This window comes from Bactrocera oleae, chromosome 5 (genome assembly GCF_042242935.1).
Source record: "Bactrocera oleae isolate idBacOlea1 chromosome 5, idBacOlea1, whole genome shotgun sequence".
In the NCBI taxonomy this organism is placed as follows: Eukaryota; Metazoa; Arthropoda; class Insecta; order Diptera; family Tephritidae; genus Bactrocera; species Bactrocera oleae.
Genome location: NC_091539.1, coordinates 64,090,750 through 64,379,107, shown reverse-complemented (window position 1 = coordinate 64,379,107; position 288,358 = coordinate 64,090,750). Strand labels below are relative to the sequence as shown.

General features: G+C 33.7%; 11 protein-coding genes and 1 long non-coding RNA gene across 25 annotated transcripts; 7 read left to right on the top strand and 5 right to left on the bottom strand.

Moving 5' to 3' along the window:
- The first annotated feature begins 48,002 nt into the window (after positions 1-48,002).
- GCS1 (mannosyl-oligosaccharide glucosidase) lies at positions 48,003-51,279 on the top strand. Its single transcript, XM_014238953.3, has 2 exons — positions 48,003-49,130; positions 49,196-51,279. Exons 1-2 carry the CDS (start codon positions 48,234-48,236, stop codon positions 50,966-50,968), a joined length of 2,670 nt encoding a protein of 889 aa, XP_014094428.2. The 5' UTR covers positions 48,003-48,233; the 3' UTR covers positions 50,969-51,279.
- Positions 51,280-52,042: 763 nt separating this feature from the next.
- Positions 52,043-57,603, bottom strand: LOC106620443 (DGAT1/2-independent enzyme synthesizing storage lipids). 3 transcript variants are annotated; one of them, XM_036368998.2, is made up of 4 exons: positions 57,026-57,603; positions 56,799-56,977; positions 53,091-53,757; positions 52,044-53,017 (listed from the first exon to the last, which is right to left on the bottom strand). In XM_036368998.2, exons 2-4 carry the CDS (start codon positions 56,858-56,860, stop codon positions 52,907-52,909), a joined length of 840 nt encoding a protein of 279 aa, XP_036224891.1. In that variant the 5' UTR covers positions 56,861-56,977; positions 57,026-57,603; the 3' UTR covers positions 52,044-52,906. The 3 variants fall into 3 exon arrangements, with proteins under 3 accessions (XP_036224893.1, XP_036224891.1, XP_036224890.2); XM_036368997.2 differs by having other exon boundaries at positions 56,799-56,937; XM_036369000.2 differs by lacking the exons at positions 56,799-56,977; positions 57,026-57,603 and adding an exon at positions 54,023-54,045 and having other exon boundaries at positions 52,043-53,017.
- A 349-nt stretch (positions 57,604-57,952) lies between these two features.
- On the top strand, positions 57,953-63,540 carry LOC106620438 (RRP12-like protein). The gene is made up of 14 exons (XM_036368957.2): positions 57,953-58,196; positions 58,263-58,819; positions 58,895-59,011; positions 59,074-59,864; positions 59,941-60,562; positions 60,633-60,892; positions 60,983-61,117; positions 61,186-61,345; positions 61,418-61,690; positions 61,747-62,015; positions 62,085-62,260; positions 62,333-62,572; positions 62,898-63,210; positions 63,290-63,540. Exons 1-14 carry the CDS (start codon positions 58,055-58,057, stop codon positions 63,393-63,395), a joined length of 4,161 nt encoding a protein of 1,386 aa, XP_036224850.2. The 5' UTR covers positions 57,953-58,054; the 3' UTR covers positions 63,396-63,540.
- Positions 63,220-65,592, bottom strand: Tango2 (transport and golgi organization 2). Of its 2 annotated transcripts, none has more exons than XM_014238951.3 (4): positions 65,052-65,592; positions 64,845-64,967; positions 64,302-64,428; positions 63,220-64,212 (listed from the first exon to the last, which is right to left on the bottom strand). In XM_014238951.3, exons 1-4 carry the CDS (start codon positions 65,191-65,193, stop codon positions 63,720-63,722), a joined length of 885 nt encoding a protein of 294 aa, XP_014094426.2. In that variant the 5' UTR covers positions 65,194-65,592; the 3' UTR covers positions 63,220-63,719. The 2 variants fall into 2 exon arrangements, with proteins under 2 accessions (XP_014094426.2, XP_014094425.2); XM_014238950.3 differs by having other exon boundaries at positions 64,302-64,548; positions 65,052-65,591.
- A 353-nt stretch (positions 65,593-65,945) lies between these two features.
- NFAT (NFAT nuclear factor) lies at positions 65,946-154,336 on the top strand. Of its 6 annotated transcripts, none has more exons than XM_036368952.2 (13): positions 115,954-116,618; positions 122,074-122,729; positions 133,157-133,281; positions 134,115-134,533; positions 140,952-141,332; positions 141,829-141,972; positions 142,044-142,326; positions 142,399-142,555; positions 143,343-143,581; positions 143,652-143,853; positions 151,079-152,849; positions 152,931-153,172; positions 153,777-154,336. In XM_036368952.2, exons 2-13 carry the CDS (start codon positions 122,609-122,611, stop codon positions 153,779-153,781), a joined length of 4,089 nt encoding a protein of 1,362 aa, XP_036224845.2. In that variant the 5' UTR covers positions 115,954-116,618; positions 122,074-122,608; the 3' UTR covers positions 153,782-154,336. The 6 variants fall into 6 exon arrangements, with proteins under 6 accessions (XP_036224846.2, XP_036224845.2, XP_069966508.1 ...); XM_070110407.1 differs by having other exon boundaries at positions 115,955-116,618; positions 122,192-122,738; XM_014238949.3 differs by having other exon boundaries at positions 115,955-116,618; positions 122,074-122,738.
- A 3,721-nt stretch (positions 154,337-158,057) lies between these two features.
- On the top strand, positions 158,058-158,888 carry LOC138855703 (uncharacterized). The gene is made up of 2 exons (XM_070110408.1): positions 158,058-158,259; positions 158,325-158,888. Exons 1-2 carry the CDS (start codon positions 158,223-158,225, stop codon positions 158,753-158,755), a joined length of 468 nt encoding a protein of 155 aa, XP_069966509.1. The 5' UTR covers positions 158,058-158,222; the 3' UTR covers positions 158,756-158,888.
- A 164-nt stretch (positions 158,889-159,052) lies between these two features.
- On the top strand, positions 159,053-161,818 carry ArgRS (arginine--tRNA ligase-like protein). The gene is made up of 5 exons (XM_014238944.3): positions 159,053-159,384; positions 159,456-159,596; positions 159,658-160,040; positions 160,096-160,425; positions 160,586-161,818. Exons 1-5 carry the CDS (start codon positions 159,343-159,345, stop codon positions 161,736-161,738), a joined length of 2,049 nt encoding a protein of 682 aa, XP_014094419.2. The 5' UTR covers positions 159,053-159,342; the 3' UTR covers positions 161,739-161,818.
- A 285-nt stretch (positions 161,819-162,103) lies between these two features.
- On the top strand, positions 162,104-164,471 carry LOC106620442 (UPF0415 protein C7orf25 homolog). The gene is made up of 6 exons (XM_014238946.3): positions 162,104-162,346; positions 162,474-162,663; positions 162,727-162,863; positions 162,925-163,207; positions 163,263-163,534; positions 163,606-164,471. The coding sequence occupies exons 1-6, from the start codon at positions 162,188-162,190 to the stop codon at positions 163,684-163,686; spliced, it is 1,122 nt and encodes a 373-aa protein (XP_014094421.2). The 5' UTR covers positions 162,104-162,187; the 3' UTR covers positions 163,687-164,471.
- Or13a (Odorant receptor 13a) lies at positions 163,758-167,986 on the bottom strand. The gene is made up of 6 exons (XM_014238945.3): positions 167,224-167,986; positions 166,669-167,142; positions 166,498-166,597; positions 165,890-165,997; positions 164,113-164,373; positions 163,758-164,026 (listed from the first exon to the last, which is right to left on the bottom strand). Exons 1-6 carry the CDS (start codon positions 167,676-167,678, stop codon positions 163,961-163,963), a joined length of 1,464 nt encoding a protein of 487 aa, XP_014094420.3. The 5' UTR covers positions 167,679-167,986; the 3' UTR covers positions 163,758-163,960.
- A 4,352-nt stretch (positions 167,987-172,338) lies between these two features.
- UBL3 (ubiquitin like 3) lies at positions 172,339-279,664 on the bottom strand. 5 transcript variants are annotated; one of them, XM_036368990.2, is made up of 5 exons: positions 279,019-279,664; positions 276,745-277,873; positions 190,276-190,384; positions 176,530-176,694; positions 172,339-174,882 (listed from the first exon to the last, which is right to left on the bottom strand). In XM_036368990.2, the coding sequence occupies exons 2-5, from the start codon at positions 277,735-277,737 to the stop codon at positions 174,818-174,820; spliced, it is 1,332 nt and encodes a 443-aa protein (XP_036224883.2). In that variant the 5' UTR covers positions 277,738-277,873; positions 279,019-279,664; the 3' UTR covers positions 172,339-174,817. The 5 variants fall into 5 exon arrangements, with proteins under 5 accessions (XP_036224883.2, XP_036224882.2, XP_036224886.2 ...); XM_036368989.2 differs by having other exon boundaries at positions 276,745-277,848; XM_036368993.2 differs by having other exon boundaries at positions 279,236-279,664.
- A 967-nt stretch (positions 279,665-280,631) lies between these two features.
- Positions 280,632-281,128, bottom strand: LOC138857245 (uncharacterized). Its single transcript, XR_011396321.1, has 2 exons — positions 281,007-281,128; positions 280,632-280,916 (listed from the first exon to the last, which is right to left on the bottom strand). It is a non-coding gene; the product is annotated as an uncharacterized lncRNA (long non-coding RNA).
- On the top strand, positions 281,104-287,271 carry LOC106615366 (uncharacterized). Of its 2 annotated transcripts, none has more exons than XM_014231551.3 (4): positions 281,104-281,160; positions 281,905-284,469; positions 284,544-285,298; positions 285,429-287,271. In XM_014231551.3, exons 2-4 carry the CDS (start codon positions 282,722-282,724, stop codon positions 286,274-286,276), a joined length of 3,351 nt encoding a protein of 1,116 aa, XP_014087026.3. In that variant the 5' UTR covers positions 281,104-281,160; positions 281,905-282,721; the 3' UTR covers positions 286,277-287,271. The 2 variants fall into 2 exon arrangements, with proteins under 2 accessions (XP_014087026.3, XP_069965506.1); XM_070109405.1 differs by having other exon boundaries at positions 281,149-281,230.
- Positions 287,272-288,358: the final 1,087 nt, after the last annotated feature.

The following is a 288,358-nucleotide window of genomic DNA, read 5'->3' as shown; positions in this document are numbered from 1 at the left end:
GTCCACAAACACATACGCATATCTCCTGTCATTTGGAAATTTGTAAACTTAACTGCACACCACTTGAAGGCGCCCCAAAATGCGAACACAACACATAACAATGGCGAACATGCCACATGCGATGTGGCGCCCCACTCTGTGAAGGACCTCCCTCCACACACACACACACATTTCTACCTATATAACGACGAAAGTGAGGACTATGCAAAACTCATGTATGTGTTGGCAATTTGTTTTTGTTGTTATGAGCTATATTTTGATTGCTGACGAGCATATTTACAAGCACATAAATATTTACATATACCGAATGAGCAAATTTGACAGCTCATCAAATGAACTTCGGTTGCGAGGCGACGCTGGTAAAGCAAGGGTTAAGTGCGGTGGAAAAATTGTAACAAAATGGCAATAAGTCACAAGTAAAGTGATAGAAGATGAAATGGGGGAACTGTAGGTAAACACTCATCCATACGCCTTGCAATGGCAAATCGTGTACTCAACTGCCGCACTCTTTCGCGCGGAGGCATAACGCGCCGCCAGGTAGCAACCAAAACAAACGGAACTAACGAATTTGCTTGCTAAATATTTGTACAAATTGACAGCTACAACAAATATGAATTCAATGCTAGAGAAATTGAAGGTATGTATATATATATACTATACTATATATTATATATATGTATGTATATATAGAAGTCATACCTGGATATGCTACCACGCATATGTCGCAGTCAGACAGACACCAACAACAATAATGTGGTTAGCACGCTTTACCCAAAAAAAACTAAAAAAAAATGTTTTTAATTTATAACAACAAACATGAAAACTACAACAAAAAATTTTCACTTTTGACTCGTTCGTTTTTTAAGCCTTTGAATCCTTTTTCCCAAAAATATGTATACTCAACAAAACAACGCAACTGTTTTCCCAATATAAACACGCAGTCATTAACGCTGTAAAAAGTCACCAACAACAGCAACAGCAAATTGTAGCCGCGTATGCGAAGCAAAAAAAGCGAAAGGACGAAGCCATTGTTAACCCGAATCTTTCGCGCACAACACTTTTCCGGCGAAAAAAGGACACGCGAGTACGCAGGTTTCACTTTTTTCACTCGCTCCGAGTGTTAACAACAACAAACGACATGTTAACGAAAAAACTCTTTCGCCACACGACGAAAGGATTCTCAACTGCTGCCGAAAGAGTTTGCGACCAAATAATATTTTTACCCATTTTTTACTCTTTCCTACTCATTTTTTTCATTTTCCCAAACGCAAAACTCAATTCCGCGTATTGTTTTATGCAACGCGAGCGAAAAAAGGCAACAAAGCTGCGCGTCAACCGCTGCGTTAGTGGGGCAATAAAGCACGCCACAGCCACTAACTGTCATCGGCCAGCAAAGAAAGATAGTAATTCGGCCTTCAAGCGTCCATCTAACGAATGTCCTGTGGTTGCGTGCTTTGTGTCTTGCTTCATGCGCACAAATGTGTAGTGCGCAGGCGCGCAGGTATGCACACTTTGACCTCAAACACTGTGCAATTTTACAATCCTCATAACCGAGCGACTGCCTGATTGCGTAGTTGGTGCGTACGCCTCTTTACAGTATTTGTTGTCATAAGTTATTATGTGCGCTGTGCCGAATCCTTGCTTGCCACGCGGAAAGGCTACGCAATATTAGCTGTTGTTGCCGCCAAATCAGCAATTCACTGTCGGTTTGCCTAAACGATTGCGTTAAACCCGCTAAACTCTGCTACGAAACCAACTAGGACCTTGACTTTAGTTACAGCTATTGCCGCTAGTGAAGATTTGAACCTTTCTTCATGTCTTTCATGTCATTCTTCATGCCTTTCTTTATGCCTTTCTGCTTGTCAACCAGCCAAGCCAATTGTTTTGCCCAACAACACACTTCCACTTAGCACAATGTCCTTTGCACTTACTTTTATTGCGTAAATTGTTCGTAACCATTATGCACGCCTTTGCTAAATCCGCAGCGCTGCAGCCTTTTCATCTCTGATTTAGTCAAAATCTCTTAGTATGAGTCGTCCGGGTTGTCTTACCTGATTAACGCGTTACGAAAGTCTTTGGCATTTTCACCGCTTCGCATATTTATCCTTCCGTTGAATCCTTTTGTGCGTAGTTGCTTGATCCCAGCACTTCCACGAGATTATTCAACTCCATGCAATGTGTTGTAACTCTTATGCATTTCACCTTTTCCCTCTAACTGGCTGCCTGTTGAGTTTTATGATTTGACTGCTTAGTCGCTTCCTTGGAATTCAGAAGCGCTGTCGCTCGGCTTGGCATGATTTGCGCTACACTCGTCATCCTGCTTTCCAATTAAATTCGATTTTATGCACTTTCTTTCCCAATTCCCAAATATTTCGGCAGGAGTGATTGTTTGAATTATCTGTCAAGGTTTGTGGTTTACTGACTAGGCGTGTTTATGGCTTTCGGCATTTTAGTGTCTTACTATTTTGTGGAATTACGACAAATTGCGTTTTAGGTTTGAAATTGTATTTGTATTGTCAAACCTCGTCGTCAAAGATAGATGTTCCTCGATTTAGCAGAACTTGGAGAGTAGCGATTCGAACAAACAACTGGCATAAGTCAAATAGAGTTGTATCAGGGTCTGGAAACTTGAAGGGTTTGAATGAATTCCGCGTCCTCGTAAGCTAACTTTCATCCAAAAGGCCCAAGCAAATTGTACAGCACTATCGAAGCTCCCCAGTGGCACTTCTTTCGCGGAACGGTTCAACGGAAAGTGAGCATCCAGAAGTAGATTCATCGACTCCTCGCTGCTCGCAATCTTTCCACTATCTACATTTCTCAAATACCCCAGTGGAGTAGCACTTTTTTCACGACAGCCCTCTACACTTCCGCAGAAGGCTCTATAGGCTTTCTTAAACTCGAACTTGTAAATGACCAGTCCTGCCTTATACAGTGCCCCATCGTCGCTAGAGCCACTTCTTTTGTTAAAGAGTCTTCTGCTCGAAAATCTGATCTCCGTTAGCTCCGATGTCCACCAAAGTGGTTTCTGTTTGCCTTCCGTAGTTTTTAGATGAGTCCTACAAATAGAGCTGAAAACCTCGACGAGCTCATCAATCGCGCCCATGCAGAGAATCGAGTCCTTGTCAGGCGCGTTTGGAAGTGCTGATCGAAGCTTCCTGCAATACAGGTCCCAATTGGTATTCCTTTAGTTTCTATAAGTTCTAATCTGCAGTAGACGACACACACCAAAATTATTTCCGTTGGAAGTTTTCACGTATGAGTCATCAATCCAGCTCCTCAAACACTCTTTCACGCCACATGTCACTGGTATTAAAAAGCTGAGCATATACTCCCACCATACACACCAACCATCGAAATAACCCACACTATTCTCGCCATCATCTCTAATATATTTTCGCATTACATTTCAGTTTAAATTATTTACATGTTTGTGGCCATTCAAATCTCCATCCCAAACCGAATACTTATCACTAATTGAATTCCCAAACAATAAAATAAATAAAAAATGAAAAAGTTTGGAAAAACTTTTGCCGCAACAAAAAACAAATGTGCTTGGCTTGACCCACAACACACAAAGGGCTATTGCTTCGGCCTGTGCCCCTAAAATGTGCACATCAATTGGCAATAAATTTCCGTTACGCGTAAACAAAATTCAAATAACTACCATTGAAAAAAGTATCTGCCCTCACTCCACTCTCTCACTGCCAAACAAAAAGTAACTTAGCTAAATAGAAAACCGAAACAGCCGCAAAGGGACACTCAGAAAATTCGTCTTCAAACAAGTGACCAAACAAAGAGCTCCGGCCGCGGTCGACCACAGCCGACTTCAATGAATGGCCAATCGTCGTTAAAGGGGTCAGCAGTGAAATGGCGCAGGCGGCTACGCGGCATGAGTGTCCTTTTAAAGCTTGCCAAAAAAAAAAAAACTCGCAATCGTAAAGAAAATGTCCGAGAAAATTTGATTTTTATCGCAATTCATTTGAATTTTATTACGTACGAAATATATGTATGTACCTAGCAATCGGCGTCTCCAGCGCTCTTGGCCAGAAACGTAACTATTAAATGGCCAACAGCGGCCAGTTGTGCCACCCCTTACACCGCTGCTGCTCCGCTATTTGGCGACTACTGTTCAGCAAAGCTCACATTTGACAGGGTTGCTTAAGGCAGCGGCGCAAAGGTGGGGTTTGAGGCGTTCACACTCGGCCACGTTGGCGTCATTTTCTACGCAATAAAATAAGCATTTAAAATGAAATCAACTTAAACGGTTGCTTTCTTTCTTGCCTTTATGGATTTTTCGTTTCATTTGTACGACATCATTGTTGTTAATGTTGTTGCTGCTGCTGTTGGTGCGTATCCATAGGTTGATTGTTTTGGTCACTTGGTTTTTGTTTACGTTTCATTTTTTTTTTTGACCATTGGATTTTATGACTTGAATAGCCATCGCCATTTGGGGCACATTATTGCATCTTCACACAGCGAATGGGCGAATAAGCGCAGCTAGAGGTATTAAACTGAAAAAGGGTTGGTCCCAACACACCATGAATTTTGAGTAGAAATCTGTGCTTTAGAGAGTAAGTGTCGTCAAAGATTTGACGTTATTGCTGTGATTACTGCTTGTGTTAAGAATGAAATGAAGAAAAACTTAAAATTTTTTAATTCTAATGCTTATAAATATTGATTGTAAATTGACAGTAAATATTTTTAAAATTCTCTAAAAATTTTAAATTACGAGTGTATACCCTAGAGTGCAAAATGGCTACTATCATATATGAAAAGTTTTTTCCTTTCATAAACACCACGTGTGCTTTCACATGTGATGCGAGAGATGACCCCCGTTCGCATAAAAATCTTCAGTAATATTAAAACTTACTTCGGTCTGGACCTATCTAGTAGATAGTCGACACCATGCGGATAATTTATAGTTTCAAAATTCTACGAAATGCCGACTTACTTTTGTAAACCCAAGGTAACCTGAGAAACCTATATGCAAGATCCAGCTTGTACGCTGACGGCGGATTTTCGTCATACTTGAACTTTCTTAAAGGCCATATGGTGGAATGCTTTAGGTTACAATTAGATTCGAGAAGCTGACTTATATAGCAGCTAGTAGTGCTGAGAGTTAAATATACAAACTTAATTATGAATTTGCCTCTATTGCAACAAAAGATTATTTCTATAAAATCAGTTTTTGAGGAACACTGCAAAATAGTTCAATGACATCAAACCATATGCTATCAATTGAGACCACTTAGATGGCTGATAACATGTTTAACAGTCTTGTTAGGTGAAAGCTTTATTTAGACATAAACCATGTAGCAACCCCTTGGATTCTGCTGAAACCGAAAAAAAAACTAAAAAAAATTGTCTAACACACTGAAAAACTTCCATAACTGTCTTTTCAAAAAGATCAAAGCTGACCGCCCCAAAAAAGTTTAAAAGTGTGGCAACACTTCTCAAAAACTTTTTCAAACTTAGAATTTATCAAAGCTCCTTATTTCGATACAGCAATTCCAGTTTTATTTTATTTTATACATATTTTGACTTAAAATTTTCAAACATATGGCAACTCTCCGAGTTATTTTTTCTTTTTTTGAATATTAAAACAAATAAACTAAACAAAATTATACAAACCGCATACTGCCAATGTGACGGAACTTCGTTACGCTACATAATTTCGTTGCAGTCGCTTATATTTACTAAAGAAATTTCGCTTTATAGATAAATTCGATAACTACAACTAATATTTGGATAACATTGGAAAACTTAAGGATTTTCATTGACGTGAGAGTCTTAGAAATTAAAAAGTTCGACTTTTTGAAAATTTTTTTGTACACACTATTAGAGGTTATGGTTTTTTAGATGTGACTTAAAATCGTTTAAAGTTATTTTCAGCATTTTTTAAGTCAAATCCATAAGCAGTTTGTACTACAATAAAATGAGCACATTATGGTCAGTTGCTCATATTTTTCATTTGCACTCAAAGAAATATTGATTTTCTTTTTTTACAATATAATATATATCTGCGTTTCCTGTTCAAGAACACTATTTTGTGTATGCCACATTTGATAGCAGCAAGATTTGCAATTTCCGCTGAATTTAATCTTAATGCCTGAAGCATATTTATTGCACTTCCTTGCAACGATTACTAACTACGAGTGAAATTGTCGCATTTAATCCAACACGCCACTTTTAAGTGAGTCAAAACAACTCGACTGAAATATGCGTCAACAATTACAGTCAAGTTAAAAATTATAGCACAAACGAAAGTGCCAAGCGTTTCCGCAATATAAATCAAAATGTTGTTGTTATCTTCTAACGCTTCAATTTAAAATAGTGACAAAATGAAATAAAAAGTAATAAAAATTTTACAATAAAATATTTTCAATATTGTTGCATTAAAAGTGGCCACACACGCATGCAACAAAATGTGACAGAGGACCACAGTGTCAGCCAGCCATAGTGCAAACTAAGCAGAGGCATACAGCGCATTATCTTCGCGCAGCCTCCACTCACCCAACGCCAAAGACAATGCTAAATGTGGCACACAGATTGTTTATGTGCCGTTGTTGCATGCAACATCTAGTAATTGCAATGTTCTCCCCTGCTTAATGAATTGCTGCCGGTCATAACTCATTCGAGCGAAGAAAGGCAAGAAGCATGAGCAGCAGCAGTCACATTAAACAAGGATACTCAGCAGCCATAATAAAAGAGTGCTCGCACAATGGCTTAAAAGAGACGAGCTGATGGCAATCATATGTGTGTGTGTGTGGCTCCAGCTCGTTGGCTGCTTCTAACAATTGCTTGAATGGTAATTGTTGTCTCGGCGGTAGCCAAATGAAAACATCTCCTTAATGGCCCATTAAAATGACAACAACAACACTCATTTCGACTCATTCACATACATACTTGCATTGGTGTAGAAATGTCCTGGCATTGGCCATATGCCGTTTCGAGCAGCTCATTTCCGTTGCACGCAGTTTTATTTATTAACACCCAAAGCTGAACAAACTGTTTTCATAATCATATGGAGTAAGTGATGGCCAAGTTGTTATGAATTGTAGCACCCAATCATCGAATGCTGAAAAGCATTTCTCATTTTGGACATTTTGGAGCCCTCAGCCGATATCCTGTAGTGCAGCTAGTCACATCTTGCTTGGTTGGCCGCAGTGGCCACGTTTGCATGGTAAAAAATTTGGCGGCTGTCATTCCATAAAACTGTGGAAGAACTTGTTTATGGCACTATAAAAAATTTCATGTTTATTTTTCCCTTATTGGAGCTAAATATAGATTTATTAGCCAATTCATAAGGTAGTCCATACAAAGGATTCCAACCAAAATGATAAAGAGAAAGTTATGAAATTATAAATAACTAAATTTCACTTAGGTTTAAGGTTTAGCAGGCCCACAGAATGCTCCTCTATTTTTTCTAATTTTCTATTATACTTCTCTGGATTACCATAAAAGTCCTCACGTTAATAACCTTTAACTTTTTTTCACCATTTGTTATTATGTCGTTGACAAAAATGACAATTAAACTGACAGTGAAATATTTTAAGCGATTGCTAACGACAAATTCAACTTGTCTTTCAATACGTTGCAAATTTTATTATATTATATTAAAATATTGTCATGAATTGCTATTAAAGTTTAATGACCACCTGTTTTCACTAAGTTGACACTGCGGTTGTCTTTGACTTGGACATAAGGAATTACACGCTTATCAGAAAACCCCTTTTTTTTTGTAGATTTTTTTTTTAAAGCTTTTGGTTTAACAAAAAAATGTTTAAAATGTAGACTTACAGAATTTAATATATATTAATAATGGACGACTCTTTTTGAAAAATTGTGGACTACCTTGTTCTTGTTGCCGATTTACAGGAGGACCTAAGAAAAAAAGTGTCTGGCGGCCAGAAAGATTTTCTGCTTAAAATTATCTATAATCCAAAAACCAAAAAAAGAAAAATTATTATGCATAAATAAAGATAATGATCGAAGGACTAATCCAAATTTTGATTTTTGACAAATAGGCGGTTTCCTTAAACAATGTAGGTATTTGTGAAAAAATTTACTTTTCAAAGTGACTTCAAAAATCGAAATTTTTGCCAAAAATCGTATTCCTTCGATCTTTACTTGAGAAAAACATCTAAGGAAATCATGTGAGAAGTTCAAGCCGATCGGTTCGGCCGTTTTGAAGAAACTTTCTTCACCCACTCTGAAAACAGAGTTTCGAAAAAAAAAATTCGGTAAAATTGGCATGGTTTATTATTTAAGACAGTAATCCAATCTCCAAAGAAATTGTATAGATTGGATGACTATAGCATATAGCTGCCACATTAACTGAACGATCGGAGTAACTGAACGAAGAGTACAAATTGAACGATCGCAATCACGTTCTTGTAAGAAGCCTTTGTATTTGTCAAAGGGTATTATAGCTTAGGTACAACCAAAGTCAAAGTTTTTTCTTGTTTTTCATTAAAATGAACAGTATTTGAACCACCTTAATCATTATTTTAGCCGAGAACCAAAATATCATTTATTCACTTTGCTACCAAAAATACTGTCGCCTTCCTTTACGATTCACAACTGTTCGCTTTTCGAGGTCACCATTTAAAAAGCTCTGAAATATGTTTGATATGCTGGTACTTCGTTGAACAAAAACTGCCTTACCCGCACAGGGCTACGACTTTAATCAGCCAGCCAGCCGGTCAAGCGTTCGTTATGATCAAATTAAATGGCAAGATTTCGGTTATTTTCTTCAACTCATTTCCGTTGGCCGATAACTTTTTACCCATAAATAGTCAATTAAGTTTTGGCCAGAAGTTCCACAACCGAAAGCTTTCTTACATTAATACAAATACAAAGTTGTTGCTTTGCTGGTCGCTTACACGCTCGTATATGAGCTCGGCAGTTAAATTTAATCAGCAAGCAAATGGTTTTCGCTTTTCTTTGAATGAGTCAAAAACGTTTGCTTTAACGTTTATTGGACCATTGGACCATTGGTCATTTCGATTTAGCAGCCATTTTGCAGTTTATACGCGCAAATGGTGCGCAAGTACTTAAAATGTTTATGTATTCGTATGTGCCGTTATGTTGCTCTATGTGTGTGTATGTGTGTGTACTCGAGGAAGTTAAACTTTTCTCAATTACCGAATTCACATATCGTCTCAGTTCGGAGCGCAGTCAAAAAGTTGTTGAAACGTTTATAGCGAACTCGTAACCTTGCTTCTAAAAAAGCGAGATTGATTCTTGCAAAAAAAGTAAATTTTGCAAGAAAGTTGTGCCTAAAGAATAAGATGCTAACGTAGGGAATCGTTACAATCTCCTTCAGAGCTTAAGGCACAACGAAATCTACAATCTGTAGAGCAGCATAACCTCAAATTTTTAGTAAAAAAAAAGGTTTTTAGTAACCTTACCATGTATTAGGTTGAGGTCGAAATAAAAGAAGAAATACCGAATAAAGAAAAGACATCGATCTTTTCTTGGTTCCTTCACTAAGTATTATTGATGCATACTTCTATTTTCTCTTTCTCTCTCCGCATCTCCGAAGAAGTAGAAAAAAACTTCACTTTCACTAGCCCGATTTTCTTTTTAAGCAACCTCAATGCTTTGGCTAGACGTCGGCGATTCCTTACTCTCGGCTCTCACGAGAAGTCTTAAAACGGAGTTGATAAATATTATATAATTCAGGTGGAGCGTGCTTCGAAAAGAAGGTGAAAGTTCACCCCTGACATTTTTCTAAAACTATCAGAGTTATATAACATGAAGAGCAACTGTTATACTTTTTCGAAATTTTTTAGTCATTTCTTGAGGTCGAGTATAGAAAGATGGCAAGACCTGTAATGCTTTAAAACTTTATGGTATACCTATAGCTGTCTTTGGTTGGTAATTCGCATAGCATCTATGCTCCTCTAGTCTATATATAGAAATTGTAAACAAAATAAATAATCATATGAAATTTGTTCACTCCTTATTCAGTTCATATCTTTCGTTGAAACCAGAAGTATTAGGGTTTAAACTCTTTCAACAGTCTTCTGATAATATTGGGGGTAAAATTATGGAGCCTGAATGCCATCGAAGTATTAAAACAAGTAAAACACATTCCTTTTTGTAGTTACTTTAGAATCTATATCTCTCCGTCTGCCTCTGTCACTAGCCCTCTCTCTCTCTCACTTCTTCTCTCTCCTTCTCTCTCTCTCTCTCTTTCTCTCTATTTATTTCTTCCAACTATCTATCTTTCTCTAGACTATATGTTATAGTACCCTTTTGAAATATCTCTTTATGAAGAAATTAACAGACAAAGAACAAATCTTCGAGAACGCCTTTAAACCAAATTATCAGTTCGGGTGAATTTACAAATTCATGCTCTAATGATAGAAAAGTAATATATTCTAAATAACAGCAAACTTTCCATAACCTAATTCCGCCAAAAGTCATTTCACTTTCAAAAATCCAATTTGCCGAAGTCATAAATAATACATCGGGTCGTCGAGCGAACAAAAATATGAACATCACTTAGGCTATCTTTAGAGCCTTTAACCCGACTAACTAATCTGTCAACGTCAATTTCGTATATAATCCTTTCTCCTACATACAATTAGGATATCGCATTAAAGGATAAATACGGCGGACATCCCCGTGCGAATAGCAAACAAAAAGAGCAAAAACAGGGAAAACACTAAAAAAATATTGTATTACGCTTGTTGGTAATAAAATAAATTGGATTTTTCTAGAGCAAGTAGCAGAGGGAAAACAAAAAACCGTAAAACAATAAAAATAAAGGCAAACGGGCGAATTCAATACTTTGAGGCTCTGAGGGTAAAAATGCGTTTTTCACACCCAAAAACAGAAAAAAGGCGAAAAAAAAACAGCAAAATTATAGCAACAACAAAATTAGTGTCTGCTAACTGCGTTAATTAGGGTTAACCGGCACTTGGATGCTGCGGAGTGTTACGGCGGGCGTTGCGACCAGCGAACAAGCACGGTTGCAGCTAATAATGTCATTTTGACAGCAGCGAATGTCAGCCGAATGGTTTAAACGCAAAATTGAATATTTCCACGGAAAAAGGTGGCTGAAATTAATTGGCAAGCTGATGTATTTGAAATTGAAGCAGATTTTACGCGCTAATATTATATGCAGCGAGTATCTAAGTATGTGTGTGTGTGTTTGTGTTATGTTAGCTATTGAAATGTATGTATTTACTATTTATTTTTATTACCCTTTTATGTTGAAATTTCTTTATTGCATTTTTTATGTGCAACATCTAAATGTCCATAAAATTTCAATTCATTTTTGTTGTTGTATAATTTCATTAAATTTCGACTTCAAGCAACCCTTTAACTGTCTCTTCACTATACAAAACAGGAAATAACGTTAACTTCGGTTGCACCAAAGCTATAATACCCTTCACAGGTGCATTTATTAAAGCATAAAGGATATAAAAAGATCTTGATATTTCAAAAATTAATTGACTAGTTCGCGTAAGGTCTTCGTCGTTTCTTTATGGATGCTAGAAAATTCTTGGCAAAATTATTATAATCCTGTTCAAGGCATAAAAATCTCGAAAAAATTTAGCGCAGAAACAAGTACCGCTTTATGTGTGAAAAATTATATAATATACATATACATACATCATACATTTATTCCTATGTGATATATGCTTGCAATTGCACGCACATGTGTGTCCTTGTTGTTGTTGTGTTGTTGCGTCGTCGCGTCGTGACACAATATGGCGTTGACAGTCTGAAAAATATGGAACAACTTAACAAATTTGCAGAAATTTATATAAATTCGCACAGATACACAAACACATCAAAACATACACATGCTAAAAGACATATCTACACACATCAATATGTACTTACGTATAATTTACGAGAGAACGTGCTGTGAAACACTGACACTTTGAAAATTTTTTCAATAAAAAGTACGCCACTTGAAGCTCACCCATTTAAAGTGCTTCACAACTGCGCGCCTTGAGGTTGACATTATTGAAAACAAAAAATAATTTAAACCTGTGAGACTAAATTTAAAAATATATTTTTTTACCCATTAGATTCCCTTCTTACGCCTTACCTTTCAACCCTCAGCCCACAAATCCCACATGACTTCATAAAACGCCAATTTTACAATTGTAATTTCAATCAGCAACAAGCAGTCAGTAGCTTTTTATAGACCTGTCCCTAAAACAAAAAACCCTTTCGGGAGTATTCACCGAAATAAAAATCACAGCAATCATAAATTCGACATGTCTAATGGCAGGCCATATCATAAATTGCAGCAAAAATGCGAACAACCACATAACTCTCACTCTCTTTATAACTCTCACATACACATATGATACACACAAACCTACATCAGCACGCCTGCTTGCGCGAAAACCCACATACGCGCCTGCATATCCTTACAACTGCTTCGCCCTAGTACCGGTCCACTGCACCATTTTGCTGCACCCTTTCTTAGCTCTTATGGCTGTGTGTGTGCTTGCTCTCAGCAATTGTGTTCGCTTCATTCTTTATGACCGCATAAAATTTCGCCACCGCCTTGCCCTTTATTGTTCTCATCGGAAGGCATAAAGAAAGGATTTAATCGCGTGTTCTTTTTTTTTTTTGTTCTCCATTGACCTGTCACGCTTTCATCTGTCGCAGACCAATTTACGAACAGTTTTGATTTATAATTTCTTGTTTACGAGCATAGAAGTCGAATTGTAGACAGATTTATTTCAATTCAAAAACAATCAATTGTAAAACTTTTAATCACGATAATATCTAAATACCGTTAAGTAGCGTGTATTTGAAAGGATTTCAAATTGGAACTACAGTTTATATTAGTATAAGATGAGAGGTGAAGTTGCTGTGTGCTTAAGCTTATTAAATACACTTAAATATAAATATATTTCCTTTGACTAACAGGGTGGACAAAAAGTTTATTTTACGTTTCAATTGCCTACAAGTATAAGCCGTTATAAGTCTAGATCTGAAATTTGCAATCCATTTTAAAGTTTTTCAGTCTCCTATGGATTCTTTTCTCATCAAACTCTAAGTCGATGTCAAGAACCTTACTTTCGGTGGATATCCAAATAAAAGAATACATTTTGGGGATTGATTATAAAAATTGTTGAAATTCTGTAAAGAACATTAACTCTCGCTTTAGACGAACACCAGAATTATAAAGCTGATATGATTATCCATTTCAATGGTCGATTGCAGTATCTAAGTGCTTGAAAATCTGTGTGTAAAACTTACAGACCCTTCCATTTGGCGAATAAGCACTTACCGAACCAAGAGAAAGAAGTTTGATAAAGAACACTTTCCATGATATAGACCTCAAAGACTAGATATTTGGCAGACTTGACTGTTAATTTGTTGTTAGAAAATTTATAGTATTTCTTCGTACACTTCCGAGACCTATTTTTAACCATAGGTACCCTTAAATAAGATATGTATAATCTTTACCAACGGTTGTGCACATTTTTATAAGGATTTGTGGGAGCAAATCGAATACTGTTCCATTATTTTTTTCTGGCAAAATCTAAGTAAGCCAATCAATGAGGCGCCTTGTATGAAACCTAAAGAAATACCTTCCATTCTTATAAAGCTACGATCAAGCTGTGTAAGAAAATCCAGGAATTTTGTGGTTAAGATTAGGTTGAAGCGATTTCAAATAAAATAAACTTTGAGAACACTCTACCAAACTGTATGGAAAAGAGTTAAAACCTTAAAATGAGACAAATAAAGGGCGAGACCCTTGATTAAGTTAACTTAGAAGATTTACAGGATTGGAGAACGGGAGCCTTTTTACAATATGTTGTATATTAAAAAAGAGTTATAAAGCGCACGAAAACCAGACTATATCTTCTAGAAATCTTCATAAAATTACCAACTGTTTGCTATAGAATAAAAGTCGACATGCAGCTCAACACTTTCTTTTAATTCCCTAAACATAAAAAGTCTGGTCAAATAGAGGCATATATGTAAGTAAAAATTGTGATAAGAAATTGGTCTTGAGAGCCTCTGCTTCACAGACTTTCAATCTACAAACCTCAAAACAAAATATTTTCAGGTATGATCTTCCTACAGCGGAAATATCTTCTTCAAGCGCTTTTGCGTTACATCAGACGACTTTTTCGGATCGTTGCTCTCTAATGTACTCTTAAATATAACTAAATATATTGCGGCATGCCGCACCCAACTGAAACCCGAACCTTTTCATATAGCGCAACAATTGCACACTAATAAGTGCAAAAAAAAAAACTGTCCACAAGTATTCCATGAGCTCTTGGTTCGCCACAATTACAATAATACCAGGAATTCGACCAACTGTGGTTAATGTGGTGTAGCGGTATTCTTTTGACTTACAAACGCAATAAACGAGAACTGCAACAAAAAAATGGAAAACTGCGCAAAAGTCGAGTGGTCGAACAACAAACAGCAATTAATAAGAATTTGGCAAAAGTCATGTGTGAAATGCATTTAGAATAAATGAGAACTGCCGAAAACCGAAAGTTGCAAAAAAAAAACGAATAAAATGCGAAAACATGTTACTTAAAGAGAAATCCTACGGCTGCTAAGGATCCGGTAAGCAGTTAACACAGCACAGTATGCGCTGCAGTAGGAACGCGATCAGCAGGAGCTCAGACACAGAGCTCCCACTCTATAGGGGTATACGCAACGGCAATGCCGAACACAAAGAGACGACACATTTGAAACAAATCATTTGCTAAGCGATAAGGCAAATAGACAAAACAACGGGAGTTCAACTGACAGTTTATTGTCCGTTATCACGTCGGTATCACTCGGCCGTTAGCCTGGCTGGCTGGCTACAAACATGTGACAGTATTTAAGTAGTCGAGAGTGAGACATAGTGCGAAGTCGTGCAACAATTAAAACATCATCAACGTACGCGTATGGTACGTACAATAATTGACTTGTTTTGCTGCTGAGCGATAGCTAATCTGTGGCATGAAAATGTCGATGGATGAATGTATGAAAAAAGGCACTTGGTGACATAAAAACTTCGAAAAAAGGATAGCGTGCTGGAGTAAGCAAAGAGAGTCGAATCAAAGGATAGCACCGTACTGCCCACAGCAGTTTACGATACGCATTTAAATGGCGTTGAAAAACTCAAAACTCTTTATGGCTCCCGACGCACACACACACAAAAGAGGAATAAGTTCCTTTTTGTTATTGCGCGCCTTATCTACAGTTACAAAGTGGCCAACGCGCCTGACAGCTTCAGCATTCAGTGTATTAATGCACAATTATGTATTTCTCAAATTGGTTCGTTGATCACGCACCAAACAGCTATCAGGTGACATGCTGACGTCTGTGTTTTCAATTCCTGGAAGGTGTCGGCGCTTTGATTAGAGCACAGCAACGAAGAAGTGAAAGAAATGTCCTGGCATTGATTTTTCCTTTATGATTGCTTAATATATGCTGCTGATTTCTGACAGAGATTACTAAAAGCGGTTTTGTGGTTTTTGATGCCGCAATTGTGTTTTGCCATTCGAGTGGTCAGTTGTTGCTACCGCAGACGTTCAGGAAGTGTTAATCTGTAAAATTGAGACTTATGAACGCGCAAAGAGCATAAATCTGTCTCTGAGAAGTAAGTATTTGTGGGAAATTTTAAGAAAACGGTGTTTAGTACAAAAAATATTATAATGGAAGCGTCATCGATGAGCGACGATCTCCAAAAATGATAAAGAAAGTCTCTGTAAAGGATAAAGAAAGTTTCTGTAAAGGATAAAGAAAGTATCTGTAAAGAATAAAGAAAATCTCTGTAAAGAAATGTGAAATATTTAGTTCATGAACTGCGCAGTTTTGCTTCGAGAGCTCTGTGAAATTATTATAAGGTTCGCAGAAACTGACAGGACAGGTAAAAGGTTTTGAGTATTCTCTAAAGCTCAATAAAGTGCAAATTAAAATAAACATGAGGATCCCCCAAACAAGCACCGAAATAGGCTACAAAGGCTTATGCAAAGTTCCAGCTCTTGTATGAATAATTCTTAACGGTTATTTTTGTCAAACTACAAGCATTTCCAACTGCAAATGACAAATGCTACCATTCTATCTACTCTACCACATTTCTTCGTTCATTTCCTATCATGTGCCTGTTCCCCCCTATTCCTTTTTTTCCTTTTTTAATGCATTATCGGTCCAGCAACTTTCTCCCATTGTTTTCTGAACAATATGTTTTCTTATACTTCCCATATGCCGTTCTTCGCTCGCCACTCTGGTGGTTCCGGTAGCCGTCCGCACTTCGCCATTACACTTGTGGCCATACTCGTGTGGCCTGCAGCAGCAACCAATGGCTAACGGACTAACCGAACGTACAACCAACCATCTGTCCAGCGAGGGCAGCTAAGAGGACTTGCACTCATTGATGCATGTAAAAGGGATTAGGAAAAACCGTGGTGTGATTATTTTAAAAAAAAAAATTATATACATATATATAGGGTGAGCAATGTTGAGCTTTTGTTAAGCAAAAAAGAAAAGGTCGCTGCTCTTTAACTTATATTTTTTCCTGTGACTATTCCAATCTAAGACCAGATTTCGCAATATTGGATAGCTATGAGAGATATAAGGTCTGACACTACAGAAAGCTTGGTTCATTTGGCATATAAATGAAAAACTTAGTCGTCTCCCTCTCGACCTAATTTCAGGCACAGAATCTTAGGCGGCAAGAAAATCCATATCGATTACTCATAGAATACACAATGAGAACATAATACAAGTGGAAGAAAAAGGGTTTATTAGTGAAACGGAAGCTCAGCAGAACTTATTTTGACTCAACTGGTCTCACAAGGGCGGTTAAGGAGCACATTATGAGTTTGATGTTTGCCTGGAATAGTTTCTTGTACAGCTGAACTCTTTTGGACTCAACTGATCTCACAAGGGCGATTAAGGAGCCACTATGAGTTTGTCTGGAATAGATTCTATGTTGATTCTTAAAACCTTTTTACACCAACTTACCACTTCGTACTCAAGAAAACAATAGTAAGGCAGATAACGGGACACACGTTCGAGCTGGCTACTTAAGCTTCCTCGAAAAACGTCAGTTAACTGTTGATATGGAGATTAGTGGGATTCAAATTTTTTCCGCATACAAAATTGTTGCACACCAACTTCAGGCCAACCATCTAAGCTTATCATTCGTTGCTTCTTCTACATGGTGTCTGCGCGCTATAAAAAATGCATATTCTTTGTATTTTAACACCCCCAATTCTCGCACAACTTTTTTCCTCCAAATCAGCGTTGTGTATCTCTGACCAGGATAGTTCTTTTTTCAGGAGCAAAAACTCGGTTGTCACATTCAAACCGTTTTCAGTGTTGTATGTTGTTGAACAACCGTATTGTTGTCTCTGCTCGGATTAAATGGAAGTGTTGCATGTCACGTCGCTGGCTGACAAATGTCAATTTGTAGTTGGTGCTGTGTGTTAGCCACTAGGTGGCAGGCATTAAATAATTAACTCAAATTCCACAGTCAACGTCTAAAGAGGTGTGATGAAATTTTGTGTTCTTTTTCTCTGCATAGAGAATAAGTTGAAAATTTCCACGGAAGTATATGACTGGTCCACCGAATAGTAAATGTTTAAAATTATTTTATACATATTATAATGTATTTATTAAATTTTTCGATATAATAGTGAGCCGAATTTCGTTGAAAGACTGATTGCTGATGTTTACTTATGTTTTATTAAAAGACTTATTCATTTGACCTATTTTTTAAAACAAATCAGGTATTTCGGTACGTATGTAGCTCCGTCCCCCTTCATATTCAAAATATCAAGCAAACTTTGTACTGAACCGACCTATAGGATTTGCTGTAAGCCCTTATCCTTTCTCTGTCGAATATTAAATAACAATTTCTTACAATTTTTCGTTAGCTTCATTTAATACAAATATTCGCGATATCAAGAATACGGACGCTTAATATCACATCTTCAGTATTTTCAACGTTCCATTAAAATATTTCGGCGATATTAGCCTTGAGCTCACTAACCGTGCTTGAACTCACTATTTAAAGAATTTCTAATCTCATTACCAATGACAGCGAGTCACTTTGTTATAAGACTAGTATGAGTGCCAGGACATAGCGGAATCGCAGTTAACTGACGAGCTGGCAAAAAAAGTCACTCTAGCCCCGCTATCAGTAGAATGGGAACTGGTCTTTGCTTCGCTCTCTTCGTGATTTTCACCACTAGACAGCTGAGCTTCACGGTAGCTTAGACAGCGCTTAGTTACCAGCAGTTCTCAACAGATCTAGTGAGCTTTTCGCCCTTAGTAAAACTAGCTACTACCTAGTTGTGCGGGCTCTAACTGGTCATTGACCTATCGGCGTCCAAACTGTAAAGTTGAGAATCACACCGCTTGTCAGCTGTAGAATCTGTTTGAAAGAAGAAGAGGTTGAAACATCTCAACATTGCTTTCTTGATTTTCCCATCAAGTCTTAAATATTTGACAGCTCAAACTTTCAGATATCCCGCTGATCTGGTGGGGATAGAAATTAAACGTCTGAGCAGATTTGTACTGGCCTCAACGTCCAATTCGAACAAGTACACAACAGGATTCACAAAGCACCACATTTAGTAGTAAAAATGTGATGTCCATCTCCAAGATCAGCCATCGAAGCTAACCCAACCTTTGATATATTGCAAAATTACAAGCAATCCAAAAAAAAATGTTTAGAGCAAGAATGATAGATATAGAGTTGACGACATTTTCCTCCCGATACTTTTTGTGGAGAGTATTTGACACAAACAATATTGCTTTGTGACATCATATATGAATTTGGACATATCATTTTGTTTCTGCCGTTGAGTGTTACAATTTGGTCTTTAACATTTTCGAACTCGTTAAAAAATTTGTATAATGCTAACCATTGAATCTTGGACTACCATTACTTGAATAAGGAATCATAAACAAATCATGTAATTGTTTGCTTGAATTCAATCCTAACACTTCCTTGGTATATCTTCTGTGTATCGCAGTAGTTTAATCTTTTAATTTAAATGAAGAATCCATTTTGTGTTCCTAATTCCGTAACGTCACAAACGCTCGTGTGAGTTGCGGTTGAGTATTTGTGCAAAAAATTTTGTTACTGCACCGTTTTACCTAAATAACGCAATTTACTAATCAAATTGTGCGAAGCTTCTTAATTAACTAATTTGCTTAGTGCTTCATTATATTAATTAAATCAATCGGGAATTTTATCAGTCCACAAAAACCTTATTGACCAGCTGAAAAAGTAGAAAAATGTCAAAAAACGAAATAAAAATTGAAAATGGTCCATCTTATCAAGAAACGTCATACTAAAAGCGAATGTAGAGGGAAAATAATATAAAATAAATATATAAGGAAGAAATTACCGCATTGAACTGCATGCAAATGGAAAGACGAATGACAGGGAAAACAAGCTAACTAAGTAACTGTCATATCTGGTGTCTTTTTTGTTGCATCTACAAGTAAATCCACACGTAAATCCGACAACAACAACATGAACGATTGGCTCTGCAGTCCATTTTATTTGACCACGACTATCTCAGGTACTCACACACACACACACATATGCACATATAAAACGCAAACATCCAATAGCAGTTAAGGTATGCACACACACGTGTAACGGTACTTATAAACCCATATAAATATGTACTATTCATATTATAACCTGTACTACCCAACCAGCGCTTTTACAATTGCATTCTGCAGGTGTTCACCACCCTATAAGTACCGTAAATGAACTGTTGAATTCGTTCCATCGCATAACTTTCCAATGCACACAGGTCCACTGCCCACATCGTCGGCATGCTGCAAACAATCTCACATTGCAATCGCAGTTCTTCAAGTCTTACATACGACGGAGCAAAGTTGTTCGGGGGTGTGAGCGCAATAAGCTTTATCAATCGTTTTAATCTGAGAATGCTTTGACCGTCACTACAAAAACAACAGCTACAATTGTACCCGACTAGTGAGCATACATGACAGCGTGCATGTATGTTTGGTCCATGGCATACTCCTGGCAACCGACAATATTTCAACTGGTGCTCTCCCAAAGCCACCTGGCGATTTTCTTTCTTGCAACGTGTAAAGCGTTTTTGTTCGTAAGTACTAGTAAATCTGCTTTTTGTGATTTCTTTTGCTACGTTTTTTGTTTTTGTGTCATATTATGCTTGTGATTTCTGGCAAAGGACCTTGTTGGGTTTTTTTCCAACATCTTATTGGGTTATTGACTGCACTCTTGATATATCTCAGACTGAGTGGGTGGATGGAACGTTGATCAAAGGTGTGGAGTTCAAGGTAAATGCACTGAATTGTTGCATAAATATTTAGTAAAAGAAAAAAATATATTTGCTCAGCTCATAAGTACCAAATCTTTGACACTTATAGCTCCAAAGCAGGGAGATATAGTTAAAAATGGACTGATGAGAATTTTATGAAAAAGTTCATTAATTAAGCAAACTTCTGCTTTTTGTTTCAATGTATATTGCTAAACTCCAGACCCACCTAACCCTAAAAGTATGCAACGTTTTATTACCAATGTGTAAATTTCCGACCTCATTCTGTACCACGTGTGGACGTGGTCACGGAGTTTAGAAAATGGAAAATATAACAATAATAGTCGGTCGGTAATTTGATTCTTGTTTTTGGAAGGGGAACCGCGAGATGAATCAAAGCACTCTTGGAAGCTGTATACGATGACCTTTTTGCTATGTGGACTGTAAAAAAAATAGTTTGACTAGTTTCAACGTGGTCGGTTTTTGAGGAGCCACGTGCAAGAGACAACAAAATGGCTACCATGGAGGATAATGTGAGAAAAGACACGTGGTCGCATAGTCGCACTTCCAAGTAAAAGTAAATGAGATACCTGAGACAGATGGCATCTCACAGTATCTTATAAGTCATATTCGGCATAAGAAAGCTGTTTAAGCATGCGCAATCCTAAAGAGGAACACTCGAAACAGTGAAATTCAAGAAGGCGAAAACTGCTCTATCGTCCGGATGATGATGACTACCACTAATTCACAAAGAAGGATACACATCACAGCGGTCACAGAGTTCTACTTTGACCAAGTTTTGGACGGATTTAATGCCCTATCGGAGAATGCCCCGTTTGGCGACCCTCCCCGGTTGCTACGGCCTATTTGGTCAAATTAAGCTTTGAACTGCGACCCCGTTCACTGTATTCTCCATATTTGTCCCCGTGTCTTTCCCCCGATCTCCATTTCTGACCCCTCTTTGTTGTCAATCTTGAAAAATTCACATTCAGCGTAAAACTTGTTTTCCCAAATTTTTGCAGATGAAAGCCTTCTTAGTCTCGAACACCTTCTCCCATCTCTAGCTTTACTGCCACCTTCGAAATTGTCAATTCTATAAATGAATGCTTCTAAGGACACTAACCAATAACACTAATGCTACAACAATACCAACAACCCTTATTTTCGTAAAAATGTGACCTCTAACACCCTAAAAATTTGGAAAAGTTATGAAGATACTTGTTTCGTTTCCAAGTCTAAGAGAATTCTCTAGTGTCATGATGTTCAAAACTGTGCCACCTCTCGTTAACCTCCGAGCGCAAAGAAAATCTGAGTTTGAGTATTAGCAAATCCGAATGTATCAACTGACACGTTACTTGACATTTGACACTGGTTAACAGTGCAAACATTTTCCACTTGCCGACGAGTGTCTCCAACAATCAATCAAGGACATAAACGAGCTGACCAAGCATGAGGAGAAAAAATGTCCGCAAAAAGTGTAAAATCGAAGGATTGAATGTGAAAATCACTTAAAGGATGTAATAACACAGATGTCCATAAAGCAACGGTAGCTGAAAGCAAGTAACAAAAACAAAAAACAAAAAAAAAACACCAACAAAAACGTAGTAAGTAAGAAGCGAAACAAATAACCCCAAAACAAAGGGAAATCCCGCAGGTCTTAAAAACAACGATACAACGAAGAGTTCGAAATGCAGCAACAACAATAATTACAACAACCATATAGTTGAGTATGTGTGTATGTAGGTGTATAAACAACACATATTGTACAACCGGAAGCGGTGTTACACATCCACAAGCTTTTACTTCGCAACGCACAACAACAACTGCACATGCAACAACAACGAACAAAGTTGAGCTGCCGGCGCTGGCTCAACATATCCGTGCCGCTACCGCCCAAGTTAACCCATTTGCGGATGAGGCGAGGGAGAGTCAATGAGGGTCATATCACAAGCTCGAAATACAAATCGGTACAACGCAATAAAAATGACTAGCCCTGGAGGTCGCGGCTGAAAGTTTCGTTGCGGATTTGCATGGCAAGTGGAAGTGAGCCCAAAGCCGGCAGACAAAGAGCCCGAGCCCGAGTTGACGAAACAAGCAAAGGCTTGCAGCAAAACAAGAACAAAAAGCAACAACAACTTACACAGAAGCAGCAACAGAGGCAGTAAAGCAAGAAGCAGGAAAAATTACAACAAAAAAACAAAACGAGTGCCGAAGAATAAACAAATGACAGCGCAAAAAACACAAATCCATGAACGGGCAAAAGGATGCCGAGCAGCGGAGGCAAGCAGGATTAGGGCCCCACAGATACGTAGTATATTGAAGTAGCAAACGGTCGTTGGTGGCAAAAAACGCTTTGGCGCACGTAGAGTGTTGCAACAAGCTGTGTGGCAAAGCAATAAAGTTGCTTTGTTCAAATACTTCAGTTCGTGTGCGTGGGTGTGTGTGTGTGGCACAAGCTCCGGTGCGCGCTTGATATGCAAATATGCAAAGTATCAGCGATAATCAACGACGCTGCGTATTGAACGCCAAAGCAGAAGTTTAAGAAAAACTCAAACGATAATAAAACGAGGACATAACACCAACAATAGCAACAATGGCAAACATATGCGCAACACCGCAAGCCACAGCAACTGGCAAACCGAACTGAATGGCGGATGCGTTGTGGAAAACAGGATGCCATAAGGTTTGTGTTCCCTCGACGCCTCATACCACTTTAGCGATGTGGAGCATGTACAACAACAACAACAACTATTGCAACATTATACTGCGCCCATTAACGCAACAATCCGTTGGCAACAAACTCTTCAGCATTTCCTTTACGCGTGCATTACAGAGTTTTTCACTTCACTTGCATATCCTTTGGCATCCTTTTGCATCCTTCTTTTTTTCATTCCTTCACCTTGTACACTCATTTGCTATGATTTTCTTTTCTATCTTTAGTTTGCTGGTAGTTATTTGTTCTGCTGTGTGTGTTCCCTGTTGGATTTTCTGCCATCAAATCATGTGTATTAAGTGGCTTTGGCGAATGTGGTGCGCCAGCCGAGCGGCTTTGTGCAGAAACTGTCATTGGAGTTGGTGGTACGCTGGATTTTGTTGCTGTTATTGATGCTAACAAGTTTTGCTAAGCTTTAATTAAGCGCTTTATTGCATATTATCGGGAGAATATAAGAAAAGGGAAAAATTAAAAAAAAGTTATTCGAAAAAGCTCTTCTAAAACGGCGGAGGGCATTGGTGCAGGGGTCACGGGACCACGCACCAAGCTCTCCATTCCCATGGGAGGCTTTCCTAGCATATTCCAGGCGGAGGTATATGCTATAAGTCGGTGTGTAGAGATAAACCTCCAACGCGACTATCGCAATAAGAGTATCGCCATACTCAGCGATAGTCAGGCGGCACTTAAAGCGATCTCGGCTTTTGAAGTCACATCGCTACTAGTGCAGGAGTGTATAGAACGGCTGAACAGCCTATCAAGTCACAATAGAGTGCACCTCATCTGGGTGCCTGGACACAGGGGTATAGCCGGAAATGAACTGGCTGACGAGTTGGCCCGCTCTGCAGCCTCTACAAAAATGGTAGGACCAGAACCGTGCGTAGCGGTTGGTCCACACACCATTAAAGAGCTGCTCCGTAAAGAGGAAAGGGCAGGCAGGGAGAGACATTGGCAACATCTCCAAGGCATGCGCCATGCCAGGTTGCTAATGGGGGGTTATAACCTTAGACGGTTTAAAACCGTAATCAATCTCCCGAGGAATAAATTCCGGCTACTGGTCGCGTTCTACACCGGACATTGCAGACTCAACAAGCATTTATTTAACATGGGCTTGGTCTCCTCTGCAAACTGCCGGTTCTGTGACATGGAGTCGGAAACCCCAGAACACCTGCTTGTGGACTGCACAGCAGTCTGCAGACGCAGAATTAAGGCCCTGGGATCCATGTTTCCAAACAGGCGTCAATTGAAAACGGTCGTGGTCGAATCGAGATGAGTCGACGCCTACTTGGCTGGGATTGACGGTCAGGAAGATTTTGCCAAGAAATCATTTGCTATGAGCTGTTCCTCTAAAGCCAAACTTTTAATTCGTATTTTTACTGCCAACAATTGGAACGTCTGAAGGATGCAATCACTCAAAAGCGGCCAACTTTGGCAAATAGGAAAGGAACTAACACAACGTTAGGCCACACACAGCGATAGTGACTTGCCAGATGCTCCGGGGGCTTATTGGGAGATCCTCAGGCATCCCCTTATTGGTTAGATCTGACATCAAGCTATTACTTACTACCTTTATTGTCTATGTCAAATTATCCGGTAAAGAATTCGTTTCAAGAGAAGTTTAGACAAGACAGTCAGTCTTATTGTGAGTTTCTGTTATAGTATCAATATGAAACTACCTTAAAAATAGCAACAAGTTATCGTACAAAACAGTGACCTAATTCGAATCATTCTAAATATGTCAAATAATATCTTCAATTAAGGGCAAAAAAATGCATTTTTACTAGACCTGATACCGGCTTGCTATTTGATTTCTGAAAATAAAAAAAAGCAGTTATTTGGTTCGAAACTGATGGCAACGTCTTTCATAACCAAAATATTCCATCTATCAGAAAAATAAAATAATAACCACGTCTAGCACTTTGGTTATGAAAAGATGGGTTATTATAGTGTTTATCTAGGAAAACTCTGTGGTCGAAGTACTCCAGCCAGCAGGTGCTTTCTCGATCTACGGAGTTCTATGTCCAATCCTAAGTATATTCACTTGTTTTGTTCGCAGACCTATTATGAAAATGTATCTATTCCACAGCTTTTGCACCATGTGATCTAATATTCTTCAGCTCTCATACAGATAAATTCACCATGATACACAATTACTTTGAGACAATCCCGTTTCTATATTCAAGTCGGTCGAATTTCTTTTAAGCGCATTCCCAGCATTTGTTAATGTAAATAGATTTAAACCTCAGATATATACTTACTAAATTTCTTTCTTTCAAAACAAAATTTTTATCTCTGTTTATGCCAGCGATAGGATTACGCCGTTATCGACAGTGGCAGCAGTGTTCATACGGTTCCGGCTTAAGAACGCGCATATTCGTAGACACATCATACAAAAATACAAATATCTTCTTTTCGTCAATGAATTTTCTGTTATTCTGTATCGAGCATACACTTTTACACTTTGCCAGAAATATTTCACCAACTCAGTCAATGAATAAGAGTCTATATACTCATTCTCTATAAGTACATATAGTCACTCATGTAGGATTAAGTAATCCTTGTTGCAATAATAGTATTCATTACGTAAAATGAATGAAGTGTTCGTTATACTCGTTTTTCCGGCCAACTTTTGTTTTCCTCTTTTTGTTAATTCCCATCTAGATATGATTTACATGCGACATAATTACACCGATCGTCAAGATTGTGCTCGAAGGTTGGCAAAACATATCACATGTCAAAAAGCGAATTTCGCTCGGAGATCCGAAAGTGTGATTAGTTTAGATATGCTATGTATGCTTGTACCATATTTGAGCAGCAAAAGGTCTTTGTTTTCATTCATTCATTAGCAGAGATTTACGCGCTTATGGACCGTTTCACGTTTGCGAACACTACGATCGTTGCGGATGTTGTTACCTTTCTGGGGGTAGATCGCGTCGGTAAACGATCGGTGGGCAAGCCGGAACTGGATTAAAAATTATTTTGTGCGATTTTCGGCATTTGTGTGATTAGCTTTGTATATTTCTTGCTATCATTTGAGAGAGCGGTGTAGAAGTTGATAAAAATCAATTGCAACCCAAGTAAAAATGGAGGTGGAGATTTAGTGTAACGGAGAAAGGTTATTTGGAATTTTTAGTTTGCGAACTATTTCGCAATAGTTATACGTATAAATGAGTATATTATAGTTATATACATCAATTTTGAAATTGAAAATATATAATAAAAAAATGAAATGGTTCTGATTGTAAGAATTTCTTTATTTTTTTCAGCTCAATTTCACTAGCAGTTAATTTACCTATATATCGTGCTTAAAAATTATTAGATTATACATTTGTGTACTTTATATAATTATATAAATCTAAATTTGAAAGAAAATAAAGTTTAAAAAATCCAAACCTGTCCCACAGCAGCCTATCTTCTATATAACTTTACTTCTTCTCTATCACTTACCTCATATTTCACTATACATTTTCACACTCTACTTAAATAAATTCCTTCATAGCTTTACACCGTAGCTTTCTTTTTCAATTCTATAAAATAGAATGAATTAACCGGAAGTAACCGTCCAGGACATGCACCACAATTTGCCATCCGGTTGGCGAATTTCTAGTTGACCATTTGATTTTCATATGCAGTGCACATATGCCACCAGAGCATTTACTCCAAGTGGGCGGGTATGGAATAAGTCAAATTTATTTTTCGCCTATTTATACGATTATGCTCGTCTTTATCAAGGGTAACTACAACAACAATTTCCACAAAAATAGCAGAATGCTCGTTCATCATAGAGCCAGCAGCGGAGACAGCTTTTAAATTGCTCTATTCGAATTCTTTTATTCTGAGTTGAAAAAATCGATCTCATGAATGAATGGACATGACAAAAGCGAAATTATAAAATATTGTCGAAATATAGGAATATACCGCTTGAATTCAAAAATTGAAGGCATCTTCGATTCGCCACTTCCCTACACGTTATAGTTGAGCTCTCGAACACACAAAAAATTTGCATAATCGCTATATCTCTATTAGATTGTGTCAGTCTATTGAGTTTTTACAGTTGTGTGTCCGTTTCGACACTCTCCACGCTCGAGAGAACGGAAGAAGCAAGTGAAATTTTCAATGTAACAACATAGTTCCTGTTTACGGTCCCAGACTAATAAAAATTCTTTCGATTATATGAAGCAAAATATTCTCTCGAGAGAAAAAAAATACTTTCCACTGTGCCCAATTAACATACGCTAGTTAAGTCTTTTATTTTGAACTGATATAGGTTTGCAAGGTGAGCAACTAACTCAAAACAAATAACGGTTGCTTTTTTTCGAGGTATAGAACTTTAAGTTGGCATTACTGTTTAAGATGGCGACCGATTTAACAGCTGTCAAGTAATTTATTCTCAGTTTAGTTTGGCAATTCATCATGAATAGACTCACGCCTGAACAACGCTTGCAAATAGTGCAATTTTATTTCGTAAATAATGGTTCTGTGCGGAATACGTATCGCGCACTACGTTCATTTTATTTTTTTAGCGATGAAGCGCACTTCTGGTTGAATGGCTACGTCAACAAACAAAACTGCCGGATTTGGGGTGAAGCTAATCCTCAAGTGTATGTCGAAACAACGTTACATCCCGAAAAACTGACTGTTTGGTGCAATTTATGGGCTGGTGAAATGGTGCGTACTTCTTCAAAAACGATGATGGCCAGACTGTTACAGTCAATGGTGATCGGTATAGAGCCATGATTACTAACTTCTTCATTCCTGAATTGAACAACCATGATGTCCAGGAGCTGTGGTTCCAACAAGACGGTGCAAAATGTCACACAGCTCGTGCCACAATCGATTTATTGAAAGACACGTTTGGTGACCGCCTAATTTCACGTTTTAGACCTGTGAATTGGCTTCCAAGCTCTTGTAATTTAATACCGCTAGACTACTTTCTGGAGTTATGTAAAGTCATTGGTCTATGCGCATAAGCCACAAACGCTTAACCATTTGGAAGACAACATACGCCGTGTTAGATGAGCATATCCTTCACGGAACGCTTCTGAAAACAATGATTATATTAAAAAGAAGACATGCAGCTTACTAGTTTTAAGAAATCTTAAATACGAAATGTTTTATGTTGTTTCCAAAACAGTTTCTGTCATATACATGACGGACAATCCACTTGACACGGCGCCAGTATGCCGGAAACTAACGAGTTCCCGCTTTGAAACAGAAACCACAATTTCACATTTCAAAGTGGCTGAAAGAGAAGCACTTCATATGTTATAGGAAATAAAAAATATCAAAAACACCCTACAAGTAAGAAAATAATGTAAACTCACATTCCAAATAAAATATGAAACGAGTGCAGTAATTGATAAAGGCTATTCAGACTTTAAAAGTAACTTTGGAAAGAAAAATTTTAAGTTCAGATACATTTTTCAGTAAATTGAGAAAAAATATTTCAAATTTTGTTGGAAAAGTTTTTCATTTCAAATTTTTAACAAAATTTCTAAACTGTTTTTTTTTTGTTGTCAAAGGTATAAACACCCTAAACAGACATACTACTTACTTTCCACTGACACTCGTGTTTAAGCAGCAAAGTGTCAAATATGATGCAACACTTGGCCGCTCGATTTTTTGTTTTTGTGTCCACGATTAATGTGAGTAGTGTTTGGTAGTCGCACGGATAATTACATGCTCGTTAGTTGAGTGTCATTTGTTTCACACTCAGTCATTAGCTAAATACACGACATCGTACACGAGAAGGAGAACGAAACAAAGGTCTTTCTGCGCCCTTGGGATCAAAGTGTAGCAATGGGTGTGTCGGCGTAATATGAAACCGCAAAGCGAGGGAAGTGTAACGCAATGCGACACAACGCGGCATGAAAACTGAATGAGTGTTGGCTTCTGAGGAAATACTACAGAAATGTATGCATAGGAAGAGCAAGGAAATGGAGTATAAAATTTATGATATTTCGCCTAATTGTCGATAGTGACAGCAAATTACACACACGCTATTTTTTAGCTCGAATCGTTTAGTCAAGTGGTTATAGGAGATTTTATAGTAATTGCCAAAGATATACGTGTATGGAGGTTAGAAGCAGGATTATCACTTACAAGTGATCCTACTTGCTGTAATAATTATTACATAGATAAAGTTCAAACTTCGTTAAAAAAAATAACACCGGAAGGAAAATATATAAAGGCAATAAACTCGAGTTTTGAGCTGAAAAAGAGATTTCTATAAGGGTCTACGAAAGCGCGATGGAATCTGAACTTATTTTGAACACATATTTGTAGAAAGCTTTTGACAGTAAAATCGAAAAAAATATCTTAGAAAATTTGAACAAGTTTCGAAATAATAGGTCTAGTAACAAGAAAGCCATTATTTTTGCATAAAATTAAAGGTTTTTATTTATCATAGTTAGAATGATCCAATTTAGGACAAATACGCACACTTTTTCGATAATGCCACTCTTATAGAAAACCCTGTCCCTATTGGCAAAACTAAGACAGTCGATTTTCATAAGCGAGGCAAAGTTTTCACCAGCAAAATAATCCGTCATAGACAGGAATAAGTAATAATCAATTGGTGCCAGATCCGAACTGCAAGGTGGATGTATAAAAATCTCATAACCAAGCTCTCGAAGCTTCTGCCGTGTCCATATCGATGTGTAGTGCATGATGCTGTCCTGATCGAGCACAATTCTTCTCCTATTAGCCGAATGTTGGGCACAGGTTAAAATTAAGACTTTGGACGTGGGAGAACAGCTCATAGTAGATTTTCGATGCCAATCCCACCGAACACAAGGCAAAACCGCCAATCCCGACTTGGCCACCAATTGCGCCGACTGACCACGTCTATTTCATTTAACGTTGTCGTAAGTGAACCACTTTTCGTCACCAGTAACCATGCGCTTCAGAAATGCATCGATTTTGTTGCGATTCAGCAGGGATTTACAGATGAAAATACGGTCCGTGAGGTTTTTTTTTTGCGTTAACTCGCTTAAACTTTTTTTGTGAAATACACAATTTTTAAATACACAAAAACTCATTAACTTAAAATTCAAAGTTATTATTGCTAAAGTAACTCAAGCTCTGCTATAATATAAGCTCGCATATATTGTAGATTTTTTCGATTAAATAAATTCACCACGCCAATTTATGTTCTTCATGTTCATATCACGGATGTGAATTTTGCGTATCATATTAAGAGAGTAAGGAGCATGTTGAGTTGCCCAACGTAACTAAAATATGTGTCGACAGCCTCATAAATCTCCAGCATCGATTTCCTTTTCTATACTTTTTATGAGCAAATTTAATGCTTGAAACTTAGATTTTCGCACAATTGACATGTTATAAAAATCACACAACTGCCTATGTATATATCTGAATAACCAATTCTGGCTCATTATGGTATCTTGTTCACATGCACGACTTACATAACCGACAGACATCGCCAGCAACAGTAATGCCGTGAATAATCGAATTTTCACGTTTATTGTAACAAAGAGTTGAGTATAATTGAAATTGTAAAATTCCTAATTGATCGAGAGCAGCAAGCCAAGCCGGGGACCAGGACCAGCTGCAAAATTTCGCCATTGACATTTATCAATATGTGCGATATATGTATATACATGTATGTATGCGCGCGTGAGTAGTTAGTTGAGCCATTGTGGCCAATTCACTGTGGTCTGATCGACGCCGCAATGCCGATGCCATGCCGAATCAATTGTGCTGGCTCCTTTGACTTGCCTCCCCGCCAAGTGGTGAGTGTGATTTTTTTGCACACCGGTGTGCGCACACATACACAGACTGACATAAGAGTGGCTGATTGTTGTTTTAAAAGTGTGAAATCGTCACATATGTATGTTTAATTGTACTCGATTGCATAGTTTTTTTCGGAAAAATGCGGCGAATAATAAAAAATTTTATTTTTCAAGCGTAAAAATGAAATTTTCACGCTCAGCAATAAAGTTTTTGTATTTGCGTTTTTGTACTTTTTGATGGATTAATTATGTTTGAGGTTTAGCTCCATAAATTTCAGGTAATAGAACGGTTAATTCGTCACGATGATTTTATTAACGGGAAAAATAAGTGAGCCCTTCAATAATTGCGTATATCGAAATATAGAAAGCGTCAAGCTGGGTTCATATAATATATTCATGCACATCACTTAATTTTTTCGAACTTATTGCTGCTTATGTTTAGCGTTGTTAGATGTTGGACCAAGATTCTTCCACCGCCTGCAGTATATGCCCCTTTCAACCCACTCCGAACGATTAACAAAAACTTGTAAGGCTCTTTTTCATTTTGGAAATATACTCGGAGTTTTGACACAGGTGATCGAAGAAGTTACAGACTCTTACTAACTAAAAAAGCATAACCCAATATACTTATATTATCTAGAGAATAAAAGTGAGCGCAAACGGTGTCTTAGCCAGGATTGACGGTGAGGAAGGTTTTGCTAAGTGTTTGGCGGGATTGATCATCTACTTTGAGCTACTCTCCTACGGTCAAACTCTTAATTCGAATCTTTACTGCCAATAATTGTATACAATATAAAATACCGAATATTAAATCAGATGGAGTGGGTTTGGTAAAGAAAATCTTAGCTAGCCACAGAGTAGCAGCTGCCCGATACGAATATACACTAAACTATCATACAAAGATTACCTCGGTTGTTTGAAATAGAAGCACTATTAGCATTCCATGGAATGTAAAGAATTTCTGGCGCCAGTAGCCACTCGAAACACGACCAAAGTGTCGCAACCAAATTTCCCCAAACACTTTGTACTGATTTATTGCCAAGCAAAAAAGAAAAGTAATGGGTAATTTAAAAAAGAAGTGATGTGGTATATGCATATATAAATATGTATGTAATGAATGTATATAAACAATGAAAACATTTGTCCGACATAAATTATCACAACAACAATGCACCTTCCATGTATTTTCGACCAATTAATGCACTTCTACCAAACACTTCGAGTTGTTGACCAAAGTGTTGCTACACTTTGCGCGATATTTGAAAAATAACAAAAAATGTAATTGAGACGTCAATGGCATTACTGGTGAACACTCAAGCATATGTCCACACTTTTTTGCCTCCTTTTTCGGTAATCGCGTAAGAACTGCTTCCGAGAAGCGGCAATGTTGTGTAATCTTCTGTGGCAATTTGTTTGCTGCCAAATGACGTTCATTGCTGTGATCCTACCAGGAATCACCACTTGAACTAGATCAGCACATTTTTTTTCTTTCGTTATGCGCTCGCTCTTTGCGCTCTGTTTACATGTGTTTTGACAAGAGGCGTTGGTGCTCGCTTACAGCAGCAGCTCAATTTGTTTGCATTTATATTCACAATATTAGTGACGAAGAATAATACCGAAATTGGAAGACGAGATTTCATGCAATTTGAGTAAACAGGAGTGGCAGTAGCAATGTAATATGGCGCTGCTACTTTTTACTTGTGTTTGCTATTGTTGTTGCTTGTGATCCTCAACACCTACTCATTAATATACATAAACTGAGTAATTGGATATATTTATTTGGCAATTGTACGCCTTGTTTTTGAGTTTTTCTTTCTTTAGACACTTAATTTGAGACGCTTTGTTGTCGGTAATTTGAATTTGATTTCATTTGAGCCGCAAGCGAGTCTCAAACGTGAAGATATTGCATGAAAATATAGTTGGGTAATTTGCAGGCGACACTTCCTTTGTTATAGGTTTAAAAAGAGCTCCTTGAACTCAATTTTATTTGAAGAAATCTCATTTAGAACATAAATACGATGTAAAGTTCGTTACCGATTGCAGATAGGAGAATTAGAATTCTGCAGAATACAAAAATTATATAAATTTCTTACGATAAGATTTGGAATTTTATTTACTTATGTATTGTTATGAATTTTTGCTAACAAAAAAGAGAAGAGTAAAGAATTTCTTAAATAAAATTAAACTCTATGAAAAAAAAATTCCCAAAAATCAGCGCTTTAAGGGGTTACATGGGGTTCGTCTAACAAAAAACTATCTATTTTCAATAATTTCTTTTTCATGTAAAAAATGTAATATTTTATTCAAACTTTTTATTATTCCGAAGATACATCGGCAGTTCCTCGGAAAAAATTTGCTTCCGCGTTGACAGCAGAACTTCTGACAAGATCATCAAAAGTAAAAAGTAAAAAAAAAACATATAAAGAGAAAATGATATTTTTGGCAGATGTTTTCCAAAAAAAAATGCAAACTTCTTACGTTTAAGACCTTGTTCATTATATCTTAAAGACATGTGTAAAATTTCATTAAGATCGGTTGAGTAGTTCGCGAGAAATCTTGACATCCGACTTTGAAAACACATTTCGAGAAAAACGCGTTAAAAATGTTAAGTGACTATATAGCTGACCTCGTGCGCGCAACTTTTCAAAGCTTTATTTCCAATGCTATTACTGAGATCAACTTGAGAATTTAGGACAGATGTTATAAAATTAATAAGAAATAAACAAAAGTTTTTTTGAAGTCGTAAAACCCAACAGTAGTTGATTACTACAATTACAGTCAAACTATAAGTAATATCACCTCGAATCTTACATATATAAGTGCCTCTCGATACACTCTCTGATTTTAGTTCAATCAGTCAACGTATATATTATATAATTCCATAGGTTTATTTTTAACTAGCATCTCGCACTCTCCCTTCTACGAGTTCAGAGGACATTTTAGAAAGTTCTACCAATTCTTTCTTGAGAATAAAAACTAAGAGTACCTTTTCTTATAGAACTATTGACCACGCACATCGATTTTTACCCTAAAACACCGGCGGTCATTTGTGCCTTGCCCTCACGTGGCTTGTTAACAACTTGCGGTTAATTCTCTTGAACTAGATTTAGGCGACCATATTTGTCCCGGCAAAATCCGGGATGGTTTTTTTTAATTATATTATAATTCACTTAAAATCGCGACATAAATATAATAGATGAGAGAGCAACACAGTTTTATTTAATTCATTCTTCTCATTTTTTTATTTTTTTTTAATTTCTAAGCCCGGGACGGGCAGAACGCTTAATTCGGAACTCGGACTGGTCAGCTAAGACTAGATATTTGAAATTCGACATCGACTTATATGCCTCGTAGAGATCAATTCATATGGGAGTCCGTGGCATTATTTTAAATGCGTAGCGACATAGATGAGGAAAATATCCGATCTCGAGTTCTACTGCATACTTTTACAAAAATCAGCTATGTTGATGAAGATCTCATGTGATGAGACTTTTCTTTGAGACGAGCTAAGTCGATTTAGTCATGTCCTTCTGTCTGTCCGTCTATCCGAATATACGCGAGCTAGTCGCTCAGTTTTTGAGATATCGATTTGAAATTTTTCATCCGTCTTTTTCTCCCTACGCAGCTGCTTACTTGTTGGAACCGTCGATACCACTGCTTGTATCGAAAACTTTATTATTCGCGAAGGGTATAACCGAAATTAACGTGTTTTTTTATTCTTTAAAGACATATAACATACGGAAATAAAAATTCGTGTAAAGTACCTACTCACTTTACTCTATTTTAACACATTTTTTATAAAATTTTCGAGAGCATTCATATTTGAGTATGTCACCTAAACAGCTGGCTTCGCTGCCGCATTAAGAAATCGATGACTTTAAATTGTTGCTGCTTAAGTTGTCACTATTTTCCAACAACTCGCATTTTGATTGAGGCCAATTGTACTTATCAGAAGGATTTACACAAAATTTATTGCCAGATTGTAGGCGCTTGATACTAATTTATTAGTCTACTTGCAACATCTTCGCTGCTGCAGTTTCCTACACTTTATCTGCTTTATCTGCACTAAAATAAATTTTTTGCTGTTGTTTTTTGTATGTAGTAAAATCCATAGTCAGCTGCTGTGCAGACGGAAGGCAGCCAAAAATTATATAGAACAATGCGTTCGAAATCACTCATAGCCGATTTCTTTATTTACTCCATCGTCCTTACTCCTTATTCTATCATTCTTATTCTACTTTTTTTTTTTTTGTTTTCTTTTTTTTGTGTTTTTGCTCTTGATCTCAATTTTTATTTCGATATCCTTGACGGGCATGCCACAGGATGTCTTCATAGTAGCTGGTCAATGCGTGCGTATATTTGTTGTTGTTCTGCTGATAATACTCGTCTTACGGGTCCGTGCCAACGCTGCGTTTCGGTAGCATATGGTGTGCAATGTGCCACACTTTTATTTCATTTTATTTAGCCTTATTTTCTTCATTTAATTTATCCACTTCGATGGAATACTTATAGACTGTCATATACACTTACGCATACATACAAATATATACTCACATATGTGTTGGTTCTTGCTTTTGTTGTTGATTTTATGTGCCCACTATATCCTGTAGGAGCGTGCGTTTGGATTTGTCAGTAGTTTCCTGTATACCGTTACTATTTAGTGTCAATATTGTCAGCTGAAATTGACTTGAAGTTGAGCTGGATAAGCGGATTTATTATTCTATTTGAATGATGGAATCAAGGCAATATTTCAATTTGGCATTAGTTGGGTTTTGGCGGAGACTTTCGGTAGTTATTACGAAGTTATGTGTGTATGTACTAATAGTTCTGCTTTAATAAGTACGATATTGAGAGATGTTTCTTCTTTGATTGATACTGTAAAAGCCGGAGTAATTTTGGCTGAGTCCACCAGTTAGTTTATGATGTATAGCAAAGTCCCACTAAGCTTGATTCTCTTGACTAACAGAAGACCTCCCGCTTTATTACCGTCTGCTACAACCAGATGAACACTGACTATTTTCAAAACTTAGGGCTCTACAAGCATGCACAGAAATTGACTTAACACCATTGCTACTGGTATGTCAGCTGATCAAATTTGACCCGGACTGGAAAAAAAAATATTCGGTTCGGTTGGGATGTCCTTCAGCGAAGTTTGGTTTTTTTAGTTTCGCCTCATTTCACTAGATTGTTGGACAATTTCGATGTCATATTCATAATCCCACGGCTCGTCACCAGTAACGATGCCTTTGACATGATAAATGTAGGGTTCTCAGCTTCGTTGTCAAGCATCTCTTTTGCGAATTCTACTTGCCGTCATTTTTGTAAAATTTAAATGGATTAGTCCGGGTCAAATTTGATTCTCTGAAGATTATCCAACGATTTGTGAAAACCTGCGACCAACACAAGATATGGTGTAGGAAACCACATACAATTATACAACATATTTCTCAAGACTCTGTGCGCTCTGTGTGATAAGAAATTCAAGTTCCCAGCAATATTTTATAGCAAATATAAAAAAATTACACACGAGAGCTGCATTTTTTAGTAGTTTGGAAACGCCGAGTGTATTTGAATTTGATAAAATATATAACCTGGATTTTAATGGCTTCAAAAGTGACAGAAGCTGTTTACTATATTTGAGCTTCGACTTCTATGTAGACGTCGCGTCTCGATTATAGAGAAATAAGCAGTTGATTTAAAAAGGTTTGAAAGAGTCCCTAAAAATATGGTCTATAAATAGGTAGTACACATAGCTTAAAGGTATGTAGGTCAATGGCTTTGTAACTATTGTATTTATACTTAGGAATCAAATCAGTCCGACGATGATAAAATCGTTGCAAATATAACAATCGGACTATTCTGTTTATGGGTTTTCCAATACTGGATTTCAAAGTACCGTAATTTCCGGTCTTGAGAACATTGAGTAACGGTTGCTGACTCATCGCAAGTAAATAACGAAATTTATAAGGTATCTAATTACGCTATATTTTACTTAACACACGAAGTCGTCAAATGTCGTAAATTGTGGTCGATTAGAAACACCGAATTTGTTGTTTTTTTTAACAACGATCAACTTTAAGCGCTGTAGCATTAGTCAAAAAATCTCATAATCCCCCCGACGCAATTCTTTTTGCAAGTACTTCGATTACCTGGCGCGTCGCAACGATCGGGACTCTAATAAAATTAAGCTTTATAACAAGCTGAATAAAATCTAAAACAATAATATAAATATAAACCTACTTACCTACTTACATATATATGGTTAAATAAATTTTACAATTGTGACACAACTGGAGTAGACCTCGATTGTGGCCAACGAACGCGAGCCCGCAATGCGGCTTCCTTTTAGCAGTGGAACATGCCAAACGGCTCCTTTGTCTACTACACCTCGTCTGCGGCATTGCGGGCTTCACATGCAAAAAAAAAAGGGGTGTCAACGCTTTTCGTTGGCCTCCCGTGTGCTTTACTTGCATGCTTATTTACGTTTAATTTTTTTTTTTTTGTATTTCATACCTTTTTGAAATTGTGCTTTGTTGTTTAGTGTTACAATTGCAAATCGAAAGGATTCCACTTTAATAGGAATCACGCTGAGAGCGTCGCAACACAATGAAAATGTAATTTTAATCGAATTGGTTTCTATTCACGTGTGTGTGTATGCCGCTCTCTTACTCTCTGTTTAGCATTTTTTAATAGTTTTGATTTTCTTATTTAATAAGTTCACAGTTGACAGCGTGGCCGCTAGGAGGAATGCCCTCTCGTACCCGTTACGCTCTTTCAAAATGTGCTTCAACTGATTTTTGTTGTGCAAATATATGAATTGACACAGCATGCGGCGATTTTGCTCATTCACTCGGCAGTGAAATCAGCTGGAAGTTTATTTGGAAAGTGTGAAAAAGCAGTGGACAATAAATTTTTGAAGGTTAGTTAACCGGAAGTGGAAGGGGTTGTGTTGCCGCAACTGTGCGAATCGAAAACGTGAATGATGAACTGATTAACTGTAAAATTATGTTCAACGATTTCAAATACATTCATGAAATTTACTTTTTCTTTTGAGAATCATTGATAACTTAAAAGAAACAAAAAAATTTTATATTTTATTTATTTATTTATAAAATATTTTATTTCAATTTTGTAATACTTTTCACAAATAACTGTGAAGAAAATTTCCAAAACCCCCAAAAATTTGTTTTCGAAAAATGTTAAACCCAACTGCCCCCTCCACAAAACATATTCATACATCTGTAATTACACACTCATTAGCTTTAGGCGGGCGAAAAAACAATAGCCTTCATCAGCAACCCCATTTAATTAGCATGGTCACTACATTTCACTTGTTTGTTTTGTGTCAATTTTCCCCAGTTTTGCGCAAAAATTCTACAAAAAAAAAGAGATGAATACAAACAATAAACCCTTGTAAGGGTTCATGCATTGGTCAGTTAACAATTGCTAATTTGCGAAAAATACAAAAGGTTTCACCTTTGCACTCGCCCACCCACTCCACTTGTCTCTACAATTTTGTTACCCACAACTGTATTTGCAAATTTACATGACATTTACAAAAAAGCAAACATTTTTGCGCAAAGTAAATAGATTTTTGTCCAAGCGTTATGTGCAGAAGGGTTTTCCATGCTCATTTCGCTATGCGCACTTGAAATACTCGTTGTAGCCAGGCTGTGACCCTGTCAATATATGTATGTATGCATACCCATGTCCATGGATTGTCCTTTTGTTGGCGTCAATTTGACGTTTTACTAATTTGTTTTATTTTATTTGTTTTTAATCTTCGAAAAAATTTATAACGTTTCCACCTTTTTTTCATACTCACAGTATGGCCAGCTAAGCTTCAAGCGCTAATTTTGAATTCTCATCATTTTACTTTAGAGTTACTCGCTTACTTTTGAGAATATTATCAATCCAAGAAGACATAAAATTCCGCTTCTTTTTCTCAAATACCCTGTGTGTCTCCTCAGTGGATATTATTGTGTTATAGGAACAATATTATGTAAATAAATACAATAATATAATAATCAGATATTAACATCGCCATTGGCATTTTTTCTTATCAATCAAATTGTCATTAGTTTAGAGAAACCCTACAAGAGACAGCTGAACTGGCTGAAACATAATTTTGTATTTTCAGCTCTACGAGGTTCCTGAACTGATTATTTCACTCAGCGCCATAAATTTTGCTGAAGTACACAATTCAAGTAAATCGTCTTTGAGTCAATTGTTGTCGCTCTCTTTTTCTTGTATTTTTTCCAAAATCTAGCGCATTTTGTTTATCGGTATCAACTGTGAAAATGCCAAGATCAAATCCAGAGTGAATCTCTTGCTGACATACCCTTCGTAATATTTCCGTAAACAGCCATTACTGCCGAATACATTAAGACTCGCTGGACCCTTCTTAACTCCGAGAATGTATAGTAAAGAATATACAATTTTTATTCAAGCAACCGAATAGGGTAATGAACTAAGCACTCAAAATTTGGAAAATCTGTAAGGAAAGCATTCTCAACTCAGTAAAAACACGAAAGTAAATTTTAGGGATTTCCGTAATATCCTTATCAATGCATCTTATCAGCAGGCTGTGTATATTTTCTTTAGAAATATTAATATTCAACTACACGGTAAATCGTTAGAATATAACAGCGTTGCTCATTTCAACCCCAACTCGCACAAAGCTTAAAGAATCCTTTAATCTTTAATGAACTTGAAAGCTATAACACTATTCGAAATATCCACTAAAATTTCTTCGCGTTCGGCTGAGATGTAAAACTTTACTACTCTTTGATTTCCACGACTCGAACAAAGTCAAAAGACACTGCAGACTTTAACGAACTGCTAAACTTAGTCATCGCATTTAAAACAAGAGCTGTTCTCCTTTTCTAAGGTTCCGATAACTAAGAAAAATATATCTTGCAATTGCTTAGAAGTTCGATTTAAATGTATTCAACGCATTTAAACAAAGCTTCGAAGAAGCCCACTACCTTATGTGGACTCGCAATAGTATCTCGTCCTATTAAAATCAATGGAATGCGAGAGTTATTAATGAAGAGCCAAATAATTATTGGAATAACTCAATACTTGTACCAACAAGCTGCCTGTATGGACCATTGACTTCGTAACGCAAATGAGGCCGCAGTAAAATAAATAACAAGAAAATTATGCTACAACAGTATTTTCCTAGTAAAAGTGCGTACACAGAATTCATATCTCTACAATAATAATTATGTACCGAACAAAACGGGGTGGAAAAAAATTTCATAAGTTTTGTTGAAATATTTCAGAAATTTAACTCAAATGAAGCCATCCGCATTATCCTTACGCTTATGAGGGTTGCTCTCGCGAAACTTGAATATTTACTCCTATACTTATATAAATACATACATACAAACATATTGCTGCCAAAACTTGTGGAAATCTACTTCAGAAATGTAATACTATTATTGAAACTCTATATTAAAATTGCGGCCTCGTAATACACAGCAAATGTCCTTCCTTCTTGCTCTTTTCCAATTTTTTCTGCTCTCATTACCTGGTGGAGATTATAGCCAATCATATTATTGGCATTATATTGACTACCTTTCAGATTATCGCTTCAGTATTGGCAATATGTAAAAGTTGATAAATCCGTCGTAGAAACAGCTTCTTGAACAACCCTACCGCTATCAAATATATATGAGTTACGTCTAAAGGTTACTTTGACCGTTAGAAGAGAACTTTAAATCTCAATTGTCTACTCAGTTCAAAGTAGCCGCTATGACACCTTCTTCGGCTTTCGGTATTCGGCTGGTTCCATTAAAGATGAAATTACCTGCAACGTAAAAATTATGACAAGTAATAGTGTTCTAGATGTGAGAGGCCACACTAACACAAAAGATATATCGGCTTTTCCCCTTTCTTGCAGATTAAAATATTTTAAAGGGTAGTCGTTATCAGTGGAAACTTCTGCTATCTTATCAGATATCGTCAGACACAATTTTTGAACTTTTGCGCAGAATGTCTCCGGTATTTAACATAATTTCAGTATATGTAACGATCGTTTAAATATAATTTTAGCAGCATTTCGATATACTACTTAAGCTGTCAGTATCCCATGACTAGCTTTATAGTACATATAGACAAGTTTGTTCATAAACTGTTTCTTATTTCACTACGCCACTCTATCTAAGAGGGTATAGTGCATAACTAACCACTCTCAGAGTGGTCATGGTCCAAACAAATGATAGAAAACGATTTTTCTAACGCTGGTCATTCATAGTCCGCACTTCCCTTCTTGTAACTAAGTAGCAATATTCTCTTGGACTTTCCTTTTGAAAGTTTTAAGCTATTACTGCCTTGATGATATTCTATCAATACGTAAAATATAATATATATCTATATTTGAAAGAGAGCAAATATTAATTCGAAAAAAATATTCCACTCACTGCCAAAACAGACACTTAACTGTATTTCTGCATCACAGTAGTGATGTAATTTCTCTGCACATTTGTCAAATAGGGCAGAAGCCTTGTAGTCATTGGCCATGCTCAGCTTGCTCGATCTACTACCGTAGCAATTTCAACTAACTTCGAACGATAATCACCAGCGATGACAAGGATAATGAATGAGCTTTGACTAACTGGCCGCTGCAAATGCGCTCGCTTGTTGCCACTTCTCTGCGCAATTATACATTCAACTTGTATGCATAGATATTATGTGACCTGCAACATAAGCACTACCAAATTGTCTGTCTAGATTCTTGCCAAGCGCTTCCATCTCAACGCTTATCCACTCAACTATATAATCACTCTACACCACATTTGTATTTTAGACTTCCTACACACGACTCCTTGTCACTTATAAGTGTGGTTGTCTTTGAGAACGTACCCTATTGGACTGTGAAGAATGAAGTTGCTGGGAAAAATACGCTACTAAAGGGCACTAAAGCACTTAAAAGTGCTTTGGTGCTTGAAATACATACTCTTAAACTTTCTCGACGTTTTGAAAATTCGTTCATAATTCACAGTTAGAATAATAAACTCTGTGCTTGACCTTTAGTAACAAGTGGTTGTCATCACTGCATTATGTTAAAACTTTCAAAATATATAGTAGATTTAAAACCATCAGGTCTCAGAACACTCTGTGACAGTCTTAAGCTACAAATTTTAACTGCAACCAGTTCCTACCGAGTACGCGCCTCACCAACACATGCGAGCCTGTGTATGTATTGTAAAACAAAGCAGTTTCATTCACTTTTTAACGATGACGCCTTACGAAATTATTCCGTGACATTTGACATTGATGACATTCACTTGCCATGGCTGTCACTCGTCGCCACATATCACTGGAGTCCGTTCATCCCTCTGACATGACCAAAACGTTTGAACGAAGCAGAGGGGAGCTGGTTTGAGTGTGGGTTGGCGAGCACCCACATTCAAAACCTTGTGTGCGGCTGCTTCTACTCTCCACTACACTTATTTGGCTACAAAAATATCTTTCTTGGTTGTCGTTTTTGTGACATTTGTTGTTGTACATTATTTTTGGCGCTTGAATTAAACACAGCACGCTCCATTAACATCGCCCATCCCCCTTCTCTCCATTGGCAATCACATTCTACAATTGTTTTGAATTCGTCTGTTGTTGTAACAGTTTTGTTGAATTACAAGTTCCTCAATTTGTTGTTGTTGCTATGTTCTCATATATTTTTTTGTCGCTTTAAGTTGTAACTGTAATTTGATTGTGCTGAAAACGTGTGCCCCTTGCTATTTACTATTAGTTCAGGTGCTGGGCCGCCGTCCATAATGTCGTATATACTAAGAGAGATGCGAACACCGTTCGTTCAAGCTCTTCAAATTTCTAATTTTTCATGTCGACAGCGTGAATTCAATTTTCCACAACATTTTTTAATGCGAAGTGAGGTTACAAATGATTGTAGAAGGTTGAGATAACGGTGTGTAAATATATATGTAAGAAAAAAAACATTAGTGATAAGTTCTAGTGGTGATGAAAATAAGAAATCTTCGCAGATTGAAATAATACTCGTATAAGTTGTAATAAATCTTTGAGTGAATCTCATAGTATACGATGGTATACGATGGAGTCTTGGACGATGTTAACATTCGCTTAAACGGCCGATAAAAAAAACTTGTCGGAATGTTTTTCGACCTATTCCGTCGTAATAAACGAGAATTTTAACATCGATTAGTAATTTTCAACGACGATCTTGAAAAAGGAAAAAACATCAACAGCGTAATGAATTATTGAAATGTTTGAGAGATGGATGAAATCCTGGAACAACTATTTTATTAAAAAGATAGTACTGTTTCTTCAAGACGATGCATCATCTCACCTATCAATGAAAATGATAACAAGATATGAGTAATTAGACTACAAATCTCTTCAGAATCCCGAACTATCTTCTCAGACCTCAAGAAAACGCACGCATGTAAGATAATAACGGCAATAAAATAGTAGTAATCATTGAGACCGGGCACTATTTTGAAGTAAAAATAAAATTTTACTAAAAAAAATACTAAAGAATTTTGAATTTTACGGCTATAATCGGAGCGTCGTCCTGGTCTATACTTAACTCGAATTTATCCAAAGAAATGCGTGTTTCGCTTGAAACCATACAAAGGGTGTATCATTAGATATTTCCAGGGTTGGAGTGTGTGGTTACATTCAGATGACTGTCGTTACCGACGTTGGAACCAAGCCTGCATTCTCTAACTTATTTCGTGTTATTATTGCTGTTCACCAGAACGAATAATTTACTTTCCTTATACAAACTAGAAAAAAATCACAGATGTCGCTATTGTTTAACCGATAAAGGTATTCAAGTCCTTAGAAAGTTCTTATAAAGGGCTGTATTTGAACGATTTGGATTAATTCACATTGAAAAATCACAGCAAAAACTTTGTTTGTTATTAAATCAGAAAAGTTCTTACTGAAATAATTAGGTAAGGTTAGGTTCGATGACTGATCATCAAGATGGAGATTGCACCTAGACTACATTATGTTCTATTTTGTGAAACTCTTAAAATAGAACTACTGAGCTAAAAAGTGTATATGCCTTGATCTCACAAAGGTGATGAAACATCAAAGAAGTTTTGAGCTGTTTCCAACACATATTTTTCCATACAGCTTCTATAATTGGCATGGTAGGATTTTCAACCTTACAGTAAGAGTCCCCACAACTAGGAAGAGGCTAGCCTCACTGAGGGCAAAGAGCTCACCAGTCCAGTGAATTGCTCAGTTTCAAGCCATTAACAAAATATTTCCACAGCAAGACTGAATTTTCCAAACACTAAACTCGTTTGTACTCTATAAGTATTTAATACATAAGTGCGCACATAGTTACTGATCTATTAAATGAGAGCCAAATTAACAGTTGAATATCGAAAGGAAAAACACCTTGACACCTTGGCTGCTGCTGTTTTGGCCACACGCTGGCAAGCGTATGCGCAAAAGACCAAAACCCGCTTGAAGAAAAAGTCACCTGCTCAAAAAATGTAGCCTCAAGCGCGAGTGCAACATTAGAAAACGCATTGCGAAAAGAGGCGCCACAAAGGCATTACACGACGGTACTCTAAAGAGCACCGCTTCTGTCGCCAGCCATTCAAATAATCTTCCTCACAAACCTTTGACTCCATTGGCCACTGTGGTAAGCCAAAATCGACCAGGGGCGCTAAGGAGGGTAATTATGCAATCCGCACACACACACACACAGACAGACACATTCATAAAAATTAATGAACGTTGCAATGTGCAAAATTCGATTCGATTCATTTATTTAGCAGACGAAACAAAGCGTATAAAAGAACAACGCAACAGAGGCACACTCACAGCAAATCACACCTTTACACCTTTCTGCCAGCTCTTTTCACAGCTTCGCTGTCCTTTCATCGCACCGTTAAGTGTTGATGTATGTGAAAGGAGTGTGCGCATGCGCCTGTGTGTGTTTACGGTATCTACGGTGGCGGTCAGCAATTGAGGCGTCATTTGGGGCGGTTTTATTAGAATAGCCAATAATGGCCGAATAGTCGCCAGCGCCTCTGTTACAAAGCATAACCGAAACGCGCAGACAGGCAAGCAATCACGAGCAGTTTGCCAGGCGTTCGGCTCATTTGAAGACACCCATTGATCATGTCAATTTGCTGTTTGCCTTCACTGCTCTTCCATGCGCTTATTAGGCGCTATTGACGCCGGCATGTTGAGTGTAGAGCCCCACCCAGAAATTTCGCAGCTAACAAGCTGCCACACGAGTGGACCGCAATGGTCAAGCGGCGCTGGACTGTGTCAATGACGCCCATGAAAAAAGTGGAATTAGAAATATGTATTTCAACGTTAAAGAGACGATATTAGCGTGAATATAGTTGTAGAATATATGTATGTATATTTCATTCATGCGTAAGCTTTCACAAAGTCTAATTTTTTTTCGTTGCTCGTATGAAATATGCTACGCAGCCTCTGTCCTTCAAATTTCATTTAAAAAAAATATTTATAATTATTGCTACGTTTCGCCCCATCTCTTTCATTGCACTCGCTGCGTTTCTACCCGCTGCGCATGCGTGTCAGCGCCCACCATACTTGTATTTACCCCCATGCGCATGCGTTCGCTCGTCCGCACGCTGCTGGATGCCTTTAGTGCTGTTTCGTGGTCGCAAAGTTACGCCGCGGATTTGCATATGAAACGCAAATGTCATGAAAATAAATAAAATATAATAATAGTAGCCAAAGCAAAGGCGCATGGAAATGAAAATGTTTACGCGTCGTCTCTTTAATTCGTGTGTTTTGACCTTTTGTAATCGTTTTTTTGTTTTGTGTCACCGACTGCGCACAGTATTATCGCACAATTGACGCCGGTTCGCCGCTGTGTGCAACGATTCAACGATGTGTTGATGTCTTCATCCATTAACTTTCAGCTGCGATTTTGAAAAAGCTGACTTCCTCAAACTAAGCCATTCCTCTGCATCTCCATTCAGGGTGCTGCCACTTTTGTCAACGTAAAACCCAAATTATATGTTTTGTGGTGTACGAAATGGTCAGATGCGGTGTGCGCAGATTTCAACGTGTGTGAATGCGGAGTTTTTTGCTCGCTTCGAAGATATTTTAATGACTCTATGCATAAGTTGAATTGTTTACGAACGAGTTGAAGGGATTAGTTGTGGCGAAGCTGCTGAGAATCACAAAAATATTTCTTAGAAAAGCGCGAGACATTTACATACAACTACATATGTATATAGCGTATATATGTATTGCCAAAGAAGCATTGAGCTCTTAATAAACGAAAATCCAAGAATACCACCATAACTACCATATATTCAGTTTTATTTTAATCGTCGAAAAGTAAGTTCCAGATTTTGAACATCAAATATTTCAATTCCATAATCAATGCGCTAATCGTGGTACAGATCACAACTCAGAAGCAGAAAACCCATTGTAGCAGAGTTTGGTATTTAGAGAACATTTTGCAGATTTCCTTTATCAAATATCAGGCAAGCAAACACGGTCGCGGACGAAATACACCCTTTTTTTAGAAAAATGGTATTTTGTTATACAAGCAATGAAAGCGACATACAGACTTCCTTTACTTTGGTATATTCATAAAAATATTTGTCTTTGGCTTCAAAAAATTATCTCAGTCTCGACGATAACTTCTTTATTTTCGCCAAATTTCTTTCAAACGAGCATTCTTTCAAGACTTGCGGACAGCAAAAAGTCGAATATAGCCAGATCCGCAAATACGGTGGATTTTGAAAAAATTCGGAGCCTAGTGCTTGCAAAATTTGTCGTTATTTTGAAAGATTCGTAACACGACACTTCGTCTGGTTGGAACACAATTTTCTACTTCTTCAAATAGGGTCGTTTTTCTAACAGTTCGTCTTTAAAACATTACAAAACCACTTCAAAATAGTCGAGGAAAATTTTTCCGAACGCTTTGTTGACAGCTGACAGCTGCATCTTTCCACGCTTTGGAATTGATTCATAGCGTGAGTTTCACTCGTGTGACCGTCGATTAAATTTGCAAGTGAAAGGATAAAGCCTTCTTGTTTCAACCATTGTCTCATAACATTGCAAAATTTTGGCTTACGTCGTTTGTGGTCTTCTAAAATAATTTTTCAAAGATATAAACGGTTGCAAATATTATATGTAGGTTTAAGTCCCTACATAGTGTTCTGATGGTAAGAAATCCCAGAATATCTAAAAAATAATATCGGAAAAATTTCGTTTCGTAATATGGATAGAGGTAATAATAATACTTCACAACTTATGTAATATATGGTATTTCCCACAAGGATATACATTTAGAGATTGAGAGTAGTAGAAATGTATGCAAAGTTGTCCCAGAAGCGTCTGAGACCCTATAAATAATATAAAGATGATAAGCGTGACGATGTGGACGCCTGTCTGTATATACGCGAACTAGTCTCAAAGTCATACCTACAAATTGAACGATCAAAATTGAGTTTTTGTATGAAAAATAATTTTTTTTAAAGAGATTTCTTCACGAAATCTGGCATGGATTCTTGTCCAAGACAACTGAACAGTTTTCGAACAAATTAATCAGATCGGATCATTTATGCATATAGCTGTCATAGAAACTCTTGTATGAAAAACGTTTTTTATTTGACGAAATATAATCTCCAAACAAATGCTTCAGATCGTACCACTATAGCTTATAGCTGCCATACAAACTGGCCGATCATAATCAAGTTCCAAGCGAAAGATAGCAACAAAAAAAGTGTTTCTCATCTTGTGGCACCAAGTATCTAATTGAATTAATCGCGATCACTTGGCTTCCTTCCGAGAATTTTATATCCCTGCAACTTCCATGGCACGTTAAAAATGCAAAGGTTGTAGCAAATAACGTGTGGCGTTTATTGGAAGAGGGATTTGAAAATTATGTTTGTCAGAATTTGAAAACTTGCCCGCCTTGGGTGTCGAACCGTAGATTTCTAATTACATGAAGTTGCGCTAAGCCAACTCAACTACAGCAATATTTATAAAATAGAGTCAAACACACATGTTGAACGTTTCAAATAAAACTAAGAACGTATTTGGTGAATTTCTCAATAATTTGGCGACATCTGCAGCTACTAACAGAAATAAAATTAGAGTGTTGATGTCTTAGCTAAATGAAAAAAATTTCTTTCGCGCAGCAAAAATTAATTTCACCCAAATTAAAGAACATTGCTCAACACTGGTACTATTGAATTAGCAGAGAACGTATGTCAGGAATTAGCAGAGAGTGTAAAATACATGTTCTCTAGAATTAGTTTGTAAAAAACAATAGTGTGTTTTTGACATTTAACAGCTGAAATTTAGAAAATATATAAAATTATGTTTAAATGAGTAATTGTGCTTTGGGAAGATAAGCAATTCGAGTTTGTTGAATTAAATACTCAACAACCTTTTTATTAATTAACACAAATGAATTGAGTGCAAGCAGCGTTCAAATAGAGATAAGTTAACGGACACGTAAACGTACGGATTGGCTAATCGATTTGCACAATGGCGAGGCAACGACGCAATGTTATCACAGCCGGTGAGGGCACAAACACAAGCAATGGTAATAACGCAAATAATACAGCTACCGGCAGCAATCCCCAAACACCTACTAACAATAATAGCCACAACAACAAAGGTAGTAAGAGTTCAGGGAAACACAAAAAGAACGATGCTCACTTCACACATAGCAGTGGCGGCAATAGCGGCTCAAGTTCTAGTACGATTTCTTCATCAACCTCTGGTGCGAATAAAAATAAGGGAGTACATAAAAAACGTAGCAGTTTCTCGATGTGGCCCAGATTGATGTTGGATAAATGGAAGACACTGATCGGTTTTGTTTGTTTGGGTGTAGCGTCGTATTTTGGCTACTTAGGTTACCTGGAAACTCGTGTAAACACACCATTTGATAATGAAAAAATGGTGACACGCTCAGGACTGGACGATCCGGAACGCTATTGGGGCTCATATAGGCCGCTTACATATTTCGGTATGAAAACACGCGATCCACACTCACTAGTAATGGGTTTGATGTGGTATACACCGTCCAATTTGGGACACGGTGGTAGAGGCATACGTCACTGGTGTGAAATCGGTGATAATCTCGACAAATACGGCTGGACACAGCATGATGGACGTACATTTGGTGTGCAAGAAATACACGATCTGCCATTCGAGTTGAAAACGTCATTTATAAAATATACTGGTGGTAGAAAATTAGGTGGCGATTGGACGGCGCGCGTATCTGTGCGAAATGTAACTAAAACATGGGATCACTCGATCTCTCTAATTTGGTATGTGGCGCTCGATGAGCGCACAAATGGTCATATTAGATATCTCTCAAATGACAACAGTCCCGAGGCAGGTGTCTATGGCGAGACACTTGGCCTCGGCGAATTTAAGGTGTGTTTTGCAATTAGTATTAATAAAATTTTATTGTTTAAAAGTTTTTGAAATTTTACTTTTAGTTGCGCTTTCAACCAATTAAAGGCAGGATATTGCACAAATCCTATCTGAGCACAGTGGCACCGTCGCTTAGCAAATTAAAGGAAACCGTTTTTTCACACTTTCGTGTATTTACGGATAAGCGCGACAATCGCTTTGTCGGTTTACCAGGTGAAATGATCTCACAAAATGGCGTGGTTGCAGCTGATCCCAATTTTATTGCCATACAAATCACCGCCGAAGTGGATTTCACCATGGATATTATATACCAGTCCACTTCAGGCTTTTCGAATGAGAATGTGTCTAAGCCGCCCACAGGCAGGGCGTTTACAAATGACTTGCAAGAGAAATTGTCCGAGTTCGATAAGCGTTTTGAGGACACATTCCATTTGATAGCCAAAGGTTATTCAGCCAATGAAATCAAATTTGCCAAATATGCCGTTAGCAACTTGATTGGTGGTATTGGTTACTTTTATGGCTCCAGTAAAGTGAAATCAGTTTATACGAAGAAACCAGTGCCATACTGGAAAGCACCGCTCTACACCTCCGTTCCGTCACGTTCCTTCTTTCCACGTGGTTTCCTGTGGGATGAAGGTTTTCAAATACTTGTCATATCCTCATGGGACTTGGATATTGCGCTGGATATCATGTGTCACTGGTTCGATTTGCTGAACATAGAAGGCTGGATACCAAGAGAACAAATCTTAGGCGTCGAGGCGCTGGCGAAAGTACCTGAAGAATTCGTCGTGCAACATAACACCAACGCCAATCCACCCACATTTTTCCTCACACTGGACAAAATACTCACACATCATAAGAAGGAACTTTCGATAAAAGGGCGTCTCGACGTGTTGGAACGACTCTACCCACGTCTACAAACTTGGTTCGCCTGGTACAATACCACGCAGCGTGGCGATGTATTCGGCACTTACTACTGGCGCGGACGTAATGCGTCCAGTGAGACTGAATTGAACCCGAAAACGCTTACATCGGGCTTAGACGATTACCCGCGTGCCTCACATCCCACCAACTATGAGCGGCACGTCGATCTGCGCTGCTGGATCGCGCTTGCGTCGAGAGTAATGAGCGACCTATCCGACATACTCGGTAAAGATAGTATTAAATACTATGAAACCGCCACCTTCCTTGCCGATAACCAATTGCTAAATGAACAGCATTTAAGTCCCTTCACCGAGACCTATGCCGATTGGGGTCTACACACAGACGCCGTCGTGCTTAAGCGTCCACAAGTGACTAAGCAAAATCTGAAAAAATATCAGCAACAACAATTGGAAATGGTGCGCGTCACTATGAAGCAGCCGGAACGTCAATTTGTCGACACCACATATGGTTATGTGAATCTATTTCCATTCCTGCTGCAAATACTCGACCACGATTCCGTTTATCTGGGCAAATTGCTGCGCGATTTACGCGACCCGAATATGTTATGGACCAATTATGGTCTGCGTTCATTAGCCAAGAGCGCACCATTGTATATGAAACGCAATACGGAACATGATCCGCCATATTGGCGTGGTCCCATCTGGATAAATATCAATTATCTAGCAATTAGGGCATTGCATCACTACGGCACCGTTGAGGGTCCGTATGCCACACTTGCGCGTGAAATCTACAACGAATTGCGTGAAAATGTTGTAGGCAACATATTCAGAGAATACCAAAGAACCGGCTATCTGTGGGAGCAGTATGACGACACCACAGGGCAGGGCAAAGGCTGCTATCCGTTTACGGGTTGGACTTCGCTAGTAGTACTTATTATGTCGGAGCAATATTAAAATTAATATTTATATAACTTATTTCATATAGAAAAATTGTACGATATACATATATGCATGCAAACGTACATATATATATGTATGTATGTATTATGTACGTTTTTATTGTTCAGTGTGAATCGAAGATCGATCAAAAGCCATTTCGTAGTGTTGATATCTCGTACTAAAAAATCATAATCTGCCGATTTTCTTAATATTTCAAAAATTGTGTTGTGCGCAACTTGCAAAAAAATTAGAGATTAAAAAAATTAAGGCCAAAAAGTGTATAATTTTAATTCGAAATAAATCAATTAAAACATAGAAATGCTTAAGATTGATATGAGTTTGATTTTTAAGATTTTTAGTGCTTGGCATTAATTAGCAATTGTTATCGACGAACTTGAACCAACCTAACCTAGAAAAATCGTCAACTTCGGTTGCATCAAAGCTATAATACAAACCTTAACAGATGGCTTTGTTGTAGTATATAAGGGTTTAAAAAGATCTTTGTATGGCAGCTAAATGCTATAGTGATTTGATCTGGACAATTCATCCGTTAGATTGTACCGTTATCTTGGACAGTAACCCAAGCCAAATATCGTGGAGATATCTTGTAAACAACTTTTACTTTTCATCACCAGAATTTGATTGTGCTCGTTCAGTGTGTATGGCAGCTTTATGCTATAGTGGTATTTAAGGAGAAAAGGATGTGCGCAAAATTTCAGATCAATGTCTTAAAATTGTTCTCGTATATACACACCAATCATTTATATATATATATATACATATATGTACATTATAGGGTATCCGACGCGTACTTCTGGGTGTTGCAAACTCCGTTTCTCCCATTGTTTCGAGTTTCCGACGGCCATCGCCCTTCCAAATTCGTTAAGGGCGTGTCCCTGATAGCCTAAATATGATGTAATTGTTATTTTAAACAGCATTTTCGATCTCGAACATCAATTTCGAAAACAAGAGAGAGAGAGAAAGTACAAATGAGAGCTTGATTACTGCTCTCATTGCTTAATTTTTCGTAAGATATCTATAATAAATAATAAGAAACAATTTTATATCTTTGATTTTATTTTTTTTTTTTGTTATATACTTTTATTTTCCACACGCCATTTAATACACAATAAATTAAGATAATTTATTATTTTTTTCTTTCAATACAATACATATTTACGTTTCGCTAAGCATTTACTGAGACAACAATGTCAATACCGTTGAATTAATACATATATGTGTGTATGTATGTATGTATGTAAGTAAAATAGTTAAACAATCTTAAATTAATATTAAGCTATACAATTTAATTGTCTTTCTTTGATATATTTGTAAAAAAAAAATATGTTTACATAAACTATAACTTATTTGAAACATATTATTTTTATGGTACGCGTTCTAGCGCTTGATAATTTCACTGAAAACATTTACATGCAAATATGTATAAATAAAAAACCCCTAACCCCCTGGTCATACTAAAATTAACTAGAGTTTATTAATAATAAATTAATAGAAAATTGTTCTGCTTTATTAAGTACACTTATGGCTATTTATGGAAATATGGAAAGCTGAACTTTAATTGGCGCGTCTGTAGATGGATTAGTGATACACTAGTATGTAATAAATAATAATTTTTATTGATGCAGTTTTCGTTTTATAATCCTTTTGTTCAATTACTTATAATTATTTATTATATACTTTGTTTAATTATTTATTTTTTTATTTTTTTTCTCTTTTTCTACGCAAAGTTGTCAAAAATACGCGCAATAAAATTATTTCTATAGATAGCGAATAGTCTTTGCGTTTCCCTCCCCTCAAAAGAAATAAAAGAAAAACTTAAATAACATAAGAGAGTATATGGAGATTTTCTGTAAACAGTGTAAACAGTTACTGATACGGGCGCACACCTTTATACTAAGCACATTAATTAATAAATAAAACAAAATTTTGTTTTTAGACTTTTCGTTTACTACGAAACGGTGGAAAGCGATCGAGCAACGCGTGAAATATGCTGCCGGGTATGCGTTGGTTCTTATTTATCAACTCCTCCAAAGCGGCTGCCACCTAAAGTTAAAAAAACAAATATTTTTATCGAAAATTATTTTATAAAAAAAATATTTTATACGAAAACACACACCTTCAATTGCAATTCTTCCGGCGTGAGCGTGCCATCATACTCTAATGGTCGACCGATAAATGTGCGAAACTTCACCGGAAATCCACCATAGATCGGATAGACTGGTATGCGCACCGCATTGTAGAGTTTCATAAAGAAATTGCGAAAAATACCCAATTGACGAAAACCTTCACGCAAATTTTGTGTAAAACATGGAATTATCGGCACCTTTGCTTCCAATGCGACCTTCGCAAAACCGACACGATTGCGCCACAACAGCTCGTAATAATGATCGCCGAATTGTGCCTCGTAGACGCCACCTGGCGATATGGCCAACATGTTGCCCTCCTTTAGTATGCCAACACACGATTGCACCGTACCGGGACTAATATGGAATGCTTCGGATATTGTGCCCCAACCGGGCAATTTGAATAGGAAACGATCGCCAATTGTGTATATTAGCCGATCCTTTTGCAATATTATGCGTGAATTCAAGTAATACATATCAATGGGTATCGCGCCATGATAGTAAACAATCAATGCTGGTCCAGTTTCTGGTATATTTTCCATGCCGATCACTTCGTAGCCGTGATAAATGCGCGCATGTGCATCCCACAATGCGGCGACCAATTTTCGACCGAATTCCCAGAATTTGCGATCGGTGCGTACGGCGCGCATGATCACCTCCCTGAAAAAGTATCAATGAAAATTAGGAAAATAGCATATTAATTTGAGGTTATGGGATGTATTAGAGAAGAAAATCAAATATTTGTACTTTTTCACAAACAATTTACGAAACCAATATGTCCTATAATACTATTACCCCACCTAAAATTTCTTATATTGCGTTTTAGACTTGTGTGAGAGTGTCGCAGAATATTTTAGTAGCAAAATGAAAGGAGGAATTCCGCGAAATCGTATTAAAGTAATAATTTTTCAACGGCAACACACACCCATTCATACTTATGGAATATTTTAATCAGCTTCCTCTTTTACAAATTAAATTATTATATCATAAATCACAATTGCAGAAAAGTTAATGTGATAGTTATTAGTTTATAATTTCATACTTTGATTTAACAAAATCTACAACACAAAGTATCGACAGATGTCGACAATATTTGTTGCAAAATTATAGCAATAAAAATATTTCCAGCGTCACTTAATAAAATCTACGCAACTGATAAAAAATGTGAATTATTGCGTTGAAAATACATTATCGAAAGCAAATGCTTATATCTACATACACACACACATATATTATACTTATATACAACACATGTCAATTAGCAACTAAGGCTGGATGCATAGTGAACCGTAAGCCGATAATGTTAGTAAAGATTAGAAAAATATTAGCAAGCAACTTTGCCGTAAACATTTTTCGAATAAATTACCAAAGCTTTCACGCTAACCAAGTTTACTGCAAATTGTATTTGTTTCCACAACAGTCGAGTCTACGTTACGGGAATCGGCATGTGTTAACATTCTACCAACAAACAGTGATTGGATTGAGATAGCAGAAACGATCACATCATCACATTACATCGCTTTGCTTTTTGTTGTTGTAGCGGCAGAAAACATGCCTGAAAAAATTTTGAAGAATGCTGTCAAGTTCACAGTTCTTAGCCAGATAAAAAACCGGGTGCGTTTCGGTTATGTTAAGCCGACTGTCGTGGAAACGGTCGCTTTGATTTTTGCTTCACAATGCACTGTATTTTTAGCTTTATTTGCATTTACATAGTTGACGTATAAAAAATTCTAGAGATAAGGAAAGCGATGGCTAACAAAAGATTGATGAGTAATCGAGTATTGACTTATCTACTGAAACCGTTAATAAATAGAAAAATATTAGAAATATTATGCAAAGATATGTTACATTGACTTTGAAAAGTTATTGTATAATATGAAATATGCTTGAAGCAAATAAAGTTTAGTTTAGCCCCTCACAACTAGTTTCAACAACAATTATACTCATTATTATAATTAAAGCACTACGATTTCTATTTACTAGGCTTAAAAATTATATGAGTATACATATTTATATATGTGTATGTAATTATAGATGTATATACCAGCCATAAATTGGGCCAAATTCATCTTCGCATTATTGAAGTTAGTTAAACGCTATTTTATATGCATGACTTTTAAGAAGTAGAAAATTTTTGCATATGGACATGTGTCTCGAAGTACGTATGGAAGCAAAGTGCAGCAAACCATTAAAATATATAATTTTTTTAAGCAAATCTATTTTCGTATACAAATAACGACTTGAATTTGTGTGACCGCATTGAAGGCCACATGGTAATAATGGAATGGACTAAAGAAATTCAACATAACTCTACATATAAAGTAAAACTGTTTCACGAAATACTTCGAAAATATATTGCATTAGAATATTTTGAAATAAAAAATTAATGTTTGTATGTTGTGATATGCAAATCAATATTTGTGCTATTACAAATTAATTGCATATTTTAGTCTTAAATAGAAGCAAAATATAAACGATTTGTTTACATTTGACGGCTTTCAACAAGTTGCCTGTAAACGCAATAAAAACTTAAGCTGAGCGAGCACTTGAGCAAAAAATTGCAATTCTATATTTTATAGCAATTTTGCAAGCTTACACAAATGCACATATGTATGTATGTATATACCTATGCATTTGTATGAGAGATACACATGTACGTGCGGGCACTACGAGATTACAAATCGGCCTTGACCGGAAATTGTGATATTTAACTAACCTGTAAGACAGGTTAATGACATAATACAAATATTAATGTCTGTAAATAGCAAAAAATAAAAATTATCTTTCTGACATTTAAAAGTAGCTGGCATAATTATGATTTTGCAAATCTGTAGCAGTCAAGCTTACAAGATTTTATTTGGCTTTCGCCTCTTCGACCTGCCAAAATTTCACTAATCAGCCAGAAATGTTTAAACACAGGTGTTGTACAAATCACCCTTACAATGACATAGTAAAATACAAATTATAAGCCGACAACCGGTACACACATGAATATGTACACTTAATGAATAATCAAATTCCATTTTCAAGCAGCTATTAAAATGGAATTTAAAACGACATGCGCTAAAAGTTCAACATATAATATTATATTTAGTATCACTGTAAAACAAAAAAAAAAAAACAAAGAGCGATAAAGAAATATAAACGCTCTAAGCATTGTTTAATGGTCACTTGTTGAGATATACTTATATGAATATGCATAAAAAATTAAAGCAATCATGCATAGCTATGTATGTATGTAGGCACATAATTTAATGAGGTTAATTTGCGCTAACCAAATGTCTAACTAAACTTAAATTTTTGGGTAATAAATAATATTTACTTTGTGTTGTTTCACAACTTTTTCCGAAAAATGTTTGGTGCTAGACCAAAAAGCACAAATGATTCACTTCCTGATTGTTCCACAAAACAAATTTTAAATTTACCAAACTCGTATCTCATTAAGTATTTGTTCACAGATTTTGTTGTTACAACAAAACAAATCTAATTATAATATATCAATATAATGCTCACTGATTTAAAAAAAACACGGAAATAATTTGACATAAAAAGTACACGTTTAATATTTTTACATAACAATTTTGCAATAATTGCACACAAGTCCAATAACCACGTTAAATATGCTTTAATTGCACGAGCAAAATGCTACTACTCCCTATCATATTATACCAGCTATGGCAAATATAAAACAATAATCTTACCTGTGCAATTTGTAAATGAATAGCATCACAAATGATATGTAAATTAGTGCCACGAAGACCATTGGAAGTAGGAATGTTACAATTAGTGGCCAAAGCAGCCGGTAAAGCCATAGCGAGTAGTCCAAATCAATGTAGGTGGCTAAAGCGTAAATTTGGATGCACACATATATGCAAAGGAACTTTGTTTAATAAATAAGCTTCCTACATATATAAAATAGGCAACTTACATAGAAAATCCAGCAAATTGTTTGCCAATTCCTGTAAATATTCCATGTTGTGCTTCTATGATGTCTCTGTCAACTGCTTGTTTTGACCGGCAACAAAACAAAGAACTGGGTAGCGCCTATTGGTATCTGTGCGTATGCGCCAACTAAACAAAATGCTATCCACTGTATACAAATTGCAGTGGATAGCGCTGTGTCATTCAACTCCCTTGTGGTTTTACTGCTTTACTTCTTTTACACAATTCCAGCGCACCGTAAGGCATTAACGTCAAACTTAATAAACGTAGTTCTTTTATTTATATACTTTTTGCGCTTTTTCTACTATTCTGACCTAATTTCCACTTAAACTTCCAATCACTTTCTTTTTGCTGCTCAACTTTATGTATATTTCTTTTAAATAACTTGCACACAATTATCTTTTAGGTTTGGTCTTCCTTAGTATCTTTGTAAATGATTACAACATGTGTTTCCTCTTTTTCATTATCACTTTTTTTGTCGCAAAATTAATTGTTTACTTCTCTTTTTATACAATCATAATAAGAAAATCGAACATTAATCACGAATGGCAAAACACCAACTGAATACAAAACAAACACAAATGACAGCTGTTCTAACAGCAGTGATGTGTTTCCAACAGCAGTCGTGAAGTAGAAACAAACCGTAGTAAAATGTATTACTATACCAAAAAGTACTAATGTAATGCCAATAATGACTAAAGTCTTTAAATAGTTTTATTTTCCATTTTTGTGGTAATATATGTAAAGAAAAACTTATTTTAAAGTCAAGCAAATGCTAATCATCTTCAAAATTAACGTGTGAATTCAATTGGTTTTCAACACATTTCCTCTGCTATAATTTATTTTGCTTCAGTAACCCTTGCCAGCAAAATATGTAGTTGTATTCCGTTTTGCATGACATTCTTCACTGTATAAATTCTTTTACACCAGCACAGTGCATTATCGACACGTGTTTTTGTTTTCTCAAATCTTGAAACAATTTTAAATCGTTTAATATTTCAAAACGTTGCGTAAAATGGGAAAATTTCGTTCCAAACTAAAGCGCCACACTAAAGGTAAAACATGGAGCAAAGGGCAGTCATCCACTTCAAACCCTGACCAAATGAAGCATCGTCTTAAGGCCAAGTCGCGCTTCTTTCAACCCAATTTGAGTTTAGGTTGGTAAACAAATGTGTTTTTATTGCTGAAAATTTATTTAACTTTATTTATTTTTTATCGCATAGCGCCACCAGAGGCTAATTCGGACCCGACTACACTCACACTGGACGCTGTAATGAAACATGATCAACGCTTGGCCTACAACGCGGAAACTACTACAGTCAACGATGTTGCCGGCAGTCTGAAGTCGTTCAGTCTACACGACGATGGACTAGAAGATGAGAGCATTTCGGAATCACAACAAGGCACTTTTAAAACATTCAAAACGTTCGCTTCTAACTATAGCGCCTGCAGCAACATGAGTTTTAAGCGTCTGCTAGTTGGCTTCCGTGCCTCGTCCGATTTGCATAAAGAAATGTTAGCGATACTAACCGCACTGACTGAAGTAATACGCGAACGTGGTGGCACAGAATCTTCAACAGAGTATTTTATCTTACTTATGGAGCAAATTGAAGCCAGTACAGAAGACAATGACATCATTGCTGGTATTTCCTTGTTGTCTATGGGCATTAAGTCAGTGCCGGTGACGGTGCTACGTAAACGTTTTGGCGAGACAGCACAAACCTTTTTAACGATACTGCAACGTTTTATAGAGTCCACAAATCAGACCATTATAAAATATGTGCGTAACATAAAATTTTTTTGAAAAATAAAATCTATTACCTTTTTTTTTTTTTTTTTGTAATAATCTTTACAGATAATCGGTTGTTTGTCGGTGTTGCTCTGTGCGCAAGATTATAACGCTTGGACATACTCCTCCACATGGCAATATATTGATGCTATACTCTCCTTCACCATACACTCGAAGCCAAAGGTATGTTAAAATTTATATATTTTTGAAATAATATTTAAATTAGGTTACCATTACTTGCATAGGTACGCAAAGCCGCTCAACATGCTATTGTATCCATCATACACGGTAGTTCTTTTATGCGTCCCCGCCAAAGCGAAGATGCTGAGAAGGGTGTGAGTGAGGAGCAACCGAAAGTGAAGAGCCATCCGGCCAGCAATCGCATAACGAAATTTTGTTTGAATCAATTCAAACCCGAAGTACTGACCAACTCACAAACAACAGTGTTGCATACGCTAACACTGCTCAAAGACATTTTGAGTGGCCTTAAAACCGAGGACATACGTTCGGTATGTGAAAGCCTGCTTTCTATAATGACCGCTGCAAATGTGCTCATACGCACCAACTGCCTCCAAGCGTTGCATGCGCTCTTCGCTTCGCGTACCACAAATTTGAACGGCCCCTTATGCGCCAAACTCTTGGCTGCCATACACGAATATCGTCCGGATCGCGCCGACATACGTCAAACGGTCGCTTGGATAACGGTGCTTAAGGAGGGTCACATACATTTGGCGCTCTTGGACTTGAATTTGTGCATGAATGCGTTGCCGCGCTTCGTCGACATATGTGCCACAGATTTATGGATGTCGGAACGTGCCGAAATAATCAGCAGTGTCTCGAATTGTTTAAAGGAACTGCTATACGAATGCGTGAAGCCGGCTTGTGGTACGCCTGAACAGGCGGAAATATATCGCGCGCCGATTATACGCATTATTGCGTCGCTGGAGAAAGCGCTGAACGCGCCTTTCGGTGAAATGGCCAAACATGTAATTCTAGTATTTTCCATCGTTTTCGAAGTTTGTGGCAAGCACTACAGGTATTTACTGTAATATTCAAATTAAGTATCTGCAAAATTCTAAATTTACTCACTAAATACGCTTCATCTCTTCCAGCAAGCAACTCTCACACTCACTTTTGACACTTTCGAAGCGTTACGACACGCAGAGCGCATTGCGCGTACAAATCGAACATACCATAATTGCCGCCATACAAGCGATGGGTCCGGAGAGTGCGCTAAAAACGATACCGTTAACAAATAGCAAAGGTGAAGTTTTATTGGAACGTTCGTGGTTGCTGCCGCTGTTGCGTCAAGGTGCCAAAGGCGCCACTTTTAAATTCTTCAAAGAATTCGTTTTGCCGCTGGCTTTGGATTGCAACAACAAATGGCATCAACACGCGCAAGACCAACAAAAATCCTTGTCACATACGTACGAGTTGTTGTGTTGTCAGCTGTGGGGTCTATTCCCCGGCTTTTGTCGCGAACCGGCAGATCCGGAGAATTTACGCTTGATTGCGCCCACTTTGGGCAATGCGCTGGATAATAATCCTGAGTTTCGTGCACCCATCTTCGATGGTTTAACGGAGTTGATAGCGAACGAGGACAGCGCTGAAAACAAAGAGGCCTTGGCGAAATATTCCAAAAATTTTCTACCGCGTTTTTTCAACATCTACGCACAGAAACCAAACACCACATACGAGGCGGATCTGCGCAAAAAGACATTGGATGTCATAAAGGTGCGTACCTGCGAGGATATATATATATATAAATATAATTTTTTCACTTTCATCATAACTGTTTCGTTAGCTATATCTCACGCGTACGCCGGAAGATGTGCTTAAGGAACTTTTCGAAACTGCGAAAACGCAACTTTCCAACACGGCCGTGGGCACTTTCGAGTACGATGCGATTTTCGACATCAACGCCGCCTTGCTGCTTTTCCAGACCAGCGAAATCATACGTGTGTTCTTCGAGGAGTTCATTGTGCCCGTGCTGAAGAACGAAAAATCCAAGCTGGTCGCCAAAGACGAGCAAAAATTGAAAAAGCAACAGCGCAGAACATATGAGTAAAATTTTAAAATTTTTTAAATATGTTTTAAAATATGCGTTTTAATTTTTTCATATTTTTTCATTTTTTTTTTTTTTGTTTACTGCAGACTCCTGCGTGATATACTCACTTCTGAGGCAGCTTCTTGTCAGAAATTCGGACGCAAAAACAGCATAGCACTACAGAAACTGCTGCTGGATGCATTTGCCACAAGTTGTGCTGTGTGTCAGGCCGCGCGTTTGAGGTTAGTTTTGAAATGTGGTAATTGAAAATTTTAAACAATTTATATGAACTTCGCATTCTTAAACTTAGATGCCTGAAAATTCTAATTGAAAATCGCAAATCTCTAACTGTGAATGATAAAATCGTTATGAAAACCATACCGGAAGCTGTGATCTCATACAAGGAGTTTTCCACGCGCAAAGAAAACGTCTCCGAAGAACTCATTACCATTTTAGTTAATTTATATCAGGTATTTACTATTTGACTCATAAATAGCAATTTTCCAAATATTCAATATTCCTCAAACAATTGTAATCCACAGGAGTCTAGCAAATTGAATGATTTCGTTGATATATTGACAGCCGGTTTTGCCGGCGATGAGTCGCTAATTACCAACACCATATTGGCTTTCCGCACTGTCGTCCAACAGCAGGGCAAAAATCTAACAATTAACACACTCGAATTCATAATGGAGCAGATATTAGTGTTTCTCGTGCAGAAGACACGTTCATTGGCCGAGGCGTCGGTAGCCTTTCTGATAACATTCATCAAAGTAATGCCCTCACCGCTGGTTGCCAACCACTTGCAAACGATTGTAAGTATATTTTATGGCTTAAGTGACGCAGTAACAAAATTTAAAGAAACATTTAGATGAAAGCGCTCTCCGCCATGGCTAAGGACACAAAACGTTATTGCCGCATACAAATCGGTTACTTGTTGAAAAAACTCTGCAAGCGCTTCACAGCTGATGAGCTGATCAAGTTCGTGCCTGGCGATGATGAGGTGACACATCGACGTCTGAAGAAAATACGCAAGCAAATGCGGCGTGAGAGCAGACAACAGGTAAACGAAAAGGACAAGAATGATGATGAGGAGTCGGAGGATGAATTCGTTGCTGGACTGGAAAAGAAGAGTGTGACGTATGTTATTGTTGTTATTGCTACGCTTATGATATCCAAACATATATATGTATGTATATGCATTTGCAGCATTGATGACATATTGGCCGACTCGGATTCAGATTTGCCCGAAGACATGGACACAGACGACGATGTGGGCGCTAAGGCTGAGAAGAAGAACAAGAAGCGCGGCAGCACTTTTATACGTGAAGATCCGGAGGACATTGTGGATTTGGCGGATATTAAGTCGGTCGGAAATGTGCTGAGTGCGTGTGCAATATTTGCATATATCCGTTATGTGTTTATATGTAACGCTTTCACTTTTTTCTTCACAACAGCAAATCGTCCCGATGAGAGCGCAAACGCTGCAGGCAGCACAAAAACTAAGAATAAGGATCCAAATCGTGGCTTCAAAACCGCCGAAGATGGAAGACTGATTATAAGCGATAAAGCGTTGCGTGGCGTTGGCGGCGATGACAGCAACAGCGATGGCAGTGATGATGATGAGGATGACGAGGACGAAGGCGTGGAAGTGAAGAAAGCGCCTAAGCGCGGCATGGAGATGGACTCAAGCGATGGTTGGTTTACTTGAATTTCCCAAAATTGTCTTGTTATACCCTGAACAGGTCATATAAACTTAGATTAAAATCAGGTCCTTGCATAGACAATTTTTTATTTGAGAAAATATATTCATGAAATTTGGCACAGATTATTTTCCAAGGCAAAGCTAAAATCTCCCAACAAATTATTGAGAACGGATCACTATAGCATAAAGCTACAAACTGACCGATCAAATTTATGATAAAAATATTTGTATACCCTTTTATGTATAAGGAATGTACCTCTGAAGTGTACTTTTTTTCTTGTTTTTTTTTTTTTAATATAATTAATTTAATTTCGTAGAAGACGAAATGCCTGCCACAAGCCGTAAACGTAAAGCAACAGACGCGACTAGTATGCGTTCGGTTAAGACATCAGCCTCCAAATATGTGGCCGGTGGTAAGGGTATACATCGTCCCTTGGGCGCCGCCAGCGATGCAATATCCATGAAATCCGGTTACTCGGCAAAAACGGCTAAATCTGGAAAATCTGCAGCTGCTTCCGCTTACGCTGGCAGCGACTACACAACTAAAAAAGCGAAAGGCGATATGAAGAAGAAAGGCAAACTCGATCCATTCGCATACATACCGCTCAGTAGAAACACGCTAAACAAACGGTACGTTAATTTTGTAGTTTTCATTAATCTCATTGTTTTACATGCTTTTATTTATTTGCTATTTGGTTTTTTCTTACAGTAAACGCGCAAAACATGCAGGCACATTTAAGAACATAGTGGACGGTGCACGCAAGGGTGCGCTGAAAGGTGTCAAACAAAGAGTCGCCAAGGCTTACAAACAATAAAATAATAAAAACTTATGCAATAAACGCAAACTAACTGTATGTATATATTTTATATGTATATAAAATAAAATTATCTTGTTAACTAGTAAGAGTTATAAATCAGAACAATTGCAGAGAATAAAATTTTAAATCAATATTTAAACAACTACGCTGAAAGCAGACGTACACAATTGTATTATCACCTATTTGTTAGATCCTTATGCATGAAAGCGTTTAGTCATTTCACCTGAGTACAAAAATTTATAATAAGAGGCATTGAGTTTTACACACAACCAATAAGCAGCGCAACACATCAAAGCATTATAACGTTTTCGCATTGCCAACTTAGTTGTGGTTTTGAGAGTAATTTTTTTCGATATGTGTTTGTCGCCATTCACCTTCGGGATCTAGTCCAGCCATGGTTTCCTCATAGAAATGCATTTTGTTATGCTCATCAACCAGTATAACGGTGTGCGTGCGACTGCCATAGTTCGCTAACGGCACATTCACATTCAACGCACTCAAGTGTTCGCCCCAATTGGGTGCGCGTCGTTGCAACTCCGCATCTGGCCAAAACTTTTGTTTACACTTTAATAAATTCTTTAAATTTGTGACCAATTCATTTTGTAGATTTTGCGCGCCCTCCATCGGCGAGTTTGACAATTTTTTGTTAAAATTCTCAACAATATTTTGGAAACGTTGACGTCCGTTTATGACTTTCTGAAAAGGCACGGCATCCAAACTGTTGCCAAAGCCATAACATTTACCATCAGCAAAATGCTCCAAAGTGGGCGGCGAATTGCTTAACAGCGTTATTGCAGCGGGTCTTTTTGAATCGCTGAAATAGCAGAAATATAATGTCTCGAATAAAATTAAAATAAAAATGTAATATTAACAAAATTAAAATATGACATAAATGCTACTAACCCAATTTCGATTGACACAAAATTAAAAGCGCTGTACTTGGTGCAATCGGCCAATAGTTCAGCGTTGTAAGTTTTTATATTGCACTCATCACCGGAAGAGACAAAATTAGACACGATCATACCACGGCCTAACAAAAAATTTTCATTGTTCAGTAGTGGTATTGGTGTGTTGTCTGTAGGTGTGATGTTTCCTTTTATATCAGCCTTATTGTTGTCATAATTGAAGTGCATTATGTTATGATGTGTAGCTAAGTGCGTATATATGTATCAAGTTGTTTTATGAATTATTGTTTATCAGCGTATTAGAGATTAGCGTTAATTTAGTTGATTTATGCATTGACCAAAATAAATGTTTAATAAAATTTTTTTGTATACAAACCACACACAAAGGCATCATGCAAGTTCAATTCGTGATAAGTTAACGTTAATGTGTGAATGTACGTTTGTATGCAGTTAAAGGTCAATAATCCGTAGTAAGTAAAGTAACAAAGGTTAGCATATGACAACAGTTTTATAACTAGTTAGGTGGGTTGTTAATGCTTACCCACAGCATTCCTTGGTTTTGGCTCGCCTGTCAAATTGAGCAATGCACCTATTTTAAATACACCACCATGGCCACCTATAGCCAGCCATGTGCCACCTTCACGTCCAGGTTCGAGGTCAATGCCTGATATGTAATTCAAAAATTCAAAACAAAGAAATCATACTGCATGGATTTTTGCATATTTTTAGTAGATATGTCAGTACTCACCTCCATAAACATGCTCAGCGTTAGCCCACTTTGCTGCATCTTGTGTATCTCTGGCGAAAAATTCATCCCGATTTGATGCTAGAATCAGCTTATAACCGCCGGAGGTTGGATTTGAGTTTACATAAAAAAATATCACACACATATTTTCTCTTTAGTATTAGTGTAAAGCGCTATTAAATTTTAGTTAATTTTTGCTACTAAAACTGTCACTTGAGCAAATTAATCGTGAGTACTATCGAAAGCAAATGCCTTAATTGTTATATATAGGTTTGCCTTTACGCATTCACATATATATGTATATAATACGTTTAAGATTGTTTGGCGAGAATATCAAGATTCACCTGCGATTATCTCAAGAAAATAATACTAATTATCACTATTTAAAGATTATGCATTGTATTCTTGACTAATTATCACTAATTTCTTATCTAATCACAACGCCACATACTGAGTAATAATAAACAGATATGTGTAACACTATCCAATCGGAAGGTAAACAGATTTTGCCTACAGCAGCAGTTCTTTCCGTTTCTTGTTTGACATACGGTACAAATGTTTTGCTTTCTCCTGCCATCATATGTGCCAAGGTAAACAATGTTTTCAGTGTTGATAAACTTTATATTAAAATGAATTTGAAAGAAAGTTTCAGAAATATTTTACAACATGATCTTTATATAGGTTTCAACAAATTTATAATATATTCAATTGTTTTACAAATAAAATCCACTTTTGACTATTATTGCGAATTTATCATGCTTGTGTAATTTCAAGAACATGTGTTATTTAATACTAAAAGTTAGTTAATAAAGTTAGTACTTTTCCTATGCAACCCTGTCAAATTGTAGAATGTCAATCGAAAACAAAATAGCGAAACTCATGTATAGGAAGTTAAAGTAAAGCGTAAATTCTGTTTTGTATCGCAACTAGTAAATTTTCATTAAAAATTCTGCAACAAATTAGAAATATTAATGTTTATCATTAAACATTTTATCGTTGAAAAGAAATTCAATAAAGTTTGAAAGTTTCTTGTGCTGTTGAAAACAAGTTAAATCTAAACCCCGTGGCACTTGGAATGCAAAACATGGGACAGTATAGTGGCGAACTCGTCAAGCTTGTCCTGCAAACGTGTGTGTGTGTAAATGGATGAAAAAATTATTGCCCATTGAGCACAGGGAAGAAAATGAACATGTAAAATAAAACGTGTAGTACAGAAAATTGCTAAAAATAGTGACGAATGTGGAAGCAAGAATAAAGTGCTTGTAGTGAAAATATATCATAGTTTTGTTGAATATAAACAAATAACGCAATGATAAGTGGTTAAAGAAAATTAATTGCAAATCAAATAATTCAATTATTAAAGTAGTGTATAATTTGTAGTGGCATAAGAGAAATTTGCAACTCTTGCGGCTTCTTGAGTGTCCTCCTGCAGAACAACTGAGTGTGGGTCATCTTTGTTGATTGATAATATTTAAAGCATTTGCAATAAAATTTACGCTGCATATAAACAATAAAACTGTAAATATTGTAAAATAAACACATTAAAAATGCTTTTGAAGTGTGCCCGAACTAGCGGAAGCAATGCAGCAGAAAGTAGCTCCAGTTCTTCCATTCCGGCGAAACCCCGTGTAACAGGTTTGTTTGCTAAAGTGTACTCATCTAAGGTAGAGATATGTAGAATAAGCGATAAGAAGAAAGTAACCGGTGAAAACTTAAAACATAGTTATGGAAAAGAATACTGGAGTGACCCAAATATATAATAATTCAAGGATTGTTGAGTATTTTGTGTTGTTGTGAAACAAATATGAGAAAATATATGTATGAATTAAACGTTATTTAACCTTATACTAGAAATATCGTTTTTTTTTTTTTCATTTCATATCTAAAACATCCGAACTTTGTTTGAACGCAATTACTCGTATAAAGACTTACCAAAAGTCTTTGTGGATATTTTTAGCTTGTCATGCAAATAGTTGAAGAAAAGTCTCATGACAATTAGTTATATATGTATATATTCGTATGTTTATTCCCATATGCACATATGTACAAACAAACATACATACATATGTATGTACGCATGCAGATGTAGATAACGAACTGTTTTTGAAAAGCAGTATGGCTAAATTGAAATGGATGCGAATCGCATCTAATTTGTAGATGTAATTTAATTATCCGTAATTGCCTTCATTACAACTACGTTAATTGTTTTGTGTGACAAATTGCTTGCCTCAGTCCTTCTCTATGAATGTGTGTGCATTGCATTTATTTTCGGATCAAACTTCCTGATTTAAAACCCAAACCCAATAAAAGGCTTAAAAATGAAAAGATTTTACCTTTAATATGATTATTATGCCAAAACGAAAGGAAAGCAAGAAATTTACTTATTAGCAATTGCAATCGTGTTTTACAAAATTATTGCTAATTTAGCCATGTCCGTCTGTCTGTCTATACATATATATGTACGAACTAGGCCCTTCGTTTTGAAGGTATCGTTCTGATATTTTGCACACTTCCGTTTCTCTTCAAGAACCTGTTAATTTGTCGTAAACGACGATATTGGACCACTATAGCCTATAGCTGCCATACAAACTGGCCGATCAAAATCAATCGATCTTGTAAGTAAAACTCTTTTATTTGATAAGATGAAATCGTCACAGTCAACGCTACAATCTCCGAACAAAAAGTTCAGATCGGACCACTATAGCATTGGCGGTCATACAAACTGAACTATCAAATTCAAGTTATTGTATGAGTAACTTTTTAATTGACAATATTTCATCTTTATATACATATATATTATATGCCGTGAAATTATTTATATAGTTTATTATAATCAAACGGGAAAGTGGCTTAAAATTGCAAATTATAAATGCAACATTTTGCTTCCTCCCATAATAATATTATTTTACGACTGCAAATTTTACAATTTCCTTACAATTATAACATATTTTAAGATCTGTATACATATACATATATGTATATATATCGTAAGTATTCACAGTTATGGGAAATCTGCAGAAACATCAGAATTTTGTAATGAATGTGCAAATATGTATATGTACATATGTATATATATATATATATTATATATATAATAATATTTATATGTTTGTAAAATATCGCTGTGTATACGTCGCACGCGATATTTATGATAAAATATTTACATATTTATAAAACAACAACCAATGGCAAATAGCAATTATAAATTGACGTCAGGGGCACACCGTCTTGTATATACACATAAATTCGCACATGAATTCCACCGAACCCAGTGAATAAACATATCATTTACATTACGAATTCCATATTATTTGCGAATTATATCAAAATAATTTAAATATAAATACTTACGTACATATATCCACTACACATATAAAAAAATATTAATTAGTTATTTTCTGAAATAGCAAGAGCAACATCAATGTCTTCAAAAAATCAAGTAAATATATCAATTAAAAAAATGAAGTCAGCAGTCCGCTATGGATATCGCCTTATTTTTTGCTCAGTGAGATATACATACATATGTGTTTGTACAGGCAAATCTCGTAAGCCAAATAAGTACTTACATGTTTAAATAATATTTATTTGAATAATTAGAGAAATAGCTGAGACTTTTGAGTTATTTTCGTGCGACTATAAATATAAATATAAGCATATTTATAACTAAAAGTTGTAATATAATGTTCAAACAAGCTTCTCTCTATCTTTAATATAATGCTCAACACACACAAGTGGGCACAGTACCGAAACATGATTGGAAAAACATTAGCAATCATTATTGGTAAATATTTTCACTTAGAGTTTTTCCAAGGGTTCTAACATTAAAACAAAAAACAAAACATTTTCACGTATTTTAATACAAATATTTATTATCGCCTTCATAATAGACGTCTGAGCTAATACAAGCTTGCCAATGCTTAATCCAATTTTCCATACACTTGTTATAAGCCTCACCTTGACAAGCTAGCCTTTAGTGTCTTTAGCGAATTTTAGTTTTTTTTTCGGTTTCGGCACAACTTTGTAGCGCGATTCGCTAGATTGCTACGACAGTTTCGATGTTATATTCACAAACCACTTCTCGTCTCTAGTATGATGAATATAGCGTCTTTAGCTACGTTGGTCAGGTTTTTTAGCACAAGTCTGGCATTGATACGTTTTATACCCAAAACATTAACCAAAATATGTTGAGTCGATCCATAAAAGTTTTTGATGAGATCCTCTGCTATCTCTTTGATGCCAACACGGCGTTTCTTTAACTTTTTCAGTGTTATCGTCTTTAACAGAGGTGGATGGACGAAAAATGCATGAGACTTATTTTCGATGGTTTCACTGAATGTTTTGTTGCATTCAAATACATACTTGCGCTCATGATAAAACGAGCACCCCCCAAAACGCTTCTGTAACAATTTCAACGATTCCGTAGTCGTGATTCAATAGGAAACACAAAATTGCAAGCAAAATCGTTGCTGAATTCTTTTCGTTGGTAAAAATCGCCAGACATACTTTTCTCGTCGTAAATACACACTAACTGATATATTGAGATCAAACTTCATACAAACATAAAAAAGTTTTACCAATCCAGGAAACAATTGCTTATCGATTCCGGTTGTCCAGTCCGGGTCCCATTTGATCAGACGGTATCTTCGAACTTCGAAATTCGGAAACTAATATTTTTTCTTAATTAAAACATTAAATAAGTTTAGTTGTTTCAGCAAATATTTTAGCAGCAAATTGGTTTCTTCCTTATTTCATTTCTTTTATGGCTTTTCTTTTATTCAAATTTTCTTTTGTGGCTCTACTGAAAATAAGTTTCTAGTGAAAGCAAACGTAAATATTTTGTTGAAGAAATACTTTTGCAACAAATTTTCTAAATTTATCTTGTAGCGAGCAGCTACTGTATTTTTTTGCAATGAATCAAATGCATTTTTTAGGCAACGACGCAAAACAAACAGCTGATTTGATGTCACGTCTACCAAGTAACGAGAAAATTATCACGCTTGCCAGCCTGGTATTTCGTTACTCGGTAGAACGATAATCTGTTAATTTTACAAAAGCAAAATGCACGTAAAAAACTATCGAATAATGACTAAAGAATTAACAAAGCTAGTGTGAATACCAACTTCGAAATTCGATTTGAGGAATCTATTTTTTTTCTCAGTTTTTGATTTCCAAAAATGATTTTTATAAAAATATTTCATGAACACACATATTTTAAGAACACAGTAAATATTAAAAAAAAAAACAAAGACATATTTTTCAAGTAACAAAAAAAATATGCTCTCGACTGCTGCAGTGATTCCGGCCTTATCCATGGAAAAAAATAATCTCACTAAAAGATATTGTCCGTACAATGACCAACAGTCAAAAATGAATTTTATCTAAAATGTTGGTCGGTTTGGCAAGCCAAAATTCGATACTTGATCAAATCAATAAACTGGAGAACTATATACAGAACATGCAGAAAAATTTGATTGTAAGCGGATAATTTCTCTACGAGTAATCACTCAAGTGAATTTGAAAAGTGTACTTTTGGAAAAAACGCTTCAAAATAAACTGATGGATCTGATTGAAATTACCCGCTTACTTTAAAAGGGTGTAACTGAAAATCAATTTGAGATCGAAAATCGAGATTGCAAAATTTTACACTAGTTGTGCCACTTAATGTACTTTAGAACAACCGCATATATTCCACGATGCATAAGATATTTAAATAAAATTTCGCAAAAATCTTTCATTTACACACATACACACATGCACACATACAAACTCACATGATAGCGTGATTAATGCAATTTGTCGGCACCATTGTTTGCTTGTCGTTGGTAGCATATACTCGCATTAAGTATTAAGTAAGCATTTAATAGTAGTCAACTTGTTAAATTGCATGTCATGATTGGCTATTATTGCTTGGTGTGCTCTGTTATTTTTCTTGCTCATGATCGGTTTTGCCTTTTATTTATTTATTTTCGTTTTGTTGTGTTTCAGTTTTAGCACATACATTTGTATTAGAGCTCTTAAAATTATTCGAATAACCCGAAAACCGATTATTCGAATATACGGTTTGTAACCGTTCGTACGAACATTAACCGAATAGTCGATCTTCTGTGACTATTCGAATAGTTGCTCTGCTGCGAGTGTTTGAAAGGTTGCTCTGCTACGAATATTTGAATAAATAAAAGTTGTTCAAAATCCAAGATTTGATTTTTGCCTTTTTAAAATTTAATTTTTAAAATTTTTTTTAATATTATTTTTTTTTTTAATTTTTTTTTAATTTAATTTTTATTTTATTTTATTTTTTAAAATTTTTATTTTATTTTATTTTAATTTTTAAAATTTTTATTTCATTTTATTTTATTTTTAAAAATTTTTATTTTATTTAATTTTTTTTAAATATTTTTTTTTTATATTATATATATATATACATATATATATATTTTTTTTTTTAATGAACGCTTACTATTCGAATAGTCGACAACGAACGGTTAACCGAATAATCGGCAACTAAAAACTATCCGGATAGTGTAAACCGAATATTATTATACGAATAATACTGTATCCGGTTAGTCATTTAGTCGAATACCAACAGCTCTAATTTGTATATGTGGATATTTTGTTTTTATTTTTATTTGCTTTTGCATTTTATTACCGCTAATATAATATTACACAGCCAACGGGTATAACACTTCCCGATACAGTCTGGCTTGGAATGAGTGGGCCGCAGCGTGTTTGCACTTTGCCACCGTCTCCCATTGAGGAGTGAAAACGAGATCTTAATTCATAGAATCGCATTCTCGGCGGCATTACGATTGTTAATATATGCATGTATGCATAAGTAAATACAATACAAGCTAAGCTGTGTGCATATGCGGAAATGCCTTTAACCAACTTTGTCCAATTAAATTGCACTATGCATCCATCAATTATCTATTATTCACACTCATCGGCGATATGTACATACATATATATGTATGTGTATTCAACACACGAGTGTGTGTGCATGTAGCTGAGTAAACACCTTGCACTCTCACTCGGTTAGTTGTTGTAATATCTTGCTGCTTAGAGCGACGTATTGGAGATCGGCACGAAAGTCCACCCGCCGTGTTGTTGGGGATTTTTGTTGTTATGAAATGAAATTCCGCATTGATTAACCACCGAATTAGTATAATTGTTTCGGCAGTGAAAAGTTTACGAGCATTTGTATGTATGGTATGTATGTATATGTATGTAACATATGTATGAACTTGGCAACAAATTGTAAATAACTAGTTATTTTATTTAAAAAAAAGTAAACACCTTGCAATTTCAATGCTATTTTCTATAAAATAAAAACAACAACTGCATTGTTATGGTCAATTAAATATGTGTGAATATTCCAGACTTCAGTACGTAACAACTAATTTTTAATACAGACGTCATAACCTAACACTTTGTTTTTGCTTTTGCTATATAATTATCTTCCAGCACTAATCTAATCTTTAAGAAATTTTTAATTTAACAAATATTATTAAATAATATAAAACGTTGACTTTGGCTGCACCGCAGCTATCATACCTTTCACAGGTGCATTTGTTATAGCATTATAGGGAATAAAGATATCTTTATCTTGATTTTGATCGATCAGTTTTTATGACAGCTATATGCTATAGTGGTCCGATCTAAACAAAATATTCGGAGATTGTACCGTTACCTTGGACAATAATTCACGTCAAATTCCGTGAAGATATCTTATCAATGACAAGTTTTCCGCACAAGGACTTGATTTTGTTCGGTAAGTATGGTATGACAGCTATATGCTAAAGTGGTTCGATATCAGCGATTCTGGCAAATGTGGCAAATGAGCAGCTTCTTGGGCAGAAAAGGATGTGTGCAAAATTTAATATCGTTATCTCAAAAACTGAGGGACTAATTCGCGTATATACAGACAGACGGACATGACTAAATCGACTCAGCTCATAACGCTGATCATATATGTATGTATTTAGATACTTTCTTTTTCTTCGCTTTGATCTTCTACTTATCTTTTTTTTTATAGATTTTTATAAACAAACCATAAAATTATATTTCCTCGCCAGTTGCCGTACTTTTACCAACGAATTTTTCGAATTCCAACTCTCTACGAAATTTTTGCTATCGTTCGCTGCTGAGAGAACACCTGTTAAAGAGTACATTTGTCTCAATTATCTTTTATATTTTATTTATGCCCTTGCAACATGTTGCTACTGAGTATATTAGTTTTGTTCACCTAACGGTTGTTTGTATCATCTAAAACTAATTGAGTTAGATATAAGGTTATATACATATATATATATATATATATATATATATATAAATGATCCGGATGACAAGACAAGTTGAATTTCGAGTTACTGCCTGTCTGTCCGTCCGTCTGTCCATCTGTGCAAGCTGTAACTTGAGTAAAAATTGAGATATCGCAAGGAAACTTGGTACACGTGTTCCTTGCCAAAAAAATGACGCCCACAAAACCACTACTGACACTGTAAAAATGCATGAAATCAGATGATAACCCCGCCCACTCCTTTTATAACGACACTATAACTACACAACTTAACCAAATTCGGTAGGTGACATTATTCTGACATTCTCTTGCCACAGTGTGAAAATGGGCGATACCCAAAAGTGGTTTGAATCAGATCAATAATTCCCTTAGCCCCCATATACCTAATAGAAAAAATTTAATTAGTTTAAAAAACTTTATACCGCAAATTTCGGTCAATATGTTAGATATCTTAACAAAATTAATTGAACTGGTAATATTGGACGTACTATAGTTGAATGCCGAAAATATGTTATATTCTACGAATTACCCAAACTCTCATATACCACATATAATAATGTTCGTTATTCTAACAAACTCAATGCTCAATATATCGGTCAGTGTATGAGTTATATATTTATAAAATGAATTTTTTAAAGGAATTTCCACGGTTTTGATCCTTGCAAGTTGCAAGCGTATGAAATGTTCGGTTACACCCGAACTTAGCGCTTCCTTACTTGTGTTCGTTTGTAGTGGAAATTTTTATGATCTGCAAATATTTTTATATTTTTGTTGTTTCAAATAAAAATAATACCATTTATTGGTCTATGAGATGTTGAAAACGTCGTCTCTATCATTAAATACTAAATTCCCAACGGTAAATGTTGGAAAAAAAAACAAATTATATTGATAATACTCGTTAACAATGCATTCAATTTATCGAAATATCATATATCAAGATAAAATATGAACGATATCATAAATGTCTGTCATTAAAATATGTATATTCGGAAGAATTGATTTCCAGAGTCAAATTTGTTGATTGGAAAAAACGATTTTTTGTCTGATATTAATCAAATAAATATTGATTTATCGATAAAAGAAATGACTTACAATAAAAAGTTCGAGCACTCTACAGTTTGTATAGCTTGTATATTTTGTAACTGCATACTTTAGAAAGATTTGAAAATAAATTACTAATTCATTTTTATTGTTTTTTAATTTAAATTAATATAATAATTTTTCCATTGGCAACTCTGTTAAAGTCTACTGGTGTAAAGCACATTTGGGTCACATTTTTGAGACGTTTATTATTATTATTATTATTATTTTAATCTAGAAATACCCAATCTATTATATCTATTACCCAATTTTTTTAAACTCTTTTTTCTCTTCGTTAACGTATTCATATATAATTTTATTTTGCATGAAAACCAGTTGTAATCTCAAAACAACTTTTAAATTTGAGTATTATGTATTTTTTTTTTGGCTTTAGCCGCATTCTTATGTTTGCTTTTCCACTTGTTTTCAACCGCAACTAAACCAGTTTATCTTTGGTAATAACGAGAGAAAAAAAAACAATAATAAAAGTACCGTGACTAATGCTACCGGACAATAATTTGGTGGTTAAACAGTCCAAAGTTTAAATGTAAATGCAAATGCAAATTTACCAGCTGATCAAATTTGACTCGGACTACTCTATTTAAAGTGAGCATGTAAGCCGAATCGATATTTTTTCTTAGATTAGTACAACGTTTGTTATGTTCGTGTGAAGTTTGATAACCGTATATCAATTAGTGTTTACGACGCAAAAGTTTGTCTGGCGGTTTTTACTGTAAAAAAAAATTAAAAAACAAGTATCCTTAAATTTTTGTGTTTCCAATGGAATCACGGCTACGGGGAATCGTTGAAAATCTTGCAGAAGTGTTTTGGAGAATCTAGTGACATAAAGCATTAAGTCAAGGTCATGAAGTCATTGAAAACTTGCCTCATGCGAGTCGTCCATTCCCCCCTCGTAATGCTGATAACACCGAAAAAGTGATTGAAAATCCTCGTGTTGGCATCAAAGAGATAGCAGAGCATATTCTAAATATCTCTATGGATGCGCTCAACACATTTTGCTTAATGTTTTATGTAAGGTATGAAGCGTGTGAATGCTAGACTCGTACTAAAAGATCTGAATCTTATACAAAAACGGCATCGAATAGATGTCGCAAAGCAAATGCTTGACAACGTAGCTGAGAATCCTACATTTATTGTGACGATACGTGGGTTTATGAACGTCGCAACTGTCTAAAAACATGTCAAAGTTGGTCAATAATCAAGGAGATGCTCTTCATTTTCTTTGATTACCGCGCGATGAATTCGTTCCACGTCGTCAAACAGTCAAAAAGAAATACTACTTGGTCGTGTAGAGCAATTCGGCCTAAAAGGCTGCATTTATGAGCACAAAATTTATTTTTACCCCGATATTGAAGGCCATCACAGCCGAGGCTTATGACAAGTGTATGGAAAATTGGGTTAAGCGTTGTCATGCTTGTTTTGGTTTTATTTCTATTTTATTTTAAAAACGATAATAAAGATTTATATTTAAATACTTGAACATGTTTTTTGTGTTGTCAGTTCGGGTCAAATTTGATCAGTTGCTCTATATAAAATTTAAAACTACAAATGCAATTTGTATCGAAGTAAAAAATTAAAATTTTTTTGCAAAAATCAGTACATATTGTGTAAATGTTTTAATAGGGAAATACCTGCATATTGGTGGGTTTATTTTTTATTTTTCAAAAATTACTCAGTTTTTACTCACCCTAACGTTGTTTTTCTTGTTTCTTCTTGGTATAGCTTCAAAGTTAGCTGCACTTTCGAATGTGTAAGAATGTTTTTAGTTTCTTAACCGTTTTTTTTTTAAAGAGAGTTGCCATAATTGAGTTAATTATTTAGTTGAAAAGTTTAAACAAAAACTGAGGAAAAACACTAGCTTACTTAGTTGCACGTTAATTTTGTGTTAAATGTGCTAATTAGTGTTTCAGAAACACTTAAGAATATATCATAAATTTCATATGTACATAATAACGCGACATTCGACTCTGTTGGAATTTGCTTTTTAAGTATATAGTCTGCATTTGTGCTGCTTGAAATACGTAAATACTTATATTTAACTTTGTTAATTTAGTTTTCCTGATTTTTTTTTTATTATATTGCAAGTATTATCAAAATTTAATACTTTAAAACTATTTACGAATATAGCTTTTTAGTATTTTTGTTGTTTTTTATAACCTGAGCAGCTTAAATTAAGTTGACCACGAAGTTTGTAACACTCAAAAGAAAACGTCGAAGACTATAAAAAATATATAGTACATATACAATACAATTGGTCAGCGTGAAGAGCTGAGTCGATTTAGCCATGTTCGTCTGTTTAAATATACGCGAACTAAATAGTAACTCAGTTTTTGAGCTTGTGGCAGAACCCTAAGGCTGGAGCAAATATTATAAAATTATTATAACAATAATAAAATCACTTCCTTAATGGGTTAGCAAATAATTTTAAGTTAAATTAAAGAAGAAAACAATGCCGTGAGTTTTATCGTATTAATATCGATTCAAGCTCATTTGGAATTTTAATCGATGTCTAACCGCAAACCACAAGTTGAAAAAAAAAATAAAAAAAAAAGTATGCAAATTAAAATTTTCCGCTAAAGGACTAAAATACCACGACTTTTTACACTTAGGTATGTAAATACATAAAACATATACATTTTATTGGAATATAGTAACATATGTATTACAAGTGGATTCAAGAATGTAATTTGAAATAAAAAATTATGTAGACATATTTTTATTTTATTACTATTAAAGAGTATATACTTTACACATATATAATATATATATAATGGGTTCACATATATATGGTACATACATACGTATTATAAAGGGGTTTATATTATTTTAAATATTAAATATTTTTTATTAGTCAAAATCATTAAATGGAAAAATACGGTTAAATTAAATATTTGCTTCACATACTTACAAAAATATATTATTTATACATACATATGTATATACATATATACATAAATACATATGTACATGTGTATGAAACTGCTCAGGCTCACTTCACTCACTCAATGGCATCAATGAAGCCAATGACCATTGACCCTATCTGCGCTCAAGTCACTGACTGTTCTTCTACAACAATATCAATTCATTCTCAATTAGATGTTGTCGTCATTGTAACCGAGATTTAAAGAAAAACATTTGCATACACACACACACACACATACATAAGCATGCATAAATAAATGTAAATGCATAGCACAACTGCAGCTTGCAAATCGCGACCATGTAAACGCACTTTCAGCGATATTCAGTGCAGAATTGATTGCATATACTCGTACTCAGAGACCTATAGCACATACATGCATACACATATTATATATATACATGCATAAATACATATTATAAATATGCTATATACAAATGTATTTGCTTATAAACTCACTAATTTGAGGTCGTTTCTCGATTGATTTGAATATATTATATATGTATTTGTGAATATATGGTATATGAAATATTTATGTGGGTATATTTGTAAATAAAACACTTAAATTTTTATGCATTTGCTGATTGTATTTGATTAATGTTTAATACATTTATATTTGAGCATGAACTGTAAGTAAAACAGCGTAAATATGTCAGAAATTTCCTCTTGGGTACAGCTTTTTTTAGGTTGTACTTCGAAATACCACACAATCCTTTATACATAAGTACATACATATATGTAAGTATGTATGTATGTATGCATGTGATATCAATGAACTTATTTGTAAATATTAAATTTTGATTATATGTGAAAAGTTATTGAAAAAGTTTCGATTAGAGCCAAACTCCCGAATATCCTCGCTAACCTTATGCAAACAATATTAAATGACGTAAATCGATGAGTTGTATCGTGTGGACGAAACTTAAATGCTAGCAAGACAGAGAGATTGTTCACTAAGAAATACAGAATTCGAGAAATTATGCCGCCATTATTAAATGGTACCAAGCCAGTAATAGGAGATAAGGCAAACTGCTTGGTACTAATTTTAAATAGAAAGCTTTCATGGAAACCAAGCTCAGACGCTAGGGTAAAGAAATCAGCTATTGCACTTTACACGTGTAAAGAAATAGTGGGACCCAAATGGGAATTATTGGTGTGAGGTAAGGGGGAAAAAATAAAGAAGCGCAGGGTGGTTCAGAGAGGAGACAATAGAGTGAAGCGACTTAGCGTCGTTAGGCAGCCACTATATTTACTTACCTACTTATTGAAAAAAATGTTTCATTAATATACGAGTATTTTTTTGTTTTTTTTTAATTTCAAACAATTTTGTTACAATCAGGATTGCGAATTTTTCAATTCATAAATTTGAGATTAAAAAAATAAAAATTTAATTTAATATAGATTATAATTTTTTTATCCCGATGTTGGGATTAAAAATTTGATTTTCATTTTATAAATTTTTCATCCCAACTACCGGTTTTTGGGCCTAAAAATTGTTTTTTTATTTTTTAATCCGGTATGCGGGACAAAATTTTTTTTAGTTTTTTTTTTTAATTCCGTATTAGGGATTACAAAAAAACAAAAATTTTTTTTTAATTCAAAAGTTAATTCAAATATTTTTTAAATTTAATAAAAAAAAAAAAATTAAAGCAAATATAAAATAAAAATTAAAAATAATCGATGAAATGCGTACTGTTAATCTGTATGTAATTCAGTTAAAAAAATTTGAAAAATAATATTGTTTGAATTATTTCTTGCAGTATAACAAGTAGTTCTTTTCTTTAAAAACTTTTTCCAGCATCTTTAAAATTTTAGTGGTAATGTGATCTGCATTCTTATTCATGTTTATAAAAAGATTTAGAAATAATTTTTCGATGAAATTAAGATTTTTAACACTTGTTAGAATTTTTTTTCAGTCGAAGATTTTTCGAAAACAGTAACAAAAACAATCCAAGTCACCTTTTTAATTCTCACTTTGTTACATTTTGTCGGTGAACTACTTATCTGAATATAATAAAATAAAGTACTATATATTTCAATGGAACGGACGATGAGAGAGGAGAGTTATTCAAAATAAAAAAAAAAATTAACAAAAATCGTTATGAATACGATGAAAAAGCAAGATTTCATTTCCTTACATCTTAATCTTATTAAGTGCTCGAATATTCGAATTGTCATTTGCTCATTCACCGTTCGTTCGTACGTTTCGCCGCAAAAATTCGCAATTATTTTATTGATCACAAATTCGACTTAACTCGATTACTTTTATAATACCTCGTACGCAATAAGAAAAACACAAAAATGCAATGAAAAAAAAAACCAATAACAACACAACTACAAATTAAACCAAAAAAAAAACAGTTTTCTTTATTTTATTTTTAAATTCGTTGCTACAAATCACTGCGTCTGAAATTTCGCTGTAAAATATACGACTTGTATTAAGCATTATTAATTTACGTTCTTTTTTAAATCTTTTCTTTGCATTTTATTGTCGATTTTCACATCAATATGCTAATTAGTATTTTAAACTTGGATTCCCGTCTCGATTTTTTTTGTTGTTGTTGTCATTTGAGGGATTTTCGTTCTGTGGTAAGCAACTCTACTATGAGTCGAGTTAATGATTTTTTGCGCAGTAACTTTTTTTTTTATGTAATTCTTATTCGGTTGTCTAGCATAGAGTCGGTGTCGGTCAAGCTACGCTTTGTGCTATACACATCAAAAATTGAAAATAAAAAATAGGAAAAAAAGTAATAAAGAAAATATGCGAAGCTCTATTACTTACTGTTAAGTCTGCCAATCTTTATGAATACACCTAATTTTGCGCAGTTTTGAATACACCGTCATAGTGTCTTCTCTAATTGTCTGTATTAAAATACAATTAAAATTTTTTTTTGGTTACTGCCAACTATTTATGGTAATTATTAGTTTGTGTTTATACAAAAAAATGTCGCCTTAAGCGTACACATATATGTATATTCATATATTTTCTATCGACATCGGTACATAAAAGATCGCATTATTTTTAAGTTGAATAGTTAATTTTACGTAAATTTTTTTTTTTCAAATTGTTCACATTTCAACTTGTTTTTGCGTTGTAATATAAAATAAAAACAAATATTCCCTTTACTTGGGATTCCCCTCGATAGTCTGTTCTGCGTAATAGAAAAGATTTTCGAAACAATATCACTGAAGTACAATTCGCCGATAACCTGTCGAAATATTTTTCGAGATTTATAGTGAAAAAGCTGGTTCGCTTTAATTTATGTTTTGCTCAACTGTACATATCACATCCACTGTGTTATTCCACTTCCTTCGAGGCACATTCGACTTTCCTGGAAAATAGAATAAATTAAGCTATTCTGCATTTAAAATACTTTTGTATATATTTAGTGAAGATAACGCATAAACAATTAAATCCACAATGCCAGAAATCTGAAATAGTAGTTTGATCATACGCCCTAGTCGACTCAATCAGCTGATTGTCAAGAAAGTTAACTAATAACAATTGCACTTGCATTTTATACCGCAACAACAACATGTTTTCTTCGCTCTTTTTAGCGCATTTCCGCTTTGGTATAGTATAGTAGTCTGCTCCACGCGAATGGAATTACCTTCGATGAAAGTTCCCAGCGTTATAAAAGATTACACCCATTTCTACTTTTCGTTAAATTTACTTAGATATTTTCAAAGATCTTTCATATTTATTTTCCTTATATAATTTTTTTTTTTATAGTTACACGCGCTGTCTAACCCAATTATTACACTTTAATATAAACATTCATTGTAGCCATGTAAATTTTTATTCCTACTTTTTTATAGTTTTTCACTTATCACCGTCTTATTATGTTGGATCTTAAATTTTTTTTACTCGTGTGACATGTTGCTACAGAGTATAATAATTTTGTTCACTTAACAGTTTTTTGTATCACCTAAAAATTACCGAGTTAGATATGGGGTTATATATATATATATACAAGCATATATAGAAATAATCAGGGTGAGACGAGTTGAAATCCGAGTGACTGTCTGTCTGTCTGAGTCTTGAGTAAAATATCTTAATGAAACCTGGTACACGTGTTCCTTGCCAAAAAGTGAATACGAGTTCGTAGATGGCCAATCGGAATAAGGTTTTATAGGTCAAAATTAAACAATGGGCGTGGCATCACCCACATTTTAAAGAAATCACATACCAAATTCGGTACGTTATCCTAACGATGCTATGTAACATTGTGAAAATGGACCCAATCGGGCTACAACCACGCCTACTTCCCATATAACACAATTTTAAATTATTTATGATTCATTCACAAATCAAGCAAATCAATGAAACAAATAGTACCTTGGAGGTATGCCATCTCGAGTCTAAATTTGTTAAAATTTTACCATAGCTGTTCAAGCTTCCACATACCTTATATGTGTACCCCAGTGCGTATGGCTGACTTTTTGCCGAAAATATCAGTCAAACTGTGAGATATATTATTGAAACCCTTTCGCTACCTTTTTTAATATTATATATTATATATTACCAACACCTGAAGGTATTTAGCCGACTTCGATCCTTGCATGTTGCAGGAGTATGAAATGTTGAGTTACACCCGAACTTAGCGCTTTCTTACTTATTTATTCTACTTTTTTCACGAAATCCTACACGTGCCGCTCCAAATTCAGTTCTATTACAAGGTACTTACTGGCATACCTACTTACCGATGCGTGCACTATCACGTACACACATCCATAATCTATTCCAATTTTATTATCGAAATGACAAATACAAGGCCGCCGCTAGTATTGTATTTGATTTGGTAAACTCGCCATTCACTGTAATCTTGTAAAGTAAATGTGCGTGGTGTGAAAGAAACGCGCCTTTTTACCGGTTAAAAAATTATTTATACATATTTACATATGTGTGTATTTGTTGTTGTTTGCGTGAACAAATATTAAAACACACTCTCATACCTATATACAAACATATCTATGTATTTAAGCGTATGAGTACTTACTCGTGGCTTCTTTATGTATAAATGTACCGTTCGGTACCAGTTTTGACTACCCAGACATACGTGAACGACGATGTTCCCGCATAATTTGAGCGAATTAACAGCAATAAGCGCGAGTTATGTCTGACTGTCTGTATGTATGCGTGTGTCTGTGTGTAGTAGAAATCGACGATCATTACAAGGCATTAACTTCATATGAGAAAATTTAGATTGAATGTGCTAGCACTATACTATAAATCTAACGCATGTGTTAGTAAACGTTTGAGAAAACTATGCGTAAGCCAAAAAATATATTTTGTGCTTTTATCTACGATTATTTTTACCCTTTAGTCATCTCTAGAACATTGTCCAACATTTTCAGTTGATCCCACTAATAGTTTTGGAGATACAGCTTTGAAAAGTTGCGCACTCGAGGTCAGCTATATAGTCACTTAACATTTTTAACGCGTTTTTCTCGAAACTGTGTTTACAAAGTCGTTTGTCAAGATTTCTCGCGAACTACTCAACTGATCTTAATGGAATTATACACAGATCTTTGAGATACATATAATTTACAAGGTTTTGAACGACGGAGTTTTTGTTCGTTTAATTACAACTATTTAAAGCACATAAAAGCGTCGAAAAATCGTCAATAGCTAGTTTATGGTCTTAACTAAAGCACGTATTTTTTTTTCTTTTTACTTTTAATGATCCTGACAGCACCTCTTTTTCGTGGGACAGCCGTAAATGAGGTCGTAATTACCGAGTTTTGAATATTTTCCTTTGAAAATTTAACAAAATCTTTATCAAATATGTATCTTTGGAATAAGAAAAAATTAGAATAAAATATTTAATTTTTTATATTTTGAAATTTTTTTGCTCTACGAAACCCATGAAACCGAAATTATCTATTAAAAAATTCTTAAATATCTTCTTCTGCTCTCTACAATTTTTTATTGATTTGTTTCAAAAACTAGTTCACATAGTTAAGTCATATATTAGGTCAAATAAAAGGTTCGTTCGGTTTTTATTGATTTTTCAAAAGGTGATAACTTTGTGTACATTTGTCCGATTTAAGTCAAATATGCGCCGTTTGTTCGTAAACTTGTTGCCAACGAGATGCCAACTTCAATATACCCCTCTCGTAGAAGGCTGCGTCCCTATTGGCAAAAAACTTGGAGAGCCAATTTTCACAGGCCTCTCTTGAGGCCAACTTCTCTCCATTAAGCGCGTTCGCCATGGACAGAAAAAGATGGTAATCACTTGGTGCCAGGTCCGGACTATAAGGTGGCTGCATTAGGACCTCCCATCCGAGCTCCCGGAGCTTCTGGCTCGTCACCAAATACGTAGTAGATGATTCCTTGCCAATCCAACCAAACACACAGCAAAACCTTAGTGGCCGTCAATCCAGTCTTGGCCACCGTCTGGGATCGGGACTTATTGCAATTGATTCCCTGTCAATTCCATCGAACACATAGTAAATTCTCCGGACCATAAATTCTGGTTTAGCCACCGTTTGCGTCGGCTCACCGCTATTCGACCACGACCATTTTCGCCTGACATTGTCATAAGTGACTCACTTTTCATCACAGTAATCATCCGCTTTAGAAAGGGATCGATACTGATCATTTATATATATATGTATATATATTGAACTCTATTTCTATACTGATTAGTTTAGTTTGTAGTGATACAAACAACCGTTAGGTGAACCAAACTATTATACTCGGTATCAATATGTTGCAAGAGTATAAAAATTGCACATTTACAAGAATTGTGGCTATATCTTAAAAGTGAGGTTAAAACATTTTTATGTACATTGCGTCAAATAACGTTTTTTGACGAATTATAATATTGGCTGGTTGTGTTCATAATTTCGTATCTTCGGTCCCTTTGAGCGGGTCGATTTTGATGGATTTTATTCGATCCAAAAATTTGATTTTTTGGTATTTGGAAATTTTGCGATTTTTTATAAAGTAAATGGTGATTGTGTCCTGTTCCAGAGACAGGAAACGTCACAGAAATTTCTTATGTTAGTAAAAATATTTCCACTAAAATCAGTCTTCTTTACTTGTATTCAAATTTTGACGACGCCCTAATACAATTCGACAAAAGAAATCGGATAGACGACAGACAGCGCATATGAAATGAAAAAAGTAAAAAAAAATTATAATAATCAATCAAATATTATTTAATATTGATTTAAGTACAATTTGAATACAATACCAGCACAATTACGCATAATTTATTAGACTAATAAAAATGTTTTACTTTGTAGTTATTATGACATGATTTTATTATTTCGAGACGTGTTCAAGGTTAAGAACGAATTTGCAACGATTCAGAATATTTGATAAACAAATAATAATACAACAAAAGTAACAAGTAATCAAGATTTAAATACCACATTGACTTCAATTTAAATTATGCTGATAAAGAAAAAACGAAAATTGCATTAGCCAGACAGTGCTGATATTGGCATTAGGGCGAAGACAAAGTTCTAATGTATTAAAATTTTAGTTTGACAAAAATCACTAGAAAAAAGTTTAAGAATTTGTTGGTTTATTATTTTAAATATTTATACTACCCTAATGTACTTAAAATGAATATTTGTTAAAAACAATACATTCATCCACCTGTCAACTAAAGATAAACCATTGAGTTTGTGTGGATATCACCAAGAGTCCAGTAATAACATGCAAAAAGCAGCTTTCTTATTGCTTGCGAATTGACATTGATTAGATGCTTTGTGATAACAATAAATGTAGACTATACGTCACTTTATAGGATTCATTTTGTGCTCTATGCGCTTGTATTGTGTCAAATTTTAAATTGGCAAACGTTAATCTGTCACATAACTAACTTTTTGCTAAAATTTTAACGAGAACTTTCTACGTACTGGGTCACAAAAATGCTAAAGTCGAAGTATCCTTGTGTCAAAGGTGGCCCAGAATATGGTTAGGGTATTCACAAGGTGTCATATTGTCTTATATTTTTATGACTGTCATATCAACACTGTTGCTGTTTCCCATGCAAAATTAAAATACGACAAACTGCACAAATAAAATTAATTTCATTAATTTCTTCAATAATATGGAAAGAAGCCATTCGTTGGCTTTCTTGTCGCATTTTTATACTCTAAACAGGTTATATTAAGTTTCAGAGATCCTATATGTATATACGCGAACTAAGTCCCTAAGTTTTTAAGCTATCGATCTGAAATTTTGCACATGTATTTTCCTCACAAAGAAGCTGCTCATTTGTCGGATCGGCCGATATCGGACCACTGTAGTTTTTAGCTGCCATACTAAATGAGCGATCGGTATCAAATGCTTCTAGGGAGAACTCTTTCATTAGGCGAGGTATTTTAACGAAATTAAATCGGAATCAAGTTCTTATAAGGTACCTTTGTATATGTGAAGGGTATTATAACTTCGGTGCAACCGAAGTTTACGTTTTTTCTTGTTTTTAATTAATATTTAAAGTGGCCTATAATATATCGGCCAGTTGACTAAAGTATGCTTTATAGGCTAATTGAAATTTTGATTTTTGATTTCTATAATAATTTAAGGTTTTATAAAAAAAAATCATAAAAACTTTAGAATGCACATGGTATATGATTACAAACACATGTATGTATGTACATACATAAATACACATTTCAGTATTTATTTGCACACATCTACGCAGTTAATTGCGTATAAATGTGTGGGTGTGTACATATGTAAACGATATACAAACGATTCGCGAGTTCACGAAACCGAAAACCTTGAAGTTGATTTGCGAAATCGCAGATAACTTGGATAAACTAAACTGCATATTAAACGAATATATATATAACGGGTGATCCAAGTAGAAATACTTTTTTCAATAGCCTTTTTTTTGACAGATTACGCGTGAGTCGTGTCAAGCTGTCATGATATTTTTGTTCAGTATTGTTTGGCATTTAATCATGAAAAGACTGACCCTGAACAACGTTTGCAAATCGCCGCTGAAAACGTAACCGTCAATGGCAACCGTTATCATGCCATGATAACCGAGTATTTCATGCCTGCAATTGAAGATAGTGATCTCGGCGACATTTGGTTTCAACAAGACGGCGCCACTTCCCACACATCGCATTAATCAATGGATTTATTGAGAGAACACTCCGGTGAGCAGATAATTTCACGTTTTGGGCCGGTCGATTGGCCACCAAGATCGTGTGATATCACACCGTTTGACTTTTTCCTGTGGGAATATGTAAAGTCTAAAATCTTTGCGGACAATCTCGCTTCGATTCAGGCCTTGGAGCAAAACATCACGCTGTCATACGCCAGTTACCATTCGAAACACTCGAACGAGTCATCGAAAATATGACTCAACGGATGGACTATCCGAGACGTAGCCGCGGCCAACATTTGAAAGAGTTAGTCTTCAAAAAATAAATGCCAAAGAATGTTCTTTCGAATGATAATAAACATTCCCTATAAATTTTCTGTGTTTTTTTTTTCTTAAAAAAGTAGGGAACCTCGAAATGGATCACCCTTCATATATGTATATGCATATATGTGCATTCGTCTACTCGTATTTAGATACTGTGATACGATTTGTAGAAAAAAACATCCTTTCAAATAACAAATAAAGGTGCAATCGGCGCTACAATTCATGAAATCGGAAACAAATAAATAATAAAGTGCCATAAAGAGTGAAAACAAAAATACTTACGATTTTAGGTTTGTAATAAAATAACTGTATTGTTTGAAAGTTGCACAAAAAAATTATTAAGTGCAAAAAAAACAAAGAAATATTTTTTTTACACTCGAATAAAGCTTGAAAGAGAGAAATTCGTTTCCACTTTCCTTACTCATAGCAATAATTGTAGATTCGATCCTTTTTCCGTACTTTTAGAAAAAATGTCTCTAGACTGACCTAACGCCTTAAATCAATATGTCTAAGTATAGGGTGCAATGTCTTTTTTACGCTCCGGCATTATAGCACATTGGACCATTTTTGTTCATTATTCTAACTAACGTTACTAGGATCTTAAATTTTATGTTAAGCCAAAAACTGAAAATTATTATATATTTTTGTTTCGAGCATGATCTAATCCCTTAAATTACTTAGTGTGAAATTTAAAAAAAATCAATTATTTTTTGTTTTTGTATATTTTGATAGTCTATATATAATATTTAAAAATAACATACTAAAATTTTAAATGAATATTTGAAATACTGCTTTAAGTTACAGCATTCTACAGTGTAGTGAAGCCGCTTAGTTCAATCAGTTTTTCTTTGTAGGCGTTTTTCTCAAACCTACATTTTTCAAATTGACTGCAGTTGTAACTCAAACACAGATAATCAGATCGCTTTGAATTTTTCTGCTTATATTTTATATGTTTCTCTCTAAAACGACCTTCCAGTTTTTCAACTGTATGAAAAATGCCATTATAGCGGCCCAAATATCGTCTCATTTTTAGCAAAATTCGATATTGTTTTTTTTTGTTTTGTTTTTCAAAATCTGACATTTTGTTAAATTTAATTTTTTAACAATCAAATAACCAATTTTCCCAGAATTATTGTATATCGATCAGCACTTGAAATATATCAATCAAATTTGATATACTGACTACTTTCCCTAACACCAATATACCCATAAATTGATTTCCATTCCGTTCCGTTAATAACATATGCATCTTAAGTGGTTTGGTGGGCTATTTGACATCAGCATGATTCGTTGCTGCCTAATTGTAAGTCTGGCGAGCGACCATTGTCCGATTGGCATCTAAGCGACAAAGCCAAAAATCTTCTTTAGCCCTAAAACACGTTGGCAACGATTTATTTAGTAGTACAGTTAAAGTACATTGCTGAAATTGAAATTAACCGTTTTATCAGATTTATGCTGTACTCGGTTGTTTTGATTATGAGGCTATCATCCAGAGACCTAATACCTAACCTCACCTAAAATAATATAAGTGACACATGTAAATGGTTAAAAAAAGTTTTTGTTTTTACTGAAAAGGAAAATATTTGATTACACATTTACCTATGTACATATGTATGTATGTATGTATATATACTTATTTGTATGCATGTACATACATACATATGTACATATATACATATATTTTTTTTATTGTCGTCTACAATTATTATTATTGATATTACTCGTATTATTATCATTTATGGCGAATAACCCAATCTTATTTGCTGTTCTATGGTTTTTTATGCGAATACAAATCAATTTATCGCTTCTCACCTGCACCGCGATGCCGTATTCTATGCTTGCGGTAAAATACAAGCACATTTTACCTTGAAACAAAAATTTAGAATTCGAAGAAGAAAAAACAAACGAGGATTATTCTACGCGCACACCACCGTACTAGTACTGTTCAGCGCTACGTACATATTTATATGCTTATACGCATACACACACACTCACATGAAATTTGTAGAAATTCGCAGTTTGCCGCTTTGTTTATAATCTTATGTAAACAGATAATTTCGTTTGTTTGTATTATTTGTACGAATATTTAAATGCAGTGAACGCAACAAAAGCTATTAAGACAGAAACGGCAAAAAGCCAGCAAAAAATAAATAAATAATATTAACAAAAAAGCGCCAAAGCAGAGGAAGAAAAAGTAGCAGAAGTGAATATTCTTCGTTGCCGCGGCCAACGCCTTATATAAACAAATAATGAACTTTGCGTGAACTTTAGCTGAGAAAAACACACATCGGCAGCAGACGGCAGACAGGTATGACGACGACAGCGACAACAACAATCAACCACATGACGATGACAAGAAGTCGAAACACCAAAGAGCGCAACAAGTGATACTTTTTACGAATTTGCTAATATAATGCGCACATATTTTATTCGTTCGCCGTGCAGTTAACTTACACACACACATAAATATGTAGGTGTGCTTGTGTTGGTTTGTTATACTGTTATGTATGCATTTGCTTGGCGAAGTGAGTGCAAATGTACAAAATAAGAAACGACATGGATTGTTTTCATTTTGTGAATATGCATATATATGTGTGTGTGAGTACATATGTAATACGCTCCCACCAATGATCTGTCGTTTCGTTTTTTATTTTATTTCACTTTTTTTTTTTTTTTGATTATTGAGTTTCAGCGAAAAAATTTTATGACCTACATTAAGGCGTTAAATGTTATTGGGATAGCAGTGAGAATTTAAAAAGTTCATGTCATAAAATTAAAAGATTTTTACATTTTTGTCTTAAATTCTTTAATTCTTTTTAGGGTTTCTTTGATGTAAGGAAGCTCGATATTTTGATTCTTTGGAATCCAGCAGCAATAAAATTGAACAAAAGACGAAATAGTTTATTGTTATAAATAAATAAATACTAAATATTTCAGATGTCATAAAAATTGTATTTGCATATTTCGCAAGCGAAATTAGATAAAAAGAGATGAGATAGATGGCTGAAGCTAGTTTATTTTTCTTCACGGCTGTAAAACTCATAAAAAAGTAACTCAAAAGCTGAAGATTTTATGTATAATGTCTGCATTCCGGTTCGAACAAAGTTTTCGGAAATAGAACCAATCGATTCCACTAGATAGTTGTTTGACATTCCACATCATTTGACGGTGCAACTTTTTAAGTCCTTATTTGTTAAATTTTGTTGGATTAATAATAATTTATTTCGATCCGGGTTGTGTTGGCCCTGTTTTATCTATTGTGTATCTAAGATATGTACATATGTATATCACAGATTGAGCGATATGCATATGTACATTAGGGTGGAGCGAAATTTTTTTTTGTGCTTAGCCTGAGGGTAAAATTTGTAGATTATAAAAAAAAAAAAAACTTTTTGGGAATTTTTGTTTTTTTTTTGACATCTAGAGGCGGCCCCTTACTTTTAAAGTAAATTTCGAGTTAAAATTTTTAGAAGTGTTCTAGAAGCTGTGGAGAGTCCTCCTTCTGGCCAATTAAAAGTTATCAACTTGAAAAAAAATGTTGTAGTCATTATTATAGTTTAAAAAAAAAGTCTTATACGACAACATGCTTTCCTTAAGCGTTAAAATAAATTTTGAGTCAAAAACCGTCAAAATCGGTAATTTTTATATAAATTTGAAGAGTAAACCAAAAAAACTCGAAATTTACTTTAATAGAGAGAGAGCCGCCTCTGGATATTAAAAAAATTTTGTTTTGTCCAAAAACTTTCTTTTTTGTAATCTAAAAATTTTACCCTCAGGCTAAGCAGAAAAAAAATTTTTTCGTTCCACCCTCATGTACATACATATATGTATATGTACATATATAGTATCGTATAAAGTCAAGAGGAAATTTTCGGAATCCTTATATTAAATAGAGCTAGCTAGAAAGAGGCGCTTTCATAGATTCATTAAGATAACTTCGCATAACTCTGAATGATATATGCGATATAAAATCTCGAAAATCTTTATATTAGGTATATGGGGACTGGCAGAAATATTGACCCGATTTTACACATTTTTAATACACGGCCCATTATCATCTGAAAAAGATTCTCTTTGAATTTCAATAATATATGGCACAGGTTGACCAATATTTTCGATAACAAGTTAGTAATAGGCACTGTGGTTCACAGATTCTGTAACAGGGGGTTTGAAATGTCATGGTCAGATTTCTTGACATAAAAATATCGGCATAATGCACCATATTTTCGTGAAATTGTTTTGACATCGATTAATATGAGACCATTCTGTATCATGTGGGTTGTGAAATTTAATGCTTCTGGCGATTTTATTTAAAGAGTTATCGCATTTTTAGTAGTTTTCAATATAACCGTTATATGGGGAGAGGACGGGGTCATTAACCGATTTCACCCACTTGCCACACTATCTGAGGATTCGTTGATATGCTGTAAAAGTTTGGGAAAACAGAAAAAATTTTAGGTTATGAAGAGTCTTAGATAATATTTAGGAGTTGTAAAAAGTCAAAAATTAAGCAAATATATTTAATATTGAAAAATATTTGGCGTTATCGAATGACATTCTGACCGCTTGAGACTAAAGTATGTAGCTTTAGAATTTTAATATTTTTTCTTAAAAAAATACGTTGCCTCAAATTTTTTTGTGATAGATTTATAAAGTTAAAAAAAAATTGTTTTTCATATTTCAGTCAAAGTGGGTACTCTCTCTACCTCTCTTAAAAACGAGGACTTCTCATACAGTGTATAAAAACGTGTAAAAGTCAAAGTATTATTGCGATTATTACAAACACAACTCGAAAAACATTTTAAGTACAATTTGCGACGTATTTGTTGTAATCATTGGCAAAATCAAATCGCTGTCTGCAATATGTCTCAATAATTCCTGAAGTTCTTCAATTATGTGTTCAAAACAACTTAATGGGTAATTTTTACGAACGTGCTTGGACTTTCTAGAATTCGTTTCATGCATACACACCTACATAATTAAATTTTTGTTTTATTTTTATATTGTTGTTCTTGTTTTTTTTTCGACTATAATCACCCGTAATTGACTTGTTGTCAGCTCCTGTTGGCATAAAGATATTTGTAGCACTGGTTGTAGGAGTATTTATGTACATATATACAGTGGTGGCCATATCTTATGCAACTAAAACATTTTTTTGTAGAAAAAGTATATATATCTTACCATTAAACTTTGCAGACTGTTGATTGAATGTGAAATTATTATTATTTGGTACCTTTAATTTTATTGAATGTTTTAAAACAAAAAAAATTTCATTTCAAAAAAAATTAAAATTCCAGTTTGATTTCAACTCTTCAATTATGTGAACAAAACAAATGCAACTCTTAGGAAACGAAGTTAAAAAATATGTTTTACTAATATTTTGTTGCAAATCCATAGTGTTTTATCACTTCGACACATATTCACGGCATTGAGGCAGTTAAATTGTCTATGATTTTCATCGGAATAAAACTTGTCTCACTGATGAAGTTCATCAGAAGTACGGGATGGTTCAGAGAAGAGGCAATAGAGTGAGGGGACCACAGTCCCGGTGGTATCACAATGGGTCTCATAAAGGCCTAGGTGGGTCGAAAGACAGCCATTTTACCTACCTACCTTCATCGGAATCGATAGCACGGCTTCTTGAAGTCTATTAAAAAGTTCATCGTCATTTTTAATGCTAGTTCTATATATGCACCTGTTAACCAGCTTCCAAGTTCTCAATAGGATTGAGATCTGGGCACATAAGTGACCATTCCATAACATTTACATTGTTTGCTTGAAACGAAGATTTAACATATTTAGCCGTGCGATTTGGATCATTGTCCTGTTGAAAGCCACAAGATAATGGCATTTCCCACTCAGCATTGGGCAACATTACACTCTTTTAAATACATTTGCAGTTGTACTGATTCATAATTTCATTAATCTTATATAATGGTTCAACTTTGTTAGCAGAAAAGCAGCCCCACAGCGTTACATGGCCTCCACTTGCAATAACGATATCTTTTATTTCATCACTGCCTATCAAGTTAAACTTTGACTCATCGCTGAATAGAACCGTTTTCCATTTACTAATTGTCCAATTTAGATATTCTTTAGCGAATTTCAAATTCTTGCCTTTGTTTTTTTACCGAAACTATCGGTTTTTTCGCAAAACGAAAACTTCTTAGTGAAGCTTTTAAGAGGCGCCTACGCACACTTCTTGCCGATATTTGCAAATCTAAATCTTCAATTATTTGTGTTGGGACAATTTAAGAATTTTTTTTTGGTAGTTGTATTATTAAATTATCAGTCCATTCAACAAAAGTACAGGTACCAATTAATAACAATTTCACTTTCAATCAACAGTCTGCAAAGTTTAATGTTAAGATATGTAAATATACTTTGTCTAAAAAAATGTTTTAGTTGCATATGAAATGGCCACCACGTATATGCTCGCTTCTGTACTACGTACCAGTGTTACTGTAGTTGTTGTTATTTTTTTTGTCACAGCGGCTAATTCACGGTATCACTGAATGGCTGAGTGTCTGCTTTAATGAACATGTTTTGAATACAAATTTAATGAAATATATAGAAGCTTGTTTTTAATCGTTTCGCGACACAGCATTACTCATTCACATCAAACGTGAAAATGTGTGTGTGAGTTTCGCAATGATGAATATATCGGCAATGGTCGGTGCGTTTAGTCGCTTATCGTCCATCGACTGGTTGTTGCAATTAATTGTTTGTGTACGCAAATTATATCAACTCAAACGCACACACATTTGGGCTTCAATCTGTTGATATATCTACTATAGTAGATATGTACATATGTATGTAGTTAAATACAGACGTTCTTCTTTCAAGGGGCGCATCTAGTATGACAGCCTCAAAAAGGGAATTTTAGGAATTAAAAAAAAACTACTATATCAATTGTTTTAAAATTTTAAGAGTATATTTACGTCTACATAACCTAAAAAAAAAAAAATTTAAGAAAAATTTTTCATATTTTTCGTGTTACACCGCCGATGGTGCTAAGAGAAGGGGTCCTGTCTTTACTGCGACACTGATTCCGCCTGTAACTCAAATAATATTTGAAATATTCGTTAAAAAATTTAGTATTGTATTTCTAACGGTATATACACACATGGTCAAAATAATAAGTACCTTCCTTTAACCTATATTATAATTATGGTTAAATTTTGACAATTTTCAGCTATGACGAATTTATTGTCAGCTTTGACTGTCATATTACCCATCAGATGACCGTCACTGTTCTTGTAGGGTACATAACAAATGTAAACAAATAGATGTGTGAACTGTCAATGAAAACTCATCGAAAACACACAATGTCGGTCAGAACGACTTTGGTTCCACAATCCACAAATTGTGTTTTCAAGCGGATTTCAATTCGGTGCGAACATAGTATAACAACAGACAACCATATCGCTACTCTGGCTAAAAAGGACCCATTCATATCTTGAAGAACCATTTCAGATGATATTGGTAACATAATATCTTAATGACTAGGCAGCATAGCGAGAAGAATACCTTTATTGTGACAAAAAAACTTTTAAAATAAAATTAGAATTCGCGAAAATTCATGCAAATTGGTCCAGCCTCGTTGGAAAAAAAATGAGTCAAATTTCTTGTGGAACGACGAAACAAAATTTAATTTGTTCGGGAATGATGCCAGACGGAATGTTCGTTGTCCGAAAGGCAAAGATTTGCATTCACATTAAAAAAGACCGTTTAACACGGTGGCGGCAACATAATGGTCTGAGGCAGCTTTTCATGGTATTTTGTGGAACCAATACACTTATATGAAAATATGGCCGCTAATATGGAAATTTCAGCAGTATAACGATCCTAAGCATACTTCGAAGTTGGTAAAAGATTGGTTCCAGAACAATATTGTGAGTTCTCTAAATTGGCCAATTCAATCTCCCGGCTTGAATCTAATTGAAAACCTTTGGAGGGAGCTGAAGTAACGAATTGAAAAGCAATCATTACAAAAAAAAAACAGTTATGGAATTTTTTTAAAAAGAAAACCTGGTATGAGATTCCAATTGTTATGTGTCGCAAACTTATCTCCAGCATGCCAAAACGAATTTCAAAAGTTATTAAAAATAATGCCGGTTATACTGGGAACTGCTGAAAAAAGTAAGCAAAAATCAAATAGGGCACATAAAACTGAAACTTATAAACTTTTTCATTAACAAATAGCCGATGTACTTATTATTTTGTCCAGCCATTTTTACAGTCAATTAATTATCTGCTAGAAATTTAAGTTCCTATTTCAATTTTTATTACTAATATCTTTATTATTTAAGTGGTATGAGAAATGAAATGTGAAAAGTGAATTTATTAGTCATTCTAAGCCACATAGGTATATGTTATGTACTTATTATTTTGACCATGTGTGTAGTGTTGAAATATGCCAAAAATAATAAATTTATTTATTCAAAATTTCTCACTATATACATATGTATTCCTTATTTTCATGTAAATCGTACTGTATCAAAAATTTATCATTTCTAATCATTGATGGTACCGTTATGGTGCTCGTGCTTGCTCACGCATTTTATTTTGGTGAAATGTCTAATAGATTTGTGTGCATGATTTGTGTTGACGCGTGTTTGTCAGATTACTGATTTCATAAGTGTTTAATTAAAATATTTAATAATTGTCTGTCTGGCCTAGATTATTAGTCACTCTGCAGTGTTTTAGCACTTGAGATTGCGGGACGATCGATATTATGTACGCATGCCTAATGAAATGGAAACATATGTACACACACACATACATATGTTCGTATGTATTTCAGTATTTTATTTATTATATATATTTCTCAAACAAAAAAATATTAGATTTCGATCAAATTGCATTGACTTATTGAAGATTTTGGCGTTGAAAATTCTGATAAGTGGCGCCAGAGTAAATTTTTTTCACCATAAGTCATATTTAGCGACCGATATGCGTTATATTCGTGATATATAATGACAAAATAATTGAATCTAAACATCAATGTTGAATTATTACCAAAACTAAAAAGTCACTTAACATCATAGCTCTAATACCGAATTGGCTAAAAATTTAATATATCGGTCACGTAAAGTCTTTTTATAATTTTTATGTTTTTATAAAAAAAAAATTAGTTTCATTATCATTGGGCTTCCCCATGGCGAAGCGAGGTCTACCTTCTTCTTATTCCAAACTCCGGTAGTAACTCACCCGATACACTAATGTCATTAATTTCTTTGGAAATTTAGTTTACATAGTCTACTTATGATCCTTTTCAAGAAAGTCGGGTGTAGGTAACTGGTACGAATTTGAATTTATAGCCTATAGCCTGCCTAGAAGTGTTATTGCATAACTCTTTAAATTTGATTTAAGATAGTTTTCTTAACTCACAATTTTTTCAAAAAGAGTTGGGATTTTAAATAAATATATAGAATTTCATTTAAAAAGATCTGCTACTTAAATAGATTTGCAGCGAATCGATATTTACAAGTATATAATATTGAGTCTACTATAACTAATAGTTCGGTTTGCCACGAGATGGGATAACTTTTTCTTGTTATTCCATTTTTCAAATATTCCGAACTTGATAAAAGTTTATAAAGAACATGCTCCAGCTGAGCGAACGTGTCAAAAGTGGTTTGCACGATTTGAAAGTGATGATTTGGCTTGGAAAACGAAGAACTTCCTGATCGACCAAAAAAATTTTAAGATGAGGAACTGGAAGCATTACTCTATGAAGATTGTTGCCAAATAAAAAAAAAGACTTGTAGAATCTTTGAGAGTCACTCAAGTCGCTATATCAAAACGTTTAAAAGGCGCTTGATACATTCAAAGTTAAGGAAATCGGGTGTCTTATGAATTGAAGTCAAGTGACATTGAACAGCTACAAAAAGTCTTTTTTGCATTGGATTGTGACTGGTGATGAAAAATGGATCCATTATGATAACCCTAAACGCGAAAAATGATATGTAAAACCTGCCAAATCAACGACAAAGCCGAATAACCACGACGCCAAGGTATTGTTCTGTATTTGGTGGGATTAGAAGGGCGTGCTGTATTATGAGCTTCTAAAACCGGGTGAAGCCATTATTGTAAAACGCCACCGGCAACAACTCATCACATTGAAGCGAGCGATAGCCGAAATACGCCCGAAAGTTGCGGCTATGCACGAGACAATAATGACAACTCTCAGTCGCATAATGCAAGTCGGTTTAAAAACTATTTGGAAAACAGGGGCTGGAAAGTTCTTTCTCACCTACCTTATAGCCCAGACCTTGCACCTTCTGACTGCCATTTATTCCGGTCGATACAGAATGCCCTCACTGTATTACGGTTAACATCAAAACAGGTTATCAAAAATTGGCGCAGTTCTTTTGGAATGAAATCCACAAATTGGCAGAAAGATGGGAAAATGTTTTAGCCTCAGATACAAATTATTAGAATAACACTATTGTACATGTTTTTCTTAAATAAACGCTCAAATTTTGAAGAAAAAAAACCACACGAATATAGTTATAGATCCAATATATTGTATAATACAAACCTAAGTTACTCATAATTCTAAATTAATGTTTTAGAGTAAATTAATTTAATTAAAATACAACTACTTTTTATTTTTCTTAAGTATTCTTCATTTATCAAAATCTTTTCTACATCTTCTTATATTTTCCTTTACAGGTATGTCTATCTAATTGCATAATGAACTGCTTTACTCCCAGTAACAGGTGTATAATTCAGGTAAATCGGAAAGTGATTATTGTAAAAATATATATTTTTACTAAATTCTTGTTACCATTCTACCAAATGTATATGATTTGTAAAGCTTAGTTATTTGCATATTTTATTCTCCACACTATTTTATTTTCTTTACATGCAAAGCTTCATTTTTAATGACCAAAAATAAATGTTTTTAGTAGTGATTTTATCAGGTTTAATTTCTCCGCTAAGTGGCATCTCTATTCCAAAATATATGTATATATTTATATTTCTTTCTAAAAACCTTCTCAGATTTTTCATTTAAACTTATTAGGTTTGTGTTCAGTTTTTCAATAGGTGGCAACTCTAATACTTTTTCCTTTTGTTAGTATTGGCAAACTTTTACAAAGTATTGGAAAACATAAAAAAGACTAAATAAAAAATAAAATTGGCATAAAACGGCAACCCTTTCCAACAAATTTTCGACTAACACCTTCATAAAACTCAAAATTTTTGTCACGCATTTTTTAATAATATTTTTTTACATTGTACATATATGTACGTTAGTTTAACAATAGTACGAGCCCCCGAATGCATTGTAATACCGGACTTCGGACGACTTGTAATATTTTATTTTATTTGCAGTTAAGTAAGTCACGTGACTACTGTAATCTAAGCTAGTTACGTGCACCCAAAGCACAACAAATAAACTTTGCATGTTGTTTGCCTATTTGCTTACTTTTGTTATTCCACAATTTTATATTATTGTCATAAAATTAGTTGCCTACGTAAATATGCATATACATTTACTTATTTTAAATGGAGAGTAAACGGTAGTCCATATACGAGTTACTTAAACATTCAAAGAACTAAGTGACATCGAGTTAAATTTTTTTAACAACATTTTAAATTTGCCATTTTTGCAGATCTTGGTAAGATTTCTGCACAAAAACTTTTTTTAAATAATGTTGAAAATATGTGCCTGTGTATATGCATTAATATTTAATAATGTAATAATTGATATTTTTTCTTAAATTTTTATATAATATTGTACATATTGGTTTCTATTACAAGTATTTAAAAAAATACTAATTTTTTTTCAAATCATTTGACTGCCATCATTCAGTTCTTACAAAATGGTTTCAACTGCCATTTTTCTTAGGCTTACATAAAAATAAAAATTTAGATTAGAAAATCTAAACTGAACTCACGTTGACTGACTGACTGAGTATGTGCAAAAACATACACATTAGGGTAAGCGTTGTTCAAACAAAAAAAAAATTTGTTAATGTAAATGTATGCCGGAATCACCGATATGGAATCACTATAGAATATCGCTACCATACAAACTGAACGATCAAAATCAAGTTTTTGTATGAAAATTTTTTTTATTTGACAATATATCATCAAGATATTTGGCACAGATTATTGTCTAAAACAATGCTACAAGTATAATCTCAAAAAATTATGTTCATATAGCTGCCATACAAACTGATCGGTCAAATTCTAGAAGAAAATCTGCTTATACTCTATTTATGACATAACAAATGCACCTGTGAAGGGTATTATAACCAAAGTTATCGTTTTTCTGTTTTTTTTTTTCAGGACATTTAGGTATGTATAATCAGAACGGTCTGAGATTTTTATCTGGCCAAGGACTGTCAACTCGGCAGTATTCTCCAATGTTATTTGATTAATATTTTTTGTCGATAGAACAACAACAGTGCTAATAACATTTTTTAAAATAAATTTTAAAGGTATTATCGAAGTCCATACATTCGCTTTGGCGGAGATATTCACAATTGTGTCTAAAATTTTATATATAAGGTTGTACAACTGTTGTTTACACAAAAACAAAAAAAACAATTTTTGTATAGCAATCATAAATATGTTAATAAATAAAAATAACTTGTTGTGCACACCCTAATGCGCATTCCGAATCGCACTAATTCTGCTTTGTACTGGTAAAAACTTGTATGCGCTAGTTTACAACCATCCTCACATACTTTTGCAAAAAATAGCAATAAAATTGAGGCGAAAAGTATTACAATACTATTACAAAATAATATTATTCGCCATACATGCACACCTAAATATAACAAAAAATAAGTAGTATAATACATTTATAAATAATGCCGCCAACGCTTATCTTCGCCTTCATGACAACAGTAAATTCGCGTGTTAATCACAGCTTGGCAGAAAGACGGAAGGATTATGAATTTTGTGGAGGATTAATAAAATACGAATAGCTTTTAAGTTAAAAAAACTATGAAAGCATTACCTCTTGTTAAAATAGTTATTAATATCGTAAATATTTTTACCAAATTGGCTTAATTTATGTTTAAACTTTTTCTAACATATGTATCTAAAAGTTTCGGTTTGAAAACTAAATAATATGTATACTTTCCATTTCATAAATGGTTTGTCGTTCCACATGCCATAGAGGAGTGGCTCTCGAATTAAAGGGACCGCTTTTATATAATAACCGACTTCTCTGCTTGCTTTGTTTGAGCTCAATTACTCTCTTGACAAAATATTTACATCAGATCTTGAACGCTGCCACGAAATTATTTAAATACCTTTGGATCTAAAATCGATCTTGAAATAAAATACCATCGGGTATTTGATTTATACCAGTTGCTTGTTCGATTCGCCAAATTTTGAACAGTAGCTCTCAAAAATTTAATTTACTGCAAAAAACGTGTTCAAAGTATAGAGTGATTGCCATTAATTTACCGATAATTCCAATTATTAAATGTCTTGTACACTAATTATTTTGTCTTAATAATTTAATTTGTTTTCATGTCTAATTGAGATTATAGGCACGAAGTGTCTCGACGGCTTAATGAGCATCACGGGGTCAAAAGCAGACAGCCAATGCAACATATTCCTGAGCTCAAGGTCGTATGAGGTTTTAATGTCTAATCTCAAAAATTTAATTTTATTCCGTTTTATTATAGTGAAATTTGAATTGAATATATATTTAAGTTAAGTGCGTAAAAACCTTTCGCTGGAAACTTATTAATCACGTGAAGTTCACATAAAACATATAACAAGTAGCAAAAGCGCTCAAAGTTTTTAAGTATTTCACAGATCGCTAAAGCTTTCGTAGTTCAAAATCCGAATCATTATCAAGGTAATAAAATTTTTTATTAATTTTTTTTTAAGGCTAACAGTACCTTTTCATCCCGAATTCCACTGGTTAATACCGATTCAATTTCACAAATTCGAAAAATATACCTTATTTCATATTTATTGATAAAGTGTTATTTATTTGACATCGATTTGGTTTGAATTTCAACTCATTGATATCAATCAGTACGCTGTGCTTTACAAATATAAACAACAAATGTACGTACAAGCGTGATCAAGCACTGTACAGTGGTTTTACAACACGAAATTTTTAATATGAATTTTTGTTTTGTTGAAAAGAGCGCTATAGGTCTGATTTCATACCTAAGAACACCTTTTTGGAACTTCAGATGTTTCCATTTGCGTAACTGTAATTTTTGAATACGAATTTGTGATTCAGCTGTTGATTTTGAAAAATACAAGCTGATGCTTATCGCAATTTTCGTAACTTAGCTACAAGCGAACGCTACCACTCGGTTATAATTCCGTTTTAGATATTTGCTTATAGCAATGAAACAAAGAAAAAATTTAAAATATGTCAAGACAGTTTCTTACATTTCCTCCTTAGAATACATTTTGTTTAGGTTACAAATGTAAAGAAAATTGGTTGTGTTGTAGCAAGATTCTTCCAGCACGCGAATCACAATAGTGGAGTGTTTTATTTAACTCACTGTATTTTAATTTGAATATTGTTTCACTCACTCTCGCTCAATTGACACATATTACTCAGTTAATGTGGGGTTGTCGATGGATCGTTAATTAAATTCTAGACCGAGGTCATCTTAGTGGTCTTATATTGTTAAGCAAAATTAAGTCTCCGTCTATATTTTTTTTTAACCTGGAAAACGCTCCATATGAAATTCAAACCAAAATCGCCTCCAAGCCAAGTCGATCATCAAATCCAATATAACACAGCGTTTAGTCCAAAATAAAAGGAAAAATGCTTTGAAAATCAACACGATTTGCGAATAATTGTAAATTCTATACAAAACCGTTCACTTTTTTTGTGAAAATTGCATTTCAAATAAATTTCACCAAACTAATAGAATCATAAAAACTCAGCAAGCAGAAATATCAATACAAAACTAGTTAAAATCAGCAAAATAAATATTTCAAGTCACATTACTGCTTTTATATTTGATTTTAAGTATGCCAATATGTAAATATAGATAATTTAGTGTTCGCTGCCAGACGATTGTGCAGAAATGAATTCATTATTCTTCTTTATTCGTCTTCTTTGTTTACTATTTATCACTTGGTTCAGTGTCGTACCGGTGCCAATTTTCTGCTGTTTTCATTTTATTTAAATCATTCGTAAATTCATATACCTTTGTGGACATATACATGTACAAGTATGTATATGTGAGATAAAAGCAAAATTCGCGAAATCGGTTAAGCTATCTAAAACAATTTTTCTTTGTATTGCCAGTAGGAAAGGCATACAAATTTTATTACAGAGAAAAGACGCTTTCGAAAATACAAAAACTTATATACAAGTAGAAAAATATAAAAAATAGATAAATTAAAATAGTAGATTGAATTATTCAAAAATCTATTTTTTTCAAAAATTCAGAAAAAAAAAATACTGAATAATTAAATTTCGAAAATAAAAATTTACCAAGTTTTAAGTGTTGCATTTTTCATAAACTATTTTGTCGTGCGATGAGTTTGCAGTTATCGGTGAAAGTGCTTTTCGTAGCTTCAATGATTTCCTATGAGAAGCTGTCTTTCATAACTGTGATAATTTCCTACAGGGTCGCTAACAATCACTTTGCAAATTTATCTTTTTAAGTTGAAAAAAAACAAGTTAAAACGTTAACTTCGGTTGCACGCTATAATACCCTTCACAAATACAAAAGGTTCCTTAGAAGAACTTTGTTCCGATCATTCAGCTTGTATGACAGCAATATGCTATAGTGATCCGTTCTGAACAATTTCTTCGGAGATTCCATTATTATCTTAGATAATGATGCATTCCAAATTTCGTGAAGATATCTCGTAAATAAAAAAGTTTTCCATGTAAGCACTTTATTCCGATCGTTCAGTTAATATGGCAATTATATGCTATAGTCATCCGATCTATACAATTTCTGCGGAGATTGGATTATTGCCTTAAATAATCATTCATGCTAAATGAAAAAGTTTTCGATGATGAGCACTTGATTCCGATTGATTAATTTGTATGGCAGCTATATGCTATAGTGATCCGATGTAGACCATTCCGATAAATGAATAGCTTCTTGGTGAGAAAAGGTTATATGCTAAATTTAAGATCGAAATCTCAAAAACTAAGAGACTAGTTCGCGTATATACAGACGGACCGACAAACGGACGAACATGGCTAAATCAACTTATTTCATCATGCTGATCATTTATGTATATACTTTATAGGGTCTCCAATTTGTTTTCTTCTGGGTGTTATAAACTTGGTGGCAAACTAAATACATATACCCTGTTCAGGGTATAAAAAAGAAACTAAGTTGTTGTGTCAGTGTTGAATGTAGTTGCCGGTACGGTCATAATATTATGTTGGCAATAACATTTACGCAAATTTAATTTTACCGGTAATATGAAAATTAACATTCCTACTGCCCAATTTTTGAATACGAATGTATTTTGGTTTTATTTCTTAAGCTTTCATGTGAATTGCGTTCCATATACATACATATGTATGATGTTGACGAATTTTGTATTCTTTGCCGTTTTTACGACGATTTTTCTTTTAATTTGCTTCGATAATTATTATTTTTCATGTTTTAACGACTCTGAATGCATTAAAATCAGTCGGATTTTTGTAGGGTTAATATGGTTAATATGTATTGTCTTTAGCCTAAAGTATTATATAATATTTATATATACATATGTACATATCTATGGTTTAGCGTAAGCTAAAAAATAATCTATCGAATTTATGGCTTAAGATGGACGTATTTACTGAGAAAAAAATTTTCGAATTTTTGAATTGAAAAATAAAACAGGAAAAAACGTTAACCACGGCTGAGCCGAGCTACAATGGCCATCACAGGTGCATTTTTTATAGCATAAAAGGGTATAAAAAAATCGATAATGGCAGTTCCAACAAAGGAGCAGCTTCTTGGTGGGAAAAGAACGTGTGCGAAATTTCAGGACGATATCTCAAAAATTGAGGGACTAGCTCGCGTATATACAGACAGACCGAATATAGTTAAATGGACGCAGCTCGTAACGCTGATCATTTATATATACACTTCATTGGATCTCTGACGTATCCTTTTGTGTGTTACAAACATCGTGGTAAACTTAATATAACCTGCTCAGGGTATAAAAATGCCCTGAAGTAAATTTTTTTGGGAAATGTCATGTTCTACAAGAATCCGCGTATTAAAAAATTGTATCTTAACCCGATATAAAATATTTAAAAATTATATGCTTCTTCCTTGTGCTTTGAGTTCATACGTTAATATAATTTTAGTCAAAAATATATATGTATGTAATATTAAATTATGCGCTACGCTTAAAATGTTACTGTAGTTGTATTAACCTTAATTAAAAAATGTGTTTGTATGTATTTGTAATACAACTCAACGGCAAATTGGAGTTTTCTTATTTGTTTATGTTGTTGTTGGTGTTCTGGGTGCTGTCTTTTCTCCACCGTCAGATACAGCATCACAGTCGTGACACATTAATTGGCACTCGAGGTGTTTTTCTGGTATGCTTGGATTACACTAAATTTATAATGAAAATAATTTTTGAGCTTTCATGCTGACATTAAAGAGATACACGTACAAACACGCATACATTAATACATATGCATACATACATACATATGTCGTGATTTGTTCATAGCACTTAAAAAGGGACGGATTAATTCTCGGTTTTTGTTATTGTTGACCAATACTCTTGAACAAGCACCTATTATTTTGCCTGTCACATCAGCCTACTTTAGGAAAATTTATAGATACCTATTGTACTAAAATAGTCAGTTTATACTGTACTAAATTATATTATACCCGAGCCACACTCCACAGATTATAACCAGATACTCGATTACCGACCCGATAGGTAGATACTGAGCCCAAGAACCTGCAATCTGTCTGCTATGCACCGCGTTCCAATTTCATAAAGATATGAAAATATGATAAAAATGGGAAGAAAGCAGGAAGAATGTTGAAGTTTTGGATTCAGCGTCTTAAGTTTCAATATATTGTAGATTAGGTTACGTTAGTACTAAACATGAAATTGTGAAAAGAATCTAAATGAAAATGCAAAATACATCGAGGCTCCTAAAAAGTTCTTCAGCACACATCCAATTCTTTATCGAAGTTTAGAAAATAAAGAGCGTATTCTTTGATCTCATACATATTACATAAGGTCATAGAATTCACACAAACATACATTTGTATGTAGGTATACCAACTTTTCGCCTAGTGGTTTGTCTTTAAATGTTGTTACTTAATAACCAGAGCTGGAAAACACACTTTTTATTCTATCTAAATTCATTGCTTTTTCAAATGAATCAGAAAACACTAAAACTCGCTTAAATACCTCACGGAAAGTTCCATCATTTTGGGGTACTTAGGCGAATTGGGTACTTAGGAGAGCTGCTGAAGTCATTCTATCTGAGTAGTAACCCCAAAAATTTTTGTTATTTAAATGGGTTCGGTACTTAAGCGGTGGAAAGATACATAAGTAATACTTACGAATCCAAACAGCGTTAGATCGGTGAAATAGCATTCCTTGGTCGAAAAAAATCCGAGTCAATTCTGGTATCGTAGAACCGGCTGTTGTGAGAATTGCAATATATAAATTCAAGTCATGATGATGATGATCTTCTTATAACCTTTTATACGAAGGGTGCTCACGAAGCTCGAATTTTTCGTAATTAAGAGCTCAGGCCAGTCTTGGGTTTTCAAAAAGCCTAAAATCTTTTTGGCTCAAAGTTAGATCCTAAAATATTATTAAAATCCTTGAATAGTGAAACAAAGTTTCCTGTCCAAACCGCTGACGTGTTGAAGCGTTTGGATTTTGTTTGTTATTATTACAACATTTTTTTTTTTAGAATTTGACCACTAATTTCTTGTATCAAAAATTAGACCTTTTTTTTACAAATACGCCATTTTTCAAAAACTGATGTAAAATTAAAAATACACACAATTTACTAGCAAGGCTTGTGTATAATAAATTAGCAGCACGTTTTTTATGTAGATTCAGATAACACAAGTATCTAGAATTACTATTCGATTTGAAAAAGATGATTTTGAAGATTGCCGACGTTGCCGCCAGTTTATATTACAATATGCACATAGACATTATTTATTTACTGAAAATTAAAATTGACGAAGTTACGAGTATTTTTATACCCTACATGTCTTATTAACGTTTTACATCATTTTTTTTTTAATGTTCGAAACTTTACACCGATTCTTTGTAAATTTTGAACAATATTTCAGTACATAATTTACGTGATAATGCCGGAGTGTTATTTTCAAATTTGTCAATAATCTATATTTTAGTATAGCAAATTAGCCGATTTTTTCGAGTTTTTTTCTTAAAAAAAATTCCGTAAATGTAAAAAATATTGATTTCGCAAAGCTCTCTCGGCGTACCGGGGCACCGCAATCCTACTTTTTTCCGAGACTCGTTCGAATAATTGCCGCTATTGTCGTATTTTTTAAATATTTCTACGTGAAAATTTTATACAACATTTTTTGAATGTTATACTTTAATGTACCATTTTTTTTAATAAAGAGAGTTTAAATACAAAATATATTATGTGTGTTTTTGGATGAATTAACCTTTCCAAAATTCGCTGAAAGCACTGAAAGCCATCCCAGCCGATGCTTATGTATAACAAGTGTTTGAAAAATTTAATTAAGCGTTGGTAAGACTCAAAAGGCGCCCATTTTGAAGCCGATAACAAATATTTATATTAAATTATGTAAAAACGTAGATTTTTTCTGTTAGTCTGGTACATATTTAGACACATGTGGTGGTATCACATAATATAATACAATTCAGCTCCCAGTAGAGTAGCAACATTTAATTTGACGCTGGAGCTCAACGTTCTCTGCAACGAACCGGGACCACAAAGGTTTTCTATTAAATGACTGTCCCCCTAAAATTATTTATGTAGTGATTATTGCTACTATAAAACTAAGAAAGTATATCAACCACTCTAATGGTAAAATATTTCCGTTAGAATAATAGACTCAATAAATTTATTTGTGTACTCCTGCGCATTGAAACTTATTTATGTACTTAAAAATTAGCGATTTAGCAATATTAATACCAAATAAATTAACTACATACACATTGTGCAATTTTACATCATAAATAACTCGTTAATTTTGTCAACAATTATAAAAGTTAATAATAAAAATCACAACAATCTTATATGATTACAAATCACTCGACGCTGCTGCTTCGGCGTTGCGGACATTAATGATCATTTGGCGCGATTCCACCTCATTATCATCATATTCACCATTTAGACGTGAGTAAGCTACTATCTATGCGCCGGGTGTAAACTTCCAATTAAATAAAAATAATTTATCGTGTTTTTTGCACGGCTATCGCCTTTGCGTAAGCGCGCCCGTAATTAAATTTGTTGTATTCGCCGCACTATTCGTGCCCCGTGCGCTCTCTCTAGCTGCGACGAGTGCTTAGCGAAATCAGTTATGTATAATTTATAACATTTTTTGTGACGGATTACAACTGTTGTGTTATTACAACAATATCTGTTTTGTTTCTGTTTATGAATGTATTATATTATACCCTACGCCAGAGCCGCCGTTACCCGGCTGTTGTCGCTTTGCCATCCCTGTCGCCCGTGGGTAATTAATAATGCATAAATATGATGCAGCGGTTTGGGGCCGTAACTGGTTCAAGGTTATGGCCTGCTCCTGTTAGCACGGTTTATTGTACTCTCATATTTAGAAATAAATTCTACTGCAATTATGTGTGTAGATCTCGAGTAGAAACAAAAAAAAAAACTAAAAAATAAGAAATAAATAGCGTAAAAATATAAAAAGGAAAGCGCAAAAACAACTGTTAATTCCTTTTTATGACCTTTCCACTTGGTGATTTTCGTCGCCTTCGAAGTTGATTCGTAATTATTTATACGATGTTTCATTTGTTTCGGAATTTTCCATATTTGCCTCATTCTAGCAGAAATTTAATGTTTTTTTACTATTTCTTATTCTGGCTTATATGGCAATTTGCATGGTTGCACAAATGTTTGTATGTACATACATACATACATACATACTTATGTGTGTAAATAATAGTATTTTGTCAATATTTCAACTACAAATATTATAATATGTTCGCATGTAATTATGCACATGTTGAGTGTAAAAATCGCTATTGAAGATAAAACAAACAAAATTTTGACATGTGGATGTAAAAAATTTATGACACTTAGACTTAGTAGCCTGATCTAGCTCAATGCGGTGTTTCCAAAGCTTAATTAAGCAGCAAACAAAGGCTAACCAGGTTGTCACGTGACCACTCGCAATTCGTTCTTCGCCCGATCCATCACAGATTTTCAGGCAAAAACTTACCAGTTTAACATTTAAAAACCTTGAGTCTTCCTTTTTATATTTTTGCAATTCAATTTATGCAAGTTCCATGGAATGGTAGTCTGTTTAAGTCAAAGATGCTGACTTTGGAAGCGGAGCGCGTCTTCGTTTATGATACCTGGACGATAAAAAGTTAATTTCAAATTAATATCTTAATAAACAAGTATGGTAGGGTTAAGTTCGGATGTAACCGTACATTTTATACTCTCGCAAAGTCAAATGGTAAAATCGTTTAAGATTTCTTTATATATTTTAATAATTAGAAGTAGGAACTGTTGCCTCAGTTATTTAGACAATTTTTGGTCACAAAGTGACACACTTTAAACGGATTATTCACACAAATTTTTACCCCGATACAAGCATTGTTGCTTGATTTGCATAGTGGAAAGGGAAAAAATTTAAAATGGTGTTATATTATCACTATAACATAGAAATACGAGAAGAATGTTATGTACCGAATTTGGATGAAATCGGTAAAGCAGATCCCAAGATAGGGGTTGTCACCTAAAAGTGGACGGTGCCACGCCCACTGACTAATTTTGAACGTGATTCCTAAAAAAGTCATATCATACCATCCTAGAGAAGTTCGCGCTTTTAGTAGTTTTTAACAGTACCGTTATATGGGGAGTGGCCGTCACGCGATTTCACCCATTTTCACACTGTCGCTAGAGGTGTTCTCAGCGAACTTTGTTGTTATAGCTTTAGCGGTTTAGGTGATATGCACATTGAATCTATTATGAAGCGGGACCAAGCCCACTTTTTAAAAAAATTTAACTGCATTTGCCCCTCCCTAATGTGATCCTGTATACCAAAAAAGAGTCTTGTATCTTGTTGCGGAGCTTAGTTATGGCAATTTATTTGTTTTTGATTAATGGCGTTTTGTGGGTGTGGCAGTGGTCCGATTACGCCCATCTGCAATACCAACCGTCTTATGGTACAAAGAAACATGTGTACCAAGATAAATCATAAAGATATCTCATTTTTTACTCAAGTTACAGCTTGCACGGACGGACGGACGGACAGACAGTCACCCGGATTTCAACTCGTCTCTTCATCCTGATCATTTATATAGGTATATATAACCCTATATCTAACTCGATTAGTTTTAGGTGATACAAACAACCGTTAGGTGAACAAAACTATTATACTCTGTAGCAACATGTTGCGAGAGTATAAAAACTATAAAACAAATTCATCGTTATTATTTTTTTTTATTAATTCTCGTTTCACTTCGATTGAGAATATTTAAATATTTTTGTTAAACCAAACCAAATTTTGTCCACTTACATTTTAACATTTGCATTTTATCAGCACTGATTTGCCTGTACTAAGATAAACACATGTGTATGTATATGTGTTTGTGCTCATGAATATTTATAGATAAACAAATGTCTGCGCGCTGTCTAGAAAAATAAATTTGCAAATTATTACGCCGCATCTCCACAGGCAATGTACATTGCTAACCAACTTGTCAAATATTATACATTGCCATTGAGGTTGGCAATGTTCTTGTGTGGGCATTTGCTATCATAAATATATTATATCATAAAAATTTTATAAGGATGACAAAAATGTATGTGGAGAATGAAAAAAGTGGAAATTTACATTTTTAAATACAATAAATAAATAATTTTTTGGAAAAAAAAATATTTTATATTTTATGACAGCTCTGTCAAACCACCAAAATGACAGTTCATTGCTTGCTGTATATGACATAAAATGTATTTATATATCAATTGCTAAACATTAGCAATATGCAGTCTGCATTGGCAATATTGCTTGCAATAAAGATTTTTAGCAATCGTTAATTGCCTGTCCAGATGCGGATTTGTGGTATTTATGTGGCTTCACAAACTGTTGCTATTTCGGTGCCATTGTCAATTTTTTGTTTGTTTGTTTTTGCTAGTCTTATATTATTGTCTTCTTTGTCAGTATATTTGTATTCGCATTTAATAAACGGAATTATTGTTTATTAAGAAAAAATAAAATGTCTGCTACGCGATACAGAAGTGAAAATTCTGGTTATGTTCGAAGCATTGAATTCAACGAAGAGTGAGAGAAAGTATCAAAGACATTTTACGAATGAGTTTTTTTACATTAAAAAATTGTTGTATTCAGTATTTAGATTAAAACACTCTATATTTGGTTTGTGCTAATTTAAATGTCATACACAAAATGTTGAGTCTATGGAGAATATTCCTAGTTACATAATATATTTCCTGATAAATATCTTTAAAATGTATTTTATTTTACACCAATTCTATACTATTTAATTTTGTTTCAATAATTCATATGAATTAATTTTTTTCCTCGAAACAGTTGGCAAACCCTTCACAAAAACTAACTTTATATTTAATATATTTTTCTCATTTAATAGAGCAAAAAATTCATATGAAACAGGTGACAACTTTCCTCCAAAAAAAGGACAGCAGAAGTTTTTTCTAAACCTGTTCGTACCTTGTTTTATGCTGTATTGTAATATTTCATGTATTTTTGTTGTAATAGAAAATGGTAAACAGGTGTCAACCTTATTCATCATATAAAATCTCTTTAAAAGAAATTAATAAATTGTAAAATATAGTTTTTTATATGAATATTGCAGTGCCTATATATACGTGTCTTAAAAGTTTAGTTGACTAAAATTTTGAAATTTTCAATTTTTGGCAACCAACTAATTTACTTTTTTTTCCAAATTATTTGTTGCTGTTTGTTCGGAACCATTTCAACAAATAATGTTACAGAATTCCTTTTGGGGCGAGGAATTTTCCTCAATAAGTATAATTTCGGAAACAAATAAGTTAAAAAAATCTATGTTTACAGGGTGTCGAAAGTTTCACATTTTTTAAATAATCGCAAGACAAAGTTTTCAAATCACGTGACAAATTTAAATTTTTTTAAGTAATACTTTAATACAATCACATCAGCAATTATATTTAATTTCAAATATTTTTAAAATCTTAAAAAGAATTCCTGTTATCCTCATACAACAACATCATCTTCAAAATGGCACTCTTATAAATAAAGTGTATTTACTCTGGAACGCGCCTTTTTACACCATTCACTCCATTTTGCCGCCTTTTTAAGGCCATTGTAAAATGTGTTCATGTTTATGTATGAGTGTCCCGAGAGATGCCCGAATACAATAGCAATGATAAATGTTATATTTACGATTGTGCTTACGCTTTTTGAAGACACCACAGCTACATTCGCAACCACTGCCCATACATGAGTGTACTCATAAAACCGTAATATGCGTACATATGAGTACGTTGTGCGCTAACTGGCCAATCAAAATTAAACGTCTCCGTTTTGCTCAATAGCCAAAACGCACACACACCTAGCGGAGGGAGTAACACAAAAATACGGGTTTTGCCGAAATTTTCATACCAAAATCGTCATACGCTAATTTGTTGTGCCCGTGTGTGTGGGTGTGTGTGTCTACTTCCTCGTATCTATGTAAGTCTCGTATCGCCCTACAATGTTAGCTGCATTCCTATTGGTCAGCTAAACGTTTTCTGTTCAAATTGTATTTACATATGTATGTACATACTTGTATATTCACGGTTGAAGGATGCCGATCATTGCGCCGTGTCGTGCTCGTTTATATGGAGCTGTGTGTGTTTTGTTATTGTCAAATCTGTACACAAACGTGAATTTGGCACGCGATCGTGCGTCATTTTGCCGCGATTAAAACAAAATGAATGATCTTTCTGCGCGTTGATATGTACATACATACATATGTGTGTGTACAATACGTCAAATTGCTTGACATGCATCGGGGTGTGTGTGTGTTTGCGACGCTTGAATGTTTATGAAATACATATATACATATGTCAACGCCGTCAGCAAATTTGTTAAGTATGTTATTAGATATTTGTTAGATAATGCGCGCAATCTGGCAATTATGTTCTAGTTTTGGTTCAAATTTGTCAAGATGCTTAACACTATAATGAAAGCTTACCGTTATTAAAAAATTATTTACTTTTTCTTCTTCATACACTAGCTAAAGTTGTCTGTGCTCTACTATTTTTTGGCTTAACTCTCTTCTCTTTCGCATTCTATGCGCTCCAAACTTTATAGTCTAAACTAAATGTGTGCTCTTGTGTAGACACTCTTCAATACGTCGGACATATGTTTACGTACATATGTGTGTAGCTAACAATAACAGGTGTGTCTACATATTCTCATATTTTTGTTTGTACTTCTGTACACATACACATATGTATGCATGCTATGTTTGTTGAGCAGTGCATGCAACGAAAAGTTTACATTCGAAACCAGTACCCGTCGTGATTGCTGTTATTTAATTTATTCGTTCATTTCGGTCAATTAAACTAGTTGTGACGCCAAGTTATCAAGTGTTTTGGCCTCTCAACATATTTGACGAATAATTTAAATTTTTTTCTTTCAATACCATCGTCAACATTTGATTTGGAGCGTGAAATATCTTTAGCAATCTAACACTATTATAACATACAGTGTGTTGGCGAAGTATGTGTATGGAAATTTAGAGAAATGTTAGATTGTAGAACTGAATATATTTGTATGTATCTAAAATTTTTATTAATATCAATTTTTATACCCTGAACAGAGTATATTAAGTTTGCCACGAAGTTTGTAACACGCGGAAGGAAACGTCGGTGACCTTATAAAATATATGTACATATGTATATACATATGTAATGTAGTTGATTTACCCATGTCCGTCTGTTTATATATATACGAAAATTTACATGTCCGTTTCCCCCCAAAGAGCTGCTCATATGTCAGAACCGCCGTTATCAGACCACTATAGCATGTAGCTGTCATACAAACTGAACAATCAGAATCAAGTTCTTGTAAGGAAGATTTTGTATTTATAATTGGTATTATAGCTTCGGTGCAATCGAAGTTAACTTTATTTCGTGTTTAAATTAATTTGTACACCTAGTGTGGCAGAGAGAAGCTACTCTCAATTGTTTTAAAATACATATTTTAAGAACACGCAATAAATTTTTTAAGTAAATAATTAAGTATTTAACAAGTTAGACGCAATTTCCGACGGCGCTAAAAAGCTGCAACAATTCCAACATTATCCGTGAATGAATCTTAAAACAAAAATTTTTACTAGAAAATATTGTCAGTACATTGACGGCGGCGTTTAAAAAAAAGTTGAATTTTACCCAACATTTTGGTCGTTTGTCCTTCCAAAAGTTGATAGTGAGTGCATCATTTGTCTCCGAGTAATCACTCAAGTAAATTTGAAATATGTAGTTTTGAGAAAAACGTGTTTAAAAGCTCTTGAGTGGCTTCTCATTATAAAGCTGTAATTCAAAAACTATTACAGATATCATTTAAAATTTTAGTATGTTATTTTTTAAAAATAATTTTTTTTAATAGGGTGCCTCTTAATATAGTCTCCACTGATATAACGAATTTTATTTTATTCTGAATTTTTCATTCATTTTGAGCAAAGATTTTGTCCTACTGATTTGGTTAAAACTATAAAAAAGCATCATGTCGAAATGTAAGTAATTTTATTATTATTTTTTTTCTTCATTTTTTTACTTTTTTCATTTATTTATTTTTGTAATTAATATATTTTTTTATTTCAATTGTTTTTTTTATTATAAATTTATTTAATTTTTATATTTTTTACTATTGTTAATATTTTAATCATTTTCTGTTTTTAATTTATATTTTATATATTTAGTATTTTTTATGCCTAAAGTAGAACCAAGTAATTTTTAAATAATCTTTGTTTAATAATTTTGAGCCACGTAAAATAAATTTTACTATATTTTGTAGTCACTGATGTATAAGTGACCACTATACTCACACTTTTCATACCCAGTGTATGTAAATTTGTCTGTGTGTATTTACCATGTTAGCGGCAAGTGAGAAACAGCGTCGTTTTTATACTCTCGCAACATGCTGCTATAGAGTATAATAGTTTTGTTCACCTAACGGTTGTTTGTATCACCTAAAACTAATCGAGATTGATATGGGGTTAAATATATATATATATTTAATCGATCAGGATGTTAGGACGAGTTGAATTCCGAGTGACTATCAGTCCGATATCTCTGAAGATACATATATTGGAAAATTGGTACAAAACTTGGCAAAAAAGTAAAGACGAGTCCGTAGATGGGCATGCCACGCCCATAAAGCGCCATTAATCGAAAAAAATTGGGCACAACGAATCACACTTCGGAGGGATACCTTTGGTTTGAAAAACTTGAAAAGTGGGCGTGACCCCGCCCCCTAATAAGTTTATTGTATATATCTGCCAAACGAATAAAGCTATATTACCCAAATTTACACACAACAAATATTTACCAGGCTTTTTACGATAATCTGAAAATAGGTACCCATATAATGGTTTTATTAAAAATTACTAAAAGTGCGATAAACCAATAACTAAATGCCGGAGGGTATTATAGGAGCTAGTGTCAAAATCGGACAATGGGCGTGGTGAAATCACATGTCTCGGGACCTGCTCGAGCTATTTCAATCAAATTCGGTACATATGATTGCTCTTAGATTCATATGTCACAGTGCGGAAAAATCGTACTACAACCATGTCTACTGCTCATATGACACAATTTTAAATTCCATCTGATTCTTTCACATTCCACAATAAAAATAAAGCACCAATCAATGTAACGAGATAAAACTTTGCACGAATAGTGCCTTTGAAGTGTCTCACCTTGTGACTAAAAATTGTCCGAATCGAACCAAAACTGTTGAAGCCCCTAGGTACCGAATATGTGAGCCCCAGGACCCATAGTTGACTTTTTACCGAAAATATCGGCCAATGTGTGAGATATCTAATTGAAATTCGGAGAGAATGCTTTCCTGATGATAGTATGCCTAAGTGTCAAAAATGGGTTGAATAGGCTCAATATTTCCGTTAGCCCCCATATACCTAATATAATGATTTTCGAACTTCCGGGTGACTTTATATCGCATATATCAGCCAATATAACAGTTATCACAACAATAACGAGAGAGAGCGTATTGTCTTAATAAGAGTGTATTTTTGTGCTTAAAATAAGTCAAATTGTGTGGTTTATTTTATTCTTTATGTGAATTTAGTCTATGAATTACCCCCACTCCCAAATACTACATATTATATATTGATTTTCGTTATTTTTTCAAACCTTATACCGCCGAACATGTTCAATGTGTGAGTTGTATATTTATAAAATTGCTTGAAAATATGATCTCAAGTATACCTCAGCAATGTCAACTTTAAAAAAATTAAATGAAAAGGTCTTCTTAAAAATGTGTGGGATTATGAATAAAATGGGCCTAGACATTGGTCCAAACCTTATATCCCTAAAATAATTAATTGCGGTACTTTGGTTGACGTGTTCACATCAACTTATTTATATTAAATTTAGCTTCTTCAGTTGAGTTTATACCCCATATATTGCATTTGAAGATGATTTTAATACAATTTTAGCTGACGGCAAGTAAAATATAGTACTAAAGCTAAGTGAGTCTATAACCTATAATATAACTTAATAAAGCACCAAATTTGATTGTCATCCATTTACAATTTCATCGAATAATGAATGTTTTCCCAACACCTGAAGGTATTTTCCCTGCTTTGACCGTTGCAAGAGCATAAAATGTTCGGTTACACCCGAACTTAGCCCTTCCTTACTTGTTTTACATTGACTTTATCAGTGCGTTCACTTGCCTTGCCGCTGCTACTTGTATTTTTATAATTCAACGCCGCTCGCTGCTTGCCGCTTTATACAACTCAGCACACTAGTGATTTGTCCGCTTTGCGAGTTTACGAACGCGAAAGCTATCGGGCAGGTTCTGCTGGCTTTTCAGAAATTCACGATTTTCATTTCAGTTCATCGATCTCAACGTAAGCGATCGGACGCAGAGCTTGCAAGCGGGCGAGATAACATCGAGTTACAATTAAATATGATATAAAATAAAACAGCTAATTGTGGAATTGTGTGAAATTAGATTTGCAAAGTATTGTTGTGTGTAGTGAAGAAAAGACACTCGTCAGTGCTCGGTTTCAATAATTCGCAAATTCGCGCTCATTCGCCAACTAACTACGATACATACTTACACATACATATATAGACATTGTATATTGTTTTGACATCTATTTAAGAACTTTATCTTATCATCTTCGTATCATCGTGTAATGCTTATGCAGCGACTAACAGCAGCCTATCGTCGGTGGTCCGTCAGACTTGCCCTCGTCCTCATTCGTTGTGCTACGCTAGAAATCTAGCATTTGCTTGCTGAAATGAAATGATACAAGTATCGTGTTAAGAGAAAATTGACAGTTTTCAATCAAATTTCGCAAAAAGCCGTCGCAAAACTGTCACCGCCGACAGTCAAAATTGTGCTTAAAAAGCTGAAAAATCGTTGCGCCAAAAGTTCTTTCATAAATTGGAAACGTCGCAAAAGGAGGCGAACGGCCAGCAGTAGCAGCGGCAGAGCAGGGTATTAATCAAAACATGCAAAAATACATACATACATATAGAAATATGCATACATAATAAATGCTCATTTTGATTTGAATTGTGAGCCTCGTAACATATGTTCATATGAATGTGTGTATGTAATACCAACCAGAGATGGTGCTGACTTACATACAATATATGCATACATACTTGCATACATAAATATCATAATGTGCGTGTGCTGGTGGTAGCCTTTTTATTGTTACTATTTAGTTTTGTTTACACTAACGCAGAAAAAGCGCCACAACAAAAACATAATTTCTACAAAAACGCATTTGATCGGTATAAAATGCTCGGTATAGAATTAAATGCAAGCAATCGTTTGCGAAAATCGCGATCGCACAGAGTTACAATATCACTTTAAAGAATATAATGTGGGCAAGTGCATAAAGTGTACTGCGAAAATTTTTTGTGTGAAAAACAGTTTTGAAAAAATAATAACGAAAATGACAGTGGTTCTTTAACTGAAAAAGTGTTGAAAAAAAATATGTTGAACGTGAGCACACAAAAAATTATATTTATTGAAATTTAGGTGAAAAGAAAAAATTTTATAAAAAAAAAAAATTTATTTATTAATAATTAGTTATTAAAGTTGTCAAACAGCATGAAAAAAAAAATATTCTAGTATAAAAAAATTATATATTGTATTATATGCAAATAAAATATAAAACTAATATGAGCGTTTACCTAAACGAGCTTGTATAAAAAAATACACATAAAATAATGAAATTAAAAATTTTGAATCAATATAAAACATTTATAAAACAAACAACAAGTTTGTAAAAAAAATATAAAAAATATAAACAAGAAATGAAAAAATATATTTTTTTTATAAAAACAAAACCAATTATCGCCCATTCCCAATAGCTAAGAAAATCATTTTATTATAAAAATCTCCATATTAAATTATATGCAAATAAATAAATACAAATAATATGTGTGTTTAAAATTATACATACAAGTTTTTAAAAAATTATTGCAGCCAGATATATAAAATAATTTTAAAAAAATTGTTGAATTTATAAAACAAAGTAGTAATTTATAAAAAAAAATAGTAATTTATAAAACTAAAGGTTTTTTTTTTATAGTTAATCAAAAATAATTTTTATTTATAAAACAAAAAAAAAAATGAAATGCAAAAAAGGAATAGAAAAAGAAATGAAAAATATTTTGTTTTTATTAAAAAAATCAATTATCGCCCATTCTCAACAACTGAGCAAAGCATTCCATTCTAAATATTTACACAAGTTTTGCGCACAGGTGAAATTGTAATAAACAAGCGCTAAATTTTTGTACTAAAAAATGTCACTACTTATATATGTACGTATATAAAAAATAATGTTTATAATGCGAGCGAAATTATAGTTGCATAACCACAGGTGTTTCCGGCTTGTATTTGAATATTATTTATACAATCCGACTCTATAAACCGTTTTCATTCTAAAAGTAAATAAATGTTTTAAGCCAGTTTCCGATTTCGTTCCGTTTAACGGTAAGCCAAGTGAAGGGGAAAAAAATATGTTTTATAAATAGAGCAAAATTCCTGTTTATATTTAGGCTCAGTAACAGCTTATTCTTATAGAAATACATGTGTATGTATATATGTATGTGTATTTACAGACGCTAAATAAAATGTAATTTAACTTCTGATCGTTGAATTCAAAATTAAAAAAAAATATTAATTGACAACATACTTTCTCGTCGATTTTGAGTAACTTTTTATACCCTGAACAGGGTATATTAAGTTTGCCACGAAGTTTGTAACACCCGAAGGAACCGTCGGAAACCGTATGAGCCGTCTGTCTGTATATATACAAACTAGTCCCTCAGTTTTTAAGACATCGATATGAAATTTTGCAACTATCTTTTTCTCACTAAGAAGCTGCTCATTTGCCGGAACGGCCGATATCGGACCACTATAGCATATAGCTGCCATACAAATTGAACAATCGGAATCAAGTAGTTGTATGAAAAACTCTTTAATTTGACGAGGTATCTTCAGGAAATTTGGCATGAATTATTATATAAGGCAATAATCCAATCTCCGAAGAAATTGTATAGATCGGATGACTGTAGCATATAATTGCCATATTAACTGAACGATCGGAATAAAGAGCTTACATGGAAAGCTTTTTTATTTGACGAGGTCTCTTCACGAAATTAGGCACGAGTTATTTTTCAAGACAACAATGTATTCTCCGAAATTGTTCAGATCAGATCACTATATCATATAGCTGCCATACAAACCAAACGAGCGGAATTAAGTTCTTGTAGGGAGCCTTTGTATTTGTGATGGGTATTATAGCTTCGGTGCAAACGAAGTTAACGTTTTTTCTTGTTAAGATCTATGTATTCATGTAGTTGCATATATATTAAGCCGGTTGCTCGGTGTCGGCTTGGTAATATTGAGCGGTAAACTATATTTTTTTAAATCTATTTTGATTTTATAGAAAATTTTCCTAAAATAGTTTTTTAGAAAATGTGTCCATTTCTACTTCATCTTGATTTTTATTACACTCAAGCAAAAAATGTCTTTAAACCCACAATTTTTTACCTTAATTATTATATTTTATTGTCGGTACAAAGAGAGCAAATATATTTGAATCCAGTAGGTAAATGTCGTAAAAATATATTCCTTGACCCAAACATGATTTCTGACGATTGAGCTGGCTTAGTAAACCATTTTTTCAAAGTTTTGTTTTTGACTAAGGACTTTACAGGGTGGCTAGTTTAACTACAGCTAAAACTAAGCAGAAAAAATAACCTCGTAATAAAGATTTATCATTACTCATTGCAAAAAGACCCGGCAAGCGATTTACAGATCAGCTAATAAATCAAAAGCTTGTTGGTTCCTTTTAAAAAATAATTTTATCAAAGCACTTATCTTTATGCGCGCGACACTTTATGGCTTGTATTAATTCCTTAAGTAGATGTACCCACTAGAGCTTGCTCAACTTCTTAGGTACTCCAATTTAATTCCAAAGTAATTTAATTTTTGTTGTATGTTTCGATTGTTGTAGTGTCCTTGAACTTAGAACTCTCCGGGCACAGTTGTGACAAGTCACAAATAACTACAAGTGTTTTAGTAAGTTCTAAACGATTGCGGTCGTCGAACTGTGGATATAGTAGGAAGTATTAAAAATATGGCATCAAGGTTTTGCCACTTTCACAATTGCCAAGATTGCATGTAATAAAACCACACGAAATACTGTTAAGCAGGTTTCAGAAAAATATATATTCGAAAAAACAAAAAAAAAAAACTAAATGTAATACCCAGCAATGAGACAGTGAAGGGATTTCAGTTATTCGAAAGGGCGCTCGCGCGCAAAACGCAACGGAATATGTTGTGCTGTGTAGCCAAGGTTAACATCCTTTAAATTGCAATATCTGTACGTAGGTACGTATATATAAATGTAGAATGATTAACTCAAAAGCAGTCAGATAAATGCCTACAACAAACATGCCATATAATACGTGCGTTTTCGTATTTGTGTGCGTAGAAGTGCAGCGATTAGCCGGCTGAGGCGCTGTGCCAATAGCAGAATGAGAGAAAATCAGCGCGACAAACATTACACAAAAAATATGTAAATGAATTAAAATAAGATATATGGAAACCGCAAATAAGACGAGATTTTAAAACAGGACAGTTTGATAAGAAATTGTAAAAAAAAAAATTGAGTCAAAAAATGTTGAGCAAAAACGCGGCAAAAAATGTACTGAAATCACTTTGCAATGTACGCTTCGAAATAACAGTATTTTTATACCCTGAATAAAGTGTATTAAGTTTGGCAGGAAGTTTGTAACACCCAGAAGGAAGTGTCGGAGACTTTATAAAAAATATATGTTACATAGGTATATAATTGATCAGCATGACGAGCTGAGTCGATTTAGCCGTCGGTCTGTATACGAGTATGCGCTAAGTAGCCACTTAGTTTGTGATATATCGGTCTGAAAGTTTGCGCACATACTTTTCTCATACCAACGGACCGATCAAAATCAAGTTGGCATATAGAAGAATTTTATATTTGATAGGATATATTCAAGGAGTTTGGCGAAGAGTATTGCTTAAGACAGCGCTACGATATCCGAAGAAATTGTTCAGTTCGGAAGACTATAACATATAGCTCTTATACAAACTGACCGATCAAAAAAAAAAAAATTAAAAACTTGTATACTCTTGTATGCTATAAGAAATGCACCTGTAAAGTGTATTACAGCTTCGGTGCAGCCCAGGGTTGCAAATAATGCATTAAAAAAAACAATTTAATTAACATTTGAAATATTTTTTATTTTGTTATCACAAATGCGCGATCAAAAACTAAACAAATTTTAATTCCGAATTGAAAAAAAAAAATAAAATGTTTATCCCACATACCGGGTAACAAAAAAAAAATGTAATCCCACAAACCGCATTAACAATTTTTTTTAATTTTTTAATTAAGTTTTAATTTTAATTAAAAATTTATTTTTAATTTTATTTAAACACATTTAATCCCAACTACCGAATTGAAAAATAAAAAATAAAAATTTCAATCTTAAGCATATAATTAAGATTTATAAAAAATAATATGGTTTAGAATTAACATTTTTTCTAGTTCATTCAAATCAAAAAGTAATATTTTAAATTTTTAATCTCAAACATCTTGGATTAAAAAATGAAAATCTAATTTTTAATTCCAACATCGGGATTAAAAAATAAAAATAAATTTTTTATTTTATTTACTTAAAAACTCGCAACCCTGGTGCAGCCGAGGCTAGCGTTTTTTTGTTTTGACTTTATTTGGTTTTTACTACTATTTATTTTATTTTTTTGTTTTCCAAATTTACTAAGTAGGAATTTTCTTACTTTAAACACGACGTATTTAAATGCATATATGGAAATACGATGTGGCAAATGCAAAATTTCGTAAAGTCGTAACGATTTCAATTTATTTTTTTAAATATTTTTTCAATTTTTTTTTGTTTTTAAATTTTTTTTCAATTTTTTTTTTGTTGCAATTTTTTTGCATACCAAAGACTTAAAAAGCAAATGCTAACCTAAAAAACCCACCAACGCCTGTAGTGGCACGCAGAAGGCGACACATATTTTCTGCTGCAACAACACTGAAGAGCCAGTGTTGCTATGGTCATAGTGACCGCGTTTGATGCACATTCGTTGGCAATTGCAAGCTCATGCTGTTTACACTCGGCAACTGATGACAGCTTTCTGGCTTTCTACGAAGACCACAGCAACTGACTAAAGTGGCAAAAGAAGAAAAAAAAAAAACAGAAAACAAATTTTATTCATTCGAAATTTGTTGTGTCGCTCAAAACCAATTGATATTCACTTTAAATACGTATTTATTTAAATTTGCATTCCTTAAACTCATACTTTTTGTTACATTGTTTAATTTTAATCTCTTTGTTTTTGTATTTATTGAATTTTGTGCTTCAAGTAAATGCCGCAAATCAGAGTTTTTCACAAAGACAGAGATAAAGACAAACGGCCTAAATGTGGCACAAAAACAACTACTTTAACCACCTAACTGCATGCATGTGTGTACTTGTATATAGCAAATAAATTTAGTGAAAAATAAAATATATAAACACCTATAAACACACACAATCTGTGGGTGAGTGAAAATATCATCGATAAGTTGCAATAATAATAATAACAATAAACCCGAAAAAAGCGCGTTCAAGTTGAAAAAACCAGTTCGTCAGCGCGCAGCAGGCAGCAAGCCGCAGCAAAAGCCAAAATAATAATAACAAACACATATACTATACTCGTATAGATAAAAATAAAAACAACATTGAAACAAATTTTTTTGCAACGTTGCCATATAAATATACAGAGGCAGGCAGGCAGTCGAGTTCTTCACGATTTTCTCGACGCTTGTTGTTATCATTGTATCCGCCGCAGCAATAACAGACGGATCAACGGGCAACGTCGCCAAATACGGCACAAGACACAAGGCAGAAGGCAAAACAATGCGTTTCACTTACAATCAGTATAATTATTCCGAATCCGGTTATCGGATTCCATCCAAGATGCACAACAGTAATACGGGTAACGGCTCATTGGCGGCCGCACATCAGCATCATTACAGAAGTAATTTTGGTAAGCTGCAATGCTACTACATATATTCTTTATATTTAAAAGCAAATATGGTACATAGATGTACATATGTATGTGTATCTGTAAGTTAATTATTTAAATTATTTTATTTTTAATATTGATTTTTCAAAATTTTTTGCTAGCTCGTTGAAAACTTGAAACAGTTTTCGGAATTCTTCTCAATACTACTTATACATATTTCATTTAAGCACAAAGTAAAAATTTCCAAATATACCTTTCTATTTCAATATAAGACCCGCTCATTTGCAAGCAAGCAGCAAAAGAACACACGCTAAAATAAGAAAATGAATATAATTGATGTTTCCACTTGGTGATTTAAATCATTCTGCGAATTTTGTTAAAAAATATTATATAAACAATCTGAGTCAAAAGGTCTCAAAATTTTAAAATAAATACAAAAAAATAAACTAAGTGTATTATTGTCTTCTGAACAGATTATTGCAGTATACTTTTAGGGAAACTGAATCAAGCGTTCTATTGTCACTCGCTTATAAAAAAAAAATAAAACTATTCAAATTCCTGATAAACGGTAACCTTTGTACTGATGAGCTATACTTGAAGTCAATTCATTGTAATGGTTACGAGTAATGCATCCATCACTACAATCTACTAGTTACAATAAATTATTACTTTTCATACCTATTCTATAGTGGTGAAATAATTTTTATATAGTTATAATGTAATATAACATTTGCAGACTGATTGGTAGTTTGAGTTTTCATTTGATAATTTTTTTTCTTGATTTTAGAAATTCTTTTCTGAAAAAAAATAGAAAAAAATGAGATTTGTCACTTTTTAATATTTTGCTCTAAATCTGAAATCTCTATATTTTCATACGATGCTAGTTAAGTATTTAGGCTTGACAATTAAGCGTCGTCGGTTTTATATTCTGTTAAGCCAATTAGTTAAAATTCTGAACGAGGCAATTTTTCTCTGGGCGATTCTTCTTTCAAAATGGTGTTTGAAATGAAAGCTATTCTTGAAATAATAATAAATATTATACATATAATAGATACTGGAAATACCTTACACTTCACTGCTAGGAAAAAGCCGAAAAAGTTCTTTAAAAAACGGTCATCATGTGTAAAACGTCTTTGATAAAATGAGTCATCATAAGTTGCAAGCCCTGTGAGAAATACCTAGTAGCCTGATTCCAAATCCAATTGTTTGGCAAAGTGGTGTCTAACAATACTGCTTTTAAGGGTGATTGCCCTTTGATTTTTGATTCTTATTAATCTGATAGTGGTTTCTATAGCATTCAGTTTTGCGCAAATTGGAATGGGTTTAACAAAAACTCAGCGTGACACCACTTAAGGAGTTATATCCACTTGCAAGTCCGAAAAAACATTTTTTTTGAAAAATGATTACAGATAATGATAGAAGACTAGTCAAAATTTGAATTTTTGATAAAATGACGACTGCCAAAAACAAGTTCTTTTTTTGTACTAAGATATACACTTTAGCGTGGCTTGAAAATGGAAATTATTAAGAAAAATCTTATTCTTTGATCATTACCTGACAAATGTGGTACATATATCGAAAAAGGTCGCATGAAAATTTCAAGTCTATCGGTCCAGCCGTTTCGGCGAAGTTTTCCTCACCGATTCTGAAAACAGCGTTTCTATAAAAAGTTCTTACAAATACGCTCATATCTCCGAAACAATTTGTCGGCTCAATTTAAAATTTTCCGAGAATATTTTCATATTCCGGAAATTCACAAGTGAACAAACTTATTACTATTTATTTTAATATTTTTTTATACATAATTTCTACTCTTGAAACAGTGTGGTTTCGTACATACAAAGCTATCTTCGAAGCAAAAGAAGCAGCGACTCTGCTTCTATGTATAATTATAGCGAAAAGGTGCTTAAGTGAAATTTAAGCACAACGCAGACTAAACTAATAGCAAAATATAGTTTTACGCAAACAAATATGTTTGAATTTATTTTTATAGCAAATTAAATGTGAGCGCTTTGTAATGGGACACGAACGTTTGAGAGTTAGAGTGCTGAAGCTACTACACGAATGTGACTAACGGCTAATAAACGCAAAGAATGCGCAAATTCATGCATAAGAGGTGTACTTAAACACCTTATAATTTATTTCCTCAAAATTCTAATAATAAGTGATGAGCTTAAGTATGGTACATATGTATAGATAATGGTGTAAAATGCTATTTTTGGGCTAAAGCTAAGCAAAACGCGCAAGCGTGTCATAGAAGAAGAAGCATTAATTTGTGAGTTATTTTTTCTCGACACGTAAATATTATACTTATGTTTGCTGAAAGAATTTTATTTATTTTTTAACACACAGTGGACTCAACACGGCGTTGATCTTGCGTGAATTTGTCAAGCCACTAATTCGCACTCTTGGTTTGGCGTTTATCAAAAGTACATACATATACATATGTTAGCTATGTACATACTTATGTCTGGAATACTTGTTTATTTATACATCATATAGCATAATTGAAACTACACACGCTGTGTTTAACTAAATCGTCTAATGGTTGTCTGTATATATGTTTATGTGTGTGTGTGTGTGCATGATTTTTGTTAAAACTTTCAGAAGCGCCCATTTAGTAGCGTTCCAAAGCATAGCAAACGTACCGTGTTATCTGTGCAATTTTCACATTTCATTCAATTGATGACCGTTTTTATGTTTTACCCCGCGCGTTTTTTCTCTTTTACGCAGCGGAAGAGAGCGTTTAAGAGAGCGCCTAGTGTGATAAGTGTGTTAAGTGCGCCGAAAAGCTTTGAAATATTTGCTACCTTGTCAATTATGCTTCATTTTTTTTTTGTTTGTTTTTGGTGTCACGGCATTGCTCTCGTGAAAGCGGCGCTTTTTCGCTCGTTTTATTTTGTTTTTGTTTAATAATAATTTTGTTTGTTTATACTTTTTTATTTCTCTTTGCAATTTGCTTATATGAAGCGTAAAAAAAATTGTAGCAGTACGATCGAATGTACTCGTATTTTGGCGTTACGGTGTCATTTTGTATTTTTTTTTTCATTGCGCGATTTTGTAATTTAATATATTCTCGTGATAGTTTGAGAATACATAGAAGATAACAAGTTGTGAAATTCGCAGTTAACTGAAGGTTTCTACGCCTAAAACGTTAACCTGCAAAAGAAAAAAAAAACAACAACAACTAGTAAAAACTATATGGTATTATAATTGGATGCCACACGCCCATAAATATCACATGGTTAATTAGCCGTAATATCTACACTTGCTGATTTTTATATACAATAAAATAATTCTAATACACACTTACGTATATATATAACATCCATACAATACATACATACATATGTACATATGCACATAAGTTGCGTAAACTTCTTTTCGCCATCTCAAACTATTTAATTAACCACACGATATTTAAGTTGGTTTAATTACGTGCGCTCTATGCTTGAATGGACGAGCCTTCTCGTATTATACTACTTCAATCGCATGCTAGCAGCTGACTTAGATCAAGTTAGCAACAGGCGTTTTGCAGCCTTAAGAAAAATAATTCAATAAACGGATTGCCTACTTTTCAATAAAATTCTTAAGTTATTTACTTTATTTATAAAAATAAAACTTTATAAAAATAAAGTAAATGTGGAATATGATATATGTTTTAATTTTTATTAGAGTTCTCTTGATAAAAAGATCCGCATATTTCATTAGAAAAAGAATCGACTGCTCATGTGCTCCTCTGAAGGAGTTTGGCTTTTCAAACTTGTGCTGCAAAGTGGTGTATAATTTGCTGCTATAGTTGTTGTAGAGCTGCGATTGCATTTTTGAAACCAAACGAAGTGATTTTCGAAAGTTTTGATGAACGAGTTTGCTTGAATTTTTTTGTTTCCAACGGAATCACGGCGTGCGTCTACTTTATCACGAACACAAGTATGCGAGTGACACAAGCATTCAGTAAAGGTCGTGAACTCATCGAAAACTTGAAAAATCCAAAGAAACAATGCTGAAAAATCTTCGTATTGGCAGGGGGAAGATAGCAAAGGATCTCAACAACGCTTATGAATCGACTCAATACATTTTGGTTAAGGTTTTGAATATAAAACGTGTCTACGCTAGACTCGTACCAAAAGACCTGAATGCGCCATCACATTCTAGCCTAATTGTGGCTGCCTTTTTGGCCAAACACGAAACGAGAGTCTTCGCTTAGCTACCGTATTCTCCCCAATAATTTACGTTACCTCAAATCGTAAAATTTTTGGAAGCAAACAGCAAACTGAACTGAAAATGCCAGTGAAACGCTTAAAACCGAATGGTTCAAAAAATTATTTTACAACATTAAAAAACAGTTATTTTTTTTTCCTAACTCGAACAACCGTAACCTTCTTTAGCTTAGCTAAAAGCTTTTTTTTTTAGAATTTTCTAATTTGATATTTCAATTTTTAACTTAGCTCATTGTTAGCCGAGCAGTCCGAAATAAACTGTATTTCCATTATGGCTGCGAAATCATAAATGCAAAAATTTATGAAAACAACAGTTAAGTAATTATTTACGGCGAGCTACAACAATTTTATTTTGCTTCAAGTAATCAGTGTGAGGGTATTGACTTTGTCATCTTTAGGAGTTACCGATAGTACTGTTATAGAATTGAAATCAAACTATCATCTCACTCTACCTGTTAATTTTTCAAAAAAATCGCTTTGACTATTTACAGTTAACTTTAAAAAGTTTCTCACACGCTACTCTATTTGTCAAACATTACCGTAAAATAGTGCCAACTAAGCAAACACTATTATTTATCTCCATAAGCATCCGCTCACGTGTGTACATACATTTTTGGATATATGTATGTGTATATGTACACATACAGACGATATCTTTGCCGAAAATCCTTCAATTCGACTCATATCTAGTATTATTACAAAACCTTGGGAGCATGAGGAAATCACATGCGTTCATAACTTTTATCTTTTGCAAAAAAAATCGTATCGTTTATCAACTAATTATATAGATAATCTTAATAAGTCGCTTGTTAGCGCTCGACTAGTGTTAGGTACGACTGATTTCTGATTTTGACGAGCCTTTTTTCGCGAATTTCTTCGACACTCCTACACATATTGTTGTTGTGGTTGTTGTTGCTGGCGCCATATTACTATTGGTAATATCAATTCGCAGAGCATATCAAGTGAGTGGCAAGACAATCTAATCGAAATCATGCCGCAACAGACAGAATGAAGTCACACGCTATGTATGATGCCTCAGCAGTGTGTGTACGCGTGTGCTTGTGTGTATGTATGTATGGTATGTACAAGTGTTACAGATAAGCTTTTAGCACACCATATATTAGTGGAGTCGTGTCTGTAGACATGCAAATAAGGCTTTGAGACAGTACGCTTGCACACCTGTTCATACATACATACATATATTTGAATATAAGCGTTATATATGCAAATTATACGCAGTACAATTACTATTTAGATAGCTTTCAAACAGTCTATGCACAATTTATGATTAACAAATATTTAAAATAATTGAAGCAGAAGAGCGTAAATTATAAGAAATTTTGAGAAATATTAATTAGTGTACTTTTTTAATTTCTAAAATTCAAATTCTTTTTTAATTTAAATTTTAAATTTAATTAATTTTGTATTTACAATTTTTTTTATTTATTTAAATTTTTATTTTAACGTTTTTTTTTTCTTTTGAAGACTATTATTAAGAAATCGAAGTTATAAATTAAAATTTTTAATACTTTTTTTATTTTTTAGTTTTTTTTTATTCTTATGTATACATATGTACATATATATATTTTTTTTTATACATTTTTTTATTTTTGTACATATTTTTTATTTTTATACAATATAATTTTTTGTATTTTTAATTTTTTTTTTTATATAAACATATTTTTTTTATGTATGTTTTATTGTTATATATTTTTGTTATTTGTACATTTTTTTGGTATTTGTTTTTTTTAATATTTTTTTATTTTCACATATTTTTTTTATTTTTATATATTTTTTTCATTTTTATATATTTTTTATTGGTCTATATGAATTTTTGTTATTTTTTTGGTTTGTTTTTGTATTTTTGCATAGATTCAAATTTTATGAATATGCATAAAAGGCAAATTTTATGAATATGTTTTATTGGCTTGCACTACAGACATATTAACGAGCAAAAAAGGCAAATGTTTATTTTCCACAGCTTTTGTTTGGTTTGTTGGTTCTTTCGTATTGCTTATATTTCTTTAGCATAATATTATATTGATTTCTTTGATGTAAACCTTTGTTTTCGCCAAATTCAAAATATTTAGTTTTTGCTCTTTTCTTCTCTACACGCTTACGTTGTCATCTTATGTAAATCCTTCACTGAACAATTTTTCGCAACACTTAATACTTTATTAATTTATTCCACAAAAGCCTTCTAGTTTTGAATACCTTACAGAAAAAGAGTAGAGAATACCTTACCGAAATTCGATTTTCCATCAGATCATAAAACTGGTTTTGACCAACTGGTATGCACAGAACTACATATATACAGAACATGCAGAAAAAAGAGATAAATCAGATAAAGATTGAACCATTTTTCTCAAAGTAATTACTCAAGCCAATACAAAAAATACTGTTTCGAGAAAATCACTTGTAAAGATAAACTGATAGAGCTGATGAATTGAGCGGCTACACTTTACAAACCTGTAACTCAAAAAAAAATTTGAAAAATTCCTTTAAAACTTAGTATGCTATTTAGTTATATGTATAACATCGAAATATGCAAAAAATAAAACAAATTAATTTTGTAAAAATTTGACACCTCATGTACCCCATAATTTAATTTACGCTTTACAACAATTTAACTAAATTTACAATTGGAAAAAGTGACGCTATTATTTTGTCCACAACTTTATGCATCTACCTAAACATTTCTTTATCATGCCCAAAGGTTTTGTTTAAAAAAGTAGAGAAAGCGAAACAATTTAAAAATTTAAACCGGCTGAGCAAAAGGCATTTTTATTAAATTTCTCATATGCTGCCTGATAAATACGATAAAACAATGAAAATCTGTCATTTAAACAAAAATAATTTTTGTTTGATATTTGTGACCTGATACAAACTATATTGTTGTGTTTGTTTCAATAGTTTTAAGGCTGTTTGAACACTCTGTACTAAAGTTTTTTTTCGCTTATTTTTATATTAGATTTTAAAAAAGATCGTTACCGGTTAAAAAACTATTATTCTCTTTGAAGCAAGTTTCGAGATTATAACAAAATACAAGTAATTTGACATTGAAAAGCATAAAATTGAAAATGTTAATTTTAATTTTTATTGCACAAAGTGAGATAATGACCTGAATAAAAGCATTTCTAAGAATTTCACAGAAATGTCGAATATCAATGAAAACATTTAACGTCATAAGGCAATTATTTTGCGCTGTAACATTTAACGAGACCAATTAAATAGTTGCATTAATGAATTTATTAGTACTGTCAGCGATTTCTTGGAATTACACAAAACATTTTAAAGTCATAGGTAACATTGTTTTGTAGTGATTCCCTTATAAAATTGCCACCAAGTGTCCAAAGCATCCCTGAGTTCAGTTCAACTCTGTTTCGATAATTTAAATTAATTATACCATGATTTGCAAAGCACAATTATAAACTTCGCGCTCATTTGGGTTAATTCAAAATAAAATGTGCTTTTTTCTTATCTGAATCATTATTTATTATCATTTATGAAATTATTACGTGTAGAAGTATATTAAGTAATACTCGCCTGCGTGTGCGCACGTTTTCAACTGCTAGAGAGGAGAGGACCACCGCAGAGTTTGCAAAATTTCATTAATAGAATTTGATAACCTTTAATGCTATCAGAAATGTATAAATATGCGCAAAACACTCAAAGTATTTAATTATAGCGCTAAATACGTGTTTATGTTAAATTTAGATTAATTTCGATTAAATTTTGTTCAACGTTCGCATATGTTAACATATGTATGTTTGTATGAATAAACATTGTTCTTAGTCCATGCATACATACATACATACATATGTACATAGTATGTGTATTTTGTCATATTTCAAAAATAATTTGCATTCTAATCAGTCTACGCACACACAGTGTGGCTAAAGCTAAATTTGCATTCGGTTATAAATTCCCGGCAGTGAAAGTAACTAGTTACCAACTGCTTTACAACTAGTGTCAATGTAACCCGTTCTATTCTTCCTAAGAAGCTGCTCTTTTGTCGAAACCGCCTATATTGGACTACTATATAAAGCAAATAGCTGCCATAAAACCTGAACGATTAACATCAAGTTTTTGTATGGAAAATTTTTTTATTTGATAAGGTATCTTTACTAAATTTATGCTATAAAAAATACATCTGTCAAGGGTATTGCATTTTCGGTGCAACCGAAGTTAACGTTTTTTCTTGTTTTCTATGCAAGCAATCGGTATATTTTAGATGCCCAGAATAATTTCTTAACACTTAAATTCCATTGGAAAACTCAGAAAACTTTTTAAGTTGCATTTTGTTTCGGCACTCCGTGTTCTGAAAAAATATCGATGCGCCCACGTGAGCATGCTCTCCCTCCAAACCCACTCTCCAAAAAATGTTTTTGCTCTAACGCTTTTCTGACTAGTTTAGTATTAGTCAGACTTGTTCGATGTGTCACTGTAGGATTGCAAATGCATATTTACTTTGTATTCTATAAACACGTTCGTGTGTATTTGTGAAAAGTAACCCATTGGCTTGGTTCAATTGAATTCTTATTTGATTTATAGCTAGTGATCCACAGTAGCAGCTTGTGCCTCGAAAAACAACAATTATTGCTGATTATAATAGTTGTAGTTCGTAGTGATTTGACTGCATTAAAATATGTACATGTATGTGTGTCGGTCCATATTTGTAATCACAGCAAGTAATCATTAGCAAACAACAATAGCGCACATTTTAATTAACATTGTTTACAAATGTAAAAGCCTATGCATATTTACATACGTAGTACTTACATTTGTATGTATGGTAAATGTTAGGGTAGGTCACCTTTTTAAGAAAATGAAAAAAATATCTATGGTATTTCCGTGAGTAAAAAAATATGTCAAATACCAAAGACGTATGCTTAAATTTTATTTTATTTTTTTATTTTTATTATCTTTTTTTTAATACACTTTTTTATTTAATATTTTTTTATAATTATATTTTATGCAGTATTTATTTTTTAATTTTGGATATAATTTTTAATTTTTTTTTTTTTGATACTTTTTATTTTATTTTTTTTAAAAGTTTCTAATATGATTGTTTTACTTTCGCTTTTTATTATTTTCATCTAAAAAATGTAATAAAAATCTAAATTAAATCTGACAAAACATACCCAAAAAAATAATTATTTCTTATCTTTTTTTTCAATTGTATTTAATAATTTTTATTTATTTTTTGGTTATTTTTTGTTTTGTTAATTTTTTTATGTGTTTTTTATTTTTTTGCTTTTTTATTTTTTTATGTTTTTTTATTTTTTTATGTTTTATTTATTGAACGTTTTCTTTATATATTTTTTTTCGTATGTATATACATTTTTTTAATTTAGTTTATGTCTTTTAAAATCTTTTATTTAATTTAATTTAATTTACTTTTTCTTGAAAGTGTCTAATAATGTATGACTCTCGTTATCTATTATTCTTCTCGAAATAGTGAAAAGAAAAATCTTATAAAAATCTATGTAACCTGAAAAAATTTCACTGAGCCAGTTAACCCTAATCTACACAATCGTCTGAATGCATATTTATTTGCCATAAGCTGATTTAGTTATTAAATATTTAGTTAGGCTTCGATTTGCGGTAAGTAAATATGTATGTACTTATTTATAAATACTTAATGTATTACGCCTATGAGATAATTAAAAACTCATTGATTATCGTCGGGATTTGGCTTGCTGATCTGTCACTTATCACTCTCGCGTATATACATATGCACACATAGAGTTGTTTATTATTGTGCATGGCACTCGTGTTTTCAACGACTGTCTGCGCTTTGACAGGCGCCCCGCTTTAGGCATCACTGAAACTCGGTTTTGAGATAACAGGCACTGTCATACTTAAGCGTGGTATATTTATGGGACTTCTACATTTAACAAATATAAACTTATATAAACATATGTATATGCCAATTTAATGTTATTAATTATGTATATTTCCTCACTGCTGTTGCTTGAGGGCGTTGTACTTACATTTTTATCAACATTAAAAATGCTGTCTGCTCGTATTTAGCACATGCATACACACCATATGTGTTGCCTTCCCCTGCCGTTGAGCGTTTTCTACGATTTGCAATTCTTTGTTGGCGCTCGACCCTCAGTTGTGGCTGATAATGTGTGTCTAGTGATAATTTTTGATAAGTTTATTAATTATTTTATTAATTCGAGCTCTTTCATTTTTTCCCCTTTTTTGTAGGTATGCGTATGACCATGTCGACGGCATCAACGATGACAGCACGCATTCAACGAAAAGGTTTTCGTACGCCCTCGAAGCGATATCCGGGCAAGGCGATACCTAGTAAATTGCATTCTGTTTCGCGGGTATGTATTTATACTATAAATCTATGTTTATACTATAAAAGCTATTAGTGAACCGAAATCATTCAAATGAGCATTAAGGTAGTAGTATTCACCTGAATTTAGTAGGGTATCACTGCATCAAATTCTTAAAATGCTGTTTCGAGTAAAACGCATTTAACGATAAACTGCTGGAGCTAATTAAACTTAGCTATAATACTTTCGAAGGCTGTAACTCAAACACTATTTTAGTGTGTTATTTTCTAAAAATTTTTTTTTTTTAATTTCACACAAGGTGTGCTCCCTGAGAAATAGTCAAGTCGTGGTCCATCAGTGATTCAATTACTCTTACGTTTCTTTTAAATTGGATTATTTTTATAAAAATTAAATTCGATTAATAATTATGTACATATATTATATTAAATCAGATACCAATTTAACTCTATAAATAAACGAGGAATTTTATAAATTATTTTTCTTATTACAATGCTCACCCTGTGTCATTTTATTTTTGTTTACATTTAGTCTGCAAAGTAATTTTCAAATTTAGAGTAAAATTCATAACTGCTTTTCGTCAATCCAACCTGATTCTGAAAATATTCTTTAGAAACTATATCGACAATGGCTACAGACTACGGCAAACTGTGTAATTCACGATGTCTGTTGCAATAAATTCAATATCTTGTCTTACTGCTAAAAATTAACCTTTTCAAGGATATACTTGTATGTACATATGTCACATCGCTAATTTGAGTAGAAAATTTTGTACTACACCACAGTGCTTATAATTTGCTAACTTATTATATTATTAAGTAAAATGTATTAGTTTTCTAATTATAACCTAAAATGTTGCTTAGATTGGTCCTGGTAAATTGGTGCCTGGCAAGCGTTTTCCACAACGACCACATCCACCACCCTGCGATAATTCCAATGATAGCGGTTTTGGCTTCGATCAGCATGTTGAGGTGCAACAGCAGCAACAACTGCAAGCACATCATCACCAGCATTCGGCCAGTGGTAGTAGCGCCAGCAGTAGTAGTAGCAGCAGCAGCAGCAGCAGTAGTAGTAGTGGTAGCCCAGGCAATAGTAGCGACATTATGCAGAACAACAACAACACTGCCACCAATCTTAGCATCCATAATAACAACACCAGTAGCAATGGTGGTCATCATCACGGTAATAACCACCATCATCATCATCATGGACATGGTCATCACCACAGCTCGTCGGCAATGCCGCATTCCGCGCATGTCATACGTGCCATACCGGCTTCAAGGTACGTACGCAGCGCTTAATATTATAACGAAATATTATAGGCTTTATAGACTTGATAATGATTGTATGCTCATTCATGCCCATTCTTACACGAAATCTCTCTCGCTGATGGCACGCTTAGAGGTGCCAAATGTGTGTGTTTTTTAATTTTTATTAGCATGAAGCCTTTGCTGGAAAATGTTTGTGCTTTTGTTTATTTTTTTTTTTATAGAAATTCTGCTGTCAATTTTTTCTATTTACCAAAATTTAGTACTTATTCGATTTCGGTGTTACCCTGCAGTCATAGTTAATTAATTTATAAATGCTGCAAAAGGTCGACTTTTTTTTATAAATTCACCTATTGTTGTTGCCAATTATTGCATTTTATTGCAATTTTTCATTAATTGATATTTTCATATGAGGTTGCATTTAGTTTATTGTTTATTTGAATGCTTATTTTTCAGTTGCTTTGCAACCGTGTTGTTTATTTAGTTGGTTTTGCCAAGCAGTTTACATAACATTGTCTGTATAATTTTTACTGTATCGGGGTACATATTCACACAAACCTGCACTTTCTGTTTATTATTTCAATTTGTTGCTGCTTTGTAGTTGTGCATTATTTGCACCCCAATCAACTTGTAATCAAATATTTTTCTAATTTTTGTCTTTAATTGTACAGGGTGTACTAGAGTTAGTAATTATCAAATCACAGATATTGATAAAAAAAATCATAATTAAGACTAAAATTCAAATTTAAATATAAATGATAAATAATGGGGTAACCGAATTAATTTTCAAACCAAAATAAAATTTTACTGCCTTTCTTAAACTTTACAAAAAAACAAAAAATAAAATTAACAATATTTGAAGTAAATATATTAATTAAGCAAAGAAAAGAAGCCAAAATGTTTGAAAATGTTAAAGAAAGTTTTCATTGGTTTTCTTATAACTTCTTTTTTTTTTACTATACAACCGCTCTTCCGCTGCATACTTTACTGTATATTCGGGTATATGTATATAATTTACATATCGACAAATTTTATCTAAAGCGGCATCTCGACAGGCAATTAAAGATTGCTAAAAACCTGAATTGCTAGCGATATTGCCAATAGAGACTGCACATTGCTAATGTTTAGCAATTTATGTCTAAATACATTTCATGCCACATATTGCAAGCAATTAACTGTCATTTTGCTGGTTTGACAGAGCTGTTTTCATTTGCATACAAATGCATAGCTTCGGTGGCATGATGTCAGCAAAGATGAAATGCCAATGTTTTATGTTTCGTTGCGTAAACTGCTACAAGAAAGTCACATTCAAAACATAAATTTTAACAAAACATGGAAAATGATAATTGTTAGCTGATATATATATTTAATTATAGAATTGTTAAAAATGTTTATGCAACAATTATTTATGTCTTAAAATACAAAATCTTATTTTTCCAAAAAGTTATTTATTTAAAAATGTAAATTTCTACTTTCTCCATTCTCCACATAATTTTTTTTAAAGTTCAAGAGCTCAAACATGCGCTATATCAGCTCGAACATACCTACCCGACGACATTTCGAGAATAAATATTTCAAGATAGCAAATGACCACTCAAGAACATTGCCAACCTCAATGGCAATGTACAATATTTGACAGATGGTTAGCAATGTATATTGTCGGTGGAGATGCGGCGTAATAGCACAAGTGTCTATCTCCAAACGAACCTAACCCGTCCACCCTATTCATCATTGTATACATCGTAATAAAAGTACTTATGGCCCACATCCGGTTCACGTGAACTTCTGCTTATCTTAAAAACGGCCCTTTAATTGTATAACTCATGAAATTTTCTACTACGAAAACGAGATTAAATTTCGTTTGCCCTTATCAGTGCCAAAATGAAAACAACAACAACTTCAAATAACACATTTTTTTTCTCGTTGGAGGGTTACTACACTCGACTTGTTGTTGTCTGTCGAGTGCTGAAAGGCACACTACAATAATTGTTGCTGCTGTTGTAGATTTTGACATGCCTATCTACAAAGAATAATCTTCACTATTTATTGTAACTACAAAGCAATTGATGTACACTTTGTGTTTGTTTGCACGCAAATCAAAAGCGCACGAGGTGAGTGGGCAAGCAAAATGAATGATTGTAGGTCATGGTGACAATAGAGCCTTTTGCCGCTGATTGTGTACATGTCAGCAAGTGCATTGCTATATGTGTATTAGTAATTGCATTTTACAATGCACTTGTATACATGTATATATATTATTTTACAAACAATTCTTATATGACACTCTGTGTTGTTGATTGTAAACAGGTGCTATTGTTCATGTTCTACGTCGCTGTTACAGCAGTTTGTTTCTTTTCTTTACAATTACTGTTTTTGCAACGGATCGTTGTATGAGAGCAATAATGTGTATAGGAGACTCTCGCTACATATCGATATCTTATCAGTCATGACGACAACAGGAGGAAAAATCACAAAAATTATTGTGGTTGTTTGTTATTATAGTAAAAGAGCAGCACCACTGCTAGGCAACAGGTAATAAACCGCCGGCTTATCAGTTAAGTGTATATAGTAGTAATTCATGTATAGAGTTCGCTCGTCGCAAATCATTGTTGTCAACCGAAAGTGTTTTAATGGTCGGGGATAGAATAAAAAATGAAAGTTTCAATAACCCAAACAAAGCCATAAAATATTGTTGGATATGTTTTGTGTTGTATTCCAGATGGCCCATTAGACAATCTAGTTTATTTGTAGAAGGACTCAAATATCAGACATGCATAAAACAAAGTGCCGGCTCAAGGAGATAAATGATTGATATGATAGTTGTCATACAAACTGGCCGATCAAACTCAAGTCCTTGTAAGAGAAAAAATTTTTATATGGCAAGATATCTTCATGAAATTTGACATGGATTATTGTCCACCACATAGGTATAATATCCGAAGAAATTATTTAAATCAGATAACGATAGCATATAGCTGCCATACAAACTGAACAATCAAAATTAAGTTCTTGTATGGAAAACTTTAACGAGATATAATCACGAAGTTTCGCATAGATTATTGTCCAATGAAAGGCTATAATTTCAAAGAAATTGTTTAGATCGAACATCGATACAAGAAATTGTATAGATTATATTAAATAAAAAGCTTTGAGGCCTGCCAAAACACAAATACTTTACGCATTTTTTTTTACTCGTTCATAAATAATTTTGGAAGACTACAGGTGATAACGAATAACTTAAGTGAGCTGATACTCGTACGAGACGCGAGGAGTTTATTTTGCAATATATTAGAAAATTACTCAAGTTGTTATATAATTTAATTTTTATATTTTTATTTATTTTAGGTACTTTTTATTGAGTTTTTGTTTTGCTATGTGCTTCGCGACCATGCTTAATTTCAAATCAAATGTCTAATAGCGTGTATATGATTTTCACACATACATATGTATGTATGTATGTGTATGCATTTTTTCACTCGAATATTCGAGTAGACAGCTGTTGTTTTTATACGCTGGCAACATGTTTGTACAGAGTATAATAGCTTTGGTCACCTAACGGTTGTTTGTATCATCCAAAAATTATCGAGTTAAATATATAGGTTATAGGTATATACGAGTGTATAAATGATCAGAATGATGAGACGAGTTTAAATCCGAGGGACTGTCCGTCTGTGGAAGAGATAACTTGAGTAAAAATTAAGATATCTTAATGATATCTTGGTACATGTGTTCCTTGGCAAAAAAATGGAACCGAGTTTGTAGATGATCGTAATCGGACCACTGCCACGCCCACAAAACGCCATTAATCAAAAACCCATAAAGTGCCATAACTAAACACTAAAGCGCAGGGCATCGCAGGAGAAAGGGACACTTGTGGTCAAAAATTTTGAAAATATGGGCATGGACCCGCCCTCTAATAGGTTTAATACACATATCTCTTAAAGCACTAAAGCTACAATGACCAAATTTGCTTAGGAAAAATCCTATAAGAACCCTTACCGACAGTGTGAAAATGGATGAAATCGGTTTATAATCACACATAGTACTAATTCCATATGATTCTTTAACTTTCCAATACATAAACAAGCACCAATGAATATATTCGGTTAAAACTTTACCCAAATAGTGCTTTTGAGGTATTCCAACTCGAGTCTAAAAACTGTCAAAAGCGGACTATAAACACCCACATACCGAATATGTGGAGCCCAATGCGTATGGCTGACTTTTTGCCGAAAATATCGGTCAATGTGTGAGATATAGAATTGAAATTAGCAGAGAAACCTTTTCTAATAAAAATATGAAAAATTATTTTCTAATAAAAAAGGCTTGAATTGAGTCAATACTTCCCTTAACCTCCATATACCAAATAGAGTTTTGGTAACTTGTATAGGTATTTAGCCGTCTGTGATCCTTGCAAGTTGCAAGAGTATAAAATGTTCGGTTACACCCGAACTTAGCTTTTCCTCACTTGTTTAATTTAATCTTTATTTTTACTTTTGTTGAGGTAGTTCGTGTTTGTAACTTGTTCACGTCACACAAACGTTTCAATCGAAAAGCTCATAAGTTTATTGTATGTTTGTTTTTGCATCGCACTTTCAGGTTTTCTGCTTGACCGTATCGCCACTTTGAAATCTTCACTTGAGTTTCTATGTAAATACGTATATTTTGTTGCTTTTTTGTTTATTTGTTTTAATTTCAAGTAGGTAAACGGCAGTACTTTAGTTACATATTTGAGTTTTCATTTAGATTACACATACAAACGTATTTATTTTGATAAATTGTTCTAGTTTATTTGAATACAGTAAAAAGGTTCGTAATTATATACCAGCAAAAGCGCTTAAATCATAGCTAGCGCAACCTGGCATAGTTAAACAAATTTTTTAATAACATAGTTTACAAAGTAGGGATATAGAATCGCTTAAGTAATTACTTTGAAATGTACAATAAATGCAAACAATTTGCCAGTTTTTCTAAAAGCTTTAATATTTAGTATAACACGTTACGTCAGTTAGAAAAACAAATCTACAAATTAATTGATACGTCACACCCTGTGTTGTGCCTCTGTATACAAACTTATTCAATTTAAGGAAATTTGTGCCTAGTTATGCTACTTTCAAAACATTTTCAGAAAATCAATAAATTTCAAATGTCTGTGTTGTGTTTGCTACGAACGCACAAGAATCTTTATAATTAATATTTATGTATGTATGTATGCATATGCCTAATTTTCATGTGCTTGTCTATGCCAATTGAATGCCCACGCTCCGTTAACACAGCCTAACACGTGCCCAGTTGTCCAAGGCTTTTTTGTTATTAGAACAATCATGCATATATTCAGTGTTAGTTTTTTATACAAACAATTTAACAAATATATATACATTGTTGCTATTTTGTTTCAACTAGTATAGAGTGCTTTGTTTATTTATACCTAATTCTCGTTGGGGAATGGAGAGTGCTTTTTGTAAGAATTTGACATACATATGTATGTATATATGTGCATAAGCACATTTCGGCACGTGTCGCTGTATTTTAGTTAATACATACATACTTATGTATATTTAATTGTAGGTGTCGTGGCCAGGTCATTAACCTAAAATTACAACAAAGCGCTAATGGTGCAAATTAAGGGCCAAATCAATTTCAGTACCTATCTCATGGACACACATATACATATGTATGTATGTATACGTACATATGTATGTGTGCAGATATGTTGATTTCTGATAAAATTTCCTTTTTTCGTGTAAAAGAAAGAAGTAAAAATACAGGAAAATCGTTTTTATTAACATCAGTCATTCCTCTGGTTGCTTAGACTAATTCTCAATTTCTTCAAGCAACATTGAATAATTTTAATTTAAAAAAATATTATTTCAATGAAAAAAGGCAAAATAAATGTTTTATTTAAAAGAGTTTCCGGCTTAATAAAACTGATATCTAAACATAAAAAAATATACATATTACATAAATTATTTTTTTTGTATTTACTAAATTTTTTTAAACTTCTCTAAAATTAATATCGAAGACATAAAGTACTTTGCCTGATTTTTTAAAGCATATATGTATGTGATATTGAGTATTTTCAAATTTTCGAAACAATCAGCCATCTTTCTAAATTTTTATGAATTCATGCGTAAAATATTAACTGTATTACAACAACATACAGGCAAAATCTCTACCCACAAATTTTCGCCATATATTTTTTTATTACTTATGCAGTATATGTATGTATGTATGTATGTATGTATGTGCGTCTTAAATCTTATAAAAATGCTTATTGACAAACATGAAACTAATTGCTTCCATTCAACGCAAACACATACATACACATTCTAACATCAACGCCTCCGACCAAAATAAAACAATAAACATAAATACACGCCACCGCCAATTTACGCCACCAACAACAACACATGCGCATGTACTTGTGTGTAGTTCAACACCCAACAAGAAATTGCCGTTTGTCAACTCCACGGACGATGAGGACTATTTCGAAGATTTCTGTACTGATGACTCCAATGATTACTATCGCAAACGCTTGAATTCGGATTCTAACAGTCAGCCGCTCGGTGGCATTAATCAAAATCAAACCACGCAACAGCAGCAGCAACAACAACAACAACCACAATATGCCGAAGATAATCAAACGAGCACGAAGCGTAGAAAGCTCGAAAGCTTTGTGGAGCTCGACAATGACGATGCGTGTAGCGAAGATGCGTTTATACGAAAAATTGCTAGCGCCACCAATTTAGAAGCGCCAACCGTTGAAGCACCGCCACCAACACTGATGCTGCTACCCACAGTGGCGCCCACAAAGTAAGAGAATTTTGTTTGCTTTGATTAATTTTGCTTCAACTAAAATCAAAATTTAATTTGTATATAAGAAAGTTTTTTTTTTTTTTTTAATTTTTGTATTTATGATTTTGTTATGTGTTCTCTAAACAAAATTGCTGAAAGCGCAAAGCCGAAACTTTATTTATCTATTATCTATTAACAGCTTTCTGTGCCGAAAAAAATTGTGTGTGAAGTTTTTCAAAAAAAATATATATATATATACATATATATATGTACTTACTCATTCTGTTTCTTTCTTAAAGTGTATGTGTACATAGTATATATGTATTTATCTTAACTTGTCCTAACCTCTACTTGTATCATTATCTGTATCTATGTATTAAGACGACACGAAGTACACGAAGCTACACTGCCATTTCATGCTCATCTTAACTTTTCGAAAAAACAATTTTTTTTTCTCAATTTTTTACCACTCTTAATATTTTTCCACTCTTTCTTTTTTTCTTTTTTTTTGCAGATTCATACCAACAGGTCCTCGCGCCATGAACAGAGTGGCACACAAGCGCCAACCGGCGGTGCCGCAAAATACTATAGTGACCTCATCGAATGGACGTGTGCAGCTAGAAATTGTCTCTCAGCCAGAGCAACAGCATCGTGCGCGGTAAGTCGCTTAATACGATCTACTATATGTTGGCTATTTAACTATATATTTTTCCAATCGATTTCTTGCAGTTATCAGACTGAAGGCAGCCGTGGCGCTGTTAAAGATCGCAGCGGCAATGGTTTCCCCATCGTGCGTCTCACCGGCTACAATAAGCCCACTGTGCTGCAAGTATTCATTGGCACCGATATCGGTCGCGTGGCACCACACATGTTCTATCAAGCCTGCAAAGTGGCTGGGAAAAACTCCACACAGTGTAATGAGAAGAAAGTGGACGGCACCATGGTCATCGAAATTGATTTTAAACCAGAGTCTGATATGACAGTTACTTGCGATTGTGTAGGCATACTCAAGGTGCGTTCCATCGCCACGGTGTTGAGTATTTTATTTATATTAAAATTTTTTTCAATTTCGATTATTTATTAGGAACGCAACGTTGATGTGGAACACCGATTTCCGGATCATTTGGCGCAGAAGAATAAAAAGAAGTCAACACGCTGCCGCATGGTATTTCGCACACAGCTAACACATGATGATGGCACTTTGGAAATGCTACAAGTCTGCTCAAATCCTATTATTTGCAGTAAGTAAACTACTACTTAATAAATTTTTGATTAAATTTTCAAAGTTTTTTTGTTATGCCTGCAAGTAGGGGTCAGGGTGTAGAGTCATTTTGCGTCGGACATTTTTGATCGGATATTGTTTTTCGTGAAATTTTTTTATAAGATTGAGTTGGCTTAGCATAGGTTTTTCTGTTCTCTGAAATTTTCGACATTCCCATAAATGGATCACGGTTAAAAAGACGGTTTAATTTACCGTATATTCAGAATTTTGTAGAGGGAGAAAGAAAATATGGCATGTAAATATTAAAAAACACAAATAATATTAAATTAGATTAAATATTAAAAACGTTCCAAAATATTCTTATATTTTATTATTTTCTTAAGATCTTCCTATAAACGAAAAGGATAAAAACTACTACAATAAGTCCAAAATAAAATATTTTTGTGTTGGTATTTAAAAGAAAGTAAAGAACAGGACTAACTTGCTAATGCTAGATAGTTTTTATTGATATTGCTTAAACAGTGCGGTGTGATCGTGTTAAGACGTTTCAAATATTAATCCTGCATAAGAAATTGTTTTTTGTTTTGTTTTCGTTTTTGAGAGAAAATGAAGCAACAGAACAAACTCTTTCAAAAATGCTGTTTTTTACTATAGAAATTTAGCTTGAAGAATGAGGTGTGTATTCTCTTGTTAAAATGTTTGAAATATTAATCCCGCGTGACAAATCCATAGTTTTATTGTGAATCATCAATAAGACAAGCGATTATTACTGATAATCATAACCCCATTTTTCCTTCTCCCTATAGCACAACCACCAGGCGTACCGGAAATATGCAAAAAGTCATTAACCTCATGTCCAGTAGATGGTGGACTCGAACTCTTCATTATCGGCAAGAATTTTCTCAAAGACACACATGTGCTCTTCCAAGAGACCTACGAAAGTGTGCCGCAAAATGAAGTTGCAACAGAATTAGCTGTGCGTCAGCATTTAGGCGGTGCATTGTGGGAACAAACAGTGCTACCAGATAAGGAATATTTACAACAGGTCAGTAAGACGATACTTTCTGCTTATTTGTACAAAATTTAATTAATCATATCACTACCTCCCCCAACAGACTCATTTAGTATGCGTTGTGCCACCCTATATACATCAAAATATACTCAAACCAGTCACTGTGCAATTGGTAATTATTTCCAGTGGCAAAAAGAGCGAGCCACACGCATTCGTCTACACGCCAAAAGGTAGTTACACGACCTTGGCAGCTGCAACCACATTAAGCTCAGCGGCATTGCATGGTAGCTTATCAGCGGCACAAGGTATTTATTTGTTTATTTTACATTTAGCTTTAAAACAATTTTTATTTAAAACGAGAAGAAAAAAAATATAGGAAACAGGCGAACCAAATAATCAAAAATAGATAGTGAGAGTGCATTTAATGAGTAGGCAGGTTGGCAGGCAGGCAGTTTGAGGTTAGAAATGAAAAATTTTCGTATAAAGCAAGCAAAAGCTTTAATTAAATGAAAATTACGCAAATGCATTTTAATTGAAAAAATTACTATTTTATAAATAGCGTATAAAATAAGAAATATATTTTTAAAATTATTGAACGTCAAATATAAGACATAAATAGTATACAGCATGAGGCTACTGTTTCATAAATAGCAAAAAAAAAAGATCATATATAAGGCAGACATTTTTTTTTATTGTAATAGTATATACCTTTACGTAACTTATATGCAGTTAACTTATAGCAGCAAAATCCAGTTCTCATATATCCCCAACGTTGCACAGAGCTGCGTGCCAAAATCGAAATAATTGCATACATCTTTTACAGGCGGCGTGAAATTTACTGCGATATTTCATACAGATATAGCAATAATTTCTAGCTTTTACGTGTTTAATTTATTATTTCCTGAAATGCTAAATTAAATCGCTGATATCGATTCATGCAAATTACAATTTTTTTTTTTTTTTTTTTTTTGTAAAAATCGTTTCCTTTAAAAAGTTGTCTTCTATAGTTTATATATTTTTGTTTTTGTTAAAATGTTAGTGAAAGAAAAAGTAATAAAACTCGTTCTGTAAACTTATTATATGCTTGCAAAACACATAACTACACGTAAATCATTGAAAAAAAGCAACCAATTGAAATATCGCATAAATTTTACTTATATAATTTCTAAGTTCAACGATAAAAAAAAACTTAATTTTAAGCGTGCAAACTGTGCAAACTATATAGCAGTTAAATTAATACAATATTTATATAAAAACTAAGTATACAACAAACCAGCAATTGCCGACGAAGCCCTAAAAAGCTATTCCAAAGTAATAGTTATGCACAAATTTTGGGATTTAATCATTTTTTTCTTAATCAACTGAGCATATCCCGAATTCGGCTAACTACTACAAAAACACAACTTGAAAGCGAAAATTTGCATAGCAAGTACAACAGTTCAGAAGCAGAACATTTCATTCGACATTTATCATGCACTGTGACAACGTCGCTGCCGCCACCGCCATCGCCGAATCTAATCCAGACAACTTTGATGTGTGATTGCTTGCTCTGTTAATTGAGTTTATTTAAATTGCTTTGTACAATACAATAGGAGCAGCAGCTACATACATTCTATTACTTTAGCATACAATATTGGTTTCACTTGTAATCAGTTAGTGTGTTGGCTTAACGTTTCTCCTTAGTTTTTTCGGTAGTCGCTTTGCTCATATTACACAATTTTTGTTTTTTTGTTATGTTGAAGAATCGAAAAAGAATTTTTGAGCGTTTTAGTCGAATTTGTTACTTTCCAACGCAGTTTGCCGGTATGAATGTGTAATGTTTGAATGTTGGCGCAGAGTTTTCTTGGTTACATTTGGCGTGCGGTAGAACGCCAACGATGCAGCAAAAAATAAAAATAAATATTAATAATGAAAAGAAGCCTTGTATTGTGTTCTCCTCTGCATCACAAAGAATAAATCAACAATAAAGTGCTAGATGAGCTCTTATACCAAACACACAGCTCAGTTTCCGCAAGCTATTTACTTGATTTGCAGTTGCTTTCACTACTATTTGTATACAATATTTAATTGTATTCGAATATTCGTATAAAGAAATAATAAACAGCGGTAACGAATTGGATTTTCAGAGATGGAAGACTTGAGTTCTCAACAAGCAAGTCACAACAAACACAAAACTTAAATAGAGTCTTTTTAACACAGGACCCAAATTTTATATGATAGGCAGCTTTTCAACGTTCAGTCTTTTTTGGCTTGATTGCTTCTGTGATTAGGAGATTTAATCACATACAGTAAGAAAAATACCAAAACGTTCACCTGATAAAATGGTTGAACGCAAATAAGAATGACAAAACAAAAAAAAAAAAATACAAAAATGCTCTGTGTTTAAAAAAAAAAAACTTTAAAATTAAAAATTAAAAATTGAAAAAAAAATCAGCAAATCACAATAATGAGCTAAGTCATTAACTCCCAAAAGGATTTTGTTCAACACTAATCACAAAATATTTTTACTTTATTTTCCCCTTCTCCTAGCAATTTAGGTATTTGTGAGTGATATCAAATCAATTGAAAAGCGAAAGTATATTCACATACATACATAAATATATAAATATCTATATATCGAGAATGCATATATGAACTTCAAGCTGTTTCAATGTTGACAATTGCAAATGTTGCGCGTCGAACGATGCCACCAAAAACACTACGTTACTTTGAAACACTTGAATGTCTTGAAATATACGCGTATATTAAAAATTAAACAATAAAAAAAAACGTAAACGTACATATAAAAAATAATAAATTTAAATGAAATTTAAAGCGATCTATAGAAAGAGCAACTACAAACATACATGCCGCTATTGCTGTCGTTGAAATCATTTTCTACAAAAGCTTATCCGAATCAAGCGCACACACACGCACACTTGTAGATGTCCAGTGAAGAGACCGACTTGACTGAAATTGCTAAAGTGGCACAGATTTCCATTTCTGCTGCAACAGCTGACTAACCGGTATGCAAAGAAAATGCATAGATTAACGAGTGGTATGAATGAAACAAAAAAGAAAAGAAAACAAGTTAAGCCTAAAAATGAAGGCGTACAAGCACTCATATTTATCGATTTTCGAGCTGCATTGCGAGCTGTATTGAAAGTTCAAAGCGTCTCAGTTCAGCACACCAAAAAACACAAAAAAAAAATAGTTTATATGCTGTCACAACACCAGTTTATTCACTGCTCCACACCGTTGCTGCTGGCTGGTATCTGCTGTCGTCACCACCCCTGGGTTCGTTTCGTCTCGTCGCGTCACGTCACGTCTCGCCTCGCCTAGCCTCGCCTCATCTCGTCACACCTGCTGCATATGCTTCACCAACTGTACATTAGGGTACTGGTTTATAGAACAAAACAAACAATATTTCAAACAATTTTTTACTTCATTTTTTTCCTTAAACTAAAACTAAAAATACATAATTTAGTATGCGCATTTGTCTCTTTATATATTTAAGCCACCATGTCCTAAATAGTACATACTACAGTACCTACATACATATTTACTGTTACTCTAATACATACTACTTATTACAATTCCTTAATGATATTTTTTTTAAATAACTTTTTCCCCTTTTTTATGCTTTTATTTACTTTGATTTGCTTTTTATGCGCGTCTAAAATAATCAAAAATTATTGTTATATAATCTACAGATATTTTTGCAAAGAAAAATAATTTGAAATAATATGTAATAAGATGCATTGTGTACAAATTAAAAAATTTCAACTGTTTCGGCTGTCAAAAAATTTTAACTAATTTATAAATTTTAAAACTAATTTATAAAATTATATTAGATAACATAAAAATTATTTAAACCAAATTTTGTGTAAAAATATCTATTTTGTTGTATTATATGCAAATAAAATTAACTTAAAACATTTTAATTCGCCTAACAATCACAATTTTGAATTTTAGTAAATTTTCTTTTGTTCTATTTTGATTTCATAACAATAAAATTCATGTCAATTCATCAAAATAAACAGGGTGCTCTGTATGAAATGAATATAATTGCCGGATTAATTGTAGAAATTTAAAAAATATAAAATAATAAACGAGTAAATTTTTAACTTTTTTTTTTTAATATTGGTAATGATGATATGCAGAAGTAACTGTTTAATTTTTTTATTTTTTTTTTTTTGTAATTATTGGCTTAAGGTAAATATTTTATTACTAACATAAAATAAAATAACTTTGAATTATTTTTTTTTTAATATTGATAATAATTATTCTTGATTGAAATTATTGGATTTTATATAATTATTGAATAAACATAATTTTTTTTGTGATTATTTTTTTAATACTAACTTAAAATAAACTAACTTTCAATTAATTTTTTTTTTATATTGATTATAATTGTTTGAAATTATTGTCTTAGCTAAACATAATTTTTTTTTGTAATTAATTTTTTTTAATACTAATTTAAAATAAAATATATTTAAATTTAATTTGTTGTATATTAATAATAAAAAAAATTGTTTGTGCATTTCAACATAATTTGTAACAAACATGCATGATTTCTATAATTTCTATAAACAGTGTCTTTTTATAAATTTTAAAACTCGGCATAGCTTCATTAATGTCATAATGCAGAGCATTCTTTCAACTTTGGCTCTAGCCGAAGCCAACACTACATTCAACCGGTTAAACGCGCTCGTTATTTATTCTTCTAAATTCTAACCAAAATTTTCCAGCAATTAAATATTACGATTCGTTTGACGTCATATTATCCAACAACAACAACTTTAATATCGTCTGCTACAACTTCCTAACCGTCCAATAAACGTGATTCAGCCATGAGTGTATATTTCGGTAATGTACAGATTCTGCGTTAATCTTTCTAAAACCAAAAAAAAAAAATATTCGTATTCATAATTTCATTAACATTAAAATTTTCCATTTCATTATTGCTTGCTTTTTTTTTTTTTTACTTTTTGTGGTTTATAACCATTTGTTGTGTATATTTTTTTCCCTATATAATTTGCTTATTTTTTTTTACACTTTTTCGTTAAAATTAACATACCATTTTGTTAGGCACAAAACAAAAAAAATCAAGTTTTCTTCTTTTCAAACAGTGGCTTCTACAATAGCTAGTTGGCAGTGGCAATAGTGCGAGGTCATCAACGTTGGTCGTCCTCCCATTCACTCAGTATCAAATTGGGCTCTTCTCTTTTATATTCCTATTTTACAGGTTCTAAGCGCGCTCCAAACGTTTTCGTACGTGAACCAAGCCATTGCAACTATAAAGCAAACTTTCCAATGCAACTGTTTTTATTACCCCCCACACTTACCATAATTCTTATAATCGTACTTTATATAATACATAGTTTTGCCAATATATATATACATACATATAAACATATATATATAATATATAAATATCTAATTACTTACACATGAACATGAACATAAACACAACAAACATAGCTTAAGTAAAATCACATAGAGAATAGTTATGCATAAGTTAAGTGGTGCGGTTATTTTTTAATTTTTTTTTTCATTTAATTCAATCAAACTAGTTTTAAGTACTGAAAAAAAAAAACATAATAAACATTTGTAATTTTGTTAATTTAGTTTTAACTAAAATTGTCGATCATGCTGGACATGAGATTTGATTTTAAAGTGGTTGGAGATTATTTTGAGTTGTGTTATTTTTGCGAAGGGAGAGAGACAGAGCTGGAATGAGTGCCATGAGATAACTATATATATCTATAAATATCTATATCTATAAGTAGTATGTAAGTATGTGTGTGTGTCTTTATTAAGTATGAGAATGTAATTTTGATAGAATTAAATTTTTGTTCATATGGAGCTGTAGAAGGAAGCAATAATTTCGTCAAAGCTTCGGTACTTCACTTTACATTAAACTGTTGGATGTTGCTTTTCGATATTTGTATCTTCAAAATAAAAGTGTATTTATTTTTTTAATTTAAATTATAAAAACAATAGATTTGTTGCCATAAGAATGTCTCATATCGAAAGTTGCATATAATAACCAAGCTTTCATGAGCTTTCATTAAATTATGTTGATAAAGTTTCTTGAAGTTTTTTTTTAAATATTTTATATTGAAAATTGCATATAAGCCTGCCTGAGCTTTCAGGAACTTTAATTAAAGTATGTTGACATAGTATTTTTGTTGTTTTTAAAAAAATATTTTATGTTGAAAATTGCATATAAGCCTGCCTGAGCTTTCAGGAGCTTTCATAAAGCTTTCACATACATTGTTATAATATTTTTAATAATAAAAAATCAGGCTATACGCATATTGATCGTTTAAAAAATCCAGCTCATTTCGCCAAGTAGAACCCAATGCCTTGTTTTAAGATGCCTTAAAATTGATCAAAAAAATCAAATTGCTTACTTTATCAAATCGGGCATTTAAGAGCTTAGAGTGAAAAGTTGCTAAGCGCTCTTTGTAACAAGTATAAGTTGGAAAATATGACAATATATCTGTGCGAAAGTGAAAAATTTAATGTTTTAACAAATTTTAAATGGAAAATTAGAAAATTAATGATAAAAAATATATATGTATATCAAAAGCAATACTTAAAAGAAAAATATCGGTTAGTAAATATGAAAATTTATTATTGAACAAATTTGATTCTGATCAACCCTGTAATATTTGAAGAAGTGAATTTAGGAACTTTTGCGCTTTAAGTCGACGGTAAAACATTTGTATACACTTTCACTAAAATGCTTAAAATAAGCACACCATTTCAATGCTGCTTTCCTATTTAACACTTCCCCTTTTTAGTAGTCGTCGACATATATTTTTTTTAAATAATTTTTTTAATAAAATTCTGTTATCAATATGATTTAATCTACTCTAGTGTAGCTCTTTACCAACCGCTTTTGTACTCGTATTCACTATTTGTTGCTAAATGTGCTCATGTGTTTGTTTGCAAACAAATTTAAAGCAGTGTATGAGTATGGCTGTGTGTGTGTGTGTGTACTTATGCATTCAAAGTAATTTCCACAGCTCATCAACCAAATGCAGCCAAAACTATATATAAACCGTTATAAGAAATATTTTTTATCAATTAATTTGAAAGAAATCGAAATATAACAAAATAACCAGAGATTTTCTCAAACAAACGCAAGCAATTTGGCTGATGAATATAGTTGCTACAAGCAAAATAGCATAATTGGAAACTTGATTTAACAAAATTAGTTATAAAAAAATTAGATTTGAACAAAACTTACTTATAAGTCGTAGCACATAAAATTTAGCCCTTAAGCACATATATAAGTTTTTGTTAAAAATTATATATACATCATATATACAGATATGTATACATAAATATATATATAATATATATAAATATACATAAATTTACAATCCAAAAAACAAAAAAGAGTAACTAAATATGTTTGTCCATTTTCAATGAAATACAATTTTTATTTATTTTATTATTCTTACATAACAAATGACATGCTGCCACTTCTTTTCCCCTCTTTGGGCGTTATTAACGGAATTTTATGTATATTTGTAGATGCCAGCACATTTATGGACACAACGAATGCTTTGACGTCCACCTTGGGTGGAACTACGGGCGCTGGTGGTGCCGCTGGCGCAGTGCTTTGGCCCGCCGGCACAGAGACCAAGCAGGAGATCGATTCCGGCATGATGCCACCACCAATTACCACACAAATGCCGATGGGTGTGCGACGCCCTTCATTACCCACAGCCACGCCCATGTTGACCGATCAGCAGTTGGTGCGCATGAACGTCGCTGACACGCTCAAGACTGAGTTGATCGATGAGACATCGCAAAGCTCGCTGGCTGAGGTAATTCAAGCGCCCGATGTCGTTATGGCCAATTGTGGCGCACCCATTAGTCCGACGGCTATGCAATTTCACACACATTACGATCACAAGAATAGCATGGATGCGATGATGTTCGATTCGAATAGCATGTCCGCGTTTCCAGTAGCTGCCGTAGCGCCGCCATCTGTAGCGGCCGCCGTTGAGTTGGCCGTGAAAACCAAAATTGCTAAAGCTGTGGCACAACAACAACAGGCTGTCGCTGTGGACAAATTCATTACGGATTTGACCAAATCCACAGTGGTGGCAGATGATGCCACTGTGGCGGCTGTTGTCGAGGAAACTCTATTCAGCGGTGTCGGTGGTGTTAATAGCGCCGTCAGTGCGGTTATCGAGCATCCGTTCGATGACATTATGCAGCAACATCAACCACCGGCCGTACTCGAACGCAGTTTATCCATATCGAGCAACTCCTCTTCGAATTCTAACAGTTCGAGCGGCTCTTCGCCACACAATGGTCTCACAGCCACACTCTCTGTCTCACCAAATAACTCGTTGAATGGCCACAACTCACCCATTACACAGGATATTATATTGAATTCGGAACCTGCGGCTGTACTAAACGCCATGCCGATGCAACAACTCTTGCCTACAGCTTTGGGTGGCAGCCCGACTGCGGCCGTGTCACCGAACGCGGTGGTCGAGGCGGCCGTGCAAAGCACGCCAAATGCCGCTACCGTGACCGATCCCACTGGCGGCATTTCCACGGAAATGATCATGAATCCCGCTGTCTCGCCGTCCACTATTCTGTGCTCAGCTAACGGTGCTGCCACGGCTGTGGTGCCGAATATTATGGCGCCACACCAAGTCACCATGGCCAATTCGATTTTGAATGATATCGCCATGCAACCGCAACCGACACAACAACATGCTGCTGTCGCGGCCCTAGCGCTCAGCAACATTATAATGAGTCCGACCAACGCACCGGGTGCGGTGGTGGATGATGTGGCAAGTGTCGAACAGACTGTTGATCAACCGGCCGATGTTACGGTGGCCACTTCGACTGCCGTCAGTAATTTGATTATTAAAGCCGCTGCCGATCTGATATCGAATCAGGAGAAACAGCAGCAACAACAGCATATACAGCAACAACATCAGCAAATTCAGCAGCAACAACAACAGCATATACAGCAACAACATCAGCAAATACAGCAGCAGCAACAGCAAATACAGCAACAACAACAGCAAATACAGCAACAGCAATTACAACAACAACACCATCATCATCACCAACAAGCGGCACAGCAGCAGCAGCAGCAACAACATCAGCCCACGCAAGCATTAATAAATGGTGCCGCAGCCGCCGCCGCTGCCGCTGCTTCCACTGCCAGCACCAGCCCTTTGGTGAACTTGCTTTTAAATCATCCAGACGCGCCGCCATCGGCCGCAGTGGCAGCAGCCGCGGTCAGCGAAGTTCAGTCGCAATTCTCATTGGCCATGTGAGTGTCTTTCATTTCGCCACCACTCTAAATCCACCTGAGCTACTTGTAATAATCTATAATGTTCCATTTCATTTGCAGTCCTCCCACAGCCCCGCAGGAATCTCTCATTGTCGCTTTGGCCACCGAAAACTCAATGCAAAAGTCCGTCGCCGCAGCTGCAGTGACCACAAACGGCGCTGTTGTTACGCAACAAACTACTGCTCCAGCTGCCGGCATTCTCCCTGGCACTGCCGTTGGGCCCGTGCCACTTCCGCAAGAATTGACCACCATGTCGGATCAAGATTTGCTTAGCTACATCAATCCCAGCACTTTTGATCAAAGTAAGTGAATTTTTATTTGAATTTTTTTTTTTTTGAAGTTTGTAAATCCCAGAACGAGCCGTTGTAGACACTATATAGTATATCTACATACTTATGTAAATGATAAGCGTGACAAGCTGAGTCGATATAGCTATGTTCGTTTGTCTATCAGTAAGTCTGTCCGTCAGTCTGTCTGTATATACACGAACTAGTCCCTCAGTTTTTAAGATATCGATCTGAAGTTTAGCATAAACTCTTTTTTCGCCAAGAAGCTGTTCATTTTTCAGAACCTGAACGATCAAAATCAAGTTCTTGTGTGGAGAACTTTTTTTCTTCACAAAATTTAACATGAATTATTTTTAAAATCAATGGTACAATCTCCAAACGTATTGTTCAGATCGGACTACTATACCATATAGCTGTCATACAAACTGACCGATCAAAATCAAATATATTTTTTACCCTATATATAAAATGCGCATGAAAGGTATTGTAGCTTTGGTGCCACTGAAGTTGATGCCTTTTCTTGTTTAAATTTTTTTCGACAATTTCTCCAGTGGTGAATTTCGCAAAAATTATAAAAATAAAAATCTAATAAATCCCTCTTATTATATTGTACTTGCAGTCTAAAAACGTGGCGTTACTTGATTTCTACAAGTGAATAACGAGTGGGGTATTTCTTTTGTATACCGCTGATTGCGCTCAGAGGCATTGATTGGAGGCAGAGAATGGTTCATGGCCAAAGCGCCAGCCTAAAAGTTGCCCGACAGCATTGACATTTTGCTAATTAATTGTGACACACAAAAAATGTGGTGTCGAGTGTAGCTGGACGATGCTATGAGGCAGCTGCTGAAACAAAAACAACCACAACATTTAACAATAAATTAACTAGATATGAAATCATGCAGATAAATAATTTATACAACATGCATACATACAAGCACATACACATAAATAACTGTTGTCTTAATGTTAACTGGCAGTGAAACTGTGAAAAGCTTAAATTGAAACTTTTCGTCGTATTTAAATGTTGAATGGAGCAAAAAAATTGTTTTTATGTCCAAAAACTTGCATTACTAGCTGAAAATTATAGATTTTCCTTAATTTAATTGTGATTGCAACTATTATATTTTAATGTATGCCCTAAAATTACATTGAACTCAAGAAATAATGTGGAATTTTATGTTACTTTATGTATAATTGTGTCGTTACCGAATTTTTTTCTTTAAAATTTACATATTTTATTTGGGAACTGCTACTAAAACAAGTCTCTGGTGCTTTAAGCACAAAACTACAAATGAAAAATTTTTTTTTTTTAATTAAGTCAAATTATCTGAGCATAATTACTGAATTACTTATTACTGCCATAGGTCAAGTGAAGAATTGAGCTAACCCTTATTGTTATTATTATTGTTAAACTTAAAGTAACAAACATGATGAATTGAATTGTACTACTCTCGTCGGTATTGCAACAAAAAATATACACGAGACTACAACTATACATATAAATTTATACTATATAGTTTTTAATGTCAAGCTTTGAAATATAGTATGTAATACGTATTTTTGTATAAGTCTATACTATGTATCTGATTAATACATTTACTACAATAATTATATACACAAACATATACAATACAAAAAAAAAAAACATAACAGAAATAATATTTATATAAATAACAATTAAACATGTCTTACAAATATACACAATAATTTGCAAGCAAACGAATTTGCATTACAAATATGGTCAATAAGCTACAGTTAAGTTGAAAAGTGAACGCTAAATTATTGAATTGCACTAAATTTTTGTTTAAAAATTTTGCAGTTGAGTGTGTTGACATTTTTAGATATATATATATATATATATTTACATTTCAATTGGGCTCGAAGTAAAATTATAAAGCATACATGTTTACTATATATAAATAACTGTCTTGTAGAATAACTAATTTTTATGCTGTTTGGCTCATGTATGCACTTAGATTATTGAATGGATTAAATGTATACAGTGACCTGCGTTTTATGTGCACTTAAAATAAAATATATAAAAAATATAAAGTTAAATTTAAAAAATATAAAACTTACTAAACAAAAACAAAAACGTTCACTAAAGCAACACAAATTGGTGCAAAATTTTTAAAAATAAAAACAAAAAAATATATATTTATACAAAGTTGAGAGAATATTGCAAAAAGACTTTTTGATAGTTCGTTATTATAATTATTTTTTAATTAAAATTATTTTTGCGTTACACTGATAGCTTAGGCATTACATATAAGATTACATTTAAATTATAAGTGGAGTTTTTAATGTGCGTTGTTGAGTGATTAAAGCGTTTCGCAAAGACAGATTTCAGTATAATATGGAAAACGCTCATTGAGATTTTCGAAATTGTATTTTGAGCTGTTTCTCAAATATTGGAATCTTTGTTTTTTGTAAATTTGGCGTGAATTTGAAGAGATAGTTACTCATACATTTACACTTTTATTGTAGTCGTGATTGTGCGTATAACAACAATTTAGTGTATTTGAAAAGAAAAAATAAAGTAAAAATGAATAATAATTTTTGTTATTTTCCTATTTCTTTAAGCTTTTGCATATGGCAATTACTATTATTTTTTGCTTTAAATAAAGAAAAAGTCATTAAATTCAACTAGTATGGAAATGCAAATTGTGAGTAGTTGTAAATGTGGATATTAATTGTGATACAGTGCTGAATATGTGTATGTACACTCATACTTGTCTAAATTAAAATTTGAAGTCAAAAATGTGTAAAGTTTATAATAAACTTTAATGTTAAATAAATAATTTGTAATAAATGTTAATAAATTTAAACAACTTTAATTTAGCATAACTTAAAACAAACTTGCGATTAAACATATGTATATTTACTTGAAAAATACTTTGCCACACATGTTTCAAGCAACATTTAATACATTACTTATATTTTAATTGCATTTATTTATTTAAAATTTTTTTTACATTAATTTTTAATTTTTTTTTATTAGTTTTTTTATTAATTTTTTTTATTTAATTTATTTAATATTTTTTTACAAGAAATCATCACTAAATTTAGTTTACAAGTAATAATAAATACATAATATAATTGTTCTACCAACAGAATGCTTCCCTTTTTTGTTTACAAAAACAAAAAATTTAAACATAGCCTTATAACCTGTACATGTACATCTATTTATTTAAGTATGCATTAATTTAAGAAAAAATTAAATACAAAGAAGAATAAACAACGCTGACTTATAATAAATATTTGCAAGTTATATTAATGTACTCGTATTAGGGTGTCCGTTATATCCCAGTACAGTTTTTTCTTTTGCAAGCGCGCCCCGAAGTTTCAGTTTTTAACCTAAAAAAGGAGCCAACGTAAACAAGCTCTTTATTTTCAATTTAAATCGTGCCTAAATCATTTTACTTTTTCTTTTTATTTTATATCGTATTTTTTGGTCGGTTTGGTTATTCTAATTCCAAAATTTCCGTTCTACAAAAAAAGTCTTAATAATTTTTTTCATCAAAACATTCCTTCAAAAATCATACGCAGTTAAAGTTATGCATCACATATACTGTATTCGTATTGTACACCATGTCGTATGAGTAACACAGAATGCACAAAACACTTGTATGAATGTTCAGGTCATGTAAGTTGTAGATTTACTGGCTTAATGCAAAATATCCCATGTTGTATACAAAGGGTGATTTAGACACGATTCAAACTGAAAATAAAGCACTTGTTAACGTTTTATCCTTATTTTTAGGGCAAAAACTGCATCTTCGGAGGGCATTTGCAAAAAAACAATAAACTTAGAAAACAACGGACACCCTAATATACATATACATGCATACATATTATTTGTTTATTGTGAAGCATGGAAGTTTACTACGTTCTACATACACATATTTGCAATCTATACAGAGATTGTACATATTCTATATCTTAAGCTATCTGACTTTAGCTCTTTGTTTTAAAGTCGTCGTTTTAACGTACATACATACACACACATACAAACGAGTACATTTCACAATTGCAATGTATACAGCGAATGTTTTAATAAAAATAAATAAATAAAGTTCAAATATACACAAATAAATGAAAAATAAACTTAATATAAAAACACACATACACCTGTACATCCTTGACTTTGAAAGCATATAATATTTTCTGGTGTTTTAAACCACTATATGATCAAGTATCAACGCCTATTTGCAACTTGCGGATAAAAAGATAAAATTTTTATCAACCTATTTTAATAATAAGGGCAACTGAAGCGCCACACAGACCGTACAGGACATTAAGCGATGGCTAGTAGTGTTTTTGTATTTCTTTACACATATTATACACTGAGATAAGTTGTAAGTTGTGTTAAGGAGATATTTGTATAATTGTTTATTGTATACATAAATTGATGGTTTCAGATAAATAAATAAGTCATGAAAGTATATTTTATATTTTTTAATGTTCTTTCTTTTGGTGGAGCCTCGATTTTTTGAAATAAATACAGCGATTGTAAACCATTTCGATGAAAACTGAAAGTTATTGTATATAGCGAATTATAGAACTACCAATATCTTTCAAATATATTTTGTAATTAATTTTATAAAAATAATGGAATGTTTGTGGTGAAATGTTACCCAAATCGCTACCAATCCCATTTATATTTGGATCTTTTCTCCAATTGCATGAAATAGAGGGTGGCTTTGGCATTTATTCCTGCAGCTTCATCAATTTAAAATTATTAATTTTTTTTAAGTATAGAAGTGTAAGTGTATTTAATAATTTCAAAATTAAAATTCTTAAAAGGTTGTCTAATATTGATAAAATATGCATATTCAAGTCGTAAATCGATGATTATTTGCTAACATTCGTTTCACATCACTAAGGAAATTGTCAATAATAAATGTCAAGTGAGTGAAGCAGAAAAGAAAAACAAAAGGCCGAAGTAGATACAGAAGTTAATTCATTAAAATTGCTGTAAAATATAAAATTGCGTACTTAGATTATGAGTGTAAAGTTTTAGCACTATATTTAAGAAATATAAAAGCTGCGTTTAAGAGAAATTATGGATTTTTTGTTTGCACCTCTACCTGAAACAAATTGTAAATATCGATATATAGTAGGCAAGGCGACTCAATAATCTTCATATGTGTATATTTATTTACAGTTCAAATGAATACGGAAGAATTACGTTTATGGCAACGAAATGCCATATTCGAGTGTGAATGTGATAATTTCATTAATAGACGTATAGAAGCTGGTCGAACACACCTCCTGACACTGCCGAATCGGGCACACTCTGAGTTACCTGGAATTGATGCTGCGATACGGCAACATGGACTGCGGCTACCGGATGTAATGGGAAATAATGGTCACAGACCTATCTCCAGCGCCAGCAATAGTAATAGCATTGAGAACATTGAAAATGACAGCCATACAGATAGTAATGCTAATATATCGCCACCTCTTCCTCAAAGACGACGATTAGCGTCTAGAAACGTGGAATATGATCGTGATAATATGCTTGACAGAATATACCAAGAAGCTCTGTTGACAGCTTTTCGAACGAGAGGGTTAAGTGCAATTCGTAATCCTTAATACTAATGGAAATGTTCGCTATTTGGGTGGGCGAAGGAGGCAAAACTACCGACTTCAATGAATAATAATAAAAAATTGTATGTATCTTAAATATTTATGAAATTTTAAATAAGAGATCTTAATTGAAACGAAATTCCTTGGAATTGTATCTATGTAGCTCTAAAATTGTAGAACTTTACGGTAATTTTTAATTAAACAAAATATTAACAAATGAAGAATTAGTTGTGTAAAATTGATTTTTACCAATTTTTTTTTTAACATCAGATACATGTACCGAAAACCTTATAATATGAATATTTTAGGTAAATTAAATGCTTTGCAAATTCAAAGCTTGATACGTAATTGTGAATGAGTGCAGTTTATCAGAGAACGTATATCATATACGATATACGTTCTCTGACGAGAATGAGAACAGAGGGCATAAATGGAAAAAGATTTATCAGCTGTTTAAATAGCGGTTATTTCATGCCATTGACAATTTTGTTTTTGCTCCATGTGCCTATTTGAATGATATTTTCGTAGGCCAATAGTTTGTGTTTAATATTATTGAAGGATAATTATCATACTTTAATTAACAAGGAAACAAAATGTCTTCAATAGAAAGTGAAACTGCTGCGCTCAGTGAAATGGTTTGTGTTAAACATTGAATTAAATAAAAATTCTTTACGTGGACACTAAAATTTTTCACCTACTTATGTAGGAGCGTCTAACAGCTCATTTGCGCACAGAAATAGAAAAAACAAAACGTGGCGAGGGGCTTGAATTTGAAGAAGATGAAGAGTACGTAAAGTTGCAAACCGAGAACACAAAACTCAAGCACCGTTTAGCGATTTTAAACAAGGTTATATTTTATCATATAATAATAGTATGTCATCACTAAATTTTATTGCTTAATGATTCAGGCTATAGCAGCAGAAACAAATACCATAGGTGCGGCTGCTGAAGTGACTACAAAATATCAACCTGCCGAGCTACCAGTTGCGGTAAACGAAATGATTTCAATAACCGAACATCTTGTGGATTTATTTACAAATGCTATCGCTTTGGCATTCCCAGAGCTTGCTGGTACCCAAGCAATCATATCACCGGTGAATACCAACGCTGCTAAATTTGGTGATTATCAATGCAACAGTGCAATGTCACTCGCAAAGACTTTAAAAGCTACTGGTGTAAATAAATCGCCTAGGGATATAGCTAATGAAATAGTTAAACATGTTGTACAATCGCCACTCGTAGCAAAAACCGAGGTCGCAGGTGCAGGTTTCATCAACGTATTCCTCCAAAAGTATTCGATACATTACATTGTAACGATCAAAAGTTTTTAAATTTGTACTTTTCAGAGATTATGCTGCGCATGCTATTGATACACTTTTACGTAAAGGCGTTAATCCACCGGCTAGCCGAAAGCAACGCGTACTTGTTGACTTCTCTTCACCCAATATAGCAAAACAGATGCACGTTGGCCATTTGCGTTCAACAATTATTGGTGAGTCCATATGTCGTTTGCTTGAGTTTCTGGGACACGATGTTTTGCGCGTCAATCATCTGGGTGATTGGGGTACTCAATTTGGTATGCTTATTGCGCACTTGGAAGATCGTTTTCCCAATTTCCTAAACGAAAGTCCACCTATTGGTGACTTACAAGCATTCTACAAGGAATCGAAAAAGAGGTGAGTTAAATAAAGCAATAATGACAAACAAACTTTTATAATTTTAATTATTAAACAAAGTATTTTTAATTTATCAATTTGTTTCCCATAAAAAGTTGGAGAACAATTTACACTCTTTCTAAATTTTCTACCAAATACTTTTTTAATTTAACATTTTTAGGTTTGACGAAGATGAAGCATTCAAGAAGCGTGCATACAATTGTGTCGTACTTTTACAAGGCGGTGACGCAAATTCAACAAAAGCCTGGAATCAAATTTGCGATGTTTCACGTCAAGAATTCCAAAAAATCTATGATCGCCTGGATGTAACACTCAAACCAATCGGCGAGTCTTTCTATCAGTCACGTATGATAGAAGTTGTCAAGTATTTGGAATCGAAAAATCTACTCGAGGAAGACGACGGTCGCAAGATCATGTGGGCCGACGAAAGCTCATCGGGCATACCCTTAACGATTGTCAAGTCTGACGGCGGTTTCACTTATGACACATCGGACATGGCTGCAATCCGTTATCGTTTAGAAGAACAAAAAGCTGAATGGCTGATATATGTTGTAGACTCTGGTCAGAGCACACATTTGCAAAATATTTATCGTGCCGCTGAACGCGCGGGCATATTCAATCCGAAAATTCACCGTGCTGACCATGTGAACTTTGGCGTAGTGCTAGGAGAGGATGGTAAAAAATTCAAAACCCGTTCCGGTGAGACAGTTAAACTGTCTGATCTGTTGGATGAAGGTTTGAAACGTGCGCTAAATAAATTATTGGAAAAGGAGCGTGATAAGGTGCTTACACCAGAAGAGCTGAAAGCAGCACAAGAATCTGTGGCCTATGGTTGTATCAAATATGCCGATTTAAGTCACAATCGCACAAACGAATATGTATTCTCCTTCGACAAGATGTTGGAGGATCGTGGCAACACGGCCGTATATCTGCTCTATGCATTTACTCGTATATGCTCAATTTCACGTAATTGTGGCGAAGACTTCTCCGACCTATCTAAAATACTGGATAGTGGCACAGCTATTGATTTGGCACATGAAAAGGAATGGAAATTGGCAAAGACACTATTGAAGTTCCCCGATGTATTGGTTAAGATTTCAAAGGATCTGCTATTGCACACGCTTTGTGAGTTCTGTTATGAAATTTGTACTGTGTTCTCCGAATTCTACGACAATTGCTATTGTATTGAAAAAAATAAGAGTGGCGAAATTATCAAAGTCAATCGAGGCCGCATTTTGCTGTGTGAAGCTACCGCTGCGGTGCTAAAGCAGTGCTTCTATATTTTGGGCTTAAAGCCAGTTTCTAAGATATAAAATATTAAGTATCCATTTTTTACAGAGCAAAGCGTTTGATAAAATCGAGAAAAATAAAAATAATAATAAAACTTAAAAAATTGATTTTGTTTCAATCTTTTAAACAATTTAAATTATTTTATTATATTATAATGATATTCAAACAAATTAATATGAGAAACTTTAGAAAAGGATCTAACTAACCTCGGAAAAATTTTTTAACTTTAACTAAATCTCTTAATTTATAGCACGCTATATATTATTTTCTACTTGTTAATATTTTCTTATCGTACTTAAATTATTTTTTATACATTTTACATTTATTTCGAGTTTTTGTGAAACTTTTCAACAGTTGGCGACCCGGTGTCGCTTTCCTTCAGTTGTCGAAGCTGACATTGTTGTGACAGTATCAGCTGTTTATATTGTGTTTATTTTTTCACTTGTAAAAATTTGCATCAATTTACACTACAATGGACAAAGAAATTCCTTTCGAGGATCTTGTGGATCGTGCCAACGAAAAAATAGAACTTGGTTATGAGTTGATCTCACAATTAGAAGAATATAGACAAATAAATGGTGTGGATAAAATTCAACGAAAAATCAGTCAAGAAGTGAAGTTTTTGCAGAAGGTAAACCATATGGAACATATATTGTTTGCAGTAAATAATCGTAACTGAATGCTTTAAGAAATTATAACATACATGCATAGCTATTTATTGAGCTCTCGATATTTCGCAATCTCTGAAACACTTGCAGGTTATTAAAAACGAAAAGCTAAAGTTAAATCACGTTCAATGCAGCAACCTTACGCATTACGCCTTCCTTGTGCAAATATTGAAATTACAGCGGGATGTAGTACATCTCGACTGTGGCTTTCCAGTGGAAGGACGCAGTAACCCACTGCGTGTAGATATTGTCTGTGAGAATGGGTTGAAGTGGATAAAAGGTGGGTCAATCTTACGAATATATTTGAGTTGTTTTTAATTACTAATTCATCAAATTCGTACAGCCATTGCACGTAATTCCAAATCTTTGGCTGATGCGGCAAAAGGTGCGGCCAGTTATGGAGCGCGTAGCATATTGGATCAAGCGGAAGAGTTTGTAGAAGCCAGCGCGCAACATTTATGCATGTTCAAGCCGCCAAAGGTACGTGTGCATACTTATTTTATATATTTTTTATATGCGTAATAATAAACATATTTCTCAGGTGGTTTTCTATTTTAGTCAAACCATTGATAACACGCTGCTTGTAGAACTGCAAGAAATCGGTGTTGAAATTGCTTCTATTGCGGAACCCTCCGAAAGTGATGACGGCGCAGATATTTCGAATGTCACCACATTAAATATAGACATTACCACATTATTGGCATATATAAGCAACGTGTGCAATGGCAGCTGCAATTGGTTGTTCCGTGAGGGCATACTTACCGAGCAGGCGGAAAAGGAGCGACAGACACCATTAAAACCTGTCTTAGATAATCTATTTAAAGGTGAAGTGGCAGATACAGTAATATGAATTTTAGCTCATTTTTACGTCATTGTCAGGCAAACGTCTCATATGTTGCGAAACAGCATACAAATCGTTTGAAGAGATTATCTCTTTGTTGGCGGGCCCACAAGAACACAAGCGTGCGGCGGAATTAATGCAAATTGTAGAAGTTTTGCCCGATGTGACTACGGTGCCAGATGAATTAGCTGTGATTAAATTTAGCGGTAAAATAAACCAGAGAAGCTTGAAAATTTTCGCCTTCGGCATGCAAATGAAAGCGGTGACTGTGACCTCAAATAAAGCATTCGTACGTTCTGCGAAAATGCAGGTGGGTTTTACAAAAAATGTAAATATTTTTGTGTTATCTCTTGATGTAAAAAAATTGCTGATGTATTTCAGGGCATCAATGTGCCAGTGTTTACACACCAGGCCAGAGCATTAACGGAAGCTAAGGAGTCATCTGCCACACCCATACAATGATTATCAATTTCGGTAATATGACTTGGTTGGTGATTAACATACGATTATAGTTAACGAAAACTCAAAAACCATTTCATTGCATATTTCTAAATCATTTTTATTGTGTAAATTTAGCTATTTTCCTATTGTTAAACCAATGTGACGAAAATTTGTAAAAAGTAAATTTAAATATGTTATGTAGATGTAAGCATACATATAATGCACAGCCAAATTGTACAACAAAAGTGTTCCAAAGCGCATATGCTTGCTGCAGACGAAATCACTGCCACACTGCTTAATTCTCTTCGTTCTCGTAGAAACTTTGCAAAAGTGCGAAATAGCTCATCGATGAGCTGATTAACTGAAACGATAAATGATATGTAGTTATATAGATGTATAATTAATTTAAGTATATTGTTCATAAAGTATTATGTCTTATGTACATACGCCGGAGAAGCTGTTCAGCGACAATATTGAGAACTTCATCGCCGTTATGCATGTCTGTCTTTGACTGCGCATAATCATGAATTGCAATTTTTTGCGAAAAGCGGCACTCGTGGAATAATATACTATTGGCGCCGAGTGCTTCGTTTTTTCATCTTCGTCGGGACGCATGTTATTTACGGCATTGGTATTTGCATTAGTGGCAGCTACTTTGACGCCAGACTCCCAGTTGCAGGCATACAAGTGGTTGGCCATCTCGAGGGACTGCAGTGTTTCGAATAAAAGCTAATATTATTATAATTGTTATAAACATATATTTATGTAAAATTATCAACATGAATAAACCGTAAATTTGATTAAAATGTTTTATTTTTGTGTTAATTCACTAAATACGTTTTTCTTTCTGCGTTTATTCTTCGCTCAAGTAACATGTTTACAATTTGATGTTGCGCGACAATGTTGCCAACAACAGATGTTGCAGTAACTGTGCGCCTGGTGGAATTTATGAAATTGCAATTTGCGTTAGTTATAAGTGCTTCAGGTTTAGGGGTGGGCACTTATTAAAAAAATTTTTTTTTTTAGTTTTATTTCTGTAACCGAGTTATTTTTATTTAGTTTAAAAAATATGGATTTGATTCAATTTATTGATATATTTTATCTGATACAAAAAAATGTTGTAAAAAAAAATTAAAAAGTTTTATAAAATATTATACGAAATATTAAAATAATATTAACTGCATTTTATATGAAAAATAATATTTTAATATTTGTCATAAAAATAATTCTTTAAAAAACTTTTTGTATTTCAAAATGTTAATAAATAAATATTATTGTAAATTTGTTGTAAAAAATATTTTTTTTTTTAAATAAAGTAATTTTTAAATGAGGTTGCCATGTAAATTACTAAATAATGTCAAAATTTGTCTTTTTGCAAATTAAAGTAATTTTTTAAAGAGAAAGTAAAAATAAGAAGTTACCATATGTTAAAAAAATAAAGTTTCAATTCAAAAATTACTACTTCTTTAAAAATTTAAATAATCACAAATGAAAGATATTTAAGTATTTTTATTACATATGTAAATATTATTTTATGTGGTTGCCATCTGCCGATAAATTATAAAAATAATTTGCTGCCGAAAAATTAGTTGAAAAAGGATTTACACGTATTTTAAAAATATTCACAGGATCAAGTATGTGCAAAAATTTAAATGGAGTTGCCACTGTCATTAAAACCAAAAATAAAATTTCAAATAAAAATTAACAAATATTTAAATATTTGAAAGGTACATAAGCAAATTTTATTTAAAATATACTATTTATAGAGTTGCCATCTGGAAAAAAATATAAAAAGAGTCAATTTCAGAAAGATATGTTTAAAAATACTCTACTCTATACAAATTTTAAAAACTTTAGAGGACTTGAGATTATGCAAAGCTTGAATGAGGTTGCCATCTTTTCAATTAAAAAACCGCTAGTTAATTAAAATTTGAAATAATTTCAATACAGATATCAAATAAAAGGTATTTAAGCAACTTTTAATATTAAAATACTTTCTGGTGGGGTTGCCATTTGCTAAAAATGTATAAAAATATTTTTTTTTGTAAAAACAGTACTGCATAAGCACTTTAACTACTTTTTTAGGGTTGAATTTCTGTAAAAAAATTAAAAGGGTTGCCAACCTTACTATTTATAATCATCAACTAAAAACCATTAATTCTGAAATTTTTTTAAAATATTTGTGTGAAATACACACAATTATATTTATGCATTCAATACAAACGTTTTGAATTATCTGGTCACCATTCCAGCAAAGCAGAAATAATTGTGAGAGCGATGAGAGAATGTAAACCAAAAATTTTACAAATTCACCAATGAACATGTTATTACCCTGGAAAAGGATTAAAAGATGTTTGTATATAGATATGTATTTTAACTCTCGGATTTTAATTAAAATATAAATAAATATTAAGAATATATAAATCTGTTAGAAGAGAGGCAAAAGAAAATATAGGGTACACTTTTTAGAAGTAATTTTAGTAAGAAAATATTAAAAAATTATGTATAAATTTTTTTATTATTAAAATACAATATTTAGTTATTTACTTGAAGATCATTACTATTACTATTTAACGGTTTTTAATTCCAAATGTAAATAAATATTAAGAATATATAAATTTAATAGATCAAATGCAAAGGCAAATCTAAAAAACGCTTTTGAGGAGCAATTTGCATTTAAATCTTAAAAAAAAATTTAAAAAAATTAAAAAAATATATATATTTAAATTTACATAATAATTTTTGAAAATTTTTTTTTTTTTTTTTTTTAGAAATATATAACTAAATATTTTACTTTAAGAATTTATTTGGCCTAATCATTACTGTACTTACCGCCACCAATTGAAAGCCCACCATGCAAATTAGAACCGATGAAATCATAAAATTCACCAACAAAATGGGACTGAAGAATTCTTCCATGCGACTGACGAAACTGAAAATGGTATACAAGTAAAATCAAACTTTTATTCCACCTTTTCCCGTTTTTCTTCTTCGTTAGCTCACTTAAATAATACACAATGCTTGCTAGCAATTCTATCCAGGCGACGAATGCATTCCCGTTGATAAACCGCCTCTGTGCCATATCCAGCTCGAGTCGCTGCATACGAATCGGGTATAATATTATCGATTTGCGTGTGTAGAATGCGAAACTGGCCACAAGTGTAGGAGACAAAGAAGCCAAATAGCGAATCCTCAGCGAAGAGTGTGGTCACCACACAAACACCGGCCCAAGCGGTGAATAAATAGGTGAGCGCATAACGCCAGCCGTGATTTGCGTTGTAAGGAAATAACATTTTATAAGGGAATGGCTTCGGCGCGCTCTCTAAGGCATCGGGTTCTGTATTCACCGTTAACATATAAAGTTCCACCAAGGGCAGAATGCAGTACATGGTAATGAGGCTGGCCTCGAGAACCGAGATTACTTGAAAGACACGCATATTGCGGGCACAAGCGCGCTCAACGGTGGGATGTGAAGAGCTGTGGTGGAAAAGTACAATCAAAATATACATTTTTTATAGTTAACTCCTTGTTCTGATTTTTCACTCTTCACATATGTACCTCGTTATCCAAATATCCTTCACGAACTGTGCTAACAATTGTTGGAATTCCCGTTGATGCAGTCTCAAATGCAGCAAGCGCACAAAGTTCAACACACCCATAAATGTGGTGCAGCCGTTCTCCGTGGTGACCGTTATATTGCCGAAAGATTTCAGCAGGAATGCGCTCTGAAAACCTATGGTTATGCCTACCATGGCCACCACATACCAGGCCCAGGTGCTGTAGAGCAAACGAAAGTATTTCTCAAACTCACCAGTCACATTGAGTTTTAGTGGCCACGATCCGTTCAGTTTTAGCCAAATACATTGTAAGGGAAATCTGAAGTTTATTGGATCCTTCAACGGCTTCGGATTGAATAACATCTTGAAGACTGTTAATTTTTTTAGAGAGTAGTAGTATAGGGATTTGACGGCTAACAGGCAAATAAACGCTGTAAACTGACAATCAGTTAGCATTTCCTGGTATTTATAACGATGGGACGGCTACCTTTTCCCCAATTAAATTGATGTGGGCGTGTAAAGGACTTAACATTTCTCTTTTAACTGTCATTCACGTGAGACGGCTGCACAAACGGCATTTTTAATTAGTTGATTTTGTGTGGCCATTCAATTGGGTGATGTGCAATTTAAATGTTAGCTGAATTTTTAGATTGTCAATAATTTTGTTCAGTACGCACAGTGAATAAATGATGCTTAACCCATTATGGGCGTGGAAAATTTAATAATTTAAGTCCTTTTTTAATTTCATTTATTGGTCATAAAAAATATGAACAGAATGACAAATGGTTACAAATATTAAAAAAAAAATCTTATTAGAGAGTTGCCACCTATTTAATTTACTATATGTACAAATATGAAATAACGAAAAAATTTAATACGATATCAAATAGAAAATGTTTCAGAAAGCTTAAAGTTGAAAAAAATTTAAATAACGTTGCCACCTATTTAAAAAATCCACAAAATAAAATGTCTAAAGTAAATTAATAAAACATTGTAAAAGGAAAAGATTTAAGAAAGCTTAGAGTTGTAAATATTTTTGATGAAGGTTGCCACATATTTTAAAAATCAAAAAATTAAGGTGAATAAAAAATATATGTTTAAAATTAAAAGGTTTTGAAAGTTTAGAATTAAAAATATTTTAAGTAGACCCGCCGCCTATAGCTATATATATTTTTTATATTGGTATAATAATATTTTAGAGAAGTTGCCACATGTTTTAATTTTATCACATTATATCCACAGAAAAATTTTTTTTTTTCCTTAATCATTTATAAGTTAAAGGTGTCGTTAATATATTTATATATTGTTTTGAACTGTCTGATTTTTTTTAAATTCTTTAAAAAAATTATATTTATTATATATAATCCAATATATGTACATATGTTTGTATGTAGACTGAATTTAAGTAGATTTGGCAGCTTCCATACGCTATTAAACTTCCTGTTTTTTACGTCAAACCCACAAACTCATATTACGAAATGAAAGCTCGAAAGCTGTTGCAAATCTGAGAAATACGAAACGAGTCATCGCTTAGCCATCGTAATCGCCAGATTAGATTCAGTTCACTGTGACTTTTTTTTTGCGTCGTAAACAAACAGCTGTCAAACACTCACTAATTGACATAAGGATATCAAACATCACACGAACATAAAAAAGGTTGTAGCAATCTAGCAGTTCGGGTCAAATTTGATCTTGAGGTATGCATCATATTTGAAGCTTAAAAATTTCAAATAAAACAAAATTTGCATTTATTTATTTTTGTATTTAAGTTTAATTTATTCTATGCTTATGATCACGTTTATTGTTTCTTCATTTAATTTAATCGCATTGATTAAATTAAGTGACATTTACATCTTGCTTTGCGTATGTTTACACATTTTACTCGCGTTTGTTTGTGTTCTTCTCTTTTGCCTGTTCTGTTTTTTTTTTGCATTTATTTTATTTATGTTTTAATAATTTAATACTTAATCTTTTTATTAGAAGGGGAAGAATAAAACTACGATACGTAAACCTTATTTCCTTGTACTTTTCGTACAGTGTTGCCAAATCATTTGTATTGAAAAGAAATATTACAAACACAGTTTCATCACTCTAGATATTCACTTATATATATATGTATATATATGCATGTGTATATGTATTTATTATCATCATAGTTGCTTTAATTAAATTATAACATAATTATTTATATACTCGTATATTATGTACTATACTATATATTTATATATATCTGTATATGTATATATAAGTATATGTATATATTTACCTACTATTCTCACGCTAAGGTGCTAGCTCGCTTCTGGGTTAGCACCAACGGCTTCATTAGATCGGGATACTTAAACGTTCTAGTAAACATCTACATAAACCTTGTTTGCTTTTTTATTTGTTTTTTTTTAATAATATTTTTTTGGAATTTACATAAATATTTTCATAGTTCATAAGAAATCAAAAAATAATTAAATTCGAAATACATTTAACAACTCGGTAAAAACCATTACTTAGTATATTTAAATATTTAATTTTAATATCATTTTCTTACTAACATACTAATACACCTATAAGCATAAGAATCTCACAATTTTTAATATTTTTGTCATTAATACTTAGCATTGTATTTATAATTTATAGAAAAATACTATAATAAATTATAACTTAACAAATTTTTTTAAAGAAATTTAATAATAATAAAAAGATATGAAACTTAAAAATAAAACAATATGAACATATTATAAAATATATAAACTCAAAAATTTAATTTTTATAAACTAAATAAAAAATACATATATTTGCCCCACACTATCAATAACAACACCCAATATTGTCATAATCCGAGAATATATTTTTTTGTGGTCAACTAACGGGCATAAAGTTTAAACCTTCATAAACAAAAAAAAAATTAATTTTGTATAACAAAACAATTAATATTCAAATAAAAAGAAAAATCCGGCCCACTCAAAACAAAAATAATAAATTTAACACAAAAAAAAAAAAACTAAAACTACAAATAAATAAAAACCCAGAAAATCGTTCATAGAATTTTAAACAAAATAATCAATAACAAAAAAATACAACTAGGCCAATAAATAAAATTAAAAAAAAAAAATTATTAAATAAAAATTTGCCGAAAAAAAAGTTATAATATTCAACAAATATTTAAAACAATATTCCCCACGAATAAAAATATAATTAAACAACACAGAAAATGTACCATGGAATACCTAAAAAAGTTAATAACAGAAATGCCAAATAAAACAGAAAATAAAGGATTAAAAAAAATTATAATAAATAAATAAATTTTTTTTTTTTAAAGAAACAAAAAATAAATAAATAAATAAATTTAAAAAAATTAAGTATATTTTACACTGAAAATCGACCTTAAATATATAAATAAAACACAAACCCAAAAAAAATGATATAATTAAAAAAATTTATGCTTAAATAAAAAAAATTAAGAAATAAGATTTAAAGAAAACATAAAAATTTTACTAAATTTTTCAAAAAAAAAATATCAGAAATTAAATGGAAACAATTTTCAAGAGTAAAACCATATAATTAAAAAAAATAAGAATATTATATATTATAAATAAAAATATTAAAAAATTTATAAATAATGAAAAATTAGAAACAAAAAAATTACTAAATTTTTCTAATAGAAAATATTAGAGAATAAACCAAAAATAAAAAATTAAATAACAAAAAAATTAAATTAAATAACAAATAACAAAAATAAATTTTTCTAAAAATAAATCTCACAAACTAAACTAAAACAATTTTAAAATAGTGAAAACATAAACTTAAAAATATTAATAAATAAATAAATAATGAAGAAATATTATAATAAATAAAAACAAAAAAAAATTTTTTTTCTAATAGAAAATATTATAGATTAAACAAAAACAATTACTTTTATATTTTTTTTCATTAAATTTAATATTTTTTACAATTTTGATTTACATATTTATTTATTTAGTCAATAAGTTTGCCATTTTTCCATATAATAAAATTTTACATATTTTAACAGATTTACTACTTTCTATACATTTAAAAATTTACATACATACATAAAATAGGAAGTGGGACAAAAATAAAGACGTCGACGATAAAAATAATAATAATAATTAGTTAATAATTATTTTACAATTTAACAAAAATACATACAAACATACGTATGTACATACAAATGCACGAGTATGCATGTACATAAAATACTTGGCAATGAACTTTAAATTAAGTTTATCTTATGGTAAAACAAAACAAAAATACATACATACATAAATATGAAACGAGTAAAAGCTTGGGATATCATATATATACAGCAATTAAACTAATCAGTCAGAGGTTGGAGTTGCGACCGAGTAATTTCAAATTAATATCCCATGTAAGTTTGTATGTAGTAGTATAAAAGATGGGAAAGGGGTGCCTGAACTTCCGCACGGAGCGAGAGCGTGAGATTGAAATAATTAAAAGAAATACAAGTATGTAAATAAATTTGGTTGCAAAAGCCTTGGGTCTTTTACGATTTTTCGATTGTGGAGTTTGAATTCTTCACATTTTTTAATCTTATAGTTAGACTTGACAACAGCAATCGGAAATTGGAAAACGGTTATTTTCGACAATATTAACGCAAACTGTATTGTATTATGTTGGGAAATCATATTTTAAATCTTTCGTAGAATTGAGAAAGATATAAGAAGAGAGAGAGAGAACAGTTTTATTTCCATAGTTATGCTCTCTTATTTAAATTTTATTGAGTATTTGCACGCGAAACCATCTACAAATATTTGGAGATATATTACCATCCGAATTATACAGAGATATTTGTTCGACTGGAACTAATAAATGATTCAAAAATCGAAAAGATCGTCTTAAAATATTTTGTTGAAATAAAAGTTGGTATTAATTTCAAAAACGGCTTGTCCATTAGTTTCATTAACAGAAAATATAAAAAAGTCAAGAAGGGCATTTCGAATCAACAGCGTGTTTCAAAAATAAAACTTTTAGATTAATTGTTGCCTCAGAAAATGTTTTTTTAATTCTTTTGTAAACTGTTAACGAGCGAGTCGAGAAGCTTTATAGACTTTTTCAGCATTTCGTGCAAATTTTAGGACACTTTAGAAAAAAAAAATATAGCGACTCTTTAGAGTTGATCAATAAGGCTCATGTTTGGTGAGGATTTTTTACTTCAAATAGAAATATTTAAAAGGTTGAGAGTTGAAAAAAAATTAAGTTTTTTTGAAGCATTTTAATACAAATACATGTTTTTTTCTTCAATTAATTACTACAATCTCAATTATTTGAGGTTAGGAAATTTTTTGTCCAGACTAATATGATTTTTATGACAATTTTGATTTTGATAGATAATTTCAAGTTGAAAAATACAAACCTATATCAGTATAGTAAGAGTAACGGTAACTGATCTTGATTAATATTCAGCAAAATAATAGGCAAGAGAACACTCAAGATGTGAACTTTGTGAATTTTTTTTGTAAAGGATTCTAATTGAAGATCCCTATAGTATTTCTCAGTTCAGTAGCTTGTTTTTAATATTTTAAGTTGTGTAGGGCGCAAAATTAATTAGGAAAAAAATAATATTTACTTTTTTTGATATTTTTTTTTTACTTATTTTCCACATAACTGTTAGTTTTACTTCTTGTACGCAAGTTTTTACGCTTGTTTTTTTTCATAAAAATTATTTTGATGTTGGTAACTATAAACACGGCAATGAACACTAAATTAGCATTTTTGACTATTGTTTATTTGATTTGTAGTACAATATATATATTTTTTTATTTAATTAAATTATGCATTTTGTTTTATTGTTTTTGTTTTTCGCTTTCATTTTACTGTTGTTTGGTAAGTTCCTGATTTTTTTTAATGCAATATACTATGTATGTACATAGATCATTGTCATGTATTATGAATCATATTGTAAATTTTTATATTGTGTGTATGTGTATGTGCCATATTTTTTGTTACATAACTTTTTTTTTTTTTTTTGTATTTAACGCGGCTGCATTTTATTTCCCATGGCTAGTTTGCTTTGTATTTGTAGAATACTTAATTATTTTTTGTTGTTTTTATTTGTAATATTTTAATTTGTTTAATAATTTTGTGTATTTCACACAATGACACGCATACATATGCATGTAAGTATGTACACCAAACCATGCGCATGTTTTTGTATAGGTGAAAGACATACTGCGAGAATTGCTTTTGTGTTGATTTTTGGTTTTTCTTCTTGTAATTTTTTGCATCCGAAAAAAAAGTTGATTTAACAGAATATACAAATAACACTTTTAGTTACATACACACATATAATATATTTATATAAATCAGCTACACAAACAGTTGCCAGCGCAAATTCCATACTAAATACATACATAACGGATTTCATGCTTCTCATTTGCCTTATTACATATTCTGCATTTGCTTTGATCCCTTTTCGCATTTACTATTGACCGCTTTTGTATATATATTTTTTTTTTTGTTTTAAAATTTGCATCTCACGCTTTTGTTTCGAAGCGGCATAGCATTATAAAGCAGACAATCAATCAAACAATCATCAATCACATACAGCTCGATTGTAACGGTAAATCGTAGATATATATATATATTTTAAATGTAAATTTAAAGTAAAATTTAGCTAGCAAACACTTTACAATAACAACTGAATGAAAATGGAAGGAATAACGCAATATCTAAATTCAATTTCAATTCAACACCCCACTTTATCCTCTCCTCCCCTCCTAGCACTCTTCTACGCCTTCTTTCGATTTCTTCAACTGTCACACAACACCGTTATTCAGCAGTTAGCATTTGGACATTTGTAAATTTGCATTTACCGTTTACCATATACCGTTACATTTTGTTATTGTATTTAAAACTGCCCGCGTCACATCACCGCTTTTCTTCGAACTCTGCTCTCGGCTCTTTGTAATTCACTACTTTTATTAACATAAATATTATATCTACAATTACATGTCATACATACATAAATAGAAGTGTTTAAATATTATAAGTTAGTATATAATATTGTGTTATCATATAAATACTTGTATTATAACCGTTCTGCACGAGTTCACCGGTCGGCAACTGTAAACCTCTAAGTTCCCTTAGAATCCTACACTTATGCGTATGTACCTACTTACATAACTGTTGCTTATAATTTGTTGTTGCTTTTTTTTAAATTATTATCTTTTGGTTTTCATTTTTATTTTTGAGTCGTGCTCCGATTTTTCAGTTTTCTCAGTAAATTTTAGATATATAAGTATATACTTTTTTTTTATTAATTTTCACTATTGTTTTAAAAATTTGCCAGCTACATTTCTCGGTTTCATAAGCTTCACGTTTGAAACTGTTCACTAAATTCACATCTTCGCTTTTATATCAATTTTATTTTAATTAATATTATTATTTAGTTTTGATTTAAAACTATGCTCGATTATTTGAGTTCTATTTATTTCATTTATTAGAAAATATATTTTTCTTCCGTTCCTGTTTTTTTTTTTGTTTGTTTTGATTTTTTGTATGTATGTATGTATTATAATTATTATATTATATATTTAAATTAATTTATTTACTATGAGCTAATTTAGTTACAAAATACAGCATGTCGTTGAACAGCATCTACTGGAGCCGCCTTTACTTTTCTGCCTTTGATCTGTTCATATTTTCGGCGAATAGAGAGAAATAAAACATTTTCGGTTGTCAGTGTAAAGGTTTTTTTATGTAATAAGCTTAAATATTTTAATAAAAAAAAATTTTCTTAAGACCTAAAAAATATCAAAAAAAAAACATTTCTTCAATCATTCTCAAACATTGGTTCGATTATAAGTGGTGCTACATAAGGTATGGAAATGTCAAATATTACATTTGTAATGTTCGATTCAAAAAACCAAAAAGGGTGAATAATCGAACAAACAACTGACATAATCAATAAGAGATAAAATAGCTGTATAGCAATCTTGTTTGAAAAAGTTTCGTACTTCATTTGTTGTGTTCCCATATGCATAAGTTTTTGGACAAGAAAACAGAACTAAAGCTTGGCGAGCAGAAAAATGGCGATCGAATACGTTTATTTTTTTTATCACGAAGATAGATGGTTTTTTGATTGCTTAACTAGCTCAGAAAGTGCTGCCACTCGAGTTTTATTGTTGTTGCTTAGAAATTTAGGTAAGGATTTTAAAAAATTTCAAGCGATGATTTTCTATGACTTTTGACATGGATCAAACCCACTACCATACATTGTGTTGTTCAATTTTTGGTCTGAGAGCATTAACTTTAACCATCCTGTTTCTTGGTTGCCGAATTCAAATCTGATCGCATACCACAGCTGGATGAAATTCTTGAAAATTGACCAAGAACGGAAATATGTTACAAAATCAACGTCTGACATTTTCAAGATTAATATATAGCAGACCGTGAGCTTGAAGAGTTTGGAGATTAGTAGTTGACCGACAAAAATCAACTCATAAACGATCATTTCATAAACATCAATGAAATAAGCATCTATAGGAGTGGATTCAATCGAATTCACAAGTAATTTCCATTATAAAAATTAGTATTACATTCATGTTAAAATAACAATACTTATGACCAGCTAATGACTCACTTTTGAGTACAAGTTGATAACTATATTATGCTCCAGCTGAAACTTGCTATCATCTAAAAGCTTCTTATTTTTGTCGTTAATTCAGTAATTTTCTATTGAGATACTGCTGACAAAAAAATTAAGGATTTTAGAAACCTAAGATATATTAAATTTTTAGCTAAAAATATATTGATGGTAATTTTTGAAATATATGTATTTTAAAAGAAGCTTTCTTTTTTATCGATCATTTCTTGATTATTTAACCAAGAAGTGAAGTTATTATGATCATCTCGTTATGATGTCTAGTAATTTGGAGGATGAATAGAAAATACAAAGATTTTTAAATTATATCTTAAATGTTAAATTATAGTATGGGTGACATTTTCAGCCATAATATTTTTATAGATGCTTTTAATCATTAAACTCTCTACCAAAAACACTTTTAGGAAATTCACGAGGAAAAACTATCAAACTTACTCAAATATCAAATAGAGATTGATTTCACAAGCTTCACATGCTATGGAAAAATATTTTTTTGAAAATCTTAGCATATGTCTCTGAGTACAAGCTTAACCCTTAACTCAATTTATGTAAATATTATATAATTCAACTCGAACCATTATTTCTAGTACCACATTTCTCTACAATCATTTAATCTCCTAAATAACCGTAATATATACATACATACATATTTATGTTCGTATTATTATCACTTACCTTGCGAATTGGGTTCTGGCAAATTATCACGCGGCACTAAATGCATAACAGTCGTTTTGCCCAGCGGAAGTCCCAGTGCGCCTAAAGTTACATTGCAATGTAGAAATCTGCCTTGATATATGAGACGTAGTATTTCGGCCTTGGAGACCGCTTCACGCTCCCAATCTGCAAATACAAAAACAAGTGCAACAACAAAATTAGAATTGTGACTAAATAGTACCCGCACTTTTGGCACGTAATGTGTGGTAGGTGTTACATTCTCCGAATTATTTTAGAGCAAATTCACTAAACTATGATAAATATTTGACTTAATGTGTTTAAATTACGCATTTCGAACTTTGTAATTGTTGTTGGCTTAATATTATTCAGATAACAACAAAACGCATTGCAGCATTTGCAACAACAATGACGCTGCAGTCAGTCTGACTCATTTAGGCACTTTGACGCCCTCAACACCTCACACTACCATAATTACAATACATGCATACATATATGCATATACTCGTACATGGTGGCTTTTATGCTGTGGGACCCAATTTCCACAAGAGTGCATTACATTCACATATAAATGCAGAACTTTGAAGGGACCGTGCTCACATTATTGTGCCATCATTAACGCTTGATTGTTGTTGTTGTTGACTATGAGTCACATGGTTGCATCAATTTTGCTATTTTGATTATTATGCGGGCTGGAATGGAGCTACATGGTCACATTCGGGTGCATCCAGAGGCCTTATGATCAGACCAAACGCTGTCATTCATTACATACATGCATTGATATTCATATGTATAGAATTATGTGAACAATCAATTTATGTGAGAGAGTGAAAACCATCAAATATCTAGTTTGGCAAGGATATACATATGTGCCTATTGGAGGTCACAGTAACCATTTTTGGGCTGTGTAGGTGGTCAGTCTCGACGATTACCTTTTTTTAGTCACTCAATTTATTTTCAGTAATCATTTGCTTAAGATCAAACAACAGGAAATAGCGCTGTGGGTTAGAACCCGATAATAGGAGTGGATGTGATGAAATTCGATAAAATAGTTTTCTTTTATTTGAGACATAGCGTATGACTCAATGTAGAGCTCGCGTGGTATGCACTCGGCAGCTTGTCACCTGAGAGTTTACGCGTACTCATATATTCACGAATAATCGAATATACATATTACGTTATATTATATATTGAGAGTGTTTACTATTTCTTCAACTTCATTTTACGGTCATCCAAAATAATTTAATAGCTTTTCTATATGTTTTCGGCCGTAATGGCCGTTTTTTACCGAACTTGAAAATGGTTTCCTGCAGCAGAGCCCGGATAACAGTCATGTAGCCATTTTTTTTAACAGCAGCATTTTTTATAAATGATACTGTTCACTCAGCTACTGACATGAGTTCAGAGTTTTCGAAGAGATTTGGTTGTTTTTTTTTTGATTCAAATGAAAGTCTAGACTACCTTTTTTCTCAAAAAAAAAAATCCTTTTAAGTACAGAAAATACGATAAGAAAGAACACTTCCGACCAGTTCAAAGTAAAGTTATCTTAATTTCATTCAGAAACCGATAATAAGCTTTCATGAATGCTTTCCCGGTTTTAAGCTGAACCTGTCAAGTAATTTTTAACATCACGAAGAGCTATCAGTTTTTGTTTTTTGTTTCAACGTCACTTCAAAGAGCCAAAATTTTCGAAAGCAGGGCAACGATACAACATTCTAACCAAACAACGGTGTTACAACGTGGCAAACCTAATATACCCATTTAATAGTATTTAAATTAGCATTCCCAACATAGTATGTGTAAGTTTTATGTTTGCTCGAAAACATGGAAAACTTCACCACAGTGCACCGTGGATCTTTGAATGTGATAAAAGGATGACAGAACAGCTGACTGCACATAATCCACTGTAATATTCTTAATGTTGCATGTATTGTAACAATCTATTGTTGTTTCGAACACTAAGCGACGGCAAAGGCAAAGTGTTGCTGCCTTTGCTGCTCTGCTGCTTTTGTGTGTGTGTGCGTGTGCGTACGGGAGTTCGGTTGTTTGCTGGTGGTAAATAAATCAGGATAAGTTAGCGACAAATGCAGCGCCTTCATTAGCAAACGACAAATGAATATTAAATAGTCTCTACACACAACAACAACAACAATTGGCGAATATCTGCTGCCCAATTCACACAACAGAGCCATTGGCTGCACTGCGGCGCCTGCAACCCGAGCAACTACAACAATGCGTTAACAAATATGCATACATACATACATACATATGGACGTATGTATATGCTACAGCAGTTACACGAGGGATAGCCGAGAGTCAAAATAGTTAAGCAGCAGCAACAACATTAATTGGTTGCTGACAACTATTCCAGTTTATTAAGAGGGGTAGCGAGACAGAGAGGATGTATATGGGCGATACAGAATGGGATAAGCAGCATGCTTTCACTACGAATTAGTATATGTATGTATGTATGTACCTGCCTTTGCTCATATGTACATATGTATGTATCGTTGCGTGTAGGCGTGATCGACACAAAGCGCGTGGCTAATGGTCAAAGTAAAGCAACAATATGTGCCAATATACATATGTATGTATGTAGAAACTTTCTGCTTAGATATACAGGGTTTTCCAAAAAGAGCGATATGCTTTTTTTTCAAAAATAAACAACTAACAACTGTTAAGGAAATTCAAATTTTTTATTTAATGTGAAGTGTAATTGATACAATTATGTTCTGAATATAAAATCATTCAAAAGGCCTCCACGACGATGTCACCAGCTTCATTTCGAAAGAAGTACGGACCAATGATTTCACCAGACCAAAACCCACACTAAATTATCAATTTAGATGAATGTAATGATTGTTCATGAATGATTTGTGGATTTTCTTCTCACCAAAAATAGACAGTTTTGTTTATTTACCACACTACTCAGCTAAAAGTGATCCTCATCGGAGAAGATGATTTTCTTAAAAAAATCGTTATCGTTTTTAAGTGGCTCCAATGGCTTCAGTTCTTCAGTGAGAACAATTATATATATTGTTTCTCAAAAACAGACAGTCCCAATTCTTGAAAACATCTTGGAATCGATAAATTGCAGTCTTCAGCAACACTTGCCTGAACGACAGCAATATTTTAATTACTTCAAGCGGTTCTTTGTATTATTGGCACTTGAACATTATATAAAGAAAATGTACACTCGATAATTTCAACAATTCGACGAATAGCGAGCACAAGTGGACGATTATTACGACCATAAAATGGCAAAAGCGCAGGAAAAGTTCCAATTGGAGAACGATTATTTTGATAATAAAATTGAATAATTTGTTGCTCTTATCGATAAATTTCCACAACGAAATTGTAAACATTACTGAATATATTAGAAATCATATCACCCCTATTGGAAAACCCGATACATACATATGACACTATCGTTGTGCCCGTCGGGTGGCAGCACGAATTGTGGCTCGCGGACAGTCAATGTAACACCGTTGACCCGCAGTGGGAAGTAGGCTGTGTAGTCTCTATAGCCAGGACATACTAAGTGGGCTGATGGACTGAAATTCCCGACAACAACAACAACAAATATACATATGTGTGCGCGAAACGTAAATTGACATTTTTCAATGTGATTGCGCTGACAGAATACTAATTTTAAGCAGCAAATATGCACAGGACCACGTTATATGAATGTACGTTTGTAGATGAGGGTATACCTAGCAGAAATTCCAACTATTTCAGGACGAAGGTGAAACGAAGCGAATGTGGTTACGAGATTCTAGCAGATTGACCTATAAATAGTTAAACTATTTGCTTGGAGTTTTCCGGCTCCTGAGTAAAGAGAGTGTTATAAGTTATACGAAGGGAACAATCTAGTTTTTCACAACTATGTTTTGCTTAAGAAATTAAAAAGGAATCTTTTTAAAGACCTTCACATACCAAATCTAACCTAATAAACTCAATTTGAGATTAATATCAATACAAAGCCAAACAAAGCAAAATTTTTGACTCTCTTCTACAAACTAATTAGCAATAACTATTACATGTATATCTTATATTTCTGCCAGAACCTAAATTTTTATTTTATTATCAAATTAATAAAACCAGATTTCTCAGTTGAAAAACTAGTTAGCTTTAAAAACGAGACTGGTTATGAACAGGTTAAAAATTCACCACTTCAGCAAATGACAAAGAGAAAAGAAAATAAGCAGATAAGCTCAAAACTTGCTTTATATAAGGAGAAAACCTTTTTGAAGATTTACGAGACTAGTTCAAACTCAGGTGTAAATGTTTCTAAATTTCATATAGCTGATTTTGTTTTGAAATCAAAAATTAACTACTTGAAACAAATGCGCTCACTTATGTTAAAATTAATTATGTTATGATTAAGTAAACAAAAATAAAATATAATATTAATATGCTAAGACTTCTTATTTTTAAATAATTGTGTTATAGCACCATTCTATAACCAGCTGTTGATTAACTGGTAGCATTTGTCACCATTTGAAGACTAGACCGCTAGGCTAGAATGATTTCGAATTATAACACGCTTATTAAGGGGCAGTGAAATGTAGAATTGTATGTTATATGCAGGTAGTATAAGCTAGTCAAAGTTTTCACTTTTGTTCGTTTAAAATTGAGTGATATTCGATATTATTTAGGTTAAAAGTGAGGCTAATGATTATAGTTTACTTTATGAGCTTAAGTACTATAATGATTAGCAACTAGAAAATTTTGCAAATGGGAAAATGTGTTTAGCAAACAGGTCACAAATATAGGTTAATTTTTTTTAAGAAGAATCGACCCAGCTGTCTATATTTTTATCTATATTTATTATAATATACATACATGCATATATTCATCATATTAACGCTAGGAAAACTGTGTACCAACACCAAATATTTTTAGAAATTAGTAGACGATATATACGATATTTTCTATATAAAATCGATCTAAAGGGCGAAAAACGTTATATTTAGTATATGGGGCTAGGGGAAGCTCTAAACTGATTTTATTCATCTTGGCATTAAATCACATTGGAATATTTCACAAATTGATCAATATTTTCGGTACAAAGTCAATTGGTAGAACAAAGATCCTCATATTATATTTGGTATATGGTGGCTACAAAGGGTATGAATCAATTTCGACGAGTTTCAGATAAGATTTAACATATGTTAACAAAGCAAATAAGTCTGATTAGATTAAGAACAGTTCATAAGGAAAGTAAGCGGGGTTGTAGTCCGATTTCGTCAGTTTTTGAACTGTATCACAAAGAACTAATACAAATGATCGAGAAATCGAGTACATATCTCCCAGACTGTTCAGTTTATGAATTGATGGACATGTAAAATTATCATTAAATTATAACTTTTAGCGTTATTCTCGTGCACCTTTACGGTTACAGCCAATTTTAAAGAATAATGTTACAATACATTTTTATGATTTTCCTTTTGAGAGCCTTGTACCTAATTCAATTTTTCTACCGTGAATATTTTAAGTTTGTTACGAAATTCCTAACACCTCGAAGGAAACGACGAAGACCTATAAAGTATATAAATATTTCGATCTGAAATTTTGCACACGTCCTTTTCGCCCCAAGAAGTAGCTCATTTGTCGAAGCCGTCGATACCGAAACACTATAACGTATAGCAGCCAAAGCAACTGACCGATCAATATCAAGTTCTTCGCTCTGACATCCTAATCATTTTATTATAACGGGTGTTTTTTTTAGAGGTATAGAACTTTAAGTTGCAATAAAACAACGATGGATTATTCGATTGACAAGAGTTTTATTTATCCGAAAGATAATCTTGTGGCATTACATTTGGCTGGCTCGGATGTAGTCCAATCTGGACGTCCAATTTTCGATGACTTTTCCAACATTTGTGGCCGCATATCGGCAATAACAAGGCGAATGTTGTCTTCCAAATGGTTAAGCGTTTGTGGCTTATGCGCATAGACGAACGACTTTACATAACCCCACAGAAAGTAGTCTAGCGGTGTTAAATCACAAGATCTTGGAGACCAATTCATAGGTCCAAAACGTGAAATTAGGCGATCAGCAAACGTGTCTTTCATACATACATAGACACATATATTTCACGATTATCTCTAGATCTATACAACCGCTAGATGAACCTTATTATTATATTCGAGAGAACATAAAACAGCTTAAGATACTTCACGATTATAGTCACTTAGCATTTGCCGTAATATCCTCCATTTCTAGAACAATTTATGAAAGTGCTTCCTTTTAATAATTGATTATGGCATTGCAATTCATAAAACCGATTAGTCGCTCAATGCGGCTGCCGGCACAAAAACTTATTATTGTAAAACAATAACAACCGCAATTATATTATTAGGCAATATGCATTTTTTTAAACCGGAAAGAATTAACTTGAGTTCTATGAATATACAACGGCATAATTTCAAGGAACACATTTCAAGTTCACTTACTCGGTAAATATTGACATCAATCAAAACAGGTACAAATGTATACACCTACGTATACACTTACATTTGTTTATTTGTTTAGTAATAAATTGAGACCAGCAATTAACAATAAACGTCACCTTCGTGTTTGTTTTGAAATTTTTCAATAGTTAACTGTCGCTCACACACACACACACACACACATGCTTATATACAGTTGTAAGTTTAATTTGTAGACAGCAACAGTCGCTCAAAGCAACTGCAACAACAGCAAATATGTATGTGGTAACAAATAACAATTGCAGCAAAATCAATTTCAGTTGCAATCAGAAAATAATATAAATAGTTTTTCTAGCTACATGTATGTTTGTACGTGTGTGTGTACAATATAGCATTACTCTGGTGACAATAAATCAGAAATAAATTGTCAATAAAAGCAGGGAGTGAACAAAGTTGTACTCATAAAAACATATTGTGCAGGAAATTCACGGTCTTGGCCGCAAGTCGTCGAGGTGCCTAGAGGCGGACGGACAGTGGACACACACTGCATACCTGTGTGTATAGTGATTGTTGCAATGCAACTGCTGTTGAAATCAATATAAAGGGTGTCATAAAGTTAACGCAAGATTTAAATTTAATTATAAAATTAAAAATTAAATTAAATGAAACTCTAAAAAAAACACAAATCGACAGCTGACAATTTAGGTTTAATAAAAATGGAGCGTTACAGGATAGAACAACGTGTCTTCATTATTTAACCATATTTCAATAATAATGAAAGCTTGGCGGCCGGCACATTTTCAACTTGATGATGTTATTGCATAAATAACCCTATTCTATGTACTTTATGTTGCAATAAAAAAATTACAATCGAAAGACTAAAAACTGTGTTTTTTGTTTAATTCCAATCTTGCGTTAATTTTGGGACACCCTTTAAGTCTATTGATCGCTATTTTAGTATATGTATATGTATACATTTGTGCACATATTGTATGCTATTTATAAAATAAAAACCTTTTTTTGTTGCCACTCAATCGAGTTCAATTAAATTCAGCTTGCTGGCGCATTTACCAATAACTCACAGATGCTCAATGCAAGCATCTACACTAAAATATAAGTATACATTTCTACATAAAATAAAGGTGGTCAGCATACATTGTAGTATATGCAGTTATAAATAGGGTCAGAATTATGATATAACACTAAATTGACAGCCGTGCGAGAAAAAGTTCATCGTTGGCAAATCGAATGGGCCATATAAATTTTTATACACTGAACAGGGTATATTAAGTTTGCAACGAAGTTTAAAACACGCGGAAGGAAACAATGGAGGTCATATAAAATACATACTTGTGTAATAAATTTAGCCATGTCCGTATGTCCTTCAGTTTTTGAGTTATCGATCTGAAATTTTGAACACTTCCTTATCTCAGCAACAAGCTGCTCATTTTTCGGAACTGCCGATATAAGACCACTATAGTTTAGAGCTGCCTTACAAACTGATTGATCGAGATCTAGTCCTTGCATGGAAAACTTGAATCTGTGAATGATTTTATAACTTCCAATATTTTTTTGGGTTATATACAGTAGCAGACAAAAAAATGGAGACACCAATGTATGCTCTTTATGCCAGAAATTTAAATATGAATTGGACTGATATTAAAAGGGTTTAAATATATGTGGACCCTCTTTGTTTGATTATTTTAACGTTTTGTGTTGCTGAAAATTTATGAAGAAAAAAAAAACTGTGTAAGGAAAACAAAGAAAATTGAAGGTTAATGCAGGGAAAGGTGCCATAATGGCTTTGCGATCGCAGTGGGTGCCAGTAAAAGGAAGAAGAAGATTATCGACTAGGATATTAAATCAATTTAAAGTGCATAATACAACAATACAAAGCCTCCCTTAAAATGCACCCAGAAGGGGCTACAATGAACTAAAATACATTTTTGGACCTCAAACGATTTGTGAAAGGTGATACATACTTTCTGGCGAATTTCATATAAAAAACTTGGCTCAGACTTTTTTTCTACGTCCGCTGAAAAGACGAAGAACGCTGAAAGGAGTAGTGCCTAAGGTGAACTGTCAGGCAAATATTATTCAGAAGTGGGAAGTTTTTGTTATTATGGGCATGGCAAAATACCAATAAAAATTTTGGACATCTGGATTGGGTGCTGCTCGTCGCCGTCGAATAGAAATTTTAATTTCGTCTTTGGCAATAAAATATTTCTATAAAGTAGGAAAAACTCGATTAATCGATAACTCCCGATTAGATTCCAATGGAGAATCTTTTCCATATTTTTAAGTTTAAGAAGAAATCAAAAAAGTAAAAAAAAACGACGGTTAATTTTGCAGATTTAGTAAAGCTAAAGCAAATATGTTAAAATAACTCTTAAAGTTAAAAGACAAACTAAACTAAATCTAATTCAGTTTACAAGTTTCAACGAAATAAGCCCCAACAATTTCGTCAAAATTTTAGCAGCACTTCGAATCTCTGAAAAAAAAATTAAACAAAAGTTTGTAACAAAGAATCCTTTACAAAAAAACTTTGCATTATAGAACGCAGAGATAAAGAGATACGCAACTCATCTCTCACTGGAAATGAGAGAGCAATTACTAAACTAAACAAAATCTTCTAGCAAATGTCAAAATTCAGGAGGTCTGACATTTACCAATTGGAAAAAGAGGAACGGCGTGTGAACAGAGAGATATTTTGCTGCTGTTGAAGATCACCAAGAAAAATTGGAAAATAATGTAAATTAAAGAAAACGCGAAATTGAAATGTATGTGATGAAATCTTTTGTGATGAAATGCTTAATAGTATTAATTTTTAATTGAAAATTATAAAAAAACATTTATTAATTGAGAGCTAATAGATTTATTCTTTTGATTAAGTATTGAAAGTTCAAAAATCAATTGTTTTATTTAATATATAACAAAATCACAAAAGAGGCGTTTAAATAGTTTCTGCTTATGTTTAAGGGATACATGAATAATAATATTATATTTAATCTTAATAAATGTTGAGTATTTAAATTTAAATTCCCAAAAACTATGATTTTGTCCGATCTGGCTGCAATGGAAAATGTTATAAAAAAAAGCTAATTTTGAGGCGCTCTCACACTGGAATTAGTTGGGCTTCCCTTTATCCCTGATAGAACGTATCAGTATTGTCCGCTAAACACTTGAAGAGTATGATACTTTTTGGATATTGTACTGAAAAATTATTAAAAAAGTGTTTTATAAAATTTTTATCACAGATACACTGAATATTTTCTAAATAGTTTTGCAATACGCAAAAAATCCGTAATACGGGTAATTGTTTGAGATCCTGAGTTATCTCCATATTCCAAGAATATCATTATCATCTATTTTCGGTAATGGAAAAATAATACTAGTGGAGAAATTTGATCAAATAGGTTATCATATGGTTATTCCGAAAATGAGATTGGGTGGTTAAAAGATCTATTTGCTACGTAATAAAATATATATATTTAAATTTTATTTTATTTAAGTCACTATCAAGATAGTACACCATCAGAGTATTTTCTTTGTAAACAACAGAAGAGATCATCAATTGAACACTTTAAAATTTAAGAACCTAAGTGGCCACATCATCACACACTGTGCACATTTCATTGCATCTTCAGTAATTCATGTCAGGCGCTCGCCGGCTGCTGCAACGTAACACATTTTCATTCTTCGAGTTATGCATGCTAATTGAATTTGTTGCAGCAGCAGTGTCCAGCGCAATGAAGATGACCGACCGACCGGCTATTCGCAGCACTTTATTGCATTTTACGCATTTGTGCTCTACTTTGACCTAGCTGCTACATTTATACTCCACACACACACATGCTGGCAATTGATGCAATTTCTTTATTTGTTGTTTTTGCTGTCATATCAGTTCATGTCCCACAGCAATCAATTGTCTGTTCCGTGGCATCAAACATGAGAAGAGAGAGAAAGAACGCCCGACATATAGGGAGTCTGCAGAAGACAATCATTTTGAAGCTATAACAGTTGTAAATACGTGTTGTTGCTGCCTCCTGTCGCAGCTGGTGGACAGCAAAGTGCGTCAATTAATTTGTGTTAAGATTATAAATAATTGCGAGTGTCTTTGTTCGTCCTCGAATGTTGATTCAATGAATAATAGTGCGGTACAGACGATTGTTGACAACGTACGAAACAAGAAACTTAAACTATTTTTAAACACGGCAAGCATGTGAAGATGTGGTTATTTTAGAGAAAAGTTGAACTGAAAATGTCTGTTTGTATCTTACTTTACAGAAGTTATTAATTGATAAGAAGCTTAAGTAGGAGATCTTAGGTACAAACTCTAGTCATTTGTTACCAGAATTATTGCTATATTAAGAGGAGACTAAGATTTTTATGTTGCCCTCTCTCATAGAAACACTCCACCCAATTGGCAAAAAAACAGTTTTTATTAGCAAAAAACTGAATCAGGTACGATATGACATTATCATCATTATTGAAATTTTTACCATTCAAGGAGTTTTGTAAAGATCGAAACAAAAAGTAATCCGATGGTGCAAGGTAAGGATGTGGCAAAACATCCTAACCAAGCTCCATTAATTTTTGCCGAGTGACCAAAGATGTGTGTGGCCTTGCCTTGTCATGATGGAATACAACACCTTTTCGATTTATCAATTCGGGCCGCTTTTCTTCAACTGCATTGTTTAATTTCGTTAGTTGTTCAATGTAGACAACAGAATTGATCGTTCGGTTGGTGGTAAGTTCAAAGTAGACAATTCCTTTATAATTCCACCAAACTGATAACAAAACCTTCTTTTGATGAATACCAGCTTTTGATGTTGTTTGAGCTGGTTCACCTGGCCTCCTCCACGATCTTTTCCGCTCGATATTGTTGTAAACAACCCATTTTTCATCGCCAGTTATCATTCGTTTTAAAAATTAATAATTTTCCTTACGTTTCTTTAGCAAATCGCAGCTGTTAATGCGTTGCGTTAAATGCGTTTCTTTCAGTTCGTGAGGAACTCATGTATCGAGTTTTTGAACATAGCCAAGTTGTTTTAAGTGATTTTCAAGCATGTATGTGATACCTGAAGCTTCTCTGCAATCTCACGTGTTGAACTGTGACGATCCGAATCGATTATTGATTTGACTAGGTCGTCATCAGCTTCAACTGGACGACCAGAGCGTTTTTCATCTTTAAGTGAAAAATCACCAGAACGAAATTTGGCAAACCAATTTTGACACTGCCGTTCTTTTATGGCTTCGTCGCCATAAACAGCACATAACTTTTTGTGAGCTTGCGATGCGTTTTTCCCTTTGCGAAAATAAAAAAACCAAAATATGACGAAAATGTTAATTTTGATCTTCCATTTTTCAACGTACGCCAAACGAAAACTACGCAACCGATCAAAAAACTTTTTTTTACTAATTGACAGCTGAATTGACAACTATCAAATAACAAAATGTGTTTTATATTTGGACAGCAAACCTAAAAATTCAACTGAAGCCATCTATGAGTGAAATCCGCAATTACTTGCCAACAGACTACATGCGATTATCTTATCGATGTATGTGGTCTAGCGTTGTCCTGATGGAACACATTTCCGCTTATCTTATTAACCAAGGCTGGCCGATTTTGGGCGACTGTTTCTTTCGGACGGTTTAGTTTTTGACAGTATAGGCCCAAATTAAGAGTTTGCACACTGGAGAGTAGCGCAATAGCCGTCAATCCTGGCTTGACCACCGTTTGCGCCGGTTCTTCGCGATTCTATCACCATTTTTTTTACTTTAAGTTGTCATAACTGACACACATTTAACACACAGTAACCATTCGATTTAGCAGCAAATCACAAATGAAAAGCAGCAAATCACAAACGATAATTTTTTTTTTAGCTTCGAGCTTTTTTTTGTTAACAGCCTTATTAAAACGGTACCTAATTATTTTTTGGTCCATCCCCAGCGCTTACATGATGGTTGGACTCGACGATGTCCATTATTTTATCGATATTTTCGATAATTAGGATCCCGAGCGTGATAAATCTTCTCCAACAAGATTACTTATATGGAATTGACGATTTTAAAATTGCGGGTGATTGGCTGTTACAGTATCAGAATCATAAAAACAGGTGGTACCTCAGCAGTAGCAGTAATTTAATATAACAGGAGTACAATATCATAAAATAAGAATAAGGATTATTGTGAAACATGAATCTTAAATTTAAAGTTATACAGATTATTTCTTAACAAGAAGCAATTAGGAGCCCTGACAATATAAAGCAACAGTTAATAAGGAATAATCGATTATTACGAAATAAAAAATAATTTTCAAAGTAGCCTTTTAAATTTCTGACATATTCTTTTATATAATGTAAATTTCAGATGTTTTAATTGAAAAATTTGACGTAAGCAGCATGTTTTGATGTCTGAGTGATGCTCATTCAGCATTCAAAGTCAAAATAAATAAACAGAACCAGATTGTGAAAGCAAAGAGCCATATATTTTTAGTTTCACATTCAATCCAAACGATTACTATACCAAGATTGAGGGAAATTTAGCAAAATACAAAACCATTCATTATAAAATTGCTATACTAGGTAGGATGGCTGATCATGATTAAGATAGATCTGCCAAACTTTTCATTAGGTTTCATTTTTTAGAACCAAACTCCATTCACTTAAGGTTCGTTGTTTTGTAAACAATTATGAAAAAGCACTCAACACCTGAAGACGCTTATTTTCTAACAAACCCCGCTTCAATCAGAGAAAATAGCGGATTTTATATGTATTTTGTTATTTAGTGAGTTTTTTTTTCTACTCGCTTAGAATAAATAGAAGTACTAATACTACTGGAATGCTGTAAGAGACTTGTATATACTGTATTGATGCACACTTTTTAAAAAAATAATACCCTCTGGTCGCTTGTCCGATAACTTTTGTTACATATTTGAGTACTCTTTGTAAATATGTTTACGGTGTAAATGTATTTACGATATATCCCGTTTCCGTATCTCACAAAAAATATTTATAATTTTCAAAAACGTATATTTATGTTATCATAAAAGTGATTGGAAACACACTTAAGATTGTTGAGTGCAAAAAACCCAATAGCTAGTGATAATCTGAGCAAAATATGGACGCCAGAAACCACTCAGAAATGTTTACAAAAATATGCCTACGCTGAAACTCTACTAATATATCATATCTAAAATACAGATTAGAATTATCAGCTATAAAGCAAAATCTAAAATGCTGACTAATTTACAAGCCACCCCGATAACTAGGAAATCACATATTGTTTTGTATGTATTGATATGTCACTCACCTTCAGGCCAATTATCGAATACTGTTTGTGCGATATCACCAGCAGAATCTGATGGATTAAATAGGAATTCTTTTGTTTTGCCACTAACGAGTATTAAACGTAAATTTATCTGCAAAAGAACAGGAAGAAGAGGAAAATTATTGAAGATTAAGTGCTAATGGAATTAATTTACAATATTTTAAAATTATTGCACGTGATGAAAGGGGCGAATATAAATGCATATATGTATGTATGTAGGTATATACAATTAAGTTTATAAAAAACAATTTGACTTTCACTCACCTCAGCGATGACCTCAAATGCCGTTAGCAAAAGTCATTAGCGAAAATTACAAATAACTTTTGACTCATATCTTCACACACATTACACACACCGACTTTGTATGAATTTATTATATTGTTTTTGTATTTACATATTCATGCATACAATATACATGCAGCGTATCTGTGCAGCTATGCGGGTTAAGTGTTACAAAATGCTTGCTCATGCTGTCAATCACAAGCGACAATGCGGTAAACAAACTGTCAAATCATTTGTCGGATTGCTCTTCTTTCTGCTGTTGCGCTCGCAGATTGTTATCCAAATATGTATTATATAGATTTAAGACTCTACATGTATTCAAATAGATATCTTTGCTTAGTTGCATTCAAGAAAATTGTTTAGCATTATTGGTGTGACAGTTGAGAAAGTCGAATACCATTATTTTGACATTAGAAACAGCCCACACAATTATGTGGTGTTGTATTCAATTCAAAGTTTTGACTTTTGCGTATGTATGTATGTAATTATACATTGATACCGTTGTCGAATTAAACTTTGATTTGTCAATTGCAATCATATTACCTTATTCTATATGGGAAGAATCTCAAATAGCATGAATTATAAAATTCAATAACAATGAAAAGAAAACGTAGACCAACCATTTTTTTAAGCTCAAAAATAATAAAATTAAGCGCTAAAAGTACTTCCAATAATATTTAGGCATTTATTTTCATTTTTTTTATCACTTTAGTTTGCAATGTCCTATTAGTAGTGGTAAAAAAAGTATTCCCAAAACTTTTTCATACGATAAAGAAAGATTTATTCCATGGCACGAGTATACGTAAAGTAAAAAAATAAACTTGCTTCGAAGTATTTCCGAATACTTCTCCTTTCAAGTTAATTTAGGACGCTGAACTATAAAGTAATTGTCGTATAGAGCATATCGAGATATCGCAAATATCTAAATGCTATTCGAGCACCTAATAGTGAGAGCAGTTGTCAAACCACTTATATGGCTCAAGAAGATATACCAGTCATAGATCTTGGATCCTCAAACAATCCTACCTCCTAGCAGCACATTATCAAATTATTACTATAATGACTTAATGATCCAAGTTCGAGAACGAAACTGGGAGTGACACATATCTAGATAGTAATTGGTTCGGTTTTTTTTTCTCTGTACTTTCCATCAACCATGTCAACTTTTTGTAATAGAGAAAGAGCTGAATCTTTAAATTATAAATTGAGGTTAGACTTAGTTTCTTTTTTTCTTTATAGTCGTATACGATTCATAAGTCTGCATTATTTTGGAATTTACTAAATAATAACTCGCATATTTGTTTTTGAAAGTCAAATGTAATTGATCAAAATTGAAGTTTCTATTTTTGCAAACTGTAAAGAGAAAGTATTTGCAATTATAAAAATCAAAAGAGAAAATGGACATACACCTACTGTCGATTCAACAAAATACAAATTACTTCAAAATTCAAGCAAAAACTTCATAAACTAACATAACAGAGCGCAAACGTTTCAATGAAACACAAATGAGTGTATATAGACAGTAAGTGCAAAGTAGTGTAGGCCGACTAATAGGCCACATAATCTAGGTTCGATTCGTGCCTAGGTGAGGCAGCCGCATACACTTGTTAACACTCAGGCACACAATTACACATATATACACACGCAAATTGCACGAATTGGCCTATTTTTTGCTGCCTCCACTCTGCACTTACCTTTCCTTTTGTTGGCCGGCAGGGCACAACAGCTGAAAGATGAAGTAGGTGGGAGGTGCCAGCACCGCTCGAAAAACAAACCTCCTTTTACGTGCCGACAACTGTAGATAACAAATTGGAGTGGAGTGGAGTAGGAGGGAGAGCGAGATCCATAGGAAGTGCAAGAATAATGGCAAACATGAAAAACGTAGTAGCCGACAACGGTAGATTGAGTTAATGCTCAGGCAGTCTATTTTTCAAATGTCCAAACAATGCAGCGCACGCAACAGATTTCGTCTTCATACCGTTGCCACCAGCCATTTAAGTGCGGATCTTATGTACACTTTATTGATGATTGTTGTCATGAAAAATTGAGAGATTTTATATTGTGCAAAATGGCAGAAGAATGGATGGCAAGCACGATTTTGTTGGCTTTTTTTATATATTTTTTTTTATTGTTTGCATTTTGCATGGAGGGACTATCGCTGAAATTGCAATAATATTAAGATTTACTTGTATATTACCTTGGATGAGACAACTTTATAAGAATGTATTTGTAATAAAAGTGGAAAGAGATAAAAATGCAATAATTTCAAAGACTTAAAATGTGAAGTTTTAACCAAAAGCAACTAAAATTTAGTATTCGTCCACCATTCTCAAAAACTTGCTCGGCCCAAAACAAGCGCATAAACGTATTTTGTATTTTTTCAAACATTTTTACAACTCTTATTGATATACGTTGAAAATTATGCTCAATCAATAAAGTTATAGCCCACCACATCATATCCCACCCACCTCTTTAGCCTATAAGCACCTCTTATATTTCGCATATAAGGTACTTCACTGCTCGACTCGTACTAATGGTCAGAACTTTTTGCATAAAGAAAAACATATGAAATAAAGGTCGAGCGATGCTAGACAAAATCGAAAGAACTCTCGATAGCACTTTTTCACTTTATGAAAACAGTATTTCTCAATCCATTTAATCAATTTTGTTACAAGATAGATTCAAGTTGTAAAAAGCTTTAATACCAACATTTCGGAACGGCAAAAAACCAAGTAAATTGGAAGTTTAGGGACAGTCTTTTCTAAAGCCAGAAAAACTCATTCACGAAATTCAACTGATTTCGAGTTTCGACAGTGTGCCTTGAACCAATCACAAATCTGCTCAGGCATTATATATTTTATAATTATATTCCCGCCTGATCATCTGTTTACCTGGATGTCTGAAAGTATGAGATTTGAACAGTGCCGGCCAAGTTCGCGTGAGACTCAACAATACAGGAGTACAGACGGGCTCCGAACTGTTCCATTATCCCCTGCAAGTGAAACTGTATTTCATAACCTTGCAAGCTCATCGGTTTTACAATATACTGCGATTCCGGTGTGACCTGGTACATAAACTGATCCAACTTTTATTATATAATTCGATGCCAATATCGATTAGCTCAAGGCTAATATAGTCGCTGTGTTATTTGAGTGGATATTCATATCGATAAGGAGGTTGTCGGAGCAATAGATCTGCTGATATCTTAATGGCAGTCATGTCTCTTTGAATAGCGCTGCAATGGTCAAGAAGCCTTAAACTAGAGCTTGGCTTTTGGTTCATTCATAAAAAAGCTCTCTCCAGTGACTACTTTGCACCCAACAACCTCCGAGAAACATTACAAACTTTTTAGCCTGTCTGGTAATATGAAAAAAAAAAATTGCGAATCACAATCCAAACAGACTATTTATTATAAATGACTTTCTTTAATACTTTTTATTTCCAAGGTATTAAAGTACATATGTACAAAAGGTATACATAATTATGTCTTGTTGGTAATGACAAGCAAATCAATTGACAGTTGACAGTTTGCAGCGCAACGAATTGTCATTTAAAAATCAAAATGCTCGCACCACGTGCAAGAACTTTCAAGTGAAGTGTAATGCCAAGTGAAAATGACAAGCAACAAAATCTTCACGTTACTAGCGACATGTGGTGACTATAAAGACACATCCACATATATATATATGTAAGTAGTACAAACATAAATCGATGACTATCAAGTTGAAGCCTACGTCGGTACATAAGAAGCTCAAAAGGGTGTGACTTGGAGCAAGTGGAATACAAAGCAGGTGTGATAGATACAAGACAAATAAAACTAAATCAAATATAAATGAAAATAAATACCTAAATATACATAAAACACAAACAAAATAAACCAAAAGGCAAATGCTAAAGTAAATCGAAAGAAATGGAGGAGGCACGAAATTTGAAAATCAAATAAACAAAGAGTTAAACATTGAAGTAAACATATACATGTATGTATGTAAATATATTTCGCAGATTAGCATATGCTAGCACACTAAAAGCGAAAACAAAAACAAACAAAAAATTAGAAAACGAAAACAAACAAGCTCATGTTTTTACGTATGGTACATATGTTTGTAAATAAGGTAGTTAAAAGGCGTTGACAAACTTGCGGTGGCTGATGCTATGCTACAGTAATGATGCTATTGATGCTACCGTCATTATGATCGGTAGATTATTCACATAGATGCGGGCGTGCAGCCACAGTAAAAATCTAAACACACAAACACAAGTAAGAGGCAATAACATATGTATGTGTATTTGTATACAGTACGTGGCAAAAGTTTATGTATATGTGCTTTTCGCTTCAAAGTTGCGGCAGTCGAAAATTTAAAGCCACGTACGTGGTCTCTACACCTACTTAACTTACTATAAACAGCGAACATTCTATAAATATATTTACTAACTTGATTTTCCCCCGCCGTCAACAAAAATAGCAGTTTAATGACTAAAATCGAACTTAGATGAATGATTTTTAGATGATCTAATTTCTGAAGTGAGCACAGGCAGATGGAAGCAACAAGATTTTTTCAATAAAATTACGGAGGACGTGAGCAAAATCTTAAAACTCAACAATCAGAACCAAGACTTGTATGGAAAACTCTTTCATTTGACAAGGTATTTTCACGAAATTTGGCATGAGTTATTTTCTAGGCCAACAATGTAATATCCGAAGAAATTATTTAGATCAGATCACTATATCATATAGCTGCCATACAAACTGAACAATCCAGTTGTAAAGTTTATAACTTGTTGATTTCCCTACTGGGTCATTACAAACTACATGTGTAATTGAAATGTTCTAGCTACGTGTGCTTTCCTATGAGTTAATTCTGAGTTAAAGATGTATTTAAAGATATGCAAATACATGCACACACATACATATACTTAATTACGTAGTTTGTGCGCAAATAAACATTATTTAATTTCATTCGCCATTCATTAAAATCACATGATTCATACGTTCGTGGCATGTGTAATGAACTCAAATATCGGAATACACGTGGAAGCACTTATGCTCGCTTCGTACAAGCAAGTTTATGCAAACGCGGTTTTCAGAGATATTTAAGTCGATTTGAATCAAATCAAAAAGAAATTACAGTGCATGTTTTGAAATTTAGAGTCGAGTTTAATATGAGTCATATTTACCAAAGTCGCAAATATACAGAAAATTATTTAAAAAGTTTGAAAAACTTACGACACATCACTGAAATGAGTTTCACCATAAAAAAAAAATTTAAGAACAAGTTTGCTTGAAATTTTGTGTTTCCAATGGAATCACGGCTACGAAAGTGTTGAAAATGTCGCAGAAGTGTTTTGGGGAGTCTACTTAATCACGAAGACAAGTATTTGCGTGGCACGAAGCATTCAGTGAAGGTCGTGAAGTCATCGAAAACTTGCCTCAGTGCTTGAAATTCGCCCTGTAATCCGCAGAGGATCTCAGCATCTCTTATAGATCACAAAAGATATGCTTGACAACGTAGCAGGGGACCCTACATTCATCAAACGCATCACCACTGGTAACGAGACTTGGTTTATGAATATGTTATCGAAACTGTCCAACAATCTAGCGATTGGCGCTCCAGAAATTAGTCGAAACATAGAAAACCAAAGTTCGCTGAAGACACTGAAGACCATCCCAACCAAGACTTATAACAAATCTATGGAAAATTGGTTCTTGTCGAAAAATTTGCGTGTAAAAGCAACTATCCAGTTGAAATGAATAACCGAGGTTAACATACTAAAATTTTATGAGGGGTTCTTTCTTTATTTGACTAAGCGAAGGAGTCACTTGATTTATATCAGTTGTTTGTTCGCCAAACCCTACCACAAACCACAAAGTACGCATATACATACTTATGTATAGTAATATACTAACATATTCCAATTTGGTATATCATGATAGCCATGAGGGTTCAATTATTATACTATAATTTATGCATATACAACTCACATACCCGCGCAGTGTTGCATACAGTATATGTATGTGCATGAATGAGGAGTTTGTTGCTCGCCACCCTGAATATGACCTCTCTCATGACCAAGTGTTAATGCAAAAAGCTATCAGTTATAACTGTTAATTGTTGAATGCACACATTCACTTCTAATTTATTGCAATTTTGCATTTCGATATTTATTGACATGTTGTTGTATGTACAATTTTTCCTTTGATTGCCTGAGAATTGTAATTAGATGTTGCTTTCTTTGCAGCAATTTTTCGCTGAAGTACAGCTATGGCATGTGTGTGTATGTATGTGTGTTTGTCCCCTTCTCATGCACGTAATTTGAGTGCCAAGTGGTTTAGCAATCATTTGGGTTTTCACTTTTTTTTGTTTTGTGGAAATACTTAAACTGCAAATAAAAATGTTTTCTCAGCTTAAACAAAGTGGAAGCGAGTTGAATGCAAGAAATCCGGTAATCGAAACCATTACACTGCCAATACCCCATAAGAAACCACATGCCAGCAGTATCATATTTTACATTTACGACATTGTCAGACGGTCGGCATACCATGACAGAGACATGTGTGTGTGTTGTAAGTACAAGCGTGTGGATCAATTGTCAAATTGCATTAAGACAAAATGTATATTGTTATGACATTACTTTGGCAACGGGCTCACAGGGTGGAATCAGATTAAAGCTGCCAAATTTTTCTTGCGATTTTGTGGTGATGAAATTTCAGCGAAAAATCGGAAGAATGTTCCACTAGTCTACATTCTGACAGAGATACTAGTATAATGTTGCAAAGCCTTTATTCAGCGATGAACTTGCTAAAAATGTAATATTTCGTCTCGAGATACCAGTTCTATAAGCTGCGAGGAGGTGAATTTCAATGTGGTCGCACGTCGGTTTTAGATGAGCCATGGCCAGGTGAAAAAAATCGAATGCCACCGATGATAACGTGACAAAAGTCCAAGATCTCGTAGGGGCCCATTGAAGGTACGCGAGATAGAGAAACTGAGACAATAGGCATATCAAACGACCACATGTGCTCCGCCTTTGCTCACTCCGGACAACAAAAGTAAGTGTGTGAACAGAGTTTGGCGCTATTTTAACGCATTCTAAAGATTTTCGGAGTTGTTTCGTGATCGTCGATGAAACATGGATGTCCTATATCTGTTGTAGGTATATACAGGAACAATCGAAACAGTGGAAGCAAAACATATTTTTCAGAAGGGTAAAGAAGTTCGAGCATCGCAGGCGCACTCGTAGAGTTCCAAAACTAGTCGGAACATAACCAAGGTAAAATAAATGAAGAAAATCTACAACACTAAGGTAGCCTTTTCAGCGACTTATCATGAGAATCACTTTTTACTATTATTCTCAATTTCATAGTGAAAATTCGATTTGTTAAATTTTATAGAGTGGTGAATCGAACAAACAACTGGTGTAAGCTAAATAGACCGACATAATCTAATACAAACAAGAATATACAATAGATAAAATATCCTTCATAGGTGCATTCCTTATATTGTAGCATAAAAGGGTATAAAAAGTTCTTTATCTTTTTATGATTGAAGGCAACGTTAAGTAGAAACGCCTGCATAAAGTTACTAAACTAACAGTAAAAACCAAATTATGAATGAAATCTAGCCTATACAATAAAGCAAAAAGTAATTACTAATAAAAATGTTGTTGTGAATGAAGTTGTTGCAATTGATGTAAGGGGATTAGCAGCGCCGGAACACGTGTTGCCAACACATGAGACTCAATGGGGGGTAAAGTTTTCATGAAGCATACAAGCACGTACATACATACATATATACAAGCTACACGTGTGCCTGTTCATTGAGCAGACTTTGCTCATGCGTAAACCAGAAGTACACGAACTTATGCTTATCAACACATGTAAAGTATATACAATACATAAGTAAGTATTTATGTAGATGAGTATTTACACATGTGATTTTTAAATGCCTTGAAGAGCCATTTGAATTTCATTTGAGGATGTTGAAAAGTTTTCTAAACTGACGCATTCGATTATCGTGTTCCCTTTACTTATTTTTGTCTTGCTCATTTATTTTGAATGTTGTTGGTTTTGTTGTTGTTGTTCCTGTGTGCGTGTTCGTATTCATGCGTAGCGCTGGGGGAGCCTTTCATTTATATAATAATAAATCGCTTTTTAATGCTCACAGATTTATTTTATTTGTACGCATTAGCCTCGCATTCCCACAATCATACAGACGGACATAAAAACAAACAAACAGATTTGATGTGTACACTTGGACTCTTAGTCCTCTTGAGTTCCTTCCGTGCAAGTGGATTGCTCAGCAAGTGTACCATCGTGACAGTCTGCGGGTGGTGAATGAGACAAATTAATATGCGAGTGCTATATATTTAAGTATATATGTATGTATATATATCATACATACATGTATATAAATGTGTATGCGGTAGTTTTGACATTGTTGCTTTATTAGTCATTGAAAATGACACTGAAATATTGTGGCAACATTAATTGGCATGAGAGACAAGCATTTCTACACAAATACACACATACACACATACACACACTCATACATTCATACATAAGTACATGCTTACGCCCAACCTAAAATGCCACAAAAATAAAACCAGAAAAATAAAGATGTATATATTAAGCAAGCAATCAAAAACAAATATTTATCTTATTGCGCCTACATTGTATTTGAAAACATAATAAAACGGTATATCCGCGGATTTTTCTATTATAGACAATAATATAAAAACATTTTTAAAAGCAAATGGTATTTGTATTCAAGGGGAAATACCGTTTCGTAAATTATTTCGTTTTATAACCAAATAAAATTATAAGAATTTAGTATATATAGTATATATTTTAATTGCAATAACTGTTTTATATATTTGCGAGAAATTTTCGTCCGGCCTGCGCGTGTTGAGTCATAATCTGTTAACACCTAAGTAGGTTGAAGAGACTATAATTTGCTATCCACTAGTGGCTATGATCTCATAAACGAGCTAGTGAATTTTTCTAACAGATTTAAAAGGGAAGTTTTTTTATTTAGCAATCGAAAAATACTTATATACGACGAAGTTTTCGCTTTTTGACTTAGGATAAACCCCAAGAGAAGGCCTTAAATATGGGCATCATACTGGGTTAAGCCAGTATGAAAAACTATAAATCTTCGTTGCAAACGATTTCACTGCATTCACAATAATAATTATAGATAAATATTTTTTTTTACAAAATTTGCGACGCCAGAGTAAGTCATAGTATGTAAGTACATAACTTGGTTTTCCTTTTAAAGATAGATAGATTTTCTCTTTACATAGTTTAAGACTCTATTAGAACTTAAGAAAACCATAACACTTTTAGAATTCGATAAGCTGCCTTTATTCGCAAAATATTGAACCAACTATGGCAGTAACTAATATTGATCTCGTAGTTTATATTACAGATTTAACTTATGCGATTTTTGCTGCTGTCAGATCACACACGTTCATTAACGTATAGGGAACTCATTAACATGAAAACTAATAAGCGGAAAGCTTCTTCGAAAATTATTCGTGGTTCATACATCTGAGCTTATGTATATTAGGTGAACATAATCGTTACTACGACAATCTGGGTCTACATAATCGGAGTGTCCGGTTTGACTAGAGATGACTTTAAGTCTAAATAGTCTTCTAAATCTGAAAGGGCACTTTTAAGCCAGTCATGGCAATACGATTTAATTTATAGTCCTGACGGAGACCAGATGATTTATTCTCAAAGTTTTGATTGTCAATTGTCAAGTATTATATAAACCAAGACACTAAGAGACTTAATGTTTATTCAATGAAAATACTCGTTCTTATTTTAAAAACAAATAAGAGTGAATATCAATAAGTTTTCCTTTTTCATTTACTTCATTGTTAGAATCAGTAACTTTTTATTAAGTCATAAAAATAGTAATATACATTTTTAAATATAATGGAGAGCTCAAATAAAACTCAAAATTAGTATATGTAAGATATGTTTGACGATAATGAGGACAACATTTCCAAATTTTAATTCCAACTACTATTTTAACGTTGTCGTAAAGTCAAATATTTCTGGACACTCACGCTAAGCAAATATTTCCTAATTAATCACATTTTGATTTCAATATTTTGAAATGCTGCAATTGGGCTTAATTAATTAGGCACTCAAATGATAAGCGCAATTAAAATTTGTTTTTATGTGAAGTACTAGATGTAAAAGCCGCAGAAAAAAAGCGTAAACATTTGGAACTTATTTTCCTTGTGTGCCGTTTTTATGACTATATTTTTTATGATTTTAGCTTTCAAAATTTAACAATGCCGAAAGTCGTAAAACCACAAAAAAAGACACGACAAGACAAAAAATCACATAATGTTTATATATACATTTATGTATGTGTAAGTATGTGTATACCACATGCGATAATTCGAGTAGCTGCTGGGCACTCCAACTGTTGGTGCATTGGCCCTTACACTTGATTTTTATTTGTCTTTGTTGTTTGCGTTTTTCTTCAAAGTAAGCGATAACTGTAAGTTTATATTTCCGCTTGATATTTGATTGTTCGTGCATATCATTTCGGATATTTGCTTTCAATAATTACACGCGCTGCATAATGCTGATTATTTTCGGAATGAAAACAGATGTATGTGTGTATATATGCAGGGAAGTATACATATGCATGTATTAGTGTGTGCGTATTAATATTGTTATTGCTTTGGTGCAGTCTTTGATCGCACTTAATTCACATGTCGATTGTCGAATAATGCAATTCGAGTGCTTACACGTGTGCGTGTGTGTGTGTAGCGTATGCGGATGCAGTTATTTAACACATTGTCAGTGCCTGTGTGTGTGTGTGCAGACGCATATATTTTCACATTTATATTTACATAGTTGATGCGCTGAGTTCCAATTTACATACAAATTATGCACAAATGCATTGTGTTAAAAAACAAAAACACAAAATTATAAAAAAAAACCAACGGACCAAAAAATAAGAACGAAAAATTATCGTGTTGATGGCGCTGTTTACCGGGTAAAAATAGGTCAAATATATTGAACATCATTAATTTTGCGCTCTTCACTTTTTATTCATATCATACACATCCGCCAATCACTTTCCGCCTCCTCCACCACCTACTTCTCCTCTACATACTTCGGTTATGCAAAGCAAGTGCAGCGGTATTTTAATAGTTTTTCCTTCGTACATGCAATGCGGCGGATTTTCATTCATATGTCTTGCGACTGTGTGTAGCGTTGAAATGCATTTTCAGAGCACGGAACTCATACATCTTTATTGATTGAGTCTTCATACATACATACATGTGTATGTATCTATTTTACATGACAACAATGTTTTCGGGATCCCGAAATCTTAAGATTATGTTGGCGGGATTATGGTAATGCGATATATATTAAATTATATTAATTTTTGAAATTTATTACGGCTAGGTTGTACAACACCAACACAACAACTGCAACGAAATTGTGTGACAAAACAAAATTTAGCAGGAGAGTTAGTCTGTTTACTGCTAAGTGCTGCCAGCTGTTTTAAAAATTTAAGTCAAAAAGCTGCGGAAATAAAACAAGGAGTTTAAGCTTAGAAATTTGAAGTTTGCCCAGTAACGGAAGTAAGGAAGATAATATGAAAACAAGAAAAAACGTTGACTTCATTACTTTCTAATACCCTTCACAGGTGCAATTGTTATAGCATACAAAGTTAGAAAAAGATCTTTATTGTGATTTGGATCGGCCAGTTTGCTATAGTTGTTCTACGGAGATTGTAGCGATGCCTTGGATAATAATCTACGCCAAATTTCATAAAGATGTCTCCTCATATGAAAAAAATTTCTGATTCCGATCGTTTAGCTTAGATGGCAGCTTTTTGGTAAGAAAAGGACGTATGTAAAATTTCAGACCGATATCTCAAAACTAAGATGGTTCGTGTATATAGACATGGCTAAATCGACTCAGCTTGTCACGCTGATCACTTATTTTTATTTTACAAATCTGCATATAGAAACTGTTATTAGTTTTCGAAGGAACTTTACCTACACGATTTCCGTCGAAAATATTATTCAAATGCATATAACTCAAAGAAGGTTTCCAAACTCACTGCTAAGGTTGAGAAATATATATAATTATACTTTGAGGAAAAGGAAGTTTTGTTTCTGGTACAAAAGATCAAAAGTGCGACAAGAGTGAATTTATTTAAGTTGCCGATTCTCGAAACGCAAGAAATTGTTTTATCCAATTTTTTTTTTTTTTAAGATTGATAAACAAGTAAAAGAGCTATAATATTAAATATTTAATAGAAGTTTATATATATTGTATATACAAATAATTAAACAATTTTCGTACTTGAATAATTTGATATAAAAAAATTAATAAATGGTGGTACCTTCATCATTAAACTCGATTGCGAAACCCATAAATTACACCTCCAAACTTTTAAATTTTCGGTACTGCTGTCACAGCTTTAGAAACTTACACACAAATACATCTTTTTCCAAAGCAATCTATAATTCTTTATTAAATTGCATCACCACTCGAATACCAAAATCATTTTTCCTCATCATACTATTTACGAAACACTTGCATGCTTATGTATTTAAAAGGAAAATCATTTCATATTTTTTCACAAAAAAAAAAAGAATATTCTTTTCTAAAAATAGTTACGAAAGTGTAACAGTCATCATTGCTATTGTTTTTGTTGTCATTTATTTTCGGCATATTGTTGTTGCATTTGCACGCCATGACATATACTAGATAATAAATGACAATTTAGTGCACTAAAAGAAGAAGAAGAAGAACATAAATACGCAAAGAAATAGAGAGCTAAGACAATTCAGAAAAAAATAGAAAAAATAGGAAAAATAATAACGACACAGAAATTCTATTAGCGTATTATTGCTATAAGCGCAACCACAAGGGTACTAATGTGACGGCTTCGTTGAAATCGGGCGATGCAACATGAAATGTCATGTCATTCTTTTTCTTTCTTTTAGAATAGAAAAACATTTTATGCTTCTTTGCTGCAAGCGATGACCTTATAAATGAGCTAGTTACGGTATGCAGAGGGATTTTATGCGATTTTTCAATGGTATTTTTTTTTCTTTTGCGGAAGCATGATTTGTGACATAAATTTATACCTATGACTCGTGCAAGTTTTGAATGTGATAAATACTTGTAGCGAGCAAAGATATGTTGAAATTAGTAGAAATGATTTTGCTCGATATAATGCTCGGGCGTCACATGATTATGACATCTTAAGTCGATGACAGTTTCCTTTTTTTTTTGGTTGAAATTAATTAAATAGCTCATATATCTGACAACGGATTTAGAAATACAAGTGTTCATAATTATAAATATTAATACTAGAGTTGTTCTGTTTTGTAAGGAGGGGCTAAAACATGAGGAACTGTAACTCTGCTGGTGTTTAACAACACTAAAAAACTTCCATACGTTAAAACAAATGCTTTTTGAAATTTGGGAAATTAAGTTTATTCTTTTAAATTTTGTAACTCAATAAAAAAATCATAATTTTAAATTGCAAATCTCATAGTCTTGGAGGAAATTTGCTGCTCTACAAAAAAGGTCTCTTTTTTTTGATAGGCATTGATGTTTGACGATGAATATCTCGTAAAAGCTTAACTTAATCGAAAAATTATTTTTGTAGAGCAGTACACTTCCTACAAGACTATGAGACTTGCAATTTAAATTGATTTTTTTTCAATGAATTACAAAATTTAAAAAAGAAAAAACAAATTTGTCTTGAAATATTTAGTCAAACTTCAACCGTTAATATCTTTCAAACGGTTATAATAAGAAATAAATAAAAAAAAACGTAAGGCGGATAACATTCTCGTTACAATTAAGAGCTCATACCTCGGGAAACTCTTTTAGGTGGGGTCTATTAATGAATTTTTCAGAATACCAATCGAAAAAAATATTCGTATTTTTTAACCACCCTAGTGAAGGTACCTTGTAAAATGAGAAAATTATTCCAAACAAGGATTTGAGTTCGATCGATGAGTTTTTATGAAAGCTTTATGCTTTAGTGATCTGATCTGGAGAACCTTCACGTTACATTTGAGAGCTCATACTTAGAGAAACTCTCTTAGAGGCAAATAAGCATCAGCTTGGTGAGAAAAGGAAAATTTTGCAAAATTTCTGGTAGATATTTTAAAGACTGAGGGACAAGTTGGCATATATACAGACGGATAGACAGACGACATGGCTATATCGACTCAGCTCGTCACACTGATCAATTGTATATATACTTTGTAGGGTCTCCGGGTTTACTTTTAGGTGTTACAAACTTAGTGGCAAACTTAATATACCCTGTTTAGGGCATTAAAATGGGTGACAACATTCAAATATTGTCCCTTAATTGTCGCTTGTTGTTATTAATTGTCGATTGCGAAATCTAAAAATTTAACAAACCTCGGTGAAAATTAATATTAATTTCTTATTAATTGAAATCAAAATTAATTGACTTAAATATGTCGCAACACCACTTATAAGTTTTTAGAAGCTACTTAATTAGACAAAACAAAAATTAGATAAATCAATAGAGCGGTTCCGGAGTTTAAAAGGGATCGAATGAACCGGGCTACATTGGCACTTTATACCATCTGTAGATTTTAAGTTCGTAATTACAATTAAACATGATTTAGTACAGAACAGAACATATATGAATACAGTCCAAATTCCATCAGGAACACATACGAATATAGACCAAAATTAAATTGAAAATCAAACGGATTATTATAAATGCTTCCACCTCATTTGTATAATCCACAAAATCTACACGCCACATATTTAACGCAGTTGCGTAAGCAGCCGGGCCACCATCAGTTAAATTCATTTATTTGCCATTGTGCTACAACTTAATCTACATACTATTTTGCATCATTATTAAAACGCCTTTTTAGGTCATTTAAAATTATGATGGCCAAGACATAATCCCTTTCGTAATGCACAAGCACATGCAAGCAAAATTATGAACTCAAAATATAAATTATATGTGCAGTCTACTGTAAAGTTGTTAAGCAGAATAAAACGAGAAGAAAAAACGAATCAAGAGAAAAAAGAAAAAAGCTTTAATATGCCCTTAATTGGGAAGCGTTGAATGTGTGCGTACCCATATAATTACATTGAAGACACACGCGGACACATGATTACCTTTAGTATGTCCAATATGCTTGCTCACATACATATATTTGCCTGTTAGGAAAATTGAGACAGATCTTAGAAGAACTAGTTTTTTAAGGAGCACACGCATTTTCTTTTAAATTGTAGTATACGAGATATTGGTTCTGGCGGACATTTGAATCTCGGTTTAATTCAATATATGTAATGTAGTAAAAATCTTTGTAAAAGCTATTGCTAGAAGTGTGAATTTGGAGTTTTTGGGGTTTACTTTGATGGTGCTAATGAGCGAGTTTTTTGAAATTAATCTTAAGGATGGATAATCCCGACTTTTAACCCAATCTTTTTCAGAAAGTTCCCTATGAAACTTACTTTAAAAGTAAAGAAACTTCATACTTTAAATTCATGGCTTTAGGTCTATGCTGGGTGTTTATTTGTGGAACAGAATTTAATTGTTATTTTTCTTACTCGATCATACTTACTTTTCATTCTACTATTTACATGAAATTAAGTTCTAGGTTCTAGTTTCAGAAATACTGTTTTCAATTCGAAAAGGTGGCTTAGACATATAAATCTCTTTAATACCTCGCTTCAATATTTTTCTTTTAATGGATTTGTCAGTTTCTGTCCGAGATTTTATGTGAACAGTGATTTCGCACTATAATTGATGAGTCGAGGATTTAATTTTTAAGATCGACAGCCGCACTCCATTAAAATCTCAGGAAAAATAAATTTTAAGGAGTTAATTTAGTATCAGTAAATATGATTATGAATGAAAATCGCATCATCTTTGTTTAGTAAAGTACGAAAGTACTATATACTTATACATAAAGACAATATTAGAATACTGCTATATAAGATTATACAATAAAGACTTTGGGATAATGAACACTAATAAGATATCTTATTATTGAATAACGCTGAAAACTAGGTTTTCTCCATTGTCTCCATTTCTGAGAGCATTTAGTTCAAAATCAAAACGAAGAAGCATAAAAAAGGTGCTAACTTGCGAGACGAACAGATTTTAATGAACTCGTTTAAGACTATATTTTTAAATATGAAGAAGATACAGTCTGCTGGACTGAAGCAGTTGAGTTTCAGAGTTTTTCTGTACTAAATAAGCTCGCTCTTAATTGAGCAAAAGTTTGAAGCCAATTAATAACGAAGACTAGACTGGACCCTCCATATCGAAGAGAACAATTATTCTAGTTGTTATTCCTTATTCAAATATTCTAAATGCAAGCTAAATATTTCGATTATTAGCCTCGCAATCCACTAGTACCACAATTACTCCGAACTGGTACGCTTCTGTGTGGGGTACAAACACATCTATGTAGTTAGGCATCCATGTTATTTATGCATTAAGTGGCAATTTAAGCACGCACACTGTACACTTAGCTATATTGTTAGCTAAAGCGTACAACTCTTTTTGTAACTTTTTGCACTACCTTCTTTGAAATTGTTTTGAGAATGAATACTCGGCACCAAGCATGCGTGTGTGTGCATTGCGATCAAAATGGAGGAAAACTAGTTTATGTGCAATATGCATAGTCATGGGTCAAAGTCATTAATAAAACAGGCATTCAAGCACTCGACCGCTACACTTTCAGAGACCCGGCAGCGCGCCAGTCAGTCAGTCGGTGAGCCACCCAGGCGTTAAAGCGACGCAGCAGTAGTGACGGTATAAAGGTGGTGTAGGTGCAGGCTGGCAGGGTGCTGGGCGACTAAACGAGTATATTTGAAGAAGAAGAGGAAACAATATGAGACGATGGAGCGGCAGAGTGCGTTGGTGCGGCATTCTTGGTAAGGAAATTTGCAGTGGGCCACTAATGGCAATAGCTGCCGCTGAGTTTATTTACACACGCACACGTATAAGTATATACATACGTACAGTTGTGTGTGATTTTCGCACTACATACGCTTAGTAGTTGCACACGTAACACTTAAAAGCTGGCAAATAGTGAGGGAGTAAGCACTAAGCGTCGAGTGTAGGCAGAAATCAGCGGGTTGCAAGGCTTGCTTCCTCTATTGCAGTGGCCCTGATGCGTTCAACGAGTGTGTAGTTGGCAAAAACTGCACACACATACACGCACACACACACTCCTCGATTCCAATTGAATGAAAGTGTTGAAAAATAAAAATGAAACAAAGCACGGGCAAAGGCAAAACCAATAAAAGCTTTATCGAAAATCGCCAGCACATTGCTGCATTGAACTTAGATTTCCACCACTCTATCATTCGAGAAGAAGAGGTAGAAACAGAAGAAGACGCCAGCATTCGACAATAACTTGATATTAGAGGCGCCGACGCCACGTACGCCAACAGCTCAGCACCGCCTACGCATGACAGGTTCATCGCAAGAGTGTTTGTGCGCCGATAGATAACGTCATCAGCACCCAGGCGCACTTTGAAGGTTGCCACCCAACCCATTTCATTTGGGCAGCTGATGCAGTGTCGTTGGTGGACTCCTGCTTTGTGTTGTCTGCCAGTTGGCTGCACTTAATTTAATGATCATAATGTAAACTTATCTGCAGATTTATATTTTCCTTTCATTCCGATATAAGCTGCGTATGTGTGTGTGTGCGTAGCTTTCCTCAATATTAACGCGTTCGGGTATTTTTCTCACGAAGTGCATTCAGCTAGCGGTATATTAAAATTCAGTGCCACATGCCACTGATTTATACAAACAATTGGTCGAACAATGCAAAAGCCAACAACAACTATAATATAAAAGAGTGTAAACATAACGAATGAAAAGAGAAAAGGATTTATTGTGTTGCGTTGGATAGTTGCTGCACCGTTGCTGCGTGGGCTGTGAACTGCAAATGGTGGTAAACGCAGGGGCTTCGGAGCAGGAGTGGCATAAGTAGAAGTTTATGAAAGATGGACTTATGCCAGGAGTTTTTGAGATTTTTCTGCATTACTTTTTGTTTTTTATAATAGCTGGAATGGTAAAGGAATTGTATATGCCTGGTTTGATCAAAGCTGGAATGGAGCACTTTGGAAGTCTTGAAATTTTTTCGGGTATGATCAATGACAAACGACGTTTTGTCATTATGAGCTCTCAAAACTTAAAGTCAGCAGGTGAGAGAGAGGCAGAAAGAGGAGAGAGGGGTAAAAGAGATACTTAGAGGGAGATATAGAAAAGAGAAGGGATCTGAATGCAAACTTTCCCTGTAAGGAAAGAGAAGAGAGAGAGTAAAGGAGACAGAGAGAGTTAGAAAAGGAGAAAAAAGAGGGAATTATACATGGAGAGAAAGAGAGAAATATAGATAGAGAAAGGATCTGGTTCCAAACTTTACCTAGTTAAAGAAAAAGCGTAGGAGAGAAAGAAAAAAGGGAAGGGAAAGAGAAGAAATATAGTTCCGAAATGTTAGATTTACAGAGTCTATTTTTTTCATCTTGAACTTCGTAAGATTGCTTGTTCTCCCTCTTTAACCAGTCCAAATCGTCTATTGTGAACTAAACTTGGTTCTTAGCTGATTTAACTTAATTTTGAATGGCTTCATGATAGGTTAAAAAAAAGTGGGGTTATATTTTTAGTCTCAATCGTGTGAAAAGTTGGAGACTGTTTATCCTTCGAACTGAAAAATTCCTTCCTCCTATATAATATGAAACAACGACAATATATGAAACAAGTAATCTGAATTTGTGTTTTATTTGGATTTTAGATTTTGGTACCTTCGCTTTTAAAATATTCTATATAGTACATGGAATTAACAAAAATGCATTAAATGTTAAACAGCTGTTGTAATAAGATCTCTTCTTAACCCCATACCTATGCCTGTGAAAACTTTTGTACCCGGTCAGCATAGCTATTTACCACCGCTTGGAACCGCACACAAATGCTTTTTTTATAATTTTTAGTGCATGTATGCACATATAATATAAATATCTTTTCTAAGTACATATATAAGTATATACATATATATTATTTGTCTGCCTATAAAATATAGCCAGCCGCCAAGTGTTCACGGCTGTGGGTTGCATAAGAAATGTTGATGCTTTCGCCGACTTTCAAGCATATAAATCTCGCGCTCGCGCACTTGAAATCACTTTGTTTGCATTAATGGGCGTCGAAGGTGACGGTAACACAAAAAAAACGCTGATGTTGGGGGACACGTTTGCAAGGTCAGAAAAGCGTAACAAAAGCTTCTACTGACGTCAGCTGCTTCACACGTGATTATCAGATGCAGAAAACTAAGTGTTGAAAAGAGTGAATTGCTGTCGATAAAGAATAATGGAATTGTTTACAGGACGACAGAAGACTTTTGTTGATCGTTAAAGTGACTAGCTTGTTAAATTGTAAAGACTACATCAACCACTGGATACACCGTTCTGCGGCCATAAGAAAATTTCTCTCCTAAGTGTGATAATTTGACAAGGAACAAGAATGGAGAAAGGAGAAAGGATAAGGCCTATTAGCAGTTAAAATAAAGAATTATAGGCGTGGCATTGCCTGGGCTGGTCCATATAAATTGCGTGCGCAAACCGAATCGATAAAAACAAATTCCGAGATTGGTACAACCTTTTCTTATGTTCGTACGAAAGTTGAATTCCATATGACAATTAGTGTATGGAAAAATATTTAACAAGAGGCTTACTTGAAATTTTGTGTTTCCAATGGAATCACGGCTAAGAAATCGTTGAATATGTTGCAGAAGTGTTTTAAGGAGTCTACTTTATCACGAACACAAGTATTTGAGTGGCACAAAGCATTCAGGGAAGGTCATGAAGTCTTCGAAAACTCGTCTATCCAGCTCCGTTGATGACATTAACAGTTGAGGATACAGTGCTTAAAAATCATCGTGTTGGCATCAGAGAAATAACAGAGGATCTGAGTATCTCTTATGGAACGACTCAACACCTTTTGGTTAATCTTTTGGTTATAGAGCATTTCAATGATGGGCTCGTACCAAAAGATCTGGATATTTAGCAAAAACAACGTTGACGTAGCTGAGAACTCTACATTAATCAAACGCATAACGACTGGTGGAAAATTGGATTAAATGGTGGCATATTTGTATGTTTTGTTATTTTTAGTCAGTCCGCTTCAAAATTGATTAGATATAAGATATTCTAATAAAACTAAGTGTTAAAATTATTATAAAGTAATTTTATACTGAAAATGTGTTGTTTTTGTTGTAGCGGCAGATGAACAATCCCCAAGTAATTTCGAGGAAAGTCGCCAAATTTACTGACCTTGGGCGAATAGAAATCCGGGTTTGTACCGACTGTCGCGGAAATGGCCTATGGGTCACCAACGCTAAAGTGCTTAATTTTATATTACACCATTTTTCTGTTCCTATTTAGTCTTCCTTACTTTCTTATTCGAATATACTTGTACAAGTATAATCTACACTTAATTATTATAAAATATCTTATTTTCGAGGATTTTCCTTTAAATTTTGTATTTATACTTTAAGCAGACGAATAAACACTCACCAACACTAAGCCGAAATTAAAAATAAATAATTACGGTTTCTATTTTATATTTTCCGTCCCAAAAGGGCTAATTATAATGTGAAGAATTAGAAGTCGCTATCTAAAGGATATCAAAACAACAACAAAAATGTGTATGTGCGCAAAAATTACACGCAAACAAACTACAAATAAATATTTCTAGGTCTAGATCTATATATATATATATGTATGTGTGTATGTGCGTGCACTAAATCCTACCTTGTTAACGCCGTAAAAGTTAGTCCAACCCAGTGAAGCAGTAAGCACACGATAAAAGCAACAAAAAAAGTATATCACGAACTACTTTATCAGAAAAAGGGAATAGGTATAAAAAAAGGAAAATAGGCGAAACAAAAGGGGTGTCTGTTGCCAAATAAGCATGCAATATACTATATATATACACACATATAGAAACACATATATACGCACAAAAGTTCGCTAGAAGAAAACACGTAAAGTCAATAAAAACTAAAAAATACGACTGACAGTCGACGTATAGTCGTATTAGATGCTTCAAACAGATTAAGGATGTGCAAAGAAAGTGTCGCACACTTTTCGTTACGTTTTTATTTTATTTTCTCCTCGCCATTGTTTGAGCGTAGAAAAAAATAATAACAGAAAAAGAATAATAGAATTTTACACCCAAGGGAATTTCGCGTTTAATGCGCACGCCAACTCGAAGCCAGAGCGAGTGGAACGCAAAAGATGGCGGGGCGGAGTGGGGCGGCAGGAGTCACTAACACAATAGTTTTTGACGGCGAAAATAATAAGTAGCTCAAGTATAAGTGGAGCTAACTGAGGAGCGCTCACAAGTACCGAGTATATTTGCGCAAAACATTGCTGCACAAACTCACACACACATACACATGCATATATGTAAGTATATAGGAGTGCAAGCAGCCAAATAAAGTGATGAGCGCCACTGAAGGATAAGTAACTTTAGTTTGGTGAACTAGAGACACGAAAACGAAAGGCAATGCCGAAATTGGAGTCGAGAATGGAATAAATGCGAAATTTGTGCGTGATTGTGATTGCTGCAAGTGAAAACTAGGTGGAAATGTGTGCGTTGGGTGCATGTATGTGTGACAGTGTGTCAGGTTTGGCAAAAAGTAAAAGAAAATAGATCAATAAGAAATAATATAAAAAGTATAATTCAGAATAAAAGCATAAATACATAATAAAAAATAAAAGCAAAGAAAATCATACAAAAAATAGGCGCAATAATAGCGAACGCATTAATAAGTTTTTTTTTTGTCAGTAAAATAAATATTATTTATAGCTTGGGTGCGACTGATGAAAAGTCATAAGCGGTGAAGTGAGGAGCAATGCGATTTTATTATTTTTGACGTTTTAAAAGATAATAGTAAAGAGCAGAAGTAGTCAACTGAAGGCGGTATAATGGGGCGGAAAGGTACAAAGTAGGAATGTATTAACGATTCGCTCAGAGAATCAAACAAATAATTATATGGAATGTAATTAAATAGACTTTAAAAATTAATAAAACTAGTAGAATAATTAGTGTTCGTGATAGAGGGTGTTTTGTTTTTAGAGACCTGGATCTTTATTTCTTATAAAATACAGTAAAAATTGAAACAAGTTGGCTTTGTTAAAGCGCCAATTTGATGGTATGGTACAACTTATCCCTTAGGGTAGTCTTAACGTCTAAAAATTACCCAATATAAGTATGGCTCCTATTGAGTACGCAACCACTAAACCAATTTTTCTAAAATTTTTGGAACATCTATAAGAAATTCAAGAGAATGTTTCCATTTTTTTACAGAGTTGTCTCCATACAAGAACTTAAATTTGCTCAAGTGGTTCGATCTAAACAATTTCTTTGGAGATTGAGATTAAACAATAATCTGTGGCAAATTTCATGAAGAGACCTTGTGAAATAAAAATATTTTCATAGAAGAACAAGATTTCGATCGTTCAGTTTGTATGGCAGCTATACATATGTTATAGTGGTTCGACCCGAGTGGGATTAGGTGTTACACAATTCGTGGCAACAGAATATAACTATATACAAAAAATTTAATAAATCGATCGTCATTTTAAAATCCTTATCCTTATGATTGTACGGATGACAAAGCTGGTTGGACTATACAAGGTTTATTCCGCATAAATAATTGAGGGCGAGGTGCGAACATGGAAAATAACACTCACAACTACAATGATAGCATTATATATAAAAAGGATACAAAGGCTATTTTCCAAAGCACCCACTTTACACGAACGCCTGCAGTCTACACCTACTTTATTCAATCAAAGCTATATTGTAATTGTTTTACCTGGCGCTGCTGTTGTTTACGCAAAGTTGCATATGCTCATACTCGTAGGTGGTGATTCATGGCCAAAGTCCTTGACCTATTAAAATTTGCACTTGTAAATTATTTTGTTTCGTGTTTTTTTTTTTTTGAGCTGAGTTGCTGTTGTTGTTTGTTTTTATACTTTTGTTTAAGTTTATTTTGTTGTTATTGCATTTTCTTTTGCTTGTGATATTTTCGTTGTATACACTTGGTTTTGTTGATGCTGCACTATAGAGGTTATGTCAGACGACACCACGATATGCTCTCACACACACACACATGTGAGTAAATGCTTGCATATGCAAATGTAATTGGTTGTGTGTGGGTGGTGAAATTATCAATTGAGTATCCTTGCAGTTTAACACATGCATACGCTTGTTTACAGTGTATTTTTTTACTATCCTTGTGTGAAACTGTGTATGAGCTTATTTTATATATAGTTGTTTTTAAATTTATCCCTGGAGAACAAGGTTCTAAATTCTACTATATTCAGTTAGCCGAGTTTAGAGTGTGCTATGCCTCTTTATCATTTAGTTGAGGAAGTTTAGATGTGAGCCGAGTAGAGTTTTTGCTATGGAACATAGAGGGTATAGATTAAATTGTCTGCAAATATTTTAGGTTATGTTCGAAAAACTCTATAGCGTGCCAAAAAGTTCAAAATTACGTCGTGTAAAAGGCGACTTTTGGTATTGTATATATATTTCTCTATCTATATATCTTTGAGACGATTTAGAGAGAAATATATAATATTTATGTGACAATTGGTTTGCAAAATTTGAAGATTTACCAGAAAGTGTACGCTAAAAAGGTAATTGTAAGTGAATTTACTATTAATAATAATTAGTTCTCTTAAATCCTTTCATAAATATTTAAAACAAAAAAAAACGTTAGCGTCGGTTGCAGCGCAGCTATAATAACCTTCAAAAATACAAAAGATAGCATAAAAGAACTTGATCTTGATCGATCAGTTTACATGGCAGCTATATGCTATAGTGATCCGATCTGAATAATTTGTTCGGAGAAAGGACCGTCGCCAATAAACTTTTCAAAATTTCGTAAAGATATCTCTTCAAATAAAAAAAGTTTTCCATACAAGAACTTGTTTTTGCCCAATTTATGTCAGCTTCTTGTGGAGAAAAGGATATTTGCAAAATTTTAGATTGATATCTCAAGAACTGAGAAATTACTTTGCCTTTATATAGACAAATGGGCATGGCTAAATCGACTCGATTAATCACGCCGGTCATATATACTTATTTAAATGCTTTATAGGGACTTAATATACCCAGCCCAGGGTATATTAATTAGTCACGAGTACTTTGAGTACTTCAAATCGGTGCTATGCACATTGACCTTGATTTAAAGTGGTAAACAAAATATGATCTCAATAAAAAATTCAATATTATATTTTACTTCTTTATTATTAATGCAGTAAGCGCTTCAAATGAGCACTAGCACTCGCCACTGCGCCAGTTGAAACGATTATGAGTAGTTTGCAACGATATTGAGTACATTGAATCAACAATGACTGAGAGCAAATATCAAGGGGGAAAATGTTGGCAGACAACAGTATGGCGGTGGTAGTAGTCGGTAGTGAGAACTCTCCTCGAAAAGTGTAGAATTATACGGTTAATGAAAGGGGTTAAATTATTATAAAGACACAAGTAGGAGTATATATACCAGCCAACAGTTATAATATAAGCATATCTTTACGTTTTACATTATATTATTTAAATTATTTCCCACAGATTTCAGATACGCAATTTATGGTTGCATTGCTGTCATTAACATTAACATACACTGTGTCAAATCCATTACAATCTTTATGTGTCTTCACGCTGATATCCTTGGCGGCGAAGCGTAATATAAGCCGCGCTATGGTTGAAGTGTTTGTTTGTGTTGTTTTTGTTTATAATGTATTGTATCCTTTTCAATTGAAACGAAATACGCAAATAACTGTGTATGTAAATGCATGTATCTATGTGCGTAAAAATTACTTCCATACGCGCTCTGTGGGAAAAATTTTAAGTAATGTGCAGCTTTTGAATCGACATAACCTAAAAATTTGAAGATTTTTTTCCCCCTATTACCGAATAACATAACACTATTTTCATAATTTTTAATTTTGCGAAAAATAGAGAAATAAGTAAAAAATTTTAAGTTTATAACCGTTATTTTTGTTTCTTACACAACTTTTAAGTTCAGGGTACAACTTTTAAGTAACAATGAAAATGTTTGCTTTTACAAAAAGAAGAAACAAGAAGAAAACACAGGTTTGTGTTTACCAAAATAAGAAATTTTTTTGTAAATATTGCAGAACATTATTAACAATTTTCTTTAACAATTTTTACCGTTACCTAGCTTCTTACAAAATTTTTAAAAATTTTAATTGTTCTTCTTGTACATAATTTTAAAATACAAAGAAACATACAATTTTCTACTAAGGTTTTAAACTGTTATTTTAGCATATTTTACCGCTTAAATTTTCAAAATTTTTTTCAATCACAAAACATCCTTTTATTTTTTTAAGTATTAAATTTCTTTTCACATTTTTAAGCCCTTAGCCTAATTTTTTCTAATTATAATCCTAATTCAATTTTAATCAAAGTTTATCAGGAAAAAATTAATTAAAATTAAAAAAAATATCTATTTTTCTTAAAAGTTTAACATAATAATTGGTAACTCATAATTTGTTTTTGTTTTTATTTTAAGGTCAGAAAAAATTCTTTAAAAAATACAATAAATATATAACGATTTTACACGTAACTTCTACATGCAAAGAAAATTAAAAACAGAACAACTCAAACACTTAATTTCCTACAGAGTCAGGTAAATTGCTGTGCAAGCGCCACGCTGGCTTTACGCTGATGTCACTTGAAATCTTTAGAATTTGAAAATGAAGAATAAAGGACTTTTGCGACACATTGACTCTCATTTAAGCCTTTAGAAGCAGATAAAATGATATATGCGTGTGTATGAGTGCAGCATTAATGCCTTGTAAGCCACACACATACTGCTTGCCTTGATTAAGGCGCATTATATTTTTAAACTATTCATCTTTGGACATTAACACGCATTAATCATATGCTGCACAACCAAAGTTTCGAATGATGTTAACCGAAACTTGCGCCAACTGTAAAAAGGTCGCTAGGTCGTTCATGTCGCGTTTCAGGTTACTCATACGCCCCCGCACACATACATTTGGTATTCTGCAACACCTTCGGAAGGCATAAATCTCACAAAGCCTTCATATATATGCACACTTATGTGTATAAATAATGTAAAAGCAGCGCCGAGTAAACCTTAACTCGCAGCTTTAACCCTTCCAAAACGAATTCGGTGTATTTAAGGCATTTTTTTGAGCCCTTTCAAACACTTCGTGTCTGCTTTGCTTGCGTTTAAATATGTAGAAGGCATAAAAGTAATGGTGTTGAAGTTAGCGGCAGGCATGTGAATCAACCACAACTTGTGTACCGTTGTGTGTACTTGAATGTGTGGCAACACCGCCTAGCCGCCGCTGAGCAGCTAACCTTATTTCCTAAATCTGCCACCGCAAACGGATTGAATTACATTTTGCGGTATATCGCTAAGTTGCGCTGAGGGTTGTTTGGCGGCTTACTTGCTTGCCTCAGCTAGTCTGTCAACCTGATGAAATTCGGTTGGTTATCATAAGAAAACGAAAAAAAAAAAAAACAGCACGTTGGCTCACGAGAAACCACACGTACTCTAGTAGACGACACACTTGAGGTCTATCGTTGCGGCAAATTTAAAAAAGGGGAGCAGCGCATTGATGAATGTATCAAGTAAAGCACCGCATAAGAAGAGGTAAATAAACTTAAATCCATAGTACTTGCAATAATTCAAATAAACTCGAAGAGTTTCGCCATTTATGTGTGGCTTTAAATGTTATGGCACTTTACTGGCAGTATATGAAGGTAGAGAGATTTACATAAATTGTAATACATACTATACATACAAGTACATCGATTTACAAATACGAAAGTACGAAATTAGTTAACCATTTTTAAATGCAATGACATCTTCGAAATAAGCCTTAGAGGCTACCATAAAAACTGTCGAGAGCCTCTGCTTTCTCTCTCTAATGCATGATTAGCAGCATGATTTCTCGAATACTTCTTCGTATGCGTTCGTTTTCGCTGTCGTTAAACAAGATATGTTTTAAAGCAGCAATTTTTAAAAATTAAAGGCATGTGAAATATTTCGAGATGTCTGAAAAATATTTTTTATATTCTATATCAGCGACTTGAAAAGTTATGTTACGACATCGACAGTGCATAAAGTGGTGCAAAAAGACTTGCTCTCAGCAAGTTCTGTTGAAATAGCTTTGGTGGTTTGGGAGATATGCACATTCGACCTATTATAGGGTAGGGCCATGCCCACTTTTTAGAATAATTTAAATCGTAAATGCCTTTTTGATAATTTATTGCAAGAGTATAAAAATAGATATATTATGTTGGTGCTAAGTGAAGCTTAATAATTTTACTAAAATGTTTCGTATACTGACTGATATGTACGTCAAAACACTATGCCTGAATATTTTTATATGGGGTGTAAGAAATCTAGGAAAAGGACCGACAATTTTTCGGTACCAAACAAGATGGGGCTTAAGTAAACATGTCCGCTGGCTTTAAATAATATTTCTTAAATTTTAACTGATATCTAATATATGGTTGAAGGCCAATCAAAAGAACGTAGATTCTGTATGTACGACTCAAATAAAAGCGTCAACCGATTTCACTCTTCTTCGAACTTCTTTGAAGAGTTTTCACACATCAGGAGTGCTATGATCATTACAATTTCAGTTGTATAGTTAAATATGCTGTCGGGTTCCAAAATGGAATTAAACGCAAAGTAGGCGTGTTTGCCGTCCGGTTTTGGATATAATGGTATTTTTATAAATCAAAGTTAAAGAATGGCTTCAAGCTGTTTGAGATATATGAATTTGCATGGAAAACTGGTCACAGCCACGACCATTACAAAATTTCCCTAATGACGCAGATGTATGCCAGATCGATATGTGAAAAAATCAACTATATTAGTAAATTCTAGTGTAATTAGTAAGAAACTAATAACACTTCCAGTTTATAATTTTGAAATATACCGTAATTTCGGGGGTTGGAAAATTTATTACCAGACTTCTCGATTTTTAGTACATCGTACACCGGAAAGAGGAAATGTTATCCAACCACACCAGAGTGCAAAAAGATACAATAATAAATGTAAAATTTCAGTGAAATATATAATTTTTTTTTTCAAAATGTCTGTTGTACTAACAAAGAGATAAAACTAGGGACACACAGTCATCACCAACTGGATTCATTACCCGATATACACTTAAGATTAAATTTCACCCAGACTGGCCCATATAAACTGCGCGCACAAACCGAAGGAATAAATATTATTATTCTATTTTGTTTTGGATTGGTAAAACCACTTCTTATGTTCGCATTAAGTTCGAGTTGTCCGGGTCAAATTTGATCCTGAGTGTAAAAAACTTTGATGCAAAAACCTCTAGATCTTTATTATGCTTAGCAAAACTATTATACTGTTAGCAACATGTCTCAAAGCAAGATTTAAATTTATTTTTATGATAATTGAACTGAAAACAAAATAAAAGAATAATTAATTTAATGAAATAAATTAAAATTAAATATTATAGAACAAATAAAGTCTCAACTCAAAGCAATAAAAAATCATAAAATCAAATAATAAAGAAACCCAAAACCTGAGGGCATAAATATCATAGTACTAACTACCGTTACAATTTTTTTTTTAAGCAATTAAATTTGCATGAGTGTGCTCCAAAGATACTTGCTTTGATGCTCTTTACTCATTGTTTTCTTAAAAGTGTAATGTAAATATAAACAACAACAAAATATCAAAAGTTCCATGGCCTTTCAAGTTCAAATTGCCACTCGTTGCTAGAAATTTATTTGCAGGCATATCATTATTTTATATATATTAATTTTTCTTTTAATTAAACAAATTTTTACTGGCCGAGAGGCAAACAAATTAATTTTATGGCGAAACGCTATCATAATGGAATGGCAGTTAAAGGTTAGTGCGACGCTTTGTAAATAGAATGCTAGTAAACGTGTAAATGTATGAATGTAAATATGTATGCATGCATTTATTTGTGTACATATATATGTGTGTAAGTGTATGCTAAAATTGACTACACAAGTGTATGCATATTGAATGACAGCCTTGCCACAGAGTATGCCAATTATTGATTTTTTACAATGTGCCACGCGCAATGAATGCCGCAGTGCTACATATACACAGTTATATACAATATATACATATGTATCTACATCGAATTAAATAAAATACTCTTACACAACAAGAATGATGTTTGTCTTTTAATGCCCCATTTCTATTCAATTTATATTACAGCATTACGCAAGCACATACATACTTATATACCGTTGTATATATAAAAATATATGTATACATTATTATATGTATATTTATTTTCATGTCGTCTTCATTGTGTAATAAAATTGTCTAAGTTTGCTTTATCCCCACCGTGACACTGATTTGTGGTCGCTTTTGCCTTCGATTGCTTGCAAGTTCTGCTGTATTTTGATTCTTTGGCGCCACAATTTGTCCTTTTCAGGGTCAAATTGTTTTAAAATCACACTCTGCCACACAATGTAAGCTTAAGTTGCTTGCAATGGACGCCACACTAAGAAATAATAATATGTAATTTTGCTAATTTTATCGGTCTAAAAATGTTTATATGTAAATTTGTGCTTATGTGTAAATATGTATGTATAATTATATTGATATTTATGGTCAATTTCAGTTTTGATTTCCTCATTGCTGCAATTATTTGTAGTGTGTTATTCATTTATAGAACATATACTAAGATGCCTTGAACGCGGAACCGTCGCCACAACGAACATCTAATTAGTCTAATATTTAAAAGTTTCCGAAAAAAACCTGAAAAGGTGTAAATTTTTGTCAGCTAAAGTGTGAAAAAAAAATGTGTGCTACATTTTTAAGAGTCGAGGGAACTTTCAATGCCTAGTTAAAATACTTATATAATATATTACACATATTTGATCCTAACATCACCTAGCGGAAAAATTGTCAGGTTTGATTCGCTTTGTTGTTATAGAGAAAAAAAACATTGTCAAAATATATTCCTGGCCAAATAAAAATCCCTAACCATTCCGGTTGTGTAGACTCGACTGTTGTAGGAAGCGATGTTCCCACCTCAACTCACAAGTTTATTATACTTATATGTAACTATATAAAAAAAGTGACCATATTAAAACCTACCTATTCAGACATGATCCCGAGATACCAAGCATATGTCCATGCCTCTACGTTGTATGATTACTCAACCAAAACATCTAACACCCTGCTAACGCTATGCTCCGAAGCTTTCGGAAAAGTACGTTGCCTGGATCTCCACTTAGATGAGGTCGAGGAGAATATCGTAATTGAGAATATCTATTTGTTCTAGATAACAACAATGACCACCTTAAATAAAACAACAATAAACACCTTAGAACCATTTTTTTTTAATATTAGACGGGTGTGTTGAAGTCCTCATAGTTTTTTAAATCAATTGGATTGGTTGAGAGGTCTGCGCCTCTACATATTTTCATTTAGAAGGGCAGGGCTTAAAATTTAAACCGCAGCAATTTGCATGGTTTGGTATTTTCGTAACTCATAGAATATTTTAATTCTTTTCTTGAATAAAAAGATTCCATATCCTAAATATATATATAAAAAAAAACGTATATTTATATGCCCATACGTTAAAATATCCATATACGAGGTCCCAGGCTTGTATTAGTCGTATTTTTTACCTATTAAACAAAAACAATATAAAAGATTAGGTATTATTGGAACAAAAAGGAGTAAAAGTGGAATACGAAAACATTGTTAATGGATCCTCGTCAAATTTTTGAAAACCACAGATAGATAGATATAAATTGAGGTTTGCACCGCTACCTAAGGTCTATTGTGTCCTCCCCTCTATCACAACGACTCACATAGACCCAGCAAACTGATAAATTCCAGTATACTGCTGGATGATATTGAGGCGATGTGATGTGCGCTTTAATCCTGCGTCTACAGACTGCTGTGCAGTCTAGCATCAAGTGTTCGGGAGTTTCCGGGTCGCATAAGACCTATTATAAATAGGTACTTCTTGAGCTTGCAGTGCCCAGTGTAAAATGCGACAAGTAGCCGGAATTTGTCTCTCGGAAAGTTGATTACATTTTTAAACCTAGTAAAGTTTTAACCACCCATTAGCAACTTTGCATGGTGCACGGCTTGCATATAGTTTTTATATAATGATTTCGCTAAAACATTGTTTATGACGGCACAATTTAGATTAAAAAGTTTCGAAAAAAATATAATGAAAGAGATTGAATTGGGATCGACCAAGCTAGAAAAATATTTTCGGCATTTGAAGTACTACAAAAACACTAAAAGGAAGAATCGTCCTCTCTAGTGGGTATTGGAACAGTCCAATATATTTCAAAGTCGGACCAGTTGTTTTGAAATATAAAATTTTAATATTTTAAGAAGATCCTACTTTGACCTTTTATAACATTTATTGTTATACACCATTGAATTGAGAGGATAAAGTAGATGACGTTCATATTTTTACTTTTTGAGGAACTTACATACCGTTATTAATAAATATGTTTTCAATGAACCAAATTTCGAAAGCAAATTTTTCGATTGCGAGGATTAACTTCGAAAACTCGAGAACGTACTTTTTTACTTACGATGAATCTCTCGAAAAAATTGATTTGGTCTAATGCCCAGCCAGATAAATAAAATAAGATATTTTCACTTACGCATTATTTTAAAACAGCAATATTTGATTTTCTTACCTGTAAAAGAAAGAATATTTCTTTAGTAAAAATAATTCATTATTTATTTATTATTAAGAAAACAATAATATATATAGGATATGTAATACTAATTGAACAGAAAATAACGTCCAGTAGCTCCAGTTAAGATTTTCTGGCAGAGAAAAAATCATTAAATAGGTTAGGTCGTGATCCAACCATAAAATGCTATAAAAATTAAAAATATATATCTATCTAACCTGAACTTAAAACTTTTGACTAAGTTGCCCAAAAAAGCTATAAGGTCGCTACAGAGATCTAAAATGCGGTGAACGGAGTTACCAACACGGCGCTATATTAAATGTGAAGAAAAGCATGAAAAAAACATAACTTTCAAACTAGTCCATGTTTTTTAACAAATTTTCACTATTGTACTGTAACACAAAAACAAACCAGAACGTCGCTAATTTGAAGTAACAACTAATAAAGCCAAAGTTCGGTGGTAGCAAAGTAACAAAGCAAGCTGTAAAAAATTGGGTGACGAATGGTATTTAGTTTACCATAAAACTGTGGCATTTTTAGTGTTGTAAAGCGGCATGTTTGTATGTTTTTTGGTTGCACCAACATTTTCGGGTAACCACAACAGAAAGGAGCAGAAGAGAAGTGCGCGAAATAGCATATTTTTAATAGAAGCAACAACTTCCCCGCAATAACAATTTCTCCTGTCAAAAGTTTACGAAGTGGCGTTAGATACTTTGGTGCATAGAAATAAAATAGTGGTATATATATACATATATATATGTATCGTTGAGTTCACTGTGACTAACTGCAAAGGGTGACCGAAGACCGCCCGACCGACCGCATTTCAAGTAAACTAAAAATATGCGAGTTCGCTTTTGCCCTCACCAATAGAGTTGTTCATGTTGTCGTCGTTATATTTATCTTCTATTTTCTTATTTCTTAACTTCGTTCCTGCCCCAAGAGCGTTAGGGCGGTACAATTAAAATTGCTTGCATAGTGTCAAAGTGGTAAAGAAATTAAATTGCGGGCAAATGTTATTAAAAGAAATGTGCACAAATTGTAAGAAGAAGAGCAACTATTATCATGTAAGGTCCCAAACACCCACACAACCACCCACATAAGTAAGAAGAAATTGACGTTTTGGCTAGATCTTGGAAAACTCCCAACTCGCTCTTCGCAAATAACACACTAACACTACACTACCACTCTTACAAATACATATATGTACTCTCGCACTTTCTCCCACAACACATTTTGTAAGCGTTGCCTTTGGCTTTAATATTTACTCCTACAAGTTGTTACCAAAAGTACGAGCAAAACTAACTTCACCGCCTTAGCCAGTCAGTGGTTGAGCGTTTTCTATAAAATCAAGCAGGAATTTTAATTACGGTAATGGAAATTCATGCGGACGGAAATGCAAGACAACTGCGACTGCTATGACAACAACAAGCATGACTACGACCCCAAGTTCTGGAGTGGTCGTGGCTTGCCTCCTCCGCTTTCACACTGCGGTGGCTGCCAAGCGTTTACATGGACAGAGAGAGAGAAAAAGTGAGAGAGCGAGAGGCGAACGCCCATTCTCCAGGATTTAATTAAATCCGAAGTTTCAGTGTAGTTAATGTAGTCGAAAAATGTTCGTTAAAAATAAACATCAACAGATTAAGCTATCAAACAAACTTGTAGAACCGCTTAATAACTTAAAAGAAGTGGAGGAGCGAAAATGGAGCGCAATAACGCGCAATAAAATGCATATGACCGTTAACATATGCAACACTGTATGAAATGATTGCATTTGCTATTACTCAGCGACAGCGCTGGGGATTAAAATGTGTGACAATATCTTTTGTAAATGTCACATTATTATGGAAGATCTTAGGAAGACTTTTTCGCTCATGTAATAATACTCTAGTGCTTTCTAGTGGCGATATAAGGTCTAGTAAAAATAAACTCATTATTTTTGCATTAAATTAAAGTTTTTACTTAGCAATTTAGCTGCATATGCACCTAATATGCACAAATTTTAAGGTAATTTCATAAGGCCACTCTCATAGAAAAACTAGTCGCTATTGGCAAAAATATGAAACATTTGATTTTTATAAGCTCCTATTGAGGCGAAATTTTCACCAGCAAAATCATTCGTCATAGACAGGAACAAGTAATAATCATGCCATTGATGCCAAATCCACACTATAAGGTAGATGCATAAGAACTGCCCAACCAAGTTCCGGCAGCTTATGGCGTGTCACAATCGATTTATGTGGTATGTCGTCGAAAGTAACCCGAAATGGATATTGCTGAGTGATCCTTAAAGAGGAAGGATGTAGTTACAGCACTAAGAGAGGATTTTGGAAACAATATTTTTCTCACAAAATGGCGACTGTTTGAAAAACATGTTTCGTTATTTCACTGTTTTTTTGCCGTTCGGAATTTAAAAAAATGTTTTCCCAAAAATCCTCCCGTAGTGCGATAGTATACTGTATAAAGAAGTTCTGTACAAAATTTCAACTAAATCGATTGATTAGTACTTGAGATATCATGCACACCGTTTCTAAAAAAGTAGCTCAGAGCAAAATGACTTTAAAGCTCGCGCTGAGCTGCCTGTTGATTTGGTCGGCGCATCACAAAAAGAGCTGTAACTCCGAAAATAATTGAAATTTCGAAAAATCTTTTTAAAGGGTAATACTACAATACTATGCAAAAAAAATCGATATTTTTAATTTCTAAACCAGAATACCGAAATGGAAAAATCCTAAAATAATACAGAGAGTTGTTTTAATAATAATAGACAATTCTTAAATAGAGAGTATATTCTTAACTTGAAGAAATTTCACATTAAATCCGGATGTCTCTTGGTAATATTTCTAAACTTGGTAGATATTTGTCGTATAAGGACAAGCCATATAGCAAAAAAAAATAGTGAAAAAGACATCAAAACACTCAGCAACAACAACATATTACGTATTTGCATAACACTTTTCCGGAAAACACTTTCCTACACGAAAATTTGCAACGAAGTGATAACGATTACAAAGCAGAAACCAAAATTATGCTAGCTGCAAGCCAAACCAAACCAATAAAGGCAAGAAAACAAGGCTGCTTTACAAACAGACCACTATGTGGGTATCGATATGCAATCGAGAACAACAAAGTTCCGATACCAAAAACACGAAAAAGAAAACAAAAGTAAAAAACAAAGAAAAGTAAACAACAAGCCGAATACACAGCTTTTATAAGGGGGAGGTGTAATATGTTGCAGCAGGAATTGCAATAGCAGTCAAGTATCCGCCAGCGCGTTGTTGAGCATTTCCCAAAGCCGAACAGCAATCGAAGCGGGTAGCCGAAAAAACAATACAACACACACACACGCTGTGTTTACATTTGTCCACAAATAGAGTTAGCAATCACAAGCGAACAACAACAACTGGGACTCACTTCTACAAAAGGAGCACTCGTACCAACCACCGGCTAACAACTAAATACTACGCAGCCTACAAATGGAGCTGCGTCAACACACACACATGCGCACACAAACATATATGTACATGCACAAAGTTATGTATGTCACGAGTGCTGCGCCAGGTACTTTCGCATTTGTATTTGCCATGAGTAACTAAGCCATCTAGTACCGGCTCAGCAAACAGGCAAAATCCAGTTGTCGTTCAGGACGGATTACGTTTGGCAAATGTATTTGATTTTGTTTTTCTATTTGTATTTGTGTTTATATTTGCTGCTGCTACTAAGTCACTTTATGACATCGCCCGGTATCGGCAATAACAAAGCAATGACAATTCTTGCGATAACAACACGAGACACACACACAGATGTACCAATGTGTCTAGAAATAACTGTGAAAGCGACTGCTGCTGCAGCAGGGAAAATAAATTGAAGTGACCAACAAACTGCGAAATCTATAAGAATCACAACAGTGAGAGAACGAACGGCCAAGAGCAGGCTGGCAGATGATCAAACGAGCTGGCGGATAGCCATAATACATTCCTATACAAATACGGATGCATATAGATAGGTTTGGTTTGCGTCACTGTGTGTTCGCTACAAAGTCAAGTCGACTAGAAATATACGACTTTGGCCTTCAATGTTCGCAAAGCATTGAGAGAAAATGTCCATCCGTCTGTGCGCCCGACTGTCTGTCTATTCTTCGTTGTCGGATGTCACTTGACCATAACAAGCTGACTATGCAGCATAGTCCGCTAGACAGTAAAACAGATCGGTCGATTTGGTGTTGGGACGCACGACTATGGTCGCAGAAGTCAAATGTGGATGAGATGGAAAAAAGAATTAATAATATTCACACATACACACCACTTTCTAAATTCCATATATGCAGTGAAATCTGACAGAGCTAGAATATTACTAGTCTACAACTAAGAGTTATTGAATGAAATTGGACTAGTCAGAAAACCACTAGTTTAGAAGTAGACATTCTGGGTTGAAAATGAACAAGTCTGAAAGGGAGTATACTTGCTCTACTTTAATTTTAATTTAGGTTAACTTTTATACCATAAACAGAGTATATTAAGCAACGCTATAACAGATAGCAGCCACACAAACTGATCAAAATGCAGTAATTGCATCGAAAAAATATATAAGTCGAAATATACGCGTATTAGACCCTCACTGTTTGACATATCAAACGGAAATTTTGCAAAAGTCCTTTTCTCACCAAGAAGTTGCTCATTTGTCGGAAACGCCGCTATCGGACCACTATAGCATATAGCTGACATACAAACTGAACGATCGGAATGAAGTACTTGCATAGAAAATTTTTATTAGACGATATATCTTCACGAAATTCGGCAAGCGTTATTATCTAAGGCAATCATGCAATGTCCGAAGAAATTGTTCAGAACAGATAACTATAGCACGTAGCTGTCATACAAACTGAAAAGCAAAATCAAGTTCTTATAAGGAATCTTTTGTATTTGTATTATTTTTTTTTTTTTATTTAAGGTTTAACCTACTTGAGGAAATACCAGGTGGTCATTCTAATGGAGAGTTTACTTTGGATCCAGATATTACCTAGATTTCTTGTCTGTTTTGAACTAATAAAGCGAAACTTTCTTCGCTTGTCAGGAAAAAAGCTGAATTCCAGCTATTGCTGTTCATATTTTTTTTCAGTTAATTATAATTCACAACTAATATATTTTACAACAGTGTAAATATATGTTTATATGTATATATGTCTGCGCATAATGTAATTTTGTAAGTCGCTTTCTGTTCATAAGTAAAATAAGGTCAGCAAACAACGTTGCAACTTGCCAAACGGATTCGTGGTAGCAAAGACCATTACCTACTAGAGTAAATTGAAGCTTCAACGACTGCCTATCAAAGAGCTGCTTAGTTGTTTTCCTGCATTTGCCGTTAAAAGAAGGCGAAGAACGTAAAAGGCTAATCGAGGTGAAACAAGAAAAGAATTAGAGCAATAATGGGAACGGGTGAGTATATAACAAACCAAAGCGAAGACTGCAGCAAACGGCAAAAAGTGCGCACAAATCCGAAAAAAAGAAGAAAAATATTTGCAAAATAAAATTACAAAAAATTCACCAAAAATTTAAAAATAAAAGAATACTAAATATAAGGCAGCACAGCCTTCATCAGTTGGATGAGCTGCATTTATAGAAGGATGCCAACGCAAAGCAACAACAACGTAATTCAATTGCCAAAATGTAGTGCAAAGGAAAATGAAGAAAATATGCCAATTTAAAATCAAATTGTTTTAAGTACATGCTTATTTGGAACTTAATGGATGGAATTAAGTGCTGCAGCAAAAGGCGTAGCAGTGATTTTGTAGCCTTAAGCGGCCATTTGAGGCAATAAGCTCGTATTTCAATTTTAATGCGCCATGCACCGAGAGTGATCCGTAATAAAATTAATACAAGAAATTCGTCGAAAAATTTTTAAATTCATTTTTCTTGATATATGTTCTGTTGCTCAAAGTTTTTACATGCATTCATAGCAATCAATCTTCTCCAACTAGTCGAGAGAGTGTTTGAGTTACAGACAGGGTTATAGTTCTGCCATTGGTAGATAGTTTAAACCTTAATTCCGGTTTCATCAGTTGCTCTCTGTTTGTTTTGATTGATTTGAGACACGGTGATCGGTCGATTAAGAACTCACACAACACTCAGTTTGCATTTTAATAAATTATTATACAATCATTCTGAATTTTAATCAAATTATGCCACGGTATTAAATATAATTATATATGTAAATCCTTTGATAAAATATTCCATATATCCTTAGTACAATTTACAACTTGGCAATTTGATTTAAACCGTACCTCGTTAAGAAACAGAAACAGAAACAGAGAAATCGTTAGCGGGGTTATACAAAAGCCTCGAAGCGAGGTCATACAGCGAATTTGAAATTCTATTGAGTTCAGCCAACATTACTAACCTCATTTCATTTGCTTATGAGCGCAAACAAACATTCCCAACTGAAAGTATTCAACAAAATTATGTAGATTTCATTACTGCGTATGCTCAACAGCGGAGAGTGGAGAGTGTCCGGTAAAGGTACATTAGTGGGAGATAGAGATTTGTTGCAACTCTTTAATATTAATTCGCTCGGAGTGTTTTTGTGTGTTGCTTCCATTTGCCACGCTGTTTGTGGCATGTTGGCGGTGAGCGACTCCGAGTTCATGGCTGTTTGGGCGTCGGTGCGTGTCGCAGTTTATTGTAGACCGCATACGTAGCTCCTCTGGCACATTAACAGTTAGTTTTACTGTTAGTTTCCACAACATCACACAGCCAAAGCACACGCCCATGCAACCACACAACACACCTATGTACCTGAAGCGACGCGGCTGGCTGCTTGCCTAACAGTGTTTACATTGCAGCTTTCTTACGCCGACAAGCGTTCCGAAAAGTTACTCACTACATAATTACACAGTTACATATATAATATGTGCTTTGTTGGCACCTTTCCATGTTTACTTTCGAAATTGAAGGAGAAAAAATCGATTGTCTCATTGCAATGCGGTTTTGGTAAATAAATTTGAAATTCACGAGGATTTCACAAGTAATTTCTCAAAACAAAGAGACCGCATTGTAAAGCGATGTTTATTTTTCATTGTGGTGTAATTCACAATTGTTTGACCATTCAAGTTTTTGGATCTCGATGCTGACCTTAACGGTTCTCTCTCCGACGAATCCATCGATGTATATTCTAAAATGCAACCCTTTAGAACGAATGATTTTTATTACATAAAAATAGCGAGGGTAAAGTCGTTTACACTGTTATATGCTCGAAAGGTCAACAATATTTAGTGTCTTTTACGATTGAGTGCGCGTCCAGACCAAGTAATTTAGAAATTTAGCACTCAGTGCTTTATTCAGCAATAACTCAGCTTAGGCTGAATACATTATAAAACTCAAAAAATCTAAAAAAGCTTGAATTTCGGCCGGGGTCCTTCCACAAATTGCCCAACATATTTAGTATTCTAACAAAGTTACATACATATGCATAACGTATTTTCTGAACCTTACGACTTGACTCCTTTTTCAAATTAATTTACTCGCATTTACAGAATTGGTTGGCCAGTGATTTATTGAAATTTTCACTCAGGTAATTTCAATATTAGCACTATATATATAATTTATCGCACAAATTTGTTTGTATACGATCAGCTGACATCCAATACCACCGAAATTCTCCAACTAACAGTACTTTGTGCTGACATAGACTTCCACAATTCCACTCGCAATTAGGTATGCAAGCTTGTGTGCGCACCACTTCACGTAAGCCCCTCAACTACCAGCTTCTCAGTTGCAACCAATCAAACAGCCAATTATGCTGTGTACAGTCCACTCACTCCCTTTAGCCCATACTTCCTAAAATAGCACCCCACTAAAACAAATTGCGGTCATGCTTATGCAACGTTGAAACGTCAATGTTAATGCTCTCGTTCGAGACGACAACAAAGCTCCCCTAAATGCCAATGCAGAGTGACGGACGGTAGTCGATGTAATGACCTCCAACCACGAGCGCGCACACACACACACACCGATACAACACACCAACGCCAATGTAACTCCATTTTTATATTACTTTTTCATATTTGCTACAACATTGCCATTACAATTTTCGCAATCCCCAACTGCCTCTCCCCCATAGTATGACATCCCTTCCAGATTGCATGCCGACGCAAGTGGAGTACGTGTTCATCCATCCGCTGGTAGCCCTCACATTTCACTTGCAGCACACAAAGTGTACCACCAAAGAATATATCTAATGGCAAAAAGGGGAAAAAATAACATTGGTTGCCAATGTCACCAACATTTTCCAATCAACCGTACAAAATGTGGTAATATTTTCTAATTTTCGCCCGACTCGCTGCCACCTGGGGGCATCAATTATTCATGACTGACTCCCAGACAAACCTATTCACGCACATAACTACACACTCGTTTAGGTAAGAGAAGTGGAGTTTTGCGGTACAGTGGTCCAGCACACCTGGATAGTACTGTAAGGTCATTGGCACAACGAGTTACATATTTACTAACCAAAAAGGGTGATCAAACGCCGTTGCGGTGTTTCAGGCCTCTACGTGTTTAATGGGCGCCGGCGTTCGATTGGGCTTTAATGAAGTGACACGTGAGTTTGTTAAGTGAATTGAAATTTTTTTCTACAAATTCAAAACGAATTTGTGCTCATACGCGAAAGCACATGTCAAGGCACGCAGTAATAAATACCGTATGCATAATTTAATTTACAAGTACATATATGTAGCAGCCGTGACACACTGGAAGCACATATGGTATTTAGTTAATGCTGAAAGTAAATTAAAGCTAAAAGGGTCAGAGAGACAGTAATGAGCTCAACATGCAATCAAAACGGACTGATAAGTGGATGATGCGTAATAAATGTTGTCAATTTTAATTTAAATACTCAATTATAAATTAATGGAAGAAATGCTCATGTTTTAGTATGATGGAAACTCCACTATAATAGAAGCGCACTCCGAGATTTTTCGAAAAAATATTTTATAAACAGACTGAATGATATGGCGCGTTTAAATTGCGAAACGAGAAGATCTCTTTTGAAGAGGAAATATTTAAACAACAGATAACAGATAGTCCTATGTGTTATAATATTATTTAGAGTATTCTTAAATATTACACAGAACAAATAGAGGCCTTAGTAGTCCTAAATGAATGATATATTTTTGTGAAAACATCTTTCAGGTAAAAAATTAACTTTGGAGAAAGCTTTGCTATAATCTTAAAATATTAATTAAACCGTGTTAGACGCTGGTTACAAAAACTTATGCAATTAACAGTAGAAAACAAATGCCAACAGATACAAATATTTGCAAACTATGAATCAAAATCATATGTTCCGCAGACTTCATATTTCCGCTCTCGGAGTTTCCGGTAAACAATCTCACAGCAGTCTTTCAATTGGTTTCTTTACACCTTTTTATTCATCCAAGTATAAAACAGGGCACAATTTATTGAGTGTGTAGAAAAAATACAATAAACAAGTGGTTATAACATAAAGAAAGAGAGTTAGAATCGAAGAATAATTTCTACAGGAAATGTCAGTGATTTAAGGGTTATACCTACTTGCGAATTTCTAAAAATCGAACTTTGTTTTTGCGTCTACGAGTATATCGTAATTGATTCGGCAAATAGTTTCGGAGATATGAGCGTATTTGTATGAAATTTTAACTGAAAGTGTAATTGCAAAATTTTAAACACTATTTACAGAGTCGAGAAGCAAAATTTCTCCGAAAGCGATTTGTACCTTTTACGCGACCTTCTTAGATATATTTATCAGGTAATGATCGAAGCAATAATATTCTTGATAATAATTTAGATTTTTAAGCCACTCTGAAGTGTCAATTCTATAACAAACAACAACTTTTTTTGTCAAGAATCAAAATTTTTACCAGTTCTTCTATCATTACCTGTTTTTACCTTTGGTAATAATAAATTAGTTTGGTTTCTGGACTTGATATTATTTTAAGCAGAAAAATGTTTCTCACGCCAGACACTTTTTTCGAAGGTCCTCCTAGAGATCGCCTACGGAATCAAGAGAATCCAAAATTTTTCAAAATGAATCTCCGATTTTTTAAGTACATTTAATTTAAGAAACTTATGGTGAAATCAAACTCCACGAATCTCCTGCAATGAGTTTGTCCAGTGTGCTTCACAGGCCAGAAGTTCTTTTTTGGGTTAGAGACTATCGAAAATTTGTAGGTTTAAATAGGGGGGGTTTCTACACGTGCATCTTCTTTTTGGTGGAAGTATATATATAATTTTGAGTTATAAATTAATGAGTTGTAAAACAGCTGTTTTGTTTTATTTGCTTTAAACAAAATAAAAAATAATAGGGGCCTGCAAGGGATCAATTCCGGAGAATTTTATATGCATGTTTCCCTGCATATTTTGAAGTTGAATTTAGAAATGCTTTTCTTATCACTAGATAATTTTCCCCCAATATACTCTCTTTGTCAATTTTCGTTACAAAGTTTTGGAAATGGCATTAAATTGGTGGCCATTATAAGCCAGCTGAAAACTAAGTCAGCAAACTCCATCAGGCAACAACAGCAAAGCAACACCCAAGCAACAATGAAGAATGCAACTTTCATAAAATTTTCTACATTTTCAATAACGAAAGAGGGAGCAAAGAATAATAGCGTATAAATTTGATAACAGATGCCACAACGCGGAGCACGGGCCAGTACTGGAAGTAACTGTAGTGAAGTAAATAAGCAAAAGTAGCATTTAACACATAAAAAAGCAAACGTAAATTATATAAGAACGAAAAAAACTTGGTGCGCACAAAGTTTGATACACAAAATACAAACAGAAATAGATTTACGTAGAAGCCGAACTGAGCTGAGTAACAGCACTGCACTTTGGAATGGTTGAGTTGTACTCTGTAACTATGGTATTTTTTAAGACTCACGAGGAAATAAAGAAAATATAAATAATATGAAATGCGTTTCCAGCAAAACTGAACAGCAGCGGCAATAAGTTCCTCATAATGGACTTGGACATAGTTGCTTCGAAAGCATTTCACGTAGAGGGGGTGTGGTTGTGTGTGGTGTAGGTAAAGTGCGAAAGTTTGCAACAAAGGTGCTGAATAACTACTAACGGGAATTGAGTAGTCGAAAAAAGTTCTACAACGCTTTCCAAGTTATGTGTACACTTTTTGAGAAAAGTTGAAGGCAAAGTGCCTAACTGTTGGAGTTAAATATTTGGAGGGCGTAAAAAAAAATTAATGGGAGCAGTAAAAGAAACCAGTGAGTGAGGGTTGAGATTGCCGCAATTGAGCGACTGTTGGGATTTACTACGAGTTTGGATTATAAACAACTCCGAATAGTTTGATAACTTGGTATTTAGCAAGAAAAGTGAAATATTCAATTATGTTTTTCTATTTTTGGCATCTCATTTCTTTGCGGCATTGCTGTGATGCTTATTTCGTACTTATTAAATGAGACAGAGCGATAACCCTAAATATGAAAGCAAGTGAGCATGACAATCCTTACATTAGAGCGTTTTAAATGTAAGAGGCATTTTAAAATTTTCAAACCGTTATAAAAATTATACGTAACTAAATATTAAGTTCACATACATTATTTTGAAACATACATACAAATATATACAATATTATATCATCATATAATACATAATACGTACGTGTGCTCTACCTGCATATACTTGTATATATACCTAGGTTAACTTGAAAGCGTGAAAATTCACCAAAGGCAATATGGCCAAACGGAAGCATACACGTTTGTAAGATAGTATGAAATACGAGCAATTATTTTCAAAAGTAAATGCGCGAAATTGTGTAATAAGACTGAAGTAAACACATGTACGTGTTGAAAGATCATAAGGAAAATTAAACTATAGCAAACACAAAATGGTAAATACCATTTACATAAACAGTAAACATAAGGTCGTACACGAGTTAAATAAAAGTACGACATGTATATTTATATATGTGAAGTTACGAAACATTGAAATTAGAAAGCATTTTTTCAAAATAGACAATTTCATTGACAAATGAAACCGATCATTAACTAGGTCAAATATTCAAGTAAAGCTTTGGTTTCCTTAGTTTATTAGCTTGTTTCAAATTATGGAATTTCTTTATTCTAATATTCTTATTCCTTTAAGGTCCTTTTGCTATATGGTTAGCCTTAGCCCACAAAGACAGCTGACTGACCGATAAATACAGAGTGTGATTGTTGAAACAAAGCGATAGTCAAATCTACATAGAACATCAAGCTGATTTAGATTCAAATGATATGATTCATAACACGAAGTTTGAGGAAGCGTCTTTGTATTAAACTTACACGGTTAATAACACATTTTTTATTTAATATCTTTTGAAAACAACCAATATATTTCATGTATAAAATGCAACAAATTGAGGGCCATTTCTACGAAGTTGCATTGTTATATTTACTTGTGTATCCCATGTACATATATCGATTGTACATACATTTGATCATACATTCTCCGTTTTTCTCGAAACGATTTCTTCAGAGTCGGTGAGCAAATTTCTCCGAAACGGTTGGACCGTTCGGCTTGTAATTTTTTATTGATATTGATATATGGAAGAAATACGATTTTGACAATAATTTTGTTTTTGAGCCCAGTGAGTAAATTAAAAAAAAAAAGATTTTTTAAGGTGCCACCATTTTGTGAAAAATCTAAATTATGACTAGTTCTTTGATCATTAACTGTATTCATTTATAATAATAATAAAATTTTTTGGTTCTTGGATTTCAGATAATTTTAACCCTTATGTTAGTAACCAACTTTACCGACATCTTTTAGCAACCGGGTACCGGGGTACCCACGATCTGAGTATTATTATTATTTTGTTTATTTTATCAAATATTAATAGTCAGTGACAATTTAAAGAAAAAAAATAACAACTGAGAATAAAAAAAAAATTTAAAAAAATTAACTAACAAGAAGCTTTTTTTAAAGTTAAAAAACGACGATTTGAAAGCTTAAAATGAAATATTGAATTTTTTTAAGACAAATACACCGCGGTGGGTACCCGAGTACCCGGTTACTAACATAAGGATTAAGCACATACATTTTGTTACCACCAGACAGACACCTTTTTTTGGAGGTTCTCCTAGAAGTCGGCTAAGGATACAAGATAATCCAAAATGTTTAAAAATGCATCGCCAATTATTAAAGTACATGAAATTCTGTAAATGGGTCTTGTAACTTAAAAAAAATCGATCTCTTTTTGTTTGTATTCAATTGTACAACTCATTAGAAATATTGTCTGAAAATTTCTAGCCGAATCCAAGCAAAATTTCTAACTATATATAACCGTTTAAAGCTCGTAGTTGCGGTCGACTCGGCTCGATTAGGAGAAGGAAGGTACCTTCTCAGGAGATATAAAAACATTGGCTTAAACAAATCATTATATGCTGACTTTCCCAATTAATAGATATTAATTTTTTTAATAGAATATAAATTTCACTCAAAAATAATTTTTTATATTGTAACTATCCATTATTTTTTACATATTTGAAATGGCTTGGCTTCAAATAAACCGCTGGCAAGAAATTAAAACGTTTTATGCCCCACAAGTTGACATTCATTTGACAGCTGTCCAGAGGAGAAATATTGGCAAGTATTTGTAACGAAAAGGCCACTGGTTGGAGAGGCATGTGAACTCTGTAACAAACAAGTGAAATTACAACAGGAAAATAGAAAGGCTCGTGACAATTGTGTAGCCTTGTGGAGCATACACGTGACAACTCATACTCTGACCTATGGGATAAAAATGTATTTATGTTTCCCTCAGCGCTGGACCTTTGCTGAGCTAAAGCGACATCTGACATCAAAGCGCAATTTTTCATGTCCTATCCATTTATTTGTTTTTATTTCTACAACAGACTTGTTTCATTGGCAAAAAACAAAAAAAAAAATTAAGAGAAAAAGAAATTCAACATGTCGGCGTAATCGCTGGCATACGGCTGTGCGCCTGAGCTGCTGCTACATATAATACTTCAACATTCAACATTGTGTCACATAGTAAAACGGTAAAATATATTTTTATCTTTTGAGCCTGCGCCAGTTTTCTGCAGGAGTTGCAGTATCCGTAACTGTACATATATGTGAATGTGTGTGTGTGTGTGAACATATGAAAAAAATACGGTTTCAGGAAATTTATAGCATAAAGAGCATAAAGTATTTGCTAAATGGTGTATAATAACCGAGCTGGGCGCTGGATATGTTTTACAGTTATATATAATGTATATTTTTTTAATTTTCAGCAAAGCGCTTTTATGCCAAGAAGCAAGTGAAAGTTTTAAAGCAAATATTGAATTACTCTGTCCTCATTTCTAAAGCTACTTTGCCATAAATACTCTCTAATGCCGATGCGTTGCGTCAGTTGGTTATTGTTTTTGCTTCATTTTCTTCTACTTGGGCTAAACAAGTAGAACAGAAGCATACCTTAAGGCGTTTAAATGAAAATGCGCATACTAATACAGTTTACGTCATCAACGTCATCAACTGACGTCTCCACCCACACACTGTTACTCGTTATTGCTGGGCTTAGCTCTGCAGCACTCTCGAAATTCAACCCGACTCAATTTGTGCAAGCAAATTCGAAAAAATGAAAATATCAAGGCAGCTCAGCTCTTAAATGTTTGTTGTGTGCTACGTTTATTATTATTATTACGTCTTTTTCTGATTTTTCTATCATTTTATTTTTCTTATACTTTGACACACCCTGTAACACCCAGAAGGAAACATCGTAGACCCTATAAAGTATATATAGCTAAATAAATAATCAACGAACTATAGCTTCAGTTTTTGAGTTATCGACCTGCACATTTGTCGGAATCGCCCATATCGGGCCACTATAGCATATAGCTGCTATATAAGCTAATCGTTCAAAATAAAATACTTGTAAGGCAAACTTTTTTATTTGAGGAGATATCTTCAACAAATTTCGCATATATTATTGTCCAAGGCGAAGCAATAAACTGCGAATATATTGTTCAAATTCGACTACTATAGCATATAGCTGTCATACAAACTGAACGCTCAAAGCTAAGATAAAGATCATTTCATACCCTTTTATGGTCTAAGAAATACACCTGTGAAGGGTATTATAGCTTCGCTGTAAGCGAAGTTAACTTTTTTCCTGTTTTTATATTTATTTCTATTATTTTTTGTATGGTATTTTTTATTATTATTTTCAAATATACGAGTATACATATATATTTTTGTGTAAGGGAATACATAAGACGTTGCGGCGTTGTGGCAAGTGGCAGCGACGAATTATAATGCGGAAGTTTTATGCAAATGCGATTACTTCGCGCCACAAAAGCGAGCGCTGAGGGAAATGCTGAAGAAAATACCTGTGCATTACACGGTGATGGCGCAAAAGCAAAGCGAAGAAGTGCATAAAAAACAACAACAATAAGTGAACGAAATTAAATGAAATAAAAGCTAACACGCCCCAGTGTTCATATATGTGTAGATGTATATACATACATAAAGTATATATGTATGTATGTACATATGCATATATGTATGTACAGTATGTTTATAGACTCCCGTCAACGGCAGCGAAGAAGCACATCAAGTGTGCCGCTGGAGTCACATGTTACATAGTCACCAGCAGGTATCATCCGACAACACGAAGCAGGCAGTCGCTACACAATTTCATATCGCTACGTAAAAAAATACAAACTGCACGCATTATATGTACATGAATTAAAAGTGGAATATTTGTATATATATATATGTATAGGTACATGTATGTAAACAGCAAATATTATATAATAGAAAACCATAAAACAATGGCGATAGCCTAGTCAACAGCTGCTAATATGCGCTCTATTCGCTGCACATGCCAGCCGACAACAAGAAATCACTTACTTTACTGCGCAAGTAGCACATACATACATACATATAGAGGTGTCTTCAAAGCTACTTTGCTTATGTAAGGTGTTACTCTGTGGATTTTGGTAGCAGTCGGCAGTACTTGTAACAATTATTATATGTTTCAAAATTTTAATGGCTGTAAAATGGACCCATGTGTTACTGGAATTCGCTTTAAATTGAGGCAAACCTCTTTTAATTTTAAATAACCTTTGAGAGCTCTTTAGAGTCACTTTTTTCTTTTTGATACGAAATGCTTAACTCTACTCAGACTCGGGAACCTATAGAAAAAACATCACAACAGCAAATCCTCTTTCGAAATCATATTTTCACCGGTTGAACTAGATCTTCAGTGTTTGCAATCATGACTCTTTGTCTATTCAACATCATCGACAAACTATTCCCTAACAAAACCAAAGCGAAAAATCGAACACAAGTATCGAAAGACTAAACTTCTCTGAATCATGATACCCTAAAAACCTAGCGGAATTTCCACGAGACTCGCAGACGAGCGAACGACGCAAGTCCTTTCTTTATCACTTCAGAGATTCATAGAAGGATCAAGTGTCATTGGTACACCTAGTCAAATTGTGAGTGGATTATTTTACAAAATTTCTCAATCTGTCCTCGACTGCCAACATTATTCCGAAGATATAGAAAAACAGCTATATGATAGCAGTCCTGAAACTGATATTAGGATTTAGATGAGAACTAACTACAGATCATTATTCTCTTGCGCGTAACAAAGACAGTCGAAGCTCTCCGCCTCCTGTGCTTGCCACGCAGTACGGATTCCGAAAATATAACACTTCAGCACAAACATTACTTTCAAGGGCTGTCAGATTGGTAATAAATAAAGTAAAAGTTTATGGACAATTTATTTCGTCAAATTTAATTTTCATTTTATGGCGCTGAAATTGCGAACTTCTTTAAAATCCCGCGTTTAAAATGAAGTATGTTAGTTTATTGCATTTATACCAGTTACTAGTTCGTTTCGCCAATCTACACAGTTTAGAGGATCGCGGGCTTGTATTTCGGGATTATTTCGTTTTTCAAATAGAAATTCAAAGAATTATGTTAATATATATTATTTATTTTACCTAGGAAGTAAAAAACATTATTTGCAGACATGTTCGAAACAATTAAAAATATTTCACAGAATGGACGTTGCCATAAAATTTTTAAAAGAAGCCATAAATAAACTATGCACATTCAATAACATTTAACCGATTATTTTAGACCCTCAAATAGGCAATTGTAATAATTAAAAGGTAAAGTACATTAATCTTAAAAAACAATAAAACCAATTGTACAAGTATGAGGAAAACACATATGCGGACATAATTCACGTACACTCATTGTTTTCTGGTTTTATTTGTTTGGCATTTTTGTTCTTTTGTTAATTGTTGTCTGCTTCGCGCTATAAATAAACCAACAACGTGCTCTTCATGCCGAAACAATGACTCAATTAATATGTTCAATAATTACAATTTTATTATAATAATGAAAAATATTTGCAAAGAAATAAAACTTGTTTCACGCAAAAAACAGAATTCTCCCACAAACTGACTTTTTCATAAGCGTTATATAATTAGGAATATTCAGTCATTTGAATTTTTGCTTTATGACTTCAACAGACAAGAGCAAAATACGTGATTGGCACGCTTATAGCTACTATGGTGAAGAGGTGACGAATTTGTGCAAGCATAATCTAAAAACTTGCTTCATATTACCATATACATTCCTAACCATTTTACATTGAAAACTTACACCGGACTAGAATCTTAACATTTCGAAGAGTAGAGAAGAGAAAGAGAAATAAATTTTAAGGTTTTGTGATGGTTATGATTCATTAGAAAGTTTATTCGGTAGGTTGCGCTAATTTTAAGCTATGTTCAAAAAGTATACTCAGCTGACTATACCAAAGGACTATGTTGGATATATAAAAAATACTTTTCAGATATACTAGACAAGCTAAAAAATTCGTAACGAAATAAAAAGAATCTAAAAAATAATTTTGGACGACTGTAAAGTGAAGTGAGATAGCTGGCACTCTAAGTATACCAAAGGAATGTGTTAGAAATGTCGTTCATGAATACTTGGGTTAGCGAAAGTTCTGTTCAAAACTCAACATTTCACGAACCAGTGAAATCGATGGTAAAATGGCATAAGCTGGGCTTTTGCATCCACTGTATTCTCCGTATCTGCTCTTCAGTGACATTTTACTGCTTTCAGGCCTCAAGCCAATATTTGAATATAAATAAGTATTGTATTAATTTATTTTTTACAATTTTCTAATTAGAAATCGAGTTGGAAATATGGATTAGTTTTATATAACTATTTTGAATGAAATAGACGAACGGTTCTACGGGGGCACTGAAGCTCAACAACACGTCGTGTGTTTAAGTTTCTATCCATCTCGTTGTTTTTAAGTTTTTATCCAGATTATGTTTGGTATATATTTGTTCGTAATTTTTTGCGGTTTGTGACCCAAACCTGTATATGTCTCTCATTACTTATACTTACATGTTAAGGTAAGCAGTTCAAAATCAGTGAGTTATCTCATCGATAATATTATATGAATATTTGGATTATACATTATACCATTAGAATAAAGCTGATACTTTAGTTTTAAAAAATACAACTTACGGGAATTGTCTCATAAAAGTGAAATGGATCATTTGCTTACCTGGAAAATGAAAAAGATAAATTTCGTTAAATGAGGAAAGAGAGAATATCAATATATTTATTTAAACACATTCATACAACAATAAATTAAGGATTGTTTGATATTTAAACTCATATACCTATTGCTCTCCTAGTATATTTGATGTTTATAACTTATTACCTGCGAGACGGAGATGTTTTGATTTTTCGCTAAGACCACACTTGAGAGTTAAGTAATTATATCCACTTGCAAGTGAGAAAACATGCATTTGAATTTTTTTGAAGAGGCATTTTAATTAACAAATAAACTAAATTACAATATATTAAATAAAAACATTTAAAGAATTTAACATAATTTAATAATCGGTGATTAATTTTGAACAATTTTTAATTTTCTTAATCACGTTGCCAAACTCCAGCAGAACCTTTCAAAAAGATGACTGGCGGTGAGAAAGATTTTTCTGTCTTTTTTTTTAAAATTAACTCAAATCCAAAAACCCAAAGAAGATTTTTATATGTTTAGATGAATACAAATAATGATCGCAGGACTAGTCAAAATTTATATTTTTGCACAAATGGCGGCTTCAAAAGTAAATTTTTTTTTGAGAAAAAATTTACACTTCAGATTGGTTTAAAAAAATCAAAATTCTTATTCCTTCGATCATTACCTGAAAAATATATTATATATAAGAAGGTTGTGTGAAGATTTCAAGTCGATCGGTCCAGCCATTTCGGAGAAATCGGCTCTGAAAACAGCGTTTTTAGAAAAATGCGTTTAAAGTTTTGGGAGCCGATTACATTTTTATTCTTACAAATACGCTCATATTTTCGAAAATATTCGCCGGATCAACTTCAGATTTTTAAATATATATATGTTGTTATTCAAATATATGTATATCGATATATGTTTGATATACATATATAAAAATATTTAACCTTATTTTTATATTTCTTTCGCATTTTTCTATTTTATTAGTATTCTTTTGTTTATGCAGATTTCAAAATTCTTTGATAATTCACAAAAAGCAGAGTGGATTCGACGAGCAGAGCGTTCGTATTGATTTCTAAATTTTAATTAAATTTTTTTTCACTTTAGAAACAACTTTATTCCAGCAAGAACTACTTCCTTACAAAAATAGAGACTACGAATTTAAGAATTATAAACTCAACAAATTATAAATAAATAACCAATTTAATACAACAGAATTAAATCATGTGTCTTTCGTTTCCATTTTATATTCAGTTCTTAAACTTCAATGTTTTATTTGTTTTGTGTGAGTTGAAAACTTTCGAAAGCTTACTTTTGAGTTTTAAGTATTGTACTTGCTGCTTAACAAAAATCGTTGAAAGCGCTTAAAACTACATAATCCACCACTGAATGCTAACGAACACATCTGTACTATATATCATATATATGTATGTGTGAATGGATTTATGTGCACACACTTTTGTGGAAGCACGTGATGTGATTTACTGATGAGTCTGCCATTACATTAAATATAGCTAATTCCGAATGCCCGCATATGTGCGTGCTGCCACTTTAAAAGGCGAATACGGCGTACATAACTGAAGTATAAACACGCTTGAGCGCATAAATGTATGCTACAAATGTACATATGTACGTTCAACGGCATTCACAACACTCGACTTTGGGATTCCCAATGGCGAAATATGTACAAAAAGCAAGCACAAGTAGACTAGCGGCACGTGTAACGGTGGACAATGCCATGTGGTGCGCCTAAATGTATGCATGTATGTATATGCAAAATGAATTGGAATTACTTGTATATTTTGTGTGCGCTGGTGGATTTAGGCCTGTGAGTGGCAATAAATATACATATCAGTAGATGTGTGAGTACAGGTGCCGAAAGGGTTGATAGCGTTATGTATTTTTGTGTGTATGGTTGTAGATTATATATAAGCCTTCTAGTGTTGATAGAAATACATTATACAATATTAGTGTGTGTGTGAGGTGCAAAGCAATTAGACTAATTTCACTGGCAACAATATCAAGGGAACTTACGGCAAGTAAACACAGTCATTTGTTAATAAGTAAAATGTTACAAAGCAAATTGTGTGAAAGCATACTTTCGGGCGTTTGAAGAATACTATTCCACATATGTTGCCAAGTGCACGTGTGTGTGTGTTTGTGTGTGCCTATATTCGAATATACATATACTTGTGCTCGGCATACAATAAGCGTATAATCTGAACAGCGGTAAAGTGAATAGACAATAGACAATGAGGCTAAATAAACCGTTATACCGCTCAAATAAAGTATTTTCCCCCCTCGAAAGTTCTTGTTTTTCTTCGTGTTCGTGCCAGCAGTGGCACACCAAATGTCCTCAGTGTGCAATTTAAATAAAGGTGCATATCTATGAGTGTGTGTGTGTGTGTGAAATAGACTAAAGCTCGTCTGCGTATGTGTGCTATGCAAATATTATATTTACCCACTTCATTGCTTACGTAATTGGGGCTCTGGCGCACGTACCCGGGTCGGTTAAATTTTTTGTGGGTTAAAGTGTGGTCGTGCGCAATTTTTTTTACGAGCCAACAGATAAACTCTTTACCGTTACGTTAAAATTGAGAAGAAGTCTATATTTTTTCAAGTGCTCGAAGGTGTCTTAAATGAAGCAATAAACTCGAATTTTTTAAAGTTGAAGAAAATTTTCAATTATAACTTTCTTTGCAACAACTTTTGGTGACCGTTTTAGTCTTTATTATAAGCACATCCTAAAAGTATGCAATTGTATTACAAAAAAAATTTAAATTGAAAGCATTGCCCTATGTAAGACCATAATTAAATTATATATAGCTATGTGTGTGTAAGAGTGTCCTCCACTTAGAAGCCAAGTCAGCCAAGCCACCAGCCAGTCAGCCTTGGGGAAAGCATGTCATAGACGCTATCCTCCACTTGCAAGTAGAACATTTGCACTATTCTTTAGTGCATAAATATGACGTGCATTCGCAAATACATAGTTGCATAAGCTTGAAGTATGCCTGCAGAGAAATTCGAACTGGTCGAACAAATATGTATATGGTACAGAAACTGTGGTAATTTCGCTAAATTCGTAACAGTTTCCATAAAAGATTGATTTTGTTCGGACAGATTGTATGGCAGCTATGTGATATAGTGGTCCGATCTGAACAATTTGTTCGGAGCTTGTACCGTTGCCTTGGACAATACGCAATGCCAAATTTTGTGAAGATATCTTGTCAAATAAAAAAGTTTTACATACAAGGAGTTGGTTTTGATCGATCAGTTTCTATGGTAGCTATATGCTATAGTGTTTTGATATCGGCGGATCAGACAAATGAACAACTTCTTAGCGGGAAAAAGACGTGTAGAAAATTTCAGAGCGATATCTCAAAAACTGACTAACTTTCAAAATCTCGACACTCACACAAGCCGAATGTGTTGGCGTGAAAAAACTTCGGGTGGTATATTCAAGACACGTTCAAATGCTTTCATGTACTTCACCAGAGACACCCAAAAAATGCTATTTTACTAAATTTTAGTCCTCTACTACCGACTTTTTGACTACCTCGGTCTAACTCGGAACTACATAAACGGTATATATAATATTTGGTATTTACTGGAACAAGTAGTATTGAAATCGTTATTTGCTTTCTCGAAAAGAGCATACAACTGCACTTCTTGAGATTTGAACATTTTCCTACAGGGATGCAATGTGGTATATATAAGAGGAGTATATATGCAAGAACAACAATTGGAAAACGACTTTTGCATTTGTGTTCATTGCATAAATTGTGGCATGTTCGTCTTGTTATTATTTTTATTGCTGTTGTTGTTGTTTGCGAATTTGTTGCAATTCTAGTTAAGTACATAAGAGCGCCGGCTGGTGACAAGGGTCACCAAATCCATGTTGCACAAGAGTGCCTCTGTTGCCAGCGGTGTCGGCAAAAGTTGAGAGAACTTAACGGTTTATGCGCTGAAATGTATGTATGTTTATAACTGTATATTAATATAGAAATGAGTTATTTCTTTCAACGATGCATACAGCAGTGGCATTTTATGTGATACACTATTAAATTTTTGATGGAAGTGCTTCCAAGAATATTTATAAATTGGTTGTCTCAAAGGATAGCCAAATATGTAGAGAATTGTTTTTTTTTTTTAATATATGGGCTGTGAAAATAGTAAGAGAGCATATTCTCACTGGCTTTTTAAAGCGATTTGGTCTGAAAACTACCAAAGAAGAATTCAACTTTTTTAGGGATCATCATTTCCTGATTATTCCGAAATAAAGTTTAAAGTCAGAAAACCATAAACAACGTCGTGTATTCGCCACAAATGCATTTTCTTGTGATCTGGATTAATTCTGTAACAATGTTGATATTAAGAGAGTGGTGGTTCTAACAAGATGGCAAATTAAACCATAAAACGATGCTTGGATATTGCTGAAACTGTTATGGCAAGGAAAGTTTTAGATAGAAACCCGCTAGGAGTTAGAACCTTCGCTTGGTTGCTTGATCGATTCGCCAACTTCCAAGATTTGACAAATCAACGATATATTCTTTTTATATAGATATGAACTCTTGAAACGTCAGAATGGAAAGCTCAAAAGTACTTGGTACTAAAAAGGTTAAAAAAAAACTCGCTCGATTTTGCGCAAAAATACCCACTGTGCATTTCTAAAAAGTAAAAAAAAATTTAATTCTAAAAATCAAAGAAAGATTATATAGGTATATCAACATAACAGATATAGTACTTTTTCGCAAAATATATATATATATATACATTCAAAATGTAGACGAAGAAAATATGTGCGGCGAATATAACGAGTAAATCTAACATTGCGACACAAAACCCATATTGGTGAAGGGGTTAGACCACTCGAGGTAGTATATAGCCATACACACTTATATGACATACGCTGAGTAAATACACACATACCACTGCACAGATATGCACAAACACACCTGCGCGCCGCCGTCAAGTGGGTGTTGTAGGCATGTTAGGCATTGGTACAAATTAAAAGCAAAATTACTTATATGCATAATTTCTTATGTTGCCACAAACAAGACTAGTCTTGCACAACAAATCGGTGTATGCATATCCATATATAGTATATACATACATATTATATACATATACGACGATACAAACTCAACTGGCGACTGCGTGGAGGGAGTCTAGTATAGCAAAACGAGGCTCGGCATACCCAAAGGGCTCTTCAAAAGTGGAGAGTTTACATTGTACAGGCAGCGGAGACGAGTTTCAAAGCGAAAATCATTAAATGCGGCAGGGATATTTACTTATTAAAATGGAAAACATTGCGCCCAGTGTATAAGAATGATTGTGCATGTATGGTTGTGAGTATATTAATGCAAAAATCGCGATGTCACAGTGATAAGATTATGTGCTTGAGTAAAATGTTTTTTTTTTGTTTATTCAGAAATGGTTAAGCTTTTAAAAACTGGAGAAGGTTTAAAAATCAGATTTATGGTTTCAGAATTTAAAATAAAATTAAATATAAATATAATACTAAATCAAATTAAAGTAAAAACTAAAAAAAAAACACTTAAAACATAAAATAAACAACAAAAAAACAACAATAAATATTACAATTATATATAAAAAATGGCTAATAGAGTAATAAGCTAGTTATTTTTAAAAACAAGGTTAAAAAATTGAATTACTGCAAATCTTACGGCTGAGTTATGTCAAAATTATATTAAAAATTTAAATATTATACAAATAAAAAAATTAATCAATTAAATACTAAAAACCTTATGGTTGTTAGCAAAATTAAAAAATAATAATAATAATAATAAAAAATTAAATAAAATACAAGTAAAAATTATCATTAAAAATATAAAAATATAAAAATAAATAAGAAAATATGTTTAAATTTATTAGAATTACTGTCAAAATTAAAAATTGTAGAATATTATAATATAAGCCAAAATTAAAATAAAATTAAATGAAATTAAAATTTAATAGCACAAAATATATTATAAATAATCATACTAAGAAATTTCAAAAAAAAAAAAGTAAATAAATTAAAATAAATTAAAATTAGTTACAAACTAACAAAAAAAAGTTAAAAATAATCATATTTATGAACTAGAAAAAACATATTAAATCAAATAATTATTAAAAAGTTAAAAATAAACTCAAATAATAAAACTCTATAAAGTAATCAACTAATTATTTTCTGTAAATGTTACAAAATAATATGTATAATACCTCGAAATTTTACAGTCGAAGTACAAATTCAAAAAAAAAAAACAATAATGATAATAAAAAAAATTGCATATAAAAAAAAAGTTGAGAAGTAAAATATAAAACTAAAAATTTTAAAAAATAATAATAAAAAAAATTATAGAAAATTACAATATCATTTTAAAAAATTAAAATACAAAAAACTGACAAACGTAAATAATAAAAATCTAAGTATGGTTATAGACTGATTATTTTTAGAAAATGTTACGTTATTAGTGTAGAAATTAAAAAAAAATACATAAATAAAAAATAATACAATACCATAAAAAAAATTAAATATAAAAATACTATGAAGCAAAAAAAATTTTAAAAACACAAATAACCTAATTATTTATAGAAAAATTACACATAATAAAATAATACAATTACCACCCATACCTTCGATTGTCCTTCTGTTGGTAATGGAAAATCCATTAAAAATGAAAATCGCTACCAAACAAGACTCGGCTGTATTTCTAATGCGGTTAAAAATGTTTGCAGTAAATCCAATTGGCGCTCATTAAAATAGATGCCTTTAATAACAAATGGAAATTACCGTTAATCCTTAAATCCACCAGTAAACTACGACATTCCTAGCCGCTAAAGCAAGGTTCAGGAGAGTGCTTAAATCAAGATTCTCTCACTTTTACATATTTTCCAACATATCTGTACATCCATATGTACATATGTAGGCTTAATGAAAATGCACACATACAAATTCTCATTTTAGAGTCTGATTCATTAAAGCAATCTGCTTTGACTCGTAAGAGTTTCATTACACATTTTTTTCCACCTACAACCTCTACGAAACACAAAAAAACAACGAAACGTAAAAAGAAAAGTAAGAGGAAGCAGCAGAAATGTAACGCACTCAGTTAACGACATTTACATAGCTACCAACAACATGCTTGACACTCCGAAAGTAGTAGCGTGTAAATAGTAATGGCGTCTGTTGCGCGCCGCTACTCATTGTGGAGCAGACAGGAATTAAAGAAGCTTAACATAAATTATATTTATGCATCCATTCGCTTTGTCGTCATCGTCATCGTCATCCGCGCCACATTCTGTTCTTTACGCAGTAGTTGGTTACCGCTCACAAAAAGCGCGTACTTTGCGTACTTTACACACAAACATACACACATATATACATATGTAAATGGCACATAAATTCATAAGTCACCAGTGTGGTGTCTATTATGTTTGTCAGCTTGACTTACATTTACATAGAAGTACATAAATAAAATTGTTTTGACAAGAGTAAAGCCACTCGGAGATAATGGATAGATTGCTTCAATTTAATTTTTGGTGTTTTTGCTTTTGGTTTTTGTCTTTGTTGTACTGCCTTTGTCGTGCAAAACCAATTAATGCAATTAAAAGAAAGCTTGTAGTTATTAAATAAGGCAAAGCAAGTGATTACTGTTATTTACAAAGCACATCAGTATGAATGCGAAGTCCTTGGTAGTAACTAAAAAATGTTGTAATAACTTTTAATTGCTAGAAGTGGCCGACAGATTGTTTACAACAGTTGTAACCAGCGGTTGTAAGTATTGCATGATTATTTGTTTACTATTCCACATCGTTTTCAAAGTATATAAAATTTTGGTAGGTAAAAAAAAGTTAATCATACGCACAGTATACCATTCCTTTTTCAGAATAGGACTTCTGAGATGCGTACTCATATGAGAAAGCCAAAAGATGATAGTTATAGGTAACATAGACTAAAAATAATTAATAAGCAAGTGTTATTGTGGATAGGAATCCAAAACAAATAAATCAGACCTGATCGACAGCATATATATTTTATAGGGTCTACGACGTTTCCTTCTGGATGTTACAAACTTCGTTGCAAACTTAATATGCTCTGTTCCAATGTATAAAAATTATTAAGATGTGTTCCTTAATCCTTTCTCGATATACATATTTATTGAATATCTAAACCGACCACTTTTGATCAAATTAAGTAAAAATATATCAAAATATGGTACGGCATAGAATTGCCACCTACCACAAAAATTAAAACTAATACTAGTCACTAACTATGTGAGCAATATAAGGTGGTAAGGGGATATTCTAGTCTGGAGGTATGAATTTTAGGTAATTTTTGAAGTGTCGTATATAAAAGGTAATAAAGATTTTTACTAACCATCTTTATACTATTTACAACTATTTGTGTGTATTCAAAGAAGTTTGAAAATGGTTTAGATTCACAATTCAAACTAGATAATGCTTTAACAATGAATTTATTTATTAATAAATTTTTGTTAATGTTAGAACGTTTTAAATAGAATACCGGCAGACGGCGCTGCAGTCGTGTCAGATATTCAAAAGTATAATTCAGTTTCAGTTGCGCCTGATAGATGGCGCTGAGATGAGATTCTAAGATATAAGTATGGTTTAAACTAGGAAGATTATAGACAAGTATATGGTGTATAGTGTCTACACATTCATACTGCTAAGCTACTCTATACGATACATGTCTGAAATAAAATTCATAAAGAATATTTCGGCTGAACACATTTGTTACTTTTTGGTACATCCATTACTTTCTTCTTACGGATATTAACTTAAACTATTTATTTTGAAATTTGTTACTGTTTCAAGTACATATTTTGCATAAATCTGCATAAAATTTTCCTAACCTACATAACTATCCTACACAACAGGTCTGTCGGGACTGCTAGTACTAAAATATAGAATATAAATATAAATATAAATTGTTTTATTAGCATTACAAGAATGCAAAAAAAACCAAAAATTGAAAACTAGCGAAGTTAGTTTCTTTTTCCTTGTTACTCCTCTCTGAAAAACAGGGAATCTACAAGGTTGCGCCAGGAAGTATAACTGACAAAAAATGTTTCAAACATATTTCTAACAATTTAGACATTCAGACTATAAATATAAAACTTCAGTCAAACAAATTATCTTCAAATAATAATTAGAAGAATTCCGATTGGCAGAGCAAAACTTTGGTCATTGATATCCGAGATATTGAAAATTAAAAACAGCAAAGTGCTGTACTGCAGATAAGGAATGTCGAAGAAGTACAGCAAACTCAAATCAAGAGAATGCATACAATCTCATAAAAACATTTGTTGAAACCGTGTGGGTGTTGTTGCGATATCGCCGCGCCATCGGCGGATGTACGGTCAGTTGGCTGACCAGTAATTGTGGTCTGTCCGTTTCTTTTGCCCAACTAACGATCTGTTTGCGCTATCTATTGTACATTCAACAGTTAATTGTTGCAATTACAAGGCAGACAGACAAACAGAAAGACAACAACACCGATAACCAATATAATGACAATAAAAATAAAAATACTTCTACACAGAGAGGGACTCCAATCGCAGACCCTTCTGTTGCTGTTTGCTTATTTGTGGTTGCTGTTTGGTTTCTTAGCTTAACACTGCACTATTTTGCAGCTTTCACAATTTGCTTTCATTTGGAGTAATAAAAATTAATTGCGAACATCGTTAAATGAGCGATTTAATAGCGCAGAGAGGGAGTGATGATGCAACGAAAAGTGATTAAAGAAAAGCAGAAAAATGAAAAGAACACAACTAAAGCAACTTGCATGCAGATAGAACTTTTGCGCTGGAGTTGAAGCTGGAGCTCTTACAGCTACAAATGCGTAATACTTAAGCCAATTCAAATACAAAAATAGCAATAACCATGACAATAACAATAACATGAGCGCAAGCTAAAGAAATAAACCAAAGTGGAGATTATAAATAAAACTGCGACCGTTAACTGGTAAGGGGGGGTAGCGGAGCGTGTGCGGCAAATGCAAATAAAGCGCACACACACGCGCCGCATTTACAGTAGCAACTAACGGTTGATTAGCAGTAGCGTTAATAACCTTTGAACTACAATTTGTATTCGTTGAATTGAAATGAAGTTGGCAACGCAAAAACACAGACAATAGCAACAATACAGCGTAAATTGCTGCGTAATGAAGAGTTGAACTCGCGCGTTCCGGTGCAATTGACCTCCAAGTTCGCACACATTGTTGCTGTTGCGCAGCCACCATTGCGCTGGCGTGTGGCGTTAATGTTGAAGATTTCCAGTGAAGAAGGTGTGTGGCGTTAATGTTGAAGATTTCCAGTGGAGAGCAGTGAATATACTACAAGCATTTGTGGATTTTATTTAGTATTTTAGTGCAAAAGACTCGAAGGTTGTGTTTTTTCTTTTGATTTGGCTGGAATATGCCGTTATGTAGCTTTAAATTGTTGAGATTAGAAATAATTTTGAGTTTTTGGTTTACTTAAAAAATATTTGCCAGGAACTTATGTGATTCCCAGTCTGGGGATTAGTCATAGAACCTAACCTAACGGTGCTTTGGATGTGTACGCGACTTTATCTGTTGATCCGGACATTTTGAAAGAAAGTAATAAACGAAAATAAATCGCGATATGAACAACATGGACCGACGTAACTGTTTTTGTCAATAATTTCTATCTAAACACATGATTTTTGCTTAGACTAATTCAAGAGCGCTAAAAATTCGTTTTTCTGGGCGTGAGAGTAGTGATGGCGGAAAAAATCTTCAAAAAACTTCAGAAAAAAGGTTACACAACTTTTCCATAATGAGAAAAAAAAAACATCTATGGTATGTACATATATTTAATTATTTCAAGTCGTGTTTATACTACAAAAATTCAGCAACGTTTGCATGCATAAACATCAAATCTCAACAGCTTAACTCTACACATGGATTAAAAAATGCGCTTTTATTATTTAACACGAAATGTATTATTTATCTGTCGAAAACTGTAAGTTTGCATGTCTGTAGCCGCTTGCTGCATGCCACACAATTAATTTACATTGCTCGCTTGTGATTACAACCTTTATTTCAGGCACCACACACACACATCTGCGTTCGCATGGAAGTGAAACAGCAAACGGAGTTAGTAGCGCTACCTTCCCTGCCCTGCTCTAAAATTTTATACACCGCTCTAAATGACAGTAATAACGCTTTTGCCACGTAGCCACGGAGACACGCAAAGGCCGCGCAAGACCAGCGAACGCGGAGCCAAGCCACATCACAACAGCCCAAAATGACTGACGATTTGTGGCTGGCGACACGTTGATAACACGTTTGTTGCTGTTTGCTGTTTGTTGTGCGAGCACAAGCGTTGCCACTGTTGCTGCAGCAATCAACGGCACAAAGGCAGGCAATAAAAGCAACAATGCAATACTCATGCTACTGGCAAAAAGAGTAGCGAATAAGGGCGCCAATGTGTTAACGTCTGTTTTCGTAACAAATTCATTTGCTGCCAGCGCCCAACTTACCGTTACAGTTGTACATACATATGTATTAGTATGTATGTATTTTTATAAATGTAAATGAAAAACATGCAAACGTAGAAAACTTTTAATGTGCAGAAAATGAGTGTGGCAAATGGTAAGGACCCAGCTGCAGTATATGCATACATAATTACTTCTAACTACTAGGGTGGGTGAATTTTTTCTAATATGAAAAAAGTATATTTATTATATATACATACATATACGTGTTATACATATATATAATATTATAATAAAAATTTTTAGCATGCTTAAGAAAAGCAGACCAAAAATGTGTAGAAGACAAAGGGGATTACACAGTTATCAAAGCAATTTTTTTTTATGAAATCTGAAAGCATAGCTGAAAAATTTATGTAATTCTAAATGTAGGCAAAGCTACAAAGTAATGGAAGTTAAACTTAAAAGTATGCAACATTTTAAAAATAGTAGAGCAGAAATTCAACAATTTTAAAACAAATATTGCCTATCACTAGGCGCTGAACAAATTAACGCATTTTTAAATAAAAATAAATTAGAGTTTAATTAGGCTACAGATTAAAACTGCGATGTTCTGCGTATATAAATAATTGTAGCGACCACCCACTTAGGATAAAACCTTAATAAAATTAAAATAATGGTCAAGAAAGAAAACAGCTTGCCAGATCTATAAAGTTCCGATCACAAATTCTGGTGGAGGACTAAAAAAGATGTATGTATTTCATTTTTAGAAAATTTTAACTCTCTACCTCTTCAAGAGGGTTTTTTTTCCATTTTTTTAAGAAACTTAAAAAATGCGCTCAAACAAGTTTAGGTTATTATAACTTATATAGTCCAAAAACCTAAAAAAATGCTATTTTTTGGAATCAAAAAAAAGTACTACTGCATCAATTGTCAAAAGGCCCTCCACGTCTACAGCGATTTCGCAATCTCCGTGAATGAAACCTAAAATATTGTTTGCAATAAAGTTAAAAATGACAAAATGGTGACGTTTAAAAAAATTGAATTTCACACGAAGTTTTGATCATTTTTGGCCAGCCAAAAATCGATTTTTGATTAGATCAAAAAACTTAAAAGTCATTTTATGAAGAACTATATACAGAACATATAGAAAAATTGGATAAGGATCGGATCATTTGTGTTCGAGTCATCACGCAAGCAAATTCGAAAAATGCTGTTTCGAGAGAAACGCGTTGATAGATACACTGATAGAGTTTGCTGAACTGATTGAACAGTGCCTTAACTTACGCTTAGGACTCGAGTAGCTAGTAACTCAAATTTTTTTTAAATATTCATTTAAAATTATTTAGTTTAGTACGAAATATGTACGTACAAAAGAAAAAGTAAATTTTATCAAATTTTCACACTAGGTGTGAACTGAAAAAGTGTTAAAATACATACGAAATTTAATGAGGTCTTTAGAGTTTATAATTCGAAGGTGAGATAATTTTAGTTTGCAATTAAAGGTATGATGTGACTGTAATATGACCTCTTTCAAGACCTAAGGATCGGAAATAAATTGAAGTCTTTAATAGCTCACTTAAATAACTGGCTATGCATTTTGAACAAAATATTCCTATATATACTCGTATGCAGCCAGTATCAATAGATTTTAGTATTTAGAAGATTCTAGTTCAGATCTAATAAGTAATAAAAGCTTTACTATTTAATGTTGGAATCATAATAATCTAGAAACCTAAAAGAATAGCCTTGAGCTGTTGGTATGTTTCATTCTAACCAGACACAAATATTTTGAAATTTTAAGGTTCTTCCCACAAAAAATCAACCCACCCTAACGTGTTTAAATCTACATAATGCAGAGTCATCGTCTTTCATGTCGGCACATTTAATAATCGCCATTACGTCCATATGTATATTTGCATGTATTATTTCGCTTGTGCAGAAAAACGTGTCAAACGCTGATTGTTGTAACAAATTTTCAAATTGCAGTTTTTTAAATCAATTCCTCTATTTCCCACAGTGCAGCGCATTATTTGTCGCACAGCGAAAATAAAACTTCCTCAAGCACATATACGCATGCATACATGCATACACACATATGTATTACTGTGTGAATTAGCGCGAATGACATGTGTGTGCTGTGAAGAAGTGTGTTCGCATTTACCTAAATTATGTTTGTTGGCCCATTTGAAGGCGCAAATGCGGCCGCCTTGCCAAATGACGCCCCACTAAATAGTTGGCATGGTGGCGGCTTGTCTAACGCGGGTGGATTGATGGCGATGTTCTGGCATTGCAATCAAGGTGTTGCCTCATTTACACTGCGCGTGCGTGTTCTTTCACTTAATAAGCAAATCGGCTTGACACCAAGGCATATCTGAAGGCATTTTTATGCGTCTGTATGCGTGTTTGTAGGTTTGATTGTGGCTAAAAGGAATTTCAACGTACGTGTGTAATTATGAGAACAGAAGTGAAAAGGAATAAAAAAAAAATTATTAAGAAGAATAACGTTAAAGAATAAGGTTATAATTTCTAAATTCTTCAGTATGGCGACTGCTCAGTAAGTAATATGAATCAAAGAAAGTATCGTCATGAACGAATATTAAAAACATTACCAAACTTTTAAAAGGTTTTGTTTGCAACAAGAAAAAAAGAAAACGGGGATCTCCTGTATGGATTGGATGATAACAATAATTATTTTATGGATCTGAGATCTGTTATAAGGATAAAAACATTAATATTATTACAGAATGGATAATAATCGATTATGAAATCGAAATGTCGAAAGCTTTAGTATAAAAAAAATATAAATTGGAATATAACAATAGTCCAAGTGAACGGCTGATATTCCACTAAAACGAGAAAAACAAGATAAACTACATGAGTGCAAATCAGACAGTAGAGCCAGATGGTGCCTGGTTCGAAATATACCATCAGATCAAATTTGACTCGGACTGGTCTATTTAAACTGCTCGTGCAAACTGAAACGGCTACGGAATCATTGAAAATGTTGCAAAAGTATTTTGCCGATTTTTTTTTTGCCTTATGCGTGCTATTCATCCACCTCATTTAATGTCGACAACATCGAAAAAGTTAAAGCAATAGTGCTTGAAAATCGTCGTGTTGCCAACAGAGAGGTAGCAGATGATCTCATTCATTTCATCATTTTGGTTCTTTTTTTGGGTATGAAGCGTGTCAATGCTTTACTCGTGCCAAAACAATTGCATATTTTTTAAAAAGGACGTTGAGTAGAGGTCGGAAAAGATATGCTTGACAAAGTAGCTGAGAACCCGACTTTCATCAAACACATCATGGTGACGTGACGTAGTTTTATGAATGTAATCTTGAAAATTGCGTTCCAAAAATTATCCGAAACGGAAAAAAACAAAAGGCTTATAACAAGAGTATGGAAAATTGTATTTGTACGTTGGCATGCTTGTATTAGCTCAAAAAGAGACTATTTTGAAGGCGAATTTGATCAGATAGTAGGTAGAAAAGGGTTAGCTGAGGCACTAACAGAACATCTTAGAATAAATGTGGCTTCCAGATTTGTAATTATATCGTAATACCAAACAGAACGAAAGAGCATAGAGTCTCAGTGACGTTGAACAATATCACAAAATATTGCTTGGATTTTCTATGATGGGTATATATTGTTTTCAATGAATAGAAACTGTCCAGCTAACCTCTGCTGATGAGGCTTTTTCCGAATTGGAAGTTAAAAGTTAAGAAATATTAGACATATCGCACATACATCAAGAAATATGTGAGAGAGTTTTAATGTAAAACAACAAACATTTTTTTAAAATATAACCTCCATAGATGGCGCTGAAGACATATTAATAAAAATAACTTATGATCGGCAACACTTTTGTGCTAATAATATACATATTTTTTTGCCAAGAAATAAATAACTAGTTTAAAATAATTGAACCGCTACGTTGAAGTTTGAAATAAAAACAAAAATGTTAATTAATGTTAATATTTTCAGTGAAAGTCCATTTGTAAAGTTGCTCGTCATAAAACATTCAGCTTTATGAGACCAAATAGCTGTTTGAATATTTAACGAACGAAATTGCCGTTAACTAACTAGCTATAATTAGCAAAATAGAAGTCAACATAGTAAACAAAACATTTTTTTACAACAACATTCATACAAATCTAACACCAATCGAATTTCCAAAGAACACAGAAGAACAGTTTAAAGAAAAAACGCAGACGCCACAGTATACCGCAATTATGTAGCATTTAAGGTTACTGGAGCAAAATTTTCACGCTCATAAATAAGTCAGTTAAATTAACAAGCGCCCAACGATCGACAAACCCACAACAACAATAACAACAATAATAGCAACACTTTGCTCCAATTATACTCAATTCTACGAAAAGACGCGCTGGTATAGAAAATCCAAATAACTAGGTTGATGCCTCTTAATAAGCTCAGGGAACTACACACACACACACACACATACAAACTACGGAAAAAATAGAATAGTAATAACGCGCATTATAAAAAATCTTGTTAATGCTTTCAAAACGTAAACTCCAAACGGAGATTTGTAACTATTACTAATTGTATGTATGGATTTACACATGTGTGTGTGTGTGTATATGCATGAGTAAAGCTCTAAGCACTTTGAAAAAATTCTTATTATTATTATTATTATGTCTGGGCGCTATTATTGTCATTGTACGACCTCTCTCTCACTTTCTTATTTACTTATGCCCGCTTACATACATACATAGACACGCATTTATTTGTACGCAAGCTCTACCTTACTGACTTTTAAGCAGCTAATTTGTATTTTTCTTTTACTTGTCATTTCTTCCACATTCTGCCTTTCGTAGAACAGACGCTGTGCACAATCATAATAAACGCATCCAAGAATTTATGTCAGCCGTGGGGGCTAGACAGGCGGGCCAGCAAATGGTCAACGATGTATGTAACTGTGTTTTCATAGTTCGTAACAAAAAAAAAACAAATGTAAATCAAGAAAATATGGAACGCAGCGAATGCGAAGTGCTTATGAATTTGCTTATGAGAGATCATAATTTTTGCTGCAAATATTTGCTTTCGTGTTATTGTGTGTGCTTTCTGTGGTAGCCGGTGGCTCTATTCGATCGGTTAATTGAATCTCACAGACTGTGAGGCAATGAAAATTAATATTTACAACAATTCAAGATCCTTTAAATTGCGTTTAATTAACTCAAGTTTTTCCTGAAGCAACAATTATTTCATATATTTTTGAAAAAATAGCGCGTCTAGAATGAAAAAAAAATACTGAAGAAAACCGATATGAGCGAATGAGTGTTAAAAATTTTTTCCTACAAAAATTATAAAAATTAAGAAAAAAAAATTTTTGGAATAATAAAACTAATTAAAAAGTCTATTATAAGTTTTGAGGTTAGGTAAATAAAATTGTCCATATACCATACAAACCATCTGATCAGAATTGACCCGGACCGAAAAAAAAACTAAATTTTCATGTATATTATTACAAACTTCGGCTGGAATGCTCTTCAATGCTATTTTGGGTTTCGAATAATTGCTGAAACCCCAATCGCTGGATTTTTAGACGTCGAAATTGATATTCATAAACCCGTGTTCTTCTGTTTTGGCATTGACACGCTTCATACCTTAAACAAAAACTGTTGAGTCGATCCACAAGAGATATTGAGACTATTTATATAACATTAATTAATTATTTTTACTACTTTTTCGATGTTATCGTCATTAACAGAGATGGATAGACAAGTAAAGGCAAGTTTTCGATCACTTCACGATCTTCATCGAATGCTTCGTGCCACTCTAATACTTGTCTTCGTGATAAAGTAGACTCCTCAAAATACTTCAGTAACATTTTCAACGATTCTGTGATTTCATTGGAAACACAAGATTTCAAACAAACACACTAATTGACACATAAAGATCAAGCTACATCCGAACAATAAAAGAGGTTGTACCAATCTTGGCAAAAAAAAACTTTATCGACTCGAAATCTTGATCAAATTGCATGATCAGCTGGTAGACCTACTGGAACCTATTAGCAGAGAAGTATAGAGTACACGCAAATGTAAGTTAACATATTACAACAACAATAATGAGTCACCGTTCAAATGCTTTTAAGAGTGATGTTTTACACCGTAGAGTTCTCTAATTTTCTGATACTAGTAGAGTGGAAAACTTAATAAATATATGAATATATAGAATATTTCAAATATTTTAAAAATATAAGAAATATGCCCTGTTTTCTATAATTTACTGCCTAATAATTTTTGGAATAGAAAACCCGCAAATGTTAGTTAACAGATTACAACAATAATGTGAATGAAATTTTTCCAATATTGTTTCTGTATGGAGTTCCGAAAGTTCTCTGGTACTGGAGATGAAACTTAATATGCTAACAAGAAACTAGTATGAGGTTCCAGTTGTCCTCATACTACTTACAAATATATCGACACATATTTTGAAAAGAAATTCAATAAGAATAGTAATATTTTATATCTAGTCAAGTTTTACCGAACTTTTTTAAGAATTTAATATCTCTTCTATAATTTATTTTATGAAAAGATATTTTTCGCAAATTCGTTGGTTATAAAAATTACATATAGCCGAGAATAGCATGAAAAATGTTGCCTACATTTCGGCGCGGTGTTAAAATAACCCTACATATGTCTATAATATACTACGATATTACACGAGGAATTTAATAATATTAGTTTTCTTAAGTTATATAACTCGACAAAAAAATACATCATCTAGATGGCGCTTAGATGGAATATAAAAAGTATGTTGAATTTCAATAAATTTATTAGAGACGTTTGCATCAAGCTTAGCAGAAATCTGTTTAGTACAGACATATTTTAGAAGGATACAATATATGATAAAAAAAATTTTAAAGGTTGTTAAAGGCTTCATGAAAAAAAATTATGCAACTTATTGAGAGGTTCTCGAAATATTAACACTTAGATGATATCATTTCTTCATTTGAAATAATTACTAAGTAACTTTATAGTTTTCTTTGTTTCAATAGACGATATGTCCCCTCAGAAACACTAAATGGAATGAAAGTCTCACTTAGTTTAAGCGTCTGCAGTTATTTGTATAACGGTGTTGTAACTGATCAACGACTGTTAAATGATAAAGTTAACGGATTTTTAACAACTACTTACGTCTATCTAGATAAACACACATAAAAGCACCATATAATTAAAGTGGCTTAGCGCATGCGCGGCGCTACAATGCACACAATCGCTCTTGATGACTGTTGTTAACTGTTGTAAGCCGCACACACATAACTACAGGCAGATCTACATAAATACGTAATGCTCATGAAGCATTCAAAAAGTCATGATGAAACACAAAGCGCATAAATAACATAAATAACAGACGAATGCCAGCGCTACTACAATGAGCAATGACTAAGCGAAGCGGCGATAAAATTAAATCATAAAAAAAATAAAAACAAAAAAAAAATCGGTTGAAGCGATTAACATAAAAATCATTGCACCTAAAGAAAGCAAGTATGTATGTAAATAAGCGCGCTTAGAAAGGTGATGCAAAATAGCAAAAGCTGATAGTAAAGCGTTATGCGTCTCAAATAATACCCACTGGGGACTACGACTTTCATAAACAGCGCCCGGAGGTCATTGCATTGCAATTCGAATTAATAAAAGTGCATTTTGCTAATATACAGAGGTTAAAAAACTAAAATTAATTTTTTACAACAACAATCACCAGTGAAACATAATTTATACCGTTTTTATGTGTTGCCTGAAGCTGCTAGCGACAGATGGCAGATAGTTGCTTGTGAAACGATAATTTGAGTGATTATTTTCATTAACTATTTCATGGTAGCGATTGCCATGGACTCTTGTGTAAAAATAAATTTCATTTACGATGCGAGAAAGCGAAAAAACAAAAAAATTATATAAAAAAAAATACCGATGAAGACGTTGCAAATTAATTTGTTATGATAAAATATTATTCATACAGCTGTTTCTACGGCAGCAACAAAAATCTACGACAGCAACGAAGATACCAAAATCAAATTATATAACTTAATTGTTGCCTAAAACTGTGTTTGCAAGAATTTTATAATTACTGTTAAAAGTCCAATTTATAGTCGGTGGAGGGGATGTTTAATTTTTAAAGCCTGTAGCGGGTTTAATAATTACTAAAGCCCTCAGTTTTTGAGATATCGCACTGAAATTTTGCACACCCAATTTTCTCCCCACGAAGCTGCCCATTTGTTGGCACCGATATCGGATCACTATAGCATATAGCTGCTATAGAAACTAAACGACCAAAATCAAGCTCTTAACTATTTGAAAACTATTTTATTTGTGAAAGGTATTATAGCTTCGTTGTATCGAAGTTAATGTTCTTTACTTGTTTTATTTAAAATCGCTTACATAGTCTTACTTAGATCAAAGTTCTGACCTAATTTATACTTGCTACTACTACTAATTTACTTACTTTAATACCCAGGTGAGATTCGTGAACCAATTATATGTATGTACATGAAAGCAAATACAACACATGGGGTATATCAAGAATACGGCTGCTTTGGGATCGAATTCCTTAGAATGTGTAAGATAATTGAAATACATGCTCTATTTTAAGAATTTATATCATAAACCCGGTCAGAATTGTAGTCACAGGTATTCACCGGACGAAATACTAACGAAACTAAATTATTATTGACTTTTTAGTAATGCCAAAAGACTCATTGAAAATGATGTAGATATATATGTAAGCAAATTTTTATCAAAAATTTAAGTATTTTAAGATTATACGTTTATGACATTGATTTAGCATCGTAGAAACGTAACAAACTGGCCTTGATAGAGTTGATTTAGGCAAAGTGCCTGAACTATACGAAAAAAGAACATCGGTTATAATGCGCCAAATAAGCACAAACAAAAATTACTAATAGTTCGCCAGAATTTACATTTTTTTAATCCCTAAATTCAAGTATCCACGATAGGAATCAATCGTGTGACATCGTAAAAAGATGACGCCTTATAGGAAAGAAAGCCTATACCAAGCCTATAGAACAGATTACTTTTAATATTGTTTCTAAGGGAGACTGTTTTGAGGGTTATAATAATAGATATTTTTAATAAAAAATGTGGAAAACGGTTGGCCTCAAGGGCCATCCCTGCAACTTCCTTCTAATTTCATACGCTAACGTTCAAATTTCGCTTTTTTCACTGCTTTTGAGCTCTTCGAAATTTTTCGTTTTCGATATCTAGCAAGTAAATCAACCGATTTCGACCCGGTTTGCGGCAAACGATGTGTTTCTTCAAGGTTTAGAACTGATTAGTTTTTGGTGTCGATCGGTCAAGTCGTTTGGAAAAAATTCGAAAAAAACGATTTTTCAAAATTTTTATTTTTGAGATTTCTCGAAATCTACTGGTCCGATTGGGTCCAAACTTACACGAAATTCAAGTGCAATGAAACCCTTTGGAATGCCGTTTAGTTTATTCAAATCGGTTGAGCAGTTTAATAGTTATAAGAGGGTCACATACATCCACACACACATACATCCACACATACATACAGACATACGGGGAAGCTTCCTCGACCCTCAGAACGTCGAGATCTGTTGAGAACTCGATTTTTGCAAAATGGGGTGAAACCAATATCTTCCCGATTTTTAGAAAATTTTCCATTTTCTTAGCGGGAAGTTAAAAAAGGATTTTCAACAGTCCTGCATCATTAGAGTATAACTCAGTCCACACACAATTCTCTTTATACATATTGCTGCGAAAAAGCTTATGTATGCCTAATGCCTTAGTCGTCATTATATTTAGAAAGAGATAGGTAATAAAGAAGCTTGGTAGAAATGATTAGTTAGGAATTCAAAAAGCTAGAAGAGGATCTTCGCTTCAAACATGGAAGGAAAAGATAGAGCTCGCAGCCACGAAAGAAAGTTGAATTTTTTGTCAAACTAATATTGTAATAAGATTTTCATGTTATATTCTAATCAAGCAAATTAGTGGTAGCTGAAAGCTTTCAAAGGAAGATTTCATTGTTCTGTGGAGAAACACATTTTTTTCGCCTGAAGCTTTTTTTTACAAATACGCCCACCTTAACCTCCATTAGTTTTACACAACCAGAGAGCACTATTACTTTGGCTATTCTAAGGTTGCTGGTATATAATAGAAACCACTTGACCAAAGGGGTGAGACAAAAAGGTAAAAAGAGGAGAATATTGAGTGGACCAAAGGATGTAAAAATAATTGTGTAGACATGTATTTTGCTGTAAATGCTTGCATTAACAAAAATTTAAAAACCAAAAAATTTTGCTTAAAACATTTTATTTATAGCAAAACTTTTTACCAACACTTAGCATCTTAACGTTATCTATAACATAGTTTCAACAATATTTTACAATTATACTCGCACACGTATACAAATTTACATAGCAAAACAACGTATTTATGCATATGCCTGTATATGTATGTATGTATATTCTTGAGTACGCAGCTCACCTTCGCTTCATTTTCAATTTATTAAGCCACTGTACTGTTATTCCCTCAACTGTAGTCTATTAGAAAAGGTATTTTATTTACGTATGTGTAATTGTGTGCGTAAATGTGTGTGTGTGCAGTGAGAAAAAGTTATGAACGTGGCGAAAATCTAAAACTTTGTAATTTAATTTCAAGAAGATGCAACAAAACTTTTTGATTGATGTGCCACTCAACATTGTATGAATGGGTGAGTGATAACTGCAGGTAATAAATAGGCTGAATGGCAGCCATTAAATTGTTGCCTTTCAACGTTTAACTGTAGCTCATCAACCACCCTGCAAACACACATACACACATATGACTTTACATTTACCCTACTCAAAGATTTCTGTAGCAAACTTCGTAAAAAAATTTTTGTTAAAGGAAAAGTGTGAGAGATGGCAAAGTGCGTCGAGCTAATAAATAAATAAAATTGTGTTAAAAGTTTAAGGGAATTGGGGCATAGTATTTCAAGTTTGGGTTTTTGTACTTTTTACCTTGTTACCAATAATAACGGTTCAGAATAAAATTCCGAAATTAACATATATATTAAAATACAATAAAATATCAGGGACTTTTAATTTCACGTAAAAAAAAATTAGAAAAAGTTCCTGCTTTCAGCAAGGTAATCTTATAGTGAAATTCACCGAATATAATATTTAATAATTTGTGAACCAAATATTTTGAACAATATAATCAATTGTGATTTATGTTCTTTCGGACATTTCTCTGTTGTACCTACACATATTATATATGAAACTTCTTTTTGTATAATTTTAACAAAAATAACCCATTTAAAAAAAAAACAATCGTTAGACAGTCTAATATATGTTATGTAAAACTCCTCTACTTCAGTAAAAGCAAAAAACAGCCACTTTGTTCATTAAAAATTACTTTGCAGAATACTTCAACACTTCTCGAATTGAATTGGTGTATAAAATTCGTTTATAAAGAGAAATTATTTTTGGCCTCAGGCTATTAAGCCTTTGGGGCTCAAGGTTTTAAGAAAATTTTCTTATAGAACAAATAACGAGTCGCATATGGTCGCCATTTTATAAAACAAGAAAATCATCTGCGATCGTTTTATAATAAAATCAATTTTCTGATAGATCGGGTTCAGAGTTAATATAATAAAGGGTTATAAAATAATATAAAATCAGATAAGTCTCCAAAATTATATTACTAATTTAGACAATAAAATCTAGATTTTATATAGAAAATAGAGCGAGATAATATTTTCTCGGGTTTGCCTGCACTAGAGTTAGGTTAGGGTGTTTATGGAACCAACTGGTATACTTTACAGAATAAATTCGATTACTAATTACAATATGAACACTATTATCAAATGTCAAATAGCTTTATAAAACAAGGCTGCAAACCGACTTTGAACCGAACCGCCTCTTTTTACTGGCCTCGAACCGAACCACGAACCAAACCGCTTTTATTTTAAATTGCGAAAACCGAACCGGAAACGACTCAAAAAATCGATTATAAATTAAATAATACACGACGTGCTTAAAAATGCAACAGTATGATAAGCTGCCACAAATTTTCTTGAATGCAACGCCATGAGATGTCATTTTTAACTGTAATTTAAGTAATCGCGTTTGTGTTCTCAGAAGGTTGGATATTTTTAAAGTGATTATTTTGTAAATATTTTTGAAATGAATGCGAATCCATTACACAAAAGCTTTTATTTTAACAAAAATTACTATACAAGTGTGTGAATAAAACAAATAAATATTTTACACGGGTTTTTTCATGCCAATTAATATAAAAAACTGAACTATGTGAACCAACGGAACTGTGGTTTAGAGACACTCATAAACCGGTTCTTGAACCGGTATAAGTATTTTCTGAGTGGTTCGGACCACAGAACCGAACCACGTCGATTTTTTTAGTGGTTTGCAACCCTAATATAAAATATCACAATTTTAATCGGCAGCTGTGGTTTTCAATGCTATTCGACTTATGCATCTTTGTCAGATCTTTTTTTTTTAATACATGGCCATAATTAAGTTTTTTTTAATATATTGAAACTTTGGAAATAAATTTTTAACAGTACGCCTACGTCTACCAGGGGTGGCCGAGATTTTTCTATTTCCAAGAGCTTGTAAAGGGTTTATGGTATATACATATACTTTCCGGTGTGAAAAACTCCTTTTTATTTAAGTTTTATTGAAGAGACATTTTTTGAGCATATAAATAAAAAAAGTGTGCATTTTGGATTTCCTTGACTCTGTAGCCATTTTCCAGGAGGAGCCCTGAAAACAGATGTCCGGCGGTGAGAAAGATTTTTTGCCTAAAATTATCTCAAACTCAAAAAACAACTAATTTTTTATTACTATAGATGCAGACAGGTAATTATTGAAGTACTAGTAAAAATTTTGATTTTTGACAAAATGGCGACTTCCAAAAAAAAGTCGTTAGTTGTGAAAAGTTTTACACTTCAAAGCGGCTTAAAAATCGAAATTATTACCAAAAATCTTATTCTTTAGATCATTACCTGACAAATATATCTAAGAAGGGCGATGTAAATTGACCTCACCGACTCTAAAAATAGCGTCGAAAAATTCGAAAAAACACTTTTAAAGTTTGAGTAGTCGTTTACACTAAGTTAAAAAAAAAATACAAATCGCTCATATCTCCGAAATTATTTGCTAGATCAACTTCAAATTTTCGCAGAATATAAGTGAAACTGAAGATCGGTATGAAAACGATAGGAGTAAATATTCAGTTCATTGGCATTCACCAGTGAAGAAATGAAACCTAAACAGATAATTGAATATAACAGCACACCGAATCTACTAAGGTATTTACAGCTTTTTATAGCGTCAACAAATTTAAGCTACTTTCTAAATAAATTTTGTGCAAAGCAAAATTTGTTTAAAACACATTTCACGTAATAGTATCACCAAGTTTCATCAAATTATTACCGACAAACATGTGTAAAGGCAAAACACCGAGACATTCACCCTAAACAAATACAATTTTCTCTCGCGCTAACCATGACCATGGAACAATTCGATCCACCATTTAAATATTATAATAATGTATGCATGTGTGTGTGAGTGCATAAATTGTCTTGCGTATAAATTGTTAATAGCTTTGTAAGTATTTTATGTTTATTTCCAATGGGCGCCGCCGATAAGACACACTCAATAACAGGCCACGAATAAATTTATCTCTCATATATAATTACACACATATAAATATATACTTGTAGCTATGTATGTACATATGTATACATGTGCACTTGTGGACGAACAATGAACGGTACACTCCTCGACTTGGCATTGATAACTGCCAGAGTTTTATAGATGATATGAGTCTCAGTGACTAGAAAAAAAGGGCTCTAATATGCATATGTATGTATGCATATGTCTGTGCATGTAAATCAAGGCGCACATAACTTTGCAACATTGTGGAATTGCCCGCTGCTGTAATTTTATATATGTAAATAATATAAAGTACTTAAGAAATTGGAAATTACATGCATTGAAAGCAAATGCGCCTGACGTCTTATCGCGCGCACAATTTTAATTTCTATACTCTTGCAACATGTTGCTACAGCGTATACTAGTTTTGTTCACCTAACGGTTGTTCGTATCATCCAAAATAAATCGAGTTAGGGTTAAAGGTCAGGATGACGAGACAAATTATAAAAAAGAGTTCGTAGATGGGCGTAATGGCTTTTTAAAAGTGGGTGTGGCCTCGCCTTCTAATAAGTTTAAAGCACATATCTCATAAATTATTCAAGCTATATCACCCAAATTTGCTTTGGACAAATCCTTTGAGGATCCCTACCGACAATAGGAAAATGGATTAAATCGCTCTCTCCCCATGTAACTTTTGTTAAAAATGGGCGTGGCCCATTTAGGGGAAAATCTATATCTCGGGACTTACTCCACCGATTACTACCAAATTCCGTACGTAATATTACCCTGACATTCGTACATTACAGTGTGACGCAATAGGCGAAATCTGTCAAACACCACGTTTACTTACCATATACCACTATTTAAAATACCATATGATTCTTTCACTTTCAAGTATGCCAATCAAGAACCAATTAATGTCTCCGGATAAAACTTTGCACAATTAGTGCCATCAATGTATTTTATTTTATGTCCAAAAATTGTTAAAATCGGACCATAATTTTTGAAGAACCCCGACGCCACATATGTGGACCCCAGTGCGTATGGCTGACTTTTTGCCGAAAATATCGCTCAATCTGTGAGATAACATATATTATACGGGAAAATGTTTCCTTGTTACTGATATACTCTTGTGTCAAAAATGGGTTGAATCGGGTCAATACTTCCCTTAGCCCCCATATAGCTAATATACCATTAAGATTTTCGAACTTCCAGTTGACCTTATGCCAATATAACGGCAAATGTGGGAGTTATTTGAATGAAACTGAGAGAGCGTGTTTTTCTAATAACAGTGTATCTTTGTGCTTAAAATAAATAAAATCGGGCGGAAACTTGCCCTAGCCTCCATATAACTGATATTCACGACTTTGAAACGTCCAGCTGATTTTACTCCATGTATACTTTACTATACACATATACGTATGTTTATTTTTAAATATTTATAAAATTTCATGAAAATAAGTTCTCAAGTATACCTGAGCAATGTCAAAAATTAATGCAATTAGCCCTTTCATTTCTCGGCCCCCAATGATTTTAGTATAATATTCGCTGACGCGAAGTAAAATATAGTAAAAAAACTAAGGGAGGCTATGATATCAAAATTAATTGAAGTTGGACCCTTTCGCCACATATTTTAATATAATATTACCAACACCTGAAGCTATTTACCCACTTTGATGCTTGCAAGAGTATGAAATGTTCGGTTACACCTGAACTTAGCTCTTTCTTACTTGTTTTTTTTTTTTTTTGTTTTTGCTCAACTTTTAATGTTGTCTTCGGTTGCAGAGCAAATTATCGCACGGTTTACAAGAAATACGGCAAAGAGTTGATTTTATGACTTTTTTGTTGACATAACAGCCTAAGTGGATATCTACTAGAGACAACAACAGCAACAAAGAAGAAAAACCAAAAACAAAAAATCAACAACCTCCGCTTGACGCAAGGCTTGAGCTGCGGCAAAATAAAATCGCACACTCTCAATTATATATGAAAGTGTTGTGTGTGTTTGTGTGTGTGTATCTGCGTCTCATTGCCGCATTCAATGTGTGCACTTTGTTGTTATCTCGTTGGCTGTTGGCGCGCATTCATTGAACACATTGAAAAGGAAAGTTATGCGAGTCACTTAAGTCAGGCGAAATGTCAAGTGTGCGCATGTGTATGTGTGTTGAGGCAAGATTACTAAACAGCTTCGTCTGCGAATTTCGCAACCAAACTCCTCGACTGCAAATGATGTGCCAACAAAATACGCAGCCATTCCTTGCTCTCAAGCGCACTCCGCCCACCGCTGCCGACATGTATTACTCATTACACAAAAGTCGCTAAAACGGCTGGGAAAATATGGTTTTTTGTTTTTGTCAGCTAATATTGTTATCGCTAAACTTATCGGGCTGTAAATTGATAAGCCTACAAGGCAATTGTCGGGTTCAATTGCAGGTGACTGAGAGCAATCAATCGCATTCCTAACGCCGAACACACATAGACGAGTTATGCGAACGAAGAGATTAGAAACACATTTTTGTTATTGTTGCTTATAATTGGCTTGAGTAAGTGTGTGTAGAAATATGTTTATCTCTTCGGTGCGTTTGCCAGACGCATGTTTGTCTTCTAAAGTAAACTTCAAAGTCTATTAATCTGTGGTGATTCACAGCCATCTTTGCATCTTGTTCCAGTTTGGCAGATTTTTAGTACCAAAATTTCGAAAATAACTTAACCATAAAAGTGCCATATTATCTAAGACTTCGAGAAATGGTAAGGCAGTTGCCATCAAGGTCATTTAACGGTAGATCCAGAAAAGAAGTTTCGACTGTATCGAACCATAAGCACATTAAAGCAACTTTAACGCAAACAAAAATTATATATATCGGCCCCGGCCTAAGGGGCCATGACGCGTTGGCCCTTTCATTATTTATTATTATTATTATATATATATATATGTTTAGTAATCTTATATATATCGAAAGGGTCACAGGTTGCGGATAGTGAAAAGCCATACGGATTAGCTGTGAATATTTTTCTCTGTTTAATCAAATTTTTTGAAACACTAAAGAGTTCAGCCCCTTTCTATGGCCGAAAAAAATTATGTTCTGTAAAAAATTAATTATAGTAAGGAAAACGTTTTTACTTTACAATATATCTTGCCGAAATTTGGCATAGATTATTATTGCCCAAGGCAAAGCTATACATGAAGAAAATTTTCAGAACGGGCCACTATAGCCTACATACAGCTGGCATTCAAACTGAACGATCAAAATTAAGTTCTTATATGGAAGCTTCTTTATTTGTGAAGGGTATTCTAGCTACGGTGCAACCGAACCTTTTTTATTATTTATATTAAACAGGTTATTTTATAAAATATTGCTCCGAATTTGGCATAGCTCCAGCGCTAGCTTAAGTCAGTAAATATTTTCCACAAAAAACAAAAATGGTGCTTTCCGGGTGCTTTCCTTTTTACAACGTTGAAAGCGCCAATAACCTAACTATAACCATACTCACATACATAGCTACATATTTGGTAGCCATAAGTATGCAAATGCATACAGTAGCGTATAGTATGTACAGCAAAAAACAAAAACAAGACAAAACCTTTAAACGAGCGAAAATCAAGCAGCGCCAAATAAATTCAGATAACAATGTTAGGTAACCTGCCTGCCAGTTACCTACAGATCGCCAACAACAACAAAAACAAACGAAAGGCAATTCGCACACACAAAGGCAGTTGCATCTAATACGACAATGCCACGGACCAGATACACCCAAGCGCACGATACACTTTGCATTCATCGAAAATTAGCAGCGGATGCTGGGCGAGCGATGTGAAGAAGAGTGCTCGCTGTGTGTTGGTAGAGAAGCGTGACGCAAACCAGTCGAACCAGTTTCCACTTTTGGACAACACGCTCAAAGCAAAAAACAACACATTGAGGAAGAAGAGGCAGAATGGTAAAATAAATAAAAAGTCCACGAAAAATGCAAGACGCTTTAGGAATTTCGTGATTGTAAATAAACAAGTAAAAGCACAAATATACATTTTTATTTTAAGTATACTTAAAACATTTTAAGCATTTGCAGGTAAGCATCTTTACACATGTAAGTGTGTGCGCATGTGTGAAGATTCAGAAACTTTAAAGTCTGATGCTGTACAGCCACAGGAAATAGCAGCAAACGTTGACCTGTGTGGCAGTTGGGATTCGCTTTTTTCAGTCACTAATTATTTGCTTGAGTTTATATTTATTTTTGAAGTACATTTACATGCGGATATTGAAACTGATAATGACCGCATTGAAAAAAAAAATGCATAAAAATATATAAAGAAGTTTATATATATATATTTTTATATTTTAACATTTTTTACTGTTATTTTATAATAAATGACGATATTTTTAAAGCTTAAAAAGTATAAAAGTGAAGAAATTGAAAAGAAATATATACATACATACATACAATGCACAGATAAAAAAAAATTTTAACTTTCCAAAAAATGTTTAACGGTAATTTTTTAATAAGCTAAGACATTTTTAAGTTTAAAAAATAACACTCAAAATAAATTATTATATTAAAAAATAACGAAAACATAATTTTTTTTGTGATTTTTCAGCTTTCTTTTTTACATAATCCTTTAGTAACTGCAAAAATATCTTCGTTTATTTCTGAGTTGGGATTACCAAAGTCACTAAAATTAGCAAAAATAATAATAAATATGTACACGTGTTCAAATATAACGTCAAGGTCACCTCTATAATGGAACTGTTCCAGTTTTGAAACTTTGTAAAAGCAGAAAAGAAGAGAAAAAGTCTTCTGGTTTTGGAAAATACCAATTGTATAAATCAATAGTAGACCAATTGTAATTTTCAATTGGTTTAAAATAACTAACAATTTTCACAGTTTTTTTTGTGGAGAGATTTTCACTGTGGAGAGATTTTCGTTGTGTAGACCATTTCCAAGTGGAGAGATTTCAGAAAGTCTACAAGCTGGTCTAAAAGAATCGGCGATCTTGTTTTGAATGAATAACACCTGCGATGTAAGTAAGGCGGGTGGAAACGATTAATAAAGGTGAGATTATCAGAATTCGTCGTATTATTCTATTCGAATTATTACTATGTATTATTTTTTAATTTTTTTCTATAGTATAAGCGGTCTAATAGATTTTGACACAATAATAGCACTATAAGACAAGTCTAAAAACTCAACAGTTATTATAGGATAATTACTTTCAAATATGGGCTACTAAACGGAGATATTTTTTACTACTGAAAGTAAAAAAGTTAAGAGTTATACCCGACAGTAGTGCGTTAAAGATAAGTAGGGTGATAATAGACGTCGTCAATCGTTTTTTGTTGTTTTTTTTTTAATTTTTAGGAACATATATATGTATGTATTATATATAGGTATATTCTCAGATTATATCGTATGTTATTGTAGCGGCAGAAAATATGCGGAAAAAAATTAGGTTCCCTTTTCTCGAACAGCTGATCAAAGGATATGTCTTTACGATAATAACTACAAATATTTTTAAAAATATTTCAGGTTAAGTCTTCCCCAGAAACCCCAACCTTTTTTTCGTTTCAGGTGGCCTATATTTTATAAACAATTATTCCCTCGCACCCTGAACAATACAATAATATATTCCTTTACATAAAACAGGCTTTTAAAAGTAAAATTGCAAAAAGAAGAAGAATCAGAGTAAAATTTTAGAATATAGTCGGGTATGTAAACTCGTAGCCTCTATAAGTCTAAATCTGCAAGTTTTCACTAATCGATACCAACGCAATATTTGCCGCATTCTCTGGCCATTTGCTGCGCACAAATAAAACAACTCTATGTGCCGCAATTCTAAAACGCAAATGGGGCTGGCTCGTGTAGAAAAAATTCACTCTAAAATGTAACATGTATATGAATCAAATCGCAAATTCCTCAGCATCATAAAGTCAAAAGATAAGATATTCCAAATGGCTAATTTTGATAATAATCAATCAAAATATTGCCGCCGCTTTGTTTGCAAAGCAAAACAATTTCTACCTGCATTTTAAAGCAGCGAAAATTGCCTTTTAGATACCAGAACTGCGAGAACAAAAGAATAAAGTTGAACGCGACGCTTTTGTTTCAATGCCGACAACGCAAAAAAAAAAAGTGAATTTCGTATTTCGCATTGTAAGAGTGTGCGCCTGTGCCACAACGAGCCAAAGTAAGTGGATGTGGAAGAACACACACACAATCATTATTATTAATATTTTTTTCTACTTGCAGCCTTTCAATTTATTTTCCTTTGCGCGCACATACATACATACACATATACATAAGAAGAATTTTGAGTCGCGGATGCGCGCTTAATGGATTCAGCGTCTGCGAAACATTGCATGCCAGCATCCATCGTCGCGCTTTTTCCCACCAGCAACCCAAGCACTCGCTATTCCACTCCACACGCTCCTTAACTCTTTTGCGCTTCAATCTTTATATAAACTGGATTTTTGATGTGCCGTTTGTGGCCCTTTCAGTTCTACTTCACGTCTGGGTGCGTGTGTGTGTGTGCGGTTTTTTTTTTTTGTTTTGTTCCAGCGACATTCCTTGGCATCTTCCTTTCTGTGCGCGGCGCGCGCAACATCTTAAATGCAATAACAACAATAACAAAAGCGAAAACAAGCATAAGCAGCAGAGGCAACAACAACAACAATGCGCTGGCTGTGAACAATGAGAAATTGCTTCGCATTTCGCCACACCGAAGCGGAGCAGCAAAGCAGGCTTATCCTTGCTGATCCTTTGCAGTGCTTGTACTTTGCCGTCGCTGCCATGAAATGAGTGCATCGCGTAAGTCCTCTGTCACTGCCGCACCAGCTGTGCACTAATTTGCTGACTACCACTCATTGCTGGGCAGCGGCGTCGTGTTCCTTGATGGTTGCCAAGCAGCGGCTAGAGCAGCTGTGACAGCCGCAGGTATTGAGTTAAGTGGAGCAACATATTTTTGTACACACATACATACATACATACATATACACTCTCATTTGGTTTTTGTCGTTGTTTTATCTTTTGAACATTTTTCCACCTTTTACAAGAACTTCAGTAGAAGCTGTAAATGTTTGTTGTTGTTGTTAATTGTGGTGATAGAACTTGTAAGTTGGCTTTGCATTTGTTTGTGCTTTATGGCTTCGCTTTGCAGGCACCAACTTGCACGGAAAAGCGGCACAAATGAAAGAAGATGAGGCAGGTGAGTCTGAATGCTTGTCTACAATGTGGAGCGCGGTGTTTGGCAACGGCGGTAAGCGCACAAAGGTCGGCTGCAATTCAAAACTCAAAGCTTCTTTGACAGCGGTAATTGAGATTAGAGCTTGTTTAGCTGTGTGATTGGCAAACGATCTTAAAGCGACTTAATAAAACACATATATTAAAGAATGAAAAAAATTTAACAAAAATATTTTATGCAGCACAACTCAAGTACTAACTATGGAACAAATGATAATGAGTCACCCATTACGATAGTCACTCAAAGAGACTTCTGAAAGTTAAGGTGAGTAGGGGGACCATTTGTGCATGTCGGTAAATGTCAGTTTTTGGGGTACGCGTATCTAAGTTATTTTTTATAAAAAAAAATTAATTGTTTTTTTTTATAATTTTAATAAAAAATACATTTTTTTTGTATTTTTTTTGTTGCTAGTAAATTGTTAAATTGTACATTGAACGCACCTCAAGCAGTAAATATTTTACAAAATTTTACTCCAAATATAATATACTGCGACTTTTAACGAGTAGGTTCCAATATCTTCTCTGAAACAGGTTTTTTGTTCCAATCGGAATTTTTTAACGATTCTTTTTTTTTATCCGCCAACCTAAATATTCTGTTATTATATTAATCACATCCCAGATTTTCCGAAATGTCAACTATCTGAAAGGGTTTTTTGTTATAATTCGGTATGGTTTAGACCAGGATTATGAATTTTATAATTAACAAATTTTGCATTAAAAATTAAATTTTAATTTTTTATTACCGAGGATTAAAATTAAAATTTTCATTTTTGATCCCGTTGTTGGCATTAAAAATTAGATTTTAATTTTGTTTCGTTTGGAATTAAAAATTGAAAATCTAATTTTTTTTAATTTGAATGAAGTACGCAATCACGAAAAAATTATAAATTTTAAAACAATTTCTTTTTTTTAATTTTTAATTATATGCTTGGGACTAAAATTTTAAGATTTTATTTTTGATTCCGGTAAAAAAAAAAAAACTAATAAAAAAAAAAAATAATAATAAAAAATTAAAAACACAAAAAAAAATCTCATAATAAAAAAATTTGTGGCGTCTTAACTACGTGAGTTTATTTAAAAAAATTTCGTTTTTATTTATTAGTCCGATATGTGGATTTTTTTTTCAATGCGGTATTTGGCATTACAAAATAAAATAAAAATTAATTCAAATCTTAATTCAATTATTATATAATTGCAACTCTGATTTAAACCCTATCAAATATAATATGTATTTGGTGATCCTGAGATTAAACGATTATTAAAGAAAAAACTTCAAACATGAATTTAAAAAAAGAAACCATCGAACTCAAATTAAGCATTTTCAGTTATACTAAATGTATGAAAACCGTTTCCAAGTGTCTTCCATATGATTTTATTATATTATTTTTTTATGGGTGGTTGCTTAGTCTGAGGGTAAAATTTGTAGATTATAACAAGTAAGGAAGGGCTAAGTTCGGATGTAACCGAACATTTTATACTCTCGCAAAGTCAAATGGTATACTCGTTTGAGATTTCTTTGTGGATTGACTGATATTTTCGGTAGAAGGTCAACTATAGGCACTGGGGTCCACATATTCAGTACCTAGGGGCTTGAACAGTTTTGGTTCGATTTAGAGAATTTTTGGTCACAAGGTGGCATACTTTAAACGTATTATTCACGCAAAGTTTTACCCCGATATAATCATTGTTACCTGATTTGCATAGTGGAAAGTGAAAGAATCAGATGGAATTTAAAATGGTGATATATGGGAAATAGGCGTGGTTGTAGTCCGATTTCACCCATTTTCGCACTATGACATAGAAACATGAAAAGAACGTTACGCACTGAATTTGGTTGAAATCGGTTAAGCAGATCTCAAGATATGGGTTTTCTCCTAAAAGTGGGCTGTGCCACGCCCACTGTCTAATTTTGAACGCGGTTCCTATAAAGTCATCTTATACCATCTCAGAGATAAAATTTAATGTCTCTGGCGTGTTTGGTGCTTGATTTATCGCGCTTTTAGTAGTTTTTAACAGTACCGTTATATGGGGAGTGGGCGGAGTTGCCACCCGATTTCAACTATTTTCACACCGTCAATAGAAGTGCTAAAAACATTTGCTTCCAGTGAATTTTGTTATTATAGCATTAGCGGTTTAGGAGATATGCACATTAAACCTATTAGAGGCGGGAACACGCCCACTTTTTAAAAAGAAGTTTTAACTGCAGATGCCCCTTTCTAATGTGATCCTGTGTACCAAATAACAGTCTTGTATCTTATTGCGGAGCTTAGTTATGGCAAGTTATTTGTTTTTGATTAATGGCGTTTTGTGGGCGTGGCAGTGGTCCGATTACGCCCATCTGCAATACCAACCGTCTCACGGTACCATGAAACATGTCTACCAAGTTTCATAAAGATATCTCAATTTTTACTCAAGTTAGAGCTTGCACGGACGGACGGACAGACGGACGGACAGACAGTCACCCGGATTTAAACTCGTCTCTTCATCCTGATCATTTATATATATATAACCCTATATCTAACTCGATTAGTTTTAAGTGATACAAACAACCGTTAGGTGAACAAAACTATTATACTCTGTAGCAACAGGTTGCGAGAGTATAAAAAAATGATATACCCACTCAAAGAAAATTAAATTCAAGTTTGAAAGTTTAAAACTGCATTTCCTCATACTATATCTTTTTTATTATTTTTCTTTTCATGAAGTTATTGCAAAGTGTCAATAGCCGTTATCCCTATCCCCTTATAAGTATAATTTTCATACTAACCTCAAAATGTAAAAATATATGTCAAAAAGATTGGCTGGTGTCACTCAATAAAAAAATGCACATACATACGTACCTACTCATATATGTATGTATGTATGTATGTATGTGTCACATGGGCAACTCTGACCATATTGCACCCACAGTCAGATGAGCGCCCTCAGCTTGTTACCAACAAATTTTCGAAGGCCAATACGCGCAGCGCAGCGCTGTTGGCCCTGAATTTATTCCTTCATGCGCCTAAAATCTCGCACAGCGTTAACATTGAAACATGCTCTCATTGCAAGGAGAAATAAAAATCAATACGAGCACTGAGCGACAAACGGGACAAGGTAAATGTGGAAATAAGTATTACAAAAAAAAAAACAAGAGAAAATTAATGCAAAAAAGAAAACAACATAGAAAACAAAAAACACAGCTGTGCGCCTAAAAGCAGATTATTGTTGCGCATTATTTTGATAGAATTTAGAAATCCAGCTGAGCTAAAAATTAATTGGCTTTCGACCTACAAACCGCATACACACACACATATATATACATATACATATATATATATATAATATATACATGTATACATGCTTGTATACCAATACGCTCATGCACTTCATTTACTCTCTTTATAAATTTACATAGGTATTTATCGATTAGTTGGTCAAATTCATCACTCACTTCTCAATTCACACACACTCACCTTATCTGATGGAATTGTCCTGCTCAATTTCTGCGTAATCACCGCACCGCCATTGCTGCTTACCACAGATGGTGTAGTTACGATGGCAGCATTCACTGTAGAGCCAGCGGCGCCCATAACGCCGACTGCCGAAACCGAACCGGTGCTAGAGCAGCAAGACGACGATGAACCGGACGAGCACACCGATACGTCGGTGTGATGGCGCTTCATGCTGCCCGGTGTGTTCGTGGAGATGGTCGTGACGGCCACAGCGGTTACAGTGCCGTCAGGGGTCGAGAATGACGTTGATGGCCTTGCAACGCCGCGTTGTGAATACGAAGTGTATTGATGTTGTTGCTGTTGCTGTTGCTGCTGCTGCTGATGTTGCTGCTGCAACGGGGGATTTTGTTGTTGGTACGGATGTGAGTGATGCACAGCAGCCGAAGTGGAGGCCGAGGCCGATACTGAAGGTGACGAGGATGTCGACGATGACGGGGTCAGTAGTGAGTGTGTTGATTGATTGTGAATATTGCCCGCATTGCCACCGCCACAGCCGTTACCACTGAAGCTACTGCCGTCATTGCTGTTATTTGGTTTATAGTTATTACCGTTGCCGTTGCCATTGCCATTAGAGTTGCCGTTGCCGTTACCGTTACCGTTGACATTATTGGTGTTACCTACTGCTGTGCCAGACTTCATGGAGGTAACACCAGTGACGCCACTAAAAGAATTATTCGATGAAGATGAGGACGAATGGGTGCGATGACGGCTGAAGTGAGTGAAATTATTGGCCGAATTGGTGTGATGATGGCCGGAGCCAGCGCCAGCGCTGACAACAATTGCTGTGGTCGTATGCTGATGCGGATGATGTTGATGTTGATGCTGATGCTGTTGATATTGATGTTGTTGAGGTTGATGTTGGTGCCGGTGGTGGTGGTGGTTATGGTGTGATTGATGGGATGGCAATGGCGCACTCGGAGATGTGGGTGTATCAATAGATGAAGTTGTCGACATTATCGCTGCTACTGTACCGCCAACAAAGAAATTCAGCAAATGTACGTTTTTAAATTTTCGATTTTTTAATTTTTATTTTTATTTTTGTATTTTTATTACGCTGTTATTGACCTTGAGCGAAAACTCAAATTTAGTGCTGATACACAAAATTTTATAGAAATACAAAAAAGTAATTCAATAAAATAAAGTTCACAAAAAGAAAAAAATTAACTTAGGCGCACAAAATTGAATCTTTCATAGAATTAAAACCATTACAAAAATGATAAAATTTCTGATATTTTGTTGGACATGAACATCAGAGCCGCTACCAAAACCGCCTTGAAATAAATTTGGCCAATTGGAAAATCTATTTAATCAACACTTCCCAGTAAAAACAAAACAAAAATTAACCAAAACAAATTATTTTTAGCTATTTATTGTGTAATATCTATGCACATGTGTACACAAGTATATGCCTATGTAATATGGCAATGAGCCGCAACGCACCAATGACGTCCGCGTCCTCGCTGCTGATGTGGTAGACCTTAGCCTCCGTTGTAAATAAATAAAAGAATTCAGAATGCCTAAGGCAAAAGATATTGACATGTAAACATATACTATGTCTGTATGTATTCATACGAAAGATAATGTATATTGGGTGTGGGCGGCTGTGCTGACCAGTGTATTTTTACACCTTGAAAGAAATATATTGTATTTTGCACATTTTAATCAACTAAAAAACGCACAACTCTTTAAAATACAAAATTATAAACAGCTTTGATGCAAAAATTCTAATATATTTTGGTTGTACAATGTAACATTATTATTATTTTTTTATTTATATTTGGACTTCTTCGTCTGTTTTTCAAAACTGCAACAATACACACATTCGTACATGCACCAACAGCAGTGGAAGTACGCTCTCAGCTGCTTTTGCGCGCTCTCACTGCTTTTGCTCTACGTTTGACTTATATTTTCCTTCACTTATTTCCCTCTAAACAAATTCACTACACGATTTGTTATTATTTCATTTTTTCCTACAGGAACAACATTTAGCAACACTAATTATGATTTGATAAGTTTTCACATACACTTAAAAAAAAATATACATTAAAACATACAAATATTGTAGTGGCCTTCGTTTTGCTTTAGATAATCGCAATAAATTTTCTTATGGCATATACAAATATTTCTATCTTTTCATGTCCACACAGTTGTACACAAGCGATTTTCATCTACCCATTAGGTTATTTTTTTCACGATATTTTGCTACTTTTTTTTGTGTTTTCTTGCTTATCTCACCTCTTCAGATATTTACCAGCCAAAAGGCGATTTTTCATTTAGTGTAGAGAATTAAAAGTTGTTGGCAGCGAAAACAACACGATACGTCGCAATTGTAGCAACAACATAAGCAACACACAATGAGCAATTTTTGTTTCTTTTACTTTACAATATCACTTAAACCATAACGAATTAGTTTATATTTTTTCCAATTTGCACAAACAAAATATAGTCGTACTTATATTATTTTCCTCTTGCTTCTTTTTCGGAGAAAGAATTTCACGCTTTGTATTTACTTAAAATCCTTTCTCTATAATTTTCTCCTATATGAATCGATTTACACAAATTTCCCGAGCTCTCGCAATAAAAATCGCACACTCGACCAATAAACACTGCAGCTTTGTGCAGCACACAACAACAAAATGTTGTTCTTTTTACGTTGAGCACACATACGCACAAAACTCAGTTTTAAATTAAATGGTTGAATTTTTTTTATTAATTTATGCGTATTGCAATTATTTTTTTTTTGGAAAACTCTTTGCTTTCATGCGCGACTTTCCGCTCAAACACATTACAAAACTTTAATGCGAAAAAGTTTAAGCCAAACGTTGCTTTTCACCGCCGTCATCAACGTTACAAAAGCGAACTTGCGAACTTGCGTACTAGAAACAAGGATGAAATGATGCGAGACTCTTTGAATTGAGAGAGAGCTGTCAAAACCCACATTTTTTATAACATTTGCCAATCATGCCACTGTCGAACGAAAATGGATTGGGTATTATAAAAAAAACTTGGGGGTATTTTGCATTTCGATATTATTTTTAGGTGCTCCGTCCCCGAGTAGGCTTATATAACGCATATACATCCCTATATACTTGTATTTACATCATAAAATTTTTAAAAAATCACATAACATAAAAAATAGCATATAAATAAAAAAATTATAACAAAGAAACAATACAAGTCATAAAAAAAGATCATGGTTTTATAATGAACGTTTTAAATTAAATTAACAAATAAAATTTAGTTGCACGTTATTCAAAAGTATAATAGGTATTTGTGTCGTTCCTTGAAATTTCTTTTCGCACTGCTTTTGTTAGCTATTTTTAGCGGGTTTATTTCTGGCATCCCGCCTTTTTTAACATCAGCTGTTCGAAATTCCCTGATTTTAATAATCAGGGAAAGAGAATAACAGAAAAATCAGCGAAAATGAGAGAGTCTCGCATCATGTCATCCTTGCTAGAAAACTAGCAAACTAGCAAACCAACCGCTCACCACAACAACAAAACAATGTGTGCTGGGCAATTTGCAGGCGACCAATGTAACCAGCAGAGTCCAATATCAATTGGCAGGTTGCAAGAAAAGTACCAAATATTTTATCGATTATCACCAGCTGGGTGTCGGTGGTAAAATATTTATCGTTGTCTTAACAATCGGATAAATCGTAAAGAATATTATTTTGTTTGTTAATTTTAGTAATTTACAATGAGAATTAAGCAACAGTATAGCGAAGCCAACAATTTATACAAGTTGAGCACTAGTTAATAAAAATTTCCAAACATTTTTATATATCGGAGTAGAAATAATCGATTATTTCTGCATTAAAAACATGTGGAGAAGTAAATTAATATATATTCAGAGATTGGTCAAAATATATATAATTCGATAAAGTTGTCTATAAAAATTACAGATCTATGTACATATGATATAAAATTTGAAAATTGTGAATACGTCTATGTATTGCTGTTTTGTTAAGAGAGGCTACTTGTTTCAAGCTAATCAATCGGTAATAACATTAATTTTATAATAAAATAAAAAACAAATTTTATAAAAACTTTGCTTTCTGTTTATAATAACATAACGTTTGCCGTGCCATCTATCGACTACTAGCTAGTCACAGCGATAGTGAGTGATTGGACCTGCAAATTAAATAAAATTCAATTTATATTGTTTAACAATATAGGAAGAGATATATATTAAAAAATGCATAATACGGTAATTCTACTTACCTAAAATATAGAGTTATATCTACTAGGTTTCTTTCGTTAAAAATTCAATAAATTTGCTGATTTTAACCACCATTACTGTGGCAGCATTGTGTGCACGTCGGACAAGGAACGGTAGTGAATGGTAAAATAGTAATCGCTGTGAAAAAGTTTAATTGTAAATAAATTTTCTAGTGGTAATTTGTATAAAAGCTACGAAATAATTTAAAGTATATAATACTGTTAAGGTGCGCCATGAATAAAAAGCGGCTGAAAGGCAATTATAGTCTTAAAAATTGCGAATGAAAAAGTGATTAATGGTTGGCTATTGAGCAAAACGCAAAAGGACCAAAGTAATAGTAAAGTGGGAAAAGAAATGTTAAAATGATTGTTTAAGAGGAATGAGGAAGCAAGGGTTCAAAGAATGTGTCAATAAAAAGTAGCCGAAAAGAAGCGCTAATAAAGCGAATGAGGTGGAGTTGGAATAGACAAGAATGAACGGGAGTAAAGGCAACGCCATACAAAACGAAAGAACAAAGCTAAAGTAGACCGCAGACGCGAAATGCGAAAAGAAAAATGTAGAAATTTTTAACGGGTTGCAAAAGCAGGTTGATTTATTATTGTAATGCTTTTGTTTTTACTTAAAGGGTGACATATTTACAAAACTTAATGGGTTTTTGGTAATGCTGTGAAATCATAATATATATCAAAGTAATACCAAATATTTCCAGAGATATACCACATGTGCTCAGATATTATTATATTGCATTACATAGCCTAGGTCATTGAAATATTTACTGCGAATATTTCATTTCGATCTACAAAAACAACAATTTTTATTTTTACTTAATTATAGTATTTTACCTTCAAATCCATTTTTTTTTTTTAATTTTTTCTTTATTATAAATTTTTTTTTTTATAGATATATCTGACTAGCATTCATTATAACGGGTGTATGGTTTGTTTAAAATTTCTATTAGTAGTACTTAAAAATGCAGACCTGTTTTCTACGAAGGAAGCAGGCAAAATAGAATAAACGAACGTAAAGAGAAAATCAAACTCGTTGAGGGGGCGCAGCGAAAATTTGGACAGAACAATGCAAGGAGGGCGAAAAAACGCAGTGAAAAGTAAAGCGCACGGAAAATTTTCAATTCATAAAAAAACTGCTCATTAAAAATAAGGCAATACAAGTGATAAAGTGTACTAAGTGCAAACTAAATAAAATTTACGTTGTGAATTATTGGAGTATGGAAGGGTTTTATAAATTTTGTATGAAAAACTAACTTGCTAAAATAAAATTTCCCACACGCGCACACAACCAAACGCACACACACGCGGATACCGCACAAAATCTCAAACAAAAAGGAAATCAATAAACGCAAGAAGCGGACCGTAGTAGAAGCACAAGTGGAAGTGGAATTTAAGAAGAAGCAATAGAAAAGGTGAAGGTGAATTGAGTGCGCGAAAGTCGGAAAGAAAAAATGAATCGTAATAAAATGATGTGAAAATGCGGGACATTAAAAAATTTCAGCGTGGAGGCTGAGAACTGTAAGAAACTCTCGACTGATTGACAAGAAAATCAAGAAACAGACGAATTAGAGAAATATATGATTGTCTTGCCAGTTATTGTAATAGTAGTTCGCATAAAAAAATTATAAAGCAAATAAAGAAAAAGTTGATTTTATTATAGCCGTTGAATAGTAGTTACATTGAAACGAAAAATTCCAATTTAACAAAGGATGGAAATGGCCAGCAGCGCCGCAAATGGGTCTGGCAGCACAACTTCACACAGTGGTGTCGTGGGCAATACTTTGCCATCTCTCTTTGTTAGTGATCATAATGGCGGTAGCTCATTAGTTAATAGCAAGGATTTAGATGGCTTAATTGCTATGAACGATAGCGCACTTTCACAACAAATCGAATTTATTCTGCAAGAAGCTCCCATGGAGCATGATGACAATGATATTAACGATCATTTAAATAATGACGTATCTGCGAATATAAATACAGTCAGCAGCGTTAACTCTAACCCTACCATTAAACTACAAAACCCACCGAATATAATAGTAACAAGCGCTTCCGAATTCCCAAGAGCACATGCGACCAGTGACGGTGCCGCGGCGACAATTGCAGCAACACAAGCAATGGCGCAACATCATTTGTTGAATGGTCGTCGGATCATCATACAAACAACACAAACATCAAATATGATAAAAGAAGAAGAAGCGGATCCCGAATTAAATGATGAAAACTTACAAGATATTGAAGAAGAGGAACAAGCTGCTGAAGCTGAGGAGAATCAATTGCAGCTCCAGCATACATCAGATATAAAAATGGAACAAGATGATAATGTAGAACAAGAATTTATTAGAAGTGGTATAAATTATATAAGTACGCCCACGATAACTGCACACCATACGCAACTGCATGGCGCACAAACACAACAAATAGTTTTACCGGCCGGTTCAATAGTAGGTACAACAACGACAGGCCGCACTTTGACAGTGCCCGTATCCGAAGCGTTGGCACAACTGCAACGTCGACCGGTATATATCAGTAATGCCATGGGTGGCATGACTGGTGCTACTTTCGTGCGTATGCCAGCTGTGATAAGTCGCAGTCCTATGACTGTTTTAAATGTAGTACAACAGGGTGTACCCGGTGGTGGGCCAACACAACTTATCCTACAGGCAACACCTGTATCCAACACAGGTACGCAAATGACAGTGGTTACTTCTAGTCCAACTGCAGCAACCACTGTACCCACATTACCACCAGTATCAACTGGCGTTACAGAAGTGGCAGTTACTGCCCCTCCACCAACAATAATGCCGGCATTAACTGCTGCAACACCAACACCAGCACAATCTACATCCCCATCGACAGCATCATCATCATCGCCATTATCGTCTTCTGGTCATGTTGCGTCTTCCACCGTGGTAGCTACCACTGCTGCTGCTACGACGACCCCGTCGGCGGCAGCGGCCAAGAGTAGTACAACTCACGCCACCTCAAATGGTAGCGGCAATACCAACTCGACTTCCAGTGGCAACACAACTGGCAATTATCAATGTTTTTCATGTGTGGAAGAGTTCGAATCGAAAGAGCTATACGACATTCATGTTTCAGGTCATGCTAACAATATGAAATGCGCTATTTGTAATATGGTTTTGAAATCACTCAAAAATTACGAGAAACATTGTCTGCGTTGCAAGCCGTACGAGTGTCAGATATGTGGACGTGTTGTACGTTTCCGACCGAATTTCATAAAGCACATGCGTGTGCACACAGGTCAGCAATCCGAACGGCATAAATACAAATGTGACGTTTGTCACAAGGAGTTCATGAGTTTTGAATATTTCAAGGTGCACAAAAAGATTCACAATGAAAATGTGAATTTAACTTGCGAGATTTGTGGCAAAGTATTTAGCGCGTTGGCGTCACTGCGTGGCCACTCCAAATTGCATTCGGGTGTGAAATTGCACAAGTGAGTAAATGCATGCTCTTTTAGCGGTACTTTTTTTTTACATTTACATTTTCGTTTTTAAATTTTGTTTACAGATGTGATGTGTGTGGCAAAGGTTTCGGTCAGCGTTACAATTTGAAAATTCATGCGCGTACACACACCGGCGACTTTCCCTTTGAGTGCAAAGTGTGCAAGAAAAAATTGCATACACAATCTTCGCTACAAACCCATATGCAAGTGCATCAGCGCGATCAGAACTCACAAGCCACCAATACGGCAAAGAATGATAAGAGCACAGCCAACTCCACAGCGTCGACGTCAGCAGCAGCGACGACATCCACAATTGTAAAGCTGGAGCCACAGGCAAAAGATGATGGTCCAAGTACCAGTGGCATGCAACGTCATTTGCAAAAGCAATTACTCGAAGATATGGAAGATGACAACTCAGGACTGAGTGATAGTATTCAAGGAGGCGGCAATGTTAGTCGCATTGTATCCACATCTTCTTTGACCACCGGCGGTGGCCAGTGTATGCAAACAACTAACGCTGAGGATTCTTCAAATGAGTCTTCCAATGCATCACACGATCTAAAACAACAACAATTGCGGCAACAACCACTGTTGGTGACACCCACACGCACCATTGTCATCAAGAATTATATGCAGAACGAACAGGGTGTCGCACTGGCACAGCCACAAACGCAACATCAGACTAACGTTATACAGAGTAATAACCAAAGTGGCAGTATTACGCTGCAACAACAATTGTTGCGCAAGACGCCTATAATACATTCTACCGGCGGCGCTGGCACACTCTCCTCCGCTTTGGCGAGCGTGGTGCAACAAATCGGTAAGCGGGAGTAGTTTTTAGCCAATTGCTATACGTGTTGTAATTCTTTTTGTTGTTGTTGTTGTGTTGTGTTCGCAATATTTTTATATACTAACGATTTCATATTTTTCTTCATCTTTCAATATTATAGGCACCTCGCCCTCGCCATCGCCTTCATCCTCGTCGACATCATGTTCCTCGTCAGTGGTTGTGTCGAAATCCGGTGCTCCGCTCTCGCTCGCATCCACCGCCATTGGCACCTCCACTATCCGCAGTACACGCAATCACTTGTCACAATTCAATTCGTCTATATCGTCATCGAGCAGCCACCAACGTACGTTACAGCGCAATAATAACCACCGAAATCATAACAACAACAGCAACAACCACCGGCGTCGACATCCGACACATTTGGACGATGATGATGATGACGATTTAGATGATTTTGTCGATTCGACACGTACGCATCATCGTTCGTTGCGTGTGAATGGTCAACATTTTGATGATGACGACGACGATGAGAAATCCTCCCCGTCCTTGGCCACAGCGGCCATTATCAAAGTCGAACCGAATCTATATTCGTCGGGTTCGGGCGATAATTCCAATGAAATGCTCATTAAAGAAGAGGTCATGTTCGAGGACTCGGCCCATCATTCGCCACACTCGCCGCCAAGTTCGAAATTTCGCATGTCGAATTTCGATAGCGATTTGGATCATCATGTCGATTTGAATCATTCGCTGCCGCCATATGGAAATCTCTTTGACCCGCATTCCATACCCGATACCATTCCAGTGCAATTGTATCCAGACGATGATGATGATTTTCGTTTGGATCACAGCTCATTGGGACCGCTGCATCAGACATCATCGTCCACCACCGATGGTGATTTCATTAAAAAAGAATGGGTCTACGGCACTGGTTCTAATTATACGATGAACGGGAAATTCGGTGATGATAGCGATGCACTTTGTGACTCGGCGAATTTCATTTACGACTGAGCAGCAGCAGCGCCACATTCGATCAGCTGAGCAGTGTGATTGATTAACATGAATCGAAAAGTATAGTTGTGAGTACGCCGCGGACGACGTTGTTGATGTATACAAATCGAAAATTATATATATACACATACATATACGACGTGTGCCGACCAGAAGGAAGCAATGATAAAGTTGCGTACAACAAATGCCAATATTAGCAAGTATTTTTTTTCTGTCTGTATTGTTAAACGAAATTAAGCTAGAAATTCTTAAAAACCCCTAAAACACTCAATGTAATGAAAAATATTGTTATTTTAGTGTTAACCGACACTTAACCAATTGGATGTCAAATTCGAAAAAAATAACCAAACAAAAAAGAAAAAACAAAATCGTAGTAGTGAATACGCGCTATGTAGGCAATGCAATCAGTAGTTATAATAATATTACATACATATATATGTACACGATTTTGACTGACCGAAAGGAACTGCTGCAGGAAGTGGCTTCTTCCATGACACTCGTTTCGCAATCTCAAAAATACACTAACTCTCTTTCGAACTCTTACTCTCACTCACTTTCACTATCTCTCTATCTATCTTTATCTCAAACTGTTTTTGGCTAGCACAAATGATTTTAGTTTTAGTAATAATTAATAGCAACAAGCATACATATAAAACATATTTATATATATATATATATAGCGCATAAGTGTATAAGTAATTAACGATTCTCTAACGTATTTATATGTGTGTAAATATTATTGCAAAGTACTATTTTTCTTTTTATTAATATTTTACTAATTTATTTTGTTTTAAGTTGATCGATTATAATTTGGTGAACTTGCGTGTGTTGTGCGTAAAATGTGTAAGTGTAAAATTTTGACTAAAAAAACGATGCTAACATTTTGCGAATTTTTTACTTTATTATTGTTGTTTTCGAGATTTAGATGCGTATCTGCGTTGTTGCCTAATGAATGCATGCATTATAAAAAATATCATGAATCGTGCTTTTTTTTTTATACAACAACAACGGTTTTCAGCTAGTGAGCTGTATTTTGGCTAACGGGAGTTATTGAGGTGGCGAAACGTCTTTTAATGAAAACTTTCGTTGCCTACTTTTCAGCGCCAAACAATTTTTGTTAAATTTCAAACAACTAATTTTGAATAATTTCAAAGTTCTCGTTCGCTGCATTATTTCTGTTCTTTATTTCGACGGTCTCAAAATGATTAATTTTTTTGAAACATACGCTTTTGAACTCGTTTTTTTTTAATCTTAAAAAATTTCATTTTCCAGGACATATTTTAGTTTATTTTTACATTTTTACTAAATTTTCAAAGCTTTTGGTATTGTCAAAAAATTTTTAAACTATTTTTCGAATACTGCATGTTGTTGTACAACAACCCTTCGAGATTATTTTAAAAAAAATTGTATATGTGTCTGAGAGCAAAATTCAAACAAATAGTTTGGAAAAAAAATAAATTACAAAAAAACTTCTAAAAAAAATAAATTTCTAAAAAAAAAAAATAATTAAGTGTTGTTGCTCTCCGCTTAAGATTAATAATAATAATTAGTAATTATTGGTTTAAGAAAAAAATTGTATATATTTGAGATATCGTACATACCGACATTCTGAAAAATAATGTATTTCGTAAAATTTTGTGTAACATTTGCACTAATCACACACACATACACGTGCGCGCATTTTTATTTTTTTCTTAGTATTAGTTGCTAGCGTACATTGATCATGAGAATATAAAACAAATTTAATGTAGTATAATTAGCGAAATAAAAGTGAAAGTGAAGGAAAAATTCCAACAATGAACATAACAGTACGAAATTTAAATACATATTAAAGTTATTCATGCGATTCTATAGGCCTAGAATGATTTGACAGTCCAATATACTTACAAAAAATTTCAATTGCATGAATTTCGAATTTAATTTCGTCGAATTCATTCCTCTTAGCAGTGCATTCCATACTGCTTTTTTCTTGTCAAATTGTAAGCAAAAACTTCAGAAAGAAGTTTACAAATGTTTGATCATGAAATTTCAAATGCACCTAGTCTCCTAAAACATTATGGTTGTTTGCAAAATCACTCGCAT

Coding starts and splice junctions, on each gene's coding strand:
- GCS1 (XM_014238953.3), top strand. CDS start 48,234: ATGGCGAGGCAACGACGCAATGTTATCACAGCCGGTGAGGGCACAAAC. Junction 49,131..49,195: donor TTGGCCTCGGCGAATTTAAG/GTGTGTTTTGCA, acceptor TTTTACTTTTAG/TTGCGCTTTCAACCAATTAA.
- LOC106620443 (XM_036368997.2), bottom strand. CDS start 57,071: ATGGAATATTTACAGGAATTGGCAAACAATTTGCTGGATTTTCTAT. Junction 56,938..57,025: donor CAATTTGCTGGATTTTCTAT/GTAAGTTGCCTA, acceptor TTTACGCTTTAG/CCACCTACATTGATTTGGAC. Junction 53,018..53,090: donor CGGAAGAATTGCAATTGAAG/GTGTGTGTTTTC, acceptor TTTTAACTTTAG/GTGGCAGCCGCTTTGGAGGA.
- LOC106620438 (XM_036368957.2), top strand. CDS start 58,055: ATGGGAAAATTTCGTTCCAAACTAAAGCGCCACACTAAAGGTAAAACA. Junction 58,820..58,894: donor ATCAGACCATTATAAAATAT/GTGCGTAACATA, acceptor TAATCTTTACAG/ATAATCGGTTGTTTGTCGGT. Junction 59,012..59,073: donor CCATACACTCGAAGCCAAAG/GTATGTTAAAAT, acceptor TTACTTGCATAG/GTACGCAAAGCCGCTCAACA.
- Tango2 (XM_014238950.3), bottom strand. CDS start 65,193: ATGTGTGTGATATTTTTTTATGTAAACTCAAATCCAACCTCCGGCGGT. Junction 64,549..64,844: donor AAAACCAAGGAATGCTGTGG/GTAAGCATTAAC, acceptor ATACGCACTTAG/CTACACATCATAACATAATG. Junction 64,213..64,301: donor TTTGTGTCAATCGAAATTGG/GTTAGTAGCATT, acceptor CTGCTATTTCAG/CGATTCAAAAAGACCCGCTG.
- NFAT (XM_070110407.1), top strand. CDS start 122,609: ATGCGTTTCACTTACAATCAGTATAATTATTCCGAATCCGGTTATCGG. Junction 134,534..140,951: donor CGTGCCATACCGGCTTCAAG/GTACGTACGCAG, acceptor ACTTGTGTGTAG/TTCAACACCCAACAAGAAAT. Junction 141,333..141,828: donor CCCACAGTGGCGCCCACAAA/GTAAGAGAATTT, acceptor TTTTTTTTGCAG/ATTCATACCAACAGGTCCTC.
- LOC138855703 (XM_070110408.1), top strand. CDS start 158,223: ATGGATTTTTTGTTTGCACCTCTACCTGAAACAAATT. Junction 158,260..158,324: donor ACCTCTACCTGAAACAAATT/GTAAATATCGAT, acceptor ATTTATTTACAG/TTCAAATGAATACGGAAGAA.
- ArgRS (XM_014238944.3), top strand. CDS start 159,343: ATGTCTTCAATAGAAAGTGAAACTGCTGCGCTCAGTGAAATG. Junction 159,597..159,657: donor GTTTAGCGATTTTAAACAAG/GTTATATTTTAT, acceptor TTAATGATTCAG/GCTATAGCAGCAGAAACAAA. Junction 160,041..160,095: donor ATCAACGTATTCCTCCAAAA/GTATTCGATACA, acceptor TGTACTTTTCAG/AGATTATGCTGCGCATGCTA.
- LOC106620442 (XM_014238946.3), top strand. CDS start 162,188: ATGGACAAAGAAATTCCTTTCGAGGATCTTGTGGATCGTGCCAACGAA. Junction 163,208..163,262: donor CTTAGATAATCTATTTAAAG/GTGAAGTGGCAG, acceptor CGTCATTGTCAG/GCAAACGTCTCATATGTTGC. Junction 163,535..163,605: donor TACGTTCTGCGAAAATGCAG/GTGGGTTTTACA, acceptor GATGTATTTCAG/GGCATCAATGTGCCAGTGTT.
- Or13a (XM_014238945.3), bottom strand. CDS start 167,678: ATGCTAACTGATTGTCAGTTTACAGCGTTTATTTGCCTGTTAGCCGTC. Junction 166,598..166,668: donor AAGCATTGTGTATTATTTAA/GTGAGCTAACGA, acceptor TACCATTTTCAG/TTTCGTCAGTCGCATGGAAG. Junction 165,998..166,497: donor TGGGCTTTCAATTGGTGGCG/GTAAGTACAGTA, acceptor ATCCTTTTCCAG/GGTAATAACATGTTCATTGG.
- UBL3 (XM_036368990.2), bottom strand. CDS start 277,737: ATGTCGACAACTTCATCTATTGATACACCCACATCTCCGAGTGCGCCA. Junction 176,695..190,275: donor ATTCGATAATTGGCCTGAAG/GTGAGTGACATA, acceptor TTGTATTTGCAG/ATTGGGAGCGTGAAGCGGTC. Junction 174,883..176,529: donor GCCAGAACCCAATTCGCAAG/GTAAGTGATAAT, acceptor AAATATGAACAG/ATCAAAGGCAGAAAAGTAAA.
- LOC106615366 (XM_014231551.3), top strand. CDS start 282,722: ATGGAAATGGCCAGCAGCGCCGCAAATGGGTCTGGCAGCACAACTTCA. Junction 284,470..284,543: donor TCGGGTGTGAAATTGCACAA/GTGAGTAAATGC, acceptor TTTTGTTTACAG/ATGTGATGTGTGTGGCAAAG. Junction 285,299..285,428: donor GAGCGTGGTGCAACAAATCG/GTAAGCGGGAGT, acceptor TCAATATTATAG/GCACCTCGCCCTCGCCATCG.